Source organism: Onychostoma macrolepis, chromosome 05, assembly GCF_012432095.1.
Source record: "Onychostoma macrolepis isolate SWU-2019 chromosome 05, ASM1243209v1, whole genome shotgun sequence".
Classification (NCBI taxonomy): domain Eukaryota; kingdom Metazoa; phylum Chordata; class Actinopteri; order Cypriniformes; family Cyprinidae; genus Onychostoma; species Onychostoma macrolepis.
In genome coordinates, this window is record NC_081159.1 from 15,185,097 (window position 1) to 15,412,116 (window position 227,020).

Consider the following 227,020-nt stretch of genomic DNA (forward strand, 5'->3'; position numbering starts at 1 on the left):
TGGTGGGAGAATTAGGCCTTATTTGAACAGTCTTGAGTCCAGTTCAAAATAAACCTCATTACCGTTTTTGCTTAAATGAAACACAGGTGCCTGTTAATGCTTCTGTCGCCACTTTTTGGTGAGGATGACTGAATCAATGCAGAACATTACAATGCAAAAGAAACGAAAAGAGAAAAAAAAAAAAAAAATGCAAAACTGCAAAAGCCACCAAACAGTTAGTAAATACAAGCTAAGGAATGATACTTGACAATCCGTAGAAATCAGTATCCTCTTAGAGATATCCCTGAATGAAACACTGAAAATGCTGCTTCAAATAATTTCCAATGCATTATAGCATGTGTTAAATGGCCAGAAATTTTAGGAGTACATGGCTGACTATAACAGTAGAAACATTATATGTAATGCTTTTTTATTGAAATATCGAAACAAAATTGTCACATACTGAACATAATTATCATCAGCTTTGAAACTAAAAACAGCTTGGTGAGTTTCCATGCTAAACAAAATATGAATACCAAAAAGGTTAAAAAAAAAAATAAATAAAAATAAAAAAAATAAAAAGTAACCTTTCGATGCAAACAGACATACTGTGACCTGAAAACCATGCAGCTCACCCTATGACATTATGAAAATGCAATATTTAAAGGCAATAAACTATCATCATACAGTCATGCAAAACAACTAACTAAATGAAACAGTATATATGTAAATATAGGTTTAATAATCGAGACATGACTGGATATAGTCTCACAGATTTTCAGAAGTTTAGCTAATAAGCATTTCAAACTTTCACTTGAAGGATTCAGGGAATTCAGAGGAGACAAGAGAAGGGACTGACGTCAAGCAAGTCTGGTGAGGTCTGGTCATTCAATTAGAATTGAAATGAGATTAATCAATAGATAAAATGTCCCAATCATCTGTTATTGAAATACAGAGGTGCTGTACAAAACTCTAAATGACTGACAGATTATCCCGTCATTTAAAAAGATGTTATCTCTTTTAGTTATACATTATTTAGTGAGATATAATATTTTAACAAAGTTGTTAATATAAAGAAAACATTGAAACAAATCTATTGATCTGCTTTAGAGAGCTCACCAATTATTACTGAATGCTTGAAGAATTTTACAGGTCTTTGGATTTTGCAATTTTTAGTGAATTTTACTGCGAATCTTGGGTGATGTTGGTCATGAAAGTCTTCCTTGAAAAAGCAGCTTGTTTTCAGTGCCAAAAGGAGTTAACTCCAGATAAACAATATATGTCAGAGGTTGTAACTATAGAGCACAAAAAAAAAAAAAAAAAACGAGGAGGAGAAATCTGGTAAATTTATACCATATTTGGACCTGAAAAAAATCTAAAAGCAATGTATACTGTATATCTAGTAGCTGTCCTCTCATACCCCTATGTAAAATCACTGAATGTCTACTGAAACAGCAATTTCATTTGGAAACAGTATCTTATATTTAACATTGTAAAGGGGAGTAGCTGAAATGATTGTTATTTTGTTTGTTAAAGGGTCACTTTAACAATCAGTTGATAGTTATTGATCCTCAAATTGTTGTTTTTTTTATTTTTTATATGATCTTATGGCACACAGGTCAGCAAAGCAATACACATTTAGAGGGCTCTTTAGCTTCTTTTAATAGGAGAAATATTGGAAAGGTACATACGTTTTCAAAGCACTTGTACTACCTCTTATTCAGACATTTTTATCATATCATTGTGCTGAACTTGCATTTAATATTTCTGCATTTAATGTTTTTAAAATTTTGGAAAAGTTGAGGTTTTCTCAGGTCGCTCAGTGAACGAGTGTGATATTCTGCTTGATATTGGGCTTTTAATTAATTGGGCTTTTAATTAATATCCTTACAATCTTCCTTCTATTAATGCACTATTTAATTAACAACATACAGTATAAGTTTTGGTTGCATTAGTTATTTGTCAGGCTTGGCAGTAATCATGACTTAATTGTGATAGTCGCACATTTCTCAACCAAATTAGGAGTGAATGCAAAGGGGAAGTTTCCACCATTATTTGAAGTGAATCTTTTTCCTATAAAGTATTTCTCTGTTAATCTTTTGGCATTGGAATTTAAAGCAAATTTCTGTCCGAGACCTCAAAAAACAACATTTCATGCTGCCAAAAGCATAACTATCGTGATATTGTGCATGTCTGTTCACACAACCTGTGATTCTAAAAACTTGTGAAGCTTTATGGAAAACCTGAATGAGGAAATGTCTGAGACAAAGCAATAATAGAGGGTGTGGGAGAACCCAATTAAAAGGTGGATGGCTGGTTTGATTTTCTTCAGTTACTTTCAGTTTTTTCATTTAAATCACTCAGATGGATGGGGAAATATCTTAAATTGATAAAACCAAACTAGTAAATGTATTTTTTTTTTTTTTTTTTTTTTTAAACTGAATCAGATACATTCAGATGCTTTATGAAGACTGAGCTGCACCAGACTGTTGAGACAAAAATGTAAGACCAAGGGGAATAGAGGCCTCAAGGACTCAAAAGTCCACAGAGTTAGAAGGAACACTGCCTTAGGAGTACTGTTTGGAAAATCACAAAGTTTGAAATTTGGAACACCAATTCTGATAGTCAATCTCAGCTCAATTGTTTGACATCAGTCCCTGTAAAACTGAATGTAAAACACATGCTGTATCATAGATGCTCCACTCAGCCCATAATCCAGAATTCTTGATCCCATTGTTTCCTTAAGCCAGTGTGCAGGCCTGTTATTCCCCATTGGACTGCACAGTCATGCATATTATATTTCTTTATAATAAGAAGCAACTAAAATAAAATGTTTTGGGTAAAAAAGGTTGTGATGTGTGCTGGTTTAGTAATTGCTTCAAGTAAGAGCTTTATTTTATTTATTGCTTTCTAAGTTTTTTTAAAACACTCAAAGTACTTTAACAGCTTTACAATGAACATACAGTATACCTACAGGAAATGTGAATAGTGAGACTAAAAAAAAAGCAGGTTTTGACATAATACTTGTCACAATAATTATAAAATTGAACAATATCTAGATTCAAGAACATTGATTTCTGTACTCTGAGGAGATTTGTCTTTCCTCCTGTGTCATGAAAGCACGAAGTTATGCGTCCATGGTTCACCTTCTCATGGCAGTCTCTGAAACATGACATTCAATATGAAAATCTACTTTCCTTTCTTATATATTAATGTGCAAAATCATGTGAAACATACCTCCATTACGGTGTAGATCCAGTTGAGAAGTTGACTAACATCAGTGTAAACTCCAGGTTTTCCCTCCCGTGCACAGCCCACTCCCCAACTCACTATACCCATTAACTGCCAACGAGATGAAAGGTACACTAGCGGACCCCCACTGTCCCCCTGAAAGAGAGAGAATACTTTAAATTGACAATACATTTGGAAATGGCTTTTTTTCTGGATACAAAGCCAATGATATACATCTCTTCTGAAGGGGAGCCTGTATTTGATTTTTCATTTGTTGTTTTTACCTGACATGCATCTATGTTTCCTTTGAGGAATCCAGCACAAAGCATTCTGGGAGTTATGGCGGAACCGTAAACAGAGGGCTTGGAACACTCTGACCTGTCAATCAGGGGCACCGAAGCTTTCTGCAGCACAGAGGGCAGCTCACCTGTGTAAAATGAGAACGAGGAAATGCCAGAGACAAAACAATATAGAGAAGGTGGATTTCTGATTTAAAACAGGTAGAAGGCCACAGTCCTGCCTTATTTGAGTGACCAATTATACATTAAGTGACAAAGCCCCTTCCTCTTACCTTTCTCCTTGCGCAATCCCCACCCAGTCACCACAAGCATCTCCTTCACAGACAGCTGGTGAGGGGGTAAACAAACTGGCAAGATTGAGTCTTAGGATATACAGAAAATAAGACCTTTAGCCAATGACATTTATTTGGGCCTTTTATTCTATGATAAACATCACAAACCACTGACTTTAACTACTTATATTACTGTTCTTGGATGCTCTAGTAATTACACATTGAGGCTTCTCAAAGGAATTAAATTAAAAATAAAAACATACTGTAAGTGATCCTTGTTCATGTTTTATGTTATGTGTGTTATATGTTAAGGGCAACCTTTATTTTTTGTGTGTGTTTTTGGAGCTCTCTATGAACCATAACCATTAACCGCCATTGTTTGGGGTGAAAAAAAAGCCACATGGAGGAACATACAGGTTTGGCTCAACATGAGGGTGAGTAAAATATATATATATATTTTTTAAATTGGAGATCTCTTGTTGTTGTTAAAGGGAGTTTCATAAAGTATCTTAAATGGCAAGCTAGCAGCAAAGGAGGGAAAATATTGAGGAAAATATAGTTAAAGATGATGAAGTGGAACTCGTTTAGTCTCATTTTAAATCTCTGATACAAGAAAGCAGTTAATCATAATTGATGAATGAAGTACCATACCCCCAACAGTGACAGGCCAAGTGAGTTTTAGCATGGCGATGTCAAAGTCATTACTCAAGCGACTGTAGTTATTGTGGACAACAATCATCTCTACGCTGACACCCCTGGATCCCGCCACTTCGGTCTGACCCAACACCACAGTCCATCGACTCAGCTCTCGTGTCCGGCTAAGAGTTTGTGTGTGAGAGAAAGCGATGCAGCAAGTCAAAAAACAACATCTAAGTGGACCAACTAACCTACAGTCATAAATTTAAAGTAAAAATGTGTTTTCTTATTGTAAAGAGAAGAATTTTATTAATAAAACAACTGGTTTAGGTTTACCCATTTAAGACACTTCATTAGTCAACAGATATATTTAGGAAAAAAAAAATCAAAATGCTAAAGGTCTAGAACACATCTTGCATTTGTGAATGACTTACCCTGTGAAACAGTGAGCAGCTGATATGACCCAACGCTTGGATAATAATGCTCCTCCACAAACATGCTGCTGGTTCCACTGAAGACTAACCTGCCACGGCCAGTGTTCGATTGCTGTGTCCACCCCACCAACAATACGGTCCTCTCCCACCACCTCTCCACAGTCTGTATTAACACAGAGGGACGTTTATAATAAGAGACGTGAACAAACAAGTTATTAGTACGCTTCCTAATTCCTGAAGAAAAGAAAAAAAAAACCTCACTGGAAATAAAATTGACATTCAAATTTGAAGTAGAATTATATTAATTGAAAGGGGGAAAAAAAGGAAAGTGTTTAAAAAAAAAACTAAAAAAAAAAAGATTTTGTAGTTGAAGTTTGAAAACTTATTTCAAAGTTTATAAAAAAAAAAATGTTTAAAAGCTTTATGTACAGATAGATGGACCATTGTAGAACATGCATAATTTGCCAAAATGTTGATTGTCTTTCAACTGCAATTCAATAAATTCCACTTCCTGTCATTTCTGTCCAATTTTGTGTGTGCTGTGGCCAATTATATACAAATCCCCACTCATGAATGGAAAGGAAGCCAAAAACAGTGAAAAACCTGATCCACACACACTTCAACAGTTTTACCTGAGCAGGACACAGACACCACTGAGCCAGAGAAACATTTGTCACTGTGAGAGAGCAAATCATTATTTTCATATGTAAATGAAAATGTGATCATTTTATGTGGAGAATATCACAAATGACCTCATAGCAAGTGTATCTCACCTGACTGAGAGGAAACTCTGGATGTCAGGGTGTGTGGAGTTTTTGCTGACTGTAGCAAATGCATCTTGAGGGTTGAAGAGCAGACTCCTTACCGGGACTCGTGTACTTCGTGGACTCCTGTAGTGGAATATTTCCTGAATAAACACTATACTACGCAAGCACTGCTTTATACTGCAATCAACAGGAAGGTTATCAGATTTCTTAAATATTACAATATGACAGCACTTACATGTGGTTTTACAGCTTAGTTTACTAATGGTCATTGGTTTTATTTATTTATTAAACCATTGTGCCATGTGTGTGCTCTGCTTACACTGTATAGCCCAGTCGTTGACAGGCTAACCGTGTGTGCTTTGTCCTCCAGTTATCAGCACACACTGTTCTCCATCCACCCTTATTAATGAACACCTGCAGGACCAGTCTGTCCCCCATCAGCCTCACTACATTGGTAAATATAGATGAATCACATGTTTGCCTACAAATTCATCTTTAGTAAAGCAAGGCCAGGGGACAGTTAAAATTTTTCAAAAGTGGTGTAAAAAATAAAGGTTCTTTATTGGCATCTCTGGTTCCATGAAGAACCTTTAACATAAGTGGCACACTTCCATTTCACAAAGGGTTCTGTACAGTGGAAAAAGGTTAAATACATACTTACATTCAAGGTTCTTAATCATGTTTAAAAAAATATAAATATCACAAATGTATAACAAAATAGTTAATTTAAGAGCTACTGACTAGAAGTTTCTTTAGGGAAACCTGTAAAATGTTCTGTGGCATTGCAATAAAAAACATTTTAGGAACCTTTATTTTTAAGACCGTTCACGTGCATAATCACCTGGATACGTGTCATTGGTCCGCAGTTTGGATACACATGTGATTTCATCCTCACCACCTGCACAGTTAGCCTTTCCATCACATGTCTTTTCTATTGAAATGAATCTCAGTGAGCCAGAGCAGAAGAAAAACTTGGAATTCACTATCTTAACAGCTGGAAAGAAACAAAGACAATTTTCAGAGAGCATGTTTTATATTATGTGTCAGAGAAAGTCAGCGAATGGCATGGCAATAGATTCTTACTAAAATACAACCCCACTATCAAGGTTGCTATGACTAGCACACAGCACACGGTGATAACAGCCGATCTCCAGCGTACTCTGCTCTCCTCAGTCCTCAGTGTGCTCAGTTCTCGCCTTCGCTTCAGCCACAGGGCCATGACAAACCAGAGAAGAAAACTGATAGAAAGAAATCGAGCCAAAACAGTGGATTTTACTGGTTGTATGGCTAAATATATTATGAATAGGTTTAAATGTGTGACTCGTACTTTTATCTTATAGATCTAATTACAGAAACTCACAAGGGTTCCTATCATATGAATGGCTAGCAGCTCACTAGACACTAGCAGTGTTTAGGGACTCCCTAGTTATCAACTTCACTCAGCTGATCTGCATTAATTAATCAGTTGGCGGCAGGTTTTGAGGGATGGTCCTCACTGCAGAACACAAGATCCAGGGGGTTGGATCTAGATCCAACTCCACCTACCTTACATATACCTAAACCTACCCGTCTCCACCCCCTGATCCTTAAACACACCCATCCTCACCCCTAAACCTACCATCTCCACCCCCTAGATGTGGATCCAACCCTGCCCCCTGGATCTTTGTTCTGCAGTGAGGGGCTACTGGAGGTTTTGATGAGACTTTGGCTAAATTCAGAACAGCATACTAGTTCACAAAACAGCTTACTAGTTCTGCCACATGTGAGTAGTGGTCTATGCTAGTATGCTAATAGAATTCTGAATTCAGCCTTTGATTTCATATTAGGTTTAATTGTAATTCTCAAACTCCTAAAATCAGATAGCGTAACATGAAGAGAATTTGTCAGCATGATACCTTAAATTACTCCAAATACCTTAGATAAGTACAGCAGCAGAGAAGAATTTTTTCTTGAATGACAGGTGTTGGTTTTTACTGCTAATTTTTTTGTCATCTGAAAGACACGCCTTGCTAAATAAAAATGATGACGTACAAAATACCAAGGTTTTTAAATACGTCAGAAACACACCTATACCTGATGCACATTTGCCAGTTTGGATTAGAAATTTGAGACACTATTTACAAACATGGTTTTGTTTTGTCTGTGACTGTGTTAATGTGTATGTGTGTCTGCAGGTGTGTCCATTATTCCCTTCTTTCAATTAATCTGTGATTACTAATGTGTACTGTTTACAGTCAGTCTATATATATTTAACACTATCTTGCTTTTATTCTTACATTATGTGGGTTATTGTGTAAAATGTGATCTATGTGTAAACAAACTTATGATAGAGAATGTCTGATGGCATCAATTTCTCAAAGTTCAATTTCGAAAGTCTCAATGTCTGTTGTGATGGAAAATTCTGTTCTTTGTTTGTGTATCTGAATTCCAGTGTTTCTATTGACATGTTGTTAAGAAACTCTGTTTAAAAAGCTTGCCTGTTAAACCAGTTAAACAGGTGAAAGAGAGAGAGAGAGGAAGAAATGAGTTACAGGGTGAGTTTTTCCTGCTCTGATGATGAAATGTAAGATGCCATGCGCCACTAGCAGGTGCATGACAGAAAAGAAATACATAGCTTAGGTACAGGTAGAGTCTTCCTGATCTGTTTAAACGGATACACATCTATGGAGCACAGACAGGTATGAATACTTTAATACCCAAATATTCTCAAAACAAACATGGATATATAGAACAAACATATAGCCTGCGTCTTTCTTGTATTTCAAGTGTAATCAGTTCTTTTTGTCGTTAGTTTGATACAACTCTTGCTTTGTGATTTTGTAAATATATTATTGTGAATGTATAAGCATCATGTTATGTTTCCTGTAATGTTTTCTCTCTTAGTGATCAGCTTGTTTATAACACTACAGTTGTCTTGGTATTGTGTCCTAGTTATCTATACCTGTAATAATTATTAACACATATACATTCTAACTTAGGTAGAATATTTTAATAGAATTAGTAACCATTTGGTTATAAAAAAAAAAAGTAACAGAATTATAAAAATGAAGCATATTACATGAGTGGATGATTCACTGTGAGAAATATAGAACATGTTCCAACTGGGTGCTGTCAGAGAGAATAATATCTGCAACATGCCATAAGAAGGAAGGGCAGATTCTGAATCTTACAGATCAATCCTAGTAAAGAAAAAAGGTGTGATTAAAAACTTCATTTATTGGACGTTGGTCATTGAGAATTATCACAAACATGATTTTTGTAAATTCTAAATATGGAGAACATATAAACCACTTAAATAATCAGGATTTGGTCAGATTTACAATAAAAGCCTGTCACTGTAACTTACATCCTGTTGGGTTCAGTAGCCTACATGCATGGCAAAAACAAAGTCTAGTATAGTCTAGTACATTGCAAGAGATATTGCAAGACACTAGTGAAAAATAAATATACTAAAATGCATTTGAAATACTTTTATTCCATGCTAAGTATACTACAAATACATTTACATATTTATGTGCTTAATACGGTAAAAAAAATACCCTGCAATTGTACTGTCTAATCCTGTGCTTTAAAAAAATAAAATAAAAAAAAATAAAAAATTACAATTTAATTGTGCAGAAGTATTGCTGAAGTCCAACTAAAGATATACTGAAGTATATTTGATTGTACGAAAGTGTAACTATTGCAAATGTACTCCAGGTACACTTTAAATATCTGACAATTAAAGACTGATATTGTTCAAAGATCATACAATCCTCATCAATAGTGACATTAAACACATTTTAGGCTTAATTTTAAGAAATGTGCCTATTGCACAAGTAGTAGCCTACTAAATTAAAGTAAATCTGTAAGTCTCAAGCAACATGTCAGTAAATATGTTGATAGATTTGAACTATATTTAGAATGAAATAAATGTATTTAAAATACTTTACTTTTTTACTAGGGGAGTGTAGCAGTCATCTGGTATATATGGGAACAAAAATAAACATAGTCCTACTCTACTTTTGTGTGTAGTGTACACACCTATTAGAAAACCAGTTAATGATTAATGGGTGATATAATACATGGATTATATAAAACATATTGAGTGAAGTATACCAGAAATCGCTTCATTATGAAAAACAGTACAACAAATTCAAGACAAACAATGCACTTATGTATATAATGCATTTAAGTGCCTGAGACATTACTGAGATGCCTGAATTGTTCTGTTAACTCCATGCAACATCTTCCTTCTGTCTTTTTAATGTATATATGTATGTCTGTAGAACAGGTGTGAGTATGGGCACTTATTTGGCACACTTATTTGAATATGGAAGAAGAGGTTCATTGGATCACACATTAGTCAGGCAGGACTAAAAAAGTAAAGGGAATTTTGGTTTCACAATCCTCCTTCACCTGTTACTAAATCCCCATGCAGTCATAGCCAGAGTCAAATCCTTGTTGTTAAAGACTGATGTGTGTCAGCAGGTTTGTTACCCCCGTCCAGATTTGCACCACAGACACATTCGAATGTATCAAAAATCAGGATTACAATTTTTGAATAAGGTTCTAAAATATTGTCATTGTTGGAGGAATTTATTTGAGAGAATATAATAATTGCACCCTCTGGTGGTGAGGAGATGCTTATATTATATCTAGAGAGAAATTTATATGAATGATTATTCAATATATTGACAAAAGTATTGGGACACCCCCTTCTAATGAACAGGTTTGACTAATTTAGTAATTTCCATGAGAACAAATAACTTGACTGGTCTGCAGAAAGCAACTTCCTAATCCCAGCCGAACATCTCTTGTGTGACTTTAAATGCAGAGTTTTTGGCTCAATGTCTGCATTTAAAGTCACAACAGAGGTGTTCAACTGGGATTAGGACTTTGCTTTCTGCAGACTAGTCAAGTTCTTCCACACTGACTGAATCAATAATTTCTTTTTGAACCTTGCTTTATACACAGAGGCATTGTCATGTTAGAATAGAAAAGGGTCCTGTCCAAACTATTGCTAATAAAAAACAATCCCCTAGATTATCAATATGCTTTAACATTAAGATTTGTACTCATGGAAATTACTAAAGTAGTCAAACATGTTCATTAGAAGGGAGTGTCCCAATACTTTAGTCAATAAAGTTTATATTAAAATGACTGTGTATAAATTATGACAGTATAACGTGGTAATATATTTACTAAATATGACAAATAATTACTCCGCAAATTAAGATTTAAGGATAATTCTTTCCTTGTTAAACAGAAAAGCAACTTGAATAGCAGACTCATCGTGAACTCTGACAGTACAGTTATGTTTACTGTGAATTTAATTTGATGACAGATGAGAGCAAATAGTGTTTATAGAAATATAGACTTATAAATATCTTGCATTTATTTTATGAATACAGGCTGAGTCTCCTCCCTCATATGATTCTGTGGTGAATCACAACACGCCTCCACCTTCATATCCGAGTCTTCAGGCATTGTCAGCCAACCAAGTCCAGCCGTACTACATACCACAGCCAATACATCAAACACCTGCTCCTTGTGTAGTACAGACAAGTAATACTTAATAGCACACACTACCTGTACACACATAGGTCTTAAAAACATGGTCATTAAAATAAATTGAGGGATCATAATTAAATAATTAAAATCTTTGTATCTGTATTAAATAATTATTAGCATTTATGTATTTGTGTCAATAGCTATTGTTGTTTCCTTTATGTAGTCCCAGCACAGAGAGGTCAAGCTCCCTCACACAGGAACAAAAGGTATTGCTATGGAGGGTCGAGTGGTACTGCCGTTATTGTAGTACTGGTTGTAATTGCCGTCTGGATGGGAGGTGAGCATATATTTTATATGTAATAATATTGACATTTGTACTGTTCTGCCTACTACTTTTAATTAGATATTAAATACTGTATTTTGGGTTGTGTATACTATTACCTAATTTGAACGTGTAATTTGGTGCAGCCTCCACGAAGAGTAACTTTTCACAGGTACACTTTTAACTCAATTTTCGACTCCTGCACAGTGCGCTATGGGCCGTCACTGTGGGCTCTCGCAGGGAAAGAAACTGAGACAGACACATGCCCCCCTTTATCAGTCAGCTGTGATGGAAAGAGAGACTGTTCTCAAGGCAGTGATGAATCTGGCTGTGGTCAGTGTCAATCACAAATCAATAATGAAATCTCTTTTCAGTTGGAAATCATATACTGATTTGACTTTAATGTTTCTATAGTGCGGTTTGGTACAGCAAATGAATTGCAGGTCATGACCTCTAAGACCAAAAGCTTCCTTCCAGTCTGTGCACAGGGCTGGGATAAAAACATAGCTGACCAAACCTGCCAACAGCTTGGCTTCAGACAGTAAGTATAATATATACACATACACACACACACACACATTATTCTTGTGATCTGAAACATAGAAGCACATAAACACAACTTTTAAATGACTTTTGAAACATAGAAGCATTAAACACAACTTTTAAAAGACTTTTTTATTTTATTTATTTATTTATTTTTACAGTAATTTAGAGATTACTTGGTTTTGGAGGTTTTATGAAAAAGCTATATACATATATATATATATATATATATATATATATACACACACACAGTTTATTAATTAATTTGATCCCCTGCTGATTTTGTACGTTTGCCCACTGACAAAGAGATGATCAGACAATAATTTTAATGGTAGGTTTATTTGAACAGTGAGAGACAGAATAACAACAAAAAATCCAGAAAAAGCATTTCAAAAAAGTTTTTAATTGATTTGCATTTTAATGAGTGAAATAATATTTGACCCCTTCACAAAACATTACTTAGTACTTGGTGGCAAAACCCTTGTTGGCAATCACAGAGGTCAGACGTTTCTTGTAGTTGGCCACCAGGTTTGCACACATCTCAGGAGGGATTTTGTCTCACCCCTCTTTGCAGATCCTCTCCAAGTCATTAAGGTTTCGAGGCTGACATTTGGGAACTCGAACCTTCAGCTCCCTCCACAGATTTTCTATGGTATTAAGGTCTGGAGACTGGCTAGGCCACTCCAGGACCTTAATGTGCTTCTTCTTGAGCCACTCCTTTGTTGCCTTGGCCGTGTGTTTTGGGTTATTGTCAAGCTGTAATACCCATCCAATTGTTTTCTTGGTGACTATGGTCCCAGCTGCCTTGAGATCATTGACTAGATCCTCCCGTGTGGTTCTGGGCTGATTCCTCACCATTCTCATGATCATTGAAACTCCACGAGGTGAGATCTTGCATGGAGCCCCAGACCGAGGGAGATTGATAGTTATTTTGCGTTTCTTCCATTTGCAAATAATTGCACCAACTGTTGTCACCTTCTCACCAAGCTGCTTGGCTATGGTCTTGTAGCCCATTTCAGCCTTGTGTAGATCTTGTCCTGACATCCTTGGACAGGTCTTTGGTGTTGGCCATGGTGGAGAGTTTGGAATCTGATTGATTGATTGCTTCTATGGACAGATTGTCTTTTATACAGGTGACAAAGGGAGTTAATTGGTTGACTGACGTTCGGGAACAGGCCCCAAACGATCACCTGACTTCCCGAAACCTCCATATATTGGGCCGCCTCATACCGTACTGTTTGTTTCTTTCTCTCGAAATTCATGACGGATCTAGAGATATAATCAGAAAAACTCTCCTAGTTCAGATGACGATATGCTCAATTTCAATCCCACTACTCCGAGGAATACCTCTAACCATTCTGATCACAGCCATTCTTCAAAGCGTTTGCATTTCATCTTGCACATTCCTAGGTCCGCGACCATCCTAACTCAGACTCATCTCAAGAAAACTCTCTGAGCGGTCCCCAAGATCCGTCCTCTCTGCCAGCAAGATCCACGAACCGAGATCATCATTCGCATAGCAGACACGGAAATGGAATCCTCGTGAGCCACTCCTCTAGCACTCAACTCCCGATAGCCCTCTCCAGTGCTCCCGTAGCATGTCTTCCAGAGCCGAGGTCAACATCAGAAACTAAACCACGGCTCGCCTTCAACGCGCACTTAATCCAAAGGTATCCAATTCAATCGTGCAGATAACAAGTGAGATTAACTATATTCAGTATCAATCAAAACTTCTATCAACAAACTTCGAGCCCTCAACATTTCCGGCAACTCCTAGCGAGTCACTCTCCGTCACACGTGACGTCACGAGGAATTACCCTCCTCGGCCTCACACAGCAGCTCCCCCTAGCGGCAGGCAAGCCATATGTCCACCCGCACTCGCTCAATCGATATATCCCAATTTATCTCAACCTTCTCTTTCAGCCGCAGGTCGTCTACAGCAGTCTAATCAAGGGTCATACAGGAAAACTCTCTGAACTCTACTGCCGGATATTCGCAGTTTAAACATCCCTTCATGCAAACTTGTGGAGCCCCCTCACATCCAGCATCAGCATGCTCAATTACAGCCCCCCCCCCCAAACCTCAACACTTCTCCATGCAAACTACAGCTATCTGCTGCAGCTCCATCCCCTCCAGTTATTCCAATGCCGATAGAAATGCCCCTCAGTAAACATTAACCTTTCCTTAAATCATTGGCATAGGGGCCGGCCAGCATCAGGGAGGCAGGACGGCACGCAACAACCTCAATCATCTGAGCTGCCCCCTGTCTAACTGCAGGCTCCTTCACACCTGCTCGTTCTGTGACGGAGCCCATGCAAAACTCCTGCCCTCATAACCCTACGACACTAGCAGACTGACTTGCAAAGCACCTCCGCACTCCTATCAAGAACGTGATATAGTTGACAGACTACTAGCAGAAGGTCCCTTCAACAAGCCTTTTTCCGGCATGCATATCAGCCCTATAGGTATAACTTATAATCAACTTATCTTCTCCCCACGGCACACACATTCCAACCATTAACAGTATCATCCCAGCCCCAGAATACTCCATGCAATACACTAGTGTCGACCATGCCATCAAACTCATTCACTTAGCAGGCCACGGAGCATGGCTCGCCAAAGCCAATACCATTAATGCCTTCAAGACTTGCCTATCCATCAAGAATCCGGCGAGTCTTCTGGGAAGGTGCCTATTACTTCACTGTAAGCTGCATTCGATTGCAGAAACAGCCCTAGGATTTTCTACGATGGATTCTAACCAACAACCACAGACTCCTTACGTCCTTCACCTCCTCGACAACTTCCAATCGTTGCACCTTCATCTGCACCACCATAATTAGGATTTTCAGACTAATCTACGTTTTCACCGAACTCTGCGTTCCATTATCAGAGCAGAAACCTCAGGGCCTCGTACTTTCTCCGAACTAGATAGATGTACAAAGCATCAGCTACAGGACTTCCAGGCCACCTTAACAATGCCATCCGGATAATTCCTCAAGGGAAATCCTTTGCGTCAGACATTCTGTCAAAAGCAGCTATCCATCCCTTCTCCTACAACAGAATCACATTAGATAAGCATGCAATGGAAATGCGCCTCTGGTAACAACACCTCTCATCATGGAACAACATTTCTTTATCCATAATAACTACATCTCTCATCCCGGCTACATCCAACTATACACTGATGCAACACCCTCAGTAGGTTTCAGCGGTTAATATGGTGGGCGCTGGGTTGCTTCCGAACGGCCTCCGGAGTTCAGCTCCCTCAATCCACGGTCAAGAGCAGTCTCCACAGCATTATGAAATATATCCCATAGTCATAGCAACCATTATTTGGGGGTATGAATGGTCCGAATCTACTCATCTGCTCGGACTATGCAGCGGTAGTCGAAACTATAAACAAGGGAGATCATGTTCGGCAGTTATGCAATTCATGCACAGGCTTACTTAATCTCCGCTCAACAATTCCTCCTCCGAGCAACTCGCATACCAGGACTCCTCAATCTCATAGCCAACTCTTCGTCTCATTTCTCATTCCAGAAATTTAGACTTGGCTCCAGAATAAACATTCATCCCACTCTGGTCTCACCATAGATCAGAAATCAAACATGCTTCTCAAGAAGCTATTCTTAATTACCTTGCCCCAAGCATGCTTTCCAGCGTACCTCTCTGGCTGGAACTGTCTCAAAGCTTACCATTCCTTCTATCAGCTTGCTTTCCCATCAACCAACCCGTCCATTCACAACTCAATATCTTACACTCATTCCTTCTTAAGATCCACATGTGTGTTTCTAAACTTACTTGTCAGGGATCAACTTCTCCTATAAACAACCACTGGCTACGATTGCACTGCTATCTCTCATTCTCACACATTTATGCTAATAAAGGCTTACGAAAACAAGAACCTGCGTTAACCATTAAACGCCTGGACTATCTAGCCTCTGCATCCTCTCCGTACGATCAGGCCATCTACATCCCAAGCTCACGCTTACCCCCACCCTGAGTCTCTCTGAGCCATCAATTCTAGATGCCCTGATCAACCTGACCATCATCCCATTCCCTCTACCCCTTCATCCTCTTTCTACTCTTCCCCAACACTCTGTTCAACTAACTATTTTATAGCTCATTTGTGACGTGGTCCTAGTTAGTGAAAGGGAGTTAATTGGTTAGCTGACATTCGGGAACAGGGCCACGCTCCAAACGATCACCTGACTTCCCAAAACCTCCATATATTGGGCTGCCTCATACCGTACTGTTTGTCTCTTTCTCTCGAACCCACCCTTCCCTCCCTTTCTCATCCATTCAGCAAACCTTATCCCACATTCTCTTTCTTTCAGATTGTATCGGGGGGTCCTAATTGTCTGGCCTAAATATATATATATATGATCGAGACGGTACCCCCACCCTGAGTCTCTCTGAGCCATCAATTCTAGATGCCCTAATCAACCTGACCATCATCCCATTCCCTCTACCCCTTCATCCTCTTTCTACTCTTCCACAACACTCTGTTCAACTAACTATTTCATAGCTCGTTTGTGGCGTGGTCCTAGTTAGTGAAACTGAGATTAGGAGCACTCCCTTTAAGAGAGTGCTCCTAATCTCACCTCCTCACCTGTATAAAAGACACCTGGGAGCCAGAAATCTTGCTGATTGATAGGGGATCAAATACTTATTTCACTCATTAAAATGCAAATCAATTTATAACTTTTTTTAAAAGCGTTTCTCTGGATTTTTTTGGTTGTTATTCTGTCTCTCACAGTTCAAATAAACCTACCATTAAAATTATAGACTGATAATTTCTTTGTCAGTGGGTAAACGTACAAAATCAGCAGGGGATCAAATATTTTTTTTCCCCACTGTGTATGTGTGTGTGTGTGTGTATGTATGTATATATATATATATATATATATGCTTGTGATTCAGCGCCATGACAACATTTATGGCTATCTTTTCTTTTTTGTGAAAGCCATTTAAAAGTGTAATAAACAAAACTTATTTTTGTTTTGTTTATTACACTTTTAAATGGCTTTCTAAAAGAAAAGATAGCCATAAAAGCTGTCATGGCGCTGAATCTAACAATCAAACAACAAATAATATTAAGAACATCTGTATGAAATTTATTCATGTATGTTTGTGTGCTTTACAGGAGTTATGTAGTTGGTGTCTTGAATACCAGTTCATCCGCCTTTCAAAGTTTGAACAGTCAGTTTACAAACACCATCCAGGCGGCGTTAATACAAGGTAAAACCAGAAATGTATATAATTTGATGCTGAACAACAGCAAAGAAAGAAAATAACTAGATAAATAAATACAATATATATATATATATATATATATATATATATATATATATATATATATATATATATATACATATACACAGTCATGGCCAAAAATATCACCACCCTTTGTAAATATGATCAAAGAAGCCTGTGAAAATTAATCTGCATTGTTAATCCTTTTGATATTTTATTAAAAAAATTCACAAAAATCTAACCTTTCATTGGATAATAAGAATTTAAAATGGGGGGAAATATCATTATGACATAAATGTTTTTCTCAAATACACGTTGGACACAATTATTGGAACCCCTAGAAATTCTCATGAGTAAAATATCTCTGAAGTATATTCCCATGCATATTCACAATTCTGAGCACTCCGGGGTGATTATGAACATGAAATTATCCAGAAATATAAATAGGAGGGAAAACAAAGCCCAAATTCCCTTCCCCATCCATCCCTCTTCATCCATCACAATGAGAAAATTATGATTTTGAGAAAAATGAGAAAAAGATAATTGAGCTTCACAAATTAGTGAAGTGGCTTTAAGAAAAGAGCTAGAGCAGTGAAAATTCCCATTTCCACCATCAGGGCAATAATTAAGAATTTCCAATCAACTTAAAATGTTATGAAACTGCCTGGAAGAGGACGTGTGTCTATATCGTCCTAATGCACAGTGAGAAGGAGAGTTTGAGTGGCTAAAGACTCTCCAAGGACCGCAGCTGGAGAATTGCAGAAAATAGTTGAGTCTCAGGGTCAGAAAACCTTGGAGAGAAAAAAAAAGTCAAACAGCCCCTACATCACCACATGTTGTTCAGGAGGGTTTCAAGAAAAATTCCTAGCTCATCCAAAAACAAACTCCAGCATATTCAGTTGTCAGACACGACTGGAACTTCAAATGGCACTGGGTTCTACGGTCAGATGAAACTAAAAAATGAGATTTTAGCAGCAAACACTCAAGATGGGTTTGGTGCACACAGGGATTAAAATCTACCCTATGTGTACAATGAAATATACTGCTGTAATTTTTATGTTGTGGGCCTATATTTCTGCTGAAGGTCCTGGACATCTTCTTTAGACACACGGCATCACTGATTCTATCAAATACCAACAGATAAAAAATCAAAAAGTGACTGACTGACCACTTGTAGCACACTTGAACCCATCTTTCATACACTAGTACACTCAAGTGTACTACAAGTGGTAGCTAAATACATTTTTTTTAAATACAAAGATAGTATGTTAAAAGTGCATTTTAGTTCATATTCATGGTGTCTCAAAATAGCACAGTTGAGTACACTTAGATGATCTTAAGTTGACCTTAAAAAGCACTAAAGGATCATTTTTAGTATATTAAGTAGAAAATTAGTGCGCAAAAATAGAGCACTTTAAGTACATTATAGAAGTGTACTTGTTTTTCACCTGGGTAAATTGGCCCATTTTCTAGTATATAAAAGTATACTTTTAAGTATACTTTTAGTACAACAGTACTAAACTTTGAGTACACAACTAGTTAACTTTATGTTTTTAGTTTGTACTGCAACTATACTAAAAGTGAACTAATAGGTATACTGATAGTTTACTAATTAAATACCTGTGGCAATTTTAGTACACTTTGAAGTATAGTCTCAGTAAACTACTAGTTTAGTTGTTTTATACTTTAAGTATACTCGTAAGTTTTCTTTAAGTGAACTTTACATCATACTTTAAGTATACTACTATGTCCTTATTTAAGTATTAATTTGTATATATTTTGTTATATGAATATCTGATTCTGAATGTACAAAACATCAAAAGAAAGAACAGGGTATCTGCTTGTAAACAAAAACATTTTATTCTAGCTTAATGCATTCTTTTTACAAACACTTGAATGTAAGCAAGTTTCATAAATCAAAACAATTAAGAAATAAATAAACAACATTTTGTACAAAAGTTGAAAAAAAGACTATTGCTGCATCCCAATTCGCCTACTTACACAATTCCCTAAAAGTATGTACTCTTTTTGTGACGAAAAAGTACATACTTTTGAGTATGTAGCAGAATACTAGGCAGGCTTTGGGACATACTACTTTGTCATAGCTGCTTCTTTAATGGACGCTCTGTTGCTTAGTTACGTGTGTCCTGTAACTGTTTAAAATGCACTGTTAATCATCTTGTCACAGTTGACATCATCCACATTTCGTTTAATTTGATTTCCTACCGTACTGGAGAGAAATAAAGAAGCACATAGCGGGTCTTTTATGCCGAGAACTCATGCTCATGTGTTTGCATAATGATGTATTTAAAAGTTAATGACCAAACGTATCATTATAAAAGTTCACAGTGTTGCTGCAGATGAAATATAACGTGGATAACATTAAATTAATATTTTTGAATAAGGTAGACACTGATTATTTATCACTCAAATCACTTTCTCTACCTGTCCGTTGGTCTCGCATATCCGCCATGTTTGTAGTTTTTTAACACGTTTTATGCGTGTTTGTAGTTCTGATCGATTCCTCGTTCGCCGCGCAATGTGTTGTGGGCAATATTAGCCGTTAGAGTGTGCATCGATCTGCACTTGGAATTCTAACCGGAAGTAGTAGACCATCCGGGAATCTTTGGCATACTTTTTTAAACATACTATGATTTGGGAGATACTAATTCTATTTTCGAATACTATTTAGGACGGATAGTATGCGAATTGGGACGCAACATATGAATTGGATTCAGAACGATAATCAAAACGTAGATGGAGTCGATCAACACCGTCGCAACATTGTCGCTTGACAATCATCATTACCTCTTCATGGGTGAACATTGTATTACATAACGTTACACAGTTTTGATGCTGTTTTATGTCTGGTGATCATGTTAGAATACGCATTTGTTTTTTTGTTTGTTTTTTTCGGTTTCTTCTTCGCTTGTGTTTTGGAAATTCTGTACAGAAGATGCGTAATAGCGCCCCCTACTGTATAATAATGAAAACATTCTTGGAGCGCAAGTATAGCTCAAATAAATTTAGACTTAAATGTCATTTTAAGTATATTTCTGAGAAGTACATAAAGCACATTTCTGGAAAGTAGACAAAGTATACTTTCCTATTTTTTAGTTTAAAAGAAGTAGCCTATAGGCCTATTAATAGCACACTTGAATAAACTTTTTTTCTTTTTTTTTTGTTGTAAGGGTGGACATGGCAATGAGTATGAAAATGTATAATGATTTAGTATATTTAGATGCAGAAAGGTGTGAAGAAACACGAAAACAGAAAATACTCTTTGTTTCTATCGTGTGTGAAACAATGTTGTTTTCATTGTAGTACGTCCTGTCCTGGGCAGCAGACTGTGTCCCTGCAGTGCAGCAGTGAGTACCCTACACTCTTGCTAAATGTTATTGCTGCGTGATAATGCTATCTAAGTCTAAACACTCTCTTACTTCCCTATTTATTTCTCTGTTTAGAGTGTGGAAAGCCACCAGGATCGAGGATCATAGGGGGAAGTGTGGCTGCTGCCGATGAGTGGCCGTGGCAGGCCAGTCTGCATTTCCAAGGGTCTCACTCATGTGGAGGAACTCTGGTGGCTCCAGACTTCATCATTACTGCTGCTCACTGCTTCCCCAAGTCAGTATACATTACATTAGGCAGATTTGATGACTAGTCTACATGTTGGAAACAATATCATGGCCTGTAATTCGAATTAAGTTTAATTAATACATTAGCAAACAATATGCAAAAAGCAAGGATGAATGAATAGATGAATGATTTGCTTTTTTCTCCCCTTCTTAGAGGAACACAGTTGCCTAGTAACTGGAAAGTGTATATTGGTTTGGTGTCCCAGCACCAGCTTCCCAGCCCATATAATGTACAGCAAATCATTTTACATGAGAATTATGACCCAGGGACAAAAAACAATGATATTGCCTTGCTAAAACTCAGTAAACCTGCCAGTAAGTTTGTACACACACATATACAGAATTATGAATACATAAGTAGCCTACTCATCTGATGAATAACACATAAACTTTTATGCAAATAAAAGTTTAGCTATTTACCATACACAGAACTGTCTAAATTACAATACCATAAAATCAAAGAGGCACTTCTGACTGCTGACAAGTTTTGTAAATACTGTTAAAAGGTAAAATACTGCCTGTCTGCCTGCCTGTGTTTGGCCAGACGTTTCCTGCTGCCAAACAGTGCTGGACCACAGGTTTTGGAGTTACCAAGGAAGGGGCTGGTATGTAATGTATTTGTAGGCCAATATATTTTGTTGAGTTTGAATGTATTGATTTATGTATTAATAACGCTGGCCTTTCTCTACGTGTGTGTTTGCAGATAGTAGTTCCACTCTTTTGATGGAGGTTGCAGTAAACCTGATAGACTCAGCTGTGTGTAACTCATATACTGTTTATGGCGAACGTATCACTGAGAATATGCTGTGTGCAGGAGATCTTAAGGGAGGGAGAGACTCTTGTCAGGTTAGACATGTTCTCATTCAAAAGTTTACAAATGCTGCCATCTTTTGGTACAATATTATATTGCAGTTTGAACTTTGTACTGTTTCATATGCTTTTCTTAGTTCATTCAGTACTATTTCTTCTTTTTCAATCTCCCTCTCTCTCCAGGGGGACAGTGGAGGTCCACTGGTGTGTAAACTTGACGACAAATGGTATCTCTCAGGCGTAACAAGTTGGGGAGATGGCTGTGGAAAGTCAAACCGTCCAGGGGTCTACAGTGATGTAGGGAAACTTTTAATGTGGATACATGGCAAGATGCAGGTAAACACACTTTTGCATTTTTACATGCAAACACACATAATATTGTTCGTCATGAGTTAACTTATTTATATTTCCTTTACAAACAGCCTCTTACCAATCTGTTTTTTTTTTCTATCCTTGTGTCTTTCTGGATCCTTTTCCTTAATTACAGCAAAAGCGACCATGACCTTCTACAACAATGAAGAACAAATTTTCACGTTCTACTCTGCTGTGTAAACATTTTTAAGTTTTCTCATTTTTTAAAGTGACACAGCACACAACGACATGCACTTTTGCAGTAAATATATATTTGTGTAAAATTTTTAATTCATTATTTAAAGAATGAAGATGTAAATGTGTCTGTAAAATCCTTTATTTTGGGAATATTAATGTTCTTAAATAAAAACATGGATTACATTACTGAATCTATCTTGAAGAAAATGCCAGGACATTTAAGGTGTCTAAATGCACTGTATATCGTGTATTATATGTATTGAGCTGATCTACTATTGAGGAGGAACTACTATTTCCTAGCAATACATGTTACAAAGAGTTTCAATAGTATTTTAAACTTAATACAGTGGAGCAGCATATTGAACTGAAGTCTCTTTCACTCTGAGAGTAAAGCAGCAGGCTGTAATGGTTTTATTTTAGATTTTTGCTGAAAAATAAAACTGTATTACTGTTCCTGAAGACAATTTCTTTTCTGTCTAAAAGGTGATCTTTCAACTTCGTCATAATCATTAACTTTAGAAAGAATACCCCACTTGGCCATTTTTTTTACACGCTAATAGATTTATTTTCCAACTTATTAAAATGAAAGAGAGAGAAAACTCACATCTGAAACAAGAAAAAACTACTGAGGCAATCTGTTAGATTTACGAATAGACTCACATGAAACTAAAGTAATTGGTTATGTATTTGTTCTGCACTTTTTTATGTGTTCTTTATAATATGACAGATTAATTTTTAACTACCTAATGAAATAGAACTAACAGATAAACGAACAGTAATTTATTAACATAATTTAAAATTTATTAACATTATAAAAAGTGTACATTACACAATGTGTGTATATCATTTTTGTGTTTTATATCACAAACTATTTATTTATCTTATATCAGATTATTTAGCCTTCAAAGATTAAATCTCTCTCATGGTATGCTTGTTTCTCAATGAGCTTTAATGACCTTGTCAGTTTATTGCAAGGGCACATTCACCACTGCTCAATGGTTAGATATTAAGAAATGGCCCAAAGGCTTGTGTTTATGTGTATGTTTTAAGGTTTACTGGATAAGACAGGTCAGAGTGAAGGGTTTGAAGGTCGTTACAAAACGACCTGTAGCTCTCACTGATTTGTCATTCGCTCCACCAGTTATAATTTCACCATCAGAGAGTTTAAGGAGCTCCCTGCAGACATTCAAACTCCTCTTTGACTTACACCCTCACACACGTATATCACAGCTCTGCAATTATCAACCCTGAAAGCTTTGAGATCCTGCAACACTGCTAACGATGGGAGTGGGTGAGTTTGACTCAACTTTATATACTGTTTTGATAATCGGAACTTATCATAACTAAAAAAAACCTGACTGTGTAGGCACTAAACTTTTAAGTATGTTTTTGAAAAACAAACAAAAAACTGTATCGTACATCACACACACACACACACACAAAATGAAAATTATGTCATCATTCACTCACCCTTATGTTGTTACAAACTTGTATGACTAACTTTTTTTCTGCAGAACATATGTGACCCTGGACCACAAAACCAGTCTTAAGTGTCATTTTTTTCGAAATTGAGATTTATATATCATCTGAAAGCTTTCCATTGATGTATGGTTTGTTAGGATCGGACGATATTTGGCCAAGATACAACTATTTGAAAATCTGGAATCTGAGGGTGCAAAAAAATCTAAATATTGAGAAAATCGCCTTTAAAGTTGTTCAGATGAATTCTTAGCAATGCATATTACTAATCAAAAACGACGTTTTGATATATTTACAGTAGTAAATTTACAAAATATCTTCATGGAATATGATCTTTATTTACTATACTAATGATTTTTGGCATAAAGGAAAAATCTATAATTTTGGCCCATACGCTGTATTTTTGGCTATTGCTACAAATATACCACAGCGACTTAAGACTGGTTTTGTGGTCCAGGGTCACATATAAGAAGATATTTAAAAGATTGTTGGAACAAACATTGTTTTGGTTGATTTTTGGGTCAACTATCCATTTAACAAATTTAGACATGTATTAGAGAAAGTAAAAATAATAAATTACTAATATTTATTTATTATTTACATTACACCCATTGTGTGTTCTCTTTTTAGAAAAACCTGAGTATTCAGATGCTGATTTCACCTATGGTAAGAATGTCTGATGGTTACTTATACCCCTTTAAGTTAGTGACAGGACTGTGAAATGATCATAAACACATTTGAAAATGTGTATTTTGTGAGTGTGAATACTGTACGTCTTGTTTTATACATCTCAAACTAAATAAGTCCTGCTCTCAACAGCCAGTAGACAGCTAAAGTTGTGTTTTACAACTATTAATGCAAAGTTTTTTTAGAAACACTTTTGTGGATATCTTGTTTGTAACTATCTGTGTTTGTGCTTATGCCAGATTATGAGTTAATCAGAAGAGGTGGGCTGATCTTTGCAGCTGTTTTGTTCTGTTTGGGCATGGCTATCATATTCGGTGAGTATGTCTAGATTCATGCAATCTACAGCATGTCCTCTCTGCATACATTATAATAAAAATACATGCAAACACAGGAATGCACACACGCATAGTTTTTTCCTTGTATAATCAAACGTTATCTTCTTTTCTGGCAGGCAAAAAGCTCAACTGTGGAAACAAGGCGTCTTCTAAGTAAGGCACATAAAATATTTATACAATAAAAGATACAATAAAAGACACACACATTCCCTGTCTTACCTCTTGGTGTGTCTTCTCTGTAGGCTTGAAGACAATGGTGATCTTTGACCTCTCCTTCATTAACCTTCACTGTGAGCATGCATATGCATTAACATACATTGTTACACTTTTGGCAAGCATATTCCTAGTAAGCATTACATCATGTTTTAAAAAAATAAATGTCATGACTTTTTGTCAAAAAAAAAAGCTTTTTTATATGACTTTTAAAAGGTCATGGTCTCATTATCTCAGAAACTCTGAATGCATTACAGATTCACAACACATTAAAGTATATTAACAGAGTGTAGATGGAAAAGATCCCCATTTATTCAATAACCAAATTCCAGTTCTCTCTCTCGTTTTGTGCAGGTAAACGGACACTTCAGTAAATTCACCAAGGATGAGCATTTTTCATGATCACATGTGGTCTAAATGTACAGTGGAGATTTTTTTCTTTTTGTCAGATAAATAGTTCATTTTCATTCACAAGATCTATGTATACTGTCACAATAAAATAAAACTCAAATGATCCTTTCTGTGAAATCTCTTACAATTTTAAAGAACATTGTAGTTCAAAAAATCTTGATAACTGAAAGCGAGATTTGACACTGAGCAGCTATTCACATGGTTTCAGAGCACATGTTACATTCAAACGCATTATATTTTAAGATACTGCTTCACACCGTTATTTTTAGAACTGTATATACGATCACAATCATCTGCAACAACATCAATCACTCTGTCTTTGAAAGGATGCTGCTTCTCCTTTAGGTCGGTCCCGCGTCCGCGCGGGCGCGCGCTAGAGCTCGGCTCTTGTAATTGGCTCAGCGCTGTGCTGTTGTCCATGCGCCACTGGGCGAGTCTCGGCTGTCTCAGTAACCCTCTTTTATCCTGAAAAAAGGAGAGCGAAAGAGGGCAGACTCAGAGTTGGGCTCTGGCGTAGGGACCGCCATTATTGGGAGGCTTGGACAACCACTTTCACTCTCACGCACAATATATATATCTCGTAACATTTAAAGACATGCGTGGCCCAGAGTGCTCGTGATTTGGCTACGAAAAACTGGATGTTGTGTCTCAGTGTAAAGGCATCGCTGCATGCCGTCTGCACACGGTGAAATCAGCATTTTATGGCCACAACAAAGGGCATTATAACAGATCAAAACCAACGTGCTTAGGCCGGAGGAAGAAATTAAAACGAGCCTTTTTTCTGCACGGAAACGACTGGCCTCCAAGAAAGGACATTTCTTTGTTTGGATATGTTTAGCCGTCGGTGGATTTTCACAGCCGTTTCTATGCGAACGCGAGATCAGTAAGTTGCGCCTGACAAAAATATCCCTTGGAAACTGCAAGTCTGTCAAGCCACAATCAAACAGCCCCCACGGAATTTAATGTCCTCGGCTTTTTACGTAGTCTTTTGTTTTCCTTTCTTTCTGGTTTCCAACAACACTGACCGAGCCGGTTGTAAGCCCTCTTGGGCTGGCCTGGACGAGGGAAGAGGGATTGAGAAGGGAAAGGGAGGACGGAGAAAGGCACTGGTATGTATGTGTGTATTAACCCCGGTGTTTCATTAAAACAAGTATTAACGAGTAAAGTAGACCGTGTCACCTACGTGACAGTTTTCAATGGTTTAAGAAGCCTATAAATCAAATATCTTTAAATAAGGAGTGGAGTAGTAGCTACAGAAAGGAAACTGTATCTACAAATACAAGCGAGTGCTGTCTATTGTGCAGGCAGCGCCTTGGTTGCACTGAAAACGGATTTATCTTGCACTCTAATAATCTCAGATTCTTATAAGTTGGCAGACTATTTTCTCACGTGATGTGCACCTTGTTAGTTGCTATGTAACGCTGCATTGTGGAATACACCAACGTAGATGAGTCGTGCTAATTTATTATAACTGCATACTCTGCTTTAAATACGTGAGGAAAATGTCACAGACAGTTGAGTGTGTAATTTCTGTTGCAGCAGCACACAGACAGCTGAGCCGCTCATCGGAAGGCAGTTCTGAACCATGACATCCGCATTACGTAGCTTTCTTGCTTAGGCTTTGCTGGGCCTAGGTTTTGGGATTTGCTTTTTTTAGGGTTCAGAACTTCACATATGTATTTTGCTTGAAGAGTGTGCTGTAGGATGTTTTTATTTGGCCATGCACATACAACCACAACAGTGCTTGATGTATATTCAAGCCATATATTTCTCAGTGTCCAACAACACAGTGGGCTACAGCAAGTACAGGGAAATCAGAAGAACGTCAGGTTGTGTCTTGGTGTGTGTTGAAGGTAAGTCTAAACAGCTGGTAGACTCATATCATGTAACAATCAAACAGTGTTGACGCTAGCACCCACTTGGACTGCACCTGACCCGCCTGTGGATCGCCTACTTTGAGCTCTGTAGCCAGACAGGGTCTGTATTTATGTCTACAACACCAGATATTGCATGAGGGTTCACCAGCAAAACATTTCCTGTGTGTGGTACTGTACCACTAAAAGTAAGCAGGAGTAATGCATCGTCCAGGAATAGCTCTAGAATTTTGAATAGCCAAAAATGTTGTTTTCTATTGTATTTGGTACAACACTAATTAAGTGATGAATGAAAGATTGAAAGATTTTTTAAAATGCATTCATAACAAAACAACAGTGTAAATACTGTATGTGCCTTTTGTTTTGCTGCAAAGTGCAGGAATTGTTGTTGAAGTAATCTTGTTTCACATTATTTTTAAATTCTTTTTTTTTTTTCAGTAAATAAAATAAATGATTCTGAATACGTTCTTTGAAAATGTTCAAATGTCACCCATTTAGTTGTCTAATTTACAATATACGCATACAGTTAATACTGGTTTACACAGCTGCATACAGTATTTGACAATGCCCTTAGATAAGTTCATTCACCAAAAATAAAAATTCTGTGAGAACGTTTTCTTTTGTGGAACACTAGGTGAATTTAAGCATATTCTGCCCACTCTTTTCAGTATAATGAAAGTGTATGAGGACTGGGGCCATCAAGCTACAGAAAAGCAAAAGTAACATGAAAGTAACAACTTAAATTTTGGTCTTTTTCAAATAAAGGTATCACATGGCTTTAGAAGACATGGAATAGCCCATCACATCAGCCACTTATGATGCTTTTATGGTGCTTTTTTGTCCTTTCTGATGCTTGAAAGCTCCAGTCCACATTCATTGTAATTGCATGGAAAACAGCAATCAACTACATTATTTAAAATTTTCCTCTTTGCATTTCACGGATAAAAGACAGCCATATGGGTTTGGAATGAAATATAAGTGTGAAAATGACAGAATTGTGGGTGTGCTATTGTGTTTGAAATAATACAGAGATGGTTAAAGAAAGAAATCATTAAATGCTGGTAATATTCTATTCACTAGTTCAATATATATTTATTATATTGTACCTTAGTATTTTGTATGTAGTATTGTGTAATTACACATACAACCTGATCCATATCTACAACTGGAATCATAGAAACTTAAATGAATGATTGAACAACCACATAGCAACACTTTACGAACAGCTCAGAATGACTTCTAGTAACACCCTGGCAATGTTTTGGAATTGAAAGTTTGAACTGACAAGCACCAGTGATATTCAGATAATGAAATATTGTAAAAGTTGTCATTAATATGGTGTTTGCTGTAAGTATATGGGAGCCTTGGTATTTTATTTACAGTATGTTAACATTTACTTGAACTTTGAGATGTGAAGTGACTACTTCAGTCAACCGAAGACTTATATTTCCTGCAAATGAACTAATCAGGAATTTCCTAAGTCTTTAAATAGCAGCACTAGCACTAGCTAAGGATAACAGTGGATTAATTACATGCTGGAATTATTGCTTGCTGTGTATGAAAGCACCATTATTAAATGGCCAACCAACATACTGAATGCATGCAATGTGGCCATTTAAATTATAACCATTTTGGCTATTATTGGGCAACTCGCAAAAACTAAACACAAAATAACCAGAAGCTAGCGAGCAGTGTTCAAATTCAAAGCGCATCATGAAACCAAGTGTTAATAGATGATTGTGAAGGACTGTGATGTGAACTATTCTAACTATAGTAGTCAACATTTGAAGTGGATCAAAAAAGTTAATCAAAGTTGTCCTAAGACAAGAACGGGTATTGTTTTGGTTTAAGATCAACTTTGATGAAAGTTTTTGATCCACTTCAAATATTGACTACTGTAGTTTTTTTTGGTATTTACATAGTTGTGTAGGATTGCTAGCATAGAAATTGATCTGTAAGTCTTATATTGCTAGAAATCCATAATCAGAACTTTTGCTTTTTTGATTAGAATTGTATTTCTTATTAATGTTTGTTTAGAATATCATTTAAATATTATTGAAGGAACATTATTAGAAACATATTGAAATGCATTTATGTAAATTGCTTGGTACATTAAGGGATTTAGTGTTTAATGTAGGGCTATACTATGTGAATTGAATATCATCTTAATATCTGTGGAAATTCATAGACTAGGTTAAAATTCTTTTAAATTTGCCTTTTGTGCAAACAAAGCACACAATTTTGCTGATAATTGGTTTGTTCTTTCTCCCTCATTTTCTCATTTAGGCTAGCTCCAATTCCTGCTTCTGTCGTCTTCACTTCTTCATGTCTCATCTCTGATTAGTACCCTCTAATATGGGCAGAACATACAAGCAGTTTTCTTGACCTGAAAGGATGATTGAAACATCAGAACTAAATCCTAAATTGTAAATCAAATACAGGGCCTTACTTCAACATTTTATGGACACGTTTTAAAGAGTCTGCCTCTGTCATCCTTTGGGGCATGGCAAGATGAATGCCTGTGTACGATGATGATGGCTAAAAAGCAAGAATCCCGAATGCCTATCTACAACCTCGTTGTTGTTGGCCTGTCGGGAACTGAGAAGGAGAAGGGGCAATGTGGAGTTGGCAAATCATGCCTTTGTAACCGCTTTGTCCGTCCTAGTGCGGATGACTTCCATCTTGATCACACTTCTGTGCTAAGTACAAGTGACTTCGGTGGCCGGGTTGTCAACAATGACCACTTCCTGTTCTGGGGAGAGGTGGGGAGAGTTTTGGAAGATGGCGCAGACTGCAGAATGCATGTGGTTGAGCAGACCGAATTCATTGATGACCAGACGTTCCAGCCCCATCGCAGCACAGCCTTACAGCCCTACATCAAAAGAGCTGCCTCCACCAAACTGGCTTCTGCTGAAAAACTCATGTACTTCTGCACTGATCAGCTGGGACTGGAGCAAGACTTCGAACAGAAGCAAATGCCCGAAGGCAAGTTGCAGGTGGATGGATTTCTGCTTTGTGTTGATGTAAGTCGTGGTATGAACCGCAACTTTGATGATCAAATGAAATTTGTCACCAACTTGTACAATCACTTAAGCAAGACAAAAAAGCCTATTGTGCTGGTTCTAACTAAGTGTGATGAGGGTGTGGAGCGATACATCAAGGACTCCCATACCTTTGCCATTACAAAAAAGAACTTGCAGGTTGTTGAAACATCGGCACGATCCAACGTCAATGTTGATTTGGCTTTCCTTACCTTGATACAGCTCATTGATAAGGGAAGAGGTAAGCCCAAGATCATACCTTACTTTGAGGCACTGAAACACCAGAGTCAACTAATTGCTTCTGCAAAGGACCGCTATGAGTGGTTAGTGAACCACATTGTGAAGAATCACAATGAAACGTGGCCCAATGTTAGCCGACGAATGCAGACTTCACCTGAATACAAGGAATATGTATTTTTAGAAGGTACTGGTAAGGCTAAGAAGCTATTTCAACAACACATTCACAGGCTAAAACAGGAACACATTGAAAGGCGTCGCAAAGCATACTTGAGCGCTCTTCCACTCGCCTTGAGTAGCTTAGTGTCTGAGTTGGATGAAATTGAGCATTTGAGCTGGTCTGGGGTCCAGAAGGTCCTTGAGTCTAAAAAAGACTTTGATCACTGGTTTGTGGTACTGGACGATGCACCATGGGAGGACACGCCACATCTTGACAACATGGAGGATGAGCGCATCCCCTTTGATGTGCTAGACACCACGGCTGCTGAAATAATCTTTGATGCACACCTTGAACACTTGCGCAACGAATGCAAGCGTGCCCAGATGCGTCATGAGTTCAAAGCAAAATTAGCATCATCACCTTTCGTTACCCCTGGCAAACCCTGGGAGGAGGCCCGAAGCTTCATCATGAACGAAGACTTCTACCAGTGGCTTGAGGAGCCAGAATATTTGGACATTTATAACCGGCACCAGAAAGCAATCATAGACAGGGCAAAAGAGGATTTTCAGGAGCTTTTGCTGGAGTACTCTGAGCTCTTCTATGAACTTGAGGTAGATGCCAAACCTAGTAAAGAGAAGATGGGAGCAATTCAAGAAGTGTTAGGTGAAGAACAACGCTTCAAGGCCCTTCAGAAATTGCAAGCTGAAAGGGATGCTTTAGTGCTGAAACACATCCATTTTGTGTATCACCCTACGAAGGAAACATGTCCGAACTGCCCACACTGTGTTGACAACAAAATTGAGCAAATACTAGCTTCATGCTTCCCTGCACAATACCCTTCCTTTGGAAAGTCCCATATGTTTGATGGAAAGGTAGATAGGATCAATCTTGTTATACTGGGCAAAGATGGTCTTGCCAGAGAATTAGCCAATGAGATTCGGGCATTGTCTACAAATGACGATCATTATATGCTTGAAGGTAGAATGTATGAGCTTGTCCTTCGGCCCATTGAGGGTAATGTTAGACTTCCTGTCAATTCATTTCATACATCCACATTTACTCCCCATGGATGCCTGTGTTTGTACAATTCAAAAGAGTCCTTGTCATACATTGTCGAAAGTATTGAGAAGTTGCGAGATTCCACACTTGGCAGAAGGGACAACCATATGGCTCAGCTTCCCCTGTCACTCTTACTAGTAACCAAAAGAGGTGTTGGGGGACTGGGTGACATTGGTGGTGAGACTGCTCAAGCATTAATCTCACAGGGTCAGCAGGTAGCCATAAAACTGCAGTGCAACTACCTGGAACCTGCCTCCCCAGGCACTGGCTATGGGCGAAATGTAAATGAAAAGCAGATCAATCAGGTCTTGAAGGTTCTACTTGAAACAAGGAGGACTTCTACATTCCGTAGCTGTTCTCCACCTGCACCTCCGTTGCCTCCATGTATTCGAGAATTACAGCAGGATCAGAGTCCAGAGGCTGAATTGCGTATTGTCATGTGCCTAATGTGTGGAGACTCCTATGACATTGATCAACTCCTTGCACCATTCCTGCTTCCTCAGCATTGCAAGCCAACCTCTCCTCAGACAAGTGGCACTTCAGTGCTGCTAGAACAAACAATCGGTGGTCACAAGCATACAATTGAACTGACTCTAATGTCCTACCACGCTTCTTTTGCCACTCGTAAGAGTCGGTTGGTGCATGGCTACATTGCTGTATACTCTGCTAGCCGCAAGGCTTCTTTTGAAACCCTGTGTGCCTTTTTGTGTGAGGTTCAGGACATTGTCCCAGTTCAGCTGCTTGCAGTGGGGGAAACCCGGACTGAGCTTCTGGACTCTGAGTCTGCTCACGAGTTGCTAGTCCAAGGTGAAGAACTAGCGCGTGAACTTGAGGGACGGTTTTGCAGTATTGTCTGTGGCGCTGGAGGAGTTGTTGGAGGACTACACAAACTAGACCTTTTGGAACAATTTTTCACAGAGGTGTTAGAAAAGAGAACCATTGTTGAGGCCAGTCATATGTATGAAAACGTTGCAGAAGCCAGTAGCACAAATGAGAATGTGTATTCGCCACACTGTGGCTCCCCAAGTCCTGTAACAATGCTGTTAGATTCTGAGGAAGACATGGAAGCTTCCCCGCCTTACCATGATGGTACACTCACCTCTCACGGTGGATTCAAATTGCCTGACCTGGACTCCGGTGACACATTCTCTGTGATCTCTGACCTTAGCACCTTTGAGAACAAGCTAAATAATAAAGTTCCTCCACAAGTAAGACCCAAACCTAGTGTCACATTTGACCTTAGAAAACCAAATTTTAATCCGTATGTGGATGCAGTCAGCCATCGCCGTTCCCTTACATCCAATGTGACGTGGCCTCTAGGAGGAGATTATGATCCTTCGGACTACGCTGAGCCAATGGATGCTGTCTCTAAACCCCGCCCCAGCTATGAGGACAGCATATATTCTGTGCCACATGACAGCACACAGGGCAAAATTATTACCATCCGCAATTCCAATCGAATCCACTCCAATGGAGGAGGCAATGGTTCAGACAGTGAAGGGGATGGCAGTTCATTGGAGAGACGTCGCAAGTTCTCAGCTGCACGGGTGAAGCCGCGTCTCTACCGTGATCGTTCCAAACGTCTGGGGAAGTTCAGCAGTTTCCGCACTAGTTTTTCCATTGGTAGCGATGATGAGATTGGCACTCTCTCAAGGTCAAAAGATGATGATGTTTCAGGACTAAAGGCAGACATACTCAATGAAGAAGGAGAAGATCCCAAAAAGAGGAACATACTGAAAAGTCTTCGCCGACCAGGCAAAGTATGATTCATTTATTTACTCATTTTACATGGCTTTTAAAAAAGTATGCTCGTGTGTATTTAGCTTTGTAATGTTTATGTAATTGCTATGTAATTATGTAAATGCTTGTGTAATTGTCAAATAAGCTGTACTTGTCTTGCTGTTTGGCAGAAAACAAGACCAAAGCCTCGTCATTCTATCTCTAAACCTTTGGAGAGTAACTACTTTGGGGTGCCCTTGGTCAATGTGGTTTCCCTTGAACGACCTATTCCAGTTTTCATTGACAAGTGTATTCGTTATATTGAGGCCACAGGTACATTTGCTGCTGCTGTTTCACCATCATGCTTAGCTTATAACCGTTGTGCTTGGGGGACCATATAAGCTTATCATTATTGCAGTGTCCAGTTAAAATTAGATGCTTAATGGGCTGTAGCTGTCATAAATCACACCACAGCATAGTTTTGCACATATTGCACTCTTTTTCCTGACTGGGTTTCAGTTATGGTCTGACAATGAAGATTGTAGAACCATATTAATGATTTTTTTGTTTTTTTAATGTTAGCATTTTTAATAGCCAGAAACACAGTATATTAGACCTGTTTGTAGCAGTTTGTAGAATTATCTTCAACACTTCAAAAAGTGTTCTGGCAGTGATTAGTACTTTAATGTCTTAAAATGCTTAGAATGAGTCATAGAAAAATGATGTACACTAAAATGATCTTGTTAATCAACACTCTCTCTCTCTCTCTCTCTCTCTCTCTCTCTCTCAGGTCTGACAACAGAGGGTATCTACAGAGTAAGTGGGAATAAGGCAGAGATAGAGAGCATGCAGAGGCAGTTCGAACAGGGTAAGTTCAGAAGAATTTCAATAAAATTGTTGTGGGTTACAGATATTGGTATGATGGTTAATTGTCTTATGGTTTTAAAGGTGCCATAGAATGCATTGATACAATATTTTAAATTGTTCTCTGATATCTACATAGAAGGTATGTGGCTTAGGTAAGGGCAAAAGATCTCCAGAAACGGTTTTACATGTCCATTTACAACCCTAGGATTTCTCCCTAGAATGAAATGGTCTGTTATTACCTTATTTGGAAGGGTCATGAATAACAATGTTTAGCTCTGCTCTGATTGGCTGTTTCACAGTGCGGCTCATTTCAGTAGCTTACACAGCAGGAAGGAAACACAAGGAAAATATATATTTCAATACTTTCTCTCTCTTATATCGTTGGGTAATTATACTGTATATAAAATGCGGACATCAGGGAGCCGCTATTAATATGCGGGACATTGAAACTGCTTTCGAATGCACGATCGCTTTTTAGTTTCACTTTCACTTTCGAGATTTGCGATTGCACGTGCTCTGTGTAAACTACAGCGGCAGTACTTACCACACAATTTACAAGATCAGATGCTCGTCAATGGTGCTCAGTATCTGCAAATCATTCGCCATCATCCTCAGTCATCTCTCCTTACTCTGTTTATGTGGTAAGTGAAATGTTATGTACTGTAATGTAACAGGCTACCGCTAGCAGCTAACCATGTACCTTTAGTGGCTTTAGTGGTTATTAGAACGCGTTATTTGTTTTAACGTGCCTTTCTGAATACAGACACCAACCCATCCCTGCACTTCACCTGCCCTGCACAGCCTGGAACATAACATTTATTTCCATGATCTGCCATTTTCGCTGTTATCCTCGCTTGTTACTTCACAATACCTGCAGAACTTCTGATGATTCGGCTGGCGGCTGGCCTAGAACATGGGAGGGTGCAAATGTTGGGGGCATGACTATTAGTGTAGCGTCACAGTCTGTGTTATGTTCTGATTCGTCTATTTTTCAGTGGTATTTTGCTTGCATGAGATTTACATAAAAAGGAGGAAACAATCAAGTCAAGTCAAATTTTATTAAGATCCCTTACGGGCAATTTAGATGCAGCAAGAATCAGAAGCACAGCAGACCCACACAATACATTCCAAAACATAAATACATAAAAATATATAAATAAAATACAGTAAATACAATAAATTTCACCTAACAGATTCCTTAAAGACCATTTAACAACTGAATTGCACAGGGAACAAACAAGTATTTATATCGATTACTTTTCATCTTTGGTAGTCTATAACGGGAACCTGAAGGAAGCATTAAAAACTCTGGATGCAGAAAATGGTCACTGTCCAGGAGCACAGATTGGGCCTGACTCAAAACATTCCTACTGAACAAAAATGACAAACTTGTTTGTTCTTTGCCTATAATCTTCCCACTAAGAGTAACTATTCTATTTAATGCATTTTTATGTTTCACACTGAGATTTCCAAACCAGCAGCTAATAGAAAAGGACAGTACCGACTCAATATAAGACTTATAGAACAATTCCATCATTGTCCTATCTACATTGAATGATCTTAATTTTCTTAAACAGTATAGGCGCTGCTGTCCCTTTTTACATAAAACCTCTGTGTTCACATCAAAACACAATCTGTTATCAATAGTGGTGCCCAAGTATTTATAACTGTCCACACATTCTACCTTCTCACCCCTAATAATGGTAGCCTGGGAAGAATGTGGTTTTATTCTAAAGTCGATAGTCATATCTTTTGTCTTGGACACATTCAATTGCAAACAGGCACCATCACACCATTTCACAAAATCATCAACCACTGGACCATGACCCGTTTTGTTATTTTCCAGAAGACTCGTGATGACTGTATCATCAGCAAACTTTAAGAAAAATCTATTGCTGTGTTTACTTATACAATCATTTGTATATAAAATATACAATAAAGGAGACAAAACACAGCCTTGAGGAGTTCCTGTAGATGTTATCAAGGGAGATGAGAAACTACCGTCTACTCTCACTCTTTGAGTTCTGTCAGTTAGAAAATCTAAAATCCAGCCCACTAAATTAAAATCAAGACCAAAATCAGTAATTAACTTCTCTACTAAAATATGAGGTTGTAAAGAATTAAAAGCAGATGCAAAATCCACAAACAAAAGCTTGACACGCGTTTTGCTCCCTTCCAAGTGCTTTAATACCAGATTTAATAAAGTTGCTGTTGCATCTTCGACACCTCGCTGTGTTCTATAAGCGAACTGAAGGGGGTCCAGAAGATTTTTAGTTTTAGCCGCCTTTTACCAATTTCTCAAATCATTTCATTATAAGAGATGTTAGTGCTATTGGCCTAAAATCATTTAATGTTACTGCATTTACAATTTTAGGCACAGGCACCACGATAGCCTGCTTCCACACTTTAGGGACTTTCTGAAGAGCAAAAGACCATTTAAAAATCTTACAGAACACTGGTGCCAATTGCTCAGCACAAACCTTAATTAAATGCCCCCCAATATTGTCTGGTCCAGGAGTCCAATGGTGTTTGAGGCTCACGGTATGTCATTTTCTTGTACAGAACTGTTATTATTCAACTATGCCAAGGTAAATACAGTTTTCCATTCTATGGCACCTTTAAGGCACATATTGTTGCATATAGTATATATGAGTGCATGCTGACAGTATGTACAAGCTTTTAATGTAAAATGTATTTTTTGTTTTATTTCCACACGCACAAAATCATATTGATGGATGAGCTCTACTGCTCATGATGTTCTTTGATTCCTTTCTTGTTTCCCTCATTTTATCGCTCTCACTTTGTTCGTTTATTTATTTTTCATTCCTCTTAGACCACAATCTGGACCTTGTGGAGAAGGACTTTACTGTGAATACAGTTGCCGGAGCAATGAAAAGTTTATTCTCTGAGCTGCCTGAGCCTCTGGTTCCTTATAGTTCACAGGAGGAGCTAGTGGAAGCTTTCAGTAAGATTTCACTTGGCATTCTATAAATGCTTTTGTGAAGAATATAATATTGTTCATGAATCATCTTGAATTCTAAAATAATAAAGTGTTGCATGCAGAGGAAGCAAAATTGGATGTTATGTCATCCATAACACCATGCCTGTCTAAGCCTGTGGAATAATCAAGTTTTTAATTTTTTGTGCATAGAAATTAATGATCGAGAACAGAGGCTTCACACAATGAAGGATGTGTTAAGACGATTTCCCAGGGAGAATTTTGATGTCTTCAAATATGTAATAAGCCATCTAAACAAGTGAGTTTGAAAACCACCTGCAGTTGCTAACTGTTGGAGATCAGTTAAAGGGAAGAAACATTAAATCTCTGTTTCTCTTTCTCTCTCTTTCTCAGGGTTAGTCAGTGGAACAGAGTCAACTTAATGACCAGCGAGAATCTCTCCATCTGTTTCTGGCCAACACTGATGCGGCCAGATTTCACCTCTATGGATGCCCTGACAGCCACACGCACCTACCAGACAATCATCGAGACATTCATCCATCAATGTGCTTTCTTCTTTTACAACCAGCCTCCTGCTGAGTCACCCACTGGCCCCTTCGGGCTCCCTGGACCACTGGTGCCCTCCGGATTGCCCCCATCCCCCACGGCCGCCCCCTCTTTTTGCCCTCCAACCCCACATTTTACCCCCCTTCTGCAATCCCCACCACATTCTCCCCCCCAGAGCCCACACACGGCCCCTGGAGAACCACAAACACTGTGAGATGGGGAAAATCACGTGGCCCGTTATTTAGTGAACTACACGCACACAAACACTTGCTTGCACACACACACACTTGCAGTGCATGCATACACATCTACATACATGCTCTGCACACACATCTAAAAGCCTCTAAAACATGTAGCTTGTTTAGGTCAGTGTTGTATGTAAAAAAAAATTGTTCTGAGCTCTTGGTCCTGCTTCTGGAAATCCACCTTTCTGCAGAATTTAGTTCCAACCTGTTCTAACAAACGTCTGTGATTTTTAATATACCACAAACCTTGAATATCTGGTTCAAGTGTGTTTGATTAGGTTTATATCTAAACTCTTTGTCGTACAGAGCACCCTTATCTACAGTTATTAACACATCACACACAAAATGAAGGTCTGTGCGCTTATGAACTCTCAAAAAATTCTTTTTAAAAGGTGCAACCAACAAGGACTCCGATCACCATGTCAGCACTGCCCTTCATGTAGTTTATTACAGAAGGGGGAAGGTGTTATTTTCTAGAGAGTGAATATAGATGTTCTAATCAAGAAGGATACAAACGGTTTTGAAGGATTTTCCTGTTTTCTTCTTTCAGTAGAAAGTGTTTACATTTCATTTTACAACAGTACCTGCTCTTTTCTCTCCTGCTCTCTCTCTCTCTCTTTATGGATGTAGTGGCATAAAGGACACTATAGTCATGAAAACCATGAAGCACTTACTCGTTTTTCAGCCTTTCACCTTTTTGGGAGAATAATAGAGTTCACTTCACCTTTCTCTTTCTCTCTCTCTTTTTATCTTTACTTCAAGAAGATTAATGAAATCACTTTAGCAGCAACCATATTCACCACTTTGCCTGGCTGTTGTGTTCCACTCTACCGTTATTGGTTTCTACCCCATGCCTGTTTTGTTATATGAACTTTAAAAATACCATGGATTTCGGAGGATGTTTTTATTCCTTGCTTTAAAGACTTGAAGTTCTGACACCTGATAGGCTAGAAGGTGATGTTGATGAGGATTTGTTTTGCTGAGTGTCTCCTGTGGATCTTTGCTCATAAATTCACCTAATGGGAGCATACGTGCCCTTTCTTTGAAGGCTGGGGTTTAAATGGCAGCGATATCACGTGGTTTTAGGGAATGCACTTCCAGTTAGCGCTGGTGTGGGGCTCAAGATCACTGAGACTGCATATTTACTCTGACCCTTAAACATTAGACTCTGAATCAGCAATTCAAAACCCTCACATTTTGGACTCGAGATAAAAAAAATGTAAAAAAAATGTTGAAGGCCTTTTACTGATGCCCAGTTTGACTGTTTTACAAACTCCATTGTTTTTACTTAATAATCTAAAGCACTTTTTTTGTCTTTTTATATAGACCTGTATTGTGAACTGCGACACTGAATAATAATTGGTTCCCATTTTTGCCATTGTGTTTAAAAGATCAATGGACCTTTTCAAGGTGAATGTAGAGTGGTCACAGATTAAGCCTAATACTGGACTGAAGTTTACTCTTGATGATTCTGCATTCATATTAGTATGTCTTTTGTTCTCTATTAGTATGTTTTTTGGACCTCTTTTACAGTCTGAAGTTTGAATAACATGGACCTTAATTCACCTTTTTTTCCGTTGTCATCTCCATGTGACTGGATTGGTATGACACGATTTGCCTCTTCTGCTTCTACCATCTCCACGCTCCGTCTAAACTCTTCTGGACAAATCCATGATGTATAATGATAAAATGATTCATCGAATGTGTAGATTGTATGTATATTACCTGTTTTGTTTTGTTTTTTTCTCTTGAACCACAAAGCTTCTGATGTGAAGGAAATTATTCCTAAATGTATTTTGCTTGAAATGCCACTTCCTTTTTCTATCCAGCCAAGGTAGAAAAGCTGAAGTACCAAAGTAGTGCAATGTGGCTGATGAGGGTTCAACACCAGGTGTACATATTTTGATGACGGGTTGGGGATGAGTGTGTCAGATTCAACTCAAATACTTGACAAATAGCCCCTATGGCAAATCTTTGATGATTAGACAACGCTTTCGTTCATGATCCTCTTCATTCTGTGTATCTGCTGCTTTTCTACCAGGCTGAACAAAACTGAAAGAATCCCCACTTTACTTGAAGTGTAATATTTTCCTTTCATATAGAGATTTCCAGCAAACTGCTTGAAAACTCTTGAATTAGCAACTAGCCCAAATGTTTATACAGCCATCTCTGTGTGTTATACTTGTAAGAATGCAATTTTTCTTCAAGCTAATGTGATTAGTCAAGAAAATGATGGATAACTGTGATGGTTATCATAATGGTTAAAAGATTTGAGGCCCTTTAAGTGTGCCACAAAACGTTCTAAATAGAAGTGTTTGTAGAAGTAGAACTTCTTTGGATTTTTCTTTTGTTTTTGATTTTTCTTTTCTCCTAAAGGTCTGAGTATGAAAACTTGTTTATTCTCTGTCCGTTGTTGCATTGTGTTAAAGCCAGATTATGGAATACTGGTGAAAAAGAAAAGAAGAAGCCCTGATTAGTTGTGATGGTGCAACATTAGGAGTCATTTAAACAATCAAAATGTGTGAAAGTGCGCCTCACAACACCTGACCTGCTGAGTTTACTAATAAACTTTACCTAGAAACCGCTAAGTAAGCATTAGTCAAAATTCTGATCTGACACTTTGAAACTATTTCATGGTTGTTTTCAATATAAACTCACGTGAAATTTCTCACTTTAAATACTGTAATTGTAACATGAATTAATCTGAATGATTGAAATGAAAGCCTCTACAGAATCTTTTATATAATTTTAAGTTCACAAAAAATAACATTATTGTAATCAGAAAAAGTCGTATTGTTTGAATGCAAGGGTCAGTCCATAATAATTCAACAACTCTTGCTCTTTATAAATGAATGTTCTGCTACCCTCTTGTGGCCATAAGTTAAATCAGCCGGTATGTTTAATAAATATATGAGCGCATGAAAAAACAGCCCAGTTACATGACTGAAAATGTAAATTAAAGAGAAAACCTGTTCATAGCTATTTGATTTTTGTATCTGGGCTGGTTTGTGGGAGAAGGGTCTAGACTCTTGACCACTTACACACACACATATACACACACCTACCACTTTGTTTCATCCTCTTCCTGGTGCCTTTAGTTTCTATTAATTAGCAGAGCAGCTCTCTCTGCTGTGAGTAATTGGTTTATTTCCTTTCATGTTGGGAAAAAAAAAACCTTTATGTTATGCTTTTTAAACAGTTTGAAAGAAAAAAGGTTGTAAGGTGGCATCTGAGATACGTAGCTGACAGTGTGGCTTTTTCATGTGGCTCACTTGGTATTGTTTGCACCACTCAAATGAAGGACATTTCACTGTAGTGGTGGCCTGGTTGTGTGTTAGAAGTGCAAAACACACTGCCTTTTAGTTGACTGTAATCTAACCTGTTGTTTCTTTCATATATGAACAAAAGAAAAAAGTCTTGGTGCTTAGTCTCTTGCTTCTTATTTAAGCTTCTTCTTTTTTTTTAAAATGGTGTTAGGCTAGTATAATAGCATGCATGACCGAAGATCTATACAGGGAGGCTTTTGCTGGTTTCGATATTCAGAATATGAGTCTGATTAAAAATATGTATTTAATGATGGAAAAAAAACAGCAAAATTATCCTGTGATGAAGGAGGGTCAGGAGGGCTTTAAATAAACAAGAACAAACAATAAATCAATTTTGTTACATGTATAATGTTCTCAATTTTTGTGTTTCTCATTGAGCTTATTAGACATGCTTTATATGTAGATTGAATATTTTGACATTAATACTGGTTATATACTACAGTTCAAATGTTTGGGGTTGATAAGACATACATTCTTTTTTGCTCACCAAAGTTAGATTTATTTGTTCATAGAGTAAAAACCAATAATATTGTGGAATATTACAATTTATATTTATCTGTCTAAATGGATGATGCCACTGTATATTTTCAAACCTAGTGTTGTATTCAAAAAGAGGTCATGAAAACAGACTTCTCAGATTATTATTATATTATTATTTAATATTTATAATCATCACATATGAGGCTATACAGTATATGTGACCCTGAACCACAAAACCTTAAGTGTCAATTTTTCAAAATTTATATCTGAAAGCTGTATGGTTTGTTAGGATAGGACAATATTTGGCCGAGATACAACTATTTGAATATCTGGAATCTGAAAAAAAAAAAATATATATATATATATATATTGAGAAAATCACCTGTACCATTAGTAACACAGCCATATTGTTTTTCTTTTTTTGTTTGTTTTTTTGCCTTGTCAGTGTTGCACCAAAATCTAGTTTTTATGACCATTTTCACGTTTCTGGCCCTTAGAATTAAATAAGCTGTTTTGCTATTATACCATCTTTCATTAAATGATGTCTGTTATGATGGGCTAACCCAGGGTTTGGCTGGATAGGTTGTTTGACTTAGACTCCACTCTAGAGGTTTCGAGTTATAGTCATGGAACCAAAAGTCTCAGAATCTGAGTACAGTCTATATTTCAATCAGAAGAGCTCAGATGGGGCTGAACTAATGTGAATTATTCCTGTTTATCCTAATATTCTTAACTTGTCAAATAAAACTGAACTGTTTTCTCATTGACTGCGTTTACATGCGCACGAATATTGCGATTATTTCCAATAATCAGAGTAAGGACTTAATCGCATTTTGATGTTTACATGTCAAGAGCAAAGCTCTTACTCCCGTTTACATGCAATTTCCATTATTCTTATTATTCGCTAAGAATTGTGGTTAATTTTTTCACTGCCATTATTCACATACCCCACTGGACAGCACAAATGATGGACTCAGAAAGAGCAGTGTTACTGGTCGCTGTTTTAATCTATTTACGTCTAATGCATAATGATTTTGTATCGCTGTATTCCACGCTTTTTCGGCGCCATGATAGAAATATGATGGAATTTGTTTGCCTATACGCTGCCGTCGCGTTCTGTTCGTCCTTTCTGGATGAGGGTAAGGAACAGAGCAACCTGATCTCACAGAATTCCGTGTAATGTTCACGGACTTAATTAACCGAATCTGTGGAGGCATCACGGAATCGCCGAAAATTCCGTGATGGGCTCACAGAAGGCATCAGCCGTGGTCCATGCACGGATTCACTGGTTTCCGTGTGTGGAGCACGGCTGATGCCTGTCACTGACTTACATTGGTATCATTCTGTGAGTCCATCACGGAATTTTTTCTGTGAGTCCATCACGGAATTTTTTCTGTGAGTCCAGCACGGAATTTTCGGCGATTCCGTGATGCCACCACAGATTCGGGGTTAATTAAGTCCGTGAACATTACACGGAATTCTGTGAGATCATGTTGCACAGAGACTGCTGGCAGCTTGTTGTGTTTTCCTCAGAATGCGATGCTTTGTTCCCCTCCATCGTTTCTAATCTCCGTATTATTACAGGTGCGTGTCACGTTATTCATATATGTCACAAGCGCATGCGCACTTTGGTCAGAGCGGCAATACTGCGATTAAGGTGTTTGCCTGTATATTCCGATTAAAATCGGCGTACGCCACCTATGTTAATACGATTATGCTTGCTGCGATTATAAGCTTAATCGTATTATTTAGATCGAAGTATTGCGTTTACATGAGGTAAAGCATAATCGCAATATCGCCAAAATCTCGTTATAATCGCATTAAGAGGGTCCATGTAAACGCACTCATTGAAATGACTGGAATTTTTAAATACCTTATTTAAACTGCAATGTAGAGATACAAAAACGCCTGCATTCATTTGACAAAATTTTATTTTCTATGAAAAACAAATCAAGAGCATTAAGGCCTGTGTGCAAACAGGTGGTGAAGTCATTGGCGGTTGTCACAGGACATGTGCAGGTTCTTTAGTTACAGTAGTTCTGCAGTTCAAAGATACTACAGGGTTTGTGGCAACACTGCTCCACAATGCCTCTCTTCCTTATCAGCTCGGCATGATCTTTAAATGCAAAGTCGGCCACCTCAGTTTCCTGGGCAGATTTTGGAGGAAGGAAACCTGGAAAAATACAACAATAGGGAAAGTCCTCACATTAGTCTAGTTTTATATAAAGGGTCAAACTGAACTTTTGCTCTTCTTTGAAGTACCCCGTTCAGTTGGATAAAAAAAAATTAAGACAATCAGATCAGACCCTCATTCTTTGCCACAGAGGTTAAAACTTTTTGACTTCTCCCCAAAATGTCATGTCTAACCATGACGATATACTGCAAATGTACTTTTTAAGTTGTTTTACACATTATATATATTTTATACATATACACTACCATTCATCTTTTTTTATTATTCATCAAAAGTGACAGTAAATGCATTTCTGTTTCAAATAAAATGCTCTAAATGTTTTTTAACTTCCCACTCATTAAAGAATCCTGACAAATGTATTACAGTTACAAATTCAGCTTTGCCATCACAGGAATAAATCACATTATAAAAATATTTAAAAATAGAAAACTGTTGCTTAACCATTATCATTATTCTAGCCATATTTTAGCCAATATTATTATGTCAGTATTATCTTCTTCATGCAATGTATTTACATTTAAAAGGCACACAAAACGTACTATGAACACTACACAATATTAAATACATTACAGGATAGGTGGAATGTCTTTGCAGTATCCAGAGTATTATTCGTTTCCATGCGTCTCTTCCCATATTTCCATACTTTTCAAAGATTCTCTACTAGAAACATAGTCTTCCTTACCCAGAAGTGGGTCAACATCTCTTTTGGGGTTGTAGAAGAAGCCTGTTGGACCACAGACCAGGTAGAGGGCATCGACCAGATGAGAGCCACACAGGTGCTGCGGGGCCCCTGCATTAGCGTTCACACTGGAGACGGCCAACAGGAACAACAGAGCACCAGCCTGGAGCCACACTGCCATAGTCACGCTGACAGAAAGACAGACATCTGCTTTTACCGATAAAACACATATATATCTACATGCAGCACCAGTTACAATAGCACTGTAGCATCTGTTGATTTAGCATCCTGCTGGTCACATACCTGTTCTTGAAGCAGAGGATAAGGAATGGCAGAGATGGTAGATGAGGAAAGGTTTGGGATGAACAGCGTGTGCTCCTCACTTTTATACATGTGTTTAGGCAGGTTCTGCAGTCTTTGCCTGAATCAGCGGAAAACGAATCTTGTGCGCAAACACACTTTAACACTTTTAAGTGACTGTCCGATTACACATGCCACATTAGCTGTGTTTGCCCAACTAATTCACATCAACTCCTGAGTGCTACTACGCTCACGAAAGACAAACACATTCTGGTGCTCACGCAGGTCTAGTAGCCTGTACTGACAATCTCAAGTGTGTTTTGGTTAATTGTTAATCATTGTTGAGAGTGGAAGTTTACACAGAATGACCTGATCATGGATCTGCTAGAAGGTGACAGCTGGTGGCTTTTCTTTGTAAAGATTGTGAGTGAAACAGAATGTCTCTGGATATCTCATTTTCGGGAAAATGTCTCATTAGACAGTAGTAATGTTTGTGACATCCTCTATGTGACGTTTTTGAGCAATGACAACTACACTCTATTCTAAAGTTTAAAAAAAAACTTTAATGGTTCTTTACAAATAGCAACAGTTCTATTTAGAAACATATCAGCCTGAAGAACCCTTTCTGCTTAAATGATTCTTTGTTTATGGATCTTTATTCCCACTTCTTTGTTTTTCAAGTCTGTAACTGTCAAAGCCACCTCATTATTGATTTTCAGGAGCTTAGCCATAAAACAATATTTGATATTTAGCAGTAAATGAAAATGTGAAGCTGGTTTACTGAAATATAGCCCAACATTAGTGCTGAACTTCATGACTTTCAGCTATTTTTAGCTTTATGTACGTACTGAATGTGCCAAAGGTATATAAATCCATGATAACAGAGAAAAATACAGATGTATGGGGGAAATGGAGTGCTTTTTATTACATTACAAGCCTGTATTCTACATCCCTGAATGAAGTCTATTAAAAGTCACTTTTTAGGGTTACAGGCACCATTTTTGAAGAGCTCGCATTTGAAGACATGCAATTTAACATCTCTGAAGGATTTAAGGTAAGAAGACATATAACAAAAAGATACAATTTAAACACATCTCTGACATAAGTCTGCATCAAATAAATACAAAACTATAAAATATTCAACTTAAAAACAGTATTATACATATACATAGTATTATACATATCATACATTATATTTTGTATATTTGATTATTGCTTTTTGCATAGGCAGTGCATTATTACCTCTAGAAATGGGGCCTAATTAAAGTTAAGTCTTACCCAGCGAAGACTTTGATGATTTTTGGGTCACATTATACTCTTGCAGCCATTATTTGTATGTTAAAAGGAATTATTTAAATGGTTTGTTACCAAGAAGCAACATTGGCAGAAGTTAGTTGTTAGTATTCTAACATTAGCATCTTAATTATTTAGTTTCTTTTTCTCTCATTGTTGCAACAATACTGTACCTACAAAGGGCAGCCCAGTATATATGTTGTAACATTGTTTTCATAATGCATACAATAGGGTCTTAACATTCATCAACCTCGCAAATAATAACTTCAAGTTATAAAAACATTCATCCCATTTCTATTAATATAAGGCATAAAAAGCTCATGTAGCTCAGTTCCGCAGTTAGTAAATTAGTAAATAACCAGTGTTATAGTCGAGCATTATATAATCTTACATTTCCTTCATATTGAAAATACATGTAAACTCATCGTTTGTCATTTGATTTGACTTTGTTTTATGTTAGACCACCCTGTGTCTTACATCTTTCACACAGCTGCAGCTTTTTTCTGTCTGTCCTCCATCATCCAGCAGAACAGAAGAGGCATCTAGAGAAAAGCACATTCATATTGATATAGCAACAAGAATTCTTTACCTGTGCACTTTGCTTTTTTCTAACTCCCGACAAAAAGAACGTGGATTTAGTGTTCGTTCTCTTCACATAAAAAAGATGAAAGATTCATCTGATTTGAATTTAATTTTTCAAAGCTATATTTCATTGGCTTACAGATTTATTTTTTAATAAGCCAACATAATATCAGCAGTAAATTATACAAAAAAAAAATTATACAAATTAATTGTGAAGGAAAGACAAGTAATTATTTTGTCTTATTTTCACTTTACTGATGTTATACTTACCCTTCACTTCAGAGATTTCTTTCTCTGCATTTCCATTTACAGTTTGGGCTTGTTTTCTGTCCACCATGTCAGTCCTCACTTGTCCTAGAGTCCTGAGGAGACACATGGTGTCAAATGCTGCTTCCCCTCCCTCTGACAGCAGCTCCAACACCTGTGTACACACATCACAAACAAATGGATTAGTCTTCACTCACTGACACCAGCATTCAGATCAGGGTAAAATGCACTAATATCTCATTCCCAGACAAAAATATAAATCAGATGCATAAAACTAAAACACTCTGATGCACATATTTACAAACCTGCAAACATTTGTAGCTCTTAAGCTCACTCAAGTTTTCCTCCAAGAACAGCAGGTAGATGCTGAGGTCATCATACCGGCGAGTGGTAGGCTGCAAATCCAGCACGTGACCGAAAGCAGGCAGCAGGTGGTATGGACGGAGGAACTGAGCGCGCTGGTGCTGACGAGCAGGCTGGAAGGCAGCGTAAACCACAGCCGGTACTAACAGTAAATACACCACCAGATTCATGCAACTTAGCAGGCGGAAAACTCCCACCGCCACCAGCTTACACTGAACTGCATCTGGCACCACACTCTCATTTACTAACATACCTGGAGACAAACACAAACACATTCATCAGAAAATGATTAGATACTCTCTCACATGTTAATATACATTTCTGAAGTGTACCACACAGAAACACATTATCTAGCACACACCTCTGCGCAGGTTACAGGAGAACTGATCGCTGGGTGACACCCAAAAGATGTAGTAGGTCAGATAAAAGCAGGCCAGCAGTAAAGTGAGGAATGTTAAAACCCGACAAAGCAGATATTTTGCAGCCAAAGCCCAAGATGAACGCTTTGTCTTTAAGTACTGCTCTACAAGAGGGTACTTAAAACAAGCTTCAGTCATTTCAAGACCACTGAGAGAGAGAGAGAGAGAATAGAGGGGTTTAAGATTAAGGTTAAGAGCAGCAGAATCAGAATATTAAGGATATTGAAATATTTGGGTTAAAAGTGAGGAAGGAAATGAAATAGAAAGGAAGCTTAAATAGCAAAGAAGTCCATTGTTCACAAGCATTCATTCAGGAAAGTGATTTGAATATTTCTTTTGATTTGAAAATTAATACTTTTATTCAGCATAATGCATTAAATTGATTAAAAGTGATAGTATAGACATTTATAATGTTTCAAAAGATTTGTATTTCAAATGAATAAATAAATGCTGTTCTTTTGAACTTTCCACACATAAAAGATTCCTGAAAAAATCCAAAAAAGTTGTCCACTGTTGATGATAATAAGAAATGTTTCTTGAGTACCAAATCAGCAGAGATTTCTGAAGGATCATGTGACACTGAGGAAAATTCAGCTGTGCCATTACAGGAATAAATTACATAAAAAAAAATACAGTAAAATAGAAAAACATTATTTCCATTACATTTGTAATGTTTAATATTACTGTTTTTACTTGATCAAAATATCAAATAAATGCAGCCTCAGTGAACATAAGAGACTTATTTTTAAAACTCACCTTTTTATTTTATTTTATTTTTTTTTACTGATACAGATTTACAGAGTCTCAGTCTGGACATGAGTTGATCTTGAAGCAAACCAACTTTTTGGAGTGTTTAAATATTCTGAATGAATTCAAGCCTTTGTTTTTTTTGTTTTTTTGTACAGTGTCGCTAATGGCTTTTAAAAGCAGTTTTAGAAGCACTCTGTGAGAATCAAACATTGTATTTCTCAGAATTCAAAACTTCAAGTTGCCATCACAGCTAGATTTTTGAAAATGTTCAGTTCACTACACCTGTGTGGGTCTTCTGCAATGTCTTTGTCTTGTTTGGTAGTGAGGCTCTTGGCGAGGCGGATGGCACGGTTGTAGCAACGGTCAAGTTCCTCCATGATAAAACTGAGGTCAGAGGATAGGGAAGGGGCAGCCGCAAAGCGCCAGAAGAGAGCAGGAATATACATGAGGGTGGCAACCAGCAGAAGGATATAAGGAAAGAACTGCAGGTAGAGACAGAGAATAAGACAAAAACAAAGCAACAAAGAACCTCTTTGGATAATGTCATTGTTGTTCATCATTACCTTGTGTAGATGAAGGGGGGCGCTATCAGCCCCATTTTCTGTAGGGTGATGCTCTACTGCAGCCCAGCAGAAGGAGTCCACATATGCAGCCTGTCTCAATGTGAAGTTAGTGGGTGGAAAACATGTGATCTGAGTACCTAAGAGAGAGGAAATTACACAAGAACTTGTCATTTTCTTAGCTTAAGTCATAATAAGAGCTATGTTACGGAAAAGAGATTCATCTCATCCCAAAAATGCTCAAATATGCTACTTATCACAGAAATACAAAGTGCTTTTTGCATGTTTTTTATGAGCAAAAGATATTCCTGTGTATTATGTTGGTGTGCTTTGTGATAACTATGTCTATTTATAAATGTCTTTCAAACACTCATCTTAAATTCGTCATCATACAACTAGAGGAACAAGTGGAAAGACCACAATAGCTTCCTTCATAATTGACAGACTACTAATGTACCTAAAAGTCTGTGGTGAAGTATTGCCAAAAGTAGCACAAAGGAAGATATATTGTAGAATATCGGTAACCAAACAATATTGGAGCCCACTGAGTTCCACTGTATGGAGGGGAAAAAACACTGAGACGTTTCTCAATATATATTCTTTTGCATTCTGCAGATAAATTAAAGTCAGTTTAGGAATGACACTACTAGTAAATGAGAGAATATATATTTTTGAGTGAACTTTAACAACTCAGAGTGTTACCGATTTTAATATTATAATAGAATTAATAATATTAATATAAATTCATACAGTCAGTATTTATTGCATTTTAAAAAATTTTTTATTATTATTAAAAACTAGTATAACAATAGAGCCCATAACCATGATGACAACCATCCTGTATGGATAATGTTGCAACATTTAACCAACAACCTACAGGAAAAGAAAAAAAAAAAAAAAAGATATTCTGAATTCAACAGCATCAAAGATAGCAGATTCGAACATCCCAGCTAACAATTTTTGGTTCCCAGAACGTTGTTATTTGGTTCCCAAAAAATATCCAAATGGGAACGTTAGGGGAACGTTCTGTGTTTGTTGGGATTATGCTCTTTTTCGGTTTTAAATTTTGTGAAACAACACTTTTGTCTTAGGAAGACAGATATTTGCTAAGCATAACACTCTGGTTTAGTTGTGATTGAAGAAGTGTATTTTTTTTTGCCTCCGACTCCTTATACAGAAACAGACAGCGCCCTCAACTACACTGGCTGAAATAAAAATAAATCAAAGATATAATGTCACAATGCGCGTGGCAAAAGACTGGCCGCAATAATTATTTAAAACTTAAAAAAAAAAAATTATATATATATATATATATATATATATATATATATATATATAAAGGGCATTAATCCTGCAAAATATGATGTTAACAGTTCGCATGCTTTTACATTGCTGCATGCGTGTTATTATGTTTTGTTTTGTGAACGCGCGCATCGCTCCTGACACATCTTCAGCAGTGACGCGCCCATTCTGGATTTACACACAAAACCGATTAGCGATTGGCGTTGGTCTTTGTTTAAAAAAAAAATCGACAGAAAGTTGTGTAAAAACACGCCCTGTAACGAAATATTACAAAACATTCTACAAGAACAAAGTAGTAAACGTCGATTTAGCGAGTGTCTTTCAACAATTGGCAGCCTTTTCTGTTCAAATCAGCAAGACAACCGAGATGCGCTTCATGTTTATCAGTTTGAATCAGTTATCCCCACAGGTTACGCCTCTTCGTTTCCATCAGTTGTTTCAAATTAAACACTACTGTTGACTGTTTTTTTTTTTTTTTGTCTTCTTCTTTCGCAAATTTCGGAAGAGGTGATAAAATATTTTTACTGACCCACAGAGACTTCTTGTGCAAAGGCGAGTGAGATGAGTAACAAAGGAAGCCCGACCGCGATAAAAGTGGCCAGTTTGTCTGTTGCCAGTTCCAGGCGCACGCCTTTATACTTAGAGTCACTCTGCTCTTTCAATAAAAAATCTGAAAATACATATTCGGTAGCAACGCGTGCTATTGCCATTGTTGAGATGAAATGTACAGCATGCGTCAAGTCAAGTGCACCACTAGTTCCGGTGGGCAGGGTTTCGTGCTCGATTCACCAGCCAGTAACAACAACACCAGAGGGAATTGACGAAACCTTATTCTGATTGCTTCAGTCGTCCAAATAAAAGTATTAAATCTTCTGTACGTTTTAAAAAAGCTCGTTACACACACACACGCACATAGCCTCCTTTACGCTTACTGATGTGTGTTTTAATGAGACATAAAATCAAGAGTGAAGTGTGATACAAGTGTGATTTTATAAGACAAAGAAAACAGACCTGTGACAAACAAATCTGTTATTAATAAAGATAGCAATAAAGTAAGAGGGATAACTTCTAGGCTAGTAGTAAACTATAATAATAATAATAATAATAATAATAATGTAATTATATAATATTACAATGGCGGGGGTGAGATGAGATACCTCATTGGTTTTATTATTTGAATAAAAAACTGCATGTAAAAAGTCTATTTGATTATGCATTTATTTAAAACAAAATGTTTAAAATTAAGAAAGAAAGAAATATTCATGTCATTATACAAGAATTATCTGTATCTCTAAGCAGTGAAATTGGGAAATTTCCCTGACTTTGCTGAGAGACAGAGGTGCTGGTTAGGTAAATCTCAGACAGTGAAGATACACGTCAGAGGCTCCATGCAGCTTTCACAAGACTGTGGTGTGGCTTCCCACAAATCTCTTTCTGTCTGTGACATTGACCCTGCCATCCAATGAACACTACTTGTGCATAACTGAATACAGGCAAACAGAAGATTTTTGGGATCATCACTATTTCTCATTGAAATAAACATGTAAATAAAAGCTATTGTAGCACTAAACAGTAAGTAAAGAAATGCAGTTCATATACATCGCATTTACTCAGTGATCCTGTGTTTATAATTTCAGTAGCACAAACTAACTGTTCAATAACATGCTTAAGGGTGTATGATATGGATATATGAAAGTTTTGTCACTGCATTGCACATAAAACTCTTTTTGATGGATTCATTTAGTTAATTTTTCTTGGAAATAAGAACTTTGAGTTACTTTTTCCATTCTTTCCGTTCAATGATCTTTAAGTCATACTGTTGAATTGCTGATTTTTAACACCTCTGTGATTATTTTGTTTTTCAAACAGACATCAAAAATGGATTTCAGTGAAAGCTCAGCTTTATTGACTTCAGTGAAGAAAAGTTGCAAAAGACAAAAAAAAGATAGCGAGAAAGAAACTGCAAACATTTTCTGAAGAAAGAAAGATGGATACAGGAAATATTTTTCATTTAAATGCTCTTTTTATTATTGTGTGTAGCCATCTTTGGGCGTTTGTATATCATATGCTTTTTTCAGTCGTGGAACAGGTCGAAGAGGCTGTGGTCGTCTGGTGCCTCCTCAAATGCCACCCCCTCACAATAGGCCGGGGGAACAAAGACTTGCTGGTCATCAACTTCTGTTTCAACACCGAAGAAACTGAAGGAGAAAATAGCACAGTTTAATGAGTGATATGTAAAACTGCAGGATACAATAACATGTAGACATCTTCAAAAACATTTTCAGAGAAACGTGAATTTAATCTATGCTGTACCTGAAGAGAAGATCCTTCTTCTCACCATAGTAGGAGCCAGAGACCGGCAAACAGCCACAGGAAGTGGTTGACATAGAGTAGTGCGCTGAAAAGGAAATTGGAACCCACCAAAAAATAAACATGATACTTTGAAACAGTAAAATATTAAAAAGCATGATTCTGATAAACAATAAAATAACCAAAAGGTATTGACCATGAAGTTCAGGCAACTTTCCATTCCACACGAACTCTGAGTCCCTGCTCTGTGATGGAGGGGCTGCCCATGTAAATCTCAGACTCGTGAGTGGCATCGGGGGGAATCTCCATCAGGTGCTTACGGAACTGCAGAGTCTCCTTCTTGCAACTCTCGTTTTTACTGTCTATCTCATAAAGTATACCCTGTGTGGAAATAAAGTGCTTGAAAATATATTGCTGAAAAAAGAATCACAAGCTGAAAGAGGAAGAGGAATAGAGAAAGTCAGAATTGCTGATATGATTAGGCCTACCTCTTCAAAATGTATGAGCACATCCATATAAGCAGTTTTGTTCGCGTGAGCAGTGTCCTCCACAAAACGAAATTTATTCGCTTTGGAGTCATAACTGAACTCTCCAGATGCAAGGTCATGACCCCCTGTTGAAACCTGAATGTGCATTTCGCATGTGAAACAAAAGAGAACAGTATAAATGTTCAATAAAAATACTATTTATTTAGCTTTTAATAGTTCTCAACTTTACAATCGGTTTTTGGTAATGAAACCATGCCAAATGCAAATACAATTTCAAGTCTTTTTTTCTACACTGCCTTATGTTAAGCAAATATTTTATCACACAGGCATTTGAAAGGGAATATTATCACTGTAGATGCCTTAAAATTAGTGTTTGTATTACTTAAAAAGACTTGTACAATCACTGCATAATGTTGTTTCATAAATGGTGAGGGCTTATGCATGTATTTGTAAAAGACAGCATTTTTAAAGGCTCTATTTTTAAAGGTTCTCTCATTACAGAGGCAAATTGTACACTAACTGCGTAATATTAAACATCTGTTTGAAATTTTATACACTCACCACTTTCATTGTTCCACTGGTCAGTGGTGGTGAATCTGTAAAAGAAACATTAAAAGTAAAATGTCTTCACATCAACTTACAGCTTCAGAGAATGTTCAGATTTAAAAAAAAACAGTAATATTACAGAAACTGATTCTTCTTTAACTGCAAAGACAAAAAAAAAGCTCTTACGGCATGGCTGGCGATGAGACGAAGCCCAGGCAACAGCACAGAGGCACGAGAAAACCACACAGAGCAGCTTGACTGTATGCATCATTGCTCTCCAACTTTCTTCAGGTCCAGACACATCCACAATCATTCAGAGAGTGCACTTTTTATATATAACCCCTGCACCCCATATAAATGCCCCCTCCCTTCCATCTCCTGGACATCCAGTGATGGAATAAACAAAAGATGTTTCGAAATCACCTTCTGTTGTAAGTGCAAATGACAAAGCAGGAAAGAATTGGCACAAATGGCCATTCATAAGATAAACAAGGTCAAAAAAACTGAAATTATACAAACAATCCCCCCCGTCCGGCCTCTGATCGGCACTCAGCGGTGCTGGCTCCATACTGGTGGACCATAAGTCCAGAGACAGTTGGTGTCGCATCACATGATTTTGGTTCATGTAAGGTGAAGAATACACTGAGGATGCCCTGACTGAACTTCTCAATCAAGGAAAAAAGAAAAGAAAAGAAAAACAAAAGTCAGCTATACAGGTGTGAAAACAAAAGCCCATCTGGTACTTTCTGTGTTTCAACACACTTGCTAGTCTACACGTGTGGTACGTCGAAGCATTTTCATCTGATTTTTACATTTTAAGAATCGCAATCATCTTTCAAACCTCATATACATCACACAAGTTAATATGCAAGTATGTAAAAGAAACAACGCCAGAAGTAAAGAAATGAATTTCTTCATCATTTAAATTATAATATTTCTTGTCTAGTTCTAGTTGTAAATTCTCAATAAATGTGAAGAAAACATTCTGGTCAGTTGTTTTGCCACCCATGTGATTTGACTTCATTTTGTACCACTGGTAGTCAAACAAGATAAAGGCCAACTTCAAATTTAAATGTAGCTATTGTCAATTCTTTACACCTGAGACATGCACAAACTCAACTGCATATCTAGCAACTTATAAGAATTTTGACTATAATTCATTGATTCTGTTTTCTTGGAAAGAGGACACAAGAAATCCCCCTAAACATTTGTAGGCCACTTTCACTATTGCTGTTTTATGCCAGGGATTGTCAGGAATTGATTCTGACTTTTGCGTTTAGATGGTAAAGATCCGGGTGTGGAAAATTAGATCAGTTTTAAAGAAAAGCTTTGTGTATTTAGCTGATGCATGTTGCGAAATCTGGATCTTTCAATTTCCAATCATTCTTTTCCAATAACTGTGCAGGTGTCTGGTATTCAAACACTGTAAATTTTGTACAGCAGACGTGTTTCTTAAACTGGCTTTCTTAAAAAATAAAGCCTTGGCAAAATAATCTTTTCATTATAAATTTAAGATGAATAAATAATATGTATAATGAATACCAAAAGAGGAGGTGTGTGGCTGTTGCGTGTAGAGACTATCAGGGCCCAGATGTTGAACTGCAGTCACCTTCGTGGGCTCTGTTCTGCTGGAGTCAATGCGGGATGCTCGTGAATGGTGAAACTTAGTTTATTTGCTTTCCCTGCTTGATGTCAGTCTTGTTTTCTAAGTTAAAGGGAACAATAAACCAGAAGGAAAACATGAAACATGTACGAATTTTGAATGCAAATCTAAATGACAGATTTACTATTTTCCATATATCAGTATTTTATTATATTATATACTATATTTTATTTTATTTTATTCTATTCTATTTTATTCTATTTTATACTCAGCCTGACTATTGGATTGGAAGTATGCCTCTGTTTTATTTTATTTTTATGTAAACTGAATTCATATAAAAGGTCTAGCAAGAGGTCTGCTGGCCCATGAATAACCATCCCAAAAGAATTCACAAAATTAAAGGCCTTCTTACATTCTAGAATCAGCGATAGCTTTTGGTTATCATTGCCATCTTGTGGATCATTTGAAAGCAACAGCCCCTTTTTCCCCCCTGTTCTAAATGTGTGCAAACCGGAAGCTACAGCCTCATCGGGCTATTGTGCAACTTCTCATAGTTCAGAAGTTTGAACTGTTCTAAGCTGCGTTCAATTTGTGGTGTATAGGCTCACCTTTAGGATTCCAGCATTGGACCAAGAATGCAGGATCAAGTATTGTTATTTGCTCTCTCTCTAGTTGTCGAGATATGTACATTTTTCTTAACAACATTGTCATGCAATCAACTAAATGTTTACTGTTATTATTCATATTTTATTAGTAGTAATATTTATCATAATTTATCTTAATAGCTTTCACTGATTGATAACAGAGTTTGTCTGACTCTCTTATCCCTGTGCCTTTTTAGTTCATGTTCAGATAAGGAGAACTTGTGTTACCAGATATAAGACCAGACATAATACCAAGTAAAAAAGATTCCATAGGAATCATAATATAGACCTACTGGCTGTAGAGTGTACAAGTCTGATCTCATTTGATAGCCAATAAACTGTATTTAGTCCATTTGAAAATAAAACCTAATGGCATATGGTAATTTGGTTAAGGATCTGCGTTGTCTTGTAAATATTGCACCACTTTAGGCCACTTTGTCAGGTACACCTGTTCAACTGCTTGTTAATGCAAATATCTAATCAGACAATGACATGGCAGCAACCCCATGCATTTAGGCGTGTAGACAATTCAAACGGAACATCAGACTGAGGAAGAAAGGTGATTTAAGTGACATTGAACTTGGCATGGTTGTTGGCGCCAGACAGTTCACAAACTGCTGATCTACTGGGATTTATATGCACAACCATCTCTACGCTTTACAGAAAATGGTCCAAAACAGAGAAAATATCCAGTGAGCGGCAGTTCAGTGGATGAAAATGCCTTGTTGATGCCAGAGGTCAATGGAGAATGACCAGACGTTGAGCTGATGGCAGGGCAACAGTAAATCATTATAACCGAAGTATGCAGGAAAGCATCTCTGAACACACATCTGATGAACACATCGTTATATGATGGCTACTTTCCGCAGAATAATGCACCATGTCACAAAGCTCAGACTGGTTGTTGCCAGATTGGGCGGTTTTGAATTTAATTGTGCTGGTAAATATTGGCTTGGGCGGGTGGACAAAATTTGGGCTGGTTTGGGGTCAGTTTGGTGGTTTTCAAACATATAAATTGTATAGGCTAATTGGTTAACATTCAAGCACAAGAGTGCACATACTGCATCCAATCAGTCATCACGACGTTACTAAACACACGTGCACACACTGCAAAGACGACTGGTGCTGATGTTGACGTCGAGGCCAATCACTAGGGATCAGCAGACAGACGTGATGATTCATGAGTGACGGGTTTTTAGCGCGATAACGGATCTGATTTTGAATGTATAACTGTATAAGTGATCATAATGCCTAAATATAAGTTACATGGTAAAGAATGGAGAGTGTTTTAACTCACAAATGTGAATTACACATGTTGAGGGAGAGATGACACGAGATCACTGCAACTCCAAAATCAGAGCACAGTTAAATTATTTAATCAAAATCTATTTATATCGATACAATCCTGTTTTTTTTTTTTTCAATCTTTTAAACGGCCCAGATTGCTATATCATTGAAAGCTGCTGGACTTAGTTTTGACTGTGCAAAGTTCTGTATTATATGTTCAATATGAACTTCATGAAAGACTTCCTCTAGTTCTGTGTGAAATTATAGAGCGATACGAAGGTAAGAGCATTATACAGTAGTTGTTGTTAAATTATTATTTTTTTGTCAGATTATCATACAGTATGCATCAATGAATGACACAGTTTTGACTGTCATGGTGTGTGCATGAACGAGTGTGAAACGTTGCTTATTCCGATCACTTATATTGGGCACTTTTTTGCATTTAAATTCTGACTGTTGACATTGAAAATGATGCATGTGTTTTTTCGAGGGTATTGGTTAATTTCTTGATTGTCTGCTAGCTTGCATATTTTAATCATATTTGGTAATTCTCTTTAATGTATTTGCCCTGATTTGATCCATGGGAAATTTATCTAGCATTATATTTATATTATTTTATCGTCATTATTTTGTTTTAAGGAGATAAAAATGGCTCTTATCAACCTTGATTTACATTCTATCACATATTTTTACAGTTAAAATTTTGGGCGGCTTTTGGGCTGGAAATCGTCCATCCTATCTGGCAACACTGCTGGTTTCTTGAATAGGCCTATGACAGAGTTCACTATACTCAATTGCCTCCAAATTCACCAGATCTCGATCCAACGGGAGATTTGCATTATGGATGTGCAGCTGACAAATCTACAGCAACTGCGTGATAATATGTCAACATCAACCAAAATCTCTAAGGAATGTTTCCAGCACCTTGATGAATCTATGCCACGAAGAAGAAAGGCAGTTCTGAAGGCAAAAGGGGGTCTGACTAGGTGTACTTAATAAAGTGAGCAGTGAGTTTATGTCATGATAATAACCCGAGAGAAATAAGGATAAGGGAAAGAGAAGTTGAGTAAGAAAAACAGAAAATCGAGAGAGAGAGAGAGAGAGAGAGAGAGAGAGAGAGAGAGAGAGAGAGAAGTGAGATCATAAGTTTTAGCTGAGAAATGTAACAAACTGGTGTGTCAAAAGGAAAACTAATATACAGTATTGGGTCAGTATTGAGTCAGGACTGAGAATCACAGCAAACGGAAATACAGACATTGCTCGAAAAATAGAAAAGAGGAAGAACTACTGGAACAATATCAGGAGGGAAGTTAATATCAAAAGTGTATTTATGACACATTTTGTTTACATTGTAACATGCTTTCCAAATGCATGGTTTTGCTTGCATTAAATGCACTTGTAATATATTATGTGTAAATATATATGGTATGTGTTACATCTTAATGATGTATTCATGCATACAAAGTAATTTGAGTCATATATAAAGCTCCGTAGACATTGTAACCCCCAGTGAAATCTGTGTGGGTGTCTGTCAGAGAATTACCCCCTCCCACGGGTCACCGCGAAACAACAAGAAATGACAACTTGTACACCACCGCTTTGCTCCGCCTCCACCCATGTGGTTTTCGCCCTACTTCTCTGTTTTTGCCCCCTCCAACTGACACAGAGGATCACTCAAGGGATTACCAGGAAGAGTCATGACGGGGTTTATTTCCTTGATGAACATGAATATGACCAAACTAAGAAAACCACCCACTACTTCTTCTATACATTGGGTTTCAAATGTCTGAAACCATATTTAAAATGTGGAACTCAAAATGTAGCAAATCTGGATTTTTTTTTTCTTTACAACTTTGAAACAAAGACAAAATATGATGTAAAACGAGAAAAAAAAAAATTATTTTTCTGATTCCGCACTATTTCTAATTTGCAACATTGATTTTAACTTTTCAAATAGTCAAAATGCTCTTTGAATCATCTAAAATAATGCCGGATTACATGATAAATTGACAAATAATCATGAGAAATTACATGATTAATGACAAAATTCACAATTGCGTGTGAATTGAATGTCATGATTTCAGACACTTGCATGTTATTTACAATTAAATGAAAATGAATATAGAGAGCAAACTATCAAATGCAGTTAGTTACCTTAAGAGTGCTTTTTTGACATCTTTATATGTAATTTCAGAATTCTGTCTAAATACAATTACACATTTGTAATCAAGCAATTTAAATGTAATATCAAATAACACTACAGTTCAAACTATAATCAAGTTCTTGTGCTTTGTTAGTCAACACATCAAAATAACTTTTTTAAAGCATGACAAAATACTCATATACATTATTACAAAGTGCACTTTTTAAAAGTGGACACTCTTAATCAGTGTTGGGCTAGTTACTCAGAGAATGTAATATATTACTCATTACTAGTTACTCCTTGCAAAAGTAATATTGTTACTTTACTTATAACTTTCTGGCACCAGTAATTAGTTACACTACTAGTTACATTACTTTTTCTTCACGCCCCACAGAAGTTGTAACTGTGTATTTTCCACATTAAATTCTTCTTGAATGTTACTAACAACATATTTCTGCCTCATCATTTGACCAAAATCCACATTGGATCGCAGTCAGAAGTGATTACAAACACTCAATAGTGATTAACAGTGACATTCAAGTAGAAGTGTTGTATTCATTTCATTAATTGTCATAGCTTGAAGCTAATTGTTATTTCTCCGTTACTCATATACGATTATATTTCATTATGTAGGCCTATTTTATCAAATCACATAAGTTTGTAAGAAACTGTTTCATTTTCCAAAAAGATTTTTAATTATAGTATTATAATGTACCAAATGCTGATCTGTGGGATGTAATGCCAGAATAAAGTACAGCCACAACTTACACAACAGTGTTCAGATCATATTTTCTCCTGACAAAATCAATATAATGCAACATTTCTATCTGCTGAATGTATGCTTTTCCATATTCCAAGCTTGCCTGCTGCACTGGGGACATCACATGCATGTGCAAGTCGTGAAAATTATGAAAATAAATCTAGGAATTATTTGATTGTTGGATTTTAAATCAGCGGGGTTGAGGCATCAAAAGTAACTAAGCTGTTTTATGGATGGTAACTGTAATATTATTACTGAAATCTTGTTAGTAATTAGTTACACTACTAGTTACTGCAAAAGTAATTAGTTACACTACTAGTTACATTACTTTTTCTTCACGCCCACAGAAGTTGTAACTGTGTATTTTCCACATTAAATTCTTCTTGAATGTTACTAACAACATATTTCTGCCTCATCATTTGACCAAAATCCACATTGGATCGCAGTCAGAAGTTATTACAAACACTCAATAGTGATTAACAGTGACATTCAAGTAGAAGTGTTGTATTCATTTCATTAATTGTCATAGCTTGAAGCTAATTGTTATTTCTCCGTTACTCATATACGATTATATTTCATTATGTAGGCCTATTTTATCAAATCACATAAGTTTGTAAGAAACTGTTTCATTTTCCAAAAAGATTTTTAATTATAGTATTATAATGTACCAAATGCTGATCTGTGGGATGTAATGCCAGAATAAAGTACAGCCACAACTTACACAACAGTGTTCAGATCATATTTTCTCCTGACAAAATCAATATAATGCAACATTTCTATCTGCTGAATGTATGCTTTTCCATATTCCAAGCTTGCCTGTTGCACTGGGGACATCACATGCATGTGCAAGTCGTGAAAATTATGAAAATAAATCTAGGAATTATTTGATTGTTGGATTTTAAATCAGCGGGGTTGAGGCATCAAAAGTAACTAAGCTGTTTTATGGATGGTAACTGTAATATTATTACTGAAATCTTGTTAGTAATTAGTTACACTACTAGTTACTGCAAAAAGTAATAATATTACATTAACTAAATTACTTGTAACTAGTTACTGCCCAACACTGCTCTTAATGTACACTTAAGTGGCCTTTTATATAATTATTATTATATTACCTGCAACTACAGTTTTTCATATACTTTCAAGTACTCTTCAAGAGCACATTTGATACAATTAAGCTCACTTCTTTTTCATAAGGTCATGCAGTTCTAGTGCTGTTACCAATAACATGAAACCATTTAGTAAGACATTCTTAAAAATCATGTATATTTTCAGTTTAATTTTTCCATTTATGCTGATTATATAATATACATAATATATTCAATTGTCTTTTAAATTAAAAAGGTAACATGCATTGGCTCTCTATAATTACCTCTATAATGTGAACATACATATGTACGTATGTCTCTAAATAAGTTTTCATCTCTGACAACTGACATCACTTGAGAGAGAGTGAGAGAAAAGTGTGACGGAGAGAAAGAGACAGAGAGAGACAGAGAGAGAGAGAGCAATGGAGAAAGGAAGTGTTGCTCAACTCAAAACTTCTGCCATGAAAAACATGAAGTGAGACGCTCATGTGGTGCAACTGCGGTTTTGCATCACCAAATAAACCTCACCATTTTTACTCACTGTAAACTATACATGTCAACTTACATAGTAGTTGTGGTCTGAATGTGTGGCATCTTCTGTTAAACAATGGTCATATGATTACCTCAAAATCCAGTGACACTGTGTTGCATGTCTAAAACTTCATGTCTTCACAGCAAATGAAATCGCCAGTGTCCATAGAATGGATATTCCCTCAAAAAGAAGAGACAACGAAAAAAATGTTTGTAGTATTCGGATATCCCAGGTTAGACAGATTGAAAGAAAGTAAATTCAATAAACACTGGGGATGTACAAGAACAATCCAGAGGATTTCCTTTTGAAACTGTTGTTTTTTAATGTTAAATATATTTTAGTTGTTTCTCAAAGCCACGTGCTAGGACTGAGTTTCATTTACCATGTTTACCTGCTGTTTTTGACTTGCAGGTCAGAAATGTTTTGAATAACTGTAAAATATAAATAAAAACAAACAAACATTTATTTACACTATTATTAAACTTCTTTTGATTTCCACAAGCAGCAGGAACTGCAGAAAAACATAAAAGAAGAAAATTCCAGTTTGTTCAGAAATATATCAGCCACAACATGAAAACCACAGACAGGTGACGTGAATATCATTGAATATATTGCTACAATGGCACCTGTCAAGGGGTGGGATATATTATACAGCAAGTGAACAGTTAGTTCTTGAATTTGCATGTGTTGGAAGCAGGAAAAATGGGCATGAGTGACTCGAAAAAGGGCCGAATAATGATGGCTCTACAACTGGGTCAGAGCATCTCCAAAACAGCAAGTCTTCCCATTCCTGGTATGCAGTGATTAATACCTACACTCTCAGAAATAAAGGTACAAAAGCTGTCACTGGGGCGGTACCTTTTCAAAAGGTACACTTTTGTACCTATTAGGTTCAAATATGTACACTTTAAGTACTAATATGTACCTTTAAGGTACAAACATGTACCTTTTGAAAAGGTACCGCCCCAGTGACAGCTTTTGTACCTTTATTTCTGAGAGTGTAGCAAAAGACAACCTGCGTGCCAGGGTCATGGGCATTCTGCTGTGTAACATAGGTCCTTGAATTCATGTGGATATTACTTTGACACATACCACCTACCTACCACGTCCACCGCTTCATGGCAAAGGTGTTTCCCTGATGGCAGTGGCCTCTTTCTGCAGGATAATCCATCCTGTCTGTCACACTGCAGAAACTGTGCAGGAATGGTTTCAGGAACAGTTCAAAAATTCAGTTCCAAATTCACAATCTGACTGTGCATCTATGGGATGTTCTGCACTCTTAAAAATAAAGGTGCTTCAAACGGTTCTTCAAGCGATGCCACAGAAGAACCATTTTTGGTTCCACAAAGAACCATTCAGTCAAAGGTTGTTTAAAGAACCATCTCTTCCTTACCTTTTTATAATCTGAAGAACCTTCTTTCACCACAAAGAACCTTTTGTGAAACAGAAAGGTCCTTCAGATGTTAAAGGTTCTTCATGGAACCGTTTAGACAAAAAGGTTCTTCTATGGCATCGTGAAGCACCTTTATTTTTAAGAGTGTGGACTAACAAATCCGATTCATGGAGGCACCAATGGGATAAAAGATGTGCTAACTGCAAATAAATGTACAGGGGATATAGGAGTGCAATGCATTAGCTCTAGAGCAAGTGAAACCATGATTTTTCAATTTTTATACAGATGTTTCAAATTTACAGATATTGTGGTCTCCTTATTTAAGGTACTTTTTGTGAATTTACGCCCCAGCTGGTCATGGGGTAAAACAGAAATTTCATTTTCTTGTAGAAAGCAGCTGTTGAGTAAGACAACGTCAGAGAGAGACAGAGACTAGATCATGCAAGGAAGCGTGGGAGGGTCTTCCCCATAGGGACTGTCTTGCGAGTTTCCATGTCTTCATCGGTAGTAAAATGTAATGCAACTACAACCTGTATATTAATTTATGCTTTATTATACTTTTATCATTTATTTATACTTTATTTGAACATGTTGACCAAAAATAATAATAATAAATCCTGCTACATGTTTGAAAACACTCCCTGATGTCAGATATACAATTCTATTTTGAGAGGGTACCATTTGTTTTAAATTTACAGAAGTAATATTGAAAATCTTTTAACTGATGCTTTGAAATAAGTTTTGCATTTCATTTTCTTGTTCACATTCTCTCAATTGCATCTATACATCCTAATTTAGAATATTTCTTTTTTTTTTGTCTCTTTTAACATTTTGATTTCCTTGATGCTTTATATCTCATTCCATATTTTATCTTTATTTTTATTTTACTAATTTATTTTTTCAGTCAGTGTTTCTATATTTATTGGTTTTGTTTTTTTTGTTTAGTCAGTAACCTGTTGTGTAAAGTAGAAGTAGTTAGGCATCAATCTCTGGGAAAAAAATTAATATATATATATATATAAATAAATAAAAAGTTAGACCTATACAGCCTATACATGAAAACATGAAAATACAGTACAATTTTAAAGACTATAGTGTACTTCTTGGAATTGTTTAGACTAGCTTTACGCGTGCTGAAAAAGAAGAACAAACACTGGCATTCCCAAAAGAGCGAAACCGAAACGATAAAAAGCGAATATAAGATGATATCTCCAGTGCACCACCATCTCAAATCACTCCTCTCGACTGAGCAATCAAGTGCTGCTTTTCAAACAGAGGTAAGAGACGATATCATTCGAACTTTCTTATTAGTCTCTTATTTACAGCATGACTTAATAGACTGAAAAAATATAGGCTATATTTCTTATGTAAAATATTCAAAATGTGTACGGTCTCTTGTTTAGCCCACGTATCAGATTCAAAGTGCCTTAACTGTATTGTTATGTGAAATAATTCTACTGAGGCAACTTTCTGACGCGAGATTTGATCTCTAAAAACGTTGGCGAATAAAACTGATAAACCTTATTATAGCCTACAACATTGTATCTGCATAATATTGAAGGTACCTATGATCTAACAGTTTCACTTTCCATTCTCCCAGATGTTTCGGCAGTGTCTGTCTCCTCTTTGCATCCTCATCCTCATCTGTATGGTGTCCACAAACTCCTCTTCCCCTCTTGGCCACAGGGGGGCGCTGTCCTTCTCCAATTCATTGCGCCTCACACGTACTATTCGCGCACGCGTCCAACAACTGCAGTCCAGCTATGTAAGAAAACGAAATGCTATTTGCATTAAAAAAACGAAACATATTAACGACAATATGACTTGTGTTGTCACATTTTATTATTATAATCCACTTTGTATCTAAATGTTCATACCGTGCGGTTTTGTTTTCACAGAAACAACAGTTGTTTGGTGACGAGCTCTTTGAATACAGAGAGCTGATGCTGAGTACACTTCCTGCGGTTACTGTCAGTTATCAGACCTGGCTACACATGCAGGTGCGCATCATTTCTTTATCGCGTATTTAGCTAGTTATTTTACTGCACGGGGATATATATTAACAGCATTTGTTTGGTTCAGGACACTGAGCGTTTGCGTTTGGCCTCTCACAACCTCCAAACCTTCTGGACTCACCTGGAAGTTCAGCGGCAGCAGCTGGAGAGAGAGAGGGATGCGACGAAGGAAAGAAGAGAGCAGAGAAGAGGCAAACGAGGAAAGCCTCAGCCCACCTTGTGCCAAAGATTCGTTAGTCTGCAAATAGATCTGCGGGACCTCATGAAACAAGTCAACTCTCAGGTACAAGTGCACACTTGTTAGATGCGTAATCACTTCCCAGCCATCAGCAGCTAATTTAGTGATCTCATAGATACAATGTCACAACAGCTCCCATGATCAACCCATCATGACCCCTTTTAGTTGCAAAAGGAGGGGGCTCTTGCCAGAACATCTCCAAAAATCCCAAGGGGATTTTTTTTTAGGGTATATAGAAACTGTGATATATTTATATCTAAGAATAACAATAAAGGTTTTGGCATGTAGCCTAGTGTGTCTGGTCTATCTCGTGATCTCTGTGTGATCATTTTCTTACTGGTAGAGTAAATAAATTCCACTTCTTTATTGTAGTTTTTTAGACTTCTAAATAATAGCATTACATTAGAATATTACTAATAATATTACAATATTGCAACAATTATGTAATACTCTAAAGCCAGTTTTACAGCCACATGTTTGAAGTTCAGATATAGATAGAGATATATATATATATATATATATATATATATATATGAAGAGTTCAGATGCAAACGCCTCTAAGGGCCATCTGAAATTTTTTTCTAAAATGAGCATTTTTTTCTCAGGCTCCTATATTTATGTTCAGTTATTTCACTTTAATGACAATGAACAGAACCTATTAATTGCCATTAAATTTAAACAACTGAACCCACACATGAGAGCCTGAGAAAAATGCTTATTTTGGGAAAAAATTTCAGATGGCACTTAGAGCCTTTTGCATCTCAACTCTTCATATATATATATATATATATATATATATATACACACACACACACACACACACACTAAGTAGTAAAGTGTTACCAAGAAAATCCAGCTTTTTGCAGATGAAATTATGCTGAATCATAAAGATTACTAATGCTCGTTCTCTATCTGCAGTTAAACAGTCTAAGTATCACTGCATCTACAAAACCCCCACTTCTCCATCCCCTGCACACAACTTCATCTTCCAGTCCGATTCCCAGCATGCATCATTCCACAGAGAGCACCACTGTACTCCAGACCCCAACTCAGACGGATAATCCTGGCAGCTCCGCACACTCCTCTACACAATCTTCTACTTCAATGATGGAGAAGACCTCTGTCAGCCTCCCACAACCCACCCAGGCATCAGCAGGCTTTATTCTAACAGGAAGCCAGCTATCTGTGGACACCCTGCAGACAACAGCAGAGGCGTCCCGCTGGATTCAGCATCTGAGAGGGTATGTGATACTGAGAGATCTGGAACGATACTTGAGCAGATTGGCACGAGATTACGCTGTGCTCCATGCCAAATACTGACAAACACGCATAAGTTAACCAACAAAGGTGGGAAAAAAGAAAAAAAAAAAAGTAGTATTGCACAAGTATTAGACAGAATTAAATTACAAAACAAAACCAAGAAAAGACAATTGAATACACTAACATTCATATCCATAAACATTTTCTGTTTACTCTGTTCTTTAATTATTTTATTTATAAAAAAAAATATTTATTACTATTTTTGTTTACAAGTAATTTAACTGATACTTGCCTTAATGTGTAAAGACGTTTTTTTTATTTTTTTAAACTGCATTTCTGTATTTTATATTTAAGTATTTGGAGTATTTTCGATGTATTTGATAAATCTCAGGGGCTGAGTACATCAGCAGGCAGCTAGTGTGGGTTATCATGAGATTGCCAAACAGTGTTATTTGACCATTACGTATTTTTAGATAATACAATTATTATACTTGAATGTATATGGCTCTATTTGAAGGGTAAGCGCTTAACAAACAGCTAATTATTTTGTTTACATTGGACAATTTAACTGAAACAAAAAAAGGGTAGTCAGCCATTCTGGAAGACCAAAATTCCCCAAACACCCCACTTCCCTCCTCCACTGTTAATCAGCAAATCAGAGGTCAGAATGAGATTCATTTTACATCCCCTTTTTGTTGTCATTCCCCTGTACTTTCCACCTTGTGTTATTTATTAAATTATTTATTTTATTTATGTGCCTTATTTATTGTTCATAAATAAATGCAAAAGTGAAATATATGTTTTTGTACAAGTGTGTGTGCTGAATAAAATGACTAAGAAGTACTTCTAGTGCATGTGTATTTGTGTGACAAAGTTTTTATATATATATATATATATATATATATATATATATATATATATTACACACAACAGACAGTAATTGAGGTCATACTGAACACTTGATGCAGCCCAAACTTTGAAATGTTTGTGCAATGATCTCCGTTTCAAAACACTGTAAGAAGAAGCAGTTTTTGGCATCAGCTTTTATTTTATTTTATTTTTTACATGTTTTAGAGATTTAATAAAGCAAAACAAAAATAATGCATTAACCATAATGCATTTAATCTTTTTTTTCAAATTATTCAACAACAGTTGAGTTATAAAACATTGCGCTGACAAGTAGTGGTGTCATTTGGAAAGCACTATGCTTTTGAATTTAAATTTTAAAAGATTATCTAGTTAACAAGAATTCTCAAAAATACTCGTAGTATATCTGCATAGTAAAGCTTGAATTATTAACATAACTGAAGAACAAAGATTCATTTAATTGGTCAAATGAGAGAAAATATAAAATAAACCCATCAATTAATTAAAAATTATTAAAGCATAAGCAAAATTTAGTTTAAAAAAGAAAGGATTACAAATGTCCTTTAATATACACTTGCTAACATGTGCTTTTGTTGTGAGACTGAAATAAACTACACATAAAAGTGTAGTCTGGCTCTGTGTAGTGATTGGCTAAAGCACTCCTGTGAAATGATCTGTCCACTGCTGGTGAACTGTCATTGGCTGTTCATGAGATTCGTGGGGTGGTCTGGAAAAGAGGGACCAGAGTAATCAGTTTACTTGCTAAATAATCCATTTTATTATTGTATTTTATTACTTTTTTATCCTGAAATCCCATTACCAACCATTTTTTTTCTACCAAACTCTTATAAACTTTGTTGTCTGTCTTCCCTTCTAACCAAAACCATTGCATTTTTCAGCCTTGTATTTCTTCATCAGTAAATGTGTGAGCCTCACCACAGACAGGTGTCCATTCTTGGTCTTGACCACCCGCAAGTCCAAACCACTGGAGAAATCTATCACTCCCTCCTTTCCCTTCGCTACGGCAAACCTTATACTGGAGAGTAAAGCATAATCAGATTGAAAGCTGTAAACATGCATACATTTACTTGCTGTAAACTAAAGTTCTCGTGCCTTTCTAGAACACAGTTTTATCTATTAAGGGATTTACCACTGTGCACACACCAGTGGCGGTTTTAGGCATGGGCGAACGGGGCAGCTGCCCGGGGCGGCATTTTTTCATGACACGTGGGGGGCGGCTATCATATTATCTATCATATAACTGTGCGGGGAATTGGCAAATTGGCGCCCCTGCTTGTTGAGAAGGTACCGAGCACAGAAGCTGTGTGAGAAGTGGAAAGGGGAGGGGGGTGCGGCCGCGGGGGACAGTTCACCTCTCTCAAATTAGTGGGACAAGTGGGCTAAAGTCAGTCACACCCAGGGGCGCGGGAAGTGCTGAGGGTGCTGTAGCACCCCTGTTTTTATGTGGGCAACTGTTTAATTGTTGGGAATATTAAAAAAAAAAAATCAGAGTGTCTATTTAAGTGCAAATAGTTATGTTGCTGGCATAGGCTATTTACATTAACTCCAGACTGTCAGATTCAGTGACTGTCAGATTCAGTGGTGCAGATGGTAAAGTTTGTGTTACAGTTCTTTTGACACGATCGACCGGGGTTCGAATCTGCCTTTTGGCGAACTTTTTTTCTCCCTTTTTAAATTTCAAATCACATCAGAAAAGCATTTATTTTTTAATAAAAATGAAGGAAATAATCAAAAAGTTGAACATAAAGAGGGGGCGCTCAGAGGGGGTCTCGCCCGGGGAGTAATTCAATGTAGAACCGCCACTGGCACACACACACACACACACACAAACCTGTCCAGGCTGATGTTGACATTGTGTATCTTGTCTGCCATGATGGCCAGCTTGGTGACAGCCTCAATCACATGATCACATTGCAGCACCAGGTCACCCTAAAGGTCAGAAGGTCAAAGTGAAACAACAGAGGTCCAACTGCACAACCAAGACAATCACAAAGCATAACAGGGCTTCTCTCACCTTCTGCTTACTGTCAGTGGTGGGAACATGCAAAACAAAGAATCCGTCACTGAGGGAACTAACAGAGATACCTACAAAAAGAAACAAACCGAGGTTGTATGGTATTGTGAAGTGTTACCCAGTAAGAGGTTAATGGCACACTAGTTGTTTGACACTGATGAGAATTTATGGTTTGAGTACTAGGGAAGAGTATGATTACCCAAGAATTAGATACGGTGAAAAACAGGAGTATGAAACTTTAATAAGCTTGGATGTCATACAGTATTGTTAGGCAACAAAGGAGAGAGAGCTGTATTACAGTAACATTACCCAGCAATGTGCCATAGTCGATACGTTGTTTGATTTTTGCTTCCTGGACCAGCACAGCAGATGAAGTGGTCAACAGCAGCTGACGCATACGTGCGCGGAAACCGTGCCGATCGTACTTAGTGACCGCTACACCATACTGAAAAGGAAAAGAATATACAAATAGATTATCAACCCCTCTAATATTAACATTAAAAATCTCTATTAAGATAAGTATTAGATTAGATTGATTTTGTTTATTATTGTTAACTTAATAAGACTGGCTCCATCTGATAAATACTTTCCATTGTTTTGTGGTAAGGTGATTCTGTAGGAGCCATTTATACAGTTTTTTCATTTTTTTTTTTTTTCCTTCTGGAGGCTGAGTGCGCCCTCTACAGGAGAAACAGGATGAAGCCTCAGGTGTTGAGATGGCACCTGAGTGTTCTGCTGGGAGCACTTAGTCTTTAGACCTTTTTCCTCTTATTTGGCTTTTTTCAAGTTTTGCCTTTTCATTTACAGTTCAAAATGTCTTTGCAGTTTATACTGTAGTTTATTTCAAATACTGTAACATTCAAAATGAATAAACAAACAACTTAACCTCATTCATTATGGACTTTAATGAATACTACATGGAACCATGTGACCAAAGCATAAAAACACATTTACCTTCACTTTGTTGTCAGTCCCAAGAGTTTGTAGCACTTTGAGATTTATCTCTTCAGTCTCTGTGATAATAAAAATGTGTCAGTGAGTTTCTATGATTGTTTGTCTATGTATTTGCGCTTTTCAGCACAGACATTTTTCATGTGTTTGTGATTATTACCTAGTCTGGTGGCTACGAAGAGTTTGGGAACACTTCTGGGGTAGCAGTCCTTCTGGCCACAGAAGATCGCACTGGCTACAACCTTCTGTTCCAACTGCAGACAGCGTGAAATCAGTTATGGTTGTCCATGTATGTGTGTGTTTGCTCTTGTATGAATGCAGTACCTGCTTCTTCCACTCTGGCTGGATTCTCCTGCAGTAGTCATTGACCAGGTTGCGAATGCACATTCTGTGAAGGTGCTCAGATGCCTGTGGGGAAAAACAAAGTTGTACATACACAACAAATCCAAAAGTTTGGGGTCTTTCTGGGGACAGTTTTTGAAAGAAGTCTTTTATACTCAGCAAGGCTGCATTTATTTGATCAAAGATGCAGTTAAAAAGAAAGGAAAGGACGTGACATGTGAGGGGAGTGGGATCGGCAAAGGACCTCGAGAAGGGAATCGAACTCGGGTCGCCATGAGCGCAGTTGCACTATATGTCGACGCACTAACCACTATATAATGCACTAAACACTATACTAACCAATATATTTTAAAATGTAATAGATTCCTGTGATGGCAAAGTTACATTTTCAGCAGCTAGCCATTACTCCAGTCTTCAATGTCACATGATCCTTCAAAAATCATTCTAACATTTTGTATTATTATTAATGTTGAAAAAAAAATCCATTTTTTTTATGTTTAGTTCAAATACATATATATAATGCATCCTTGCTGAATAGTAAAAGTATTTATTTTGAACATTAGTGTAACATATTTGTTGGTCTGACCAAACAGAGCTCTGTGGTTCAATTTAGTATCGTAACTTATCATACCTTTATCATACATTATTATCGTACCTCAGTGAGTGAGGGTGGTGGTCTTGGCCAGCTCTTGTCAAGAACACTTTTTGGCAGATTTCGTTTCACTTTCATCAAGAAAGAGAATCGCACATGATCCAGAAAGTACTCATTGTCAGGGCAACGAGGCTCATTGCGCAGGATGAAGCCTTTGATGAACCTGTGGAATTAGGGAAGGATGAAATCAAGGAATCAATGACACAATCAATGTGACTCATTCACCTACACGATACAAAAACTCTCATACTTGCGTATAGTGTCAGCTGCTTGTCTACGATGCTTGGCTTTCCTTCGGCCTTTGACTCCTCTCCACCATGACTGGATAACAATTACTGCAAGATGAAATAGACAAACAGATTGGCTATCGCCTTCCTTTGCTAAACCTGTCTGTCTGTGTTTAGTCTATTTGTCAAGGTTACCTGCGTGTCGGATCCGGTGGTACTTGGCTCGCTCCCTGTAGCCCCGCCAAGATGTCTGCAGAGTAACAGCTTAAAAACAACTTTAAGGTTATTCATTATATCATAATAAAAACTAAGCAAAAGAGCTTGTTTTTGTACAAGTTAAGTGCTTGCAGTGAAAGAACATACCGATGGTTTGTTTCTTGGCCTCAAGTGCATCCTCAGTCACAAACAGAGTCCTTGGGAAGCGGATAAAGATTTTGGACCTAAACAGAAAGCAAACTAAGATAAACTTCACCCCAGCTCCTCCGCTGCTGGAGGACCTCCTTTTCACTATTTTTAGGGCTTTTGTTTTTCATCTATTAAAAAAAACTTTTAAATGGTAGTGTGTATATCTGTTCTTCTCACCCCTCACCTGCCCAGTTTGTATTCTTCAGGTTTGTAGTTGAGGTGTTTGACCAGAGTGGCAACCCCCTCTGGGAGTTTCCCACGCCAGTTTGGCCAGGTGTCCGGACACAGAGACTTATACCTGTGCAAGAAACAAAACACAAAACAAGGTAAAGAAACATGGCCATCTGTTAACAGAAAGACTGGTTGCACAAGACTGACCTCTCTAAGAACGCCTCATAGTTTCGTCTATATGCAAATCCAGCTCTCCTTACTCTCAGATTCTCCATCAAACCCAAATACTTCACCTGATGCCTGACCAAAACCTCATCAAATCTGCCTGAAGTAGCAGAGGAAGAGAAAGAGGAAGGAGGGAGAACAGCAGCACAATGTCAGTAACATCAAAAAAGGGAAATACAAGCATTTTGTGTGTGCAACTTATTTCTCGATCAATGCAACACGCATATGCTTTTACCTGGCTGTTTAGCATCATTGGGTTTTATGCAGCGTACATATGATGGTTCCTTAGACATCAGAATCTCCATCAGTTTAGCCAAACTGAGCTTGAACTGTGTGGCAGCCTGAGCAGAGAAAGCAGGACTTCATTTCTTTATGTACAGTTTGTGTACAGTAAGTGTCTGTGTGTGTGAGTGTGTGTTTGTGTTCATCTAACCGTCTCTGGCCTTCTCTGGTCCATCAACTCATCTACATGGAAACACTGACTGACAATGTGATTCCCTGACTGACACAGCACCTGGAATAAGATACAGTGGGTTTAGAAACACATACTGTTCAGCCATAACATCACGCTCACACTGTAAACACATTGTACCTCCTTCAGGTGTCTGTACAGCAGGTCATTATTTTTGTCCAGAAACCCTGAAAATGGAGGGACAAAAACTACAATCACAGCACCAAACAAAACTAACTATGGGAGGACAGATGGATGAATGGCTGTTCTCTCCTCACCGTTGACATTGTAGTTGACCTCTCCAGCATAATGAACCAGTCTAAATTCCTCTCGCCCAATTGCCTTGCGGATCTTCCCGTTGGCCATTTTATGACTGGAATATGAAATGGACCAGTCAGATAGCCGATCCCAGTAATATCTTAAACATAAGGCATGCTGCTTAAACAATGGAGACACAGAGTATGCTAGTGGTCCTACGTGATAAAATGGGCATGGCCACCCAGTGTGTCCTCCAACTTCTCCAGGAAGGTGATGTCACTGGCATCTCCTCGTCTTAAGCACTCCTCATCCTGATTACAATAAATTAGATTAGTTCATTTCAATTCCATTTGGATGAACAGAAAGACCTCATAGATAGAAGGAAAGCACACAGACAGACCAGAATGGCGATGATGCCTTTATGTTTCTCCTCCACCAGGTCACAGATGATTTTGTTGTTGAAATATTCCACTCTCTCCCACTGGCCAAGGAACGTAATTTTTACACAAAAATATTTTCAACAGAGGTGAACTTAGATACAAAAGTTTCTCACTCATATACTGATTTTTGTACTATTTTTCTCCCACAAACTCACCACAATCCCCTCCGCCTCGTACTCCTCCTGTTCACTTTTCAGTGTGAGCTCAATAAACAGCTGCTGCAGTTTTTCATTGCAGTAATTAATGCAGAACTGCTCAAAACTTCACACAGAAAAAAGAAAGACATGAATGTACTTATTAATTCTTCCTTTCTGATATCTTAATGTAATTCTATGTCATTTTTTTCTATAATGTGATGTTTTAATAGTGCAAATAATCTTTCTATTTGACTATTTCTTCAGTCAAAGAGTGAGAGAGCGAGTCAAATGAACCTGTTGTGTTGAAAGACCTCAAATCCATATATGTCCAGCAAACCAATAATAGAAGAACATTTACTGGAGTAGTAGACTTCATCCTGTAAAAACACAAAAATATAATAATCTTTATAATCACTCCACTAGAGGGCACATCAAAACCTAAAAAGCACACTAAGCTCCAGTCCATACATGCCAGATGACATTCTGACAAAAAAGCCCACTTAAAGGTGCAATAGGTGATTGTCTTCAGAAACATTTTTTGTTATGCTGGTTGAAAATCTCCTCACATCCCGATAGCAATCATTAAGTTAAGTGGTCTAAATGTATTTATCCGTATTTATATATTCTGTGGAAGGCGTAGGACCAAGAAATGCTCGGTCCGAGCATTTTAATTGGCTTTCCTACCTGCCTGTCAACGTATGTTTTTGCATACCTCTGCGCAACCGGTTCGCGCAGACAGGATATGTCAATCAGCACGTTCACTAACGCTGTGCGGACAGAGAAGGAATGGCAGACAAACATAAACAAACCGAGCTTCCTTCCTGGTATTGTAGTACTTTTACTAACTGTGCTATAAAGCTTTCTCACCGGCAAATGACATGATGTAGCCCAACGGTTCCCAATTCCAGTCCTCGCGCCCCCCGCTCTGCGTATTTTGCATGTCTCACTTAGTTAACACACCCGATTCAGATAACCAGCTCGTTAGAAGTGAGCTACGTGCATGAACTATGTTCCGATTGACATGCTTCCTACACAGTGTTCTTTGCTCCCTAACGTTACTCCCTGAGCAGGGAAATCCGTTGAAGTTTACTTCACTTCAGAACATTCATTCATAGATTTACGCTGCGCAGCATCTTCACACACAGACTAAACTTACTAGAGAAGTGTAAAGTGTGACATAATATACCTCTGTAAATAAATACTATTTAAATTAACGTCTCACACACTTTAATGCCCTTTGTATCATTAAAGGCTAAATATAACAAAATAACTAAAAATATAATAAAATACCTAACTACATAATACTACTATTGTTAGAACTTGCAACAAAATTAAAATAGAAATATAAACTTTTGAACTGTGGGTTTCGTCTGGTCAGAGGAGAACTGGCCCCCCGACTGAGTCTGGTTTCTCCCAAGGTTTTTTTTTCTCCATTCTGTCACAGAGGCAGTTTTGGTTCCTTGCCGCTGTCGCCTCTGGCTTGCTCAGTTGGGGACACTTAATTTCTAGCGATTATCGCCGATTTGATTGCACAGATACTATTTAAACTAAACTGAGCTAGACAATGACATCTCTGAATTCAATAATGAAATGCCTTTAACTGAAAATTGAGTGTTTAATCTTATCATTATACATTACTGACACTCTATCCTCCAATTTGATACTGTTAAGTGCTTTGACACAATCTGTATTGTTAAAAGCGCTATATAAATAAAGGTGACTTGACTTGAATCGAACATATACGCTCGCTTCGAACTGGAATCATGGCAAGGACTGGGATTGTGAACCGCTGATGTAGCCTTCTGTAGTAAATTTGTCTGTGGTATTCTGGTCTGAGAGTGTATATGCGTTCAGGGGGCGTGGCTTTGGACGGCGATTGCAGGGAGTAAATCGCTTTCAGTGCTATCAGGCTAAAGTTAGCATTTTCCAAGATCTCCTACTGCACCTTTAAGTAAAGTAAGAGCACGGTCCTCATCGACAGAAAGAAGAAACACACCTTAAAGGCCAATGATTGGTTTAACTTCTGGACAAGCCAAGTAAAGGCACGACCATATATGGCTTTGGCCAAAGAGTCCCGAGCAGACAGAGCCTGTTCCAAACTCAAGGGACTGATCATCTGAAATCAAACACACATACACACAACGGTTTGTTCAACTGCTAACAGACAGAATGTATGAGAATATTAGCAAAGATCAAGTATGTTGAAATCTGAAAGTGAGACAGAACAGACAGAGAGATATTGTGATATTACCTCCTCCCCTTTGGCAACAATTTTCTTGTGAGTAAGAGCTTCTTTCAGGACTGACCCGTCCACACCCAGCAGCTGTTGACAAAAAAAACAAAAACACATTCTCTGCAACTATGTATGTGTGCAGGACATCGAGAGGCCAGTTGAACAACACTAAACAAGAGTGTGAACATTTCAACTTTTGCAAACAAATAAAACATTTGCAACAAAAATATTCTGGGATATAATTTTTTTTTTTTTTTTAATATTGCCTTTGAAATCAAACTAATATCTATTTAATGGTTTTCAGACAGGTTTCTGACAGATGCTGTCACTCTAGCATCTAACACTCTATTGTCAACATAGCACACAACAAACCTGAGACAAGTGACTCCAATGAGACAGGTATCTAATTCCCCAGATATAGGTATAAAGTTCAGACACATACGGAGTTATCACTTGAGACGGGACATTAACTCACCTGGGACAGATATTGCAGTTGAGGTTCAGTGGTGACGTGTGTCTCTCCCTCCACATCTTCACCAAACTGTGTGTTACCCAGATGTAAAACACTGGCCACAATCTCCATCAGCTCCTAAAGAGGAGAGGAACTTTGTAAGTGTGTTTCCTGACTATGACAGAAGGTCTTCTGTCCAGTGGATCTGGATGTCCAGTGGGTTTGTGAGTGGTGTACCTGTATCTCCTCCTCATTAAAACCAATGATGGTGAGAGCATTTCTCACAACTTTCCAACCGTTCTTATCACTGATAGAGCTCACCCGTGGACAGTTACCCTGACAGAGAGAGAGTGTCTGTTACAAACAAACACCACACACATGCCAACAATGCCCATGGCTCAATAATGGTAGACAAATCTGCTCTCTTTCATGGACACATATAGACACAACTAACATAAACACCTTAACAAGGTAATGATAATGTTGTGGGTTGGTTTTCTCCAAACCAAGTGTCTTCAAAAGAGGTTCTTCTCCACCCTCCAGCAGCTGATAGAAGATGTGGAAGTTTCTCTCACCATGGTTCTGATGGGCCACACGGGATTTCTCTAACAGGTAGTTTAGGATGTGACCTCCAATTGGGGCGCCCTAAACAAGACATAAATAGAAAGAACTGTTTATAACGGTGCATCAAAGGTTATGTTTCGTGCATAAGCCCAAGTATAGCCCAAAATGCCCAAATATTTGCTGAAATATTCTAATACATATTAGTCTTTTGCTAATGTGAACAGCTGAAATGTAGACCAGTAAATTTGGGCTGGATTTAAGCAAAGGGTTGTGGTATTAAACTAAGAAGTGTGTTTCATTTACCTTGTAGTCAAACTGAATGTCCATGTATTTCCCAAAACGACTCGAATTGTCATTCCGGAGAGTTTTAGCATTCCCAAAAGCCTGTTGTGACAGAGCGAGAGTGACATTAGGAAGCTGTGCACAGAGAACCCTTGCAGTGTTTGTGTGTGCGCTTACCTCCAGTACTGGGTTGGACTGCAACAGTCTCTCTCTGATAGTGTGTGTGTTGTTACGTGTGGGGCAGATGTGTGTGTAGTACTGAAGGATTTTTTTGGAGGCCTCAGTCTTTCCAGCGCCACTCTCACCCGAAATCAGAATACACTGATCTCGTCTCTCAGTCCGCAGTGCACGATATGAATTATCGGCCAGGGCAAAACTAAAGTCACATAAACAGATACAGAATCACTCACGGATAATACAACCAGTTATAGCTATGGGTTTCAAAGCCATAAACTTTTCTTCATGTGTGCAAACACAATGTGCAAAATGTTAAAAATCCTTTGATTTCATTTGACAAGTATAGTTTTCTTTCCTGCATTTACATATTTTCTTCCCATTTCTATGGGAAGGATTTTACATCTTCTTTAAATGGGTGTGTGGGTGTGTGAGTGTGAATGTGTGTGTAAGTGGAAAGTTGTATGCATGGTCCAATCTCCGGAATCTCCAGGAAAGTGAGTCATACTAAGAGAATTGGCGGAATGTTCTCAGGGATTCTCACGGCCATAACACACACACACACACACACACACACACTTAACACTCACATGTGAGGGGAGATCTCATAGAAATTGACTCCTCTGTGGCGCTCCATGTTCTGTTTGGAGTAAATCTCCAACTCTTTGTAAGGATTCACTGACACCAGCACTGAGCCAATATATGTCTTATAAAGACAGACAGATAAAGAGGCAGAAAGAGAGAAAGAAAGCAGAAAACCAATTGCAAACTACCATTCAAAAGTTTGGATTGATAAGATTTTTAAATCTTTTTGTTTGTTTTGCTCACCAAGGCTTCATTTATTTGATCAAAAATACAGTAATATTGTGAAATATTCCAATTTAAAATATATTTTGATCAATTTAATGCAATTTAAACCCGTAAGACCTTCGTTCGTCTTCGCAACACAAATTAAGATTTTTTGATGTAATCTGAGAGCTCTCTGACCCTGCATTGCCAGCAACGCAACTGAAATATTCCCAGGTCCAGAAACATAGCAAGAACATCGATAAAACAGTCCATGTGACATCAGTGGCTCAACCGTAATTTTATGAAGCTACGAGAATACTTTTTGTGTGCAAAAAAATAAAATAATGACTTCATTCAGCATGTGTCATGATACTCTCCACAATGGCGGCACGCCGCGGCAGATGGGATGAAGAGGGGAAGAATTGTTGAATAGTCATTTTAGCTTCATAAAATTATGGTTGAACCACTGATGTCACATGGACTATTTCACCGATGTCCTTGCTATGTTTCTGGACCTGGGAACATTTCAGTTGCGTTGCTGTCTATGCAGGGTCAGAGAATCTCGGATTTCACCAAAAATATCTTAATTTGTGTTCCGAATATGAACAAAGGTCTTACAGGTTTGGAACGACATGGGGGTGAGTAATTATTGACAGAAATTTCACTTTTGTGTGAACTATCCTTTTAATAAGTTTAAAAAAAAAAAAAACTTACTGACTGCAAACTTTTAAACAGCATTGTATATTTTATCCTATAATTATGTACATGCTCATAAATTGCATATTGTGTGTAAATGTAATTAAAAGTATTTTATTATATTATATATTAAGAAGGTGTTTGTGTATGTCTTACATAAATGAGGCCCTCTCTGTACCGTCGGCGCAGGTTTTCAATGAAAGCAGCTTCACTGTTGTAGTTCTCCAAGAGCAGGAAGTCTTGGACGCCGACCCGATCTCTTGCTGAGAGAGCGCTCTCCATCACTAATCTTACACCAACCTCCTACAGAGAGAAACAAAGTGAGATAGAAACTGAAAAGAAAAAGAAAAAAACACAAGGAGAACACTGATGCAAACACTTACACACAGCAGAGCCACAATACAGGAACTGAGAGTGTGTATGTATTACATCCTGCACCTTTAAATAAAAAAATCTGTGCACATAGTTCCTAAACAAGCTTTTAAGTCAAAACCATTCCAAACTTGGCTTCAGTTGAGCTAATGAATCTTCAGTCTGTCATATCATGGAACGCCCATCATTCACAAAGCTATACACATCCCCGCCCCTTGTGTGGTTGTTTATTAAATGCTTTGGGTAATTTGTTAACACTTACAGAATTTTGCAGATTACAAAAATGCAAGCATAAAAGTATGGAGATGCCTTTTATGAGGAAATAACACAAATATAAACAGCAAATACCAGAAAAAGTACAAATCACTAAAAGACAACACACATTCATCCAAGTACAAATTCACTAAGGAAGGGCGCCATGGAAATATTTGGCAATAGTTCCTGACACACAGTTGTCTGTTTTTCAGAGTTAGTGCTGGTACCTCTGCATGTAAATCCAGTGGAAAATCTGACGAGACTTTAAGTGTTTGAGGAAGTGTGTCTTTGGAGTGGGTTCAGAAAGAGAGCGAGTTTGTGTGTGTGTGTGTTTGCGAGAGAGACAGGAAGGTCACCTGTGGAAGCTCATGCTAAAACAATAATCTGCTGGGAGTAATACAGTGTGTGAGTGGATGTTCACTTTCCTTGGCTCTGCTCCACTGTTGTTCCACAAATTCTTTTCCAATGAATTAGTGATAAGGGTCCCCTAAAATGCAACAAGATTTTAATAACTCACCAGATACCCCCCTCCCCAGACACCTGCACTTTTAAATCTTTCCTTTTGCCATTCTTAATCCATTGTTCTCTTTGTGTGTGTTTATGTTCTTATGTACGCTTACACAGTAGGATGCAGATGTGCGCACATGAAAACAAGCAATGATATCGGTCTCTAAAATGAACTCTTTCCTCACTGTGCCCCTCATGTTTTCTGTGTTCCATTAGGGGTGTTTAAATTGGCCACGCTTTTTTAAACCAAACAAGTTTAAAACCCCTTCTAATTCAAAAGCAACCCGTCAACAACTCAAAAACACCTTCTGTTGTGTTTATTTTTATGATGTAATGGACATGGAAGTGTAATCATAATTTTTTTTTTATCATGATTTTTTTTTTTTTTTTATAGTTAATGTTTTTGGCAAGTTTCATCAGTTTCTAATCTTGAGTGTTGTTAACAAGACTTGTTTGAGCTGATATGACAGACTGAAGATTCATTAGCTCAACTGAAGCCAAGTTTGGAATGGTTTTGACTTAAAAGCTTGTTTAGGAACTATGTGCACAGATTTTTTTATTTAAAGGTGCAGGATGTAATAATGACAGCTAGTGGTTGAAATGGGTACTGAAATATTGTTTCTTCCGCCACCTCTTCCTCAGACTTAAAGGGATAGTTCACCCAAAACTGAAAATTTGATGTTTATCTGCTTACCCCCACGGCATCCAAGATGTAGGTGACTTTGTTTCTTCAACAGAACACAAACGAAGATTTTTAACTCAAACCGTTGCAGTCTGTCAGTCATATAAATGGCAGTCAATGAGACCCACGGATCTGAGAGACTAAAAAACATATACAGACAAAACCAAATTAAACCCTGCGGCTCGTGATGATACATTGAGGTCTTAAGACATGACACAATCTGTCTGTGTAAGAAACTGAACAGTATTTATATAATTTTTCATCACTGATCCACCACAATGTCCAACTGTCCTGAGCGTGTTCACAACATCCGGCACGTGACGCGTCAACGTGCTCTGGCATAGTAGATGCATGCGCGGAAGCGATCTGTCCCGCACACGTCACTCATTGTTTAGATCGCTTCCGCATTTATTTAGTTTCCTGAGGGACACTGGTATAGCAAATAGAATATTTCATTATTATTAATTAAAGAGGAAGTGGGAGAAGAGAGATGGAAGTCTCCCTTCTTGTTATAGTTTATCTCTGTCTAGCTCTGGTTCACACTCCAGTACAGTAGGTGGCGGTAATGCACCACTGAAGTTGGATGCCAACCGCCGTCAAACATCAAGGAAGAAGAAGATGATCGCTACCGCGCATGCATCTACTATGCCAGATCACGTTGACGCGTCACGCGCCAGATGTTGTGAACGCGCTCAGGACAGTTAGACATTGCAATGGATCAGAGGTAAAAAAATACCGTTCAGTTTCTTGCACAGACCAATTGTGTCGTGTCTTAAGACCTCAATGTATCGTCGCGAGCCGCAGGGTTTAATTTGGTTTTGTCTGTGTATGTTTTTTTGTCTCTCAAAGCCGTGGGTCCCATTGACTGCCATTATATGACTGACAGACTGCAACGGTTTGAGTTAAAAATCTTTGTTTGTGTTCTACTGAAGAAACAAAGTCACCTACATCTTGGATGCCCTGGGGGTAAGCAGATAAACATCAAATTTTCATTTTTGGTTGAACTATCACTTTAATGCTCATGCGGGTTGTCAAGATTGAGGACATACAACATGAGTGAACGCAACTGACAATGAAAGGCAACAAACCTTACACTGTAAACTGATGAGTTGATTTATTTGTGTTTTAATATGCCTGTGGTCATAGAGCTTTTTAGATGGATGACGGGGCTTTTTAGGTGAGGTAGAATCAGCAATCTCTGATCCAATTACATGTCTGCAGACTGCAGTATGCTGTGTTTTCTGCAAACTGGCAACCTAGGCTGCTAAAATATTATTGGGCAATCTGTAAGTGGATGGAATCACACAGACCAAAACAAAAACAGACATTCCAACATGGAATGCACATTTTCAAATTTGAATAACCGACTGTGGCATTGTTTTTTTGGAGGAAAAAGTAGCATGTTTCCTGAATATCTGCAAATGTATTATTGTGTTTTTATGCTTTAGTACAGTCTAAATTACATACAGCACCTTTAAAGATGAAGTGTGTTATTTGGTGTGCAACAAACGAAATAAAGACTGATTTCAAATAGATTTCCCAAAATGTCTATGCGAATTCCCAACTGCACCTATAAATGACAGTTCAAAGTTTAAACTGTAGTGGTCATTTTAATTCTTCAGTCACATGCACTCTCATTGACCAAGCAATTAATAACCTAGTAATCGTTTGACTATCAGCATAAAATATGGTCCAGATTAGAGCTTGTTCTGTCAAAAACTCATTCCAATTAGTTACTCATTCCAATACAGACACACCAGCCTCCAAGAAAGACTGATGCAGGATTGTATTGAATAGGTTTGTACTAATACATAACCTAGTAATACATAACCTACTGAAGCTGGCAATACAGCTGATAAACAGCAGCAGATAAAACCTATTGAACACAAACTTAGTTTATATTACATGCAGTTGCTGTGATAAGGTTAACCAGCTCTATTTATCTCAGGCCCTATATACACTCTCCATGGTTCAGGCCCTTTTTACATCTGGTTTTAGCATCTGTCCCGGGTGATCTGATCACCAATTGGTCAGCTGAGACACATTTCTGTTTACACCTGGTGTTTACATGCATCTACAATGTGCCTCCTGTGGCCACTTGTGACTGGATTTCATGAAGGGGAAGGTCTCTGAATTCATGGACGCATACTTTACTTATGACATCAGTGTATTTCTCACTGTAAATTCAACTTCCATTTTGTCAGACAAAGCTATTTTAAAGGTTGACTGAACTATTGAATGTAGAAAAAAAGTAACATTATATAAAAAAAAAAAAAAAGAGTAAAGTCAACTTTGAAGCCATTTAGTATGAGCAGCTTAAAATATTATACAGCAAGAACCTGCCAAATTGAATGGTGAGGCAGCGGAGCATGCTCAGTTTGCGCACTGATAATGCATTGATGATTTTTTGTTGTTGTTGTTGTTGTTGTTGTTGTTTTTGGTTAAAGCATGGGGAATTATGATAGTACTTTTTTATTATTCAGAATTCAATCTATGAAGTCTTTCCAAGTTTTTTCCATTTCAATACAACTTATACACAATATACAACTTGTTTTGGTGTAGAGAAGTAATTCTATATAACCATTTCAGTTTGCTCAACAAGCTTATACACAAGTTAGACAAACTTAGAAAGTTCTTCATCACTATTATGTAAAGTTAATGCTCAGATTAACTTAAAATGCAAACATACTCTTCTACAGGTTAAAAAAGCACCATTTTTTTCTATTATAGTTTCTATTACACTATATGTGACCCATGCTTACAAAATGAGTCAGAATGCGCACGGGCTAATTTTGAGCTACAGGCAAAAAAAAATTAAAACTCAGTTTTGGTCGAATTTGATGTTTTCACAAAAATTAGTTCATTAAGCCCTCGTCTAGTGATCCAAATGGTCCAAATAGTAATTAAACATCCAAATTGATCTTTATTTGTAAGTTTTCTGAGAGGAGTACCTTTTTCTCTGCTCACTTCTGGACGACTGCTGTTGCTTCTCACCACAAGTTGTCTACTGTTGCAAAGCGCAGCATTCCAGCTTTGTTAATATTCATATCGAATTCTCGATTTCATGAGTCCGAACCAGTAAAATATGATTTTCAAACCCATGCTGATGAAGATTACATCATTATATTAGATCGATGCATTACAGTAGGTCTTAATATAGATGTCTCAATGTTAATCAAACATTAAAAGAAAAGACAGAATCTCTCGCTGCTCTTGATTAAGCTACAGTTTATTTGCATCTTTGCTCTTATTTTTAATAACAAAGATAAAATAAAAAACAGCTATATTGTGATTATTAATATAGTAATTACTATTAAGAAAAGAACTGCAAAAAAATTTCAAAGTTGCTTGGTGAATTTGCTTTGGAATCTTCAAAAAACTAACTCGATTTTTCTTAAAATCAACTCTGCGGACTCTATCGCCTTCAAACGGCTGTAGCCGAGTCAGTTTTTGTCCGATTCCAACAAGTCATATTTCATTTTTAAGGTATTTAATGGAAATGTTATTTTTGAAAATGTGCTTATTCCAACTCATTTTGCGAGCACAGGTCACATATTGATGAAAGTACATACCATCTTTAATTTCAGAATATATATAAACACTGTATATATACATACTGTATCACACATAACCAACATTTAAAACAGGGATCCTCAAATCTGGCCCACGAGATCCACTTTCCTGCAGAGTTTAGCTGTAACCCTAATCAAACACACCTGAACATGCTAATCAGTAGCCTGACTACCTCAGACTTCGTACTTCCGCTCAATTTAATTTCGCTTCTGTACTCAGTCTGATATAGCAAACCATCTCCCAGTAGTGATGGGAAGTTCGGATCATTTTACTGACTCGGACCTTTGAGTCTCGTCTAATCATTTCGTTCATTTCGTTCATTTTAGCAAAATATAATTAAAATGTTACGTGCTACTTCCCTAACACATCTACTACCTATGCAAACGTTGATCACACTACAAACAATACAAAACTAATGCTATAAGAAACAGAAAAGATTAATTCATTGTTTACCTGGGTCTTCTATTATTAGCTCACCTCTTATCTAAGTTAAGTTAAGTCGTGACGTATTGTCAAGTATGTTTATAAATATGAATTTCTGTCATGATGGTTCTTTTCCATAACACTGAATGTGGTAACAAAAGTAATAAACTAAAGAGGTGGTTATTAATAATAATAATAATAATAATAATAATAATAAGCATTTTTCCCTCAGACTGAATAGGTTTAGCTTATGAGGCTGTCATGTGATGAACGAACGACTCAAACCCGAAGACTCGGGATACGAACTAATCAATTCTCTTTCCGGCTCTGACTGCATAGGTTACGCGTATGGGGCTGTCACGTGATGAATGAACGACTCAAATCCGAAGACTCGAAACAGGTGAACTAATTCAGTGCAGAACCTATAGGATGTTGCGCATGCGCGACTGAACGAATCACTCTCCGAGACGACTCGTTCTTCCCGAGTCACATTAAAGATTTGTTCAAAAAGAACGAATCGTTCAAGAACGACCCATCACTATCTCCCAGTTTATCTCTGGCTCCGCAGCAGCCAGGCCAACCAACGAACAGAGGGCGGGTTGAGAGTCATGACGTAGACGCTAAGTGCCGAATTTAAGATTGTAGTTTAGGTTTAGGTGAGGGAAATCTAAAATGACAGCGGACATGGAGACACGGGATGCTATTAGCTCTGTTGTGTAGAATATTCCCGGCATTTGCCAACTGAAGCCTGAGCAAGAAGAGTGTTTGGTTCACATTTTGAATGGAGGTGATGTTGTGGCCCTACTCCCGACAGGTTTTGGGAAAAGTCTAATTTATCAACTGTTACCGATCGTCAGCGAGAAACTGGGGAGGCCAAAGTCCAGCAAGGCGATAATTGTGGATGCGTAGATTTACTTCTCATAATCTGCAGAAGTCGTTCACAGCCATCTTCACTCCGGTATTTCGCTCAATGGTTTTGTTTTCGCCACATACGTGTTTACAGCGGAAGTTCGAGGTAGCTGAGCCGGCAAATAACATACGTCATAACCAACCGTTATGTGACTGGCTTACGGGTACACCAATGATTTTAAACTTCAGACAAGCGCCCGCCCACGAGAAAGTAAACGCTTGTCAATTATGCCCTTCCAGACTCTGTCTACGAAGCAAAGCGAAGTAGCAGTGTTTGGTATTACTAGGCTAGCTAATCAGTGTCTTCAGGATCATTCGAAAATCACAGACAGGTGAGTTTGATCAAGGTTGGAGCTAAACTCTGCAGTGGATTGGCCCTCCAGGGTACGATTTGAGGAACCCTGATTTAAAACAACTGTGTTAATGCAAAGGTGGATTGATTTGAGTAGTGTGTTCTTTGCTGCTGCCGTGATTCACCAGAACAGATTAGACTACAAACATGATGTGGCCACATGCATTTCACCACATATAATTTCAGCGACTGGATGACAAATGTTTTAGACCACTTTTACTTCTGCAACTACCCAAAATACCAGGAAATACCAGGTGTAAGCCATTTGGGCTGCTTGTGTGACTCAAATAATAAGTTACAGTATGAGGATGTATCCAACAGAGATTTCTATGTAGTATTTCAAAAGCAGTAGCCTGTGGACACCATTTCTACAGCTTGAGAATGTGGGTACTGTACTCCCTGAGGGAGGTGTAATACAACTTTGCTGTATAATCTGGCACCGAGCCGTTTTGAGTTTATAAGTCTCCAGCTCTTCCATATAAGGGCTGTTCTTTGCTGTGCAGCCCATATGAGTGATCTCTATCTGGGACACAAAGACAGGCAAACTGACCTCGTAGGAAAGAGATCTTGTGCAGTGTGTTGCTATAGCTATGCATGACATGCTATGCATAAAGGAGTGGCAAATGAACAACAAAGCCTCTGCGCTCACTCAAACAATCAAAAAACATGTCTGCAACCCACCATGCACATACATACACTGAAAACACTAAATGGGGCATTGATTTTCACCTTAAAACGTCACTGTTTGCAAACAGGAATACAGGCATACACGACACACCCACACAGATGTAATTAAAACAAGAAGTCTTACCCTGCGGCGGTACTTCATCCTTCTCCCTCTCTCTCTCTCTCTCTCTCTCTCTTTAAGGGAATCCCTCGTGCACGGTTTTCTTCACTAACAATCTTCAAGGTGTGTCTGACAAGTCTGTGTGTGCATTTTATCGCATGCAAGTAGTTCCTCTCGTTCCGGCATGTAACATACACTGAAATCTACTGCACACGCACATCCATATTCACACATGCTGACGGTCCATCCTCTACACTTACACACTAAAACAGCTTTCCTCTCTCTCCCCCTCTCTAACTAAAACAAATGGATTCCTTCTCTTCTTCTCTGCTGCTCTAGAAGTCCATGAAGGGAAAACATTGATGACAGTCTCCCACACCCAAAGCCCCACCCACAGATGATTAGTCAAAAGACCACTTTAAAAACTTCACAAGCAAAACACTTCTCTCTCTTTCCTGTTATCAAACTTTCTTGCTTTACTTTGTAAGTCAATCTCTAATCAGACTCTCCCTCCTTTTTCCCTATCTTCAATAGATCTCTTTCTTCAACAGTTTCTATTTCACCCATCTGTTATCCTTCTCTTTCCCTTTGCACACAGAAAAAAAAAAACAGGGCTGAGTCATCCCTTTACAAAGGAAGGAAAGACAAAAAGGGTTGCAGGTTTAGCTTTTGCAGAATCTAACTTGTGAGAGTAAGAGGCAATTAAACAGTGAGAGAGTTAGGAAAAATAGTCTAACATCATCTGATCGCTGACACTACATGCAAACATGACTACAGGCTATTAAAACGGCCAAACAAACATCACATGATTCATCCTCAGAACATTTCTTCTCTTTCCCCCCTTTCCTTCTTTCCCTCTTCAGTCCCTCCCTCTTTTTCCTCACACGCTAAGGCACATTTGTAACAAATGATCACCGAATAGCTGTCAGATGCATAAATGTCAAACGTCAGCAAAAGCCTAACTTTTTGTCTCTATTTTTTTGCCTGTTTTCTCTTCTGTCTTCAAATTACAAACAGATGAAGCACAGAAACACTGCAAACACATCTAAGCCTTTTAAAAGCTCATTTTTACCAGAGTTAGGCTAGACAAGCAGTGCTTCAAGATTACAACAACACTACAACACTGGTGCCCCTTCTGGATTTTTCTATTCTATTTTATTGGACTGTATGCAGACCAACTACCTTCATATTTCCACTAAAAACTCTTTCTGTCATATTTCTAATAACCGTCAATCACAATATAATACAGTATAGTGTATATATATATATATATATATATATATATATATATATATATATATATATATATATATATATATATATATAACTAAAAATACAGCTAACTAACACAATAAAAACATGATTTTTGAGAATTAAAAAAAAGTTATGTTTTTGCAAATAAACTTCATATTATATATATATATATATATATATATATATATATATATATATATATATATATATATATATATACATATATATATATATATACATACAGGTGCTGGTCATATAATTAGAATATCATCAAAAGTTGATTTATTTCACTAATTCCATTCAAAAGTGAAACTTGTATATTATATTCATTCATTACACACAGACTGATATATTTCAAATGTTTATTTCTTTTAATTTTGATGATTAGAGCTTACAGCTCATAAAAGTCAAAAATCAGTATCTCAAAATATTAGAATATTTACATTTGAGTTTGAATAAATGACCATCCCTACAGTATAAATTCTGGTATCTCTTGTTCTTTGAAACCACAATAATGGGGAAGACTGCTGACTTGGCAATGATCCAGAAGACGAACATTGACACCCTCCACAAAGAGGTAAGTCACAGAGGTCATTACTGAAAGGTGTGGCTGTTTACAGAGTGCTGTATCAAAGCATATTAAATGCAAAGTTGACTGGAAGGAAGAATTTAGGTAGGAAAAGGTGCACAAGCAACAGGGATGACCGCAAGCTTGAGAATACTGTCAAGCAAAGCTGATTCAAACACTTGTGAGAGCTTCACAAGGAGAGAACTGAAGCTGGAGTCAGTGCATCAAGAGTCACCATGCTCAGACGTCTTCAGGAAAAGGGCTACCAAGCCACTTCTGAACCAGAGACAACGTCAGAAGCATCTTACCTGGGCTGTGGAGAAAAAGAACTGGACTGTTGCTCAGTGGTCCAAAGTCCTCTTTTCAGATGAAAGTAAATTTTACATTTAATTTGGAAATCAAGGTCCCAGAGTCTGAAGGAAGAGTGGAGAGGCACAGAATCCATGTTGCTTGAAGTCCAGTGTGAAGTTTCCACAGTCAGTGATGATTTGGGCTGCCATGTCATCTGCTGGTGTTGGTCCACTGTGTTTTCTGATGCCCACAGTCAACGCTGCCATCTACCAGGAAATTTTAGAGCACTTCATGCTTCCTTCTGTTGACAAGCTTTATGGAGATGCTGATTTCATTTTCCAGCAGGACTTGGCACCTGCCCACACTGCCAAAGGTACCAAAAGCTGGTTCAATGACCATAGTGTTACTGTGCTTGATTGGCCAGCAAACAAGAGGAAGATGAGAGACACCAGACCCAACAATGCAGAAGAGCTGAAGGCCACTATCAGAGCAACCTGGGCTCTCATAACACCTGAACAGTGCCACAGACTGATCGACTCCATGCCACGCCGCATTGCTGCAGTAATTCAGGCAAAAGGAGCCCCAACTAAGTATTGAGTGCTGTACATGCTCATACTTTTCATTTTCATACTTTTCAGTTGGCCAAGATTTCTAAAAATCCTTTCTTTGTATTGGTCTTAAGTAATATTCTAATATTTTGAGATACTGATTTTTGACTTTCATGAGCTGTAAGCTCTAATCATCAAAATTAAAAGAAATAAACATTTGAAATATATCAGTCTGTGTGTAATGAATGAATATAATATACAAGTTTCACTTTTTGAAAATAATTAGTGAAATAAATCAACTTTTTGATGATATTCTAATTATATGACCAGCACCTGTATGTATATATATATATAAACTATAGTAAATGTTACAGTATACACACACACACGTATATATAGTAGAAACATAATGTTTCTTCCTTAATTTTATTTTATTCTCAATTTCCATACATCCTGCTACATTTTGGAAGTGATCATGCATAGAAATCATTGGTGAAGGGAAAAATGACCTAACTGGCCAAATTCTGTCTGAAATACGTAATATTAATTTTTGTATTTGAACTGAACTGTGATACTTTCTCTGATATTTAATCAATATCACACTCTTACTGTTGTACTGTATATACTGTAGTGTAAGCACAATTTTGATAATTGCAAGTGGCCAAATTAACACCATGCTGATATTAAGTCTGCAAGTGTAAGACTGCAAGTGTCACATTGCGTAAATACTAAAAGAGAAAACAATATCAAGGTTATAGAATTCTCACTCTCTTCTCCTCCTGGCTATATTCTGAAAATCATTTTGGGCTGGATTTTGACTGCGTTTAGCCAAACAATCATACAACTGGAAACACTTATGTTGAGGAGGCCTGACGTATGATCTCATTAATCATATTTATAGGGCTAGTGGAAAACCGAGGGAGACAGGAAGATGAGATTTTAATCAATCCAGCGTGCCACTTATAATACGGATACAGAGGGTGTGCACTTTCATAATCTCCTATTCAAATTTAAACGCAAAACTACTCATGGATACCAATGAGCCGTTCATGCATATTGCCAACTGAAGGGCTGAATGAATTATTCACAGCATCAGACATAGCAAACACAGAGCAATGATGGACATGGTAACCATGGTAGCAGACAACAAACACACATAAACACACCCACACACATCTAGTACATAATTAATCCGGTGATGAACACATGATAAAGACAAACTCATGCCAGCCCCCTTCAGGCTCATGCAATGCCCTTTCAAACTCACACATAAACAAACAGTTTGTGTGCATGCTGTAAGATCACTTCAGAGCTGCTGTCTCTTTTTTTTTTTTTGGTTCAGCAGAGTTTGTCATTTCCCTTTTTTACATCAACAATTTTGCCTTTCATTTAAAAGCAAACATGCACACATGCACAAACATCCTGTACTGACCACCTTTGTTGCTGCTTCATCTCATCACTTAACACTCACCAGACTAACACACTGACACGCATAAAACATAAATATTTTCTGGCACACATTCAACTGAAAGCATCTCTGAGCAGACATGGCATCTTTGTATGTTTGCTGTGCAAATCAGTTTCAGAGTCACTGTACAACAAAACAATGGCAAAACTGCCCACACAGAAGAAATGCTGTAATGGATTGCAAGCCCAGTAAATTTGAGTAGAACTTTCAAAAACTTTCAGTTTTGTGGATGTTCCTAAAGGGACATACCTTTATTTAAAGGGGTGGTTTACTGTTTTATTTTTTTCTAGGCTTGATTGTGTTTATGGGGTGCAGTCTAACATGTGTTCATGCTTCGTTTTTTTAAAAACGCATTATTTTTCCTATAATTTACCTTTATTCCACACCACTCTGTCCCTTCTGTCACAAATGCCTCGATTATTTCCTGTTTTTATGAAGCCCCTCCCTCAGAAATATATGATGGGCTCTGATTGGTTAGCTGGCTCAGTGTGTTGTGATTCACTAAACCGCCGAGCGTGCGTCTAAATGTCCCACCCCTCAGCTCAGCGGCATGTGCTCCGGTTGTATTGTAAACAATGGCGTCGTCTATATTGCTTATCAATTTGAGCCCGATTGAGACGCAGAGGATATTAGTGAAGAGGATCACGCAGAACCTGTGCAAGCACGGCTCTTAATGGTATGTTTGTTTGTTTGTTTGTCGTCTCATACTTTTAGATACGCTGTTATTATGCTACTGCTCATGTTAGCTTTTAATATACGGTTTTATTCTGATTAAAGCTTTAATACAGTACGGCAACCACACACGCGTCCATGTATAACGCTTCTCATTGCTATGTGAAAATGTATAATTGGAACAGTTTGTTGGAGCTGATCTGACGATCTGAATGAGAGAGAGAGAGAGAGAGATGCAGAGCAGGGCAACGCGAGGAACAGTATTAAGAACGGCTGTTTTAGAACATTAATTAAGAAACTTGTGAATCCATTAGAATCGTTCGAAGACAGAATCGCGATTCATATATGAATAGATTTTTACGTGCACCCCTAGTTTTCTCTTCGTCTTCTCTAAAGCAGCACAGCATGGCCTCGCCCCCTTCCTTACATGCTCCCGAGGGCGGGGTTTATCTGGGTCCATGACGTATCAGACCCGGGAAGTAGTTCGTTGTAGTCCCTTACCAGCCATTTTTGTAGGCATTAAACTTATATCTCTGTTTGCATTGAACTTTCAGCGCTGCAACTTTGCAGATATTGTTTATGCTCAAACAGCAACATTACTAACTAACGATAAAAAAGTGAAATTGCAATCAACCACCCCTTTAATAATTGCCAGTAAACTATTTTGTCCACTTGTTAATTAAAGGAATAGTTGACCAAAAATGAATTTACTTACTCTATTATTTACTTACCCCATGTCATTCCAAAACTGCACAATACATAAAAAGATTTATAAAAATGTTTCAGCAGGTTTTGTTTGAACAATGAAAGTCAGTGGGGTACGAAAGACCAATGTATTGTATGAAGAAAAAAACTCTCTGAGACCATTTTGAGACCTACAGAAGAAACAAAGTTATACAGGTTTGGAACAACACGAGAGTGAGTAAATGATGAAAGAACTTTCATTTTTGGTAAACTATCCCTTTAAAGGAATAGTTCACCCCAAAATTTAAATTTTGTCATAATTTACTCACCCTCATGTCTTTCCAATCCTGTAAGTTTCTTTCTTATGTAGAACACAAAAGAAGATATTTTGAAGAATTCTGAAGAACCAAACAGCTGTTGGTTCTCGTTGACTTCCATAGTAATGGAAATACTATGGAAGTCAATGGGGACCATCAAAATATCTTCTTTTATGTTCAACATACGAAACTCATACTGGTTTGGAACGACATGAGGGTGAGTAAATGACAAAATTTAAATTTTTTGGCTGAACTATCCCTTTAAGGTAAACTGTTAAGCTGCTGGATTCCTGATCAGGCCTTTGCGCAGTTTTGAACAGCTTCAATCCCAGAGACACCCTGATTAATTCCTTCCTCTGAATAATGTAAACAGTGTAATTTATCAAATCAGTGTGGCATATCATACCTGCAAGCAGAATTTCTCTAAAGCAAGAGAACATTATTTATTTTCTTCTTCTACTTGACCCAGCATGCATGGATTAATTAATGCTTTTTTTTAATAATGGTACTGTGTACAAAGATTCCCTGCATTCACGGCTTCATTGAGACAATTTCACCACATCCACATTCTGTCCCAAAGTGAAACGTCTATTTGGAACTTGGGAATGAACACATGGGCTCCTGGTAATTTCATTGGCCCTGTCTGGAACAGAGCAAAGCAGAAATACTCTTTTGCAAGAGTTGCAAAAGTGATACATTCCATTGAACAGCACTGAACATGTTTATGGCAAAACATGCTTTCTCTGACAATAAAGAAGAACATTGTTAATAATATTTCCCAGGTATGTTCTAATGCAATATTCATATTACATTTCAGAGTAAATACAAATATTTGACTTTAGTGTTATGTATGACTTTGTTGAAGCTGATTGGGTTCTGATTTTAATATTAGGCAAATAGCTGCCTGCAGGTGTCACCAACATGGCACTGACGTGAACTTGCTCAACAAACTATGCAATTCATTGCATCACACTGAGAAGATTTAAGACAGTTGGAATTAGGCCTAGTACTAGTGTACATTTTGCTTGGGGTGAAATACAAGATGAGAACTCCCATACAGAGATGCTTTCGGTGGTTACCAGGATAGAAGTCATAAAACTAATTTAAAAAAAAGTATCACACACAGTTGTTATACCTACCGTTTCCATCGTCATAATAGTCAATGCTGTCTGAATTTGGGAATAATCAACACTGAAGTTAACTGAACAATCATTGGACCAGCTACAACACAAAGAAACTAGAGAGAGGTAGATTGAAACAAAGACAAGGACACATATGTGTAATGTAATCACTTAAGCTTAGTTTGGGCTGCAAACACATAACAATGCAACGGGGTCAAACTTTGTAACAGATCAAAATTTTCTGTGACAGACAGTTTTGTAAGAGTTGCCTAGAGGTAATGAAGTACACTCTCAGAAAAACTGAAACAAAAGCTGTCACTGGGGTGATACCCTTTCAAAAAGTACACACCATTTTTACCCCAATGGGTGCACATTTGTGTATACTTAGTGTGTATATCAGTGCCTAAATCAGGGGTGGGGAACGTTGATCCTGGAGGGCCGGTGTCCCTGCAGAGTTTAGCTCCAACCCTAATCAAACCAACCCAATCTCATGAAAGTGCGTAATACGTAGTACGCCAAATAAAAATGAAAACTCGTGGTACTGATACGCAAAAATGGACTTTGGCGTGTAAATGCTACGCAATGGGTAGGATTAGGGTTGTGGGGTAGATGTGTATCTTATGCACGCAAAAACTGCATATCAAATGCACGCCAACAAATTTAGTATAATATCCACACGACAACTGCGTATTATATGCACGCCAAACACGTTCGTAACGTATATACGCCAAAGTCCATTTTTGCATATCAATACCACGAGTTTTAGTTTTTATTTGACTGAGACTGGGGTCAATCAAACACACCTGAACCACACCGGTCTTCAGCATGCTTTTTCCAGTGTTTTTCAGGGTTGGAGCTAAACTTTGCAGGAGAGTGGCCCTCCAGGATCAATGTTCCCCACCCCTGACCTAAATGATACATATTAGCACCTTGAAAGTAACTGTGTGTAAATTAAAATGTAAATAATTACATTTATGAAAATGCTTTCGTATTCGGTTTATCTAAAAAAGGAGGGGGGATATGCTATAGCACCATTTTGCTACCTATTTGCTGCATCTTAGGCTCAGAATGCATTCTGAAATTCTCACTGCATTTTGCTACAATTATCATGCAGTATTATGATGAACATCCAATCCCAAGTGTCCTACCTGTAAGTGTAGGCTAAATGAATTTAGGAAAAACAGCATTTAAATGATAATTGTGCAACAGTTTTTTGCTTGGACACGCTAAACATATCTAATCAATTTGGGTAATACATTTTCACTTTCATTTTGTAACTTATAAAGCTTTAAAATATGTTTTTAATTTGCATATTAAAACTAGTGTAGGAAATGGCAAATATAAATTATATAATTGAATTTTCATTTTGCACTAAACATTGTATGGGAAAATGTCAATTTAATTACAGAAAAAATTACCAAGCCATTTTACATATCGCATTGTCATTTTGCATATTACATTACGTAATATTACATTTCAAAATGAATTATGTTACCCATATGCTTCCATAGCGTGGAGAGCGAGACAGCCGCCAAACTAGATTGGTTTTGTTAAATTCAGGGAACATGCAAAACTAAGGTGTCTACGTGAGCTGGAAAGATTACTAGACATACATAGGAGCCATTTGTCTTACCTGTACGTATTCCGCTCTGGTTTCAAAAGCACAACAGCCTCAAGTCCACCGAAAGGTCACGCTCGCGCTGTGCAGAGGGCGCGAGCTACGGTCCGCTTCGCTTCAGTGAGGCTTCAGAGCATCACATATCATTCCTGTAGACAGGTGTAGAGAGCACAGCCCACCTGTTGCGCGAACACATCACTGACTCAATAGAAGAAAGACAGACAGAAACGAATTAATTTGTTAAGAATCAGCTCAAATATTCTATGAGCACGACTAGCATGACTGGTGGGTGGGAGCCGTTGTGGAATTCCTGTCCCGCAGATGAGCGGTTAAAACAATGGGAAAGAGCCGAGGGTCACACACACCCCTCAAAATAATTGTTTTCTCACATGCTTTCCCATTTTCGGTCCAGCCCCTGTGGCGCCCCAGAATATCCCAAGGACTCGGATGTTCCGTTAAAATGTAGAAGTGTCCGATCTACTGCACTGATTACTATAGCATATACACATCAAGCTAAAAATAAGACGCAAAACTATCAAAATAGTCGTTTGGGGTTTAAGTGGTGAGAAATCGTCTGGCGCCCCCTGCTGTCTGTGAATGAATCATGCAGAACAGCGTTTCAATGATACACACCACCCTGCGCTGCAGTGATATGGCCTGAATGTTTGCTTTGAGAATACACACACAAAGGTTTGTGGCTTGCTTCTTGGCTTGTAGTTTCTGTATGCATGGATCAGAACAGGATACATTGTTCAAACCCTTCCTCAGCTGATCATTATTTATTCAAACAACAAATTTTGGGGAACATAAAATCTTCCATCTTTATTTGACCCTCTAACTCTAGCACTCTCTAATTATATTCTTTAAAAAAAATAAAAAAATAATTATAATAATAATTAAAAAAATAAAAATAAACCCTAACACTTTTTGTATTATATCGGTTTTCTTTTTATTTATTTTACAATTAACAAAAGCATAAAATGCCTCTAACACTAGCCTTTTCTATTCTATCTGTTTTCTTTTTATTATATAATTTAAAAAAATAAATAAATAAACTTGCTACGTGTACTGCATTAAGCTAACTGAGACTTGTTATAGCACTTTCATATCATTGCTCTTTTGTTGATTTTGATTGCTTTCATTGTCCTAATTTGTAAGGCCCTTTGGATAAAAGTGTCTGCTAAATTACTAAATGTAAATGCAAACATATTAACACATAAAATATTAATTTATAAAAATTACTTTTTTTTTTTTTTTGATCAAACATACAGCAGTGCCTGCCTGTATCATGGCATCCATGTACTGCTCCTTTCTTACCCCTGAAATCGGCATGATACAAATAACAACCTATTAAAAACTAAAGGAAACACTGTAAAATTTTTACCTTAGGGTTTGCGTGACCAGCCTCACAACTGTCAAGCCTCTTTTACGAGACAAAACACAGACATCCTCAGCATACGTTTATTTACAACATTTCTCACCTCTTTCCCTTTTGCTCCCACCTCTTCCTTATGATATTCATGGGGTCTTTTACTTCCATCTTCACTCAGCAGCAGAACTGTCATTTACCCTGACTACAATAAGGCATCTGTTAACAACTGATTGTCTTCATCATTGGAAATGCATAAATATTCTTCTTCTTTTTTTTTTAAATAATACGTAGGGGAGAGTGAGATAAGATTAACAGTAACTTGTGCAACAGTGCACTGATTTTAAATGACCAGATATCATTCAGTGATTAAAAGGAGCAGATTTGTTCCTTGCATGTCAGAGTAAGGTAAAAAAAACGTGAAGATAATAAAATAAAATATCTAGATAAATATATAAACAAATACATGGTGTGTCTAAAGATTAAATTAACTACTTAAAAATGCACCTTTTTTTTCCAAAATGAGAGACAGATTCGTCGGAGATGGTGGTTCAAATTTCAGTATTATTCTCTGTATAAGATATTTTTTCATATACTTAACAACTAAAGAATACAGAAGAAAAAAAGTTGTTGGTGACTTGGTCAGGGAAATTTACAACTAAATATGCAAAGTACCATTACACTGGCTTCATTGAGAATTTTAGGGCAAATGGACCTTATTTCTTGGAAAAAAACAAAAACAAAAACAAAGGGTGCCCTTACCAAGTGAAATCCCTCTTTTTTTTCTTTTTTATGAAATGATGCATGATTTTTTTAGGTTCCACAAACATTATGAAAAAATCTAACCATTACACAGCCAGGAAACAGCAAGGAGGAAGTAACACTTCATTGTCATTTTTGGTTGGAACGGTGAACAGATACATGTGGATACTTGTTCTAAACAAAGGAAATTGGGTTGAATTGTTTTTGTTTTTTTTCATGTTTCTTGATGGTTAATGGTTGATGTAAACTCTTCCTTTCGAATTTCAGTGTAGCAGTATATAATTGGGTATATTAGTTTTCTCCCAACCTAAAGCACCTTAATTAAACATGGCAAATCTTACCTCACTCTCCTCTAATTAATAAATGAGCCGTTCATGTGTTTGTTTTCTGCTACAAAAGCACTACAGAAGTGTGAGGAAGCTGATTAACTAAGGTGTAGTCTGTAATGAGTCTATAAAGGCAAACAATATATGTAATCTAATGGTCACAATCAAGAGCGTCACATTATATGACAGAGGAAATGAAAAATTGTAGAAATTAAAAACTGCGAATTGCAAATTTGTTTTACATAAAACAAGCTGATAAACTGTGTGCTAAGTATACAAAGAACAGGTTTACCTGAACACCTGTATCCTTAGTTTACGTCACAATTCTGTCCAAATGAGAATAGATTTATATCAAAAGTCTTACTTAAATGAAACAAAACACATCTTCAAATGACTATATGATCTACTGACTGATAAAATGTCTCTAAATTAAACCATTCCAGATTGTAAAGAATTATCATTATCATGTTATGCTGTTTCTATTTAAATCTGGTTGTGGACGTACAGCTACCTCACAAATGTTAAATGTAAACCTCACAGTGTACATGTATTAACCCATCACTGAGAAGAAACCCAGGTTATTTGTACATCAAGTATTATATATAAACCAAGGGAAAGAAAAAACAGTCTGTCTCACAACTGTTGTAATACACCATATTCTTGTTTATAAATGAGGGTGAATGGTCACCAACCCATCAGTGTTCAGAGCTCATTTGAGGTAAACATGAAGAGAGGTGTCTGCACATTGTCACCCGGGGCTGTGAGTATGAACAGTTAGCAGCCTCTCATTCAGTATTTACATGTATTATGACAGTCGGCTATTTCCGCCGTATGAAGCTCAGGTCCTCCAGCCAGAAGAGGACATATTGTCACCTCTAGCCAAATGGAGAGGATGTGCCAGTGGGCTACGATGTTATGATGAGCTACAAAAACTCTTTTCTGTTACTAGGATTTTCTTCAAGTCAAACACAACCGTGGAAGTAGCTGCTGTTTGAGTACTGGTCATCATCGAAATATTCCCAATGGCATCAGGGGTTATCATGCATCATCCTACAGTGGACATCTGGAGAAAACGGATAAATATACATCTTATGACCTCAGATGTACAATTTAAGGGTAACGGCAGTTTTAAGGACTGTTTCCAAAAAGGTAAGTGACCGTTTATTAATACACTTGGTATATTAATCATGTTGTCAACTATTGCTATTTCATGGCCACTGTTATTTAAAATTGAATTATAGTAAGACTTTCTGGAGATTTTCAGGTCAAACACAGGGACTCAGGTCATAGCCTGTTACTCAGAATTTTCTAATAAAAGTGTGCTGTATTTGCATCGGGAATGCCATACCCAGCAAATTAGTCTATAATATGACTATAAAAATATGATTAGAGAATCCAAAAAGAAATTGATAAATTGTATTTTTGTGTTAAGGGTACACATTCGCTATTTAGAAACCTGTATATTTATTTGGCTACACAAATAGACCAGCATGAAACCACTTTAATCTGCGGAGTCTTAATTTGAAAAAATACATTTGTGCCATTTCAACTTATGAGAAAGCAAACAATCTCTGCATAGTATCAATGAACATGACAAACAGCTATTTTGCAAATGTTTTAGAAAACATTGTTTGCCTCCAAACAACACTGTTAATATGTATATGTATGTATGTATGTATATATAAAAATATAAAAGCTTTATAAAAAAGTCAACACACTGTCATTCAAAAGTTTGAGATCTGTCAGATTTTTGATGTTTTTTTAAAAGACATTTCTTATGCTCATCAAAGCTGCAATTATTTTATCAAAAATACAGGGGAAAAAAATGTAATATTGTGAAATATATTTGCGATTTAAATGAACTGTTTTGTATTTTAATATACTTTAAAATATAATGTATTCCTGGGATGCAAAGCTGAATTTTCATCAGCGTTTACTCCAGTCTTCACATGATCCTTCAGAAATCATTCTTATATGCTGATTTATTATCAGTGTTGGAAACAGTTGTGCTGCTTAATATTTATTTATTTATTAAACCTGTGATACGTTTTTCAGGATTCTTTGATGAACAAAAATAAATAAATAACAGGATTCACTTAAAATAGAAATCTTTTGTAACAGTATACACTGCTGTTCAAAAGTTTTTGGTCAGTAAATTTCTTTTTCTTTTTTTAAATGATTTTTCCCCAGCAATTTTCCCAATTTTAAAAACATGTCTGGTGTTTTGTTAGAGTCAAAACATTTGTTATGTGAGAAAATAATGCAAATGAAAGCCTTTACATTAGTTTTTTTTTTTTAATAAAGTGGTTTGGGGGCAAACAAGGAAAGGTCAGATTTTAGTGTGAAAGAGAGGCAAGGTCTGTCTAAACTTTTTAAAATAAGACTAACAAAAATTTCAATGGCCCTAAACATTCCTAAAATATTTGCCAAAGGAATACAAAAAAGAAAGGAATACAAAATATAAAGATCAAGGCATAAGCGAATAAGAAGTGAATGAGGCTCACTGGTAAACAGTAAAACTAGTTATTAAAAGAAGAGGTCTGAGTATACAATTAAAATTATAGTGCTTCAAACAGTCATCACCTCAAAAGGCCTGAGAAAGTAACCTCATTTACCAAAGACACTGTAAAAAAAAAAAAAAAAAAAAAACTTACCTTTCTGTCTTTCTTATCAGAACATGGAGCCACAGAGCACTGGTGTTCATAATCAGTAATGCAAGAGACAATTTCTGGTTTTCCCCCTGAAGAATGCATTTGGCCCTTCAAGGATCTGATGTTGTGTCTCCCCTGGGAACATGAACCACACTTGCATCTCACAAGCAACTAACCTTACCATGACTCCTCTCGGGGGTCATCAGGTATGGGAAGTGGTTCTGATCGTGCTCGTGACTGGACCCCTGTCTCTCGTTACCATCCTGGGCAACTCCTTGGTGGTCATCTCCATCCGAGTCAACAGTCAGTTACAGACCATCAGTAACTACTATCTTCTGAGTCTGGCGGTGGCAGACTTGATCTTGGGTACAGTGTCAATGAATCTGTATACAGCATACATAATCATGGGCCGTTGGACATTGGGACATCTAGCTTGCGATCTATGGTTGACACTTGACTATGTAGCGAGCAACGCCTCAGTAATGAACCTGCTGGTCATAAGCTTCGACAGATACTTCTCAGTCACACGACCACTGACTTATCGAACAAAGCGAACTCCGAAGACAGCAGCAGCATCGATCGCTCTCGCATGGGTGGTGTCGTTTGTGCTATGGGGCCCCGCTATCTTGTTTTGGCCTCATGCGGTTGGACGACCATCTGGAGCTGAAGCCCAGGCCTGTTCTATCCCGTTCTTGAAGGTTCCTCCGCTTACATACGGTACTGCAATCGCTGCGTTCTACCTACCAGTCACTATCATGATCATTCTGTACTGGCGAATTTATTGGGAAATTGAGAACAGAGCAAAAGGACTTGCTGGTTTTGTTGACGCTGTGAAAAACACTAGAGATGTTCTGAACGGGTTGGACAAACAATCAGCGCACCAAACGAGTACCAAGAGCAACTTAAGTCGCTCAAAGGAAACAAATTCCAGAAAAGGACAAGGTAAAACCAAAGACAAGTCAGTTGGGTGTTTCAATTCAACGAAAAACAAAACTGCAGCCATTTTGCAGAAGTCAGCTCATGAGAGTTACAAGGAGGCTTACAGCAATGGTAGCTGGAACATTGAAGACGAGGACGATAGCACCTTGTCCTCTTCGACAGATGAGGAACATGAGCAGAACAACAAGGCGAGAGCACCTTCATCCAATCCAACTGCAATTGAGTTGAAGGATCTGCAAAGTAGATCAGAGGACACCAAAGATGTGCAAGAGTTCAACTCGTCAGCTGGGCGTCCCACCAGGCACCAGTCCCACTTAAAACCACCCCAAAAGTCAGACCACAGCATTTGCCATCAGCTCAGAGCTAAACATCGCATCAATATGATCATAAGAGAGAAAAAAGCAGCCCGGACACTAAGTGCCATCTTGTTGGCGTTCATCCTCACGTGGACGCCATACAACATCATGGTTTTGGCTTCCATTTCATACTGTGTGCCAGAAAAGCTCTGGCAGCTGGGATACTGGCTGTGTTATGTAAACAGCACGGTCAACCCCATGTGCTACGCCCTCTGCAATGAGTCCTTCCGGGTCACATTCAAGGAACTGCTACTTTGTCGACGTGGAGATAAACGAAAGTGGGACACAAACAGCTGGAATCGCCATGCCTCTGTGAGGCAGAAGAAGTCTTGCAGTAACGTGTAATCTTTCACTCTTATCATTTGTCATTCTACAGCATGGGTGCTTTTAATTGCTCAATTATCCAGATACAGCGCTTCAATTGGCAGACACTTTTTTCTAGGGAATAATATAGGCTTTGTGTTAACTCTGAATATGACTTCTGATTCAGATTTTACTTCCTATATTTGTATGACTAAATTTGTGCGTGCCTCTGCTTTTAGAAATTACACTGTCACTGCAAAACTGCTCGATTCTGAATCTTGTCAGACACTAATGGGAAGTTACTTAGCCTTGTGGTTTGGCTACATCAAAAGTTGGAATAGTACTTTAAGATCCAACAAAAATGAAAATCAATTGCATGTTATTTTAAATTGCCTTATGTATAGACAATTAATAAAGAAAACATTTAGCAGCCAAATGACAACAACAATATTGAAATATTCTTCTGATGCTATTATGAATGCGCTTATTAAATAGTATTTTCAAAATAAATATCAATTTATTAAATATCAATATCTATTTTATAAATAGCAGAAACACGTTTTGAGTAGTGGTTCTCAAAAGAGACACATGGGCCTTAAGCTTTAAAACCAAAAATCAAGATATTTCCTAATTCACCCCAAACATTTGGAATTCTAATCAAATTATAATTATTTTAGTGGCATATTTTAATCTGTGGACACTCCTAATTTCAGTAAATTAAATATGTACGTATTGAATGTAAATGTACACAGCACAGGTACTGAAGAAGTTAACAAGAATTGATGAACAACATATACGGTATGTGAGTTTTATTTTTCTTGGGGGGAAAAAAAGAGTGTACATACACCAAAAAAAATAAATTAAAAAAAAAAAAAAAGAAAAAAAAGAAAAAGCAAAAACAAATGAATCCCTCAAAACCAACCTAACAAACACATTTTAAAAAATTATAATAATAATAAAAAATAAAAAATACAAATGGCCACTTTGCCTTTAAATAAAGGGTGTTGTTTTAAAAAATTCAGGAAAAGTAAACCGTTATATTTTCTAATTATTTTAATTATAGTTAGTTGGCTGATACCATAAAGCTAAGTTATCAAATTTCCCATAATTCTTTACTATGCTGGTACTGTGAGAGTACAGAGTGATTGTAAGCTAAATGTTATGTGTTATGTATAAATGACCATGTAAGGTAGACATGCAGTAACCAAACGGAGAATGAAAAATAAAACAATGATAAGATCCTGTACATGTTATGAATGCCATGAGCAATAATTAATGTATCAGTATCTGATATAAGCCAAAACCTTTATGGAGGTCTGCAGTTATTTTGAAACTGAAGACTTACAGAGTACACAGAACTCATCTCAGGTCAATTCATTTCTTCATTCAGTATACATTTACAAAGAACAGGGTTAAGAGAGGCAACTGCGTGCAGTGCTCTAGATTTATTCTTTAAACAAAGGAAGTTTTGGCTGGATTGTGAAGGTAAATGGCAATAGAAGACAGGAAAATAAGGGATCATTTGAAGCAGGCTGTATATCTGCCTCAGCTTGCTATAGGAAGTCAAACTAAGCTCTGGCAAATTCAGCAAATACCATACTTCACATCTGTGTTGTATTGAATTTAGCACAGGGTCACTTAAACAACCTCTCTGTCTTCACTACCATAATTAAACGCCTAATTAAAGGTACATCTCAGCCAAAAAATGAAACTTCTGTCACCATTTAGTTACCCTCATGCCATTCAAAAGCTGTATGACTTACTTTTTTCTGTGGAATGCTAAAGATGATGTTTTGAAATAAGTTGATATTGGGAACCAAACTGTTTTGTTATTGTCCATTCAATAGGAGTCAATGGTGACTAAAACAAGACATTTCTCATTTCCTTTTATGTTCCACAGAAGTAAGTTATACCGGTTTGTGAATAAATGACGACAATTTCATTTTTGTGTGAACTATCCCTTTAAGAGATGACAATTTTACCAGTTTTCTTAAAAATTAAAGTTAAACGCACACATCTGATGCCATAAAGATGCCAATACAGACCTCAGATTAAAGGACTAAAAGCAGTCTCTCAGTTAAGCCATACTAAAATGAATTTACTGGCTAACCAAGCATGTGACACTCAAAGTCATTCTGATATCTCCAATTCTCAATGGTGGTTTCTAGGTATTACAAATTTTTTTCTTCTGAAAAACTGAAAGTCCGTTATTTAACACAGCTCATGTCCAGAGGCAGACCTTTCGGTTTTTGAGTGCCAGAAGAACTTTTGCTCAATATCCTACACAAGCTGGCAATTGGAAATTGGCAATTTAATGTTAATTTAATAAAAGAATATGTTTGTCATATGTATGGCTGTAATCAATGAAATGTCATCACAGTAAACATGACCATTATGGCATTGAACTTTTTGTCCACATATTTCCTTACACCATAGAATTCTTTCATATACTCAACAGCGAATCCTTCAGAATTACTTTGAAAGGGATTTACCATTCTTGGTAAAATCTATCAAACTATGAACATCCACAAACTGATCTCAGCGTAGCCTGCAATACATTGTTCTATATCTCAATTAACTGCCAACAGTTACAGTAGTACGTTCTTTTATACTGGACTTTTTCTTTTTTAGTCCTCTCTTTCAATCCTATTTCTCATTTACCAGATGTCTTAACCATCTTTAATTACATTTTAACCGATTTCTGAACATCTTAGGGACGTCTAAAAATGCAAAAATTAATAACAATATAAAAATATAATTTAAAAATCACTACTCTTACCTGCACCATTAATCCATTAGTTAGTAAAGAGGTCACACACTGACTGCTAGACTCTGTGCTTCAGTGGCATATACAGATGCTATCATTACAAAAAAAAAATTTCCCCAAGCAACTCCCATCATAATCATGAACCATTTCTATTGTTTAAGATCTTAAATACGGCACACCTTTATATGCTATACAAATTTATAAATATACAAAAACACATTATTGTTTCTTTTCTATTTTGCTTATTATGAACAAGCATTGGCATGCTGATTGGTTTCAACTATTCCTCGCCGTGATAAGCCCAGTGTCAGTACAGAGTATTTTGGATATGGCTGATATAAGCTGCAGCTAATAATTTGTTGTCTGGAAATATCAGGTCTAATATGAGCAGGAACTCAAAAACAGAGTCATAATATTCTCATAGTGACTTCCTCCAAGTATGCACTGCTGTAAGCATCAAGAGTTTCTGACTGGCTTTGACATTTGCTAAGGAAGTACTGTGTTAGTTGTGGGGACTAATAGTTGAAAACAAAGAGCAGGGGTAGTTTGAAACTTGGAACTGTGTAACAGTCATACTGAGATCAAACCTGCTGAGATGTGAAAGAACTAAGAGAAGGAGGGCACACTTTTTCTCACCCCCTCTCTCTTTCTCTCCCTCCATTTGTGTCTGCGGACCTGGGCAAGGAGGTCATCCCTTTTCTGTTCCACTACAACTTCTGTTCGACCTGTTTCATTTGCTTAAATTGAACAGACCAATCTTGGAGGGAACTATGAGAAAGAGGGTCTGTCTTTCCAAAAGGCCATCATGAGGGCGGTGCATTCTGATTCTGGTATATAGAGGCCTTCTCTTTCAGGAGGGCCAAACACAGATGACAACTCCAACTTCCTGTAAAGAATAAAATAATGCAATTATAATACTTGTCGTGTAAAGGTTATACGTTTCACTTATATAAGATAAATAAACATATCTCATTCATATTGTTCTTTGAACTAAGTTGACCTCTTTATCAAAACAAATGCATCATTCAGCTCTATGTAAAGGTTGGAATACACTACATGACTTAAAATCTGATTTAAAATCATACAGATTTGAAAAACACTAGGCATCATACACTTGCCGTAAATAGTCACAGAAGAAAAACTGGGCATTGTATACTAAACGACTGAGGATCACACATTACTAGACTTTCAAGTAATTTCGTACACAACAAACTCATGCCTGCTTGCTAGGAGACACGTCACAAAATGAAAACAATGTGTTCAGTTCAAAATATCAAACATGTCTATTGTGCGACTGGATGGACATAAAAGCTAAAAAAAATAATGTGTGATCATCATACACTATGCAATTTTCTATGAAATTTGTAAACTCAAATCTGACTCTGACTTTCGGCAACTAGCGTCAACTTGCTCAGACTGTAAGTCAGTTCTAAATCTTTCGATGAGGATAGGCTACTGTTCAAAATGTATTCCTGTGATGGCAAAGTTGAATCTTCAGCAGCCATTAATCCAGTGTCATATGATCGTTCAGAAATCATTGTGATATGCTGATTTGGTGCTCAAGAAACATTTCTTATTATCACTGTTGAAATGGAAACCTAAGACCAGGACTCTTTGATGAACAGAAAGCTTAATGGAATTTTTATTTATTGAAGTAGAAATCTTTTGTAACATTACAATGTCTTTACTGTCACTTTTGATCAATTTAATGCATTTTTGCTAAATAAAGGTATTATTTTCTTCCAAAAAAAAAAAAAAAAAAAAAAACCCCACCCCAAAACTTTAACAGTGGTGTGTGTATTATTGCATGTTGCTTTACCTTCAGGAGGTTCAGACATAGGAGGCGAGAGGCAGTACATGTGGTAACCTCGATCACAGTCATCACAGAACAACAGCTGGTCCTGTAGCAAAGCATAAGAAACTACTTCACAGAGAATCCAAATAGGGTTGCATAATAAACTGAGGGAGGGAACAGTTTTACACAATAATTGTCTTCCCTGTGGAGGTTAGGTAAATACAGTTTTATGGCTGAATAGTGGTAAACAAACTCACATCATTTTCTGATGTTCCACACATATTACAGCACTTGCATTCAATGCACTGCCAGCGATAGGTTTTCACAGCAGCCATCATCACTGGAGTGAACTGCAGACACGAGGGGTGACCTGAGAACAGAGAATCGGTCAATGATAATTTGGTCGAGACAAATCCAAAGCAAGCAAGCAGTTGAAAGTATGTGTGGTTGTTTTACCAGAACGGCCACAGTCTGAGCAGGACACTAGCTCTTCTGATTGGCCGGTTTTCTGGTTCAGGTTGGAATCTCCCAAACAAAAGTCACAGTAGTTGTTTGGCAGAGCCAAACCATCTGGGCCTTTCTTAGGAGCTGATAGAACAGACGGAAAGAGAACAGAATACCCATTATCACTCGTAGCATTCAATGAAAATGGCAATACAACACTACCCCTAGAAGCTAAAACACTTTTTTGAAACTTAGTTAACAGTCACGTAGCTGGCATTTTAAGGTCCTGTAAGATGCTGCCTACGTAAAGCATTCCAAACTGGTCACTTACAAGCTTTCATTTAGAGCGCCACCTTAGAAGGCAGGCAAAGCACTTCACATGGTTTTGAAATAAATCCAAAGTGTACAACACTGTGCCAACCAGTTAGTTTATAAGAAATATACTTTTAGTTTTATTGCCAATAGATTGTGTAAAATATTTCATGCCACTCAAAGTGACAGTTAAATGGTCTCTGTTCAGTTGGCTACCAGAGTCTGTGATTAATTGCTTACTCTTCGGTTCGTCTTGTTGGGGTGGAGTTGGTTCGCGAATGTCCATCTCATCTTTCTCCTCCCCCTCCTCCTCAGCCAAGTGAGAATGGGCGTAATGATAACTGAGACCAGGCCTATTCTTATAGCGCTTCCCACAGACTACACACATACACAGACACAGAGCACAATCATGGGTTATAAGCACCTGTAATTGTCATTATGCACTGAAACATCATCTGTACTTTAACACATTGAGCACTACTGCTGCACACCAAAAGCTCTCTCATGCATGAGAGTTCAATCCACCGTTCCTGGCTCTCCAGATGCTCATTAACTCTCATTCTTCAACAGCATGGCAAATGTTAATATGCTTGCCAATAAGATCGCCCAATATGCTCCACTTAAACAAAAGCAATAGTTCACCACAAAATGAACAACCTGTCATTCACTCAGCTGTGTCGTTCCAAAATGGTATTACTTATTTCTTTGCATAGAACCAAGTAACTTTTTTTCCAATATAGTGAAAGCAAATAGGGACCAACAGCTGGGCCAATTTCACTGAACAAGAGCAGCTTGGTCATTCTGTTAGATAACTCCTTTAGTTTTCAACACTAGAAAGGTATTTGGTCAGAACAACATGACGGTGAGTGCATGATGACACAACTTTCACTTTTGAGTGAACTATCCCTTTAAAACCATAAGCACTACACATTCAGGAAATGGGAATCCTTTGGCAACTTAAAAGCAGAGGCACTATTTCAGTCTAATCAGATAAGAAATGAGAAAAACAGGGAGTGACCTGGAGACGAAGAGAAGGATGAGTATTACAAGCGGCAATGTAAAAAAATTTAGAAATGAGAAAGTTACAGAGAGACAACACAGAGCAGGTAATGAAGCACAAAGAGAGGGGAATAATAGAGGAAGAAAAAGAGAAGCAATTTACATTTCAAACCATTAATATTACCTTGGGGGATATTTCAAAGTACTGTCATTTTTGTGACAACAATAGCTAATTAAGATACATGTTTCTAAGGAAATGATTTGTGAAAAAGGAGTATGCGAGTGTGCAAGGAGGAGAAATGTAGAGTGCAATCAATTGTATACTAATATAATAGCACAAAGCACTGAAGTCTAATAAAAGATTGAAATGCATCACAGCTGATTAACTACATTCTAAACAAACCAATTGCAATATTGTTGTATTGGGAGCTAGACATGGATATACACTACTGTTCAAATTTGAGTTCAGTAAGATTCTTTTTGAAAGAAATTAATTCTAAGCAAGGATGTATTAAAGTGACCAAATGTGACAGTAAAACTTTTTACATTACAAAAGATTTCTATTTAAAATAAACACTGCATTGATATCAACACTGATAAAAATAAATGTTTCTTTGAGCACCAAATCAGCATACTAGAATGATTTCTGAAGGATCATGTGACACTGAAAACTAGATTAACAGATGCTGAAAATTCAGCTTTTCATTTCAAGAACAAATCACATCTTAAAATATATTAAAATAAAAAATGGTTATTTTTAATTGTAATAATATTACTTGCAATAATGTTACTGTTTCACAGTATTTGTAATCAAATACATGCAGTCTCGGTTAGAAAAATATATATTTTTTTTCTTCTAAAATTCTTTCTGACCCCAAACGTTTGAACAGTAGTGTAATATTTTATCGCCAGGTCCCTGCTGATACTTATAAGAACCATGTGAATAAATTGTTAGTAACAGAAAGTTGTAAGTATAAAGTGCTTTTCAAACAGTTCATAATGAGAGCACCTCAGTCTGGGAAATAATGTCATGCTGCCACAAACAACCCGCTTGAACACGTCTGAACATTTCACATGGCCCAGAGGCAGTAAAGCTTGTTTAGGGGGGGGAAAATAAATGAATTCTGTGGAAAAATGTCTTCCTGTGAAGCTGCTTTCATACTTAATGCTGTTTAGGCAGATTCCCTTACAGAAAGAAAAAAAGAAAAGAAAGAAAAAAAAAGGAAAGTGTAAAATGTAGCCATCAATAACCCCTAGTTTCATAAAAGTTCAGTGTGATCTTGTCAGGCACAAATTATGTTTGCAATGCACACAAACTAAAGAGAAAGAGGGAAACCAAGACATGAGTGGGTGGGGAAAGAAATGAAAAAGACAAAGGGAATGAGGAAAGGAGAACTAGACGGAGAGAGAGAAAGAGCAATATACCTCTTTCGGAAGATTTTGAAATATGCTTTTGTTTGAAAGTGTCTGAAAGAGAGAAAAAGAGAAAGAAAAAGGAGAGAAAGAAAGACAAAGACTCACAGACTGACAACAAGAATCAGGAAATCAGGAAAAATAAACTCATAAAGAACATCTGCATCACAGTATCATGACACATTTAAGGGAAAAGACACCAATGCAGAGAATAGAGATCCAGAACTATGAAAGAACAACACGAAACCAAATGGATATCAAGTAAAAAATGTCCTCTGGTTTACAAGATTAAGTTTACTAGTTTAATCAGGCTATATGTGGGATTGGTAAACCACAGCATATAGTATAAAGGAATATGCTTTTTGTTTTCAACAAAATGTATTTATTTATTTTTGTACTTCTGGTTTCATGAGTAGACAAGAAAGAGCTAAGTGACAAATTATTCTCAAGTTCAGTGTGTCAGATGATGGACAACCTGGAAAATGATAATGTTTGGGTTTTTTTTTTTTTTTTTTTGCAAGCTTTCATGTGGTGAAGCTCATGATGACAGCTTTGCTGAGAAGGAGTGACACAGATCTTTGATTGTGACTGGATGTGTTACAGTACAGCTCAGCCTTTTTATAGCAAAGAGAAGTCGATCTCCAGATGAGATCACCGAGAGGTCAGCACGCTGAGTCATGTGGTTTCCTTGAATGCTGTATATGACTCACTGTCACAAGCGTATGGTCTGTCTCGATCCTCCAAAGCAGCTGCTGCTTCCAACTTCTTCCGAGCGCTGCTGACACCACGACCCTGTGAAACCGTTTTTAATCATAACCTTTTAGAGGTGTTTTGTTGACACCAATTAGGTTATGTGTAAATACTATGTACATGCATGCAAGTTTATAAGATCAAGAGTTCACCTTTCCCTTGCCTTTTCCCCGTCTCTTTGGAGTATCTTCTTCATAATCTTCATCGTCTAGATCATCTAGAAAATCATCTGGCTCCACAATTCTCTACACACACACACAAGAGTGAAAACCAATCAGACAGAATAACAAGGCGAGATTTCAAGGAAAAACAGTGACAGCTCCAATCAAAATCATAAGCTGTTTTCTCAGTACCTTACGGACCCTGCTGCTGGGGTTTAGTCCCCCGGAAGAGTACTCTGTAGAGCTGGGCTCCTCTTCCGCTGTGCGGAGCTCCAACCCAGATCTTTTGTCCACAGGCTCTCCCTTCAGAAGTGCCTCTAAGCTGCTGCCATCACTGGAGAAAACATCTTTCTTAAGCCCCAGATCCAGCTCTGAAACATACACACGCACATTCACATCCATAGGCAACTGCACAGAGATGGATAGAAATGTCATCAAAACATACAATTTCATTTAAAGTTTAATTACATGAAATTGAGACATAAATACTTAAACACAAATCTATGAATGGCCTACACACAGGGAATTACAAAAAACAGCCACAAACAACATCTCTCTATTTTTATTAGACAGAGGAAGTGAGTGGCTGCGTACCGGTCTTTAGAGATGGGAAGGCTAAACGAGGGTCCTCTGGAGGGTTAGCTCTCCTCTTCTTTCTCCAGCGTCGTGCTGGATATGTGTACAACTGACCTGGGGCAACACCTTTGGGGAGAGAGACATGAAAAAGATACATACAATCAGCCATGTCTTATGTGAAAATGAGGTAAGGCATAAAAACAAAAATTATATATATATATATATATATATATATATATATATATATATAAATAAGTAGCCTACATTAGGCCTTGCAGTGTAATTATTTAATATTGGCATAATCAATGATATATATATGTTTTTTTTTTTTTTTTTAAGTGCTGTCAAAATTAGCGCGTTAACGCAGGCGATTATTTTTTTCAGTTTGATGCGTTAAAAATATTTAACGCAATTAACGCAGGGGCGGGGCGGGGTTTGGCCACCCAACTCACGACTGCTAAAAAACTCGCGTTTATCCAGACTCAGAGCGACTTTACGAGCACATCAAACGGGACACTTTTCAGACCCGCGCTCCAACTTCACTTCAGCGCCAGGCGCGAGTCAAACGAGCGCGGAAACGGTGACGAGGAGCTTCAGCAGAGCATCGGTGAACTGCGGTCAGATGAGATGTTGTCAGGCCATATGTCAGTAAAAACGCATCTTCCTGTCCTGTCAGCTGTTATACTGTGCTCTTAGCGCATGCTCTTCAAGTGCACGCACAAATGTGCCGGCGCGCGCTGTATTAGGCTATATTAAAGCGCTGTATCATATTCAAACCCAAATGAAACTACGAGTAGGCTATGCAATGTTGTAGTTATGTCAGCTATGTCAGTTAAGTCATGAAGTCAGAAAAAAGGCGATTAAAGCTGCCTTAAAACTGTGCATGCAAGTATTTATTTTTTATCAGTCACATGTAAAGCAGTGTCAGTTTTTAAAGTAGCAGTCAAAATAACCTAATAAGCAGCTGCTGTGATGTCTGTTAATCCTTCAGAAATCATTCTGATATGCCGATTTATAATCAATGTTGGAAACTGTTGTGTTGCTTCATATTGTTTTTTGGAACATGTGATACTTTTTTCTTTGATTCTTTGTGTCTTTGGCCTTGATAGTTAAAAAGAGCAGCATTTGTTCAAAATATAATTTTTTTTTTTAACAATATAAGATATCATAGTATAACTTTACTATGACTTTATTCATTTAACACATCCCTCCTGAATAAAAGTATTAATTTCTTTAAAAAAAAAAAGGAAAGAAAAAAAATGTACTGAACCCAAACTTTTGAATAGCATTGAATATTGTAACACAAAATTTCTTTTTTAAATAAATGCAATTCTTTTTAACTTTTTATTAAATCAGAGAATCCTTAAAAAAAAATTAAAAATAAAAAAAATTACAAAAAAAAAAAAAAAAAAATCACATATCCCCCAAAAAATATGAAGCAGCACAACAGTTTCCAAAATTGATTATAAATCAGCATATCAGAATGATTTACTGTGACACTGAAGACTGGAGTAATGATGCTGAAAATTCAGCTTTGATCACAGAAATAAGTTATATTTTAAATGTTGTGATTGTTGTTTTAAATTCCAAAAATATTTCACAAAATAACAGTTTATTTTTCTGTATTTTTGATCAAATAGATACAGCCTTGATGAGCAGAAGAAACTTCTTCAAAAAACATTAAAAACTTGCTGATCCCAAAAATTTTGAGCGGCAGTGTACATATACATAAAAGAAATTGATACATTGATAGTAATTACATTGTTATATAATTACATATGTACTGTTTACTTGAAATATTATATATATATATATGCATATTAAAGCTTGATTCAAAAGTTACAATTACATAAATAATTTAATTTCATTTATTTAATAATTAACTTGTATTTGTATCAACTAATTTTGGTATTTTGACAACAACTGGTATTGGTATTTAATGTATTTAGATTGGTATTTAATGTATTGTATCTACAGATATGAACAAGTTAGATTTAAGACTTTTTAAGACCTTTTTAATACCAACATATGTAAAATTTAAGACCAAACCTGTGAAGGAAATACACATTATATTACATACGTAAATGTAATATTTAATGTGTTTTTCAATTTAAAAAGAAAACAAAATATCATCGCTGTCAAAAATGCTATTTATTATTACGATATACAGAGAACTTTTCATATCTGAAGACAATATCCCATACAAAATATCCCTCAAAAGCTCCACATCAGTAATATTTTTGGTGGTGTAAATTAAGCAATATTTTCATCAATTTTCTATTCAGCATTTACATATTTAAATCAGCATGTTTTTAATATTTACCCCAGATTATTTACCTCCATAAAGTCCAATATTTTTTAACCTTATTAAATATATGCGTCATCTTTCATGTCAAATTCTTACAACTGATGAAGAAATTTAATATACACAACAGCTGTTAGCAATCAAATTAAATAATTTGCACTACAAATTTACAACCGCAATAAACAATGTTATGAGAATGTTTTAAATACATTTTTTTTGAATATACAAATAAGAAATGTTGGTGGAAAAATGCATACTTTTAAACTAACTAAAGCACCAGTAGGTGGCGGAAAGTCACTTATTCATTCAACGATTCATTCAAAACACTGAATCATTCAGGAACAAACATGCCAGTGCTGCTTGGAGAATGTGCAATACTTCTGATCTTTATTTGGAACTATTTTCGCTGGTGAAATAGAACAAAACAGTCAATATTCTGTCTATAATTTAAGTAACTATTTGTTTCTTGAGCCAAAATCAATGTAACATTTGCAATCATGAAAATATTTAGCAAAATAGTCCCCTTGTCATGGTATGTTATCATCATCATCATCATCATGTTATAAATAAACTAAACATTTTGAATTTATACCTCAGTATGTTTGTTCTGCGAGTTTCTTTATGTTTGCCGTTATGCTCATTTGATTTGATTTCTCCATATAAGTCTCTCACAGAGACAGGCAGCATGAGCCTCAACAGCGCAACATTGATACCAGAAATACACTATCCATTATCAATCGCTGTTTACGCTGAATGTAATAAAATGTCACAAGTTTTAATCGGGCTATTCCGTCGGGCAAGTAAAATCCTCCAGCAATTTTTCAGTAAACTTGCATTAACCCATTTAAAGCAGTTAGGAGGCTTGTCAGCGAGCTGGTGGTATTCAACCTGCATTCTGCTACAGCAACTCTCTCTGATGACGCAGTAAGTACGGGGGGGGAATCTTCCGTCTGTCCAATGATTGTAAACAGTCCCTGGGTCCGTCAGACTGGTGAAACTTTTGCGGTAATGAGACCGAAGATATTTAAGACCCACTGAATCTGAATTTAAGACATTTTAAGACTTTTTAAGGACCCGCGGCCACCCTGTATTAACTAAGTTTGGCATAACGCCAACACTACGAAACCCACCTCTGTTCTGTAAACCAGTGTTTCCCAACCTTTTTTTCTGCCGCAGCACAGTTTTGATATGTAAAAAAATCCCACGGCACACCACTAAGCATTACATAAAAATAAATTAAAAAAATAAATAAATAGAAAGGGGAAAAGTTTTTTTTTTCTTCCCCCCAATAATTAAACATTGCGTCATCAGAGTTGGTATTTTGGCTTTATATATGATCAGACACTTGCACTTAATTTCTGAAAATCATACACAAATGGAGTTAACAAGGTTTTTGAAGACCTTAAGGTCATTAAATTAAATTAACAGCATCACGTTTTAATCAGTTTTCAGGTTATAAAGTTCATTGTAGCCAAATGGGCGCTCAGTTTCTCTTGTTATTTAATACATTTGGCCAAAATCTCACAATATAAAAGACGAACCACTATGCACAGGATATTTAAAACATACAAAAGTGTATTGGCTACAACTAGACAGCAAATGCTAAGACTCTGCTCTTTAAACACACAAAACATTAGCCTTTATAGACAGCATTTCTTGAGTAAAGGAAACGCTGTACTTATTCAAACATCAGTTCTTTAGTTACCCTTGCATTGCGAAGAAGTAGACGTCTGTCTTCAAATGGCGCGGCGCTTCATTCTGAATGGTGGCGGGGTGGAGCTATGAGGTTTTACTGACAATTTGAGGATCCAATGGCGTTACGAGGTTTAGTCACAAGCTCTTTTGAATGCTTTTCATTGGTTAAACGTGTGTAAAACCCACAAACAGACATAACGATGACCAATAGATGACACTGATTTAAAATAAAAATAACGAAATACAATGGAGATAAGAAGTTCTTGGTCATTTTCCACGGCACACCCGACAACCTGTCACGGCACACTAGTGTGCCGCAGCACAGTGGTTGGGAAACACTGCTGTAAACAGACCACTGTGAGTGAGTGTGTCCCACCTGGTCCTCTGTGCCGTTTCTCCATCCAGAAGTAGCAGTTGCTCTGGGCGACACCTGTCTGAGAATCGAGGAAGGGCATCCTGACGCTCCTCTCTGCACACAGACGGGCATTATAGTTGTGACACTGCTCCATAGCGTCCCTGTAATACTGCTCACCCAGCCTACAGACAGAGAAACAAGGCCAACGGTAAATGCAACAGCCTGAATTAAAACCAAGTTCAACCAGAGGTGATTTTCTGAAACTCACACAGAGTCTAAAGTAGCCATTTTCTGTCAGAGACAAGCAATAGTGTGTCAACACACACCCGACCGCTGCCGCCCTGAAACCAGCTCAACCCTGTTCAGCTTAGCCACCCGTGTGTGTGTTTGTATGCAGCAGGAGGTCTTGCAGGCATGCAGCTCAGTCATTGTAACTCTCTCACTCCAGCCACTTAGCAGGTGCTGCTGCTGCCCGTCACCCCGGCAACCACTAAGAGCCCGGGGAGAGCACAGGCTAGCTAAAGCCCGAGAGATTAGAGCACAGACGGGCGTTGATGTCACAGAGGATGAAACAAAAGCTTAAAGCTTTGGTGTGTTAGAACCAAGAGCACTGAGGGGTTTACAGCCCAGACAACAAAACAGCCCTGGGATGCTCGCCCGCCTTAAAGACGCCAAAACACAGAGCTGCAGCTTCAAAAGACTCTTGCACAACGGAAAAGCACATTCCACAAACCAGACACTCTGAACACAAACTAGACACTCTGACCGCACAAACACCTGCTATTAAGATCCACTTGATGGACAGCACCAAATACAGGTGTAATTGAGGTCCAGTGTCAAACCATATTCAGAGGTAGTCAGAAATGTGACCACACTGGACTGGTGGTGTAAAAACTAATGCACCCTGAATCCTCCCAGACAATAGCAAATAACCACCTATTCACCTGTCAAAATGCTAAAACATTAAAACTAATTTAATATCGGCTGAGCCACATTGTAAAATGACTATAAATACACAACTGTAAACAGCCATGAATGCTGTGAATGTATATGTATGTGCTTTTTCAAATTACTTTTAGTCTTGGCAGATTTTAGATGAAAAAAAAAAATGATATGTAACAAAAATGAGAAATGTTGCCTTGGAAACTAAATTAAATAAATTATGTTTAAGTGGAAATACTAAAATAAAAATAAATGAAAGCTAAACAGACATTTTAAAAGTAAAATAAAAACTAATAAAAACAAAAGCCTGTAACAAGGATTAAAACTAAAACAACTACAAATAAAATATATAATAAAAACTTTAAATTTTTTTTTTTTTTTTGTACGTACAATACTAAAAATACTCTGTGCCTGAACCACCCAATGCCTACTCTCCACCCTTTTGTTGATAGGTGACTGCGTGATTGAGTTGACCAATAAAACCGGCTGGAGAGTAGAGGCTGTACTTGACTGGTTTAGGAAAAAAAGAAATCATTCTAGAAATATCAAACAATATGACAAGTGATCACAGGAGCCTCTTAATATCGAACCACCAAGACAGATGTTAAAGCAGCTGTATCCAGGGCTTCTGAGTAAGAGTGTTTGATACTGCAAAGTTAACACTACTAGCAGACAAATTGTTAAAGTATGTCACTAGTTGGTATTCTGTTAGTTCCAATCACATTAAATTGATAATAGACTTTTATTATCAATTGATAACAGACATGACATTTTAATAGACTTGAACACAATTCTTGGTCGGTTTTGAAGTGCAAATCCTGTTTTCTGTTCCCTTTTCTGACTGTTGCGGATTTGGCTACTGTGTCCTCAACACATCAGTCAGAAAAAAAAGTGAGGGCTGAATAAGGAACTGTGCTTACCAGGAGCTACCAGGGCTGTCAAAATCGGGTCAGAAACTTTTTTAACCATTTCACTGCCCTTCTTCTAAAAGCTCCTTATTGAACAGCTAATTCTGTGTTTTAAATGAAAGAACAGGCACTTAGCCCAATTTTCACCAAAAGCACTATATAAATGGAAATAACTTTCAGACAGAGCAAGCTATTTAGCTAATAACATAAATAAAATGCGTCAGGTAAATGTAACCTGCTTAAAAATAAGTGATATGAGTCTGTCGTGTTCACATCTACACATGACAGAACTGCAATCCAATAAAACGGACTGACAGCTGCTACTTCCAAAACTTAACTGAGCAGAATAACAAAAGCACTGACAAACAACTGAATCAAACATTTGAGCGCTTCAACATGGTCCCCGTGGCACTTTATGACACCACTGACATAAACACACTCATTAGAGGAACAGAAAAGCCTCCTACATGCTTTACTCCCTGATCATGCTGAAAGACGGAAGCTAACTGAAGCATTCACACCAGCGGGACACGGCAGCTGCTAGTACAGCTAACTTAACCAGAGCTCGGATAACCTTGTCAAACACGTCTCTTTAGCTCTCTTTAAGCAAATTATTCAAACGCCCATCACGTTGTGTTATTACTTCAAAGTTACATATCATTGTTCAACATGGAAATCTCATATGTAGTCAAATAAGGATGGAAAATACTCACAGCTTGACAACATTCTCCACCACTGCCGCCATCTTGGCTCTACTGTGCTCACAGCGGGTGTTCTGCGCTTGCGCAAAAGGAAGCACCTTAGAGGAAGGTCGCGGGTCAGGGGCGTTCAAGGCAAGCGTTCATGTTCAAATATAGACAAGTAACAGTGCATCCAACAAAATAGATTTGTTGTCTTTCTAAAGCCTTACGACTTGCTTTTTATGAAGCACAAAAAGATAAAGTTTAAACATTGTACTGGTTGCTATTAAAGCCAAAAGGACGCAAAAAGTATTATAAAAGTGGTTCAAACCATTTCGTGATAGGCTATATGCTTCAGAAAGACACTAAAATTGAGTCAAGGTCTGTCCGATTCGTGTCCGAACAAAGCAGGCCTAAATGGGTTTTGTGAACTGCATCAATCAATTAATTGAAAAGATCCAACTCAAATGACTCGTTCATGAATCGGTGGATGTAAGATTTTCAGCAAACAACGAATGCGATTTCCGTCAATTTTTTTCATACAAATATGCCTTCAGAAGATAATAAAACTGACCAAATTTTACAGACCAAATTCTTATTCACTTGATTATGCTGAAAAAAAACACCGTCCAGATTATTGTTAATATATTTGATGTGTATACACGTAACTATACGTCCTATTGTAATTATAATTTTACTTATCTGTATTGCAAATGACAAAAAAATATTATATTTTGTATATTAAACACTCACTTGTAAACAGGTAAAACCAAGTCAAACTCATTGTGTTGTACTGTTCACGAATGGACACGAGGTGGCGCTAGTTGTCAATCTGACAAAACCATAATGTCTCAACAGCTTTTTGCTCAACGGTAAGGGTCACAAAAGATGTGATGAGTGTCAGTTTAAATATTAGGATAAGTTAATTAAATATGAATCAAATTTGTAATTGTGAGGTAGGAAACACAAGAGCAGACTTAATTCACCAAAAACTGGGAAATCTCGACTCCTTCTTCCTCTTGTGATGGATATTATCTGTTTCTCTGATTGATATGCTGGTCCGGGGGCCTCAGCAGCTGGCTTTAGTTTTTGTTTAGAGTGCTGAAAAGGTCTGGAGAACATATAGAAAAGGCTATTGTAAATACAATCTGATTAGTCCTAATTTAATGTCAGTGTTGTGGAAATTTTTCTCAGCTAAACTCAGACACAACACACAAGCATTGCTTTTTTCGTAAAGGGATACTATATTCACGTAAATGTTTCTCGTGTAGACCATTCTTATATTGACTTTTCCTAAAAGGATACAGGCTATCACAAAACAAACAACTTTTTATTCAGCCTCTCCAAACCTCTTCATCTGTTCTGTCCTTTTTCTTTTGCTTTCCCTCCTTTATTGGTCTTTCTCAACAACAACTGACAGGTTGTGAATAGTAGCCACACACAGAGCAAAGCCTTTGACACGCTCACAAAGGCTGCACTGAAGTAGCAGAGCACATGGTGAATACTTTTCAGTATCCTCCCTTCCTCAGAGCACTGTCAGAATATTCCATGGAAATGTTTTTATATGTGCGCGTGTGTTCTCAGATGCTGCCTGGGTGGTTATTATCGGTTACATTCTCTTAGTATGGAAGTGAGGAGGAGCACATTAGAGCAAGTCTGTGATATAAGGGCTGTATTTCCCTCTTAAGACACACACACCCTGTACACTGAAAACTATTCATTTTAAGGTTCAGCCATGATTAGTTTTGGCTGAAAAAATCAAAGCAAAAATCAGCAGAACAGTTTCTACTGGCATTTGTATCATTTTAGGTCTGATGAAAGAATAATTCACCCAGAAATGAACATTCTGTCATCATTTACTCACCATTATGCCAGCTAACATGGAACGATATCAGAACGTTCTTTCAAAGTTATGAACAAACATTCTTCCAGTAACATTAATAGAACGTATGTTTAAAGCGTAAAGTAAAACTTTAGCACAAAAATATTACTTATAATTCAGAGAACACTTGTTCACTTAAACAGTTTCCCTAACATTTGCATAACCAAGAATTTTTGAATTTTTAGAGAACATTCAGAAATAATGTTTGCATAACTTAACGGAAACATTACCAAAATGTTCTTGAAATACATTTTTTTTTATTAGCTGGGATGTCTTTGAAGAATTGTTTTTGTCCATACATTGAAAGAACATTGGTCCATGCTGAATTTAATTGCCTGGAGAAAGAAAAGTTTTTCAAACAATCTCCTTTTGTGTTCAACAGTAGAAAGGAAGTCATACAGTTAAGGAACATTATGAGGGTGAGTAAATTATGACAGAATTTTCCTTTTTGGGTGAACTATCTCTTTAAATATGGATTTGCAATACAACATGGCTCACTAGCAAAACAGAGGATTGGCCAAAAATAATTACGTGAAAACAGCAGCCAGCTAAACCAGTACTAAGCCAGTATATGCTATGGCACGTTAATTTAATTTAAGATTTATAACGATCACTATCAGAATGCAGATCAGCTGGTTATGATGATCTCCTTTTGTCTGAAATGATTGTAGGAGCCTCACCCTCTTGATTCTTAATGAAATGTGTATGAAAGTGCAACTATGTGTTTTCACAATAAATCACTTGTGGATTGTTATGAACGGTCTTCTTTTTGATACCAAAAATATCTGCTCTTCTGCAAATCTTCGCTCCTTCTTTTCCTTCATCCTGGCCATCGTTCACCTTCCCTCAACCCTTTTCCTTCCATACTCCTTTCCTCCTACTGCTCCCACCTCTCTTTCTCGCTGGTGTTCCCATGGTATTGTGATCGTAAGGTCAGGGACTTGAGCTGCTCTGTGTTAATAAAGCCAGTTGGAAAGATTCCCAGAGCCTGTGCAGAAAATAGAGGAGCTAATGCAAATAAGCAAAGTACACAGACACACTCTCAAACTCTTAATGGGCCTCACACACACACACACACACACACACACACACACACACACACACACACACACACAACCTCAAGCAAGGGTTTCAGCCACAAGGTATACGCTCAAAATTGCAAATTCAAGACATTGCTTGTATTCAAAAGATAGAAGTAATAAAGGCATGCATGCTAAGACTTGTGTGTCACAGGTAAGAGCAGTAATAACAATCATTCGTGCACTGACCTGCAGTTCTGCTCTTTTTACACCCATAATAATTTCAGTCTTAGCTAGGGAATTCTTTTGCATTAACATAGGATAAGTCAGTACAAATCTGTATGGTATCACATAAAATCCACATAAAGCATGCAATGTTTGACTGCTTTTGTGTATATGAGCAAATAAAAGAGAGAGAGAGAGATTTCACTGTTGGATCAGAAATCAGCATTTATTCACCATTATGTTTCTGTCTCTATGTCTTATCCTGTAAGTCTATTGTAGTGTGTACAGCATCAGCAGCAAACATCCACTTAACATCTAGTACAGAATCTGACAAAATAAAGCCCAATAAAAACCAACACGTGGGCAAAAATGTCTCCTGGTGCGCATCTGAACAAGTGCTGTAGAGGCACATGGCACAGGGTTAACGTGTAGTCAAAGGCATTAATGATTCACTTTTATTGATAAGGCAGCAATGCTATAATATTCCTCACAGAGATGCAGCTGCTTCCCCTTCAGTCTAAAAACATGATGCATTTTATGGTAAAAAAAATAAAATAAAAATCTTTGCCAGGAATGTAATGTATTTGTCAATAATGTAAGAACATCACATTTTCAGTTTAATCTCAAATCCAGTAATAATCCAAGTCTGTATTTTTCACAAACTGAAAATAGCATTAATATTAAACAACATAAATGATCACAGTATTTTGCAGAGGTGGAGCAGACAATTATTTTAGAGATGCTTATTAAAACGTGTGGTGTTGTTTTGCTTTTTTTAGCAATGCATCTGCCTATTTACACTTACACATACCCATCTATACTTACCCAATTGTTTATTGTTGGTCTGAACTTTGAAATGGTATTGTACTTTTATTTACTGTTTTTTTGTTGTTGTTGTTGTTGTAATTGTGCTTCAGTGATGCAAATCTTAAGATCCTCAGTAACCCTGATCACCCTTAATTAAATATGGATTATATGAGTTATATATGTTGTCCTAAACTATTATTTTTTTAAAAGTGAAGATATTTTCATATTTAACATTGTTTATTGTCTCTTTCAAATCATTTGAGCAGTAAAGTGGCTATGAGAACTTTTAGGTCACAAATTTCTGGTTAATGTAGTCTAAGAAAATTCAAAATAAAAAAGAGTTATGATTAGTTATAAAATATATTCATTGTATGTCTAACATTTAGGTCCCTGTTCAGTATTATAATATTTAGTGTAATAAAATTAGTTCTTATTCTTACAAAAATAAGTATTTAGCCAAATGGAATTTGTCTGTCTGTGCATTTAATCTGCTTTTAGATCAGATGTATATCAAAAATGAAATTAAGTGCACAGAACTGTGATTTTGGATATAGATTCAGGCATTCAGCTTTAGAATGAAATTCACAATGTAAGGATGAAACTGTGAGATAGTTCACTAGTAAGAACAAAGAAAAATAAATAAAGAACCAAGAATCTTAAAGAAACTCTCAGAAACAGCCACTTGGAACAAAGCTTTTGAGAAGAGGAAAAAATGAGAATATTTCAAATCTCAAGTAGCTTTTTTTTTTTTTTTTAAATATGAGAACTTATGAGTGTAAATCAGTACAGTAGATTTTGTTATTGCTGTTACAGTGCAAAGGGAGCATCATATAAAGTTGACTGCAATATGACTATTTCTGCTAATGTTTGCTCTATTAAGCTCTCCTAGTTGCACTTTGAGCTAAGTTAATAAAAAAAGGTTACAAGTTATTTATCTGAATTTATAATCTGACAAAATAATACTAATAGGTCTTAATGTGTGAACAGGAAGCACAGAGCATTATTAATCCATGCAGGGTGAGTTACATGGGGGATACCAAGATAACACAAACCCTTCCTTAAGGCCCACCACTCAAGTCAGAGAAAGAAAAAAACACTGCTGCCAAAGAAAAGTGATCATCTGTCAAAGCCTGAGGGATTGCAGACACCTCAACAACAACCAAACACAGTAAAAAAAAAAAAAAGGGTATTTTATGAAAGGAAAACATTCCATATTCCTGCCTTTGGGTTTCTGTTTCGGAACAATGAAAACTACTCCCAACAAAAAGAGAAAGTTACAATCCCAGGGTGTAGATGCAGAGGCCTCCTGACATGTGTGTGTGTCCAGATCATTAGGGAGGAGCTGCACATTTTTACCCGATTACACAAATCGCAACAACACAGAGGGGGAGATGATGTCATTGCTGCTTTGAAAGAGAAAAATGTCAGTTTTTCTTTTCCTGTAGTGTTTCTCTGTAATAGTACATACACAATGCAGGTAGTTTTACATGTGCTTGCTTAAATGCTTTCAGATGTTTCAAAATGTATCTAAGGATAGCCAGAATTGGTGTATAGCTTGTAGTCCAAAATGAAGAGAAATGAATTCCATTTGAACCCAGAGAAATCCAATGATAGAACAGATCCAATCCTAGAGCTTCCAAAGGTCTTGTCCAAAGATTATATGTATGATGAGCATAAAATTCCCAAGAAAATGCAACTGTACAGCAGGTAAATGAGTTTTCTCAGAGGGCAAGCTGTTTTACTACATGAAGAAAAAGCAATTAGTCCATTTAGGTACCATCAAGCTTTGACTCGGATCTCTTGTTCACGTTCAGGTATATATCTCTTGTCTTCCACTCGGTGTAAGTCCCCCACTGAATGTCCCTGTTCTCTGGTTGTCCATGATCTGAAGCACATCCTCTAGGATCGATGGCCCCAAGTCCAGATGGAGGGAAAGCATAGAGCCAGCGTTGGACAGATACGGCTTTTCCTCCTCATCTCCATCCTTCACACACTTCTCATTTTCCTCAGGATCTGGACTTTGTTCGTATGTGTGCAAATGAAGTGGAGAACGGTTTGGAGATGCGGGCAGTGACGTATGCCGTGACATGCTCCTCTCTTCCAGGTGCAGTCTGGGAGGTTTGGGAGGTGGAGCGAGAGATGGAGATGTTGGGGGTGATTGGGTCGTTGACAGTGCTGTTGGGACCTCAGTGGTCGCCGTCGCTGTTGAAGTCAGAGGGGCTGTGGCCATCGGGGCCGGAAGGGTGAGCGCCTGCACCCCTCCAATGATAGGAAGTGACAAGGCATTTTTCAAAAGCGGCGAGCTCTCGCAGGCCGGCGGGTGACTGCTTACACTCGCTGTGCGACTTAGTTGGCATGACCCCTGGTGACCTTCTTGACCTGGTAACAGGTGAAATTTACCTTGTAGGAATGACAGGTCACCGAAAAGATCGTCTGCACCCCCGCCACTGCCAATGTGGATGGTGTGTCTGAAGTCTCCCAGCGGAGGGCTGATCATGTCCGACGAAAGAAGGTCACGTAACTTTTCCTTCTTTCCTTTGCAGCTTCGTCGTTTAAGGTATATGGGGGCTTTGGCAGACATGTCGGACCCACCGCGTCCTCCCGAACAACAGAGAGACAGACCTTGCAGCAGGATGAAGGGAAGAAAGGAGAGGTGAAATAAAATAAATGGACCGTACACGTGAAGGAGAGACAAAAATCACAACGCACTTAGCATTCAAAACTAATCCAGTTGGACAAAGTCAGGACGCTTTTTTGTTCCTTTCTTGTGGAAAATTCTTCATTGGCTCAGAGTGTCTTTTCATATAAACATTTGAAGGCCACATCCAGAAGGACAGTATTCCTATTAGGACAACAATACTGCCATCGTTTTAGACGTTGAAAATCCAGTATGCCTGCAGTTTGGGAGAAAAAGAGAGAGTATTTAGCACATACACTGTGGTATATAATAACTAAAAATTTGTCCAATTGATCCACATTGACATTAAATTGATCCAAAGTGAAAAGAAAGTCATTCGTAATATTACAAAGCAAATTGGAAAAAAAAAAGTTAGAAAAAAAAACGTATCAGGGTTTCCACAAAAATATTAAGCAGCACAACTGTTGACAGTAAAACATTTCAGCATATTAGAAAGATTTTTGAAGGATCATGTGACAATGAAGACTTGAGTAGCGGCTGCTGAAAATTCAGTTTTGCCATCAATAAACTACATTTTCAAATGCATTAAAAACAGAAAACAGTTATTTTAAATTGTAATAATATTTCAAAATTAATAAATGCAGTTTTGGTGATCTTAAGAGACTTTCCAAAATATTAGAAAATCCATTATGAAATTGAACCCAATCTTTTCCACGTTAGTGTGTATGTATATATGTATGTATGTATATATATATATATATATATATATATATATATATATATATATATATATATATATATATATATATATATATATATATATATATTTTTTTTTTTATTATTATTATTAATATATAAATTTTATATCTCTTTGGTAACACTTTATTTTAAGGTTCAAATCTCACTATTAACTAGTTGCTTATTAGCATATTGTCTGTTTATTAGTACTTATAGGCACATATTAATGCCTTATTCTGTATGACCATGTTCCAGATCCCTTAACCGACCCAATACCTAAACTTAACAACTACCTTAGCAAATTAGGAGTTTATTGAGGGAAAACTCTTAGTTAATAGTGAATGTGTTCCCTAAAGTGTTACCATCTCTTTTTGTTTGCTTGCTTTTTATGAACTGAGCCAACCTTCAAAGTAAAAAAACGAATTTGAATTAAGTGGCACTTATATAACACATGGGTTCTTTAGGTCAAAGTTAAAAGTGGGATTCACTAAGAAAAGGGAAGACAACAGAAAAAGAATGTTACAAAATTTACAAAGAGATAATAAACAAACTATAATTTGGAAAGAGTTAGGGTTTTCCACTAATAATCAGGGTTTGTTAGTCTTGGCACGTTTGACTTGCCTTGCACACATATGATAGATGACTATATCATGCCTCTGTGTGTCTGCTGATAATGGACTTGGCTGTCAAAACTTATAAAAGTTCAGCAGCAGTTTAATAGCAACATTTGAGTGACTGTTTTACTGTGTATATTTGTGTGCTGAAAACTTTAACAGTATGTGTGTGACAATACATCAGGGGCTCTAGAGCATGACTCCTAACGCATAGCTTCAGCATTAAATCATACTTCTGGAGCTGGTTCTGTTAACTACATCCCGCTGTGTGTGTATTTCCTTCAACCTTGACGTTTATCAAAATGAGTTTAACTAGCGCACACTCAGAGCAGAAACAAAGGCCAGTGTTTCAATCTCAAGTGTGGGAAAAGCCACCTAGCTGTTGCATAAGTGACCCAGCAAAAGTCAGAGAAGATCTGAAATGTTCCAGAGAATATACTACAGTGTGTTTAGACATCATTTCCGTCAAATTATACTGATCCTAGATGTGTCACCTGACTGTTTTGTGTCTTGCTTAGCAAATTGCATCAACATAGTATGTAGGTCATTCAGCAAAACATGCCTATTCCAGTTTGATCACGTGATTCATAAAGTACATTTCTGGAAGATTTTGAACGTTCTAGACAAGCAATGGTTTTCAATGGTAACAAATTGCTATTTTTATACAAAATCATGGTAACAGCGTTGACATCTTTAGATCACAAAATTCTATCATAATTTACTAACCTTCATGTTTACCAAATCTCTTTCTTCTATAGAACATAAAAGAACATATTTATATATTGAGAAATGTCTCAGTTTATTTTGCTCATACATTGTAAGTCTATGGTCACCAAAGTTTTTTGGGGGGCCTAAATGTTCCTCAAAATATCTTCTTATGTATTCTGCAGAAGAAGCAGAGGTTTCATGAGATATTCTATGAGTGTGCATGGCGTAGAGCACATATACATGCTTCACAGAAGCCAGTGTGCTGACTCACTAAACAGAGCAACATAATGATGAACCATAGATAAACAGAGAACAATTAGCACATCAGTTCCAACCCAAATGAACCAACATTGCATTGATTAATTAATTAGATTTCATTGCAACCTGCATATTTTGTTTGAAATTTACATTTCATTTTTAGGTGAGATCATTTAGTTATAACTTATTTATGAAATACATGATTTTTTCAGGACACTGTTTAACATTTCAATTTAGAATTAAATGAACAAATCAACCAGCACTTAAATACACAAAGATCTAACTTCATTACATAAACTGGGTGAAACTAATAAACTTCAAATCGGTTAAACTACATACAGCAGCATCACCTTTATAATATGAGGTTGGTATATAATACATGTGAATACCGCATTTTACAAAAATGGGTCAGCATTAGATTCTTAGATAACAACTTTGGATGTCGGAAAGGCTTTAATCAAATCACAACTGAGTAACAGCTGAGGACGGGGTGAGTCCTGTTCAGACTCGCAGAGGAGTGTCAGGAAGTGTGAATGCTTTTTCTTTTATGGCATTCCGATATCTCTGTTTATAACAGTCTAATCATACATAAACAATTCTGTGGAACTCTGGAGAATATGAAGTGTACCATTATTTAAAAAAAAAAAAGTTTTAAAAAGACATTTCACAATGTGGAAATGAACCATGCTGCTCCTCTGAAGGCCTGAGGTTATTTATTAGTTTCTGAGCAGAAGTGAACAATGTTGCTGGAAAGCGTAAATGAGACGCTGTGCTCAGACAAGCCCTCAACAGACTTGTGTTTGGTAGACAATGCAGAGAACAAACTGACACAAAAACACATCAGCTTTTGGTTTGCTTAACAGAGAGAGTTACTGTCAAACTTGACAGTCAACCATCAAAACACCAATGGTACGATCTTCGTCCTGATCTCAGAGATTAACACATATTTATTATCAAACAGAAGAATGAGCACTGAAGAACATTGACAATATCTACTCTACTTTGGTCTAAATCAAAATTAACAAGCAAAGAATTCATTCAAATTAACATTTTTATTAGGATCTGCCCCCAAATATTCAAAACTGTCATCAAACCAATTGCACTAATGGCAGTGAGGTGTACCTATACAATTTGATTTTATAACAGATTTGACTGGGAAAAACATTCTCAGGACAACCACATACTCAAAAATTTTCTGCCTAACCAAATTCTAAACACAGAAAAGGAAAAATACAGGCTGAGCAAACTATGGAGATGGGCCATCAGAGCACCTCCCCCAGGTTAAAAACAGCTTAAAAATGCTTATTGCGGAAGCTGTTCTGCTTGAATGGAAGTAATTGGAGGAGAATACACTGAACACACTGCTCCTGTGAAACGCCTCAATATGTAAAAATAATTGACTGCTTTCTGCTAATTGTCATAAACATATTCAGAATTACATATTCATTTTGGAATGAGCTTTAAAGTCTGATATCCAAAAATAGCTGTTTTATTAGTTAACTCATGAGCAATTTCCTAACAGGTGTGATTCATTTCATGAAGCTACGCATGTGCTTCCATGGGACTGCAGATACAATTATGAAAGGGATAACAAAAGAGCCATTATATGGTTGGCTTACAGGTCACATGTGATCATTTTATGTTTCGCTAATGATATGCCAAGGTTGTCATCACATCCTCTATAGATTTAAACAGAACTGCGTTTCCTCACATTAAACAACTAAAAATGAACAAAAAACACAAAATAAACAATCAATTACTTTTTAAATAATTGTACACCAGTTCTAATGAAGGTTATGTTTGAGTTACGTTTCTACCCATCTGATGATAGTAAAGCCTATCCAAACTTCAATTTCAAATTCAAACTCCAAAAGACATTAAAGATATACTAGGGCTACAAAAGTACACTTGCAACAATATTAATTCGAAGTAATTCCAGTGCATTGAATTCAAATTCGAATTGCAGTTCTTTTTGCAATCTCGAACTTAAATGAAGTTCAAGAAATGAATTAAAATACAGTTGTCAGCCTGTCATGCGTGTGCGCTTTCAATTTACCAACAAGCACCGGGCACGTTTTTAACGTCATTATACTCATTTACAGATTAAATTTAGTACACGTTTTTTTTTAAACAAGCAGACGATACTTTTGGGACTGAAGCAGAGTCATTGAACTCCGTAGTCCAGCCTACATCTCACATGGCAGCAATGTCATGGCAGTTTGCGCGCACCACCCTGAGCAACACAACACCCCATATTACATTAGCACTGACGGACACAATTTAGTAGTTTCAAATACTGTATCTTCAAGAGAATTTACCAGAGTCATCATGTTTTAAACGATCATTTGCATTATAAAAATATGAGTGCTCTGAAGAAAGAGGTAGCCTAATTACGCATAACTCCTCCGTGAAAACCGTCTTATATGATTACTTCACATTTTGTGTTTAAGCGGCAAGCGATGTAGCCTATTCAAAACTCCACATGCAAACATTATATTTTGCCTACCTTTGAGATGCCCGTGTGATCAAACTCCTATCCAAAACGCATCTATGCGTAGGACTTTCAGGTCAACATTATTCAGTATCAATTCTGCTCTGTCATACATACTTCTTTCCTCACGAAAACCTGCAGAACTGACAGAAGTATAAAAATAACCCTAACACTTGATACCGCATACCTATATAGAGAGTATTTGCTGATCCTGTAGAAATAGAGCCGTGCTATAGAGCTCTGTAAGCCCACCTCACATCACTGCTGAAACAGAGAGCACAGGACTGGACTCCGTGGATCTGGATCGCCGTTCATATCTACAATTGCGGTATCCAGGCCATTATTTGGCGTTTACCGCCGTGTTGTGCCGCTTCTTCCGTGTTTGCTGAAGATTCCAGCAGGACATGCGGAGGGAGTCTACAGCGCATCACACGCGCGCGCGCGCTGTCAGCAAACGCGCGCGGTGACTCATAATTTGAAGTTATCACACCCTCTACTCTCCAATAAACCATATCACAACAATGTGAATGTCCCTATCCAAACCTCCAATGTGGCATATACTCATCGCACATACTCAAAATATACAAAGATAACTGTCATCACATCATCTATATATAGAAAACAGATGCATTTTCAATCCTAACTGAAAATAATAAACCAAAAAAAGTAGGCTACCCCAGCTCCCAACAAAATTATTACAAAATACCAAATAAATAAATACACCCTGCTCCCCCCAAAAATAAAATAACTAAAAAACTTTTCTTAATAAACGTACCCTAACTCCTAATTGTAAAGACAAGTTTTTTTTTTGTCTCAAGTTTGTCATGACAGATTTTCTTCTTCTGATTTAAATTACATTTGAGTAGCCTAACATGAATTTCCTGAAGAAAAAAATAAAAATCAGTTCAAGCTCAGGAATTTAATTAGAATTTAAAGTTGTAATAAAATGGAAATAGCAACAGTTCATTTCCATTCAGTCAGTCATTTTTACTGCAGCTCAGTTACGACATTTTGAGTAAATATAAGGTCTTAAATGGCATTATACTCCTTTACAGATCATTTTTATTAGTAATTATTCAACTTTTTAAAAAGAAGAGTAGACAATAGCTCTAACAATGCTGGCCAGTTGTTGCTTGCCTGTCTGCCTTTGGGAGGATCCTTGATTTTCCTTCCTATTTCTGTAGAGATTTCATTTGTTCTTTCAGGTCTGTACTGTAGATTCCTAAACACAATCCTGTGACTCACACAGTCAGTGAAAACAGTTCCTACATGCTGCATCCTATTAATAGCTCATCATAATTGACCTGTCTTTGTAACAAATAGACATTCTGGTATTCCTTTTGCTCTCATTGTGCTCCAAAGTTCATCACACATTGACAATGACAGGATGTTCAATGGAAATTTACGTCACACAGATTGTTCACATGACAAAGCAGCAAAAGATGACTCAAACATATGCACTAATTAACAATGCATACTGTACAAAAACGGTTCAATTTTCCAAACTGAGCTCAGAGATGCTGAGTTTAGGACACTCTCGGGAGCTTGAACAGACAGGATTTATGAAACACACCAGTTTACCCACTTGAAATCACTTCTTCATCTTTCTTTCACAGCTCTCTTGTGTTGCATATGGGGGAATTCTTCTAACAACGCGGGTCCATGAAGACACTCCAGACCAAACTAAAGGGCAGGCTTCACCACAATCTTATTTTCTAACTTCCATTTGTAATATCAACAATTTCTCAACTTTTCTTCAACTAAACATGATGATAATAGTGAAATTTTATTCATCTCTCTGATAATTCTGATCATCAGACCTTGGACTTTCTGCCAGTTCTGACATGTACATGCTTTTTATTTCACATTCAATGGTTTGAATCAATTTGTCTAAAATGGCTCTTTCTTTTTCTCTTCTTTCTTTTTTCCATTCCATACTACAGTAATTAAGGCAATGTTTGATGGTTCTGCTCAACATATGGATACCAGAGGGAAGCGAAAACATTTTTTCTTTGTCACTTCCTATCAGTCTGATATCTGAACTCTTTACATTTTCTTGCTTTGTCTATCTGCTTATCTGCCCTCATGACCCTATCTGCTCTTGTGAACTGCAAGCCCTACACATATTTGCCTGAAGAACAATCTTGGGAAGCAGGGCCAGCTATTATCCATCTTTCTGTTCTCCAAATCCACTCCAGATGTGATGTGCATTTTGTAGAGCGGACCTGATTCCTGAACATATGCTTCCATAGAAACATACACATAAGAGCAGAAACACTAATGCATGCACATTATACTTCAGATGCTCAAGGAACCCCTTTCTGAAGCTCAAATTGGAATCAGTGTGTGTGATAGCATACCTCAGGACTGTAGGGACTTGTGAGTGGAGCTAATTGGCTAATTTGAGTAGAATGCATCTACCCCCCTGAAGCAAACTAAGCTATTTGCAAATTCAGCAGTCAAAAGGCAAAACAAGTTCACATATGCAGAAACGGCTTGAGTCAAAACAAACATGCCAAACAATGCAGCAATATATTAGCCTACATTTAGAACTGGCTTCAAAACCAAAATATAAAATAAATAAAAACAACTTAAATGTGAGATCACAATAAAATCATGACAGCATAAATGCATACAGACAACACATAGCCTAATGAACGAATGTTTTGTTTCATAAAAAGCGGGTCCATTAATACTATATTAATCAGGCTTTTAACAGCCACTCGCCTGTTTGTTTTTTCAAGGTTAGGTTCTTAGGCTGTGGAAAGTCATATGTAACTCGATTACACTAAAGATCAAACTCATGCACGCTTTTCCCAGTGGAGCTGAGTGCGTCCGGGGGTCACGCGCACTGCAGTGTGCTGACTCTACATTCTGCGCAGCTCTTCCTCTCGACACGGAGAGCCGCACTTCACTCAACAGCTTTCAAATGAAGTATGGTTTATCAGCACTGAAATCGCATTTCAACACATTTATCTGCATCTGACTTACAAGAATTTCCACTTCGTGAATGTTATCGAGAAGTTTCTCACGGCCGTGATAACAAATCTACTGAACATTCACGCCTTTGCTCGAAACTATTGCGCAAATCAATTCACCTGAATAAACGACATCTGTCTGTTTAATCTCACTCAAATTCTAGAACAAGCACAGTGACAAATATTCGAACTTTTATAATTCCCACGGTAGCCTAACTATTTTCCGTTCCGGTAAAAAAAAATAAAAAATAAAAAATTTAAACCGTAATTCCATATCGCCTGGTCAAATTCAAATACTAACAACGCTCTAATATAACTAATATAAGTGAATTTACTTACAATAATTACTTTGCTTAGATCCAGTGTCAAATTTTGTGACCCAATAACGATGTTCTTTACATTTTACCAGTCCGTTTGGGGCTCAAAGACAGTTTGGCAACAGTTTAAAGCATCGGTGACACTTTAGTGAGGGTCCAGCCCCTCGCGCTGCACTCAGCCGGTTTTAACGGTCGCTGGGTAACGCGCCATTGTGACTGAACACAAAGCGGGGGCCCGGGAGGGCTGGAGGTGAGGCCGCCGTCGCGCTTTTAAATCGGCCCTAGCATAGTGGTGCTGCGTTGCCAAGCGATTCTGAACACTTGATAGACTCGATAGATGACACTCATCAGACCTGATAGTTTAAAACATAATAAACACAGGAGGACGAACGACCGTTAGTCAGTACGATACAAACTAAACTGGGGATTTGCATACTGAGCAAGTATATAAAGGGACCTGTTGAGAGGCCTGCAGGAGCATTTTTTGCAGTCCTTGTTTGCAGGTCTGTGGGCAGTTGAAAGCTTTCTGGTTGAGTTTCAAGGCCAGATTCAGAACAAACTGTTCTCTGTGTCGTTAAGATAATGGAAATGTATCTCATTCTCAACCTATCATTTGTTATAGCGCCTTGTCATAAATATTTAATCTTATTATTGTAGAAAATAAATCATATTCAGCTACAACACCTCTGCAAGCACAAGAATCTGAAGTCAGATACTGTTGTGTCTTGTGGAGGAACAGGAGGGAGGAGGAGAGATTTGCATTCAAAGCAAGCTGGTTCTGGTAAAATTCATAGATGTGGATGGGTTAAGGTCAAAGTTCATGACCCTTTGAAGACTTGGCTGGCAGAGCAGTCTGAGAAAGAGGTCTGCTTTGTGCTTAGACATGTATGGGAACAGAAAATATTTAAAAGGCAAGGCTAAGTGTTGTTATACCCAAATAATGAACGATGATGGACTGTCAGAAGCTTTTGAAAGTGGAGGGCATACATCAATATTAATCTTATATTTATACACCTATAGAATTTTTTTTTGAAGAAAAACACCACATTTTTTTTTCTTTTCAAATCATGTTTTTATTCCTAATATTAGATGTAGATACACAAGTCAACAAACAAGTCTTTTTCTTGTTTAGATCAGTAATGAAAAATGCTCCACAGCACACTTGCCCCCAAGTGGCGGGGTTTGGTATTACAGACGAGAAACTCAGCACGGAATAGGCTGCAGTTTTACAAGAGGTGCAGTTGCAACAGTAGTATTAATAATAGTAATATTAATAATGACTTTTATAATAATAATAATAATAATAACAATAACAACAACAACAGATAATAGTAGTGATATTAACAACTTAAAAATCAATTTAAAAATCAAGAATGGAATCAACATTTTTTTAATAAATGGTATTTTTAATGGATTTGGTGGAATTATTTTTGAAGACGCATTAAAATGTTTTAAAATATAATACTATTGGATGAGGAAAAAATTTTGCTTAAAAAAATCCCAGATTTTATCAAATCTAATGCTCAGTACTTTGAGGCCACACTCACTTTTACCGAGAGACGAGTTTCATCCCATTGAATTCACTGTATTGCAATATTTCATTTTCCCTACAGTCTTCCACACTGGTCCTTTGAAATTGACACAAACAGACTCTCTTATGTGCCATAATGTAACTGACCATCTAAGCAAACTGGGTTAAAACCAACCATACTGGATAGTGTAAAATGTGAGAGAAAGAATAGTAGAAGTTTTCAGATAAAGTAACTCTGATAAAAAGAATAGAAAAAAAAAAAAAAAAATCAACAGCACAAATGAGACTAATCCAATGCAACACATTGACTTATTTCAGGAAGCAATTTAGCACACAGTCCCAAACTGTATGTGCAGGCTCAGACTAAATGAATCATCTTACAGCTCAATGACAGTATTTTGTGTGAACAAAAGCACTGGTCTACAACTAAATCGTTCTACCGCAGTGTTTTTTTTTTTATCCATTAGGATGGAGAACATCAGACCGATCCAAAGAATAAGGTTTCATAACATTGACTCCAAGCTCCTATTTTCACATCACTTGAACGGAGCGGAAAATGAGTTTCAGTGACATTGTCCAATCACTGAAAACTGGAAAGAGGCTGTTTTTGTGGACTGGACAAGGTTCAGCAGAGAGTCTGCATCATTTTCCTTCACATCAAACTTCACAGCAAAAAAGAAAAAGAAAAAAAAAAGTTCAGCTTCCATCTTCGTGTTGACCCCTTAAATGCGTCTCCAAAGGAAATGTCAAGATGAATGACATAAGAGTGGACATGGCTCAATACTCCACACACCTCAGAGGAAGGGGCTTCATTGTATGACGTCAAAAACTCACGCTAATATTAACACACCAAGGCAAGCTTTCTCACAATCATATGAGGCTGAAAAATCTTTATCCTACAAAAATACTGATTTCATGCCACAGTGGGTACACTTGTTACCAATACATCATGCTTTTAACTGCAAAAGTATATCTGAAATCCTGTCTTCTAGGTTGCTATTGATTCTGCCTCTGTGTAACGCGACTTATGGGACAGGAGAGAGTCTCCTGCTGACCGCAAGTATAAAACCTACAATTATATAAGTATGTGGTAAAAATTTCACATTCCTCCAAGGAAGATAATTGATAGTAACTTGTGATGTACAAATAAAGGGAACAGATCATCTCAATCACCATGAGCGGGGGGAAAATTGTCAATTTGGTCCACATTAAGAATACCTCAGTAATTTTGTTTCTCATTCAGAGTTGAAGCACATTCACAACCAATATACCTGAAAGCAACCTCTTCTGAGCACACACACACTCACTCACACACACACACACACACCTAAAAATACAGCATCAACCTCGAGCATCACTGACACTAACCCAACTTCAGCTGTCAGAGAGGTTCGTCCCTGTAAAATATTTAAAGTGTAGGGTTATGTGCGTGTGTCCGCCGCTGTGTGAATGCGAAAACTGACGCCTGAGAATACATTCCGATAGGAAACTTGAAAATCAAAGGAAAAAAAAAATATGCCCGTCCTCAAATTCTTTGTTTGATGCAAGTTTAATGTTGGCTTGTGCAAGTGATACTTGTGTTGTGTCTGTTTGCTTTCGAGCAATTGTAAAACCAAAGTCCAAACCACAGCATCACACCTCAATGTCAATCTTCACAACAAACACATTTCTGGTCTAAGAGGAGAACAGGATAAAGTGGTTAAAGGAACATGATGAACTAAAGAAACAAAACCACACAATAAGAACGCATACTCCAAGTACCTCTTAATGGGAATGAAAGAGAGAATAGAAAGATAAAATAAAAAATAAAACCATCATAAATAGTGGGGTTTTAACTCTTTTTCTTTAACTTGCAAGCCGAAAAAAAAAAACCTACTTAAAAAAAGCATTCAACAGTCATATCTAGAAAAATGAAAAGGAAAGAAAATATTCTGTCTGTCAGAGGAGCATGTAGATGAAAGGAAAAAAGACCAGCATAAACTCCCAACACTGACTCATGGGATCCTTTCTGCTTTGTCCTCTCTGAACACGAGGTCATACCAACTATACTTACAATTTCTTTAAATATTCAACTTTAAATTTACTCAAAAACGCAACAGCAAATAAACAATATTAATAATAGCAATAACAATTAAATCTTTTGTTATAAGTATAATAATACCAAAAACAAAACAAAAAGAAAAGGATCGCGGTCCTTCACAAAAGAAAGGGAGAGGTTGAAATCAGGACAGATAAAGGAAATCATCAGGGCAAAAAGACAAAATAGCACTCTTGGTCATTACAGTATGGAAACGCCATCTAACCCAAAGACAAAATTATTTTTAGGGAAAAACTAGTCTAATTGAAAGGTATGAGCTGAACTTTCAGGATGGCTCTTGGTCTGGGAGCTGGTCTTGGTCAGGGATGCACTCCCGTGGCTCAGAGCTTACTGTCACCAAAAGTGGCGTTCAATCTAGGAGGCAAGACTGAACAAGATCCATGTGTGAAATATGACAAATAAAAAAAAAATTTTTTTAAAAATGAGTGGAAGAAAAGAAAGGGCAAAAATGAAAAATGTATCACAATGTGACATGCGAGTTTTCTTCGCCTTTTCTAACTTTATCAGTTTCTTTTGAGTGTTGACAAACTTCCATCTCTTGCTTGGCTCACTGTTGAGATCTGTGGCATATTTGGGTGCTTATTTCTTCTTGCCAAAGAAACTGAAGCGCTTCTCGCGGTCTCTCTCTTTGCCGTCTTTGTTGCGCATGGTTACGCCTCCTGCATCGCCCGAGCTGGGAGACATAGGCGGCATGGTCATCGCCCGACTCAGACCTCGTGTGCCACCCGGCGAACGCTCGGTGGACGACAGGGATGACTGGATTGCTCGAATCCAAGAACTCATCTCAGGCTGACGGAGAGAGAATGATTGCGTCACAATATGACTATTACACTTCTTCTAAAACTTAATATAAGAGAATGACCTAGAAACATCCTTTGCAAAACATACCTCATCCTTTGCTTGGAACAAGAACTCTTTTCCATCCCCAAGCCTTTAACAAAATAAAGCAGTTTGTCACATACTAAGAACTTCATTCATTTTCATGAATACTGATCATTTCAAATCTCTTTCTCACCTAAGTTTAAATACATGTTTTCTTTTCTTGTAGTCATGGGCGACCTCACAGACAGCCTCGCTAAGGCTGATGGGAACTTCTCCATGGTAGGGGATTCCATTCGAGGCACTCTTGTTGTCCTTATAGAAGCCCAGACTGCCTTTACGTAATACGCAATATACATTCTGCCACGATCTACAAAACCACAGAGAGAAAAAAACACACCATTTACACAATTAACCTGATTAGATTCTCTCAGTCATTCGTTTTAGAATTTATCTGCTTCCTGTGTCACCTGGTGGCTGCTTTTTTGTTGTGCGATTCCATTTCCTGTTTCCTGCAAAGGATGCCCTCCATAGTTTCTGTAGACGCCTCTGCTCCTCCTCGCCCTGGCAGTGTAGCTGAAGGGTCTTGCCGTGATGCTGAGTCTAAACCGCTGTCACGGCCCGGACCGTTTACAGATTCTGATTCTGATCCCTGGTTGACCAATACATGCTGCAGTTAGAAGACATCACAATAATGCATTTTTTCTATTAACTATTAAATACCGATTAGGTCACTCCTGTACTGGTCTATACTATTGTTATCTATATATTTTATATTAACAGGTAACAAACACTCTTCAAACTGTTCATTAAAAAAAAAAAAAAAATTTACGACGGCGTTTTAGTGCCTCGTTAAAAAAAAAAAAAAATCTAAAATTACGAGATTAAAGTCGTAATATTTTGAGAATAAAGTTGAAACTACGAGAATAAAGTCGAAATATTATGAGAATAAAGTCGAAATGTTTTGAGAATAAAGTCGAAATACTTCGAGAATAAAGTCGAAATGTTTCGATAATTTAAATCGTAGAAATTAAAGCTATAATATTTTGAGAGTATAGTCTATATTGTGCATGCAAATGGCCCGCATTGAGAGCACCGGGAGAAGTTGCCACGCCACCGGAATTTATTTGAATCTTGTTACATCCGAGCGGCCGCATCATTTTACTGGGATGTCAATTTCAAGGACTCGCGGAAACAGCTTAATATCAAGAATATGATATTTATTAACAGACTGAACAGGAACAACTGTTTATCTTAACATCAGCTCACACACTCAATCGATATTCCTTTGGGGGGCGCTGTAGCTCTCTTATTTAACCCTTTTTTAATACACTACAAATATATGTGGGATTATTAGCAGAATGTCATACTCGCGGGGACAGTATGCTTGGAAATAATATTTCATGTGTTCCATTGCATTCGTTATTTGTAGTGCGCTTAAGCTTTGTGCTTTTAGTGCTTTCAATATAAAACAAAGTCTCAGCAAAATCAGTTTTATAACGAAACACAAATTATGTGTCTTACAATAATGTGATTTTCAAGATCTTTAATGTGGCGTGACAGATCGCTGTATTTATGTGAATAAATTCATGAAATTATTGTGAAAATTCCACCACCTACTCCGCAAAAACGTCCCAAACTTTCATTCCTCACATTGCCTGTTTTAATTAAACAGCAATAAAACGTTCTAAAGGTTGAAGTGGACTCAAATTTGTTAACATGTTATATTGTTGCCTTTTCTGCTGTAAACGTTTAAGTGACCATTCACAAACTGTTTTATTCATGGTATACTGTAAATGAGGACATAATATTTAATGTCTTCCATTCATTATTTGTAGCGCGCCAGCCAACCAGTAATCACGACAATTTTGTGCTTTGTTGCTTTTACACACAGCTCAGCTTTCAAATTCTGCCAGTTTTATAACGAAATACAAATTATAAATGTGTTTTGCTCTTTATTTCAAGTTTATAGCAAGATATAAATTGAAGGAACGGCATAAAAAAAAAGTTTAGCCTAATTTATAATGAAAATGTCTCGTCGTTCGTTATTGTAATCGGAAAGATGATTGACTCACATGCCGCTTAAACACATTATTGCAATATAGCCTACATATTGTTTGTATTTCGCTATAAAACTGACAGATTTTGAAAACTGAGATTTGGAATATCTTCCTGTGCTCCAAATCCGGGCCATTTGCATGAGCAAATATCTAAAAATATTATAACTATAATCTTTATTCTCGCAAGGTTTCGACTTTATTCTCGTAATCTTAGATTTTTTTTTTTTTTTTAACGAGGCACTAAAACACCGTCGTATAAATTATCGTTTCGAAGTTTGGGGTTGGTAAGATTTTTTTGAATGTTTTGAAAGTCGTCTCTTATGCTCACCAATGCTGCATTTATTTAATCAAAACTACAATTAAATTGTGAAATATTATAACTTAAAATAACTTTTCTTTTTGAATATATTTTAAAAACTCAAGTTTAAAGCTGAATTGTCAGCAATGGTCCAGTTTTCATTCAGCAATCATTCTTACCTGATTTGGTGCTCAAGAATTTGTTTTTTATTGTTAATGTTGAAAACAGTTTTTGCTGCTTAAGGCATTGTGTAAGCTGTGATACAGTATTTCTTTTTCAGGATGAATAGAAGGTCCAAAAGAACGGCATTTATTTGAAATACAAATCTTTAACAAAGTGAAAGTATTTACCGTAACTTTTGATCAATTTAATGAATAAAAGAATAAACATATTCATTTCCTGAAAAAAGTCTTACTGACCCCATATAATACATGTCCTATTTCAGTATTCTCAAAAGTTAACTTATGCCTATTTTTTTCTATTACTAATTTTGAAGTATAATTACCATTCACAAACAAATATTCCTTTCTGATATTTTAATCATATTAATAATGTACATGCACACAAAGGAAAGCGAAGGCACACTCAAAGACGTAAGTACTAAAAAAAAAACACACAAGACCGGAATGCTCCACCAAGGACAAACAGGGGGCAGTATGGACAAGCCTGGGAATGTGGGTGTAATAATGAAATAACACTGCCACAAAGACACTAGGACACATCTGCCTAAAACAGTTACTCAAACTAATTTCATATCCTAAGACAAATAAGTAAATACAAATGTTAGAAAAAATAGTTGCCTTGGCATAAAGTAAAATCCAATGAAACTGAAGGAAATAAAGAAACAATGTCTCATGTGAGTTGGATTAGTAGGAATTAGTTTAGTTGTTGTGATGCACCCAAACACTATACATACATAATGTAAGTTAAGGTTCCCTGACAACAAACAGCAAAACAACAGCACTACACAGAACAAAGATGCCTTTTAACATCATGAAGTAGAAATTTGTATGTGATAAAGTGCATCGCAAACACTGATGTTAAAGCTAAGGCCTAAGAAAGAAAAAAAAAAATTACACGTTCAACATTACAGTAGCCAAATACATACAAAGAAAAGCACAAGACTGATCCACTGAAAGCAATAGGAAGCAGCAGAGCTGTGACTTTGCCCTCTAAGCAGGTGTGGTATAGCTGCCAACATGCTGCGAGGCTGCTGGATTGTTAAGCGCAAGCAGCGATGGGGCAGCGATGCTACACTACGGCTACAGGCTGGCACTAAAGGGTTAGTACTCACACGCTCCTGTGCCTTGTGGGGTTTAGGCACAGGCTTAGAAACTGGGTTAGACTGAGGTTTACTCTCTGGTTTAGGTTCAGGTTTCTTGAGTTCAGATACAGAGACCGATAATGACTGCAGATAAGAGACGTCACAAGAATGTATATTAACATGCGAGTGTGTTAGAACTGGCACTTGTGTGTGATTGTTCTGACAATTAAAAGGACATCCACACATTATGAAAACGTGTTAGACACTCGATTTGTTGTGACAATATCTCCCACACTCAAAAAGACTCAAGAGTTTACAGCAGAACATTAAAATCAACATAAATAATTGAGAGGAACAAGGAAAAAAACACTGAACACACAACAAGACTGTACAGTTGAGACCAGGACTGAGACGTGTCTTGACATGAATTTGAAAACCGTCAATACAGTAACATATAATGTAAACATGTGCATGAACGTGAATGCATAATTGGATCTATCATGAAAAGAGAATTTAGTACAAGCGCAGTGTGGAGCATATCTGACCTGTGATGTGTCCTGGTCACTGTAGACACCATTGACAGATACTGACTGGTTCAATGTAGTCTGGTCTAGACTCGTCCTTAAAGAGAAGCCCATGTAAATGTGTAAATGCATCATTAAAAACAGAAATAGTACAACCAAAAGTATCTTTTTGCCACACCTGGCAATAGCAATTTGGCTGTTTAGCATGATTTAATGTATTTCCTAATAAAATAACATTTCAAAAATTTAAAATAAAAACCTTCAAAAAAATAAATACCCTACCATTTGAAATTTGGGGATTGGTAATTTTTGAAAATGTTTTTGAAGGTTTTACTTGATCAAAAATACAATTATAACATTAATATTGTGAAATATTATTACAATTTAAAATAATTGTTTTTGAGTACTTTATAATATTGGTTTTGAATATATTTTGTAATCTGAGTAAAATGTAATTTATTCCGGTTATGGCAAAGCTGAATGGCTCAGAAGCCATTACTCCAGTCTTCAGTATCATATGATTCTTCAGAAATCATTGTAATATGCTGGTTTGATGATAAGAAACATTTATTTAAGTGCTTCCTAATAATTTTTTTTTGGAAATTGTGATACATTTTTTAAATTATATTTTGATATATAGAAATTGTAAAAGAAGAACATTTATTTGAAATAGAAATGTAAGTATTTTGTGACATTATAAACGTCTTTACTGTCACTTTAATGCATCCATGCTGAATAAAAGACCTTTCCACACAGAGCGCGATGCGAAAAAGCGAGGCTAATCGCTGACGAACAGTGCTTTCACACCAAGCACGAAACGATTGTTCGCCTTCTGCTAATTCACACCTGCATGCTAGGTGGCGCCAACCAACAATGTATTTTTCCTCAGGTGTGTATCTCGTAAATGGATTTAACATTGTCCGCTACTCAGTATACAGCATTAAATTAAGATAAATAAAGTTTGGTTCTACACCAGAAACACAAATATCTTTAATGCTTACAAGAATATCCTATTAGAGGTACAATTAGCATCAAGTTACACTTGAAAATGTATGTAATTATTAATGTATAAAGTCACTTTAAACCATCATCGAGTGCTTGTAATAACTTCCGATTGTGATCTATAGTTGATTTTGATTATAATAGGCAGACTCTTTATATGTCATCCTTTATTGTTAAAATACCATGAGCTGCATACAAAACATACAGAAAATATGTATTGTATATGTATATATCGCTATAATCATATGCCTACCTGCTTTCATATGTCATGTGTAGAAAACTTTTCACTCGATTTTTTTAAACAGTCAATAAGTTATCTATTTTCAGACACCAATGACAACATCTCAACATCCATATTCTTTGTATGTTGGTTGAAAGTCCTCTACTTCTGTATTTTTACGCTCGTGCTCAATAGTCTGAGCTTTTAGCGCCACCGCGTCGACTTTATGGGTAACAGCAGTTGCTCTGGCCACGTTATGTAATGCTCAAATCTTATTGGATGGCCGGTGTTTTCGCTTTGTGAAACTGAGAAGATTCGTCGGACTGGTTGGAAAAAAAACATTCGCATTTTTGGTGCGCGAATGTTCGTGGTCTATGTGGAAGCATCCATAGGAATCTGTTGTTTTATTCCAGCGCGTCATCGCATCCAATATTCCTTTCACTTTTTCGCGCTCAGTGTGGAAAGGCCTTAAAATTTTTTTTTAAATCCCCAAACCTTCAAATGGCAGTGTAAATAAAACCAAAACTATTTCTACTTGTTTAGTGTCTTGAGTGGAATAGTGCAGTCTGTTTTTACCTTGCAGCAGAATCGTTTATCTCAGACTGTACTACCTCCTCCACAGGGGGAGGTGTGGGTGGTCGTCGGGCCCTCTCTTCCTCTTCCCTTCTTCTTTGAATTTCCTGTTCCTCCAGCTGATAGAGAATAACATGAGATTAACATTAAAAAATGGCAGATGCTATAAATGATGCCAGCATTATTTTACAAATCCTGTACTTTAGTTAATGTGGGTGTTTATTTAACAAACCGTGGTGAGCTTTTCTAGCAGTGTGAAACGATCTTCCCAGCCAGCAGCCAGTTTCTCAAAGGCTTCATGGCGTTTGATAAGACTCTCAACCTCGTCTACGTTAGAGCCCAATTCTGCTGCCCTGACCAGTGGTTCCTGTCCTGCCAGCCACGACTCGGCCATAGACGCATCCCTGCTGAACTGTAACACCTCCAGAACTAACATACACACACACATAGAGAAACAGCGGAATACAAAGTATGAGGAATCACATAAAAGCAAGGATGTGTCACATGGTCAAACAATTTCATAATAAAGTATATAATGTATAACATTTATATCAAAACTGCCACCTTTGATGTAAATCTCATTAGCATGCCACTAGGCACAGAAACAAGCTTCCTCCCACATACTCACCGATCTGTAAGTGGTCCATTTTCTCTTGCCACTTCTGATTAATTTCAGTGCGTTTGGCCTGAAGCTGATCCAATTTCTCTTGAACCTAGAAATCACAGACACCCAATTACCTCACAGTGTGTGTGTGTGTGTGTGTGGGTGCATGTGGGTTTCCTTGGCTAACATGCAATGATTAAAATGTGTGTATGTGCCATCTTGCACAGGGCAGACATGTGCATGTTCATTTGTGTGGACAGACCTCATCTGAAGCATAGTGGTTGTTGTTGATGAGGGTGCGTCCCATTTCATTGCATGCAGTAAAGCTGTCCACTCTGGTCTCTATCTCAGACTTAATATCCTGATGGTTGGCGATGACCAGACCAGCTGAGGAGACGTCCCTATAACAAAACAGGGCATATATGAATCTCATCAGTTGTTTACTTACTCATGTATGTAATATCTTCTTAAATTGATTACTATTAACTTGTACAGTTGTGAGGCATTTTTATATTTTTGCGTATACTTGAATGTATGACTTCTCAGTGTGCCACTGTATATACACCAAGTAATATACTGAAGTAATATATCACAATATAACTGTTTTTACTATATTGCTGATCAAATGCAGTCTTGGTGACCATAAGAGACTTCTTTCTAAATATTAAGAAAGCTTAACGATCCCAAACTTTTGAATGATAGTGTATGATTTCGACTGAATGTACCTTGGGCTGTCATGTGACTGGATCTGTAAGTTGATTCCCTCCATCCACAGCATTAGGTCTCTGACCATGTTTAAGAATCTGAACTTCTCCACTGTGTCCAATAGGAGTAGCCGTCTTGCTTGAGTGGCAGATTGAAGCCCCTCCCAGGCCTCTGTTACGGCACGCTCGTGGCGATGGATATCATCAGCTTTCTCTCCAGCGTACGCTTTCTGCAGACGTGCAGCATCGTCTTGAACCTGTGTGACCTGCAGTGAAAAGTCGAAGAATAAAATTTAACTTTTTGACACATAATCAAACCATCAAAAAAAATCAAGCCATCAGAAAATGTATATATTCTGAACATATATGTGAAAAGTTTCAATAAAGACTCTCACCTGCCCACTGAGTGCCTGTACATCATGCTCATATGCTGTATGCTGTCTAAGCAAGTGTTGGACAGTGTTCAGGTCCCGTCCGAGTTCGGCCCCTGCTAGTGTCTCCTTCTTCTCCCGTATGAGCCCCAGAGCTTCCCGGGCGTCCTGATGGAAGCGGTGCAGCTCATACGAGGCGGCAAGCATCTGTGTGCGTGTGTCAATGAGCTCCAGCAGGTCAGCCCAGGCCTCATTGAGCCCGTCCTTCCACTCAGCCACACTGGCGTTTTCCGGATGTCCAGACTCAATAAGTTCATCTGCCTGAGCGTTCACTGCATCCACACGCTCCTGGCCAATTGTGCTGGTGTCCCGCGCAAACTCCCGGAACTTATCTCGCAACATCTGGAGAGTTGAGAGAAAACATCCAGAATTATAGACTGCATGGTATAATCTTTAAAGAAAGTGTTCACATAAGTATGATCAATCGAATTAAGTTGTTTTTGTAATTCCAGTAGTGAAGATTCAGGAAGTGAGTGTGAAAAGTGGATTTCATACCGTCACATGTTCGTAATCTTGTCCGAGTTCGTGAGACCCAGCAACAACCTCTCTTTCAGCGATCCACTGCTCCAAATCATCCACCTCTCTCTTCAGCTGGGTCAGTCTCAGTCTCTCCTGCAGTTTTCCCCTCCGCTCTTCTGCCAGATCCTTCAACCCTGCATACAGTTTATCCACCTGGGCCTGCCTCAGAGTGATTCTTTCACTACAAAAGGGAGTAAGGAAATGGATCATACCAATAATTCATGTCAAATGCTTTATCTGACAGTCCCGAGATCCTACTATGCCCCTCACCTCTCTGGGTGTTCACTATTCACCATAAGTCTGCTGCTATTGGCCAGCTGGTGGATGGTTTGAGCATAGTCCTCTAGAGCCTGCTCCAGAATCTGGTGTTTCTTCACCATCACCAAAGCACTCTGCTCATCCTACAACCACCATCATAAAATCTTTAAACACTGAATACGTAAACACATCCGAAACATCAAGTAAACTCAACATGAACTAGCTCTTTGAATAGTTGCTACAAACACATACAAAGTACAATTTCACTGACCTTCGCCTTTTCCTCTGACATCATATGAAGCTCTTGTTCTCCCATCCAGGCCTCAGCCTCTGCAGCATCTGCGTAAAACTGCTGTGCTCGGTTAGCCTCTTCTAGCCTCAAGTTCCTCTTTTCTGTCTCAGAAATCAAAAGAGCCCACAATTCCCTGAGCTCTGCCAGACGCCCATCAAGAGCAGCTCTCCTCTCCCTGTCCATCTCTGACTCCTTCTCAGGGGACATGTTCCTACCATGAGCCTGGATGTCATCGATACGGGGCTGATGACCCTGAATCTCTTTCTGCAGAGTCTGGGGGAGATGGAAAATCAGTCAGACAGTGAAAAAGAATGTGGAATATTTACGGAGATGATCAAAAGTAAACACTTTTTTTTTTAGCTTTAAAAACATTGATTGAGCGATTGATTACCTGATTCTTTTTGATGAGCAGCTGGACACTGGGAAGATCTTTACCGTGGTCTGTGGACGTGGCGAGAGGCATCCTCTCCTTTACCCATAACTTTAGACAAAAACATAATTACTTAAAACTTTAAGCATTTTTTCAAATGAATATTGCTCATATGTATGAGTACACTAAAAACTGGTGTAGGGTTTAATATGAAACAATTTTCACTCAGAAATTGCTAGTAAATTTCACAAATAGTCACAAAGAAACATCAAGTAACAAATTAAATTAAACATGATATTTTGTTGTAGAAAGTATTTTCTTTGTAACATGTACCCAATCTTTGAAAACTTTGAAAAATCCTTTTTTTGTTTTTAGCAGTTTTTGAATGTGACTCACAATTTCATCCTCCAGGTCTCTGTTGAATTGATGAGCCTCTTTTGAAGCAAGAAGACGCTGCCTCCGCTGTCTTAGAGGGTCCTGCAGTTCAGAGAAGCTGTCTGTCACCCTTCTCTGTTGCCCATCCACCTCCACTATCCCAGAATCCTCTTGAGCCAAGGCCAGAGCCTGTGACTGCAGAGACTGGACCTCTTTCTCACGCACCTCCATCTGATGCTCCAGCATCTGAGACACACACACAGGTACAGGGTCACATAGGGGGTCATTAGGTTTAAAAATTGTCGGCTTACACAGGATAAAACATATTTCAAATTTTTTCCTGGGATTTTCACACAAAAGTGATCTGTGAGTGATCTTTCTATATGGCCTTGGATTTACCTGGTGTTTCTTGAGCAGGATGTTGACACTGGTGAGATCTTTTCCAAAGTCATCACTTTGGAGTTGAGATGAGATGTTCTGGAGCCAGGAGTCCAGAGCCGAGCAGCTTTGCGTGAAAAGTTCAGCTCTGTTAGCGTCAAACAGACACTGAGCTTTGGCTTGAGTGGTGCTCTCTAGATCCTCCCACTGCTTCTGCAGGCTGCTCATAGTCTCTGATACCGTTTGCTCCAGCTCAGGCTTCTCCTTTACTAACACCTGACCCTCCTACGAGAACAAGAAAAAGAGAGACAAAGTCACTGTAGTAGTTTTGATTTATGCTGTTCTGCTTACGAGTTCATAAGCCTTGTTTTTTTGTTTATTTAGTATGGCCCTGATTAAGCTATGAATCATGGATATTAACACATATTCCAGGAATCCCACAACTTCCATGGCATTTCCAGACTTTCCACAAAAAGAGAAATTTCTAACTACCGTATTGACCCGAATATAAGACGATGTTTTTTCCTTGGAAATACATCTGAAAAAACGCGTTCGTCTTATCTTCAGGGTCTAGACTTTGACATGTCAATAATACACCCACAACAATAGGTGGCGCCAAAAACGCATAAAACGAGTGTGCCATGAAATATGTAATGTAATGTGCGTTATAAAGATCGCGAATGAAAACAAATGAAAAAGAAAAGCTTACAGCAGCATGATCGTGACTGTCATGTTAGCCTGATGGGACCAAACTTCCTCTCCTCTGTAAGTGATTTTAAAACATAAGACAGTACCCAGATTTGAAGACTACAATAAGATTTCACTTCTACTGATAATAACATTTTGGTAGGCTACTATGAGTTGGATAGCCTAATTGTTATATAATTCAGATGGGCTACCTGTTATTTCAATGGTATATCAAAATTTTCCAATGTCCATTGTTGGTACATTTTACCAGTATTTACCATACTTTCAAAACAAAAATTAGAATTGGAAAAATATGCAATATGAAAATAATTTAAGAATAAATGTGTTTTACAGAGAGAGAAAAAAACAAAAAAAACAACAAGATTTGGTTTTCAAAAAGCCTTTTTCCAACAGGTACATCTGGAAAAAGGGGGGTCGTCTTATAATCAGGGTCGTCTTACATTCGGGACAATACGGTAATTAAATATATCAAAGTTCAACAAACTATTTTTTTTTATGACTTTTCAACATTTCAAAGCCTGTATTGGTACACCAGATATCCAAAATCACTGGAAGAGATGTGCATGAGAATATACCTTGTCAATCTTGTCCAGCCAGTCTTTATTGGAGGCTAGCTCAGCCATGAAGGCCTGGTGCTTCTGCCACTTGCTGTGGAGGTTTCTAGCCTCATCATAGGACATGTCCTGAGCTGTCAACATTTTCTCATTTATCCACAAAGTCAGCTAAAGAGACAGGCAAGGAAAAGAAGATTTATTAATCCCACAAAAGCCTGAATGTATCATCACTGGCTTCATCCTGTAGGCGGTGCTGTGGTTTACTGGCGTCATTTAAATGAGAGAGCATTATCTTTCATAATGTCAGTCAGAAGGACTTTGTCTCGTAATGCAGTCAGTATAATGGATACATGTAGTCTTGTTTGCTCTGTACTTTATTACCTCTTGTCCATCCTGTAGGAAGTGCTGCAGCTCTCTGTTGTCCTTCAGTTTAGCCAGCAGCTCATTGGCAGCTTGTTTGTTCTTCTGGTGCCTGAAGGAAATCAAAAGAGAACATGAGATGAAAAACATGATGTTATCTGTAATGGATTTAATGGGTTTGCTGGAGACCAGCACATCATCAGTGTAGATCATTGCCAGGATAGTGATGAATACTGCACATTTACAATATAGTTCAGCTTCTTACTTGGCATTTTGAAATTGAGTGTAGTATATTCACTACCGTTCAGAAGTTTGTGGTTGGTAAGATGTTTATAAAAGAAGTCTCTTATGCTCAACCAAGGCTGCATCTATTTACAAATACAGCAAAAACTCTAATATTGTGAAATATTATTAGAATTTAAAATAATGATTTTTTTAAATTTTATATATTTTAAAATGTAATTTATTACTATGATAGCAAGCTGATTTTTCAGCCATTACTCCAGTCTTGTGTCACATGATCCTTCAGAAATCATAATATGCTGATTCGGTTCCAGAGAAAGATTTCTTATTATTATCAATGTTGAAAACAGTTGTGATGATTGATATTTTTGAAGAAAATTACTTTTTTATATATATATATCTATCCACCCTCTGCCAAAATTACTAAATTAAAACAAAAAATATTCATAACATGGCGATTTTGATCATATCGTTCACCTCTACTTCTAAGCATACCTTCTATTCATTTGTTCTGTTCCTGCTCACCTCTCCTGAATGGAGTCTGTCTTCTCCTGGATCTTGTCTGCATAGGTGTTGCCATCTGAAATTAGTCTCCGTCCAGACTCAACCACGCCGTTGATCTTTTCTTCATTGGCTTCCATGGTGGTGAGGAAGTCTTCGTGTTTCTTGATGGCCTCTACAGCCCCTTGTAGGCTGGAGGGCATCTCTGTGTGTGACAAAACATACTCCTGCAGGCAAAGAGAAAGGAAACTGTTATTATTCTGACTCATTATTTGCAGCTCATTCAACTGAAATGGGGCCCTTTCCCAAAAGGCAGGAAGATATGGAATGTTTTAATATAATATTAAACATTTAGCATTTAGTTGTATAGTAAACAAGTAAAACACAAGTAGTATCGTAATCACACACCTGGCTATTGAGGAAACCCTCTGCTTGTTTTGCATCTCGTAGCAAGGTTTGGAAATCAAAGGCCTGAGCGAGGACACAGTGGCGGCTCTCCCACATTCTCCTCAGCTCATGCCAGCCAGTGTCCAACGCTTGCAGCCGCTGAGCTAGGAACATGTACTGGGCATCAGTCTGTCCCTGAGTCACCTAAACACACAAAGCCAATTCAGAGATCATTCAACTTCCTTATCTTTACAACAACTACTTTGAGGTATTTGTCAAATTTCAATAACATATACATACTTTCGTTCAGCAAGGATGTATTAAAATGACAGTAATGACATTTATAACATTAAAAAAGATTTATATTTCAAATAAATTTTGAACTTTCTATTAATCAAAAAATCATAAAAAAATGTATCCGGGTTTCCTTTCCCCAAAAATATTAAACCGCACAACTGTTTTCAAGTCAAGCAAACAGCATATTAGAATGATTTCTAAAGGAACATGTAACCATCTATAATGGCTACTGAAAATCACAAAAATATACTACATTTTTAAAAGTAGAAAACAGTTATTTTAAATTGTAATATTTCAAATGATTACTGTTTTTACTGTATCAAATAAATGCACCCTTGGTGAGCATAAAATACTTTTTTTTTTTTTCATATTACCAACCATAAACTTTTGAACAGTAGGAGTAACAAGATCTTTTAAACTTGAAGTTTACACTAACTGACCTCAGCTCCAGTAGCTCTCATCTTCTCATAATCTTCTCTGTAATTATCTACTTCATTCTTTATGGCCTCATGCTGAGCCAGCAGACGCTCTGCTTCCGCCAGAGATGTAGGTGTGTCCTCGGATGCCACGGTGGTCTGTGTACGAGACAGCCAGGCCTGGAAGTCATCAAGATCTCTAAGGAAGCCTTGAAGCTTAGAGGCTTCGCCCAATGACTCCTCGCGCCGTTTCATGGTGGCTCGAAGCTCCTCCCACACCTCCTGGATTTCAGCCAGTCGACCCTTGATCTCCTCCTCCTCCTCGGGGTGCTCAGATGCCAACTTCTCAGCCTCAGAACGCAGGTCATCCAGCTTACCCTGTGGAGAAGAAAGCAGAAGAGAATGAGTAAGAGAAAGGCCAAAGCTACAATGACTTTACGGCTGTATTAGACGTAATGCTGCCTTTCTTTTTACCTGTATAGCCTCCAGGTCTCTCTCCATACCAGTAAGCTTACGCTGCAGGGCCATGACGCCAGCCAGGTCATTTCCAAGGCTCTGTGTGGACTCAATGACTTTGGTCTTCTCCTTCATCCAGCTCTTGATCTCATTACACTCTAGATGATAGTTCTGGATATTGAGTGCTGAATCCAGAGCTTGTTTGCGCTGGTTGGCCAGACTCTGGAAATCAGACCACCTGCAGAGAAGGATAAGGAAGGAGAAGCATGAGGCAATTTATGTGTTAACCTGATTATTTAACTTTATGAACCTTCTTTGTGTGTGTTTGTGTTGAGTTGGGTCTTGTGTTGTTAATCTCTTCTTTGCTGTGGTTTTGTCATGTGCGATGATTCTGAGTGTAGTTGATCTGCTCTTTGTGGTGGTGACTCTACCTCTTATTGAGTTGATTCTGTGTCTGGTCTATCTGCTCTTTGTTGCGGTTGTCTGATCCAAGAAGCTGTTGAGCCACTTGATTGACATCAGAAATGCGAGCACCCAGTGTGTTCATCTCAGGCTCCAGAGTTTCAAACCTTCAGTCGAAACAAAACAAACCACATTATACCAAAATATGCCATATCAGTGAGTTTCATGCAGGTATCAATCCATCTGTTCTCACCTCTGCTGGACCACCTCCAGATCCTCTAGTTTGGTGGGAATCTCCATGTTGTGCAGCCACTGTTCTTTTTCTCCAACCCAAAGCTGGCAGGCACTAGCTTCACTAAACATGCGATACAATGCAAGCGCGCCATCTAAGGCCTGTTGCCATGATGACGATAGCCCCTCTAACTCTTCATAGCGCTGCTCTATTGCTGGGAGTCGGCCCTCCACCTGGTAAAGAACGAGAGAGATACATATTATTATATACTATGGGTAACATACACTACAAATTAAAAGTTTGGGGAAAGAAAGATTTATAAATATTTCTGAATAAGCATCTTATGCTTACCAAACCCGCTTTTATTTAATCAAAAATACAATTAAAACAGAAAAATTTTGAAATATGATAAAAAAAAAAAACACATTTATTCTATTTTACGGTATTTTAAAATGTAATTTTCTACAGAATTTTCAGTAGCCATTTACCCCAGACTTCAGTGTCACATGATCCTTCAGAAATCATTCTAAGATGCTGATTTGGTGCTTAAGAAACATTTATTTTATTTTATGAATGTTAAAAACAATTTTCCTGCTTTATACATTTGTAAAAACTGTGATTCTTAGATTCTTTGAACTAAAAAAATAATAAGAACAGTATTTATCTGAAAAAGAAAGTCTTTACTGACACTTTTGATCAATTCAGCTTATCCTTTATTCAACAAAAGTATTAATTTCTTTTCAAAAAAATCTTACTGACCCGACCCCAAACTTTTCAACAGTAGTGTATAAATATCAACAGCAGTGTCAGTCAATTCAAATATATAAACTGTGTTTAATATTGCTTACTAATTTGTAGTTAATTCTAAAATAATGCTTAGTTAATTTCTAATGTGTGTTTTGTGTACCTGTGGAGACTGTGCATATGCTTCAGGCAGTGTTGAGGCCTGTTCATGTAGTGAGTCGATGAGTGATCTGTGACTTTGAATTTCCTCCTCCACTTCTCTCTGCTTCCTGGCCAGTGTTTGTGTAGAAAACTCATCATGGCCAAGTTCTTGACTAGACACCTGCAAACAGAACACACAGAATAACAGTCAATCTGGCGCCCGAACTCAGCAACACAGCTACACCGTGATAAATTCTTCTGAAATATAGCCAGACAAACAGTCAGTTAAATCTATATTCATGTGTTTATTTTACCTGTCTTAGTGTTTCAAGTATCCAGGCCTCCATGTCGTTGGCATCTGTCTGGAACTGATGGAAAGCTACAGACTCTTTCAGTCCCTCCTCACGCAGCTGTGAGGTCTGTAGAAAAAGAAAGTGTGAAATGTGGTATAAGATTGTGATGCTGTGGAAAGAGAAACATTCCACTTTAAAAGTTTGATCCTTTACCTCTTCCAGGTGCGACCACTGTGCTCTCACATCCTTGATTCGCTCTGTCACCTCAGGTGCTCCAAAGTGGCCTTCCTTCACCAGGGCCTCTCCACCAGCAATGCTGTTCCCCAGAGGGCCATAGCGGGCTGCCATCTCATCCCTGAAGGCCTCATGTTTAGACAGAAAGTGAAGAGCGGAGCTTAAGTCCTTTCCGTAGTCTCCTCCAGACAAGATCTGCTCCTGCTCTCGGATCCAGGCGGCTTCCTCTCCCAGTTCCCACAGGAACTGCCACAGCCTTCGCGAGTCATCCAGTCGAGCTCGTCGATCTGCTGCCAGCTGCCCAAGTTCTCCGTACGCTCGGCCCAGAAGATCCACCTTCTCTTCAACCAGAGAGGGGTCACATGGCTTATAACCTAAAAAGAGAGGAGAACCAACTGTGTTTTAATTTTGAGCTTACAACAACCACATGTTTGTGTAAGTACAGGGAATATCCTCACTCTGTTCATCTGAAGTAAATCTCTTCGCAGCAGCCTGCACGGCTTTGACTCGCTCAGCCTGTGCGGATATATCAGCTTCCACAAGTGTGTGTTTCTGCAGCAAGTCCTCCACATCATGAAGGTGTTTTCCACTGTCTTGAGATTGCAGGCGACTCTAAACACACAAACAAAAACACACATAATTAGCTGTGGATGCAAAAAACAGCAATCTCCAAGGACAGATCTGTAAGACATTACAAACATTACAACATACAGGGAGCTGCAAGGGAGTGCTAGAAGATAAGTAAAAAAAAGTTCAGGAGTTCACACTAACTTCACACTATTTTGTAGCAGTGGAAAATAAAATGTTGGTCTGAATAAGTCAGTACCTTCATGTCTTCCATCCAGTCCATGATGTAGCTCATCTCCTGTAGGAGGCGCTGCAGGTCTCTGTGTGCAAACAGCCTCTCTCTCCGTGCCGCAAGTAGTTCCTTCAGATACTCCCACAGTCTGAGGACGTTATCCCTCCGTGCCAGTATGCGCCGCACTTCATGATATCCCTCCGCCTCCAGTTCTCGAGCAACAGCTTCTACAGCTGCTACGCGCTCACCATACGCCTGGATGTCTGTCTCGATGGCCTCATGTTTGCGAGTAGCTGCTTCCACAGCACCCAGTTCAACACCAAAATTGTCCTAAAGGTCACAACAAAGTCTTATGTTACTCAACATCTCACATTAAACCATAAATATTTTTGCCAGTGTTAGTCTACGCCACCTGTGAGACTAGCCGCTGATTTTCGCTAAGCCAGGTTTCTCTCATGGCTGCTTTGCGGTCAAAACGTGCGGCTAACATCTCCAGCTTCTCCTGACGAATCAGCTCATTTCTCAGTGCCAACTCCCTCTCGTGTTCCGCTTTCTCCAGCCTCTCCCATGCCTTTCCAGACAAGCAGTAAACACAACTGGCCATGAGCATCACTCAAAACTCAAGTTATGCTTGTGTAGCTTCACATGTAGAGGAGCATTTGATGTTTATATATACCTTGTTGATGTCAGAGATGAGTTTTCCCTCTCGTGGCATGTAGACTTTCTGATTGTTTGCTCTCATCTTACTTTGAATGGTGAAGAGCAAAACCTCCAAATTTCCCTTTTCAGTGAATCTGTCAAACACATACAGGATTAAAGTGACGTGTCTAGAATGACTTCTGGACATCAAATGTTTAAAGTCAACATAAAAATCCTGTTTGCAGCCAATTTTACTCCTGTAATGTGAATCCAGTAAGCCTGATTTTATCCACCGGGAATTGAATAGATGGTAAAAAGTGGGTGTTACATATCACAACCGAGCCAAACTGAATGCGAGTTTGCTAAAACAATGCCTATACTAGCTATTATTAAACATCATCCAACACTGCAAACAATAGAAATTTCTAAGCATTCTTAAATCAAGACATATTTACTTGAGAAGCAAAATGACTTCTAACAGTTTTGGGGAAAAAATAAAAAATAAAACATAATAATAATAATAATGTCTCCACCAACCCACCAATGCGGTAAAGTCTTAATTCAAAGTGAAAACAAGATTATTTTATTTTTTCTTACCAGACCAGCAGATTTTTTTTTAAATTAATTAATTTATTTTTTGTAAGCAGAAACTCAATTTTGAGTAATCTCCTTAATATTTTGCGTAACAGCTTATGCCATTTTGATTCTCAGGTTTCAATGTTTCCTGATTTCAGAATGTTTAGATACTTGTACTAGACAACAAGACAAATATACCAAGAAGAAAAGTCATTTTAGAGTAAGTTACATTTTAACTGAAGATCACATAGAATTTTCTGCTCTGGAATAACATGCACCACTTGATCATGTCTGGAACATGTATTAAAAAGTAAACGGGGTCAAACATGACTTTATGTTGCCTTTACATCACTGTATATTTTTCCTTGTGGACATCACTCACTTAGGTGGTTTCTCCACGGTGCGGTATGTATTGAAGGCCTGTAGCTGGTTCTGAACCCCATTGAGTGAGTTAGCGAGTTGACGGTCATTAAGGGTAACGATGGTTTGTTCAATCCACTGCAGCAGCTCTGAGGCCAGAGTCTCATATTTCTCTATCAGCTGATCTGCTTCGATAGCATAGTCCAGCACCTACAGAAACAAATACACCCCTATTCACTTCACAGAATAATAATCCACACTTACAGAAATAGAAATGCTTCAGGAAATGGCTATGTAAACATAAGGGTAGACTGTAATTCTCTCTCGCTCTCCATGTACCTTGCCGATTCTCTTGCCCTCTACGGCGAGCGCCTTCATCTTGCTGAAGTAGTGGTAGTATGTGGCCACATATGTGATGATGGACTTCTCATCAGGCTGATCAACATTCACATCTAAAGAACAAGAGATAAGACAAATACATCAGATAGTTAATAATAAATAATAATTTCATTCTTTTCATTTGGCAAGTCTAGTCTTTCTGGACACCGAAAGGTTCTGTGTTCATCAGAGTGTATTGTTTTTATAGAGTGCTTGACGGTAGCTCTGTCTTTATTGTCTGGTTAAAAATTATGCATGTATTTGCTATTTATGCCCATATATTTATCTCACCCTCTGGATCCAGTAGCTTGGTAAGACCCAGCTCCTTCTCTGCCACATTAAAGGCATTCTGCAGGTTATAGTGGGCATTAGAGCGCTTAAGATTATCAAAGTCAATCAAGTCTGGCCTAAAAATGAGAAAGAGAGGAAGAAGAAATCAACAATAAAGTTATTTTGGGGCTGTAAAACTCCAAGAGGACATTTCAGTGTGTAAAAACCCTGCAATACACTTTTCCAACAAATGAGGGAAGCACTTCAACACTGCAAAGAGAAAGTGAAGGATTTTTCTCTCCTTATTTAGGTCAACTTAATTCAACTTTTTTTTTCTGTTCCTCTGCATGAAAAAATTGCAGAAAGAACAAAGCTGCTGGGCGACAGTTGAGAGGAAAAGAGCAAAAATGAGCAGCTAGTGGGACTGCTGAGGATGAGAAGAGCAGAACATCCTACTGGGTCCAATTAATTTTTAATGAAATGATTTCTTAGGAAGAAGAAAGAGGAAATATACAAATCATACAATACTGTACAATTTACAGTAAATACAGTTGAGACCAAGAACATGCTTCTACTTTTTTACATAATGAATACATTAAATTAAAAATGAAATTAGGAGCATAAAAAGAGAAAAATTGAATTAAAAAAAAAAAGTTAAGTAAATTTATAATGTTGTCCAAAAAAATATAGACATAGGCTTTTACACAATTTACAAGTCTCAGAACTTGCAAATTTAGAGTGATTCTTTCAACTTCTGTATTTATATGCACTTTTGGAGAACAAAGTTAAAATTCCAGAATGCCGCTGGTGGTTGAAGCCCCTACAGGCCTCTCTGTATGTGTGGGAACATGCTGAAGAATGAAGGGGCGTAGAGTGCGTGAGCACATGCTACTATGTGGAAATCGTAGTCATACCAAAGCTTGTCATATGTTTGAGAACAAAGGCCTTGTACTTATATGTCAGTGTGTGTGTTTGTGAGCTCAGATCGATACCTGTGTTTGTGCACTATGGCATTGAACGCTAGACCATCTCTCCAGCTGGTGGTAAAGTTGTGGACATTGACATTTGGGTACCTGAATGGAGGACGCATTCATTAGTACAGGAGCAGAACTAGTGTATTTAATAAAGCATCACACATTCACTCATTCAGTTCATTTCTTTCTCTTCCACTCTTACCCTGCAGTCTTCATCTGACACCACAGCAGCAGAGCATCTTTGGCTGATTTCTTCTCTTTGTTGTCCTCTGTCTCAACGCTAATGTCTTGGATCTGTTCAAACAAGTGAGATGTAAAACGTTACTGTATAAACTGCATATCTTTTCCTTGTAGTTTAGATTCTAAGTTTGGAGGACTGGAAAGTTTCTAACAGTTTTTACTAGACACCTATCAACATAGATGCTGTCTTTGTTTATGTTCTATAAGCTGCTGAGTCCAGTTTTGTAGACACTACTGAGAATTTAACATAAACACTGTAACCACTACCTGAATTTCTGGCAGTAAATTGATTTGTAGAATGCAGTTGTCACTCCTATAAATAACCAGTTAAATATATAAATAAAAAGTTAAGTGTGTACTATACATAATTCAGCACTCAGGAAAGCAGTGACAGATTTATTTAGCTGCGATGTGTTCATGGCCTTTAAGTGATTTAACACAAACAAACCATATAAACCAATGACATTTTTGCTGCCGATCACGTCTTTTATACAATACCATTCCAAAGTTTTGGGGTTGGCAAGATTTTTACAAATATTTTTAAAAGAAGCATTTTATGCTCACCAAAGCTGCATTTATTTAATTAAATACACATTAAAAACGATAATAGTGTGAATGAAATATTTTCATTTCTAAATTAATATATTTTAAATGTGATTTATTCTTGTAATGGCAAAGTAACATTTTTAGCATTGTTCCAGTCTTCGGTGTTTCATGATCCTTCAGAAATCATTCTAACATGTTGATTTGATGCTCAAAAACATCTCTTATTATGATCAATGTTGAAAAAATCTGTTCTGGTTAATATTTTAGTTTGAACTGTGATAGATTTTTCAAAAGAACAGATTTATTTGAAATAGAATTTTTATAACAATATCTTTACTGTCACTTTTGATCAATTTAATGCATCCTTGCTGAATAAATATTACATTTCATTGGGGTCTTACTGACCCCAAAATGTGAAGGTTGCGTAAATACGAATTTACATATACAATAAATGATTACTACATAAAATAAACCGTCGTAGATAAAAAAAATACTCCAAATTCTTAGGGATGCACTATATTATCGGACTTATATCGGGAATCGGCCGATAACGGTTTTAAATGTAAATATCGGCATCCGCCCAATATGAAAAATTATGCCGATATGTCTTGCCGATAAGAGGAATACCTTAACTCACATGTGCTCAGGGTGTGCTAGCGATTAGATCACTTCAACAGTGTGACTCATTTTTGAAGCAAAGTTTTGTCTGAATGATTATTAGATTCACTCTTTTGGATCGCTGCATTTAATCTGTGAAAGCACGTACAGAATGGTGCGTTCGGTGTATAAACAATAATAGCATGTGCAGTGGCAGCAGCGGCAGCAGTGAAAGCCTCCCCCAGGTCCTAATGCCCGCTCAGTAAGGAGTTTAAATCTGTAGGGGGCGCTGTTGGCCTACTTCTAATTCAATTAAAAGTAAAATAGCCTACACAAGTAACATTTAGACCAGGGTTCCTCAAACCGTACCCTGGAGGTCCAATCCACTGCAGAGTTTAGCTCCAACCCTGACCCTGACCCTGATGCAGCGATTGATATAGTTTATTTATAGTTCTTTTCAACGCTTCAATGTACTGTCAAAAAACCTTCATTATTGTTTATTTAATTCTAACAAATAAGTTCTTGTTAAAAACTAACCAAAGTTTAAAAAATATTTGGCTTTTAATTTCTGCACAGGAGAGACTTGGTGTTGCTTCCAAACAAAAGGAAATATATCAGTATCGGCCAAAATGAGTTGTAAAATATCGGCAAAAATCCAATATCGTGTATCCCTACAAATTCTTAAGCTTTCGTACCCTCATGCTAACAGTGTGCAGCTCTAAAACCTATAGATCTATATTACTATATCACAGCCAAACAGAACTCTTGTTGAGAGATATCTTAAACCAGACTGAAATATCGACAAACACGTACACTAGCGCAGAACATAACCCTGCCAAGCCTCATTAAGTCTGTTTATAAAGTCATCTTGATCCATTTCAGATTATATCCCCATAATAATTTATAATCTACTGGGATTCATTCAGCAAAGAATGAAAAGAAAAATATGTTCAATCTTCTGTAATTATGTCATCGCAGCAATATAATAAAACACAAATCAGCAACATCTTCACAAACTAATCAGAAGCAGCGATGAAACGCAGTGAGCAGTCTGGATCACCATGCTTTGATAATTCTGCATATTTCAATAGAAGGAATTTTGAACCGATTAAAAATATGCTAATTATACTTCATTTTGAATAGATGGCAAACTGATACAGCTAAGGACAAACAAAAAGAACAGAACTGGTTTAATAGAAGACAAAAGATCACAATAATGACAGATAATCACACTCTCTGCCTAAAACCTTTTTTTGGGCTTAACATGCATATCTATGAGTCAAACTCCAAAATCAGGATTATATTTAATGTTGTGGGCTGCACTACACAACTACAAACAGTGCACCAAAACATTGGCATGAACAATGATTTAGTTAAAAACAGGTGTTGCCATTTCTTCAGTAACAAGTGAAAGATTCTATTTCTCTCGCTTAAAGACTCCACCTGTCTCTCTATTTCTCACACCTCTAGTCAAATCTACGCACTCCTACCTGGAAGCGGAGGATTATGGTCCAAATGAGTCCAAGTGTGAGGCGGTGGTTTCCGTCGACAATGTCATGAGAACCCATATTCTCCAGATGAACCTTTTGTTCCTTCAGGAATTGCAGAGCCTTGTCAACGTTCTCCAGACAGTGGATGCGCATACGGCCCTTGGTGGGCTTTGGCTAAACAAGACAACGATAAGCAAAACAAATGTAATAAATGATAGTGTAGTGATTATCACAGCAACCCGGCATTTGATTTATAGAAATGGATGGATGGATGTATGGATGGATGAATGGATAAATGGAGGGATTGCTGACCAGTTGTTCCCCAGAGAGGACCTCCAGCAGTCGGATAAGCATACGTCCATCGCGGAGGTCGGTGTAGAGGTCACCAATCCTGCAGGTCACACGGCCCAGGTGAGAGTTCACCCATTTTGTGAAGGTCTTCTTCTGCACTGCTTCTCTCTCATCTGGAAGAAAAAAGTCAAAGTAGTTTTAAAGGTCAAACAACACAAATCTGTAACATACACCAATGGTTCACTGAAGTCCAAGCTTAAATTTGAACACAGATCAACATTCATAAACCGCAAAAGCCCGTGAATCCATCCAAAAAATTATCTAAAATTACACATCATGTAAAAAACATGAGGTTCTCTAAAAACAAGACTCCATAAATTTTCCTGCTACACACCATGTCAGGACCTGTATCTTACAACTCATGTGCATAAAATGAACATTTATGAATGACATGCAGTGACCGAGGACTGACTGTAACTCTAAACTCTATTAAAGCAACTCAATTACTGCAGTGCACTGACAGCTTGACTGATGGTTGCCCACATTAATCAGCGCAGACCTCACTCACAGCCAGCCAATTACACGATGGAAGGGGTGGGACTCCCCAGCAAAAAACACTGTGTGATGCATACTATTTAAAAAAAAAAAAAAAGTGCATCTGCTCATAAGATTGATCAATGAATGAAGACAGACAGAGAGAAAAAGACCAAGACGGGGAGGAAAAGAACAGGAATGCTTGATATGACTGCAGACAGATGAGTGTCTACTGAGTAAAGAACGGTGCAGTATTAGCGTCGCTGGAACTCATGTGAAAGCATATGGGGCTGGCCATTAAGAGGCTCAACCCACTGCTGTCATCTGAATGACCTTTACTGAGGAAGAGCAACCTGTTCATCACAAACACTACTACATACTGCCCCCACTACCACCTATATTCAGAAAGACTGAGCGAGGGCTGCGTGCTGTGTCGCGTGCACTAATACGAGAAGATAATTCCTGTAACAAGTTTAAATGAAGCATGGTAATTTAATTGCTGATAAGAAAAATGTCATGAGTACAAAACGCTTCAGTCATTAAACAAGCACGCTCCTCGTAAATGCTGAAAACAAGCACACAAAATAACGCACAATAGCAGTGAGAGGCAACACAAGTTCAGCCTCAGAACCATCTGGTCACAGCTCTTCTCTCACGCACAAGCGCACACACACACAGCCTTCCATTAGGGCTGAGCTTGTTATTTCACAGGGAATTGGATCAAACAGTACCAAACAGAAACACCTGTACATCTACGACTGAAAACCTCAGAGTAATTGACTTTCACACTGCTAAAAAAGTAGTTAAAAAGCAAAGGACACACGATCTGAAAAGTGTGTTTGTGTGTCTGCAGAGGCCTGATCCTGGTCAGACAGTGGTCACATGCAAATGAGTGAATCTCACAAGATCATGCAGGTCACAAATTATTTTTGTAAATAAATATTAATTAACTCAACATATAGATTTCTTGACAAAACTACAATTTCATATCATATATTTTTAATAATATTATACAACACAAAATTATACTTTGAAATAGATGAGCTGGACCAGATAGTAAAAGAAAACCAGCCAAAAAGTGCATGTAAACACCTTTGTGACAGTTCACACCCAGATGGATTGACAAATAGGTTAAGAGGAAGCCGAGAGTGTAATCTAGCTTTAATCTGGCTCAGTGATTCTCAACTGGTGGTTTGGGGGATAAACAAGCTATGAGTACCAAACCATATGCTAGTGGCCAACACGGACATGCTGTGTGGCATTCCCTTATCCTCATCAACCATGAACAAATCTATGCAGCGTCAACCCAGACTACATTACACACTAATTACATCTGGTACTTTGCCCAGCTCTGTATGTGTGCCTTCGTATATATATATATATATCTTGTGTATAAGCATTTTGTTAATAATAATAATAATAATAATAATAATAATATACAATTCTAGAGTCACAATATGAATTGTGGTTCATTTTATATAGACATTAAATACATACCCCAGTTTTTATTAATAAAGAGTTTGAAACTAAGCTTTGTCGTCGTAACTACAGCATTAATACATATTATTAGGCCATATTTGGGGCGTTATTTGTTGTGTGAGAAAATGTTAAAAACCTGTTATTTCATGGTTTTGATGGGTTTCGCAAATCCAGACAGAGTACAGGGTAGAATTATATTAGTTGCATTACATGAAGCAGTAGTAATCCTGATCTACAGTCAAAAGAATTTAGAATAGAGAACAGGGCTTTGTACTTTTGCTTCCATTGATATGAACACACTCTCACTACAAATTCGTTCAGGGAAATGCTCCACACACCAGGGGAAGAAACCTGTTCTGCCTGTCACCGTCACTGAGAGGAGGGACAGTGCTTTCAAGCACACAAACACTCTTATATGCACATAATCGCAGGAAAATACTCCACTTTACTGGTTTGGATGCAGAGACCTAAACTAGCGTGAGCAGGGCTGGAGTAGGGGTGACTTTGATTAGACGCCTCGACAATTTCACCCTCTGGCCAGTTTGTTAAAACATCTATTACTCTGCAAAAGCAAGCAGTTCAACTTGCAGCATATTTTTGAGATTTTCCTTGTTGGGAATTGCTGGCCGCTCATAAGTTAAAGAAAAACACAATGTACACCTGTGGATATAATGCACAGTATTGAATAATGATGTTTTAATTACATATGAAAATCTATTCAAATGTGAACAATTTGTGAGATCAAATATTGGAATGCCATTTCGGAATATAACTGTCAGTAGTAACTCACACACCCACACACTACATGAGGTTTCCAAGGGCATTGTGCTTTAGGAGAATAAATATTTAGCTTTTACCAAATAAAAGGAATTTGTGTGTTGACCAAACAGGCCCAAAACTGCAGTGAAGGGTCAGTCAGTGAGTGAGTGTGAGTGTGAGTGTGTGTGTGTGTGTGTGTGTGTGTGCGCGTGTTATCACAGTTGTGGTGTTTTGGTACTTTAGCCTTGATCTGTTTACAAATGAGGAGACCTTGAGCATTCCACACCGAGGAGGAGGAGGACACACACACACACACACACACACACACACACACAGGAAGCAGAAGGGAGTCAGAGGACTCTGACCTGCTTTACAATGCAAATAGGAACGAGAGGGTACAGCAGTCATTTGACCATTAAGATGGACAGTCAATATGAACAGATAATCAGTACATACCTGCTATTCAAATTGATTCATACACACACACACACACACACACACACACACACACATGCATCTGTCTACTTCCCACTAATAGACCTCATAGTTACAGAGAAGACCAGCGTACACATATGACCTACGTTACACAATGTCCAATCTCCTATTTTATATTAGGAGGAGGTAATGAGATGTGATCTGCTGGTTCCTCCAGCCTGTTCTAAAGGTCAGGACCATTTTACTACAACTTTTCCTAGACATGTGTCAGCCCACATGGTTTTGAAGAGCCTTTCAGTACAGTCACAGAGTTAAAGATTACACGTGACTGATGATCCATGTCCACTGTTTGGAGCAGCTCACTGTCATTGATGATCATGATGCATTTCACTTAAGTCTATACTGAGATCTTTCATTTTTCTGAGACTTTAAGGGACAGTTGATGTTACTGTGAAATAAGTGGCAATTCATGTTAAAAGGGGGTGCTTACTCCTGATATACTAGGAAAATATTTTCCCATATATATTTGTATGTAAAACAAGCAAAATATTGTTTTAAGGGGTTTTTAGTGTAAATGATTCTTGTAAATGTCAACAGCTGATCTTCACTGCTGACTAATCCATCAATTACAGATTAACCTGAAAACACACAAAGCTAAAGCTGCATCTTCATGAGCTTCCAGTCAGTAAATTTAAAAAAGCAGCACAAATGAGACTAGATAAAAAAGTTTGTCGAGACAAACTTTAGGTTGGCTTGAGAAAGCTTAGCCTGAATGTTTAAAGCAGTTGTGAAAGCTTGAAGTTTAAAGGTTTTCAGTTTGAAATAGGCTAGTTAAGTGTTCATTTACTAGTTTTTAAAAGGTAAAAACCAGAAAAAGGTTGATAGCATGATTAGCATTTTACTAGCATGACTAGCATGTCGCTAGCATGTTTCTAACATGATTAGCTTTTTACTAGCATGTTGCTAGCATGACTAGCAAGTGACTAGCATGTCGCTAACATGTTTCTAAAATGATTAGCATGTTACTAGCATGTTGCTAGCATGACTAGCAAGTCGCTAGCATGTTTCTAACATGATTAGCATGTTACTAGCATGTTGCTAGCATGACTAGCAAGTGACTAGCATGTCGCTAGCATGTTTCCAACATGATTAGCATGTTACTAGCATGTTGAGCTTCCAGTCAGTAAATTTAAAAAAGAAGCACAAATGAGATTATTGGCAGAGAGGAAAATCATCGACCAATCAGCACACTCACTCCATACCGAGCCAGAATAGGGCTGGGCGATATGACGATATTATCGTATATCGACGATGTCTAGTAAGTATCGCGACGTCGATGTCAACAGTCAGGTAACAGACGATTATCAACATTAAGTGACAAATGATAAACCTATAAGTTGCAAAAAAATATTTTACACAGCCCCATAGTCACCATACAGGTCTTTTTGCTTGCAAGAATGAAATAATTTAGTAGGAGGGTTGGGAATCGAAATATTCCAATGAGCTATTCCAATTTTGGAAATCAGATCAGATGCGTAAGGTCAGGAATTTAATTACTTGTTATAAAATTTAATTTAGATTCTGCTTCTCGATTCCTGTATGCGCATTTATTGTGATTTCAAAAAATTCAACTGCGAGACGATGAAATAGAATGCACTTCTGCACTCGCGTGCTGTTTTCTGTGTAGAGCACACACATACACACAAAGCGCACGCACAAAAGCCGCCTCTTATATACGACCGCCTCTGGACTGAGCTCTCTTTATCGCATTCTTAAACATTCGAAGGGACAAATACACACAGAATTATATCAAAATATCCCATAAACACAATCAGTTATGCCTTAAGTGAAACGTAAAGTGTTGAGAAAAAAAACAAGGGTGTATTGCAGGGGTCTTCAACTAAAACGGCTCGAGGTCCAGTAATGAACCCTCCCCACCAGCCGAGGTCCAAACAATTATAGCCTATATAAAAAACAATTGATGGTTTTTGCCAGGCCAGGGTATCTGCAGGATATTTAAGCTTAAATTCAAGACTTTTAAAGACCTTTTTTTTAAGACCTGCACAAATTTTTTTAAAAAAAATTAAAAATTAAATGACTGTAAAAAGCACAATTTACTGTTCAGATGCAGGTTTTCACAAAAACAATCAAGTATTATATTAATTAAATAACATATAAATATATTTTACTGCCTTAATTGTTTACATTTTATAACACATCTTCTTGTTGATCCACCAGTTCACATTTACAACTCTGCGTGTTTGCTTAAAAACATGGATTGATTTTCACATTGGCCTTTGACAACAGCAGACTGTACGGGCTGATTGAAAATGGAAAATCATTCTCTTCCAGAAGGTGGCGCTTTGGGAATGGCAGTACACAAAGCCCAAGAGACAGACTCCACAAAGCAGCGAAGCAGATGACTTTGAAACGTGCAGCGCTCATATTTATTCAAAGAATAGCGTAATTCTTGTCTTTCAGTCCCCACATTTAACACCTCCTGAAATCATAATTAAGACTTTCTTGTAACATTTAAGATTTTCAAGGACCCGTCAACTTTCCTAATTTTTGAAAATGCCATTGCTTTTCACCCACTGAAAGTTTCATCTGTCTGCACGCAGCGGGCAGCTCTCTGCTCTCATCACTGCACGCACGACCGCACCCAAACAGCTCTAGAGCTGACCTTGATCTGCTAGATATAAATTTGATGTACTAGAAATTAGCGTTTGGTATTTATTTCATTATGTCAAAAGCCTTCACGGATTCGGACCGGAGTCCGCTACCGTAAAGACTACAAAAGCTGCGCCAGTTGAAATAGAAGCTAGATATGTAGGTCTGGGTCCAGATGGGACGGCTTCTGGGTCCGGACCCGGACCGCGGTCCACCTGTTAGTTACCTATGGTGTATTGGATCCGTGCATTGACAGCAGCCGCCAGTCATTAATGTTAATCAAAGAACAAAAGAAAAGAAAATCCCTCACTGATCTTGACTGAACCACTTTTGTAACCTCAGTTTATATTTTATTTGCCTGTTGTTCAGTGCTGACTACTGTAATGGCAACATGCATGTCAGATGCGATTATTTTGGAGATGTGTTCCAGTATAATTTATCCTTATTTAGGGTATAGGCCTATTCTATTTTGATCTGCGGTATAATAAAAGTTAAACTGAAAAAAAGACAAATAGTGGCACTGCATGTGTTTCTGAATATTTATTTAAACAGACTGTATAATGATGAAAAACCACAAACATGACAGTTATAATAAAAACACAAATTCCTTCACAGCCTATTCATACAGCGCACAGTGCTCTATTTTTACAGATTTTTTAAAACAGTGTATACAGTATAATTATGTTTAATTAAGCTGAGATATAGCACTATAAATTCTCAATTCATTTGTAACAAAACTATAAAGTTTTGTTGCAAACGGATGAAGACATTATACTAGATCTCAGCTCGCCCCTCAATATGCACACGTTCAGAGATTCGGCAGCCCAACACTGAATATTATATTTTGGGCATTGTATTTTGATTAATACAATAAAAAATATAAAAAGTAAAATACAAAAGTGAAATTTAAAATTACCCTTCTTCTAAATAAATTAAGCAGTTATTTTTATTTTATTAAAAACGGGCAAAAAAAACCCCTTTTTTGCTCAGAATTCCTTTTAATCCCAGTACGACTTTAGTCATGCATGATAAATATCAAATACATTATAGCTTGACTACAAGTTTAAAAACAGTGCTACAATTATTGTAATCAAGGAAATTAAACTTAACATCATGAAATGTGTCTAATGCCAAAAAGAAAGAGAAATATCGGAAAACAGGCATATTTATTCAAGACAGAATGTCCAACTTCACCATGATGAACTAAAAAATGGGTTCTATTATTTTTCCTCAACAGTTCTACTCACAAAACGAAATTCATTTCAAACACAAGTTTGATAAGAACAGAGTGGAAATTATTAGCAACATCAACATAACAGCAAAGCTAATGTTTTCTGTTAGTTTAAGCACAAACTAAGAAAAGTAATACCAAACTTTAATGTGCCAATAATTAAGACCAAACTGAACATGGTGTGTGTTTACGGTGCATGTCGGCAATGTTGTCTCGGCTGGGGCGGGGCGTGGTGGAAGTGGGGCTTAGGTAGACGATATTATCGAATATAGCGATATTTCTTAAGGCGATTATCGATAAGATATTTTTGACATATCGCCCAGCCCTACTTCAGAATAAACAAACACACAGTCTAGAAAGTGGCGTTTCCAAAACCCACAAAGAGAGCTAAAAATAGCCTTGATGTAAAGGAGGGTGTATAAGCATGAATGTCAATGTGAATGACATCTGTGTGAATTCAGTACACATTCATCATCACCACCACCACCACATCTCGACACGTAGCATATATCAAGGTGTCCGTTTCTGATCTGAACCACATTAAACAGATCACAGCACAGACACACACACACACACTTAAAACATCACTTCGGTACAGACAAACAGCTCTGTCCTCATTACTCCACTGATGTCACTGGTGCTGATATCGGTCTCAGACAAACCTTTCTAACATAAAAATGTCACATGGGTCTGTCCTTAGATTTCATCACTAACAAACAATGAGCTCATGTTCATTAACTTTCACGGCAATATTTCCAGTATAGAGAAAGAGTTACCATAGAAACATAAAGGTCACTTCGATATGGAAACAAAAGTCTGTGGACATTAACAGCGTACTTTGAAGGTTAATGTCTAGCTAGTTATCAATTATGTACACGAGAGAGAGAGAGATTAATAACTGCTGGTGCTCAAACATGATCTCAACATTGAGACACTACCTCAATAAACGTTGAGGAAACACTGGTATAACGCTAGGAGAATGATGGGAAAACATTAAGTGAATCATTTAACACAGTAAGCATACAAGGTGATAGAAGGACAAAATGAATTTCTTAAAGGGATAGTTAACCTCAAAATTTAAATTCTGTCATTAATTATTCACCTTCATGTCGTTCCAAACCCCTAAGACCTTCGTTCATCTTTGGAACACAAATTAAGATATTTTCGATGAAATCTGAGAGCTCTCTGACAACAAAAATAACAATTTATTCAACATTTCTTCTCCCAGAGTTATCTTCTGCGATTTTGGAGAGTACCACTATGCATGTGCGCATTTCCCCCAGAACATAAACAACGCTGATTACGTTAGGTACGATAATGTTACTTTTATTTCCTTTGCGCACAAAAAATATTTTCGTAGCTTTGCAAAACTGAATTTGAGCCACTGATGTCACATGGACTGTTTTACCAATGTACTTACTACGTTTCTGGGTCTGGGAACATTGCAGTTATGTTGCAGTCTATGCAGGGTCAGAGAGCTCTCATATTTCATCAAAAATATCTTAATTTGTGGAAGATGAACAAAGGTCTTACGGGTTAGTAATTAATGACAGAATTTTCATTTTTGGGTGAGCTAACCCTTTAATACTGCATGCACACACACAATGTTTAGAATACAGAACTTCTTGTTAAATAACAAATAAATACATACACATAATAATCACACACACACACACACACACACACACACACATTAATATGCGTTTATTATACACACAAACTTTTGGTTTGTGTTCAAAATGTATTTTTTCATTCCAAACCATGCACAGTACATTTGCATCAAAGCAGCAAACTGCTCACTTTTATACTTTGGTTTTGTTTCCAAACCATCATCACAGAAATGGCACTTTCGTCTATCTGCTGCGAATGTACTGTAAATGTTCTGAAAACCACAGGAGTCCATTTCTGCTGAAGGTGAGCATAAATGAGATATACATTTTGTATGCTTGCAGTATATCAGTCAGGCTTGTCAGGAAAAGGAGTGACAACACAAATAAAGAGTTTTATTAAATAATTTGTCAGCAGCAGCGTTTTACTTCTGCAATTTAGCACGGTTATGCTCATATGAGCTACAAATGTTTGGAAAACAGCATTCACATCACCAAAACAAACCAAACTCTGATTCTTTTAGTGTTCTGGTTCGTTTGACGTCAGAGTCATTTTTTTGTCAAATTCACTACACCGGTCACATTGTATGCTTGTTTTTGCATGTTGTGTTATCATTATTTTATCTCATCAGCCTGCCAACTCACAACTTGAGTAAAATATCACTTCTGCTAGTGTTTCCTGTTGCAGGAAACACTGGAACACACTAAAGTCCGAAAAACCATTTCTGTAATGACAACTCTCGGAGGGACTGGCATGGTAATGTACATGACAATGTTAATGTGTTTGATCTTGGCAGAATAGATCTGCTATGCTGTTACCGCTGCTGCTGTGGCAGAGCAAGTACCGAGACTTGCTACTGCCAATACATCCACAACATGCTGCTGTGAGCATGTAAGAAATACTGCTGCTGCACATATACCATATGGAAAAACCCCCATAGAGCATACATGAATCACCCCATAGCAGATCTATACAGGTGGAGCTGGGGAAGGAGGAGGGTTTCTGAAGACCACTGCAACTGCTACAGCAAGCACTAGTCATACATTTGAAAGTTGAGCAGCGAGCTCATTGGCTACCAATACAAGAAAGAACCAATCAGCTGTACCATGTGATAATGATGTCATTATGTCAGATTGAGTTAGACCTACCAGATTGCGCCATCTAGAGTTTCATGCCAGAACTCTATATATATTTCTGTGAGTGTGTAAGACTCAATATGACAGGTACTCCCACTACAACAGACATAAATACATGCATCAACTCTCTCTGGCCTAAAGCACAAATTTAAATACACTGAAATACAAGGAATTTGCACAGAAACCTAACAGTTTATGTCTTTAGAACATACTTCTGTATGGTTTTCTGTCTTGGGGTGCACCTGAGAAAATGTACTAAACTCTCCATGTATTCGTGTGAATCTATAACTGTGAGTGTATGCAAATTCCACAGTAGGTTGGTCGTGTTGTGACAGAGTTGCTTTCCCGAGGTGATGTTCAGGAGAAACAGAGCGTGAGACAGGGCAATAGAGAGAGACAGCACAGCCACATGTCTGTTGACATGGAGCTCAAACCTTAAAAAACTCTGATACTGAGTTAGTGTCAAATGTAAACACTGGACAAGTTATCTGCTCTAATCCTCCTCTTGCATTCTTCCTCTTTCATCATCACATTGAAATGTCCTGATATTTTGTTGCTGCTCCAAACTTGTGATACTTCTGTCTTGTGATCCAAATCTTGTGGTAACTGACATTTGTTTTGAGCATGTCTGTGTTCTAGTAATATTAGGTTAGCACAAACTGTTGTGCACCACACTACTATAAGCAGCTCAGGTATGTCTGAAAGCTGATGCAAGTCTGGAGTTTTTCCGCATTGGCTAGTGCAATGTTGACAGCACACTGACAGAGGTATTAAACTGTGTACACAACATATTTATCTGCAAACACATATATACACATATGCACAACTCTACACCCCCTCTACTGGGTAATGCAGTCATGTTTTGAGAAAACAATACCAGAGATCTTGCAAGATCACTGTGCAAACAATAACTGGAATGCATTAGCTCTGATGTACTAAGATGATAAACTCAAATATCTGAAAATAAATTTTCATTCTGAGATGTCATCTCACATTGTATGTGCGCTGGATGCACCCAGCATTTCACTGTAATATTTTACAGCCATCTACACAAAGTCAATGCTAAATGTCAACTTGCAGTGTTTACTAATGTTCTCCTATGATCCACACCTGTCATATGGATGTCTGTGGTAGCCGACTTCGGTTTGTTTGTTTGTTTTACACCTGATTTTCCAGCTCGAGGCTAAACTTACTTAGCCTAAACAATAAAGAATAAAAAATTATTATTAATTGGTATAAAAGTAGTCCATGGGGAACATATAATATAATATATAAAAGTTTGGGGTCGGTACGATTGTTTTTGAAAGAAGTTTTATAAGCTCACCAAGGAAGCAATTATTTGATCAAAATAAAGTAAAAAACAGTAATACTGTAAAAATTAAAAAATAAAATAATTTTTCTATTTTAATTTATTTTTAAAATGTTCATTATTCTTCAGCTGCCATGATACTTTTTTTTTATTTTCAGGATTTATTTGAAACACATATACACATACATACATACACATATATATATATATACATACATACATATATATATATATATATATATTTTTTTTTTTTAATTTTTTATCCATTTTTTTTTTTTTTTTGCAACAACGTAAAAGCTTTTACTGTCACTTTTGATCAAGTTAATCCATCCTTGCTAAATACAAGTATTACTTTCTTTCAAAGAAATATATATAGACAACATCAGACGATATCTAGTATTTGGCACCATTGAGTAAAGAAATAAATTAAAATGACCAAAACCAGAGCATGAGAGCAAGAGTATTTTAACTTGGATTTAAAAAACATAATAATAAAAATAATAATACAATGAAATCATAAACAACAAACCATGAGAATTACAGGAATTCAGAGAACAACGCACTGAACTATGCAATAACAGATGTTTAAACTCAAATAACTCACTTGCTGAATGTTAAAAACCAAAACACGTTACACACACACACACACACATCTGGTAGCAGTGGTGTAATTGCTGCTGTCTAGCTGCTGTTTGGGCGTGCTGTGGGGAGCTGTATATTCTACTCTTTCATCTCTCTCTCCTGTCATTATTGTTAACCCCTACATCTTCCGGCCCTTTTTGCTCACGTTTCTGCCCACATTTACATCTCTGATCACTAATCCCTATAGTAGCAAGCTTCCTTGAAAAAGCAGAAGCAGAGCAGAAAAAGGTCGCCACACCCTTCATCAATGAAGGAATGTGGGTAATTGAGTTCCGTGACAGTTTGACAACCCAATCCTGAACTATTAAGAAGCTACAGAAACATTTAGCGTGAGCTTGTTTTTGAGCCTAATTACAATGACTGATGTCTGCTTGTGTATTTTAAAGTTTCTGCATGTGTGACACAAATCTGTTTTAAAAGGTAAAATGTCACTCAAAATCAAAGTCAAGTCACAATTGTCTCTGCCTTTTAACATTTCAAATCCCTAACACTTTCAGTGATTAGGAAAAGTTGGCCTGTTTCTCAAAGAAATCATACAATGTCAGAAGATGCACCATGGACATCATAAGCTGTCATTTATATGGAAGAGAAGGTCAGAGGTTCATCGTCTTCTGTGTTACACAGAAGAAAAAGTCATACAGGTTTGGAACACCACATTGAGTAAATGATGACACAATTGTCATTTTCGGATGACCTGTTCATTTAAGTTTAAATCACAGAGGTGTGTCCTGTAATCATCTGATGGGTGATGCCCAGTGATGTGGCAAACATCCTCCTTCAGTGACTACCTCCTTGAGACAATAAGTTTCGGCTCTCATGGTTTTTCACGTTCATGTGTACAGACACTCACTGCAGGTCAGTTCAAATGAAAAAACACCCAAAAAACTTGTCAATTTATTGAAAAACATTTATTTTAACTTAACTTTTAAAACATTGCCGAAAGACTATGAATTATTTGACTAACAATTTTTAACTGCATATTAAAAAATAAAAAAAATAAAATAAAAATTATATATAATTTCTACTAAAACTGGCACAAAATTCTTGTGTACATGGCACCAATTACCAGACCAAAAAACACACCTGTTGTTACAGGGAAGAGAACCAAGTACTTATTACACACACGCACAGAAAGAATGAAGACACACACCTCTAATGGCTATAACTAAGAGGGATTTTCTACACGTGAAGGCATCTTAACTAGAAACCTGCCATCTTGTTTCCCCCCTGACATCAGCCTTGCTGCAATGCTTTTATGCAGCAATGTTAATAAGATGTTTTCTACTTACATACTCTTAAAGAAACTCAGCTTATGCAGGCCCACAAAGAGGAAAATAATATCTTGCACAACCCCATTCTTACATACACACACATACAGTACACAGAGGGGTGAAAATGATGGGTTCAGAGGTATCTCTGATGTCTGGAGAATGTAAGTGACACTGGAGGACAGAGAACAGAACAGTGATAACAGGACATGGACTCAGAACAAGCTGTCCTCGGAGAGGCTAAAAATTATATTTTTACCTAAATTTGACTACATCAATACACATCCTTAATACTTGGGCTATGCATCACCAGCAAAGTCACAATACAATACGTATCATGATACGGGACTGCACTAAATTTCACCTCAGAAGGATTTAGTAAAACAGCTGTTTACCAAACACTGCATACTATAGGGCCATTGCTAACTATTGGCAGAGCAGGCAGTTGACCTCTGCATTATGAAGGGCCTCCACAACTGTACCACAGTACAACATAGGTAATGGCATATGTTTCATGTTTACATTGGGCACTCCCCACCAGGTACAATATTCAGATTGCTTGCCAGTTGTGTTCCTCTGTGGCCAGAATAAACCTTGTTGTATCCTATAATGCTCTATTCATTTTTTATTTATTTTTTTTTTAGAAACCGTGCACTTTTCTACTCCATTATAAACGCTGCTCTTGTATTCAAATTAAGCACGGTCCAATGCTGCACACGTGCTGCAATATCGATACAGGGCCAGCTGCAAAAAAAATAAAAAATTAAGTGACTTAAATGTTCTTTCTGGATGCAATGCCATGCAGTACTTGAAACACCAACTGTTATTTCACCCAGAAAGCTAACAAACTAAATACATGATAAAGGAGCATCAGGCAAAATGAGAAATTTACAGTATTCAGCAATGGTATTTTGACTGCTTCTGAATACTTTAGTAAGTTTACAATATTCAACAATGGTCAAAATGAGAAATGGAAAGAATTATTTAGGGCACACATTACAGACATTCCTATTCAAACAGTGTTTGATTTCTCAGATGAAACCAGAGATATCCAAAAACCAGTAGATCATTTGTGTCATGCATGAAAAACACATACAGACTAAATTCAGATTGGATTAAAAAAATACTGTTTCTGATACTGTAAATGAACCATAAAGTTAAGCTCAATACAAATCTTAAGTGTCAGTTTACTGAAGAAACTTAATGAAATATTCCAATACACATATGCCAGTTCATGGGTGTGAGGTGGTGCACACACACTTGCACAGGAAGACAGACATTTACAGAATTATGAAAGCAACTTTGACTCACTACAGAACATGAATACCATATCTTCCAGCAGTCAACAGAAAACCTCAATGTACCTCAATTTGGTCAGCAGAAAATACCCAACCTACCATCTACATAACATAATGACTATAGCCAACGCAGCTATGATACCTCCGAAACTAAAGGGATTTTTTTCCCTCTAAAAACACATCACTAAAGGATGATTCAGGTCAACAGAGATGAATTGTGTGTGTAAAAATGACAGTTTAACAAACTTCAGAAAGAGGAAGTCAAGATACATGACCGACCACACTTATGGGGTCATACTACACTGTTTGTTTCTCAGTTTTTTAGAGTATCAGAGCTGAGAGGTATGAGAATTAGATTGACTTGCGTGAAACTGAACATGCATGAACTAGCCCAAAACATCTCAGTAGCATTTCTGACAACAGTTGAAGAGCCACTAGCTTGTACTACAGGCAAGAACACTTACTTCACTGAAGTACAGACATACCGGCCGGAGCCAAACTTTCTTACATCAGAGTGTGTGCTACTATACAGATCCACACGACATTTCCCTACCTGCCATGCATCGCTTAAAAAGTCAGCAGAGATTCTCATAGGTTTGCAAGGAGCAGAAGATTATGTATAAAAAACTGTTAACTTTACAACAATAGATGTAGCCTATTTTTTCTAACACAACACATGATTATTTATTTTATTTATTTATGCTTTATTTTGTTAGATTCTGTTTAATTTTCTTACTGTAGGTAAATTTAGTTGAGACCATTAACGCTTTGACATTTTTCACATATTTAAGATCAAGTGTCTCGCCAAACCACATTACACACACTTCCTCTTGTCCACATTAAAATTCTACACCCAAGTAAATATCTCTTGTTTTTATTAGACTTTGTGAACGTGTGTTTAACTTAAGTTGTTAAAAGTTTCTTTATACATGTATTGCTATTGTACGCTGTACTGCTATTGGCTGAGGAGATAATTTATAAGGTAAACAAAACCTGATTGCATATATGAAGTCTATATATTCATGTACAATAATTCATACACTGCCATGTATATGCACAAACATCAGAGTAAGAACATCTGGATAGCAGAAGAGTGAGAAGGGAGGATTTTTTCCTGGAACAACTCACTGTGACTATCCCAAGAGCAGAACAGTAAATAAGTACAGAGCGTAAAATAAGATGACAGTAACATCAACAGTGATAACAGGGAAAGAGTGAGAGTCTGCGGACTGCATTCAAGCGACACTTCACCCCAAAAACGTATATTCTGTCACCATTTACTCATTCTTAAAAATATGTTCTATTCTGCAGAAGAAAGTCAAGTTGTTTCAACTATTTTTGTTCCTGCAATGAGAGTCAATGAAGTACGAAATAACACAGAAACCCCCATTGACTTTCATTGCATGGACAAAATATCTTTTATGTTTCAAGGAAGAAAGAATATACAAATATATGACTGTAAATATTGACTATTTTATTTTACATCTGGGTGGAGAGAGATATTATCTCATATGCTGATAAAGTAAATGTGGAAGTATGTGAGAGTTTCTGGCTTTCTACCCCCTTCACCCTCATCTCATGGCTGGCCTGTTAATTATGACTTTTTATTAAATACACAGACTTTTTTTTACCTATCAAGGTGGCCTTAAATTCCTGGGACCCTAGTAAATCTGTGTTTGTGTCTGTGTGTGAAGAATTTCTGTGCATCTCTGTGTAATGACTAGGAGGGAGGAGTACATGTTTACCTCTTCAGGGTGACTGACACTGGGGTAGAAAACCTTTTAAACCCAAGCACACTCACAAACACACACTGCTTATCAGCAGAATTTCACTGAGATTTCAGAATGAAATTTTTATCCATGCTGATATTCTCCAGCTTCTGTCAGCTCCTACTCCTAGGGTCACCATACTCCTGCTCTGGGTCACCATTTCCGCCTGCTTCTGCTGCTTGGAGCTTCCACGGGTATCACACACCCACAGCCAATTAAGCAGACTTTAGAAAATATTTACTATTATTATTTAGACGTAAAAAAATTAAGAAAAATAAATTATAGATTTCCTGCAACTTTCTCACTTGCACTCATACACTGAAAAGACTTCTTGGAAGCAATCAATGTTTTTCCATGTACAGTTTTTACGCGATTATGCTAAATAAACTAAAAATATGTAGGGGAAAGAAAATGTGAACAGCAATTAGTAAGGGCCTTAAATATTGTAAAATCCTATAAATGTATATGATGTGTACATTAATAAACATATTTTTGCATATAAATACATAACCTATATGCAAAATCTGATATTAATTTACAGTATATGAACACAAAAGATTTACCCATTACCCTGATTCATTCTGCATGTCAAAACCTTCACTAGCATTCTGGCGGCTTGCATTCTGTAAACACCTGTACGCATTTTGACATCAAAACTGGAGAAAACTGACAGTTTCAAAATAAACTGGGGCTTTCTTGTGTCGTCTAGATTTCGTAAGCTGATTTATCAGCATTATATTTTGCATGTAAACACACACTATGGCATTTCAAATTACATGCTGAGTTTACAAAGAGAGGGGGAATAAAAAAAGAATGTTTGTAATGGAGAACTGATACACTGATTTACCCAAACTGTTTTGCAATGACAGTGACACATTAAGTTCTTTAGAAGTGGCAACAACCACCTTGTAAGAAATGACTCTTGTCCCATCCTATTCACTGCAGCATGCACAAACACCTGCATGCATGCAATAATACCTTGCTGCAGGGATTTATTTAAATTAAGATAATTATACAACCACAACAGAGAAACTGGTGTTGCATCAAAAACATCCATTGAGAAGAACCAGCCTGACCAAGCATGAAGACCGTGTCTGAGCAAGCTCCCCTGATACGACGCACCTGTACTTCTGTAAAATGTTTCAAAAAAAGTCAGCCTAAGGGTAACCTGACCGGAATTACCAGTGTGTGAGGACATGAGAAGAGGGGAGGATCACAGGCCGCTTGAGCAGAAAAGATAAATGAGACGCTGTATATGTGTGTGTCTGTGAATGTGTGTCAAAACGCTGGTATGCACCAGATTTCAGACGGGCGCAATGACGAAACTAGAGTAATCATTAACACATACGTGACATGCTGTTCTCTCTCTTACTTTCAAATCTCCATGTCTTCTACAGAGGCTTTCCAATCAGAACACTATCATGTGAAATGCAAAGAACAATCGATGTTTGACATCCATCCGCTTGCAGTCTGTCTAAACCATTTTTTTTTTTTTTTTTCAACCAGAAGGCCAGGGCACACTAGGAGCTTCAGAAAACTTCAAGATTACTTAATTGTTTAAAATAAAACAAAATCATTAAAATGTTTCTTATAATTAATCATTAAAGTACTTCTTACTAAAATTAAGAATAAGAATATACCCACGATCTTGGGTATATAAGCCAGCCCAATTTTAAAAGTTTGATTTAGGGATCTGGAAAAATCATGTACATTCATAAACTCTTATAACTCAATAGGCATTTAAGAATATAAATAAATATTAAAGGGATAGCTTCTAAAATATTTAATTGGGGAGCAATTCAAAATCCCTCTTCAGCAATTCATGAACGACTTGAAAAATCATGTGGTAATATTGTTGTGAACAATGGTGGGCCTTGGAGTCAAAAAGGCTGAGAAACACATAACATCTTAAATAGTGTCAAAACACATGACTGGACTAGTAGAAACTTTGCTTCCAGAATTCAGGGTTAATTTTAGGTATTTACTTGATGGCACTCTAGAGGTGTGTGTTCATATTCAAGGCCTGTTTTGCAGATGTCATTCTTCCTATACAATAGATAATAGCCCTGAAAAGTACAATGCTTGAGTCATTATCTCCCTGTTAACTGAGAAACACTCCCCATGACCTCAAGCGCGCACACAAACACAGAAGATCAGATCTCGCGTCGTGTGGGGGGGATTAGCAGAGTTCACACATGCTATGTGGCGCCTCGTCTAAAAAGTGTGGTTTCAAAGAGGAAAAGAAAATATTGAATGAATGACACACCCACGGAAAACAAACATCATGAACGTTCTTCAGAATTAACTCTATATTAATACACACAAAAGGAGTTTTTATGCTCTCCTTTCCAGTCCTATTATCCTCTGAACTCCCCTTCTTATCCTCTTCCCTTCCCGTCTGTTCCTCTCCACTCCTTTCCCACATATTATCCTCTCCTCTACCCTTATCTTCCCTCTCCTACACCTTTCCGTTCTGAACTTCCCTCTCGTCCTCTTCACTCGCTCCTATTTTAACACGGTGTAATTTGGATCTGGGGCAAAAGCCCTGCGGTACCTGAAATAAGGCCACTCTCCAGGAGACCAGCACAGGTCTCTGTGCCTCTCTCTCTCATGCACAGGCATAAAAATAAATCATTGTAGGCCTATTTTCTGATCTGCACCATCTTTGGTGCAGAGAGAGAGAGATAAGAACGCTGATTATTTCTGCAACTAAATTCATTAAATCTGTCCTTTGCAGATGCTAATGTTGAAAATGTCCTGGCTTTTTTACAAGGCCAATATTTTTCTCCACTGCATTATGACACAGTTGTCAATGTTGAAGTGTTGTTACTTTAAATGTCACGCATTTGTTTGAGAAATTGAACAAGTCAGCAAGACAATAAAAGCTTAGTTCGATGTCAATTCAATGTGCTGTTGAATTGATTTCAGTACATTTCTAATGTTTTACCTTGAAAATGAGAAACTACTGTACCACAGTCCTAAACTATCTATCTTCAACTGTTTTGTGAAATCATCTTCATGAAGTTAGTGGTGTATAAGCAGATTAATATTCATGAGCTAACCCACTATCACTTAGTGAATTCACAACCACCACATCTGTGCACCACCAACATTTTAAAAAATAAGTGACGCCCATGATGATGGGGTTCAGTCTGTCAGGGGAAATGTGACTTTCAATTAGATCTGGATGAGGTCACATGAACTTTTTGAACGTGACATTCAAGGTTGATGACTGTCTCAGGGGATTTATAAAGTGGTTCAAAAACAAAAGACAAGTTATTTGACATGGTTTAAAGGTTAGCTGAGAGGCTGAGCTACTCCTACAGATACATCTGAGAAAGAAAAGAGAGAGAGAGAGAGAGAGAGAGAGAGAGAATGAGGTTGCAAAGAACAAACAGTCTTACCTTGCAGCTGTTTGAAACGGCCCTCCAGGATGTTGGAATATTGCACCTGGTTTACAAAGGCAGCTGGCGAGAGACATGGCTCATGTTCGCGCGGATCAAACTCCATGTCTCTGCTCTTTCACTGTAACACTCAATTGCTTTCACTGTGAACCGTCCCTCCAACCCTGACTTTCAACTTTCATCCAAAACAAATCGATCACTCCACAAGAGTAAAGCCAGGAGTCATGAGCAAGGCATGTAAAATGTAAGGTTGAAAAAAAATAAAAAACAAAGCAGACCAAGAAAACAAACTGCCAAATGTTTAACTTTCCTTAAAGGTCCAAAAAAGTTGGGTTTAGAAATAGAAACTCTCCAGGTGAGCGTGTGCATCCAAGCGTTTCATCAGTGCACGCTAAACCGCGCCATTCTGCTTCATCCGTTTGAAAAAAACTCTTCCTTTAATTGACTCTCTCTTTCTTTCTTTCATTTTTTTTTTTTGCCAAAAAAGGAACCCACATGCAGTTGAAGTGAGAAAAAGGTACAGTAAAAACAAAATGTTCTTCCTTCACCGTTCTTTTCTTCTTCAAACACAATCTTCTCTCAGTGCAAAACTCTTCTTGCTCTCTCTCGGCCACTCAGATCAGACTGCGTGTGTCTGTGTGTGCACGCACACACACACACACCTTGTTTGAGTAAGCTCGCAGAACTAGCTGTGCTCAGCTTCCTAAGTAAACAAAGCCTCCTACTCTCTCTCTCTCTTTCTCTCGGTTTCTGAGCTTTGGCATTTGCATAAGGTGTGTGTGGGAGGAGCAAATCCCAGGCTGAGTGAGCGAGAATGATAGAGGGAGGGTGAGGAGGTATGGGCTGAACCATTTCTGAAGGTGGACAGGGGGTAGAGTAGAGTTCAAGAGAGATGGGCGTGTGGGACCAGCCCCTGGAGGTGATCAGATAGTCAGCTGAAATCATGAGTTTGGGCTTATTTTAGGACTGCCTGGATTTTTATGTTGGGTAATGTTATGCTTTAGTTGTTAGACCTTTACCTTTAATCATGTCAAAAAGTCCCTCTCTCGCCTTCTCGAGCACGTGCATAGATAAAATAAGACGTTAAGACAGGAAGGAAGTACTTGAGAAAGACTCGACAAGAGAGCGCTGTCTTTCTTCCTGTGCAAGTGTGTGTGCACCACCTCACACCCATGAACTGGCAACATCGGCAGTGACAGATAATTCATCTTGTAATGCCTCCAAATTAATCCAAAAACAGAATCTGTTATGTAAGTGTAGACACGTTATCAAGAAAAACCTTGATTAGAGAATTTCAAGCTCTCACAAACAGAACTGCAGCGCACACACTTTCACACATGCATTTCTTGTGTGCGCAGATTTTACAAGAGGAAGTGGAGTAATGAAGACCAGTCCAGTGGCAGGTTGTGTTGATTAGCGAATGTCACCAGCAGTGACCATCAAAGAGCAGAGGTCACAGGTCAAATCACGGCCAGAAGCACTAGGCCAACAGTCAGCCAGCGTGTCACTGGAAGAAAGCATTTTAAATCACAGCAAACTTCAAACTCACACAAAATGGGAAGATAAGACGGAGGAAGACAGATAGTAAACAGAAAAACACTGTGCTATTGTATGTACAGTATGACTTAAAAAAAAGACGGAGCGTGAGACAGACAAAGAGGAGGACAGAAATGTCTGAGAACAGCTAAAGTTAACTGTGTATGGGTGTGAGAGACATGAGCACTGCAGGGCCTCTGAGACCCTCCTCTCCTCTGTCCTTCACGAGCTTCAAAAGACATTCTAACTCAGTATTCTCAGTTTCCATTCGCCTACCAGCACTTCCAGGAATAAATATTTTGCCTTAAGTTTATTGTGATTGATATGGTGGTTTTCACTTGCTGGGTTTGATGCATAAAGACAATAGAGAGAACTAAACTCCTCTCAAGTGAAACACCGTTATATAGACCAGCAGGCACTGCCATCAACTCCATTAAGATCCATGTAACTAATGTCTTTTTCCAGACATTAATTACTTTATTTATGAAACCTTTTACCTTTGAGGATTTCCCTGCATATCCCTGAAGGGAGGTTTTGTCAGATTTAACTAACTCCTGGGGATCATTTTGTCCCAAATACACACACAGCCCTGATGACAAGGTTAGGCTCTTCTCAGTCCCACTACATTCCCAGCGCACATATCTGTGTGGGTGTTTGGCTTTGGAACAAGCCATCTTTTACATAATAATGTCATAAACACACATACACGTCAACTTGAATCACTTTTATTCAATATCCATTTAATATTCATACTAAAAAATACATGTATAGTAGTTTATATTAGCTCTATTACAATATAAAAAAAACATTTCTCTGGAGAAATGTCATACATCTTACAGTGCATTTTAAAATGCATACAATTTTGAATTTACTATTACTAAAATATTGTAATATTTTATCTAACTTAATACTAAATCAATTTATTTTGATTAAGTACTCCAGTACCCAGTGACGTTCAAATCTGCTGTTTTAAACACAACTTTTGAAAGCATAAATTGATTCATCATGTGCTTCAAATTACGGTATGCCTAACAAACTTGTGAAAAAACATGACAACGACTGGCTTTAAAACACCCAATGGCAGCAGAAAGAGAAACAAAAAAGAGATACAGCGGGTCATAAATTTGACATTAGAAAAGCCCTGGAGACGAGAGAGAGTGAGAGAGTGTCACAAGGTGAATAACAGCACTGGAAAAATGTGGATATCAAGTCACTGCTTGTCAGAAGATGGTATCTCACTGCACTTTAACACACACATTAACTGCTGTGTTACACACTGACATCTATAAATAGAATGTCTTTTAAAAGATGTAAAACCGTGTTCCATACACAGAAACCGTACTTAAAGCTGCTTTACTATTATAACTATATTATCATGCATACAGTTCTTCAAGATCACTGAAAGAGCATGCGGAAGGTGATTGTCTTAAGGTGGTTCCAGTTTTTTTTTTTTTTTCACACTTTGCCTTATACCACCCCCTACTGGACACAATCATACAATGCAACCTGTTGAAAACTAGCTGATAAAACAAGCATGCAAACAAACATACACAGATCAACACAAACAGGAAGCACACTGGTGCATAAACCAAACCTCGACTCGCACACACTAAATAAAAAAATGAAACTGACCTGCGAGAGCTTTAATGCGTGAACGCTCAAACAGACGTGCAGAACTGTTCTCATTATCCCACTCTGTTTCAGCTGCGATGTCCCAGCGGTTGTTGATGTCGTTGTACTGCTGCTGGATCTCAACGCTATCAAAATCAGTCGGTGAGATGGTGCTCATGGTCGCAGCTGGAACTCAACAGCTGCCCTAGAAATCAGAGAAGAAAAGTGAGATGATGACAAACAAGCTTTAATAGAGGTCTCAAAAAATGTTACCAAGGAAAGCTGGAGGATAGGACATTGATCGCATCCGCTACACCTTTTGAACAAAAAAATTGGAGCTTTATACTGGTAAAGTGTTTCAAAACATAACATTCAATCAAATACAATTGTGACAAACACTTTAAAAACCACACCTTCAAATATTGCTGAATGCAGATTTAAAATAGTCCCAGTGGTAGAAATGTTACCTCAGTAACAGACTGTAAGCAGATGAGGTTAGTCTAACCTGGTGCGGCACAGATTGGGCCCATTAGCTGCCCTGCAATCTGCACGCATTTAGAATTCTGAACATTTACCACAATAACATCAGAACATGGGCCAAAATTAACAAGTGCCAAGTGGCAAATGGAAATAACAAAAAGCTTTGCTGAATAAAAAATTTTTTGCCAGCTGGTCAGTAACTTTATGAGAAACTAACATAATTTATTATTTAAATCGGTATATGATATATTATGAATGATATTCTGGCCCTGACTATTATAAGTGACGAATATTACATCAGAACAATATTATAAAAGGCAATAAACTTTTTTCCCATGAAGGGAAAAAGCAAAAAACAATTCAACTAAGCACAGGAAGAAATAGTTAACACATGCAGATAAACTAAGATTAATTCAAACCTAAACCAAAATACAGATTAAATGAAATCCCTCGTGCCTTCCTTCAGGCTGAGCAATCCTTAGTGCTAATCCCACCAGAAAGATGAGTTCTTAGAATCCAGAGATTCTGGAAGGAAAAAGAGAATTGCCTGTAGGACAAAGTTTATCCCATAAATATTTCACAGCATTACAAACCTCCAGGGCCAGAAAAGAGAAAAAGAGATCAGGTAAAATGTGCGTCCCTCACACACTGTTCTTCTTTCTTTTCTCTCTCTTTCACACTGAAACATATACCTGCACTCAAGGACACTGGACACTATCTAAGGTGGTATGCATATAAAATCATGAAACACAAAGTCCAGTCAGAATATTTCTAAACCCTATCCTTTTGATGGGGAAAAGAGACAGAAAAACATAGGTTCTAGCATGGTGCTAACACCAATTCCAAACAACTAAGGTACAGTATCCTTTTCACTTAATTGTGCTATTTGTATGATGTCTTTGTATGTTCACTATGTAGAACATTTCCAAATCAGTTCCTTACAAGGTTTCATTTCCTCTGCCTTAGAAGGCAGCTGTCTATGTCGGTGGCAGACAGGAAGGTAGGTCAATAGGTTTTGGAAAAGAACCACTGTGTGCAATGTGCATGCCTCAGAGGCCATTGAGGTCTGTGTGCATGGCTATATGGTGATTGGTTTGGTGGCCTAAATCAGGGGAGGCATATGAGCATGTGTTTTTGTTCATGTGGTAGGGAACAGCTTGTGTAGTTCTCGTATCAGCGTGTGCGAGCATGTGTCTACGTGTCCGATCTTTCTCAGCAGGGCCCAGCTTTAATCCACTTGCCTTACCCTGAACATCACCTCACCAACAGCTTCATCAGTCGTAAAGGGAGAGGGGGAGAGTGGGGGACTGGACTCTAGAGGATACAGTGTCTCTTTCAGGGACACACAAACAAAGGAACCCCAGGTGCTCATGATGGTGACATTCTGATTCACTGATGACCTCACAAGGGACAGAGATTTACAGTGTACTACAGTGATTTATAGACCTAGTTTCAAGTATTTACTTGAACAATTGGAATGGAATATAATAGACAAAACTGCTAGCAATTATTCATAATTATTCATCCCTTGCAACTGTAATTGCGATCATTAATAACGATTATTTTGAACAGATTTACGCCATTGTTTGAAGCTGCATGCCATATTTTTATATAAAATATATATTTAAAAAAAAAGGCTGAAAACACTCTTCCTGAACTTTAAACAAAAAAAGGTAAAATTATGCATGGTATAATAATGTTATAAAGCTATATATTTCATTTACAATTAAACAGACGAAATTTCAAATTACAGTAACATTTTACAGTACAATTTATATTATCAGGGCTCCAGACTAACATTCGAGAGCAGTGGCACCAGAACCTGATTTGGTAGCACTGAACATGTAATATTACAAGTTTTGTCTCTTAGAAATGCACATTAGAACAGGAGCTTGAGTTCAGAGTAGCAGGAGCTTCAGTTGGGATGCAGATGTACATTTGAAATTGTGAAAATTGTAACAGCTTCATCTTTTATACATAACCAAAAGTACAGCACTTCATTATCATGGTAAAAATGTAACCTAACTATATGGTTTCTATGGTGTTTGCATTAAAAAAAAAAAAAAAGTAGCCTAAAGACATTTAGTCAATTACAAATCCACATCAACTGATAGAATAATTAACAAAATAATGGCATTATATTCCATTACTCCTTTAACATATTTAGTATATTAATAATATAATAATACTCAATATGAATATCCTACTTTTCTGTTACTGTTAGTGTTACTACAGTAAAACTATGGTAAATGTGGGTGATTTGTGGATTGAAACGTCTTCTAACTGGATCGTCGTTGCACTGTTTCTGCTGCTTTCATCAGTGTTGATGAGAATAACAGCTCCGATTTATTTGGCTTTAAACTAGTTTAAATTAAAGAGACGTGATTTGTAATGGATAACTCTGCGCTGAACTTGAGTGCTTCTTTCTGGATTTCACAGCGTTGTTTAGTGCGTGATAGCGACTGGTCACTCACTGAAATCAACGCATGTGCTCTAAGCTCGCGCTGCGCTGTTTTCTTTTGAGGCGAGCGGAAAAAGGTCCGTATGGCGCGCAGTTCAACGAGTACCGCTATTTTGTTCCGCTTTTGACACGTTTGGCGTTTAACATATCTATCATGCACAACAGAGTGACAACGACTATCAGTTAAGCACACAGCTAAGGCAAACACCTCTTAAGCACACAGAATAATGCAAGTGGCCATTTTTAATTATTTATTTTTGTAATCGCGGCTTTGAACGATTATGTAATCGTGGCATCCCTAATCGTAATCGCGATTAGAAATTCGATTAATTGTGCAGCCCTACTCTGAATTGAGATTTTTGGAAATGCCTCAAGTCACATGGCAGATGGTCTTCCCTCAAAGTGTTTGATTGGGATTTTTTTTCTATGTATGTTGACTTGATGGTGGAGTGTTCAGCAAACCTGTCAGTCCTGCTAATGGCACAGAAACTACACACTACAGAATACAGAACACATACTGTATGGGGGACAATTGAAGCTGATCTAACGACTGCCACCATCAAGATATTTGTAATACTGTATATATAGGGAAATAAAACACTAACACCACTCAGACTCAAAGGTTAAATGAGTAATAGATAGACAAAGACAAAAAGACGGAACGATATATAGAAACGGGTGTATGTGATATAGCAGAATGAATGTGTGTGAGTGCTAGTTTGTGTGCACGAGGCACACAGAGAGAGATAAACCCGTATTTTGGAGAGATCTCAACCCAAACAAAGAGAGAAGGAGGGCTGTTTCCAATCCCATTAGTGTGTAGATTAAGGAAGTGCTGAAAATAGAGACTGGACATGGAGCAGTTATCCTGATTACACCCACACACTCCTCTAGCGCCTCTGTAACTGACACAACATACACACATGACACATCTCCTCTGTCAAATATCTATCAGGCATGTTCCTAAAATCAGCACTTTGATTTGCTCAGCTCTTAGCAGCAGTTTCATAACACCAGTGACAGATGCTTTATATCACTGTGCTTCAATGAAACTGGGTTTCATACATTGCTCTGTTTCAGGTTGTTCATAATTTACAGCTAGTCACACTAAAGAGTGAAACCCTGACTGACAAAACATTGTTGAGATGTTTTAGTATCCTGATTCAAAAATTCTGAGCTAATTTATGCATAACAAACTTACTTTCTTCAGACATAATACAGTTTCAGTTATCATATCTCAGCATATGGCAAATATGCAGAATAAAAACAACAACATATCCTTTTCTCTGTTGTCTGGCTGTAGCTCAAATTCATTGAAGTATTCGGTCTTCATGTAAATGGAAATTTAAGCAATACTTCAGTCAAAAACAAAAATTCTAATCTCATGCTATTCCTAACCTGTATAATTTTCCTTCTTCTGTGAAGCACATAATTAGGGGTTAGGCAGAATGTCCAAGCTGCATTTTACATACAATGAAAATTTAAGGTGATTCATACTGCTAATGCTAAGACCCAAAAAGGACAAAAAGCAGCATAAGTTAAAGACTTTTGTTGGTCATTAAAATGATTCAAGCCTGTACCTTGTCAAGATCCTCATGATGAGGTAACCATAGAGAAAGTCCTCAGTCCCAGGACAGAAATGGCAGGTCATTCAACCATGTGTTTGTACTATGTTTAATGAACATATTCTGTGCATGCATATACCCAAACACACACAGAAAAACTCCCCTGAGAACAGGGACTCAGGTGCGGCCATTCCAGACAAAACAGTTCCCTCCTCCCAAGTCTCTTTAACCTGCTCTAGTGTTCATCTTCAAAAAGCCGCCTGAAGGGTGCTGAGGAGTGTTAAAATCACTCAGAATAATCCCAATCTGGTTGGGTGGGGCTGGGGTGGGGGTGGGGGGATCAGACACACCGATCCCACTCCAGCCCATGACACTGTGTGTGTCTGTGAAGAAAAGAAGGGGATAAATAGGTCTGTAATAGTGAAAAAAGAAAGGAGGAGGAAAAGAAAAAGAAATGAACAAAAACACAGTAACAGTGTCCTAAAAAACCAGTGAACCACTCTAGTCCAGCATCTTATGCTTTTTACACATTAATGGAACTATCAGTGAGCTTGAGAACACACAAACACACTCAGCCAATCACTGCAATCAAGAAATAGCCACAAATACAGCTACATTTATAAAATCTAAAACAATCTTCAATTATCGGGTCTTTATGCTGTGCATAGAGAATGTCCATCAGTGACCCCATTACACAAGTAGTGGAAAATGCATTTCTGTGGGGGCAAAAAAAGATTCTTAAAATTGAGCATTTCAGTTATGCAAAACAGCTCATCCTACTGTAACTACAGACTACTGTAATTGTTAAATAACTTCTTAGAGTGTGCACAATCAAACAAAGGAGGGAATAATGTGTGTGCCTACAGTCTAGGCTACAGAAAATGCTGCCCTTTCAGTAAATTTTAGTTACTTATAAACTGCTCTGCTGCTTATATGGCAAGAAGTACAGTAATTGAAGAAGAACTCTGTAACACTTTATTTTAAGGTGTCCTAGTTACATGTACTTACTATACTATAATAACAATAAATTATGCATAATTGCATGCATGTAACCCTAAACCAAACCCTAATCCTAACTCTAACCATATAGCAAGTACATGTAGTGAATTAATATTACTCAGTACTTAAATGTATAATTACACTGTAACCAGGACACAAAATAAAGTGTAACCAAGAACTCCTAACAGAATAGCTGAGAACTGCATGCAAAGCCATTAATATGATATTGATATTCTGACATTAGACCACATCAGGAATCTGGAATATATCACTGTTATGAAATCTAAACTAAATTTAGACGGATAATGAGTACAAAGCACCCAATTATAATCCTAAAAACTATTTGCCGCCAGTAGCTTGCAACTCTGACATTTAATTCTTTTAATTTATGTGTATCTAACTAAAAGTATCAGCAAATATGAATTTTTAACGGTCATTTAATTTCCGTATACACATAATGAAACAAGGCTGACACAAACTCTCAGAGACAGACACACAGATGCTCAAGCTTGGTCATTTCTAATTGGCTATTAGATTCCTGCTACTATAGACTCCTGCTACTAGACAAGACGACACAAAAAGGAGAGGAAATCAATAAAGTTTGTGTTTGTGTGTGTGTGTGTGTGTGTGTGTGACTGCTCCTCCTGCATGTATGCCTGCAGGGTCCAGACTGCACACGACACACACACACTTTGGCCTTTGTCAGAGCGTCTATCTTTTCAGATGGGTATTCGCCACTAAGAAAAGCATTCACATTCATAATAATGACCAATGGTGTGGCTATAACTGTATTTTACTAGCATTGTGCATAAGAGAAGAGGAAAATGTAACACCTATTCATCTGTGCTGTCCTCATTTTTGCCATTGACTTTCTATTGTAAAATATTACCATAAGAGCCCTGTAGAATATGACTGGCAGCATAGGGATATAATGGTCGAAATAAAGACATGTAACATGCTCTTTTTGAGCTGAATTAAAAACAAAAGAACAAATGTGTCCCCATTTTTTAATTCCATTACATAACCAGGGGTGTTGTTAGGGTTTGTTTTCTTCCCATTCTTCCATTTCTGCCTTTTCATTTGTGCTTTTATTCAGTGTAAAATGCTACCCACTTAAATTATATTCAAATTAGAATTGACTACTCCTGAGTTTGAGATTGAATGACTCCTGACTCAATGAATAAATAGCAAATCAGATGCTCGTTTTTGTGTGCAGAGAGGGGAATGCAATAGATAGCTTCTGAATAGAGGCACAGGAAACTCTTGCTCTTCTCTAAAGATATAATTAACTAACGCCTACTCACCAGATGAAATCTGATGAAGTTTTCTTGTCTGTTGCCAATGGCTACTAGATTTTTTGTTGCAATTGTAGCCATTTTAGTCCGGAGCTCTGTGAAGATGAGTTTATTTCATTAAGTTATGAAATAACAGCTTGCAATGTGTTATCACAATATTCTAATTAAACTTTATATTATTCTTTTTTCTTTTTAAATCATATGTTCACACACAATTGGACCTAAGAGCACCAACATCACCAAATGTTACAGCCTTTATTTTTCAAATGTAAAATCATTTCTTCATAGCCTTACCCTCATTACTCTAACTTTCCTTTCGCTGGGTCTCAGCTGGCTGATCTGTTTTTGGCTGCACCCTTTTAATAAAATAGATCGAATAAGAGACCGCATGCCTCCTGGGCTGTGTGTGTGTGTGTGTGTGTGTGTATGTGTATGTGTATGTGTGTGTGTGTGTGTATGTGTATGTGTATGTGTATGTGTATGTATGTGTGTGTGTGTGTGTGTGTGTGTGTGTGTGTGTGTGTGTGTGTATGTATGTATGTGTATGTATGTGTATGTATGTATGTGTGTGTGTGTGTGTGTGTGTGTGTGTGTGTGTGTGTGTGTGTGTGTGTGTGTGTGTGTGTGTGTGTGTGTGTGTGTGTGTGTGTGTGTGTGTGTGTGTGTGTGTGTGTGTGTGTGCGTTCTTCTGTCGTCCTCCTCTCTATGGTCTTTCATATTGGCACCCTACTGCCACAGAAATGGCCTCCATTTTATTCCTGTTTGTGTCATATCTCTCGTAATTGATTAGAGTACCGCTAGACTACATGATTGTTGCACTGACTGAATGTATGTGAAAGGAGAAAAAAAAAAAAACTAATTTGTTTCACTCCTACTCGCATGCACACCACCATTCCACCCACCCACATTCCAGCACACCACCATCACATGCATACACACAATTCAGAAAATCATTTCCACCACAAGGTGAAAGAAGCATAATTTCTAGTTTCACAGAAACACACTATATAAATACATGAACTGCAGACCCCAGAGCTGTTTCTAGCCAATTTGACGCCCTAGGCGAAATCCCTATTGACACCCCCCCCCAAATCTTTTATATATATATATATATATATATATATATATATATATATATATATATATATATATATATATATATATATATATATATATATATATATATACACACATACACATATACACACATACACATATAGAGGTCGACCGATTCATCGGTTTTGCCGATTAATCGGCACCGATAGTTCATTGCCGCAACTATCGGTTATCGGCAAAAATCCATGCCGATAGTTTTCTGGTTTGCAACCGTTGGTGGAGTGGCCGAGAAGGGTCCGCTGGCATTATACAGCATGAGAGCGGCCTCTAGAGGCAGAAATCACTGACAGCACGTGTTGTTTATTTTGACACGTGACACTGCGCGCTGCACAGAGCGGGAAACTCCAGACTTGCATTTAAATACAGCCAACAGAAAAGCCTGCCGCGGAACAGAGCGCCATTCACATAGTTTTCTATTAAATTACATTATATTTGTCCAAAATCATTGTGAATGTACATAATGACTTCATCCTAGGCTATAAATTATGCAGTGTGCAGTGCGGTTTCACTTGAAGACATTGGGCAGAAATATATTACTGTTGTTCAGTAGAACATACGTAATAGGCTACTACTACTAAAACTATTAAAACCTTATCTTTAAGGAATAATCATACAATGTCTTCAATGTTATTATCAATATTAAATCCCCTTTATTTTTATGTAAGGGAAAAACGGAACACACTCAATCCCCCCGCAAAGTCTGTGTGTAATGAATGAATATAATATGCAAGTTTCACTTTTTGAATGGAATTAGTGAAATAAATAAACTTTTTGATGATATTCTAATTATATGACCAGCACCTGTATATACACACACACACACACACACACACACACACACACACATACACATATATACACACACACACACACACACACACACACACATATATATATTTTCTTTTCAGACACCAGTTTCTTGTTACATTCAAATTGGTTGTCATAGTAACAACACTGATTTGTGGAGATTGAGTTCCACAAATCTGAATGCATTATTTGTAAATTGCCTTAAGATAAATTTTTTATTATCTGTAATATCATTGTGTTGCCACTAGATGCCTGTAGCCCTATGTAAAAATCCCTAGCAGCTAAGACATTGCACATAATTTACACATAAATTAATTTTATTACATTTGGATTTGGATACATGTTTAGATACTATCAATGGCTACTTTTTGTCTTTATCTGTTTTTTGTTCAATTGTTTTGTTGTTGTTGCTTGAAACATTGATTTAAAGTGTCAGTTATTGCATTATTATTTCAGTCAAACCTATAAAACCCTTTGTTGCCCCAAACTACATATAAAAGCCTGATCAGTGGCATAAAAGTAATCAATGCAGCTACTTAATAATCCTTTGCTACTCATTAACGTGTGAACTTCCCCTTTAAATAACGTGACGCTCTGCCCTCTGTGTATGACGCTTCTTCTCCCATTAAGTGCTGTGTTAGAAGTGAATGAATTGATCAGCATTTCGACACCTCCATAAGGATGTATTAAACTCGACAAAGCGGTTTAATAAAGGATGTATTGATCTTGTGAATTAGCAAATTTTACTATACCAATATTTTTTAATTGGCTGTTAAAGTTTATATGGGAATATTACATGACATGCTGATCCTTTAACAATGCATTGGCGCAAAAACACCTTTTGGACAAATCTCGCAACACGATTCATCAACTGCCACAAATACTGCCTAAACAAAATACTGATTTTGTGCACTTTATTTACTGTACCAATATTTTAAATTGGCCTTTGAACTTCGCTTTATTGCATGGCAAAAAAAAAAAAAGGGTTACCTTGCCAAAGCACTGACAGAGCCCATTGATCTAATGGCGTTGATGAGCGCTCCAAATGCAAGCAGCATGCAACAATCAGGCAGCAATTCAGAGCGCTCTGATCCAATGGCATACAGGCATCGTCAGACTGACAGTATTCTAGCCCAATGATATTGGGGATCCAGTGGGGGCGGCAGTCATATTTCAGGGTGACCGTGCCACTCTTTATCATAACCCTGCTAAAATATAGTGCCAGTACGTGCGCTCATTGGCGGCCCTTCAGCTGGTGGCGCTCTAGGCGACCGCCTAGCTCGCCTATGCCTAGAAACGGTACTGGCAGACCCTGTTATATAATTCTGGTTTTAGTTTGTCAGTATTCTAATGTGTGATCTGAGTTGATCAATAAAACTGATCAGTTAACACCCCATATCCATAATCCCCACAACAACACCACATAAAACCTAGCATTCCAGCACGATTCCAAAACAGCAGAACAGCACAGTCTTGTGCTGTGGACACTATATTTTTCTTTCTAAGTCAACAACAAAGGAATGTTCTAGGCCAGGGCTCCAGACTGCGACCATTTTTTCTGCTGGTGCGTGTAAATTTTGTGCGCGGTCGCACTGGTGTGATCACCGCGTTGTGCAACTTGTGCTGCCTTTTCTGTTGCATATGAGAAACATAAAACAGCAAACGAAACAAAAGCATAACAAAATCCCACTACTCGTTTGAGCTGCACAGCGCGGACCGTTTATCAGCTCGGACCACGATGCAAACAAACTGGTCCGAGCTCAGAAAAGCTTTACTCAGGAACCAAAGTTGATTTCGTGGCACTGTTACTGCACAGCGCTGCAAGATCCAGTGAGAAGCGTTTGAATTCGCTGCAAAATGAATAAAGGTTGCTGTGAGATCTAGTGAGATGCATTCAAATTCTGCACAGAATTCTCTGTTATAAACAGATCAAACAGCGCTGACGTAGAAAACAAGCAGTAGTAACGCTAACTGTAACTACGGTATTGTGGTAGAAATAGTCGAATGTTATTACATTATTCATTTCAGGGTTTGTACAACCTTTTGAGGGAGAAATTCAAGCAATTTTCAATTACTTGCAAGCATTTCACACAACTGTTGCCAGCACTTTAAAGCATCTAAATGATCCAATTTGAATGGTATTTTCAATGGGACGACCAAAATAAACTGTGGTGAACAAACACTTGTGTAAAATTAAAAAATACATCAAATAACCATTATAACCTATAGATGGCAACAGAGGAGCACTTATTGGCTTATTAGACATTAATTTATACTTTTTCCCTTTATATTTTGAAATAATAAAATAATTATAAAATTACTAGGCTATTATAAAATATAAAAGAGTTTTGCTCTTTTTTTTGTGTATGAAGAAAAAAAAAAAAAAAAAATTCACAAAGTGCTTTGAAAAGCAAACTGTTCTTCAATTTGCGACTAAAGGCTGGAATACACTACAAGACTTTTAAAACCTGAACAGATTTTTAAAACACTAGGCATCATACACTTGCCGACTTTGTAAATAGTGACAAAGGAAAACTGGGCATCATGCACTACGCGACTGAAGATCATACACTACCAGACTTTATAGTTGTTCCGATCACAACAAACTCACGCAGAAACGTGCGCCTTTTTGCTAGGAGACGGATGACAAATGAAAACATACCTGTTCTAAAATCGGCTGAAAATATCAAACATGTCTGTGACCATCATACACTACGCGATTTTCTGTGGAATCTGTCAGCTGTAATCTGCAGACTGGCTCCGACTTTCCTCAATTAGCATCAACTTGTTCAGGGGGAAAATCGGGGGAAAATTGGGGCAAAAATCGCGTAGTGTATTCCAGGCTTAAATCACAAATAACCACTTAAGTTGTTGGCCAGTTCCATATAAGACTATAGTAGAATAATGGTACATTTAATAAGAGTACAATACACACCTTTTTTTACATTAAAAAAATAGATTTTGCAAGTTACTGTTGTTAATCAAATAAAAATTGTAAGCTTCCCAACTCGAGCTTAGTGATTTTCTGTCAAATGTGTATAAACATGAAATAAACAAGAAATGAACATGTAAACTTATTAATGCAAAACAATAGTAATTTTTTTTCCTTTTTTTTTTTTTTTGCATATACCTCTGAAATAGAAATTACAATGTGCAGTATTCTTTTTATGAGTTAAGTCTTATTATCAAAGACTTTGTCAGTAATACAGTTAAAATTCAGTCAGGGGCTACAGTGCCCCTAATAAAAATAGTTAGTCTGTAGCCCTGTTCTAGGCAAACCCTCAGTTATTGATAACTGTTTGTCTATCAAATTTAGGATAGCAATCTTAATTTTGTACTGAAATTACTCAAAATGTTGTAACTGTTATAATCTTCCTGTGAAAACACAGACTGTTCTCTACATATTCCGGACTTCTTCAATCATTTAGTTGGTTTCTACAGACAGCACAGTCCTAGTTGCTACTCCTGGCAACACTTAATGCCAAACCACACCTAGTGAAAAGAGCAACAAAAAAAAACAAGGAGATGTTCATACCAGACAGCTGCACAGAGCAAAAAGAATGCATAAGTATCAAAAAATTTGTTTTAAAGTTGTAATATATTTTACACGCCACTCATGATGCAAGATGCTGAAAAGAAACAAAATTCACAGATGTTAAATACATGTGTATGCAGAGCAACAAAATAAAAAAGTGATGGAAATATGGAAGTGAGATTATAAAGATGAAATTCTTCCATCTGCCACAATAATTAATCTTTCCCACCTCTTTCTCCATTTTGAACATGCAGTCACAGAGTTTAGGGCGAGAGCCAGCATAACACAAAACGCATCACGTATATGCACACTTAGATGTGCCGTAATAAGATTAGTCTGCCTCGCGCTCACTAACACACACTGACCCTGTTAGAACGAGAGTATTAACACAAAACACACTAGACACAGACAAATTCCTCCTGCTGCCTGAGAAGGTAAATCAAGAGCAGATGAGATGCTTTCATCCTGCTGATGTCTGTGCCAACATCTGATCAGAGCACTGTGCAAAACCTCACACAATATCAGCAACATTTCAGCCCCCCTGAACATTAGTGGTCCTTTTCAGAGCAACTTAAATTAGATAACGATTTGAACTGTGAGAGCCTTGAGAGCTGACATGGACTGTTAGTCAGCCTCGGTCAAATGGTATGTTGTGATGTACTTGCACTACTACAACCTGAAACAGCCAAGAAAAGTGATCTTCGTAATAGGTTTGCCCCTACCTAAAACCAGCACCCTCTGTGTTAAAAAACCTAGATTCTTACCCACTAAGCTACCAGGATTCAACAGGGTTTACAAAGAAATCTTCATAATAAAGGGAGGTCATGGTCATAATGAGAATATGATTATTGCAGAATTTGATCAAGTGTTAACAACCTATCAACAATGTCAAGAGACAAGATTTTTCTTTTTTTTTTGCTTATTTATCAAGGCTTCAGTGGCTACTGGACACATTTCAGCTGGTCTCAGCTATATACAGCACGCCTACAGATATTCAGGGACCATTGATGCATACTGCACACAAAATGGCTACAGGATACAACATTAACAGGCTGCAATGAGTGCATCAGGAAAAAAAAAAAAAAAAAAAAACTATTAATAGGATTTGACAAGTTTTGCAAGTTTCATGGCATTGAATATTTGGAAAAATACCAGAAATATAAAAATTCTGACCAATACAAAGACGATTATCATTATTTTTGTTAAACAATAAAGCAGCTATTATATATCATAGGGCTGGGCGATATGGCCATCACAAAAAAAAAATTCATATCAGTCAAAATCGATAATTATCATAATAAATTTAAAATCTTTATTTTAATTATAGGTGGTGAAATGTAATTATTCTGACTGTTTTGAGTTTTATCAAAATTAACCACTGGTCGTAATTGTTGTAGTGCGACCGGTTTTCATTTCTCTAAAAATGTTCACAGTTATGTGCCTTCTGTGTGCTGATATGGTCTGCCGTTCTATCAAACGTTACATAAATTCATCTTTACGTTCTTAAAATTAATGCAGATTTTAGATTGGTTAATATTATTGTATATAATTGTATAATATGTGACCCTGGACCACAAAACCAGTCTTAAGTGTAAATTTTTTCGAAATTGAGATTTATACATTATAAATAATAAATAAGCTTTTCATTGATGTATGGGTTGTTAGGATCGGACAATATTTGGCTGAGATACAACTATTTGAAAATCTGGAATCTGAGGGTGCAAAAAAATCAAAATATTGAGAAAATCGCCTTTAAAAGTTGTCCAAATGAAGTTCTTAGCAATGCATATTTCTAATCAAAAATGAAGTTTTTATACATTTATGGTAAGAAATTTACAGAATATCTTCAGTTATCTTTACTTAATATCCTAATGATTTTTGGCATAAAAGAAAAATTTATAATTCTGACCCATACAATGTATCTTTGGCTATTGCTACAAATACACCCCAGCGACTTAAGACTGGTTTTGTGGTCCAGGGTCACATATATAATATAATATTAATATTATTTTAGATTGGTCAATCACTCAGTCACTGCTTTCCGCTGTCAGGTGACAGGGAGCCAACTACCGCAGGAAATGCAAAGAGCTGAAGAAGAGAGAAAATGAAAGGAAACACTGACAGATTTCTTTTGTAAACCACCTAAAGTTACAAGTAATGGTGCTGGTGATAGCGATCATGTGGTGAATGTTGACCCATCAGCCGAAAAGGCGGCATACAGTTTTCGGAGAGAATGGCTGAAAGACTTCGAGTGGCTCCGCTATGAAAATGCAATGTGCTTTATGCACTGCATTCACTTTAAAGCCTGTGGGACGGAGTTTGCAGGTAACACTAACAGCATTTGCCACCGAATCTACACATTTTAAGCTCGAGAGCTTGGTTAAATACAGAGAGAGTGCCAAACACAAGAAATGCAGGGACAAGTGTGTGGCCAAATGTTCAGGATCATCAGGTTCAATTGTTAAGGCCTTTAATTGTCAGGATGCTCACGTAAGGGGCTGCGATAATATCGTGATTGTTGTTTTAACGATGTGCGATTTGACATTATCGAGTATATTGCAAAAAACCAAACCAAACACCTACAGAGAGTGCACGCATACATGACGTGATGAAGTCTAGTAGGTTAGACTAGTGCGCGTGTGCATTTACAGTGCGTTTTCACTGCATGATTCAGTCTATTAAAATGCATAAAATTCAAGATATAGGGGCTTTGTATCATTTCATATAGTTAATATCACACGAACAGTGCCGTTTTTTTCCTCCAAAAATCAACATGATTACAAATGTGATATTGATTTTATACAACAGTTCAATAAACAAGAAATTAATATTAAGAGACTTACGTTGTAGACACCATATTTCCTGTTTTTGCTCCATTTCGACAACAAAAATAATTCCAAACAAAGCCACAGCACTGTTTCGCATCTCTGAGCAACATGACGGTGTTTCGTTTCGTTCCTGAATGAATCAACCGTTTAAATGATTCGGTTCAATCGCAGTGACTCACTTATTAACAGTGACTTGATGCCACCTACTGGCGATTGTTATTTCACATTTAAAGTATCTTTTAATTTTTTTAAAATAATTTCAAATATCAGTATTCAATGTTTTATGTTTACAGTATTAAAACATTATATATGCATGTGTAACTGCAGGTTAAATGCATTCATGTCCTGCATTATGCAGGGTGTAAGTGCATCTAAATGCCACTTCAGAAATTCAAAGATGAATTTTGTTGATACTGATTTCATTTGCTTGATAACAGCCCAAATGTCTTATTATTCTAATTGACTGATTAAATGTAAGAATTTGACTCAAATTATGCTGTACGCTTTTAGAAAAAATGGCTTGATTGTGAAAGTGACCATAAAAGGTAAAAATCAATTTAAACTTACTGGAAAAGATTAATTTCTATCATTGCTGTGAACTGACCACCACACAGAATATGAAGAATATCAAAATCAGCTTTCCACGGTAGTCCTCAAGACTACCAGCACAATAAAACAAGATCAGAACAATAACACAAGCAAAATATCGTTTATCGTCTAAATATCGTCTAACACAAAATTATATCTCGATATTTTCTAGGATTTTGATACCGAATCGATAAAATCCTAGAAAATATAATTTTGTGTCAACATTGCACACCCCTAGCTGCCAGCCGTTCTGCGCAATTGGCAGAGCTGAAATGTAAAATTTAACACGGCATACACCATCCTAACCCTCGCCGAAGAGGAGCTCTCTTTCTGTGTTTAACCAAACTCAGATTAACTTAGGTGGTTTACGAAAGACATCTGTCAGTGTTTCTTTTCATTTTATCTCTTCTTCAGCCCTTTGTATTTCCCGCGGTAGTTATAGCTCCCTGTCACTTGACAGCAGAAAGCAGTGACTGGGTGACTGACAGCTAATATATTAACCAATCGGCATTAAAGCTAAGAATGTAAAGATGAAATCTGTTAATATATCATTTGTAGTTATGGTGCTCATTAATTTTTGGTGGGTGCTCCTAAATTTTTGCTGGTGCTCCTAACTTTTTAAAGTTGGGAGCACCAGTGCTACCAAGTAAAAAAGTTAATTTCGAGCCCTGCTTTTAGATCATAACCACAGTTAAAACCACACACATAGCACCTCAATACTAGACATGTGCCTGTATTGGTAATGAGATATATCACGGTAATGAATATGCACGATATTGTTATCGTGGGCACTTGAAAATACTGTTAATAATTATTTATTACAAATTTTTCATATTTTTTGAATGCGTTTTAAGAATATTTTCCCCATCAACTGTTCACAATGCGCAACACCGCTGTATGCTGCGTCACGAATGCACACTCTGATGTAAACAAGCACAGCTGAGAAGCGCATGGCGGAACATGTGAAGGAGACACGCTGAATGAAAGCACATTCACTCTCTGACAGCAGATGGCACTAAACAACAGAAATGCAGTGTTACCCCGGAAACCACAAAGCAGCTGCACTACTTTATAAAATGTATTGAAATGATTTAAACAGCCATTCAGATTTTTTAATTTGTTTATGGTGTTCATCACAGTGGCAAGTACTTCATTTTTTTATTTTAAAATTTATTTTCAAACTAGTTTTTAATCTGGATTACAACATGCCCTGAATAGCCTAATGTTTGAAAACGTTTTGATTCTTTATTGTTTGGTCACACTTTACATTAAGGCTCTATTAATTAACATTAGTTAATTCATTAGTTAAAATAAACTGCCAATTAAAAATTCTTCTAAACATTCATTAATCTTTAATTAATCAATTTCAATATTTAATAACGTTAAAATCAAAAGCAACTGTGTTATTTAATGAACAGTTGTATTTTTTAACAAAGATTAATAACTTCTGTAGCAAATGTAGCTATTGCTCATTATTAATGTTAATGCATTAACTAAGGTTAACCTAATGAGATGATCTTGTAAAGTGTTACTTATTTGTCTTTATAATTCTTTTGCACTTTAATCTGTGTGAAACTTTACTTTATATATATTTTGTATATTACTTTATTGTAGCTATGTAAATGCTCAGTTCTTTTTGTTATAAGAAAAAAGTTATTAAACCTGTTATATTTTGACACTATTTCGCAACTAAATTTAAATACTGTGATAATAGCGTATACCATGATAAAAGCATTAGCAATTAATCGCAACATGAAAATTTTATACCGTCATATGCCTACTCAAAACCATGTAAAAATGTATGAAAAATTTAAAAATGTATGTACAGGTGCATCTCAATAAATTATAATGTCGTGGAAAAGTTCATTTCTTTCAGTAATTCAACTCAAACTGTGAAATTCGTGTATTAAATAAATTCAGTGCACACAGACTGAAGTAGTTTAAGTCTTTGGTTCTTTTAATTGTGATGATTTTGGCTCACATTTAACAAAAACCCACCAATTCACTCTCTCAACAAATTAGAATACTTCATAAGACCAATAAATAAATAAAAAAAACATTTTTAGTGAATTGTTGGCCTTCTGGAAAATATGTACATTTACTGTATATGTACTCAATACTTGGTAGGGGCTCCTTTTGCTTTGATTATTGCCTCAACTCGGCGTGGCATGGGGGTGATCAGTTTGTGGCGCTGCTGAGGTGGTATGGAAGCCCAGGTTTCGTTGACGGTGGCCGTCAGCTCATCTGCATTTTTTGGTCTCTTGTTTCTCATTTTCCTCTTGACAATACCTCATAGATTCTCTATGGGGTTCAGGTCTGGCGAGTTTGCTGGCCAGTCAAGCACACCAACACCATGGTCATTTAACCAACTTTTGGTGCTTTTGGCAGTGTGGGCAGGTGCCAAATCCTGCTGGAAAATTAAATCAGCATCTTTTAAAAGCTGGTCAGCAGAAGGAAGCATGAAGTGCTCCAAAATTTCTTGGTAAACGGGTGCAGTGACTTTGGTTTTCAAAAAACACAATGGACCAACACCAGCAGATGACATTGCACCCCAAATCATCACAGACTGTGGAAACTTAACACTGGACTTCAAGCAACTTGGGCTATGAGCTTCTCCACCCTTCCTCCAGACTCTAGGACCTTGGTTTCCAAATGAAATACAAAACTTGCTCTCGTCTGAAAAGAAGACTTTGGACCACTGGGCAACAGTCCAGTTCTTCTTCTCCTTAGCCCAGGTAAGACGCCTCTGACGTTGTCTGTGGTTCAGGAGTGGCTTAACAAGAGGAATACGACAACTGCAGCCAAATTCCTTGACACATCTGTGTGTGGTGGCTCTTGATGCCTTGACCCCAGCCTCAGTCCATTCCTTGTGAAGTTCACCCAAATTCTTGAATCTATTTTGCTTGACAATCCTCATAAGGCTGCGGTTCTCTCGGTTGGTTGTGCATCTTTTTCTTCCACACTTTTTCCTTCCACTCAACTTTCTGTTAACATGCTTGGATACAGCACTCTGTGAACAGCCAGCTTCTTTGGCAATGAATGTTTGTGGCTTACCCTCCTTGTGAAGGGTGTCAATGATTGTCTTCTGAACAACTGTCAGATCAGCAGTCTTCCCCATGATTGTGTAGCCTAGTGAACCAAACCGAGAGACCATTTTGAAGGCTCAGGAAACCTTTGCAGGTGTTTTGATTTGATTAGCTGATTGGCATGTCACCATATTCTAATTTGTTGAGATAGTGAATTGGTGGGTTTTTGTTAAATGTGAGCCAAAATCATAAACTAAAATCATCTTAAACTACTTCAGTCTGTGTGCATTGAATTTATTTAATACACGAGTTTCACAATTTGAGTTGAATTACTGAAATAAATGAACTTATCCACGACATTCTAATTTATTGAGATGCACCTGTATGTGTGACCCGTGCTGGCAAAATGAGTCGGAATGCACACGGTATAATTTTGAGCTACAGGCCAAAAAAAATGTCAGTTTTCACAAAAATGAGTTCATTAAGCCCTCTTCTAGCGATCTCAATGCTCCAAATAGTAATTAAACATCTAAAATTATCTTTATTTGTACATTTTCTGAGAGGAGGTTTTTTCTCTGCTCACTTCTGGATGACTGCTGATGATTTTGCTTTGGAATGTTTTTTAACTAGACTCCTCTGACTCTATCGCCTTCAAACGGCTGTAACTCAGTCATTTTTAGTCCAATTACAACAAGTCATATATAGGGTTGGGTACCGAAACCCGGTACCAATATGACACCGGTACCTAAGTAACCGGTATGTACTAGAACCGAATCAGAACAGAGATTTCGGTGCCATGCCTGAGCGATCGATTAAAATATTTTTCCTTTGTTTCTCCGAAACGAACGTAAGAAGCATCATCACCGGCACCGCACGTGAAAAATAATTTCCCGACTGAGAAAATGCACGTGAACTCACGTCGGAAAGCTCAAATAATACTAGTCCAACAAATCTTTGTAGTAGTAACCCAAGTGTGCTGTTTTCACATTCCTACTTAAAAGCACAACTCGGGAAATGAGAGCATCCGAGGAGCGCGTGAATGCAGAAATTACACTTGCTCTGAGGGCAGCAGGTAGCGTTCCATTAACTAGCTAAGCTAAACATGCTTAAATTAGGGCTGGGCGATATGAGCAAAAATTCATATCTTGGTATCTTTTGGCTGATGTGTTGTATATGGTATATCTCGGTATTTTGTATTTGGATTAAACAAATAAAGTGAATGTAAGCATGTAGGCATATATTATATGCAAAAAGGGTTAAAATCACATTACATTCTAACATTGTAACATTTCAATCTAAAAACAAAAATAATGCTTTTAAAGCAGAAGTTAAATTTACTAAACTAAAAATGAAAATACAGCACAGACTGAGTAGAAATGGCTGTTTTGATTACCCCATTACTTTACAGTTAGTGCTATCATACAAATACACTTACTTGTAGGTTTAAAATTCTGCATATATCACATTTATTGTCCAACTACAAATATTTCAGCAAAATGTATATTTTAGTCAGAGTTATTGCGCTCAGTCTGTTTGGCGCGCATGTTCTAAATGAAGTCTGTGAAGTTTAGCAGAGAATCGCAAAGCAAAAGCTCACGCACTTCTGACAGCAAAATGGAAATATTTCCATGGCTTTCTAACATTTACAGATGGAGAATATACCTGTGAAATGTAAGTATGCATTAAGGGAAAACAGCACGTCTCAAACACATTAAACAGCACGTCTCTGTCAGCGGCACACGCAACCTTTCTGTCAGAGCCACTTTAAACTGAAACTATAAACTATAGGCTAGTATATCTTACGAGTTTTTTTTTAAAGCCCTTCATATAAAGCTTGTCACGTTTAGAACAAATTGTATTATGCACTTTCTCTGCAGCAGTTCAATCCGTGTCCTCCCTAGATATCTTTTCAGCTGCGCTCGTATCAAGCTTGTAAAGAATATATCGATATATCATGGTAACTCAATATACCGCCCAGCCCTAGCTTAAATTAAAATGCCTAAAACTAAAATTATCTTGTATTCACGTTTTTAAACCTGTTGTCCAACAAAAGAGAACATTATAACCTTTTTAGTCCACAGCAGTTAAATGCTTCCTTTTGTGATCTGATGTAGCTTCTTGTCACAGAATGAGGCAGAAAATATGTTCCATAGGCTACTAATGCATCGATTAGCAATGGATTATAAATATACTTAATTATTATGAAAATACCAGCGATGGCTTGAATAACACCGATAAACTATATATTGTTGTAGTCGAGTGTTTAATTTATTTGTTCATTCAAAACGTTTATATCTTCTGTTTACTCAGTTACAGCAATGCCTTTGTCCATATTGGGGATTTCCTGGAGCTTCATGAATTGCATAAATAAAGTGTGTTTATATATACATATACCTGTATATATATATATATATATATATATATATATATATATATATATATATATATATATATATAACAAGTATCGGTTCAGGCACCGCACCGTTTTAAAAGTATCGATTTGGCACCGGTATCGAAAAAAAACCCAAACGATACCCAACCCTAGTCATATATCATTTTGAAGGTATTTTAATGAAGAATGAAAAGATTCTGGCTCATTTTGCCAGAAGGTCACATATTGTTTCTAAGTATTTGTATGAAAAGCAGTAGTCTAAATACATTTAGTAGGCCTATAAAAGCACACAATAGCTTAAAGGGGACATAACACACAATTTCACCCAATCTCATGTTAATCTTGAGTACCTATAGAGTAGTATTGCATCCTTCATATCTCCAGAAAGTCTTTAGTTTTATCATATTTATAAAAGAAAGATACAGCTTTACGATTCTCTCCAAAAAAAGCCGAGTTCCTGGAGACGCGCCGTGGGCGGAGCTAAAGAGTTTCACTTACCATCTGCAGTTCTGAATCATGACCAGGAACTTTTATAGCTGGGACTGCTCCATCTTTCATTATCAAACGATGTGTAAATCCAGCGTCGAACTGGGCCTTGTTTATAAAGCGTTCGTCAATAAACACACTTGAGAAACTCCGTTGCTGCCCCAAAAAAACAAACTGCATCCACTGTTTATGTAACGCTGGGTTCTTCGGGAAGCTGAACAAGGTCATCTTTCCCTCACAACCAAAAACACTCTTCTTTAGAGACATTCTTCCCGAGTGAGTCCTGTGCAGTACAGCTGAATGAAGTGCGTTGATGGGCTGCTCTTGCTCTTGCGCTGGTCGATGCGTGCACGGGCGTGTTCTTCCAGGAGAAATGCCCATATAAGGTGTTCCACCCTCGTTTACGTCATGAAGAGCCACGATCGAAAAAAACTCTCTGAAACTTGTACAAACCCGGAAGTAAGATTTTTGGCACAGAAATACTTTGTTATACATCCAAATTGTTTTTTGAAACTTTTTCCATGCTTAGCATGAGAATCCAACTCTTTAACAGGGAAAATAACTCTGAATGCATGAAACAGCATTGTACTCCCCCCTTTAAATCACAAAAAATACTGTAATTATATACCCTTTACACTGTGTCCTAACTACACGTGACACGACACACCAGACAAACGTGACATGACAGAATCAATCAAATATCACAGCCAATCAAAAGAGTGGGCGGGGGGCTCTCTCTGGAAGCGCACTGCACTCGCAATGAAATGGATAAGTTTATAATCTAATTCATAAATATTAAACCTTTTTAACACTATTAAATATATATACTGAGTGACTGATACCATCTTCGTTATGGAATACACTTGTTGGTTCGCAGTGAGTTCACAGTTTTAACGCACGTTTGCTTTGATTTATTTTCAAGATCTGAGGTAAACTATCTGTTATTGCTTTAGTATGGCTATAAGGTCACGCAAAATGATATTCAAACTCACATTAGACACACGAATAAAGCACATAATCACCTGAGATTATCACTGTCGTAGAGTTTGTATGTTGTTGTTCCACACGCGAAGTAGTTAGGACACGGTGTAACTCCTTTACATTAGTGTTGTAAAAAGACCCGGTACTTCGGTACCAAGTCGGAACTAAACAAATGAAAACGTTATGGTACTGGGTTTTTTTAAGTACCAGTGGTACCGAGTACCTGGTCAAGCCGGTTCTTGATGCGCGATCCAAAAGTTGCACAGATGCATTCTCTTCATAAAAGCACTGAGACATAGTGATCTCAAAAGGAGGAAACACATCAAACTAAGAAAACACTAGGGCTGGGCAAAAAATAATCGATTCATAATTTTTCGATTAATAGTTTTTTTTAATGACGTCGATTCGATATCGATTCTCAAAAGCCGCGAATCGATCTTTTCCAGGTATTTATTTCAGCAAACATTTAAAACAAGATCTGATTAATGTGATTCTTATCATTAGTCTTCTCCACTAGATGTCACCCTTATTTACCGATGCACGATGTTACAACAGAAAGCCTGTCATTCATTCAGTGCTTAGCATGGCGGAGATACTGTTGATGAGAACCAAGAACAAAGCCATATGCGTGATTCGTAATGCTCAGGTGAAATGCTATAGTAATACTATAAATCTGTGGAAGCATTTGATATCACACATAAGGCGCCATGATTTCCACAATGAATGAATGGCGGATGGCGCGACGCACTGTTTTGTTTACCACACACTAAAACGCGGACGACGCTCGCTGTGTTTTCATCTTCTGCCGTCTCACTATATGATGATATTAACACACTGCTGCTCTGAGAGTCATTTCATTAGCATTTTACAGTTTAAATTGAGAAAACTACCGTCATATCACATGATACACAGCAGCTGCAAGTTCTTCACGGCAACCTGTCAAAATAAAAGTTTAGTTTAACGTTAAGAGCAGTCTTAAGACTCAATGCTACTACTACTAATAAATATTAATAAATCTTTATTTTTAAAGGAATAATCCCATTTGTTTTAATTTAATTTTAACAGTAAACATCTGTTGTGCAGCACTTTGTTTGCCAAAAAATGAAAGGGTTTAATTTTCATTTGATTAGGATAAATTAAATTAATGTTTTATGCCTTTATCCGATTATCAGAAAAATAAAGAACATTTTATAGGGCCCTATTATTGTTTAAGAAAGGACCTTATACAAAAAAAGAATAGGTTTAAAATACAGGCCTGTGGTTCTTAATTTCTTTTTATTAATTCATCATTTGTAAACTGATGTTTACTGTTCATTTTTTAGAAATATCAATAGCTTTTGTATTAAAACCATATTCACTGAATGTAAAAAAAAAAAATAATAATAATAATAATAAAAAAAAATTTTTTTTTTTTAAAAATTAAAAAACGAGCATCGAATCGAATTGAGAGCTTGCGAATCAAAATCGAATCGAATTGGGATAGCTGTATCGATACCCAGCCCTAGAAAACACTTTAAAGACCAACACCCGGATCAAATGAAAGAGTTCAAGCAGGTAAGTTTCAATTAAATTTTTCATATTTAGATATTCTGTTATGAATATTATTCCATATTTTAATTTGAATGTCGTTTTGAAATAAACATCGCCATTATTAGCGTAGTTAATCGTTAGCATAAGGAGGCTAACGCTAATATAATGAGAATTAGAATGCAGTTACTTTATTAACTATTTAATGCTCCTATAACTTTTATTAGGGTAAAATAAAAACAGGAGGACATGATGGTATTTACTATTTTTACACACCAGAGGCTTTTAAATGAATTGTGAATCTAAAATATGCGTGTTAGAGAATGTACAAATGGTTAACACTGTTTATGTCATATCAGTCAGACTTTTAAAACCTTTAAGATTAAATATGTACTCAGTTTGGATTAAATGAAAGTACAGTCATATTTTATCTCCTGTATAGACTTTACAATAAGATACCATTCATTAAAATTACTTCATGTTATTATCTAACATCAACTTACAATGAGTGAACAATATATTTTTACAGCATTAATTAATGTTTGTGAATGTTATTTAATACAAACACTTGATCATTCATGTTTGTTCATTGTGCATTAAATAATTTTAACAGACAGAACATCTGATTTGATGTCCTAGTAAATTTAATTTACTATTCATAAAATGTATGTAATCTTATCTAAATTTATTATAAAAGCTGAGGTTTGTTATTTACTGAAAAGTTATATTTTAGCTTGAGTCAATGATCTAATGTTGCATTTGGTCAGACTCAGGTCATTGCTTTACTTAAGTATATTATATTTTCCTTTTACAGCTGCAGGCTGAGGAAGATCATGAAACACACCAGCAAACACTAAAACAGACAACCGTTTACAGTTGTTTTTCAGCGGCAGCAGAAATATGGCAAAAACTTTTGGGTGAAACTTATTTACTTTTTTTCATACTTTTATTACTTGTGGAAAAAGTTTAAACAATTTTAAATAAGTACAATTTATTTTTGTTTAACTTTATTAATAAAAAAAATTTTTTTTTTAATTTGCATGTTTTTGTGTTTTGCTTTGGTACTGAAATTGGTACTGAGAACCGTGGATTTTCACTGGTATTGGTACCGTGACAACACTATTTAATACATTTAATTAATGTCTACATTAATATCATAAAATTTCTTATGACTGTCCCACATATCTGCCACAACACCAATACCATGGTAAAGTTAGTGTTACTACAGTAAATACAGTAAATTATGGTGCTTTGTAGATTGAAATACCTTCTGACAGTATCGTTGCACACAGAGTTTCTCCTGTTTGTAAGCTCTGTTTCATATGCCTTTGAATTAAATCGCAGAGTCATGTGTGTTCTTCGCTAAATTCACTGGATCTCACAACACTGTTTAGTAGTCGCGTGACCGAGACTTGTTAGTGAGTAAACGCATTGGTTCTAGTAAGCTCGTGCTGCACTGCCGTTTGAACTTTGAGCCGAGCGAATAAATGGTCCGTGTATGAGTAGAGCTTTTGGCACATTAAACATTCATTGAACTCTTGTTATAGAGGAAAATTATATTGCAATAATTATTGTTATCGTTTTATCACCTAGCCCTAATATTGATACTAAAAGTATAAAAAAAGTACTTACTTTCTTCTGCAGAACACATTTTTCAAAATGTCTTTTATGTTCCACAAAATAATGTGTCATGAGATAAAATTCTAACAGGGATTAATAATTCTCAATAAAGGATTTTGAAGATATATTAATTTATAATTTATACTATATTAATTTTCATTTATACTATGTCTATATGATGAAAGGGCCATTCTGAGGCTGTGTGTGTGTAGAGCCTTGAGACTGTATTACATAAAAAATTTACTGCAAAAAAATATACTGCACAATATGCATATTCTCTACTTCTGCAAAAGTAATTCATTTATTTGTGCATATGTGTTTTAATATCTTTGTCTTATTTTTCTTTCTTTTCAAATAAAAAAGCTCAAAAATGTACATAGGATAAAAGAATAAAAGGATTGCAACAAACACCACAATCCAGCATTAAGGAAAGTTTTACAAAATAATTTTTAGAATAATAAAATAATAATGATAAAAATAAAAATGAAAAACTCTCAGTATTTGCATTGCATTCCACTGCAAGATGTGATTCAGGAATCTCAGGGGTTTGAGTGGTTTTCTCCAGAGAGAACATCTATGAACTCTCAGCTAGGTAGAAGAGAGGTGAAGTTCTAAATATAGTCTTCTCAAATGGTCCAGGGGACTGGACTAAAAAAGCCCTGTCTCTCTCCACTGAGAGGACACTGTGGACACAGATGCTGTAATGCACTTTTGGCATTTTTTTGTTATACAGAAGTATCTAGTTGCTTTGAGCAAAAGCAGCAGCTGCAACATGTTTAAATGTCACTGTTCATTAGGGCTGCAACAAACGATTATTTTGATAATCGATTAATATAACGATTATTAGAACGATTAATCGACTAATCGTCAATTATTTCACTGATTAATTAGTAGACTTTGATTATTCAGCTTTTACAATTAGTTAAAATATTAAGTTATACATATTCTAACAAAGGTCAATTCAGCTTTAGAAAAGCATACTATGTAATTACAATTATTATACAATTAATTGGTAACACTTTACAATAAGGTTCATTGGTTAACATTAGTTAACATGAACTAAGAATGAACAATACTTCTACAGCATTTATTAATCTTGGTTAATGTTAATTTCAGCATTTAATGCATTTATAAAAATCACAAGTTGTGTTTTTTTAACATTGGTAAATGCACTGTGAACTAACATGAACAAACAATGAATAACTGTCTTTTTATTAACCAACATTAGCAAAGATTAATACATGAATTTAATAAATGTATTGTTCATTCATGTTAATTAATACATTACAATAAGGTATCATTTGTTAACATTAGTTAAAGTGTTACCAATTCATTATACAAATAGATGTATTTGGCACACAAAATGAGATGACAGACAGAGACACTCTCTCACCATTTAATTAGCTACATGGAAAAGTAAGACATCATTCTGCCTAACATCTCCTTTTGTAAGTGATAAGAATCAAAATAAAGGTAAGTGATGAGATGCTTTGGATAAACTATTTTATTCAAAACATAATGTCTTAAAATAGCCTACCGTATAGGGTTATGATAATGATTTCTGTAAAACAAACTATCACTTTAATTAAATATTTTTTTCCCACTAATAAAAACATTTTATCATTAGCTAGCTCCACACTGGAGAGCTGCTTTATTTCAGAAAATCAAGTTGTAATTCTAACTGAAATTGACACTGACTCTGGTTTTTCATGTTTAATACCGTAAAGCTGCTTGATTTAAGGCTATCTATTGCATAAAGTACTATATAAATAAACATGATGTGACCGGACTTTACTTGCGTACTGAAAAGCAGAGCTCATGCAAACATCCACATCGTTGTAATCAGATGCATTTCTAACTGCTGCTTTCACACTGCTGTCAGTTTTTGTTATGTTTATTTTGTTACTGAGAGGAAAGCGCGCAATATATATTTACATATTCATCAAACGCTGCTCAGGTTCGGGTGTGTCTTCTCTTGAATTGCATCCAGGAGGGCTGAATTACATTCTTGCGCTACAGCGCCACACTGGTTGAACCGCAGTATTGCAGTCTCTTGCATTAGGTCATGTGAGATCAAAACGATTACTCGAAAACAAAAATATTTGTCGACAATTTTTTTATTGTCGACGTTGTCGATAATGTCGACTAATCGTTTCATCCCTACTGTTCATGTGGTAACATCAAAATAATACCTGCCAATGTAATGACTAGCTTTCATTGAATAAATTACATTTATTTTGCTTACTGTATGACTTCACAGGTATATTTATGAGCATGCTGATCATCAGTCATTTCAATTATTCTTGCTTACTAAAAACAAACTGTACACAAGAGGCCGTTCCTTTAATTAACACTAACCATTGGCTGGGTCCAGTTTAGTGCTGAAGGGGAAGATCACTGGTAAAGGTGCACTCAGTTATTTTTGTTTACATTTCACTGGCTCTTATATTTCCCAGTGGTCTTTATACTGACAATTGTCTGCATGCAGTGGAAGATGTTACTGTGAAAGAAGCATTTCATGTTGTGAGGACAACAAAACGGCATTTTCTATGCCACTGATTCTCTGCAAGAGTCAAAAGTAGGGCTGCACGATATATTGCATGCGACTGTCATGCACATCTCGTAGCCAGTTCTGTGATTATTAATAAATTTCCATCACCTATTTTCAAATGGAGCGGCATTTAATACACAGAGCCGTAGTTCACAGACAAGCTACGCAATTCGTGCTCAGAATCGCAGATGAATCGCCTGCAATATTGAACGTGATATTGCGTAGCTTGCAAATGAACTACGGCTGTGTGTATTAAATGCTGCTCCATTTGAAAACAAGTGATGGAGATTTATTAATAATCACAGAACCGGCTTTACTGACAAGAAGTCCATGACAATCGCATGCAATATATTGTGCAGCCCTAGTCAAAAGTACTATTCACTTTGTGGAAAGAAACATCTTAATGAGGAAAAAATACAAATATCTGTATACAGACCATTTGTAAATTTGAGTGAAAAAGAACCAGTTCTCTTTCCTTTCGCACTTTGACTTTAAATTCGAAAAATAGGAAGAAAAAGAGTCTTGTGCAAGTTTAAATCTGTGGCAGCAAACAATGATGACTACACAGATGACAATGTAGCAATAACCTCAACACTGTACAGTTTTTTATAATGATGTGTGCGCCACCACATATTTGGAATCATCCAAATCTCAAATTAAATTGTAATGCTTACACATATTACTGCTCTCACAAGAATCTCCTGAGATGTTTTATTAAAATGTTTTTCAGCAAAAAATGTGTGAAAACCGCACTGAGATCCATATCCAACAACTTATTTGTATACTCTCAAATAAAGCAATATATACTATATTAGGGATGCATCGATCCGATACTCAGGATCGATATCGGCTCCGATACTGGCATCTTCTGCCGGATCGGGTATCGGTCAGACGAGACAAATCCAAATCCTTTATTGTGCGTATACTATTCTGTGTTATTGTTGAGCCCCACGAAATGCACAAAAACATTATAAAGCACCATAAAGTTTTCGTGCGCTATATTCCAAGTGTTCTGAAGCTGTTCCATAGTTCAATGTGAGGTACAGATGAATATTTAAGTCGTTAAATTCAAGTTCACATAAACTCTTCTTTCCGCTGCGGCTGTCTGTCATCCTCCATTCAGCAATCAAACTGCCTGTTGCGTTCGGTTACTACAGTCAACACGATGAAACTCTCTTCAAGAGCGCACACTTACCGAGGTTTAAAACTGTTAAAAGAAAAGGCTCAATAAACTAACGCACACATTTAATACACTACGCATCAATATCTATTGCCTTTGTACTTTGAACTTTTCTGTGCGGACTCGGAGGACTGTGTAGCCTGCGCGCTGTGACTCCGTGCTGCTTCAAGCACATCATTCTGCAGTCGGGATGTGCATAAGCGCTTTGTGCCGCTCTGTATTGGAGCCTTTCGTATTATAATACTTTTCTGCGCAATGAAAGATTATTAATAGTCTTTCTTGTTCTGTCCTTCATTACTGTGCTATACATTTAAAGAAATGTCTTTTAATTTTATAGCATGTATTTATATATAACTGTATTTACTTGTTTTTTCATGAATGTATTTTACAACAACAATTTATTTTATTTTAGCACTTTTTATTTGTAAAGAAAAATGTTTCACTAGATTCTATAAAATTACTGTGCACCCGTGGTTTTTCAAGAGTATCTTTTGCTGCTGAATTATTCACTAATCTAGTTTATAATAGTATTTTTGTCATAGATTTTGATTATTTTTTCATTTGTTATTTTTCATCAAAATGAAGGTGTCTATATATAGTAGATTGTGTTTAACACACAAAAGAGTGACGATCAGGTCAACACAGAGAAGTACAGAAATTCTACATTTACTTTTTTTCTTAAAACTGTGCTGGTATCGGATTGGATTGGTTCGGTATCGGCAGATACTCAGAATTTTCAGTATCAGATCGGTTCTGAAAAAGTGGTATCATTGCATCCCTATACTATATCTCAAATTTGAACGGCTTGATTATTTATACTGTTGTCAAATGTAAACTATACTATAAACTATATAATCTGCTAAATCTGGACAATGGATATTAAAGGTGCCATAGAATGGGAAACTGTATTTACCTTGGCATAGTTGAATAATAAGAGTCAGTGTTTCCCATACATTGATTTATTTGTGGCGGCTCGCCGCAATATCAAAACTGACCGCCACAAATAGATTTTTTCAAAAAGCTTTGACTTCGTGGATTAAACAAGTACTGCACGTTTCAAAATCGAAACACGGTGCGGATGTTTTTATATCACTGTATTTCTGAAACCGACTGTCTTCAGAAAATTTTGGATGTCATTTTCATTTCATCTTGCATGTAATCAGAGCTGGGTAGTAACTGATTACATGTAATCTGGATTACGCAATCAGATTCCAAAAATTAAGTACTTGTAATTAGAGTAAATTACATTTTAAAATACTCATAATCAGACTACAGTTACTTTTTTACGGATTACATGATTACATATTATTCACACAATAGCAATAAATAATTCATAATTCATTGATTCTCCCTAATTTTTCATCTTTTAAATTTTCCTCCTTTACTTTACATGTTATGTTCCAGGCTGTGCAGGGGATGTGATGTGCAGGGATGGGTTGGTGTCTGTATTCAGAAAGGCACGGAAAGCAAATAACGTGTTCTAATAAAATAACACGAGCCACTAAAGGGACATGGTTAGCTCCTTGCTAACAGTAGCCTGTTACATTACAGTACATAAGATTTTACTTGCCACATAAACAGAGTAAGGAGAGATGTCTGAGGATGATGGCGAATGATTTGCAGATCCTGAGCACCACTGACAAGCATCTGATCTTGTAAATCGTGTGGTAAGTACTGCAGCTCCACTGTATAAACAGAGTTCGTGCGATAGCGAATCTCGAAAGTGATAGTGAAACTAAAAAGCGATCATGCATTTGAAAGCAGTTTCAATGTCCCGCATATTAATAGTGGCTCCCTGATGCCCACATTTTATTTACAGTATAATTACCCAACGATATAACTGCAAGAGAAAGTATTGAAATATATATATTTTCCTCCCTGTGTTTCCTTCCTGTAAGCTACTGAAATGAGCTGCATTGTGAAACAGCCAATCACAGCAGAGCTCAACATTATTATTCATGATCCTTGAATAAGCTAATAACAGACCATTTCATTCTAGCGAGAAATCCTAGGGTTGTAAATGCACACGTAAAACCGTTTCTGGAGAATTTTTGCCCTTACCTAAGCCACATACCTTCTATGTAGACATCAGAGAACAATTTAAAATAATGTATCAATGCATTCTATGGCACCTTTAAGGTATGATAACAATGAATATCAGGAATTCCTGTAAAGCTGCTTTAAGACCATGTGTACTGTGAAAAGAGCTATACAAATAAAACTGACATTAAATTTCAATGCAAAGTAATGTCCAAAAAATGCATTTATACTCTTGAGAGTGAACAAACTCACTCTATATATGAATAAGCACTCATGACAGTGCTTGTTCTTCAAGATTAAAACAAATGTTAGATATACAAATGTATCATTTCTGCCAAGCAACATCAATTTAAGCTGTTCATTTCCCACCTAAACTTCTAACTGCCATGTCAATCTAACACAGTGGTTCCCAAACTGGGGGGCGCGGAGTTATGATAAGGGGGGCGCGGCAAGGCTAGTGTACATACTAGAGGTCGACCGATAGTGGATTTTACCGATACCGATAGCTAGGTTGGACCACACTGGCCGATACAGTTTAATCAACCGATAGTTTTCAAAATGGATACTGAAAGAGAGCTAGTGCTTTACTATTAAAAAAAAAAAAAAAAAGCAAGAGTACTGAAACATACTTTGTAAATGAATAAAAATATTAATATTATTTACTATAATGATCATTAAAGTTATTTCATAATTTGTTAATGTTAAAAGAAGAAACTTTAAAATGTAAAAATATAGCCTATTAGTAGCCAATAGTGAATGTTGAAATGAAAACAGTCTAACGAGGAACAATACTTCTACAGTTTTCATTAATGCTACGAATGGACTTTTATTGTTAAATGTTACCATTTAATTTCAACAGTCATGCTTAAAGATGGCCATGTTTAAATATCTACACAAGGCCATAGCATTAAAATTACATACATATGGATATTGTATGTGTACTCACACACTTTATTTGCTTCTATTTTTTAACACTTGATAATTATCTAATCAAAAAAAAAAAAAAAAGTTAGTTGCGCAGCGCTGCGTCTAGGAGAACTCGGAGGTATCACACACACGCACACACACACCAGACGCTTTGCGTTCAGATCAAGTGGCGGTCTAAAACAATTTATTTAAATCACCAAACGGACATATGTTTGCTTCAAGAATGAACAATATGGCATAAATGAGTTTGAAGTTCGGTGTTTAAAAAAACAGAGCAAGTGGAAAGAGAATACCGACTTTATTAGAGCCACAGAAAGACAAACGTTTTGCTGAAAAATGCACAATACATAATTAATAGCCTAGGGTGAAGTCATTACATTCACAACGATTTGGGACAAATATAATGTAATTTAATAGAAAACTATGTGAATGGCGTTCTGTTCCGCGGCAGGCTTTTCTATCAGCTGTATTTAAATGCGCGGCTGGAGTTTCCCGCTCTGTGCAGCGCGCAGTGTCACGTGTCAAAATAAACAACACGTGCTGTCAGTGATTTCCGCCTCTAGAGGCCGCTCTCGTACTGTATAATGCCAGCGGACCCTTCTCAGCCATTCCGGCAGCGGTTGCAAATCGGAAAACTATCAGCATGGATTTTTGCCGATAACCGATAGTTGTGGCAATTAACTATCGGTGCCGATTAATCGGCAAAACCGATCAATCGGTCGACCTCTAGTACATACAGTCAGCCGATATTTATAGGGATGCACCGAAATTTCAAAAGAGAAAAACGGTCCAATGACCCGAAAATATCTGCCGCGCCGCCCGGCAGTATTCAGTGCGCACTCTCTCTCTCTCTCTCTCTCTAATCACTGCCTCAAATAACACGCCGACAGAAAATTTCTATGTATACTTGTTCCTTTTTGCAATACCGCTATTGTGATGTAACATGCTGTAGTACAGCTGTACTGCACAACGGTGGTAAAATGACGCCACCCTCTCGTGACGATATGCTCTGCTCACGTGCTCTGATAATAATAGCTTTGTAGGACTATAAAAAAAAAAAAAAAAAAAAAGTTATATCCGATTCTGTTTCATAGAACCAAATAAAAATAATATATTGATTGATATTTAATATTAATAGGCTATATTTTCTGTGCAATTTTATTGTGTTACTATCAATAAACATGGTTATTTTATTGGCTTGTGATTTTTAAATTCAGTATCATTTAGGGCTGCAACTAACGATTATTTTAATAATCGATTAATCTGTCGATTATTTTTTCGATTAATCGATGAATCGGATATTTAAAAAAAAGAAAAAAGAAAAGCATTCATTTCCAACCCTTTATTCAAAAACAGAACTAAAATCTTTAGAAAGTGCACCAACATGTTGCTCCTTGAACATCCCTGAGCTGTTATAATAATAATAAAATAAAATAAAATGGACTAACACAAAAACATACACATGTATGCTTTACATCTGCCAAATATATAGACTTTTTGGGGTGCAAAAATTAAATAATTTAACAACACTGCGTCGTTAGCGTTGGTATTGTATCAGACACTTGCACTTAACATTATATGAAAATCAAGCTCAAATGGAGTTAACAATGTTTTGACCAGAGAATGACGGAGATGGAGTGTTTTGTCTGTCATTAGAACGGCTGTAACTGTTATCTGAAGCAGCAAGTGCATTATGCTTTCATCAACTTTTACAGGTTATATAACTTTGATTGTAGCTATATGGGCGCTTAGTTTTTCTTGTTGTTTAATACACTTGGCCAAAATCTCAAATTAAGCGCTTATGCACATAATGCACAGGATATTTAAAACGTATATAGACAGCAAATAACTAATTCTTCTCCACTCTTCAAACACACAAAAACATTATCCTTTACTGACATAGTGTTTGAGTAAAGAAAACGCTGTACTATTCAAACACCAATTATTTATTCACCCTTACATGGCGAAAAAGCAGAGATCTCATCTTCTCCAGGCTGTGCGCGCGTCAATCTGAACGGAGGCGGGGTGAAGGTACGAGGTCTCGCTGAGAGCTCGATGATCCAATGGCGTTACAGTTTTACTGACAAGTTATTTTAATGCTTATCATTGGTTTACTATTTTTAAAACTCTCTGATTTAAAATAATAAAACGAATTATAAGCGACTCAAGTTTGGATAATTTTTCACAGCACCTGACTGGGCTAGGGTATGGCAACTGCCATACTCTGCCATACGCATAACGCCGCCCCTGCTCCCACACCTTGGATGACTTGGGTCGCACGGATTTCTCTGCCTCAGCCATGTATCTTTCCTCTACCTCCGCTCGTTTTTTTTTTTTTTTTTTTTACTTTTTTTTTTTTTTTTTATGAGGCGCCAAACTCTGCTACCATCCGTGCGCGAGAGACCGAGTGTGTTCACTCCGCTCCACGCTCAACTAAAGTTTTTTTTTTTTAATAATCAAAGCGTCTCCAGCGTCGCGCGACACAACGAATCGATTATGAAATTCGTTGCCAACGCTTTTAGTAATCGATTTTTATCGATTTAATCGATTCGTTGTTGCAGCCCTAGTATCATTAAAATTGAGTTAAATTAAAAAGTCTTTCAAAAATGACTTATTATTTAATAAAATAATAAATAATTATTACAAAGCAGTTTCGGACAATAATGTTCTTTTCGGTGCATCCCTAGATTTTTATGTAAAAATAAATGTTTTCAGGGTGATATAAGACCCCACTGTGAAATTATCTTGGTAATTATGGCTTCTTGCCACATATGTAAATAAATGAGCACAAAATATGAATTTCATCATATTTTATTAACTCAGGACGACTCGCAGTACCCGCTGCAGCGGTCTGTTATCAGTTCTAGCGGTTGTTATCATTAAATAACAGACCACTAGATGGTGCAATTGATTAATCATAAATGAGAATTGCCTTTAGCCGAATAAAATTATGAATGAATGACGCAAAGTAGTTCTGCTCTAACCATGGACAAGTTTTTGAAAAGACAACAAGTGCCAGGTAAACGTAAAGTAGATGATGAATCTACTTCAAACATCACAACTACAACAAAGAGAAGAAAATATGAGGCATATCTATATAATTAGATTTTTGTGCAGAGGCGAGTTTGAGAAAATCTGTTGAAAACAATGAATACTGTTACATAGTAATAATAATAAATAAATGTTGAAGCTGCATGCTTTACTTGTAATGCTTCTACTCTAAAAGTGACTAGTTCCTTTAGTTTTTTTTTTTTGTTTGTTTTTTTCAGTAAGTTGTCACACACTGAATTTGTGTTAATTACCATTAATGAATTACAATGTTTCAAACAAATCCTCCTGGAGGTGTGCTTGTGTGTATGTGTGGGGGCCTTCATTTTTTTTTTATTCTGCAAAAGGGGGGCCCGGCAGAAAAAGTTTGGGAACCACTGATCTAACAGATCCACCCAGTTAGGGAGACCAAAGCATCATATTTACTGCACTTATACTGGACTTGAACATGCCAGAATTTGGCTCTGCAAAACTGCTAATGGGGTTAAAATACTGGCCAGATAAACTACATAGACTCTGCAATATCTCTGACCCAGACATCAGGTTTTGTAGCAGGTAAAGACATTTCTTTCAAGCAACTGAGCTACTAAGAGATATTTGGGCAGCTGTCCAGCTGATTTTACATCGGATAAAAGCCTCCCCTTTACCCTGCTCTGACAGAAGATACCCAACACCATTTCAATAATTATAAACGTAACATGAAACCTTTCCAGTGGCATGAATTTCAAGCTATAAAAATTACTCAACTCAACTCAGTGGAGTTATAGCTGAGATTCTGGAACTGATTCTGGTTTGCTGATTGTTGGCTGATCATCCAGCTGACCAGTCACACTAACCCTAAATGCTGATACAAATCATATTATCATCATGCCCATCTCTGCTCTCTGTGCCCTAGTGTGGCGGTGGGCAGGAATGTAGGGGCGTTATTGAAAACAAAAGCACCGGCAGTAGTAATGATGACTTGGCTTAGAGAAACACAGCACCCTGTGCGTTGGGACAATAGTGGTCTCACCCACAGCAACATACAGAGAGGAGAGTACGGGGGATTTAGACCGTCAGCACTCTGGGGGGCCAACATTGCATTCCTTTCATCGCTGCCACTACACTGAAGCATCCATCCATTTATCTCTTCATCCATTCATCAACCAGCAAACACAGCCACTTCCAGCCAATGATTCATCAGTACATCTGAGCAGATCTGTCTGTCCATCTGTCAGCTAGCATGATTCCAATTATCTTTAGTTCAGTCTGTCTATCCACACCCATCTATGGGGTTCAAGGTCTCAGCAATTTCTAGAGCAGCTCAATTAATCGGAGTTCAAAAGGTACTGGCATGACAGGAATGACACATTTGCATAATTCCAAATATTTTCATTGCTTTTATATAAACACAAGATAAAATATTGATAAATGTAGGAGTTGACAGCATTTCTCCAGATTTGGAATGAGAAGCACATTAAAAACTATTGATCTTCCATCAGTCCTACACCAAAATAAAGGCTTGAGGGCTAAACAAGCATGAAAGTGAAGGAATTACTTTTGAAATAAGTACATTTCTAATGCATTATATATTTCTAATATTATTATTACTATTATTGATTGTAACAATTCAGCATTACATTATTCATCATGAAACAATATAAAACAACTGGGTGAAAAAACAGCGGACCAAAAAAAAAAAAAAAAAGAGATCTGTCCCGATACAAAATGGAATGCATAACTAAGTTCTGTTCACGGTCTTCACTTTTGGCTCAAATGAAGCACATCTGAATTCTGTTCTTTTAAAGAACCTCCTGTTGGCAGCAGGTTATAGGCAAACTTGCTAGTTTGTAGTTTTTGCACACTCTGTTCAACCTGAGACTCCTGTGTCAGTGTGCTTTTATTCATTTGTTCTATCTGCACAGCAACAATATGAAATGTTAAAGAGATAAGGTTCACACAAAAATGAAAATTCTGTCACCGGTTACGACATTCCACACCTGTATGACACAAAAGCAGATACTCTGAGAAATGTCTCAGTGTTTTTATCCATACGATGGAATTCAACGTTAACCAAAACATTTGGTTACCAAAATTTATCAAAATAGTAAGTCATGCAGGTTTGGAACAACATGTGAGTAAACAATGACAGTATTCTCATTTTTGGGTGAATTTTCCCTTAAAGGTTTATATTAGGGGAGTCAACATTAACGCATTAACGCGTTAACGCATGCGATTAATCTAAAAATTTTAACGTGTTAATATTTTTTTAGATTATACAAGATAATACACATGATTACGATAGGATATGGTTTGTATGTGATTTTCTTGAGTTGAATGTGTACATCTGAAATGTTAATTTGTGCAGCAATATAAAAGGCTATAAATAGCATATTTTAACAACAGTAAACAACCAAATTCCACATGTGATCGTAAAAGGAAGTTATTACAAACACTCGATGGTGGTTTGAAGTGAGTTCTGAGTAAAAGTGTACTATTAATCTCATAAATTGTCTCATGAAGCATGATGCTAATATTAGCTCTAATGCACCTGCAGAACAGATCCAATTCTTCTTCATAATGCATTTTGTCATAATATAATAGCCTACTTCACGTAAGGTCGCAAGAAAATGTTTTGTTGTATTTATTTAGAAATACTTTTGGTAATAGTTGGGTAAATACGATGTAGCTTGGTAAACGTTTTATTGCCAGTATAAAGGCTGATAATGGCTGAATAAAAACAAAATAATAATGATAAAAGAATAAGGATTATGTCTCATACCTGGTGGAAGTGTGAAAGGTTCAGTTTCCTTAAACTAGTTTGTCATGCATCTTTATTTCAACGCATTTACAGGTAAATCCTAGTATTTTAAATTTGTGATTAATCATGACTGTGATTAATGCAATTAAATTTTTTAATCGAATGACAGCACTAGTTTATATTCATATTCATGTGTCATCACAATATGATATGACCAAATCAGTCATTTCAATAACATCCATAACAGGCTGATAACTGCATTGTGGGTATATCTCATGATGTGCTACTTAATGAGATGCTGAAATAAGTCAGCATGTGAAAGAGAGAGAGACAAATGCAAGTTAAGGACCACTTGAAACCCTATGCTTGAACATCCAATGAAATGGGATTAAACCAACATCTCTACTCACAGACAGGCAAAAACAATTATTCCCTTTTATCTAAAGGCCTACTTAGAGCGATTACATAAGGACCAGATCTCAACATTTCCTATATTAACTGTTTAGACAGCACATACAGACAGTACATCTCGTATTCGACCATGGAGGAAGGAACGAACAGAAAGTTCAACAACATTCACCTGCTGTTCAAATGGAAGAATATTGTCATGTTACCTGAAAAATGACTCAAGTCCAGTACAGAGACTAAAAATAAATCAAATGTGCTCAATACAGAAGGGATACTATGCAGCGTCTCGAAATCCCCATCCAGACGACATGAGAGAGAGCTCAGCCTGTCCAACTGAATGAGACACTTGACGGTCAACAACAGCACGAGCGCTGACCGCAGATCCGGCCGTAATCCCCCTCCATCCTCCGCCGCATGCTGCGTTAATGTCATCAAATCCCGTGTTCTCGCCCTATCACTCCATTTATACAGCATGCAATAGCAGGCACTGCCATGTCCGATTTAATTCAATCGTTAAACGCTCTAATCTGCCAACGATAGCCGTCCAAAACACGGGCATTAAACGTTGTTGTGCAATACAGTTATGTGCATTTTGTTTACTTATCTACCTGTCCTCCCCTTCCACAGCAATTTGGCAATATCGTAGTGATGCTTTTTCCAGTCTTGGATTCAGACAGCGCAACAGCTAGTGAGGCCATGCATCCCCCTCCACCGCCTATGACAAATCAAAATAACACAGCAGATGCCATGCAAGGAGCCCAAGATGCGAGCTAAATCACATTGCATTGCATTTAAAACGCCAGATACCCTCCGCTCGCACACATATCCCTCACATTAGTGAGTTGAACCGTAATGTTTGGGTGGAAAGCTCACATGATTGTCTGGGCAGGAGTGAATGTGCGCGGTGGACGCACAGACACACGCCGAAACAAAAGGCGAGCAGCATGGTCATTCACTCACACACGCGCTCGCGCGCGACCTGTGTGAGATAACTGAACATTACCTCACAATTTTAACAACCGCATAATGCGAGGTGGCCGTTATTATTTTGCGAAGAGTAAAGCTTGATATTTAAATGAACAGCCGTTACAGCTACGCAGACTTACCTATGGCGTGGCTGTGTTTTCAAATCCAACGAATCTCAACGTTTCTCTCTGGCGACGACAAAGCGGAATGGTTTCGTCCAGCTCACATAGGTGTTTCTGTTTTCTTCCCGTTTTAAAAGCCAGATAGCTCTCAATAGTGTTTTCGTTAAATCCGCATCCTTGTGTGTGGGATTTTTTTTCTCAGCCCGAGCAGCGCGGGCGGTTATGAAACATAAAGCGAATCCCTCGCGTGACGGTGAGCTCAGGTAACCACGCAGATTTCAAACCGTTATTTCAGTTCTCGTCGAATATTTGAATTCCTTCGTAATTGTCATACAGCCTTGTGTCCACGCGACGTCCGGCGTGTCGCTCTCGTCTTTCTTTAGTCCGACTGATAGACGAAAGAATGAATGATCGCGGGGGGGGTTGCGGGGGCTCAGTCGCATCATCGCGCTCATACATACAGCTCGAGCGAGCGCGCGCCTACACACAGCAGCGCGAGTGGGGCACATCTGATTAGTATGTTGAACGCATTTCGCGCCCACAGATGCACAACAACGAGCGAATTAATTTCGCTGTTCTTTTACTAGTAAAGGCAGAGTTCGTAAAGCCTGTGGGTGCTTTAAAACAACAGTTGTGCCGGTGAATATCAGAAGACATTGAGTAGACTACTAGCTTGTCTTGCCTGCAGATGGATATTTGCCACCACGATGCAAATTAAATCAGAGATAAGCAAACTTGTAGGTACCAGTGAATAAGCAATAATGTAATAATATTATTAGCCTAATCTGTCAAGTTATACTGTATACTTACACACTGGTTTACTGGTAGCAGCCTCTACCCAAATAAGGCGGGATCCAAAGCAAACTGGGCCCTTTGTAGGGTCACCACTAAAATTTACAGGATCTTGGTAGACAACATGCAGACAATCTTCATTCAAAAACATTAACATCCTCTCCCCCTTGCAATGACTTCTTTTCTCTGATGATGTGTACACTAGTGTGAGGGTGGGACAATATTCCTTCCCTCCATCAACCTGTCAGTCACAATTAGCAAACAACAATGATCCAATCAATTCCTAATGGACAAAATCAAATCCCACTCTACAGTTTTTCTGGTTTTTCTTCACTCAGATATACAGTAAGTCACAGGGAATACAAGATGATCAGGGCTGCGTTTCCTAAAAGCATCGTAAACCTAAGTTGATCGTAGCTCCATTGGTTTCAATGGGTCTACGATGTACTTAAATTTAAGATGCTTTTGAGAAACGCAGCCCAGAACTCATGCCGACTTTAAAGGGTTAGTTCACCCGAAAATGTCATTAAATACTCACCCTCATGTTGTTCCAAATGCGTAAGACCTTTGTTCATCTTCAAAACACAAATTAAGATATTTTTGATGAAATCTGTGAGCTCTCTGGCACTGCATAGACAGCAATGCAACTGAAATGTTCCCAGGCTTAGAAAAGTAAGGAAATAAATAGATAAAATAGTTCATATGACAGCAGTGGTTCAACTATAATTTTACAACGCTGCGAGAATAATTTTTGTGTCCAAAGAAAACAAAAATAATGACTTTATTCAACAATTCTTCTCCTCCAAATCACGTATACTGCGTGGAGAATACCACGACGCATGTGCATTGCTTTCCTCTGCATGTGAACAAGGCTCAGCGTATGCATGTTCTACGTCAGCAGCATCACACGCATACGTTGTTTACGTGCAGAGGTACTCTCAATAATGGCAGAAGACGTGATTTGGAGGAGAAGAATTGTTGAATAAAGTCATTATTTTTGTTTTCTTTGCACACAAAAAGTATTATTGCAGCTTCATAAAATTACAGTTGAACCTTACTACGTTTCAGTTGCATTGCTGTCTATGGAGGGTCAGAGAATCTCGGATTTAATAAAAAATATCTTAATTTGTGTTCCGAAGATGAACGAAGGTCTTACGGGTTTGGAATGACATGAGGGTGAGTAATTAAATGACAGAATTTAAATTTTTGGGGGAACTATCCCTTTAACAACAGTGGTTTCAGCCAGGGCCATCCTTAGCAGACGCAAGGCCCAGTGCAAGGTAGGGAGCGGGGGCCCCCTCTGTCTGTTCATGATCACATTCCCCCTCGGCCCATTCGCAGTCCCAAAGGGCCCCTTGTGCTGGACGTTGGGGCCTCCATAGCATTTTGCTGGCGGTAGTGATAAAAGGATAGGATTCCTATAATGTTTATCAGAAAGGGATTCCTCTGATTGATTCGTATCATGAAATAATAAAAGCTTCAAGGCAACTTTGCTCTTGACTGGGACTTGGAAATGGGGCTCCAGAAGATACGTGAAAGAAACAGGGGTCCTTGTGTTTTTCAGAGAGGTGACTGGGGGGATGGGGTCTTCGATTCAATTGGGGTGGAGAGGCCAGACTGCTTGGGGCCTCTGGGCATGTGTCCCACATGCTGGTCATAATCACAGACCCAGAACATAAACAATGCATCAGGCCATGAATTTGCTACATCCATCACATGCCAGATCTGATGGCGGGTGGTTATACCTAGACATAAACGAACGTATTACCACGCAGGTGATGAAGCATCTTACACCAAAAGCACATATGTCAACACATTCAAGCAGTTCTGTACTTGTCCTAGTGGAGAATACTAAACATTAGTCTAGATTGTTCCCACATAAAAAAATACTCTTGCTAATGGAGCATATAATGGACACTGTCATTGACATTTACATAGCAGCAGATAGGTATTCAAACATATCCTTATATCTTTATATATGCCAACTGACCATGTTAATGCCCTTATCTAATTCTGTTGGGTCTCACATGTCATTCACTTTTAAATTTACATATCCTAGAGATCTTTTTAGCCGTTGCTCATTATCTGAGTTCTCTAATGCAAAAGTTGTTTGAATGAGAACAATTATTATATACAATAGTGCTCAGTCTGAACCAACACACACTTCTAGATGCACACACTCTCATAATGGGCTCTTCAAGACACACAAGCATCTCAAGTTTATGCACAAGTATTCTTTTGATACTGATATTCTTTTAATCAGATGAAAACCGATTGTTGATCATAGATTGCAGATCAGGTTTCTTCCTGACTCAGGGGTTGAATTGACTTTTTATGCAGTGATAAATGTCTCTTACTAATGTCTGTCTGACTCTCTCTTTCTATCTAAAACTCCACCCCTCCCACCTACAATGGTCCCCATCCCTACCTGGTCCCCTCTTTTGAAAGAGCACACAATAGTGTGGGAGACAAAGGAAAAGAGCTGAGTGGGCAGCACTGAGTATCTGTGGGTACTGGGGCCCTCTCGAGCTGGGACAAACTGGCTGAAGCTCTGCTTACATAGAACTGCTTTCTGCTCACTACAGCACATTCAGTCTCTCACTCTGTCTCTGTCTCTCACTCTCTTTCAGTTTTATCTTTTAATGTCTGTCTCCCTCTCTGTCTACAGTTTCTCTGTACATCTGTCCTACTGTCCTTATAAAAGACATGGCAGTGTGGGTGTGGAAAGGTTAAGGTGGGACAGGTTTTGGGGTTGCCAAAATGAATTTATTTTTATATATTATATTATATTATATTATATTATATTATATTATATTATATAAGTATATTTACATATATGTAAACCGTTCTTTAAAAAGTGTGTGTGTGTATGATGTAAATCCATTTGAAATAGCAAATTATGAGCGCACAGTTCAGTCTGTGAGTGTTTGTGTGTTTTTTGTGCAGAAGCAATTATTTTTGCCTCAGGCTCAGTGCATGTGTCCAGTTTGGGATCTCCAAATCTGTTGGTCTCTGACCACCAGGGAGATTGTGCTAAGATAGATGGAGACTTTCAAGTCTGTTGCTGTGCACAACACTCACTCCGCACTGATGCTGTGTAGATCAAATAGATGACTGTGTAGTTCTTGTTTCTGGATACCATTGACTGATGAGGTATACCCTGATGCTGAAGTCACAACTGTACCCAAGAGAAACCATGTGATTAAACGCAAATACAAACTACGCTGGCCCTCATTTTCCCTTTCTCTCTCTTTCTTCTCCCTTGTATCTTTCTCTCTTCCACTCGCTC

At 37.3% G+C, this 227,020-nt stretch overlaps 13 protein-coding genes across 30 annotated transcripts; 5 read left to right on the forward strand and 8 right to left on the reverse strand.

Moving 5' to 3' along the window:
• Positions 1 to 2,865: 2,865 nt before the first annotated feature.
• tmprss4b (transmembrane serine protease 4b) lies at positions 2,866 to 7,097 on the reverse strand. Of its 3 annotated transcripts, none has more exons than XM_058777504.1 (12): positions 6,979 to 7,097; positions 6,702 to 6,856; positions 6,460 to 6,612; positions 5,938 to 6,064; positions 5,625 to 5,741; positions 5,484 to 5,527; positions 4,852 to 5,014; positions 4,433 to 4,599; positions 3,782 to 3,871; positions 3,495 to 3,637; positions 3,217 to 3,366; positions 2,866 to 3,141 (listed from the first exon to the last, which is right to left on the reverse strand). In XM_058777504.1, exons 2-12 carry the CDS (start codon positions 6,835 to 6,837, stop codon positions 3,130 to 3,132), a joined length of 1,302 nt encoding a protein of 433 aa, XP_058633487.1. In that variant the 5' UTR covers positions 6,838 to 6,856; positions 6,979 to 7,097; the 3' UTR covers positions 2,866 to 3,129. The 3 variants fall into 3 exon arrangements, with proteins under 3 accessions (XP_058633487.1, XP_058633488.1, XP_058633486.1); XM_058777505.1 differs by having other exon boundaries at positions 6,946 to 7,034; XM_058777503.1 differs by having other exon boundaries at positions 6,702 to 7,020.
• A 1,154-nt stretch (positions 7,098 to 8,251) lies between these two features.
• Positions 8,252 to 22,679, forward strand: tmprss13b (transmembrane serine protease 13b). Its single transcript, XM_058774654.1, has 14 exons — positions 8,252 to 8,296; positions 11,012 to 11,165; positions 11,335 to 11,448; positions 11,641 to 11,766; positions 11,848 to 11,974; positions 17,123 to 17,206; positions 17,904 to 17,921; positions 20,557 to 20,600; positions 20,697 to 20,856; positions 21,022 to 21,182; positions 21,374 to 21,472; positions 21,571 to 21,713; positions 21,861 to 22,013; positions 22,165 to 22,679. The coding sequence occupies exons 1-14, from the start codon at positions 8,282 to 8,284 to the stop codon at positions 22,177 to 22,179; spliced, it is 1,413 nt and encodes a 470-aa protein (XP_058630637.1). The 5' UTR covers positions 8,252 to 8,281; the 3' UTR covers positions 22,180 to 22,679.
• Positions 22,680 to 23,355: 676 nt separating this feature from the next.
• On the forward strand, positions 23,356 to 25,454 carry fxyd2 (FXYD domain containing ion transport regulator 2). Its single transcript, XM_058775967.1, has 6 exons — positions 23,356 to 23,517; positions 24,336 to 24,371; positions 24,632 to 24,706; positions 24,844 to 24,880; positions 24,970 to 25,017; positions 25,295 to 25,454. The coding sequence occupies exons 1-5, from the start codon at positions 23,508 to 23,510 to the stop codon at positions 24,992 to 24,994; spliced, it is 183 nt and encodes a 60-aa protein (XP_058631950.1). The 5' UTR covers positions 23,356 to 23,507; the 3' UTR covers positions 24,995 to 25,017; positions 25,295 to 25,454.
• A 129-nt stretch (positions 25,455 to 25,583) lies between these two features.
• arhgap35b (Rho GTPase activating protein 35b) lies at positions 25,584 to 39,760 on the forward strand. Its single transcript, XM_058775966.1, has 7 exons — positions 25,584 to 26,460; positions 29,512 to 33,482; positions 33,633 to 33,774; positions 34,232 to 34,309; positions 37,142 to 37,273; positions 37,460 to 37,565; positions 37,661 to 39,760. Exons 2-7 carry the CDS (start codon positions 29,754 to 29,756, stop codon positions 38,025 to 38,027), a joined length of 4,554 nt encoding a protein of 1,517 aa, XP_058631949.1. The 5' UTR covers positions 25,584 to 26,460; positions 29,512 to 29,753; the 3' UTR covers positions 38,028 to 39,760.
• Positions 39,761 to 43,834: 4,074 nt separating this feature from the next.
• Positions 43,835 to 45,348, reverse strand: ins (preproinsulin). The gene is made up of 3 exons (XM_058776827.1): positions 45,041 to 45,348; positions 44,741 to 44,925; positions 43,835 to 44,037 (listed from the first exon to the last, which is right to left on the reverse strand). The coding sequence occupies exons 2-3, from the start codon at positions 44,916 to 44,918 to the stop codon at positions 43,889 to 43,891; spliced, it is 327 nt and encodes a 108-aa protein (XP_058632810.1). The 5' UTR covers positions 44,919 to 44,925; positions 45,041 to 45,348; the 3' UTR covers positions 43,835 to 43,888.
• Positions 45,349 to 45,726: 378 nt separating this feature from the next.
• On the reverse strand, positions 45,727 to 51,357 carry panx1b (pannexin 1b). The gene is made up of 7 exons (XM_058776478.1): positions 51,103 to 51,357; positions 49,275 to 49,411; positions 48,994 to 49,193; positions 47,904 to 48,109; positions 47,485 to 47,795; positions 47,183 to 47,333; positions 45,727 to 46,872 (listed from the first exon to the last, which is right to left on the reverse strand). The coding sequence occupies exons 1-7, from the start codon at positions 51,281 to 51,283 to the stop codon at positions 46,787 to 46,789; spliced, it is 1,272 nt and encodes a 423-aa protein (XP_058632461.1). The 5' UTR covers positions 51,284 to 51,357; the 3' UTR covers positions 45,727 to 46,786.
• A 1,217-nt stretch (positions 51,358 to 52,574) lies between these two features.
• epd (ependymin) lies at positions 52,575 to 54,238 on the reverse strand. Its single transcript, XM_058774595.1, is given in 7 exon segments — positions 52,575 to 52,771; positions 52,887 to 52,971; positions 53,080 to 53,108; positions 53,110 to 53,264; positions 53,372 to 53,506; positions 53,933 to 53,967; positions 54,104 to 54,238. Coding segments are annotated over 7 exon segments (690 nt in total). The 5' UTR covers positions 54,231 to 54,238; the 3' UTR covers positions 52,575 to 52,647.
• A 10,382-nt stretch (positions 54,239 to 64,620) lies between these two features.
• LOC131540119 (uncharacterized) lies at positions 64,621 to 67,695 on the forward strand. Its single transcript, XM_058774594.1, has 5 exons — positions 64,621 to 64,644; positions 64,968 to 65,132; positions 65,266 to 65,367; positions 65,450 to 65,665; positions 66,539 to 67,695. The coding sequence occupies exons 2-5, from the start codon at positions 64,968 to 64,970 to the stop codon at positions 66,938 to 66,940; spliced, it is 885 nt and encodes a 294-aa protein (XP_058630577.1). The 5' UTR covers positions 64,621 to 64,644; the 3' UTR covers positions 66,941 to 67,695.
• Positions 67,696 to 67,895: 200 nt separating this feature from the next.
• On the reverse strand, positions 67,896 to 96,176 carry myo1ca (myosin Ic, paralog a). 5 transcript variants are annotated; one of them, XM_058776157.1, is made up of 33 exons: positions 96,021 to 96,176; positions 95,647 to 95,829; positions 79,387 to 79,533; positions 78,336 to 78,451; positions 77,749 to 77,947; positions 77,593 to 77,673; positions 77,188 to 77,370; positions 76,963 to 77,061; positions 76,750 to 76,863; positions 76,293 to 76,364; positions 76,038 to 76,157; positions 74,336 to 74,418; positions 74,060 to 74,165; positions 73,865 to 73,945; positions 73,684 to 73,775; positions 73,485 to 73,579; positions 73,348 to 73,394; positions 73,189 to 73,269; positions 72,991 to 73,096; positions 72,738 to 72,855; positions 72,544 to 72,657; positions 72,318 to 72,394; positions 72,150 to 72,218; positions 71,978 to 72,062; positions 71,731 to 71,890; positions 71,058 to 71,141; positions 70,894 to 70,987; positions 70,737 to 70,795; positions 70,092 to 70,227; positions 69,783 to 69,853; positions 69,600 to 69,697; positions 68,684 to 68,783; positions 67,896 to 68,474 (listed from the first exon to the last, which is right to left on the reverse strand). In XM_058776157.1, exons 3-33 carry the CDS (start codon positions 79,510 to 79,512, stop codon positions 68,454 to 68,456), a joined length of 3,087 nt encoding a protein of 1,028 aa, XP_058632140.1. In that variant the 5' UTR covers positions 79,513 to 79,533; positions 95,647 to 95,829; positions 96,021 to 96,176; the 3' UTR covers positions 67,896 to 68,453. The 5 variants fall into 5 exon arrangements, with proteins under 5 accessions (XP_058632140.1, XP_058632142.1, XP_058632141.1 ...); XM_058776159.1 differs by having other exon boundaries at positions 95,647 to 95,810; positions 96,021 to 96,175; XM_058776158.1 differs by having other exon boundaries at positions 95,647 to 95,833; positions 96,021 to 96,175.
• Positions 96,177 to 100,882: 4,706 nt separating this feature from the next.
• chrm1b (cholinergic receptor, muscarinic 1b) lies at positions 100,883 to 102,379 on the forward strand. Its single transcript, XM_058776987.1, has one exon. It carries the CDS (start codon positions 100,883 to 100,885, stop codon positions 102,377 to 102,379), a length of 1,497 nt encoding a protein of 498 aa, XP_058632970.1.
• Positions 102,380 to 103,218: 839 nt separating this feature from the next.
• Positions 103,219 to 118,817, reverse strand: dpf2 (double PHD fingers 2). Of its 2 annotated transcripts, XM_058776923.1 has the most exons (12): positions 118,473 to 118,817; positions 115,931 to 116,091; positions 111,573 to 111,680; positions 111,171 to 111,349; positions 110,970 to 111,062; positions 110,778 to 110,859; positions 110,080 to 110,121; positions 107,896 to 108,033; positions 107,356 to 107,487; positions 107,157 to 107,269; positions 106,924 to 107,005; positions 103,219 to 105,990 (listed from the first exon to the last, which is right to left on the reverse strand). In XM_058776923.1, exons 1-12 carry the CDS (start codon positions 118,502 to 118,504, stop codon positions 105,908 to 105,910), a joined length of 1,245 nt encoding a protein of 414 aa, XP_058632906.1. In that variant the 5' UTR covers positions 118,505 to 118,817; the 3' UTR covers positions 103,219 to 105,907. The 2 variants fall into 2 exon arrangements, with proteins under 2 accessions (XP_058632906.1, XP_058632907.1); XM_058776924.1 differs by lacking the exon at positions 110,080 to 110,121 and having other exon boundaries at positions 118,473 to 118,815.
• A 2,960-nt stretch (positions 118,818 to 121,777) lies between these two features.
• cdc42ep2 (CDC42 effector protein (Rho GTPase binding) 2) lies at positions 121,778 to 133,018 on the reverse strand. Of its 6 annotated transcripts, none has more exons than XM_058777200.1 (4): positions 130,072 to 133,016; positions 129,835 to 129,954; positions 125,082 to 125,266; positions 121,778 to 124,994 (listed from the first exon to the last, which is right to left on the reverse strand). In XM_058777200.1, the coding sequence occupies exons 3-4, from the start codon at positions 125,086 to 125,088 to the stop codon at positions 124,183 to 124,185; spliced, it is 819 nt and encodes a 272-aa protein (XP_058633183.1). In that variant the 5' UTR covers positions 125,089 to 125,266; positions 129,835 to 129,954; positions 130,072 to 133,016; the 3' UTR covers positions 121,778 to 124,182. The 6 variants fall into 6 exon arrangements, with proteins under 6 accessions (XP_058633183.1, XP_058633182.1, XP_058633185.1 ...); XM_058777199.1 differs by having other exon boundaries at positions 129,835 to 129,962; XM_058777202.1 differs by lacking the exon at positions 129,835 to 129,954.
• A 1,136-nt stretch (positions 133,019 to 134,154) lies between these two features.
• Positions 134,155 to 223,351, reverse strand: sptbn2 (spectrin, beta, non-erythrocytic 2). Of its 6 annotated transcripts, XM_058777196.1 has the most exons (42): positions 222,958 to 223,351; positions 183,273 to 183,456; positions 160,584 to 160,735; positions 160,272 to 160,445; positions 157,601 to 157,692; positions 157,417 to 157,497; positions 156,446 to 156,561; positions 156,116 to 156,228; positions 155,799 to 155,986; positions 154,878 to 154,995; positions 154,614 to 154,772; positions 154,229 to 154,531; positions 153,861 to 154,014; positions 153,382 to 153,776; positions 153,190 to 153,294; positions 152,898 to 153,056; positions 152,012 to 152,223; positions 151,788 to 151,925; positions 151,375 to 151,594; positions 150,925 to 151,278; positions 150,209 to 150,391; positions 149,825 to 150,027; positions 149,078 to 149,168; positions 148,718 to 148,864; positions 147,456 to 147,719; positions 147,078 to 147,302; positions 146,703 to 146,792; positions 146,291 to 146,584; positions 146,032 to 146,162; positions 145,738 to 145,942; positions 145,207 to 145,584; positions 144,833 to 145,077; positions 144,370 to 144,508; positions 144,132 to 144,216; positions 143,736 to 143,932; positions 143,507 to 143,622; positions 141,730 to 141,805; positions 141,215 to 141,328; positions 138,033 to 138,232; positions 137,759 to 137,932; positions 137,632 to 137,674; positions 134,155 to 137,532 (listed from the first exon to the last, which is right to left on the reverse strand). In XM_058777196.1, exons 2-42 carry the CDS (start codon positions 183,427 to 183,429, stop codon positions 137,323 to 137,325), a joined length of 7,200 nt encoding a protein of 2,399 aa, XP_058633179.1. In that variant the 5' UTR covers positions 183,430 to 183,456; positions 222,958 to 223,351; the 3' UTR covers positions 134,155 to 137,322. The 6 variants fall into 6 exon arrangements, with proteins under 6 accessions (XP_058633179.1, XP_058633174.1, XP_058633175.1 ...); XM_058777191.1 differs by lacking the exon at positions 141,215 to 141,328 and having other exon boundaries at positions 222,958 to 223,350; XM_058777192.1 differs by lacking the exons at positions 141,215 to 141,328; positions 222,958 to 223,351 and adding an exon at positions 222,460 to 222,642.
• Between the last annotated feature and the right edge of the window lie 3,669 nt (positions 223,352 to 227,020).

Bases quoted from the DNA above. Each gene is read 5' to 3' on its own strand.
- tmprss4b (XM_058777504.1), bottom strand. From the start codon at position 6,837: ATGGCCCTGTGGCTGAAGCGAAGGCGAGAACTGAGCACACTGAGGACT. The intron at 6,613-6,701 runs GTAAGAATCTAT...GTTTCTTTCCAG, and splicing joins GATAGTGGGGTTGTATTTTA to CTGTTAAGATAGTGAATTCC. The intron at 5,015-5,483 runs GTAAAACTGTTG...GTGTTAATACAG, and splicing joins GGTGTCTGTGTCCTGCTCAG to ACTGTGGAGAGGTGGTGGGA.
- tmprss13b (XM_058774654.1), top strand. The intron at 11,975-17,122 runs GTAAGTATAATA...TGTGCTTTACAG, and splicing joins CAACAGCTTGGCTTCAGACA to GAGTTATGTAGTTGGTGTCT. The intron at 21,183-21,373 runs GTAAGTTTGTAC...TACTGTTAAAAG, and splicing joins AAAACTCAGTAAACCTGCCA to GTAAAATACTGCCTGTCTGC.
- fxyd2 (XM_058775967.1), top strand. The intron at 24,372-24,631 runs GTAAGAATGTCT...TGCTTATGCCAG, and splicing joins AGATGCTGATTTCACCTATG to ATTATGAGTTAATCAGAAGA. The intron at 24,707-24,843 runs GTGAGTATGTCT...CTTTTCTGGCAG, and splicing joins GGGCATGGCTATCATATTCG to GCAAAAAGCTCAACTGTGGA.
- arhgap35b (XM_058775966.1), top strand. From the start codon at position 29,754: ATGATGATGGCTAAAAAGCAAGAATCCCGAATGCCTATCTACAACCTC. The intron at 33,483-33,632 runs GTATGATTCATT...GCTGTTTGGCAG, and splicing joins GTCTTCGCCGACCAGGCAAA to AAAACAAGACCAAAGCCTCG. The intron at 33,775-34,231 runs GTACATTTGCTG...TCTCTCTCTCAG, and splicing joins TCGTTATATTGAGGCCACAG to GTCTGACAACAGAGGGTATC.
- ins (XM_058776827.1), bottom strand. From the start codon at position 44,918: ATGGCAGTGTGGCTCCAGGCTGGTGCTCTGTTGTTCCTGTTGGCCGTC. The intron at 44,038-44,740 runs GTAAGGAAGACT...GTATTTTTCCAG, and splicing joins AGATGTTGACCCACTTCTGG to GTTTCCTTCCTCCAAAATCT.
- panx1b (XM_058776478.1), bottom strand. From the start codon at position 51,283: ATGGCAATAGCACGCGTTGCTACCGAATATGTATTTTCAGATTTTTTA. The intron at 47,334-47,484 runs GTTTGTAAATAT...GTGTGTACACAG, and splicing joins AGAGCTACAAATGTTTGCAG to GTGTTGGAGCTGCTGTCAGA. The intron at 46,873-47,182 runs GTAAGTATAACA...GCTTTTCTCTAG, and splicing joins AGAAATCTCTGAAGTGAAGG to ATGCCTCTTCTGTTCTGCTG.
- LOC131540119 (XM_058774594.1), top strand. From the start codon at position 64,968: ATGTTTCGGCAGTGTCTGTCTCCTCTTTGCATCCTCATCCTCATCTGT. The intron at 65,368-65,449 runs GTGCGCATCATT...TGTTTGGTTCAG, and splicing joins AGACCTGGCTACACATGCAG to GACACTGAGCGTTTGCGTTT. The intron at 65,666-66,538 runs GTACAAGTGCAC...CTCTATCTGCAG, and splicing joins TGAAACAAGTCAACTCTCAG to TTAAACAGTCTAAGTATCAC.
- myo1ca (XM_058776155.1), bottom strand. The intron at 72,856-72,990 runs GTAAAAGCATAT...CTGCTACTTCAG, and splicing joins CAATGATGCTAAACAGCCAG to GCAGATTTGATGAGGTTTTG. The intron at 70,988-71,057 runs GTACTGCATTCA...CGCTGTCTGCAG, and splicing joins AGCCAGAGTGGAAGAAGCAG to TTGGAACAGAAGGTTGTAGC.
- chrm1b (XM_058776987.1), top strand. From the start codon at position 100,883: ATGAACCACACTTGCATCTCACAAGCAACTAACCTTACCATGACTCCT.
- dpf2 (XM_058776923.1), bottom strand. From the start codon at position 118,504: ATGGCGGCAGTGGTGGAGAATGTTGTCAAGCT. The intron at 111,063-111,170 runs GTACTGAGAAAA...GTGTGTGTGTAG, and splicing joins CCAGCAGCAGGGTCCGTAAG to AGAATTGTGGAGCCAGATGA. The intron at 108,034-110,079 runs GTATATTGCTCT...GTATGTGTGTAG, and splicing joins TTCAAAATCTTCCGAAAGAG to TCTGTGGGAAGCGCTATAAG.
- sptbn2 (XM_058777196.1), bottom strand. From the start codon at position 183,429: ATGAGCACCATCTCACCGACTGATTTTGATAGCGTTGAGATCCAGCAG. The intron at 151,279-151,374 runs GTAAAAAGAAAG...TCTTCTCCACAG, and splicing joins GAGACCTGGAGGCTATACAG to GGTAAGCTGGATGACCTGCG. The intron at 146,793-147,077 runs GTGAGTCACATT...TTTTGTCTAAAG, and splicing joins GAGACCTGGAGGATGAAATT to TTATGGGTAAAGGAGAGGAT.